Source organism: Leptosomus discolor, chromosome 1 (genome assembly GCF_034619465.1).
Source record: "Leptosomus discolor isolate bLepDis1 chromosome 1, bLepDis1.hap2, whole genome shotgun sequence".
In the NCBI taxonomy this organism is placed as follows: Eukaryota; Metazoa; Chordata; class Aves; order Leptosomiformes; family Leptosomidae; genus Leptosomus; species Leptosomus discolor.
Genome location: NC_141391.1, coordinates 4,134,843 through 4,386,077, shown reverse-complemented (window position 1 = coordinate 4,386,077; position 251,235 = coordinate 4,134,843). Strand labels below are relative to the sequence as shown.

Genomic DNA, 251,235 nt, shown 5'->3' with positions numbered 1-251,235 from the left:
TTGTTGCTTCGCTTTTTTGTTGTTGTTATTGAGAAAATCTCTCATGTGCTCGTCGGACCAAACAGTTTTGTCTGTATTTTGAAACAACCGACATATGCTCCCAAGCTTTGCATATGTATTAAGTAATTGCTTATCACTATAGGATCTGAACTCCTTGCAGTCTTTAATGGGTTTATGCTTTCAGCTTCCCTCCCAGGTAAAGAAATATCATTTCTGTTTTGAAGATGGGATTATGGGAAGATCAAGTGACTTGCCCAAGGCAACTGGAAACCGGTGGTTTATTTAAGACTTGAACTGAGGGTTTCCAGCATCCTTCTTCCCTTCCAAATTATCAGAATCCAGCAAATGGTCATTTGCATAGTGCTCACTACTCTGGAGCCCGTCACGGCTGCAGTATAAACAATATATAGAAAGAGAAAAGGCAAGGTAACGGCCTTATGGCTAATGAACCCCGTGAAAATTGCCACATGCAACGTGAAGTGGCTGCAGAGCAGCCCCGAAGACTTCTTTTACAAGTAGATGAAAGAGGTTGAAAAATAGTAATCAACTAGCGTTGTTCTGGTAATACTGCAGTCACAGTTCTCTCTGGTAGGGCTGCGTAATACTGCACCTGCAGCATCTAAAAATACATATTTATGTCATGTGGCACCTGCTGTGTTTCAGTTTGGTCCATGGCTGGGGCTTTTAGGGCTACGATCATGCAAACAACATCGCCACGAGGTCAGTACTTTGGGGTGTTTGTAACCTGCACTGAGACATCCCCTGCATATCGAGATTATTTTTTTTTTTCATATCTCCTTTGTCTGCTTGATTAGGCAGGTGTTAACTGTGCATTTGCTGGTTTGCATTTCCCAGTACAGCCTTGAGTTGGTAAGTCTGGTTCCACGAAACGGTTCAAGCACCGGCCTTCGCTTTGAAACCACTGAGAAGTTCTTACATCAGACACCCTTCCTGCATTTGGACCGTCTCTCTCTTTTAATACATTATCTTAAGTGTTACTGCTGGCCATTATGTTTTCGAATTACTTCTCTCAGCAGAAAGATGTGGAAGGAGTACAGCTGCCAAACAACCCCATCCAAACCAAGTTCCTAAATAACTCACCATGAGCAGGTGTCCTTATTGAGATCCTTAGTCACTGGTTCGGTCACAGTTGCTGTAGAGTGCCTGACCTGGAAGCCCATCTGCTGAAAACGGAGTGGGTGGATGGCAAAACCATCTCCAGTCCACTCTGCCCTCATCCCTGCAGCCGCTCTGGGCTGACTGTGTTGGTTTTGGCATCAGCAGGAGGTGGTTGATCATGCTGGGAGATGACAGGTCTGATGGGCAGGGCGGGGCTGAACAGCGACAGGTGAAAAACAAGACGTAGAGAAGAAGACAATGGAAGGTGCCAAAAAGTCCTCGGGTGATGTGGCACGAGTCAAAACTACAGGGAAGGATAGCGGGACTGTTACCAACAGGCTTGCAGAGCGGCGGCCAGGGCCTTGTGTGAGGTGACAGCTTGCAAGAACCAAGAACTGGTGCGATCCACCCTTCGTTCTTTGCCTTGATAAGAGGCTGTCGCAGGACAGAAGGAAAAGGTTGAACCTTTGTCACATAGACAGGTAGGTATGTGAAGGTATATGGTAAGAAAGATGCAGCAAGGCTGCTCTGTGAGGGGCTTGTGCGTTTCCAGCTAGGTGTCCAAGAGGATCAGCCTCCCCAGTCTTCTACGTGTATTTCTGTTTAGTTCCGAGGTACCTCGTGAGCTGGAGATCCGATGGGCAGGGTTGAGCTAAAGGGGGCATTGCCCTTGGGTCTAAAAGCTCATCCAAAAAACTACCCCCAACAATCTGGCAGAACCAGCAGGAGGAGAGCAGGGCCGTTCCCAACAGAACTAACCAGATGAACGTTGAGGCCCAGAAGGGACAAGAAGGGGTTGTCCAGTCTTGGAAACAGCCTTCAACGTGCGTTGTTTCTCCTAGTGGTGGGAGAGAGAAGGTAGAGGCTGAGGCCCCTGTGCGTGATGAATCGGTTCAGGGTTAATACCGAGATTGGTGGTGGTGTGAGCAGCGTGATTTATGGGTGCCCAGCAAGGGTGGGAGCCCCTCTTTCTCTCCAGGCTGGCATTGTTCGCCTCCTCCTATGTATATATAACACGGGCTGGTATTGCCAAGGAATGTGACGTGTTTTCCCTGGGATTTCCATGTGGAATGTCATGTATTTCCTTTGGATCTCCTCTCCCGGAATGAAACGGAAGTTAATCTGGAGGACAGAGGAGGTCGTTCCTCTTGGACACATAGCCGGGGAAACACACCGAGCATTTCTTAGGTTTGAGCTGTTTTCCTTGCTACATCTTCACTTGGGAGTCTGCACTCTGTCAATGGCTGAAGCCAGATAAAACCTCTGATGGTTCTTCAAATAAAAAACTTACTCTTTGCACACAGGAATCATCTCTTAGCCTGAACATGCAATGCGGTAGCTTACATTGGGGTGTTTTCCGTGGGGTAAGCCGTCAGCTCTCAAGCCCAGGTGACCAGCACGGTCTCTGCTAGCATCCTTTCGGTAAGTATTTCTTGACGTTTCAGTTCCTCAGCAGGCAGCACTGCCTCTTTTCTGGTTTGTCCTCCCTTTGAGCTTCAGAAGAGAGAATCGGTGTCATTGATTACTGCGTCTGTGGCTTTGCAACATTAGGACAGAGTGATAGGAGAGCACCGCCGCTGGGAATAAAAGAGCAATGCCATAAACTTTGCATAACCAAATGTCAGCCTCTCAGAAGAGTGTTTAGAGGAAAACCTTTATTTTCACTTCAAGAATATCAGATAATCCCTTCACTTGAGGTTTTTTTATTTTATGTTCAGGATCAAAGTATCCCAAAGTACTCTAATCAAAAAAAAAAAAAAAAAAACCACCTGCAGAACTAACACCATGTCTCAGTCTTCTTGTTTTTAAATCCACAGGAGAGCAAATGCGTGCTCTGAAGCTGGCAGTAGAGATTGCTGTTCCCTCCCTTACGGTTTGTGTTGTGATACTATGGCAGTGTCTAGATCTTGGACTGTTGTACCAGCTTCTGTACAAGTGTAGACGGAAAGCTGCGTCGCTGGGCCAAACCTTTGAACGTCAGCAGCCCAGCGCAGGGATTTTAGCTGAGTTACCTGCATTCGGGCCCCCAGACCTGGGGGAAAAGCAGCAAGGTGCCCAGCTCAGCAGTCCTCTCTCCGGTTTATTTGGTAGTAGTTGTGATTTATAAAGCATCGCTCGTTTGAGGGAATGCCAAGACTTTGATGGGAAATGTAACGTACAGTTTTGCTTGCTGGACTAATATTGATTGTTTTGGAAATAGCTTATAGATGTGTTTTTCTTTGGGGGGGCAGAAGGGGACTAATTTGCCAAGAAACACTTTGGTCATTGTTTCCATTAAATGTGTGTATAGAGATAAATGTGGCTTTGCTGCTGCTGAAACCAGTAACAGCCTTCATGACTGCTGTTCAGCCTCTGCCTTACGCTTAGGGAGGACTGGAAGGTGGCTCCAAAGGAGAAATAAGAAAGACTTTGTGTAAAGATTGTCAAAGTTCTCATTTCCTCAGATCTAACCAACGCTGTCAAAGCCACAAAAATGGTGGTCCCGGGGGTGAATTTATTGTTTTGTCTTACTGTTTGTGGCAGAGCGGTGACCTTTGGAAGGGTTGTAAAGTTTTATTTTATGATCCTGCTGGTAAAGAGACGTGTGTAATTTACTATACGAGTTCTTACAGACTTGGCTAACAACAAGTTTGACCCAGAGTTCAGAGAAATTACGGCTCCCGTTGTTTTATGGCTGCTGTGAAATGTGTTATTATCTGTCCTCCAGCTCTGTCTCAGTGTCTGCTGCACAAGGTGTTCAGCAAAGATGCTGTAAAGGGAGAGATTTCACATAAAGGAAAGGAGAGGGGCAAGACTGTGTGGCCATTTAGAAGACATATACTAGCTCCATCAGAAATTGTAGGGTCAATTTTGGGTGAAATACGGACGCAATGACTTCAGAATCCTTGTTGCTCTCGTTGCTGACACTGTTTTACTGCAGGAAATTGAGGCACGGAGCAATTAAGCTGCTTGCCCAAGGTTACGGAAGATGGGTGGCAGAACCATGGAACTGACCCAACTCAACCAAATCCTTGCTCAGTGCCTCCCCACGAGACTTCCCTCTGCCTTTGGGTGCGCTGCCACACCAGAAGCAGGGCAGGATGTTTGCTACTGATCCGGTTTCAAACGCATTTTTGGCATTTCTAAGATCCTAGACTGCGCTTCAGTGATTGTTATCTATCCCCCTATGTCCCGAGGCCTTTCAGAGATAGCAATCCTTCTGTTTATTTTTATTACGCTTACAATTGATTTTTTCTGAATAATTTGAGGCAGCCAACAGAGTACATTCTTAATTTTCTTTGAAAAGCTTGATCTTGCTTCTTCCTTTTCGCCCTGTAGCTGTGTATCTTACTGTCCTCAGCAGGTTAATGTACTGTTACTGGTATGTGCTGTAAAAATGGGGGTCTAAATTTTCAGGAGGTCTAAATTTTCAGAAGTCACCGATCATACGGGTTGCTGGCAAAAAAAAGTACACAAACTGCTCAGTGACCTGGGATGTGCCCTTGATAAATTGTATGAACATTTAAGTTTCTGTATTGGACTATTCTGTACTACCTGCCATGACTTCCAAACAAGGCTACGTTTCCAGCCACAGGGGAAAACAATTCTATTTCACAGATGCAGTGGTTTTGTCAGAATACATCTATGGTGTCTTTACCTCCAAAGTGATTTCTGAGCATTAGTTCAGTGCTGTCTTTGTAGCCCTTTGAAGATCCTGGGCTCTGAGTGCTCAGTACTGTGAGAAAGCTGTGTGAAGCAGGCTTGTGATCCATTTGTGACACAGGTCTCCCATTTTCTGCTTGCCCCTCAGCTTTGCTGCCGCTGTGTTGACGAAGGCATGGCCACGGGCTGCCCGTCCAAGCAGGAGACAACTAGACACCCACCCTAGACGACTTCAAGACGTACTGACCTCTCTGTGTGGGGTTGTTCGCCCAGCTGCGGTGCTCCAGGTGAGCGCAGAAGAGTCAGAGCAAGGGCCTTGCCAGAGGCTATGGAGGGAAGCAAGAGTTCGGATCAGGTTAAGACTTCCAGGCTCCCCTGCCTGAGTTGAGAACAGGTTTCTCCCACTTCTGCACGAAGTTACAGAAAGTCAGCGCTCAGCTGGTAGCCAGTTTGCAGCTCCAGGAGATTCAGCTGCGAGCACTTACCTGCTGCAGAGGTTCTGGTGTTGCTGTAGCCGATCAAGCCTCGTTCTGGCAGGTTGGAGTCAGACCGAGGCATCTCCCTGAAGCACTTGAAATGACCTCTGCAGTTGTGTTGAGTATAAATAAATGGCCACGTGAGTTCAGGCTTGCCCAACGGCGCGTGCACAGCATCGGTGCCGCTGAGAAAGGGGCTCCGCTCAGCAGCTGAAGTGCTGGGAAGGGTGTGCTTTAGGCGCCTCTCTGCCAACATGCGTGGGGGATGCTTTTCCCCATCACCCTACGCGCCTGAACTTTACCACCCGTAAAACCCAAATAACCATGCAAATCAAATCCGAGGGCCTGGTTTATACAGTGGCTTCAAACAGTCTTTCAAATTCCATTATTACTAATGGCATTAATAAATCATTAGCATTTATGGTGATTTAGGCAGTATAGCGTTCGAGTATTTAACAAATTTCGTGAGCCTATTTGTTAATGAACTTGATGGATGGCTTGCTGGGCAGGAATACACTGCTGTCTCCTTGGAGGATGTGCTGAAACATGGTGCACCGTGTTACTCCAGTCCCTGATTGAGCTCTAGTACCATCTGTAACAGTGCTGGTAGGGAAAAAAAGGAAGAAAGTTTGTGCTAAACCCTCTGAGATAGAACATTATGAAGTGTTCATTTCCCAGATCATTAGAAACTCAAAATAGCCATCTGGCCAAACCCAGAGATGCATATGGCTGCATCTACGGCTTAACAGCATTCAGCTGTGAGGGGGGCTGCTCTGGAGGTTTTGGGACTGGGAGCTCTGGAGGGCATCTTTGCTGCTGATCTGAGGGAAGTCTTTTCGCACTTTGGTCTTTTTCTGGTTGATCTGCGATTCAAAGTTGAGCTGAATTTTAGGAGGTGTCTGTCTGAAATGCCATAGACATTTCAGCCAGGAATATGATATACTCCCTGTGCTTCTAAATGGCCTAAAATGCTTTGAAACCACAAGAGCATATCACCCCCACGCGTTACTCCAGTAATTATTTTCGCTGTTAAAAAAGTGCTGTGTTTCAGGCTCCGTTTACCTGGCCTCAGCATCTGTCAGGACAATCTCAGCGTGTCTTAAGTCTCAGAATTTCGGAGGTCATTCGAAAAGACCACAGGGTCTTGAATTTTCAAAATTTGACCTAAAGTATGATGGGAACAAGCTTTTACATGCTGCTTCAGTGCCTTAATACTCGTAGGAACTGGGGGGGGGGTTGGGGCAGGGGGCTGAAAATAAGGTCTTTATGCTCTTGGCTTTGTTACATTTACCAGGCGCCCCTCTCTCACCCATAGATTACCTGCAGTAGAGCCATGTCTGCTGTAAACACAGCATTTTGTATGTTCCTGGTTCTCAGCTGGTGATGTACAGCCGCAAACAGGGCCTGAGGAACTCCGTCCTCAGCCATTCACTCCTGCTTGTGGTCTCATCCTCCCTACTGGTACAGTAAGGATAATAAGATCTATGTATCCCAAAGCTCACGTGCATCATAGGTCTGTGCTCCCGTAGTTTTAGCTCTGAGCTGTGCGTGGTCTGTGCTTGTAAACAAACGTAGAGATAGATATTCTAGATAATTTACACTTTCTAGGAGAGGCCTGAACGTAATATGACAGCAATGACTTCCTTCTTCTAATAGAATTTTGAGTTCATTATATTGACTGTACAGTGCAAGCTCATATCCTGAAGGGGTGTCGTTGGACGGAGGAGTAGGGGGAAAGCATCTGTTTTTATTCTGGCTTCTGTTTTGACCGGCAAATATAATGGCACATGACCGTTGAGCTGACAGTAATCCAGTTACAAAAGTCTTCAGAGTTACTGCACCAACCAAATTAAACTTGATTACATCCAATTATGCTGAAAAGCCAGACAACAGCTCTTAGCTTGGGGTGAAGTAGCTTCTTGCCATCGCATGCGGGGAGGCCTTGCGGGGTGTCAGGAGGATAATTGCTCGTTTGCTCTACCACAGAGCACCATCTGCTCTCGAAGTAATGCCCGAGGATGTGAGAGTGTACCGGGGTCGGGTAAACAGGCAGGGGAGCCCGGCGAAGATTTCTCCCTGCTTGTTTTATGATCGTTTGTTTTATGGTTGCTTGCCCTGTGTCCAGCTGCGGTCAAAGCTCCATTGTGCCAAACAGCGTCCGTAGAGGGAGTCCTTTCCATACGGAGCCGCTGGTCTCATCAGGGAAAAACGAGGATGAAGTGACCTTTATGCTTAAATCAGAATAGCGTCCGTATCTGGAGCACTGCCTGGTGCTCTTTCCACCGAGCAATGCTGCAATGGTTTTCTCTCTTGAGAAGGTGAGAAAAAAAAAAAAAAGGGAAAACTCCCGATTTCCTTATCTTCCATGGTAGAAACGGCCTAAGTGGAAAAAAACAAGGCTAAACGTAGCTGCCAAAAATGAATCTGGATGCAGGCAGGAGAGTTTGCATGAGGAACTCATCCGTCCTAGAAGGAAGGACCAGGCATGAAAAAGCTCTACCTGAGCCCAAAACCGAGGAATATTTCACTAGTGTTCTGTCCCAGCTCAGTTCCAGGCAGAGCTGTGTCTAACTGTCCAGTTTACTGAGGGAGGCAGGACTAGGCTTCAGCTTGGACTGTGGCTCCCGAACAGGAAAACCCATTTAGTTATCTTCAAGTGCAAGGACTGGAAGTGTCCCCTGGCTGCATCCACAGCCACGTCCCGCTCGGCACGCCAGCCCCTTCCCTGTGCTGCCCGGCGCTCTGCATCCATTCGTGGTGGGATGTGCTGGTTTTTGCCAGGATCTCCAACAGAGAGGGGACAAAGCAGGTTTAATCCGTTGGTTTCCCATCACCACCACTAGCAACTGCACCATCAAGTCCAAGGGAGCGTGGACCACTGCTGACCCACAAGACATCTCTTCCCGTCTCTCTTCTTGAGTCTCTGTTAAGGCATCAGAGCTCTGATGCCCCGTCTTTGCCAGAATGCTGTCGTGAAGGTGCTTCAAACTGTCTCATCATCTGATCAAAGCCTCCTGTGCTACTATTCCCCCCTCCCCGCTCATGGAAAGCAGCCAGTGCTGCTGGAGCTGCTGTCTATCATGCGAAGGAAAGGACCATCTTGTGGTTTGGCTTCGATTGCGGTTGTGCTGGGGGGCTTGCTGTGCTCCTTTACGGAGGGCGGAAAGCTTGAAAAGACTCGAGTTCTTGAAAGAGGTGATTTTTTTTTTTTTTTTTTTTTTTTTTAACCTTGAAAATTCTTGATGAAATAAATTTTAAAAAAAAGCCACTTCCATGTAGCTCTGCTGCAGCAACTGTTGCGTGAAGATAAAGTCCGGTCGTATTGTTGTGGAGCTGGATCTCGTGAGACCGAGCGCTCGCTCGGAATTGAAAAGCAGAGCCTGTAGCACCAAGCAGCGCAGCAGATTTTTAAAGCCTTTCCCCCTCCCCACCCCCCAGCGTGTTTCGGTTTATATTAACCTCAGTGCAGGGCATTTCCAAGGGATTAGTGCCTGGCTGGGGTAAGTAGCCCAAAGCATTCCAGCCAGCTGGTCCCTAATCCTCAGGAAATGCCCTGTGTCTCCATCCATCCCTGTGCTTACCCCAGCGACCCGGGGCCAGGAGGGGCATTGCTCTGCCTGCAGCTTTCCCGGCTGCCGGTAGATGGCGCAGCTCATTTAAATAAATTTGGAGCAGGCAGGAGGCGCGGCGGGCGTTGTGGTTTCTTTCTTAGAAATTCGGATTTTTTTTCATAGATTTCGGTTTCAGACAAGAACAAGGAAGCGCCCTGAAGGTTACGGTTAAAAACCCCGGAGGTTTCTGCAGGAGAAAGTGTGACTTTGCCGCACCCCAGCACGCTAAACACACGACACGAGGGCTTTTTCGTGGAAAAAGTGTTTTTCTTTCTGCCCTACCCGTGTGCAAGGAATATGATTTCTTACATGGCGTGTCTTAATTTCTCCCTTGCTATGCATGCGAATTCTGCTGTTCCCCCTTTGGTTGCTCCTGCTGGCAGAGACAGAGTCCTGATGGCTCCGTATCACTCCCTCGTTGCGTTTTTCCAACACAGGGATGTGGTTTTCACAGTTTTCCGCCAAGGCTGCTGGCTGTTAGCTCAGACTCCGGAGATGTACGCAGTCAGCTGGGGCCAGCCCGAGTTCAGTCTTCGCCGCCGGTTGGAGCAACAGCTTGAAGTTGGTAAAACTGTTACGAATGTGCAAGCGCTGCCAAATCAGAGCCACGTTCGTGACATACGTAGTCTTTAACTCCTAGAGGCATTGGGGGTCATATTTGTCCTCCTGGCCAAATGCTCCAAGGAGGGCCAGCATTACAAGGCACTGTAGCGTTACATTGGATCCTATGTAATCTGGCAGCCCCGTGCCAGAATTAACTCACTGTTCCCACTCTGCATACAGCCACGGTGGAATTAGAGAGGCACGTTCACGCCGAGCATCTTTGTTTCGAGCATTTTTCTGTGCAGAGCTGGCATTTCACGTTTGAGATGGCAGCGTATTTAAGTGTACAGAAAATGCAACCTGTTTCCCATCCAAAAGTCCCAGCAATCGGAGGTACATGTGTCAGGCATCACCAAAGGCATGGAAAAAAAAGAATCCACAAGGGCTACTTCATGTTTTGGACACTGTTCAGATTCATCTCGTGACATAACCAAGTCAGTAAATGTGATCCAGAATAGGGGATGAGCGGAGAGAAAGGATAGTACAGCAAGGGAGCAGGGTAATAAACCAAAGGCTATGACAGAGTATGTAGCATACACGATGGTAATTATGGAGCATTTCTTTAAACATCCATCGCCCAAATGAAGTGTTTCAACTCCACCTGGTGAAAGTTGTTAACATAAAAATGCGGACAGGGTTCTCTGCAACTGGTTTTCAAGCTGATACCACTTTGCATTGGTGTCAGTATGAGCAAATTCCTAACCTGTGAATCATTAACATACGCCATGGAATGGTTTTGCACGATATCTGTGTATTAATCACGATCGTCTGCTCTCGACTGGGTCTTTATAAATCCCTAATAGGTCACCAGCCTCCCTGGATTCGCTCTGGGCTTTGGGAAGATCTCTCAAGCGCAGGTCACCGGGACGCAGCTTTCCCTGCGAATGCACAAAGCGCCTCGAACCCAGGAGAGTTTGCGGGCACGACTGTCGCTCCCATGCAGTGTAAATTGATACAGCTCCAGTGCACTGAATAAGGCGATGCTGGCTGGTGCCGGCGCAGAACTGGCCTCTCCGTCCTCCCCTGCTCTCAGCTCCGTCAACGCGTGCCGCATTGGCAGAGATGGCCAAGCTGATCTGACCGTAGAGCTTGCCCAGCGCTTGAACGGGATCAAGCCCTTCCTTTGGGCAGCGAAAAGGTAGAAAACCCTTTTTTTGCCTTTGCATTTCACTGACAGAAAAACAAAGCTGTTGAGAAAACACGTTCCCAACAAACGACATCCTTGTTCTTTAAGGGGTTATTCCCTTCCTTTATGTATTCACAAAGATGATAAACAACATATGGCTTAACTGTGCTGTCCCCATCTCGAAAAGAGGTGTCATACCTTCCTCCCAGAGGCACTGTGAGTTGTAATTACTGCTCTGAAGTGATGCAAGATCCCCACGTGAGCGGCGTTATATAAAGATTGTTGTTGTTTGAGCATCCAGCCAGCGTGGAGTTGTTATTGCACCAGCTACGGCACAAACACATAAGGAGGGACCGTCCCTGCCCACGGAGGTTGGACAGGCAGGGAAGCTGAGGCAGGGAGGACTGAATGTGCCCGAGCAGGTTTGGGGCAGAGCTGCCACATAGAGACAGGTCTGAGAAATCCATCCCCAACAAACAACCCTGAGTTGTGTTTTTCTAATAAGTGAGCGTGTTGTGGGCTAGGAGGACTCGGCTTTTATGGGTGCCATGCCCAGGTTTTTGTTTTTAAGGATGCGGTGAAAGGCGGGTTAGAGCATAATCCTACTCACGGGGCTGTGGAGGGAAGTTTTATTGCAGCTTCAGCTGGGGAGAGGATCAGACTTTTAAATGTACCGTGTTTCTAGATCTGGAAGGTGATAGTTAATCTCAGCCAGGGTATAACACGCTGTAATAGGAAACCCAGCTTGTCTGCAAGAGGCTCGAGTGGCGGTCAAATCCCCTTTCAGTGGGCACAGCTCCATTATTTAAAAATCAATAATAAAATATGAAGCTTTTATTGATTCCCTTCAGTATTATTTTTTTATTATTATTATTCATCCAGGAGGGTTTTTGCTATTGCTGTTTCTTGCTCAACCTCTTTGTTTCCTTATGGCCCCTTCATCTCACGCACAAGCCCCCTGCGCACAGCGGGGGCGAAAGCCACCCTCTCCTTTCTGGGGTGAGAAGGCCCTTTCCCAGCAAGAGCGGGGAAGGCTCCTGGTGGTGGGGGAGAGACCTGGGATGATTAAACCTTACAATGAAGGTGGTTTGGTTTTGGTTTTTTTTTTTTGGGGGGGGGGGAGCGTGTGTACTTTTTTTACCAAGTTTACCAAGGAGCTCACCTGCTGCGGGATGTCTGAAGTTTCTATGGAGGCACCGTACGAGTGCGGGGCGGCGGCGGGGTGGGGGGGGGGGGGGGTGTCGGTTAGGAAGGAGAAGCAGCCCCTCCCGGGCGGCGGGGAGGCCGGGCAGCCCCTTTTCCCCGCGGGGTTTGTGCCTTTAAAGCGGGCTGGCGGGGCGCCGGGCCGGGCGGAGCCGCGGCGAGCGGGGAGGGAGCCGGTTTCCTGCTTCCCCGCCCGCAGCCCAGCGGCGGCGGCGGCGGCGGCGGCGGCAGCGGGGGGAGGCGCTTGTCGCCCCCCCCCCCCCCTCCCTGTCCGTCCGTCCATCCGTCCGTCCGTCCGTCCGTCTATCCGCCCACCCACCCACCGCCCTCCATGGGCCGGCGCTGCCGGCGCTGAGCGCCGGGGAGGCAGCGCCCGGCGGCGCGCCCGGCTGCCGCGATGAGCGGCGGCGAGGTGGTGTGCTCGGGCTGGCTCCGAAAGTCACCGCCGGAGAAGAAGTTGCGGAGATACGTAAGTCTCAGCCCACCCCAGCCCATCGCTACCCGGGCTCCGGGGAAGCCGGCATCACCCCGTCCACCCCCCCCACCACCACCCCAGCCCGCCCGCCCGCCCCTCGCCCCCCGCTCCCTCCCTCTCCGGTAGCCGCCGCCCGCCCCGGCTGCACCTGCCGCCGCCTCCCCCCGGCGCCCCGCAGCCTCGGCAGGGCTTGGGGTGCCCCTTGCCCGGGCAGGGAAGGGGTGGTCGTGGCTCCCCGCTGCTCGGGGAAAGCGGGGGGGGGAAGGTGGTGGTGTGTATATGGGAGCATCTCCGAGCCCCCCCCCCCCCCCCCCCGCCCCGCCAGGCTTGGCCCCGGGGCTGCGGTTGCAGCGGCGTGATGATGGGCACGGCCGGACCGGGCACCGGGGATTTGGGGCGGTTCTTGCTGCGCCCCGCGCTCACCCGGGACCTGCGGCTGTCACACCCCCTCCTTTGGAGTCGTGCGTTTGAGGGGAGGTTGGGAATACCTTTGTCCCGAAGAGTAAAGGTGATAATGCACCTTGGATCCCCCCACACACACACACACACCCGACACCCCCATAACGGTCGCTCCCCCCACCCCCCCCCCTCCCTGCTCACGGTTCCTATTAATCATTTAACGTTCGAGCCCTTTGAAGATAGCACCAGTAGCGCTTCGATAGCCTTTTGTGCCATTAGCGGTTGAGATCAAACACTTCAAAGAAGTTGTAAAAGGAGGGTCCAAATGCCAGCTCTGTCACATTTCCCCGCTCGGTGAAAGAAATAACTGTTCTCTGCGCCCTCCGCCTGACGGCCTCGCCGTACGCCACGAGCATTCGTGCTCGGAGACGCGGCCACGTCGAGCTGCCATCCTATGACTCGGCACATCGCTCCCCGGTCCCACTCCCTGACTCCCGGCCACCAACCTCTGCCAGGCTTCGGTTGGCTGGGAAGCAGCCTCTGGGAGAGGGCTGGATGCTCTCCCTTCCCGCGGTGGGGTGGCGTGGGGGAGGGCAGCACCAGCCACATCGTCCTTTGGTCCTGTTGCTTTTGCCTGCGTGCGTTTTGGGGACGGCAGGCAGAACAAGTGCAGCCGGTGTCTCCCCAGTGCCTGTTACTGATTGATGGAAGCATCGCTGCCTGCCCTTGGGAAGGAGGTGGATGTGTTTAGTCCCGTATCACAGACTGGGGCAGGGCCGGAGGGGTATCTTAGTTGTGATCTGGTGTGGTTAGCCTTGTCCAACACGGGTGCAGCCCTGTAGACATCAGCGGTGCCACGTCCCTTTGCATTAGGCTGTGTGCCCGGTTGCTCTTGGCAATCCTTTCCTCATGTGCCTGATCCCCTTCGAGGGAGGATCAGGTTGGCTGCGGGACGGAGCGGCGAGGGAATCCGGTTCTTTTGCTCCCTGTCCCCCCCAAATGTGCTGAGACAAAGGTAAAACTGGGTGTTTGCATGGGAAGCATCAAACCCCTAATGTACGTAGGCAGGCTTTGTGGGAGATGGACGGAATGACTTTGTGCATGCTGAACCGTGGAGGATGCTTTTAGCTTAATGGAGCAAAGCACCTTCCTCCTGCAGAAATCAACTAATTGCCAATCCTGAGTCACCAGTGGCCTTAACTCATCAAACATCATTAGCTCCCCAGCATCTGCCCCGTGAAAGGGCGCTCACACCGCCTTCTGAATATCCAGCTTGTGCTGTGGCATTCCAGCAAGAGCTGCATAAATCTGCTAAATGCTCTACACGAGGGTGTGACACGCCGGCGGTTAGCTCTAATTATCGATGTGCCTGAGTGCTTTTCATCCAGATACATCCCAAAGTGCTTTGCAAGCCACCTATGTTTTCAAAACATCCTCGTCGCCCCAAGAGGAAACGCGGCCGTGCTGAGATGTGCCCGGCCGTCCCACGCAGCCCTCCGCGGGGCAGGAAGCGATGCTTGGCAGATGTCACTCGAGGGGATCTCTGTGCCGGAGCGGTCCCGGCGCTGTGGTCAGTGGGACTTCCCTTCCAGTCACGCCGGTCGCGCTGGCTTCCTGCATCGGTGGCTGGATTTGAAAATGTTGACCTGCGTTTCGCTCGGTGGTGCCCCATCCCCTTGCTTTGTAAGGCCTGATTATTAATGTAATAATATTGATATCACCGCGCTGCGCCTTCAGGGTGCGGACACATCGATCAAATTGTTCTCTTCGAGAGTGGTTCAGAGCAGGTAGATGTGGCAGAGCCTGAGGCTGATGGCTTTGCCGCCCTAAAACCCGCCTTTCGTCTGCGACAAACCCACACGGCTGGACTTTGGTTTTCGTGCACAAAAGGCGAGTTTTCAGCCACGGCGATGTTACACCGGCTTTTGTGCGGACTCAAAGGGAAGGCGTTGATTCGCTGGCTTTGCTGCTTTCCTTCTGCCTTCAGTTTATATTCTGCTTTGAGACCTCAAAGGAGGAATCTCAGGCTGCAGGATGCTGCTAATCGGGTTTGAAGTTCCTGCTCTGCCTGTATTGACACAGGGAAGACGATAGATTTATTTTTTCTTTGACAAGCGCATTTCAAATGTACGTGTCTGCACATGGGTGTGTTGCTCGTGCTGTCCTTGAAACGCTGTGCTTTTATAAGCCTGGTTTTCTTTTGGTTTTACTTTTCAAGGAGATTCTTGGCAAGAGGGGAAGGTGCTAAATTTTCTTTCGAACTTCCATGCAGAGTGGCTGGGGAAGGGGACTCTTCTCCACACCTGACCCACGCAGCATTAATCTGTGTTTACAGCAGTACCTGCTCGGTTTCACTTCAGAGGGTTGCATTTATGTGAGGTTGTGGGATATTTTATGTAGGACCTCGTTGTACAATGCTCTGGGAAATATCGCGACCGGGAGTTTCTCTTCCGTTGGGGGACGTTCCAATGATCAAATGATGACTGCTTGAAGGTTGAGATGGATTGTGCCTCTTTTCTGCCTCGTACCTGGGGACAGGGGTTCATGTAGACCCTAGGCGGTTTGGCCATGATCTCGGATGACCCCAAAGATGCTACTGTAGTACTGATAAGAAAAGATAACCAAACAATTGAAGGTCAAAAGGAACAGAAAAACCAAAATACCACCTTCCACCTCTGTTCTGCTTGGGATGCCAAGCTCCACTGTCCGCTTACTTGACCATTTTTTTCAAACAATCACTTTTGTACCTTCATAGAATCATAGAATAGTTTGGAAGGGACCTTTAAAGGTCACCTAGTCCAACCCCCCTGCAGTGAGCAGGGACATCTTCAACTAGATCAGGTTGCTCAGAGCCCCGTCCAACCTAACCTTGAATGTTTCCCAGGATGGGGCTTCTACCACCTCTCTGGGCAGCCTGTGCCAGTGTTTCACCACCCTCATCATAAAAAAATAAAAATTCTTCCTTATATCTAGTCTGAATCGACCCTCTTTTACTTTAAAACCATTACTGCTTAACCTGTCACCACAGGCCCTATGAAAAAGTCTGTCCCCACCTTCTCCACTTCTGACTTTCACGCATGGAAGGGTCTCCTTGTACAAAGCGCAGAGCTGTCCTTTAATTCTCCTCCTGGCTCCTCCTTAAAAACACCCATGAAAAAAATAAAACAAACCCCAATCCCTAAACAAAACCCTTGGCTTTAGTTGTGTGACCGATGAGCCGAGACCAGCGCGTGTTGTGCCGCTCTGTCCTGACTCACTGTCTCCTGGTGCTCTCCCGCTGGACGTGCCTGTCTGTTGTCTCCCGAGTTCGACGTGGGTTTAGAGTGGTGTTTGTGTCTACCCGCTGCCCGGCACGATGGGGTTTGGGGGTGGGCTTTCTGGCAGAAAAGCAATGTAAAAAATAACTGCTGTCGTTGTAGAGCAGCTCTTGGCTTCCTATCGTTAAATCAGTGTGCTCTGCCGGTTCATTTATGGACCGTGAAGTCAGAGTATTTTCAGTCCCAAAACAAAAGCTTCTCATCTTGTATTGGTTTTACAGTCCTTTAGTGCTTCTCCCCCTGCCACCCCAGTTTAACTGAGGGGAGGTTTGGGGTTTGTGCACCAGTGGTCGTTTTTACATCCAGCAGAAGCAGTTTAATCAAGGTCATCGGCAGTCTCTCTCCTCTCCAATGGGGTGAGCAGAAGAGGGTAAAGCGGGGGCACGATGGACTGATTTACTGATTGCGGCTCTATTCTTAGGGGTAGCTCCCTGATGAAGAGCTTCTTTTGGCCCCTGGAGTAGATCCTTCACATCCCACGTGAGAATGCCTAGCAAGGATGTCCTCGTTCAATGGGGACGTAGGGTGTGGACTGAAGTAGGACCACCGGAGCAGAGAAGTCTTAGGCTGCTCAGAAGGTTGAGGTACCAGGCGAGGTGCTAATGAAGACGAAATTTTAGAGTAGGAGGAGAAGAAAGAACATCCCATTTCACTGTGCAGCAAAATACAAAGAAACGGATATTAAGCAAAGTGGTCTCCTTTTCACACACACACACACACACACACACACACACACCCTCTCTAAGGAGTTTTAGTGGGTTGCTGTCGTGTTCAGCTGTGCCATGCCTGGTTCAGGATGGTCCCCTCTACCAAAAATAGGAAAAAGTTGCAGAGACTCCAGGGAAAAGCATGAAAAAATTAGCAGAAACCTAGAAAACATGGAAAGACTGAAGGAAATGGAGTTGTTTAGTCTAGGGATGAGAGGGCTGAGAGGAGAAATAACAGTCCTCGAGTATGTCAAAGGTAGCTGCAAAGGGGAAGGGAGTAAACTTTTCTCTGTGGCCGGTGGTGGGAGGCCAAGAAGTGCTGAGCTCGAACTGCAGTAAGGGAAACAAGTGTTAGGAAAAAACTTCCTAACCTCTGATTGCCAAAGGAGTGGAGCAGTGGAACAGATGGTTTGGGATGGGCTCGGAATCTCCGTCGGTGGAAGTTTTGAAGAGCAGGTTGGCCAAACTGCCCTTCAGGAGAGCTGCTCCTGTTCTGAGGCAGTGGAATAAATTTGACAAATTCTCCAGAAATCCCTTCCAGTACTGGTTGAGGTGAATTTATGGATTTTGAGCCTGAACTCGTGGAGGGATAGCAAAGAGGCTTTAGGGCACAAATCGCGTCACCTGGATCTGCTGATGGGACTCAGGGAAGCCCTCTGACCCAGTGCAAACAAGTTCTTTGTAGAAAGTTTTGACAGCACTGAACTCCATGACTTTGCATCTTATTCCAGCTGTCAAGCTGTCTTGCTGCACCCTGCTCCGCCCGTGTAACCTCCAGCCTTGATTCAAAAAGGCCATCGGGCATCGTTGCTGTTGTCTGCCCCATGATTCAGAGGAGGGATGAACACTTGCTCCATCGGAGAAGGTTTTGCAGGTCAGGGGGTGCATTTCTCTTGCAAGGGCAGTGCTCGCCAGTGCTCCTGCAGCACCACCTCTCTTGTGCAACGCTGCACAAAGGTCACGCTCCCTAACTTGTTTCTCTGCTGCATCATTGCTGATGAGTCAAAACACACAACCTCTTCCCTGCAACCTTCCCTCAGGGTCATTTTGTTTGAGTGTGGGACTGCTTTCCTTTGCCCGCTGTCACACTTTCTGTCAACGGTCAGGTGGTGGTGTTTTGTCATCGTGATACTCTTGATCTAATAACTTGGAGCTACTTGAGGGATGGTTATGGGGGTGATGGAGTCAAGCTCTTCTTGGTTGTAGCAGGGGACTAAATAAGGGGCCACAAGCACAGACCACCTTTGGAGGTTCAGGCTGGGTCTTAATGGCAGCTCTTCGGTAAGAGGGTCATGATGTGGAGGAACAGGTTTCCTCAGAGGCTGCAGGGTCTCAGTCTTTGGAGGTTTTCAAGATTTGGCTGGAGAAAATTCCAGCTGACCTGATCTAGGCACGCCTCAAATACAAGGTTGGACTAGACACCTCCCGAGGTGCCTCCCACCCCAACGCTTCTGATACCTCTGTGGCATAGCACAACACAGAGCCAACAACCTAGGAAGCAACGTAGCTGCCGTAGCTCAGCTCCCCGTGCAGGTGGATAGTCCTTGTTTTGTTTTCTACCAACACGAGCAACCTGAGGGAAGTGCTCTGCTAGGGCAGCTCTTCAGCTGCTGAAACTCAAACGGGTTTGCTCAGGGCTAACCCGCATGTCTTCCCAGGGCATTGCATCGACCGAGGTGGACGTGCCTGTAGGGGTATGGAGTCTGCGTGTTGCGTGGGGAGAGAAACTGGTGTATTTTCCTGGTGCTTTGGCTTTACGAAGACAGCTTGAGTGAATCTTCAGCTGTCTGTCATGACTTCAGAGCTGGCTGATCGTCTTGGCAAAGTCCACGGTGGATGTAAAAGATTGATGGTGGTGAAGCACAGGTTGAACTTAAGAAGGGCAAACAATACTTAAGGAAAGTGTAACAGGAAGCTGGCTTCATTTCTGTTTGGAAGAGAGCAGAAGTGATACTGAAACCCTTTTTTTTTTATTATTTCTTTTTGCTTTTTCTTTTAGCCAGTGTCAGACGCAAGAGGTGATGTAATATTGTTTACCAGACTGAAGCACATAATTTATAGTAGTGACTCAAAGGCAGAGCAAATATTGTTTATTTGGATTACAGTAGCAGCTGAGGCGACCGGGATTGAGGTTCGATGTGCTGGATGTTTGCTGAGACCACATCTGCCCTGGAGGGTCTGGTCAGGTGGGGAACCCGGGGCATGGAGCAAGTCAGGGGTTTGGCTGCCCTTGTGTTCAGGGTCATTCCCACAGCCAGGAGCTCAACCTGGCTTTATCGCTTCTACCTGAGCCAGGGGTTTCTGAGCTGCTCGCAGGTCTGAAGCTATGGAAAGGGCTTGCAGCCAGCCCACAGAAGTACATAGTACTTCTAGCAGGAGTTTAGAGGTGAGGGTGCCAAGGTCATCTGGCGGCTCTCTGAGATGAGTGGATCCAAAAGATTTGGAAATGACTTGTTTTAATAGAAACTGCCCTTCCTTTCAGTACTCCTTTCCAGTACTTTAAAGTCTGACTTCCCTATCGTAATGCTTGGGTGGATCTTACAGCACCTAAGAGTGGTGACTAAGCATATTTATCCCTATCTCAGGAGGTGGGAGAAATGAGAAAGAAAGGCTTTGATTTACTTCAGGGTGCACGGAGAGCAGCAATAGAGCTGAGAGAGGTTTCTGAATTGCTGCCGCTGCCATTCTGCGTGGCCCGTCCTTCACCTCTCCACGGGATACACCCATCTTGCCAAGGACTTGGGCAAAAAGACATTAAGCCCAGGATCAACAATATGCAAATGCTTATTATCCCAGACCATCCTTTGGCTGGGTGATCTTAGGGAATTTTACTTGCGACACACCTCGGCGTATCGTTTGGTCGAGAGACGTCGGGTAAATACAGGCCGTTGTGATTTCCTCATCCGGAGCTGCGAGCGGGAAGCCTGGCCCTGCCACTGGGGCTGTTGAGAGCCTGGCCCATGCCACCAGCTGGGCACCTGTCTCTGGAGAGGCTCCCAAAGCTGCTGAGCATCCAGAAAGTCTCCTGGAGCATCCTGGATCTCTGCTATGGGTCGCTGAGCAGCACCTAACAGCAGCGCTCCTCGTGTTTGTGAATAAGCTAGGAGCAGACCTTCCCTCTAGAGTTTCATTTGGTGTCTCCACAGTCTAGTGATGTCTCCTGTAATTCTCTTCAAATAATAAAAATAGCTTGAGAAAGAAAAATCTTCGTTCTTGTTTGCACATCAGATGATCTCTGTGCCTCATCTCTGGTCCTTCCCCAGCATGCAGCACTGCGGGCTCAAAAGCAGCCAAGCAGGGAAAGGCTGGGTTGGGTTTTTGTTTGCCTTTTCCAGTCTCTCATCCCAGCTGGGAAGTCATCGGTGCTAGAAATGACTTGTTTACACTCTTGCACACCGCTATGTTAATATCCCACCGTGGCTGGATGCTTTTAGGCAAAAGCTTTCAGAGTTGCTGGCCTGGAAATGCTGGTGCAAAGAAGTCCGGGTCTGAGTCTCGCAGAGGGATGGGTGGGTTTGCTTCTCCTTAGGCTTTTTCAGTCTGCATCTGGAGAAACTGCATCAGCACCTGAACACCTTGCTGCCGAGTGAGACTAGCTCTGTGGTTATCACAGGTTAAAACAGCAGCAAATTGGCAGAGAACGTGGGAGGTTGTATAGATGCAGTCAGTGCGGAGCATCCCTTCTCTTCGTGTGCACGGTTAGCAACAGGCAAGGCGAATATTCAGCATGTGAAATCGTAGAGAACAGACCTGGGACCTCAGGAAGGGATTCAGGCCATGTGCAGGCCTCCAGGCAAACATGCTTGCCCCTAAGACATGCCTGCAACAACCTGGTTTTAAACTGTACGAAGAGGAATTCTTCAAGGTCGGCATGCAAACCTGCACAGAGCAGTCGTACCTGTGTCATCAATCATAGCTAGCTATACAGCCATTCAAATATGTGCTGCATTTAAGTGAAAATAAATAAATAAATAGATAAATGTCAGCCTTGGTCAAAAGAAAAAGCACTCGTGTTCGTCTTTAGCCTGCAAGCTGTGCCTTTAAAGAACGGGAGGAAAATGTGAGTGCTGGAAGCATATGTTTCTTGCTGTGTCAGATAGCCAGCAGTGCCTGTTTCTCCAATGAATCTGGAATAATTTGATGCCAGCAACCTGGGGGGGGGGGGGGAATTCATCTCTGGATTTGTCTTTTCGTATTTTGTTCCTCTTTTTTTTTTTTTTTTTTTTTTTTTTTCTCTGAACTCTTGCGCAGTTTTCCTGGAGAAGGTTAGGATCTGGGAAGCCTTGCATCAGTCTGGTGGTCTGTATTACACTAATACCTGGAAATTAACTCCTCCGTCCAAATGTGAATATTCTCACCCCAAAATGATGCCTGTTCAGGACAAGAGATTCACTCTTGGGCCAGAAATGGGACATTTTTATTTATAGTTTACATCTGGCTTTGAGGCAGGGCCAGTTGAGAACAGCTCTTAGACATTGCTGTATTAAGCGGTCAGATTGCTTTTTTCTTCCTGTTGCTTGGAAAGCTTTTCCATCTCTGCCTCCTCTGGACTCTTCTTCACATGGCCTCTGGAGTTTCAAACCCCATATATTCGGACTCTCATTTTCCTATAATCTATTGACAGAAATATCTTCTGGTTGTTTTTTTATTATTTATTATTTCTTTTGCTTCCCAATGCCTTTTGGACATGTCGAAAATATTTCCATTGTGTCTCCTGGATCTAAGATGCTGTCCTAATAGCATCTCAGTACTTGTTATGCATCTTATTCCATTTAAACATGGTACTTTCCAAAGGCATTTGCTTTGGAAGGCATTTAGACATCTCTTTGGTGGAGTTCCAGCTTCTGCATCCATATGGTAAGATGGAAATAACATTTTGAGTCAAAGATTTTTGGTCTTTTGAATTTCGGAGCTTAAGTTTTGCTGATGATCACAGCTGCTGCCTTGCCCATTCAGGTTCCTCGCTGACCTTCTGAACATCCCCGTGGGCTTTTGTGTGGCTGCCAAAGGATGCAAGTTGACTTGCTGAGCAAACTCCTCGGCCACTTAACGTAATACTCAAACAGGGCTTATATCTTGTTTCCAGAACTGATTAGTAAACCTTCCTTTCCCTTTTCTGGTGACTTTGAGGTGTCTTCTAAGTTTTCACTTCAAAGAGCTCTGTCATGTCTACATTGTAGGTCTGGTACTGTGTGCTGCTGTTGATACTTGTTTGTCTGCATTTTTTTTATCCAATAATAATGTCAGTAATCATGCTAGATGGGGTTATTAGTCATTGCTACCGATCTGTTCTGCAGCTTTCCATCCACATATTTATTTAAGCATCTTTTAAGTTCTTTTGTTGTTTATTTGTAGGGGGGATATGTAGTTTTTGACTGCTCCCTGGATGCTCTTGGCTTGAAACAGTGGCCCATGGAAAAGGGAAGGTTGGCTATGTAATTCAGCTCAGGGTTTCGGTACTCCTTGTGCCCAAGTCCCTTCCAAAGTCCCACTCCCTACCCCTATAGAGGCCATCTTGGCACCTCCAGAGCTCCTTCCTTCTCACACTGCTTTCACATGGGTGCTGTGCTCGAGAGCCATCCAGCAGAGGAAGGGGCAAACACAACAAATGCCCCTTCTGGCTTATCAACAGCAGAAAATAGCTGCTCTGCTGCCATGCCATCAACACCGCACCCAGCTCCTTTGATTCTGGGTCTCTGTGTTGTTCCTAAATAACTCCCTCCACGTAGGAAGCTCCCAGGAAAACCTCATTTGCTTTGACCCAAGAAGAATCGATGGCTTGAGGCTTGTGTCCTCCCTCCCTCTCTCCTTCCCTGCCTCCCTCACCCACTGTCCACCGCACGTAATGTCAGATCGGAGTTTCCAGCGGGGTGGTGGGGAATAAAGGGCTCATTGTTTGGGGGGTCAGGGTGCAGGGCAGGGGGAGTAGAAGAGAGGGGAGCGGAGCTGGCAGCTGAGTCCTGCTGCTACCTCCAGCCTGGCCTTGTGTTATCACTAGCAGCAGCCATGCAGATAGTGAGCGGTCTGTGATTGTGACAGGCTTAAAGACTTTTTTAAATAAAATAAATGAAAAAAAAAAAAAAAAAGGCAGGCAGAAGAGATGGGATGTAGGGGAGGACAGGGAGTGTCTGGGGTCCTTGTGACTGTGCTGAGCAGAAGGAGATGATGGTGCGGGCTGGTCCCTGTTTGAGGCTTGAAATTGGGGATTGAGATTTGCACATAGCCCTGGCTGCGCGAGTCCCTCTCTGAGCCCTCTATGTGCGTGGAGTGAGGCAGAGCAGGGAGCGGGGAGTTTTCCTGACAGCGAGCAGGACTTTATCCTGCAGCAATGTGTGTGTGGGTGGACCCCTGACACCAGAGCCTTTGGAGAAGGGTGACGAGAGTGAGTACGAGCCTGGGAAAGCTTCACATGACAGGCCTCCGAAACAGCGAAGGACGGCCACCTTCCAAAGAGAGCGAACGAGAAAGTGCCCTGATAAAAGCCCACAGGGCTGCTGTCCGTGCAGAACGGGGCCAGCACTTTAGCTTGGCTTGTGGGACTTCTTACGGGAGCACCCCAAGGTCCTTCTCCCCCGAGGTAACCCCAAGTGTTTGGCACATCACCAGAGCGCAGCAGGCTCTGGGCGCAGGTGGTGGGTGTCCCACCCTGTCGCCTGACCCTGCTCTTGGAGAGGTGAGATTTGCACTCAGGAGAGGCGATCAGGCGTTTCTGATCCCTCGGCATCGAACGTAGAAGGGGAGCCGGTCACAGATGTTAAAGCTTGCAAGATCTTTTTTTTCTCTGCATCCTTCAGCAAGTTCTGCCTCCGCTGTAGATGTGCGATGGGGGAGAAACATGCTTCCTCCTACCGAGTCTGAATTTGCACCTTTTAAAGAAGATGAAACGTGAGTAATGCGAATATCTGCAGCGGTAGAAGCTGATACCATGAAGAAAGTGCTGGAAAGGAACAAAATTGGTGTTTTGAGGTTTAAACCAGTCAAACAGTTGAGGACAGATCTTTCCTAGTGATGAGACTCCCTCCACCTGCCTTTTCAGAGAGTTTCCACCTGCAAGGCGGTGTGCTTTGGTCCGAGACTAGCTAGATCCAGCACCATACCCATGGAGTTGCTCCCAGAGCCATGTTTGGAGCTCCTGCCTTGCACTCCCTTCAAAGTTAACCCGAGGGAGGGCCTGAAAGGATCAGGCTGTTGTCTCAAACACTTTCAGAACATGTTGGCTGAGGCTTCGACTGAGAATCAATCAATACGCTCTTTTTAGCATCAAATCAGTGCAGCCAGCTGGCGTGCGGACGGGCTGATGTATGTGCTGTTACGGGGAGGTGTACTGAGGGGCGAGGTTTGAAGACGGAGTCATGTGTAGAGAAGAAGATTGTCTGCAGGTTTGGGTTTTTTTTAATGCTGAAGGCGCTTCACGTGCAGCAGAAGGCAGGGCGTCTTACAAGTTGGTGTTGTGGATCGCGCGCCACAAAATGTACTCAGTAGTGAGTGTTAGGTGTTCACAGTGGGATTAAAAATGAGTATTTGTCTTGGGGCAGTTGGAAACTGGACCTCATGCTTTGGTCGGGGTTGGAACTGAAAAAGGGACGTGAAGCAAATTCTGTCCTGTGCTACACGTAGGATGTCTATGAGGCTTTTTGTATGCGGTTTTAGTTAACTAGGGTGTTTGATGAAAGTATTCTGTTCATAATGTTTCTCTGTCCATCCTGCTTCTTGGAGGACTCCGCCGTGACCCACTCGGTGCTGTTAAATGCTGTCATTAAGGCTAGGTGGGGTGAAGCGTGGACCTGCTGCTCTGATGCGCTTGTCATTTCAGATAGGATGGAGTTGTTGAGTACCACTTGGGGGTAAGACACTTCAAGATTTGCATTTGTAATTAAGAAGAAGAGCTTTTAAAGCTTATTCTTTGCATTTCTTTGTACCTGAAGCCTCCCACTAACCAACCATTGCTCAGGTTGTGGAGGAAGGTGAGAAGCCAGAATGACGTGTTTGGCGTTTTCATGCTCCCCTCTGCTGTGTGCATTACTGCTGAATCAGCTGTAATTTAGGCAAGGTTTAACCTTCTTTTTTCAGTGTGGAAGGGCCTGGTCAAAACCTTGGATTTGTTTTCTTCAAAGCATGAGAGATCTTGACTAATTATATATATTTTTTTAAAAAATAAAGTATCAGTTTGCTAGAAAACCCGACACCAAAGCATGATCAGAAACACAGGAGGGTGCTCTCCAAGTTGTATCTCAGACATCCATTCCCAGTCGGTGTATATTCCTGGATATTATCGTGTCTGCTTCTCCCATTTTCCCATCTTTATGCTTTTGTACCCAAAGCCCAGCGTGTGGGCTGGGCTTGAGTTCATTTTCTCACCCCCAGGCTTTGGTCCTTGGACTTTCAACTCTCTCACTAATATTCATCCATCTACCCTGAATATTACAGGGTCTTGGCATCATAGCACCGAGATGGGTCGCAAACACAAATTACTTTAGCATTGCACATCCCAACAGAGCAGAGAGTTGGTGCAGGGGGTTGGACACCCAATGGGTTTCCAAAGGACGAATCATCCTCGTGCTGCCAGGGTGCACGCTGGATGCTGAAGTCTTCCCGTCACTGCTTTATAAATAGGAAATTAAAGTGCACGTGGATTACGTGAATCTTTTGGGGTCTGCAACAAGTCCATCACAGAGCTGGGAACTTGACACCAACATCCTTCAGACCTGTCTTCGTCTGGCCCGTTTCTAAGCTGCATCCCGGTGCACTCTGTCCCTGCAGTCTCATGTTGAGAAAGTCCAAGTTTTCTAAGCCAAACTCACCTCACGTGTGCCTTGCCTTGAAGTCTATCAGATGAGGTTAGGAGTCAATTCAGCCTGTTTAAAGACTCAGTTCGGCTGCCAGACAGGAAAGTCTGATGAGCGGAAAGTCAATCAGACGTGGGAAAGGAGGGGGAAAATGCGAGTGGTTGTCGCTGGCACTGCATTTGTTGTGGGTTTGGGCCGCATTGCAAAAATCAGTGGATTTGCTCTGTTTCAGGAGTAAACACGTGGCAGTGTGGACGTGTGTGCTGGTAGGTGAACTCAGTTGGGTAATAAGAGTAAATCTTGCTCTGCTTTTGAGAGGCTGGGACTAAACCACGGTATAATAGCGATGCGTATAATTTTGTATGGCGAGCCAGTAATTTACTGTGCTGTTTTGGCCATCAGTGCAGCAGCTAGAGGCTGTTAAGATAATTTAGTGGTGGTTTGTGGTTATAAATACATTTCCATCGTGACTAAGGATTCTAGTAGATATTAAATTCAGCCAAGGGGTTTTTAGTATTTTATTTCTTTTATTGCGTACTCCCTAGTGTTTCTGTTTTGACTTATTAATCTGAAGGAATAAGATGAAGGATGGCTATTAAATGTTTTTTAACGTATAAAATAGGAGTTGTAAAAGAAAAAAACCCAACACTGGATGATGCAATTAATTTAGTGTAACCCAGTTGTTCAGCAGTGGGGCTCTGGGATGTCCTGCTGTTGGCTGCTAATACTACAGGTGTGTTGGACAATGTGCAAAGCTATTGCAACACAATTCTTTGTCATATACATGTTTTCCACTTGGGATATTTTGGGTAAAAACGAAAATAGTCTCCTCCGTCCATCTTGGCCTCATGCAAGGTAAGTCGTTCAGAATAAAGAAACAATTTTTGAGATTTAAACACAACTGCATCTAAATGTCAAGATGCCCACGTATTAGCTTGGTACCTCAAAAACCCCCAGGACCTCAGCTGTGCTGTGGATTTCCAGCCATGTCCCGCATCCATACGAAGACCTCCCTACCACCACTGAGAAGCAGACAGTGTGAGAAGCGATGTGATCTGCTGTGGGAATGCCTTGGCTCTCCTACTCTGCCGTCTTAATCTGAGTAATAACAAAAAAAAGTTCGAAGGCTTAGTTTGGAATTGGATAGCTCTCCAAAAATAGTCTCTCCCTGGAGATATCTCTTACTTCCTGCTGGGCTGGAAAAGCTGTGCTGACAGCCTTTGCGCTTGAATATTTAGGCATCTCCTGGAGCCCAGAGCATGGAGGAATGCAAAATGATAGAGGAAATCAGTTGAACGTGTTAAATTTCAGAAGAGCATTTGATTTGAGCTTCGGAAAGAGTCCCCACGCACACACCCCTGCCCTCCCTCAGAAAGGCACCTGAGCCAAACCCCAGTATTTACAAACATTTTTGAGATCTTCCACGTTTTGGAGCTCAAAACTTTTTGAGCTCTTCCAGGCTAGACCCTCTTTCTATAAATAATAGTTCTTGGCTTGAATGCATCTGAGCTCCTGGAAAGTGTGGACCCCAACAGTGCTCGTTGTGTCCAGAGCTGTGTTGGCTTCGACTCTGTCTTCATACGCTCAGGAGCGGGGGAGGGCATTGCATTGAAAAAAACCCCCCAAACTTCTGTTATTTTGTTATGTTCAAAGGTCTCTGACAGTTTCAAGGAATAGCTGATACCATCTGGTGTATCTTAGGAGTTTGTCGTAGGGAGCTTTATCTCCTCGCTCGCCTTCGGGCTGGGCTGAGCCTGGAGGTGACAGTCTTGGAGGTTTCCTCTCCGCAGCTCTCTGCGGGCTGTGTGTTTTGGTACCCTCATCTCTCCATTTTATTTTAGTCTTTCTTTCTCCTTTTCTTCTAATTCTTAACATTTAGAAGGTTGTCAGCAGGAACCCACTTTTCCCAGCATCTGACTTGTATTTCGCTCGCCGAGGACCTGGGCTTACAGCACTGAGTAGAGCCACCTCTGCAAATCCATACTCAAGATGAGTAGGAATGAGCACAGAAAGGCTAAATGTGGCCATCCCCATGCTGCAGAGCATCCCAGAAATCCAGCCTGAACCTCTGCCTTGACACACAGCCATGCTGTGAGGAGCAACTCTGCAATCCAAGCAGAAGTCCACGAAACCAAGGCCAAGATAGAAAAAAGCAGTATTATTTACCTGACTTGACATGTGGTGAGCGTGGGCTTGGGAAGCTGGAAAAATCTACATTTCCAAAGTGGTTGATCAGGGATTTTAGTGTGAAACTCTTTCCTCCATCGTCCTGCCTTAAGGTTTCCACAGGGATTACTGGGACGATGCAGGCGGCTGGTATTTCACCCCGCTGTCTCCCCAGCCACACCAGCACCAGCTCTAAAATCCGTGTCGGGAACAGAAGTTCAGAAACACAGTCTCAACCTTTCCCGGCTTGTTTTTCCCATCTGTTTTTAACAGCATGTTCTTGCCACTTGGACCTTTCTGGGCTCGATCTTGTGATCCCTGATGTAGTATGACATTTCCAGTTTATTAGGAATGCTTTTGTTTATTTGCTGGGTGGGTTTTTTTTCTTTCTTTCTTTCTTTTTTTCCCTTTTCCCTAGGTTGTGTGGAGGCTTTTTGCCTCAGCTGCCAATACAAACGTCCCCTCTGTGCCGGGAGGTGCCACCCACACCCGTCCTCTCTGAAATCAGGACACTGATCTCAGCACTTGCAAGTCCTTGGAGTGGTTTGGGGGATCTTATTAAACAAAAAGGAAGGCTGATTATTTTTTTCTTTCCTTTTCTGCCATTTCATAATAAAAAGCCAGGTCCTGGAGTGCTGAAGCAAATGAGCTTGTAAAAATCAGTTGCCTTTTTTTAACTGACTTAGGGAAGACCAGTAAGAAGGGACTCACAGGGCTTGAGTTCGCTGGTGGCATTTTCAGTTCACTCAGCCTGTGCCTGCTTTTCTTAGCAGATTGAGTCTATCGCCTGTTGCATGCAAGTGTGAGTTTGCTTCTAAGCTGAAGGTGGCTGGACCAGCCTTCACATTACTCTGTCTTTCCATTTTTGCATAGAAAGCACCACGCTTCCCTCCAGTGCTGGACAAACATCATCAACAGATGAGTATCAATGCCAGGGCAATTGCAGTTCAGCTCTGCCCATAGTGTGCTGCTCTCCATAACCTACTGTCCCTCTCTAAAACCTCCTTTGGTCTTCTGCCTCGAAGAAATAAATCAAGCAATACCTTTTGGAGACCTATATTCAGTTCCTGGGTGACATAAATCCCACTATAAGACTTCAAAGATGCTTAGTTGCTTTTCTAAAATACTTTCAGTGTACCATACCAGCCCATGAAGCGCGTGGTGGTGCGAGAAACTGCAGTCTGAATAGAGAGTGGTGGTGTTTCCTGGGAGACTGCATCCAAAAAACGTTTTTTTAAATGGGCAGGAGAGTCCTGTGAGCATCTGGCTGTGGGAGGACGGGGCTTGTGGTGGTATGCAGTCCGCTGGAGCTGCCAGCCCTTGCACCAGGAGGAGCGGGTGCGCCATGTGGGGTAAGGAAGACTCAGGGGCCAGATTATGTATCTCCATCAGGCTTGTATTTATTAAACTGAACTGAATGACAACTGCATTCCTAAGCCGGGAGGGTAAATCCAGCAAGTGCTGCATGGCTGCAAGAAGCCAGAAGTGGAGATAAGGCTGATTCAGTTTGGGTCGGTCCAGCCTGCACTTCAGTAAAGTTTCAGGACCAAATCTTTGGTTGCTGTGACCTATGAAGGATCCTTTGATCAAATGAAGATGCTCCTGAACCCCTCTTCTTTTTGGTCCTGTACAAACACCACCCACAATCACGGTCATTTGCTCAATGTGTGGGAAATCTTTATTCTTTGCCATCAGGATCAGGAATTGGGTCTATAACCGTAAGCGTTTGCAACCAAAAATCATTGACATCACCAAAACTACCCAAAAAAGCTTGGAAAGTCCCAGGGAGCTCAGAACTGCTGTGTCTGCTTTTTGATTCTTTAAATGTTGGCCTTCCCAGGAAAGCAGAGATCCCTCCGGAGACCCCACAACTCTGATTGCTTCCAGCCAAGCAGCAGGGGCACATTTCTGTCCAATGAATCTGGTTTCTGCATCAGCTTTCCCAGAGACCAGCCTTCACCTCGCTCCATTTTTCCATTTTGCATAAAAATCACCACGCTTCCCTCCAGCGCTGGAGGAATACCATCAACAGATGAGCATCGATGCCGCAGCAATACTTGCTCTAAGGCAAAATAAGCTTTTTAATATCCTCCCCCGAATGAACTGGAGATCATACCTGCTCCAGGGGATTATTTGGGACATGTCTTGGGCAGCATCTGCCCAAGGATGCTCCCAAAGACCTCACGTCCTCCTGTGCAGATTAAGATTTGCTGGTACCCAGCATTAAACAAAGCCAAGGTGAACCTCATCTTCCTGTTGCATTAATTAGGGGTGTTTAACGGCAGACGCCATAAAAATAAAAGGAACCAGCTGTAATAAGGGCTGCTTGGAAGTGCAGATGCTTTGGAGCAGGGTCAGGGGAGGCAATCTGCATGCGGCAGCTGGTCCTCCACTGCGTGCCTTGCCCAGATTCAGGACTGAGGGATATATTGGATAAAACACCAGGCAGTACCAGTCCGCTTGGATGGATTCATCCGCCTTGTTGCCACACGCTGAATTAGCCTTTATGGGTTTATTTTTAACATTGTGGAAGGCCTTGTCTGCTGGAAATAAAATGGATCGATATGCGCTCGGGGTCCTCGTCTGGCTTGAAATGGCTCCGTGATGGATACGCGTTGCACAGCCCTTGACCGTCGCCCTCCGCAGGCGCTCGGGGCGGGAGCTCGGGCGGGACGAGGATGGGGCAGATGCTGCTGAGCCTGAGTGGAACTTAGCCCCAGGGATGCCAGGGTTTTGTGCCCACTCTGGGCCGGTTTTCATCTTGCAGCAGGATATCGAAAATAATAGGGTTTTCTCATCCTCGGGGCCGTTTTATGAGCCAGCCTCTAACAGTGTCCCTGTTTCCCCAGGGGAAGCGCCTGCTAATTTTTTTCTGCACTTGTTAGACTTGCCATGGGTCTCCCTGCTGGAGGATTTCTGAACAAGGTTTTCAATATTCATAGGCTTAACTACATTGTGAAAAAGGGGCCATTATTAGTTCCTCCAGTTTGATCTTAGATCATTAACTCCACGCTACTGCTTCCATTTGCCATCTTTTATTCTCCTTGTCCTTCCTAAGTACTGTTTGTTTTTTATCGCTCTGTGTATCCTTTCAGCAATAGTGCTAGGATATTTATTAGTATTAATTGGCATATGTGCAACAAACGTCATGCAAGGATCACAGAAGCTGTTGCCTTGGAGAAACCAGTGTATTTATCTCACATGGGGAATCAGAGGCACCAAAGAAACCAGATGGGCATCAGCTGCAGGCATGCCCCGACAGAGCTGACCGTGAGTTCTTCCTAAAAGGCAGTTTGGACCTTGCCATCGTTGGCACACGCTTGCTTCGAACTACTTCAGCTGTGCCCTGGAAACCAGGTGCTACTCGGGTCTTTATTCCAGCAAGCCTGCTGGCTTTCGTGCCACCTTCAGCCCTGCAACGTGGGTCGCTCCCTCCCTGTTGTCCCACCCGAAACCCCCGCAGTGGGCTGAGGCGGTGCTGCAAAGTGAAAAAGGGAAAAATAGTAATAATAGGAGAGACCTGTTCTGGAGATGATAATGATAATAATTTTCTCAAGGTGTCATTTCAGAGCTACTTATCTAGGTTTAAAAGCAAGGCAGGCAGAAGGACCAAAGCTTTATGTGGACTTGGAAGGTAAAAGTAAAGCCGAGAGGGCAAAAAGGAAGGCTGAAGTCCCGATTTTTTTCTATTTTTTTTACCCCAGTGAGCTGCCTCTCAGTCCCAGTCTTGACAGGGAACAATAGGCACTTGTTCCCAATAACTATCACCCAGCCGACAGCCTGTGCTGCAGAGGGGACTGGGAAGGGGCTCCCAGGGGTTCGAGTGCAGCCGCGAGACCCCGGGGTTCAGCTCAGCCCAGCCGCCCGCCCGCGTCCCACTGCGCCGGGGGAGTTTATTTTTCCAGTGCTCCTACTCAGAAACATTTGGCTGAAGGAAAAATTGTGGAGGAGGTTTAGCTTAAGTGAGTACAAAAACATGTGTCCTTGTAGTATATTGCTGGCTGAGTGGTGGTTTGGGTTAGGGGTTTTTTTTTTTTTAAGCATATCTGAGAGCTTGGGAATCATGTGAGGAGAGTGGGGGTGATGCCTTTCAGATGGTTGCAGGGCTGTGTAAATACAAGGAAGGGAAATCTTTTCTGGCTGATGCACGTTCTCCAAGCCTGTTTTTTTTCTCTTTTTCATACTACTTCTTTGGATGAATGAGTATGAAGATAGCAGAGTCAAAGGAAGCCTTTAAAAGCCTCATCTAAAACCCCTACCTTAAGCCACCGTTGTCCCCAGAGTGACCACTCATTCTCTTCCCATGACCCGCAGAAGTCCCTGCATGAGGAAATGTGCTGGAGTGTTGTGCTGAGTCTTCTTTTCTTGCCCCATGACCTGGTCACTGTGGGGGGAAAAAGGGACAAGATGCAAGAGCCTGGAAAGCAAAGAGCTGCCCCCCTCCCTCTATCCCAAATTTATTCTTGCACACAAGCTCCTCTCTCCTGCCCTCCACCAGGGAAACTTTGCTTCATCCAGAGACAAGATGCTGAGCAAACAAATAGCAGGTCAAAGTCTCCCACTCCTTCCCCTTCCATGTTCCCATCCGCACATTTTTGTGCACCATCCCCGCTGCCTTTTCCCATGCCCTTTGGGGGGGAGCAGGGCTGGTACGCTGGCTGTCAGCACAGCGAACGCGGCCCCGCAGACATGAGCTGCCTTTGGCAGGCGAAAGGGGGTTGTTTGGGGAACAGCTTGGAAGCCTGGGCAGATGATTTCCACCCTTTGCCTTGAGCTGGGGTCAGCCAAATTGCTCTCGAAGGGAAAACAACGATGTGGCGCCGTTTGGTGAAGACGGTTGCAGGCGCTGAGGTCCCAATCAAATCCGTGCTACACCCTTTGTGTGGTGGCAACAGGGTGAGAAATGAATCGCCTCTAACCCCACAGGGATGTGGATGAGGAGTGATGCTCATGGATTTGTCTACCCTGGGATGGTGCGTCTCAAGGAGGAGCTGTGAAGCTTGGCTGGTAGCAAGGTGAGGGATGTAAAAATATATTAGATTGAAAACCCTGAGCATGCTGAGACAGCTGCTAGAAAGGAGGAGCGTTAGGAGAAGAGGGAACCACAGGATTTTAGCACTTTTGGAGAGAAAAACAGATTATTAGGGATACATCTGGCATAGGGCAGAGGGTTGGCAGAGTGGAAGGTGGTTGCCTTTTGGCTTTATCGTTTTCCCCATAACACGAAGACCATTGGCTGATCAAACCACCTTGTGAAGTTGAATTCACACCGCCCAGGAGTCTGGAGGGCTCCAGCTTACGTCTCCAACTGACGCAATGGACCTGAGTGAAGTGAGCCTGAGGGTATTGCTCCGGAAGGTGGAGAGGTAGTGATGCAGAACCACTGCTGCATCTGCTAGTCCTTGACATCTGTGCTGCCTTGGCCAAAAAATCCCTGACCCAGATAAAGACAGAAGCGAGGGTTTCCAAGCTGGCTTATTCCATGGAGTTTCAAGCACCTGCCGTAGCCAGCTGAATTCTCCTTGGGCTCTTTCTCTAGACAGTTATTTTGTTTCCTGGCCCGGAGCTGATACAAAGACAGTAAATGAGCATTTAATAGTGAATTGACTCATCTTGACGTGATCATGCTGCAGGCATGCGAGTCAAATCACCGTCTGGCAGGCTCTGTACGTGAGGCTGCGGCGATGTCCGCTTGTGGGTGAGGAGAGCTGTAGCCTTTACAGGCACGAGCCATGCCGAAGATGGGACATCCCATGAGCTGGTTTCTAGCTGCTCCAGTTGGTTGTCTTGGGGACTTTGCAGTTTCTCTTGTGCCTGCTGTGGGATTGACCTGAGGTCATTGGGTTGCCCTGGGGTAAAAAAACGATGGTCCCACGTGAATCCACGGTCCACAGGAATTCAAGAGGGACGCAGTGGGCGTACTGGAGAGAGGACCAGCTTACTGGCCCCATCTCTTTTTCATTTGGGCTGGTAAGTTGTGATTTGGTCCAGCAGGGAATAATTTTGCTTCAGCATGTGCTTCTCCTCCCATCTGAATTCTGGACGATGGGAGAGGGTGCCTACAGGACATATCATGTTTAGTCCCAAAGTCCACTGGATCCTGAACACAGCCACAATACTCCATAGAACAGTACAGGATCAACATGTGAAAGGACCCAGCTGGGTGCCCTGACTTTCTTGAGATAGAGTCTGCACCTGTGTAAAGTGCCAACGTGGTCCCTGCAACGAAGAGTTTCCAATTTATCCCCTCCAGATGGTAGACTTCTGTGCTGGTCTGCCGGGCTCAGGGTTACATGGGCAAGGGTGCCAAATCCTTTGAAAACTAATTATTTGGTTTTGTAGTGTTATTTTCTTTTTGTTTTCACCCTCTCCCCCACTTTTGAAGGTGCTGAGAAGTACCATCTCTGAAGGTGCGTCTCAGAAGGCATCATTAGATGTCTAACTTTGTCCTTGGGGGGGTTTTAAATTGATTTCTTTGTTTATGTAAGTGATTTGGGGGTAACTCCATCAGCTTGAGTACCAAGCTGATCTGGGGTAAAAGGGACCAACTTGGACATTAGCATGAACATCTAGCAGAACATGGTCCAGTCCAATCTCAGCGGCTGCCAGGTGTCATCTTGGAGTATAAAGGATTTAGACTGACTTTTCAAATGGATCTCTGAAGATGGGGAGGAAATCCAGCAGAAGATGGACATCTAACTCCCTTATTCTCATGTAGAAATTCATACAGGAACAACAGTTCATCTCTGGCAGCTCGTCCCTCAGCTCAGCCTCACCTCAAGCCCTGTGCCTCCAGAGACTGCACGTCCCAGAGAACTGCTAGGTAAAAATGGGGGATTTCCTCTCTTACAAAGCCTGGAAGCTGGGCATGTTTTACATCAAATGCTAATGGTGTAAAATCTTGAATAGAGCTGTCAGCACGAGCTGCTGGACTATGTCAGCAGAGAAGGAGAAAGAGACTTTCACTTCTCATATCCCTACCTTGCCACTTCCGAAGTTTTCCTGCATGGCTCAGTCAAATCAGTCCATTCTCCAAGAGCACATGCAGTGGAAATCTGACAATTTGACTTCTTCCTGCAGCTTTTGTTGCTTCATCGGGTCCAAAGTGTTGACTCATCAGGCTTTCTTCATGTGATTCCCTCGAAATAGTTTCCCTCGGGCAGACGGTGTGAGGACCGGGCAGCCCCATCAGCACAACTTCTCTTTGAGAAGCTGCTGTAGCAACTGTTCCCTCCAAGGCGATTCTGGTGTCTAAAAGGTTTTTAACTTTTAGGAAAAGCATTTAGAGGAAAATCTTCTCCAGCAGTGGTTTTACCTAAAGAAAGACTGCTTTTATGAGTGACTTGAAGATACAGCTGACAGCCTTGTGTACTGCGTGTCATCTGGGTCTCTAAAGCGATTTGAAATCCTGGAGAAAAGGTCACTCGTCCTGAAACATCCTTCCTTCCTCCTGTTGGACGCAGCTCCAGCACGAACCCTGACACTGTACGCAAGATTGTGCAGCACCTTTTGTGGTATTATAAAACCTTTCTAATTTAGACTTTGCTTGCCTTTTAGGGTTGCTTTTTTTTGGAGCAAACCTAAGGGTTTCCTGCAAGAGACAAGGGAGGTTGTCTAGAGGAGCCGGGAGCAGTGATGGCTGCTGATGTTGGTCTTCGGGATGACCCCGCAGCCCATTGCTTCCAGCTTTCCCAGCGCTCTGGTCCCTCTCTGAATGCTTCCACGCCCTGGGTGCCAGCTAGCATCACTGTCTAAGAATGAGAAGTAATTTAGTTCCTAAGCAACCTCTTGCCTGGCCTCTTGCTAAAGAGTGACTTAGCATTTTCCAAAAGAAAAAAGAGACTGTGGATAGCAATGTGTCAAGACAGGTTCTTCTGCTTAACCCCCTGGATGCCGGTTTAATGAGCATCCACCGAGCGTTGGCTGGCTGGGTCACTGCCAACGGGGTCAGAGTGATGCGGGAAGCCAAGTTCAGCCCATCTGGGGGGAGCTCAGATAAGGACTAAAATCCGTAGCTGTTAGGAATGTTTCTAGGGTTGCGAGGACTGGCTTTTTCCTTATTTCTTCTCGCTGCTTTCATTTTCCTCCTGACCTTAAGACATTTTGCTGTCTGCTGTCAGTTTATTTCATCTTCCCTCCCACCCCTTCAAAAACTCAGTAAAGTCAACAAATGTCATTTTATAGGGTGTCTCTGCTGTGGTGACTTTTGGGTTTATTTCAAATCCATCAATGCCTAGCCTGAAAAATGAATTAGCAGGTCACATCCCTGTCCTAACGATCTTTGTCTGTCTGAGATATATTCCCACCACTTCCATTAGAGCTGTACCTCAGTAAATCAAGATATTTACTGTGTTTATCCTTTTCACATCCCTGTAAGGCAAAGCTTCAGGTGAATCGTGATTTTTCCCAGGTTATTATTATGGAGAAGCCAGACCCAAAGCGTCAGGCTGAATTTGTACCTTCAGGGTACCCTGCTTTCGCATGGGACACGCTGACTCCTTACCGGCTGTTTTCATTCTGTTCCTTCTCCATCGAGGGTCTCAACTCCTCCATTGAGCTGGGAGGCTGGAGGGTGGGAGGGTATTTTGTTTTGAGACGCGACTACAGGGAAAAGACAAGCAGATTGAAAGGAGGATGTAGGAAATGAGATGGGGCAGTTCATCCCCTAGAGCCCAGAATCAGTGAGGCTGGAAGGGACCTCTGGCAATCACCTAGTTCAACTCCTTTCCTAAAGCAGGGTCAGCAAATGCAGAATTGCTTAGGATTTTGAGTATCTCCAGGGGAGACTCTACAGACTCTCTGGGCAGCCTATGCCAGTGTTTGACTGACCTCACAGTTAAATAAAAAAAGTTTGTTCTTATGTTTAAATGGAATTTCCTGTATTTTTACATTGTATTTTTACTACCCCTGGCCTGTTGTCCTGTAATTGGGCACCACTGAGAAAAGTTTGGCTCGGTCATCTTTAGTTCCCCCCATCCGGTATTTATACACATTGATAAGATCCCCCTGAGCCTTCTTTTCTCCAGACTGAATAGTCTCAGCTCTCCCAGCCTCTCTTCATAAGCCAGATGCTCCAGTCCCTTCATCACTTTCGTGGCCCTTTGCTGGACTCTCTCCGGTACGTTCACATCTCTTTCATACTGGAGAACCCAGACTGGACCCAGCACCTGGGAGTGTCCCACCAGGGCTAAGCAGAGGGGAAGGATCCCCTCCCTTGACCTGCTGACAACGCTCAGCCTAACACAGCCCAAGAGGCTGGTGACTTTCTTTGCTGTGAGAACACATTGCTGGCTCACGGTCAACTTGGTCTCCACTGGGACCCCCCAGTTCTGGTGGATAAAGCTGCTTTCCAGCCCATGAGACCCAACTCACTGTCCAGTTATCTAGCCCAGTTTGTCTGTGAGGACTTTATGGGGGATAATCTGAAAGAAACCATTATTAACATCTCAGTAAGAAGCACCCGCTGCTGTCACTGAGCCAGTCATCTCCCTGTAGAGGGCTATCAAGTTGATCAAGGGTGATTTAGGGGTCTTACTACAGAGGTGCGTGGGGTCAGAGAGGATTGTGGAAGGTTGAGTGACGTAGTGATAGCTGCAACAGGTATTTCAGACATGATATTCGTGCTCTAGTAACATCTAGCAGCAGGTCAGATGTCCCTAGGCAGGCACAGGGCCGCTTTGTGGAGCTCAGCGACACACAGGTGTTTATCACGCAGGATTTGCCCCCATGGCTGCTCTTATAATGGGTGGGCTGAGGCCAGCACATAACTCCTGGTCCACTTGCATCCCCATCTGTGGCAGGAAAAGGGGTCTCCTCTCTCCATGCTGCTGTACATGAAGCCACTTCTCCCCTCTGTCCTCTGTGCAATGCAACATGCAACTTAGTTGATACGCAGCAAGGAGCAATTTATTTTCTTTTTCTTTATTTCTCCCTCCTTACATTGCTTTTGCAGAGCTGAGAGAAACAGAAATAAAAGTGACAGCTCGGTACGCTCGTGAAGGCAATGGCCAAGAGGGGCTTTGCCCAAGGGGCAGTTCTGCCGAGTAAATTAACGCTTTCTAACCCCGCTGACTGAAGCCAAAGCAGACACAAGTGTGTCCTCACATTAAGCAAGAGCATCACCAGCTCTCGAGGGTCAGCTCGAAGCCGGGAAGAGCTCTTGGCAGACTGGGGAGTAGGACCCAGGCACAAGCTAATGGTTGCTGATGACCCACTTTGCTGCAGTGTGTTGTCTAGATATACTAGGAGAGAAACACTATTAATTTTTATTCTCCTTTATTAAAAAAAAAAAATAAAACAGCCTGGCAGAGAGTCAGCATGCAAGGAATGGGCAGGCACACTGCCTCGTTTGTTGGAATGGCTGACAGATTAAATTAAGGTTTAAAAAAGAATAAAAATTAGAGAGGGAGAGAGAGAACAAGCGTTTTCTATGGCAGAGTTCATTCGCAAGTCACTCATTTCTCTTGCTCTTCAGGGAGTGATATGAGACAATTAGCTAATTGGTTTGGGGAGGTGACCTGTCAGTGACTCAAGGAGGAAATGTCTCCCGTGTAGTTTGACATAAAGAATATATTTTCAGCCCGTTGTGACAGCTGCAAGCACCCCCCATTAAAATCAAGCATGTAATGGCAGTAATAACGGCAAGCTTGGAATCCATCACAGCAAGGGAAAAGCAATGAAAAACCTGGTAACACGCACTAAATTGCAGCCGGAGTTAGTATGTTATGTTGTCAGGTTTGAAATATTTCTGAATTATCGTATCATTAGTGCTGCGTAAGCATCCGAAGCCTTACTGAGGTTGAAATCTGTCCCCAATTACCTTTTTAAGCCCTTCAGAGCCAGGTACCTGCGTGTCTTCATGATGGAGCCGATGATTATGTGTGAAGTTGGAAGGGCTTGAAATCTGGGATTTTAGCCCAAGCCTTTGAAAAGCGGGACCGGTTGCTCAATTTGCTGAGAGGGTGTGGGTTTTCCACATTTTTCTGTAAGTTCTCAGGACCTGAGAGTCAACGGGGTGGCTTCCTGCATTGGGTGGCATTTGGGGTAGGACCTGGGCTGACGTCTTTGAAATGTCCTCATCAACCTGCCACCCATAATTTTGTGTGGTTTTGCAAAAGCAGTAGGCTTCGGGGAAGCAGCGAGAAGGGAAAAGCTTACCCAAGAAGGCAACGTTGTCCTTACACCCTCAGACCCGTGCCTGCGAACCCCTCGACCGCTGATCCCACCGACGTAGCAAAAATCAAAATACTGAAGCGAGCATGTTGCAAAGAGACAGGAGTCGTGAGATAATTAGGCGAAGAAAAGCAGGAAGTCTCCTTCAGCCCAAGTGATGTAATTTTCCACAAACAGAACTTCATTCACGTGAATGTTTCAAAAAAAAAAAAAAAAAAAAAAGAAAGAAACGCAAGTAGGGCAACTGCAGCTTTTAGCTGCCGATGGTTGGAAGGAGGAACAGGTCCCAGACTGGTGCTAAGAGGTAACTGGTTTTCCTTATGGAAGTGGTTGGTCCTTTCTGAATATCAGGTGTCTGAAAATTATTGTTATTATAAGGTTTTGCAAATTTTGGCTAGCAAGGCAAGTCTCCATCCTTCCCCATAGCCTCACCGTTGGCTCGTGTTCCCATGTGCCATGCTCTGTGTTCCCGTGGGACTGGTACAATATTCGTGCAGGGGAAATGGTTTTGCCAATGTTTGGTGGGTCTGAGTTTCCCCACTGACAATGGCGAGGATCAGCGCTGGGGATGGGTACAGCAGAAGCTGGAGATACAGTGAATAAACAGATGATGCCTGAGAGGCTTCTGTCCACCTGGCACAAATGAAGCCGTCCTCCCCATCCCTGCCTGGCAAATCCCCATGGGAAAAGATGCTGCTGGATCCCCTGCATGGAGGGGCAGGGCTTGGTGGGAGATCCGGGAGCACTAGGTCAGTCCAACACATGCTTGGGCTGATGAGTTTAGGCAAACGATGTTTATGGGATAATTTAGGAAGGGCGAAGTTTTTCATCTTGGTGATGCGTCTGTGTTGGTGTCAGACGGTTTCGCCGCGGCACAAACAGGAGACGGCTGCTATTTTAATCGTTGCTACACAAGAGTTTCTCGTAAAGGTCGTAAAATTAAAATAAACCTCGATGGACTGACCCATCATTAGTGGTAAAACCAGCTATGCACCAATACAGGCATGTCCCACAGCAGGGTAACAGGACGTAAGAATGATTTACTCCAAAAAAAAATAAAATAAAGGGTCGTTTTCCAAGCCCATTTATTTTTATTTGTGTTGCAGAAAATTTCTAAAATATCCAGTTTACTTCCTTTTTCCTGAAGTATCCAAACTTGTTGAAGTGTCTGGACAGCTCGTGTTTCCTCATCCTACCTCTCTGACTCCCCGGTTTTCATCCCTAAAGAATACAAGCCAGGAAAAGTGGCAGAGCTGCACTGTGCTGGATCTCACAGGGGCTGGATTTGTGTTGAGAGAGAAATAGGGGCAAATGAAATAATTACAACCACGCAGAGCAGTTAAAAGGGTTTTGGTTTTTTTTTTGCAACATCCAAAAGAGTTTATTGCTCAGGCACCACTTTATCGCTTCATGCAAGCAGTGTTGGAGGCTGTGATTTGGTGACTGAGTGGGTGAAGCTCTGTTTTATCTAATGACCTCATGCAACATTTGGGGTTGAAGTTCCCAAATCCCTAAATCGCAGCTGCATGGCAAAAACTCCTTCCTGAGCAGTGATTCTTTGGGGTTTATTTTCTCTGTTCCAAATACCACGCTCCAGAGTGCTCCAGTAGATCTTCAGTGTGTTGTACAAGAAGAGGGATCAAAGCTCTTGTCAAAGAGCTCTTGAACCCTCTTTGTGCAGCTGAGGGAAGTTTCTGGCTGCTAAAGGTCTGATTTTCTTCAAAGTTGTGCCTGCAAACCTTGACGTTAGGTAGTTTGCCCAGAGCCTAGAAGAGAGGCTTGCCTTGAGCCCCAGGGAGCTGCACATCAGGAGTTATGCCTTAAACTAGATGAAGAGCTGAGATCTCAATTGTTTTAACAGACTGAGGTGGAAATTTTTTGAGAAGTGATTTGTGGGAGTCAGAAAATCTAAAAATTAAAAAAAAAAAAAAAATTGCAGAGAAGCTTTGCTTTTCCTTACTCAAGAGGGAAATTCAGTGGAAGCAGGGAATAAAAACTCCTTTCTGGCTGGAGCTGGGCACTGTCTCCCTGGATTCAGGGCATCCCCAGTGTGGAGATCTCCCAACAGGGATCCCTCTCAGCTTTATTAAATCACTGTGGCTAGTAGGGGACCTCCTGCCTAATTTTGGCAAGGGTAGGATGTTATTTTTTACATTTGGTTTTGGCTCTTTCCCTGGGGCTGGCTCTAGTCTGCTCTGAGGGCACTAACATTGATTCAGTTTGCTGGGAGATATTTGCTGAAATCTCCGCAGAGGAGCAGCCGCTTCGGGAGGTTTCTATACATACCTCACTCTGGGCTCACTGCAAACATCCTGCCGGGAAGAGGAAACATTTCCTCTGCCCCAGGATAACCTGCCTTCCTATAGAAAGAGAATTGATGTTTCCGGATGGAACATATGGATGTGGAAGAGGAGCCTGCACATGCTCCTGCTGTGCCCCAAGGGCCGGCTCCACCATTGGCCAAAGTCAACGGGATGGCTTCACATGTTGAGAGGGATTTGGGGTAGAACCTGCAAGAGGCTTCTTCTTGGAGACGTTCTCCGGGTGCCAGAGGGAGCTCAGGGCATTTCACTCCTCCGGTGGAGCAGCTGTGGATGCAACTGAGGTCCAAGCTGGCATGCAAGTATTGGAGCTGGATGTACAGTGAAAGCTCCTGAGTGTCATGCCCTAAAAAAAAGTACCAAAAAACAGGGGAAAATGGGAAGAAAGAAGAGAAGTGTAGAGGAAGAGTCCAGGAAATGAGGTGGATTTTTGGTTGTTTTTCTTTTTTTAATAAAATGTCAAAGAAAATATTTCCTGCTGCACAAAAGGGACAACAGAGGAGGGAAGCTCTTCCTAAAAATAACCGAGAGCTGCCTGGCCTCACTAGACAGCTCCTCCACAAGGACCCTTGGGTTTGATGGGGGATGGATCAGCTGGTTCCCGAGGGCACATCCACAGCAGCCTTCTTCTACACATTCGATGGCAATGCATTGATCCAAAGCAGAACTGAGCGTTCCTCTCCTTTCCCCCAGCTTTTCTCCCCGGTGCATTGAAAATATCCGGAGGCCTATCATCAGAGGTGATGAGGAGGGAGGGAGGCGTTTGCAAAAGGGAAGGGCTGGGAGAAATCCCGGGTCGCTCACATGTGCCAGGCAAGAGGTTAGAAATCAAGAGGGTGAGATGGGATGTCTCCCAGAGTCTGAGGGTCTTGCATGTCTGAGAGCAAAATGTGACTCCGCAGGTGTCGATGCTGTGAAGGTGAGTTAACAATAGGGCAGCGCCTTGAGTAATGCAACTGGTAGGTGAAATAGTGTGATAGTTGGGATTTTAAGGGTGTTGACACATAGCATGGGCAAGTGGGAGCATGTGGCAATGCCTGGCTGCCTGCTCATCTTACTCCTGCTGCTGTCCATCAATGGAAAGGGGAGCAAGGTGAGATCTGAGTGCAGAAGGCAAGAAGTGAGTTCCTCTCACCATCTCTCCCCACCATGCCCGGTGCTCATCCAAAAGGGCGCTTCTAATAACCACCCTCTTGATGTCCTCACAGAGCTGGCAGAAAAAAAAAAAAATGTAAAAGGCAAAATAACATGAGGCAAAGAGCTAAGGATGATTCCCAGCTTTGGCTGCTGCAGTGGGCATTTTTGGAAAAGAAAAAAATAGTATTAATAGTAAAAATGTGGCCACTAACTTTCCAAAACACTCACAACAAAGGAGAAAAACGAGAAGAAAATAACCTGTCAGTCCTTTCTGCCAGGATTGCATGGCATTAGCACCAGAGGGGTCACCACATGTTAAATAAATCACCAACAGCTTTTTAGGGGCACAGCTCCATTGCTGCGGCTCAGCCCCATCCCTGCAGACCCCGGGTTGAGTTTCTGAAATGCCACTTTTTGTTGCCATCTCTTGGTTCAGTAGAGACCCGGCCTTGGGATTGCTGTGGCTCAATGCAGCAGCCAAAGAGGCTCCTGGAGAGAGTCGATGCTTTTATGGAGGAGGAGATTATCCGCTTTTTAATGCTGTTAAAATACAGACAAAGAGCTTTGGGAGCATTGTTATCTGATCCGCTTCCCTGCAGTCAGGCGGTTGTTAAGGTCTGTGTGCTGAACGTGTCCTCCGCTGCCTGGATTAGGAGGATGCTTTTCCCAAAACCAAGCAATTTCACTGTTTTGGGGATTCCTCCACCTTTACCTGGGACATACCATACCGGCCACACTTTGGGGACAAGGTAGAGGCTGGAGGACCTTTGGCTAGCAGATCCCAGGTGATCCTTGGGAAGACATGCTGGGTGTTGGGTGTTCAGCATCCCCAAGCCAAAACCTCCCAAATCCGAGGAGGTTTTCAGATCTTCCTCTAGAAAACCGGGGGGCATCACCCCGCCTGCAGATGGGAGATTGCTGCTGTTGAGCCACAGCTTTCTTGTAGCAGCACTTATGGCCGAGGCAAGCAGCAGGGAAATTGTTGCAGCATTTGGAAGAGTGCCAGGGGGCCTGCAGCTTTTGATGGCCATGGTGGTCCTTGCAACCTCTCTTTGATGGAGATGTAAATCCAGGAGAGCTTAAAACCAGTGGAGGTTGTCTAGGTGTTCACCTGAGTGTCTGAGATGAGAATCCGGCCCTGAATCTGTATTTCTGCTGCAGTGGTGACTTGGGCCAGGCTGGAGTGGATTTGGCTGTTCAAATCGTTCCACATAAAACCTACATCTTCTCGCTGGTGCTCTCTGCTACTAGGACCCTTCCACGAGGGCATCACCGTCCCGCTCGACATCCCTCCCATCCCAGGACCCAGAGCTCCCTGAGAGCAGTCACATCCTCCTAGCTTCGCCTTAAACTTCTTTAGTTAAATGATTCCTGTCTTGAAAAATGCAAAAAAAAATCCATTTCCTTAAATTTTTCCAAATTGTGTAAAGCATTTGAATATATGAGAGACTGGGACACACAGGGAGTAGGTTGCTGGACCCTACCTGAGCTAAGCCTGGGTAGAAGAGTCTTATTCTGAAAATAGCCATTAGTTCTTGCTCATGCATGGCATCCTGGACAAGCTTTTCATCCAACCTTGATCAACAAAGTTGCAAGCAAAGGACATTTTATTCATCCTATGAGGCTGTGCATAGGAAATACAAACAAATCCTTCCTGGGGTGCGGTTCTTATATGCTCTTCTTGTACAACCTTGGACGGTTCCCGGATGCTCTGTGTGGTGCCACATGATGAAGTAATTATTGTAATCATTAGTATTTTCATATTCTTGCCCAAATAAACCTCAGGGCTCTCTGGGGGAGCTTCCCAGATGCTGTAGGAACCTTGTTTGGGGAGCACACAGGGGTGCCAAGACATGCGGGGTGGGAGAAGACAGCTTTGTACAACCAAAGTGATGCTGTGAGAGGTGAAAGGGGGTGAACGGGGCAGTTTTTGCAAGAAGTGGGTTTGAAATGGGATTTGTTGCATGTGGCAAGCACTGGGCATATGTCTTGCTTTATGGTCCCTAATGGGATTGGTGTCCCATCCTAGAACCACTCTGCATTTCTGTGAGCCTACAGATGAGAAAATCTTTTCCGCTGCTACATGAGAATCGCCCCTAAAGCCATGAACATGGGTTCCCGGAGCTGCTCCTAGCCTCTAGGCCAAGCACACAGCTATCTTATGCCCCATAGCACCCTAAAACACGTCAGGTTTTACAGCCACCATCAGTTGAGGTTGTCCCAGCCAGGGATGGGGTGAGAGGTTCAGCTCCTAAACAGCAGCGCTGGGTTGATGCGCTGATGTTCAGCTTCCCCATCACGGCTTGCAACTGCATTGGGAATCCAAGGGGGTAATTAAATCACGGGAGCAATTTACTGTAGGCCCGTTCCACGCAGCTCCTTGGTGGTTGCCGGTAAATAGAGGAATATCAATATTGCAGAGCAACCACAGGTTTGGAAATCGGCGACGCAGCAAGCGCAAGGCACTTGAATGCAGCAGAGGAGAGAAGGGAGGGATGCCAGGAGCCAAAGACGTGCTGTTTGCAGGTAGCAACACGCTGACGAGCAACGTGTCAGAGCTTCATTAGCTCCCGAGGCAAATGCACGGCGCTCAGAGGGTTTTAAAGCTCTGTGCCGTTGTGGAGGGCGGTCGCATCTTTGCGGCAGCTCTGGGGGAACAAGTGCTCCAGGCTGTACGACAGCACCCTGGTGAACCCGGTGCTACCTCTGCCTTTTAGGAGAGCATCTCTGTGGCACCTTAATTTTGGCAAATCAAGGCAGAAGCACTGCTGAGAGCTGAAAGCCATGCTCCAGGCATCCAACAGGTCCATGCACCATTGTCATATCTCCTTCAGACGTGTCCCACTCTGGCCGACAGGTAGCCTGACCACATCAGGGCAATGAGGTTCTTCCAGCGGTTCTGTCTTGAAGCAAGTGCTAAGAGCCAGGTCTGGGAGAGTGCAGGGTGGTAGGGATGCCAAAAGTCTCTTTGCTGAGCAAAAAAAATGCTGGTTGAATTCTTCCCAGAGCACTGTGTAAGGAAAAGCTGGGGGAAAGGGTTTTAATCTCACCTGAAACATCCATGTTCGCTCCTGGATGAATTTAAGAGAGGGAGCAGTGGAGCAGTGACTCCTCTCATGCCACAGGTGGATGCACTCAGACGTCTTCAGCACCACACACTCCCCCCCTCGCCCCAACCCCCAAAGCTGGGTCTTGTACCAGCTGTTTTCCCCCATAATTATCCATTTTTCTTATCCAGCACTGTGGAGACAGCTCCAACCTGGGATAATTCAAGACTCTTCTGCCCCAAGAGAACAAGATGTCAAGACCATATGAGTCATGTGGAAACTCACCCCTTTGGGGCAATTTGAAATATTCTTTCTCTCGTAATAAATCCCTGTGATTTCCAGGTGTTTCTTGCCCGATACAGCTTTGCCTTGGCCTTCTGCAGTTGTGTGAAGCAGCTGAAATGGGGATTTGTCCCAGGTGGACGCAGCTTCACGCAACTGGCTGGCATGTTGACGTCCATCAGCCCATCAGGAATGGGCACAGGAGTGTGCCACGCGTACTTCAGCAAGCGTGAGTCACTTCTACCAGAAGACAGTATAGGATGTGGCATTAGGATGTCCCTTAATCCTGAGCACGAGCAGGGGGAACAGGTCCTTGGCTGGCCAGTATGAGCCCAGCCCTGCCAAAACTGAGATTGGGCTGATTTACGTTTCACCCTTCCTGCCCCATCATCCTCTTGGCATGGCCAGCGTGATAATAAATTCAGATCTGTTAGGTGAAACAGCTGTGGCTTCGCTAAGAAGCTGAATTTAGCTGATTTCCAGGAAAAGCACTGCCTTTGTGCAGGGCTGAGTTTGCAGGCTCACTGCTTGGGGGGACAGTGGCGTTGGGTCTGCACCATTACCTCCAGGCATCCCTTGGGAAGCCCAGTCTCCCACCCTCAGATCCTCTCTAAGGTGGGACATTGAGATAACTGAAACCTGTTTAGTTCTTACAGGCAGGATTTAACCACCTTAAATTATTGTAAATGGATGGGGAAACATCCTATGATCTCCAAGCCAAGCAGGTCACCTTTAATTTCCTTTTCCTTCCATCAATAATGCTGGCGGATGGGTGTTTGATTTATTAAGCACTGAATAATAGGGCTTTCATGTGTATTGCTGTCAAAGAGATAAATAGGCCCCTTTGAAGGCAAGTTTCTGGGAGGTGGCTGTGACTTTTATATATATATAATTAAAAAAAAAAGCAATGCAGCCCTCACTCCTTGGACATCCCTGATATTTCAAGCCACGCATGGCTGTCCCCCAGCCACCCTGCGCCGCATAACGTGCTCGGAGCGACGATCCCCAACCTGGCCCGCTGGGAGGATGATTAATGCTTGCAAAGTGCTTTGAGAACATCAGATTAGTAGGACAGAGCCTCATTATTATATTAGCAATCACCAGTTCCTTGGCCTTTTTCACTCTCGACGCACTTAGTGCAGCATCTAAAAGCCAAATGCTGTTTACAAGTAAACCTCGGTGTGTTTGGATGCTTCAGGGAGAGCTTTTTGTGCTGCTCACAGGTTTATTTTTAATGATGCACCTGTGGTTCAGACTCCGCTGAGGTCTCCACAAACCGCTGCCCTGCTTTTCATGCAAACACTGTGCAGATTAAAAATAAAGACCACTGGGTACTCACTGTTATAACTATAGAAACCAAATATTTGGTTCAACTATAAAAGGCAGGAGTGTTTATGACTCTGAGGCCAAAGGCATTTCCAGCCAAAGTGGAATGTATTTTAGTTCTGCAGACTATTTATAGATAAGCAGCCACTCTAAATTTGAATCTTCCCTTCCGTAAGCAGTTTTTTGGTGCCTACTGGGATATATGCTTCTCGTCTGGGGTTTAGCAACGTCACTATGGGGAGTTAAAACATTTTGGAATCACCCTGTAAGACATAATGGCTTGTTTTAGGGGGTTTCTCTGGCAGTTCTGCGAAGCTGGAGGAGAACTTTGCTTGAAAAATGATTATTTCCCTTGACTGTAAATTAAATATTTTGATTTGGAGCTATTCTTTTAACCCTTCCAATTTGAAAGTAACTGTTACTTTGAACTGAAAACTCCAAACATAGTTATGAAATGCTAAAATTAATTCTTTCAGAGGCTAGGAGGGAGGTTTAAAGGGTGTTTTCTCCAACTAAATAATTTCACAAATTGATATGGATTAGCAAAATATTTCTTGCCATGTCTGTCCTTCTAGGGTTTCAGCTAAAAATCATCACCCATCCCTATGCTTTAGACTTGAAGCTGGTGGTGACAGAAGAGAAAAATGGGGTGTAGGTAGAGAAATGTTCTTGTTGAGCAGCCTGAAGACCTGCTGGGAGCAAGGCTGTGTGGTGCTAGATATCACTTGCCCTATGCCCTGGTGAGCTTAAAATCACACCAACATCTAGAAACCTTCTCCTTGTTGGCATCCACAGAGATGAAACCCGATGTAAGGGTTGTGTGTGGTGCTCTGAGTCCCATCATGACACAGCAGACGCTTCGGAGCAGCTATAAGATGAGGAAGATTGAGCAAATTGTACGTGGAGACACCTATGCCCCAGTTAGCAGTCATGATGGTATAGTGTCTTCACCTCATTCCTGCTCATCCTATTCTGTAAAACCCTCTCGGTGATTTCCCTCTTGTCCTTGGTGTTTACACCCTCCAAATATTTGCAGGCAGTTGAGTTGCCAAGCCCCTGCTAAGCTGCTGTTAAGCCAAGCTAAACACATTAGCTCAGAAAGTCAGTCTCTCTACCTCCGTAATAATATTTTGCTTTGCTCTTCTCTGACTTTCCCCCAGTTTATTGATATTTTCCTGGTATCGTGGCACCTGATCCTGATGATGATACAGGAGCTGCCATCTTGGCAGAAAAGCAAATGATGAATAGAAAATCCAGGTGCCTGTGGCATATGAAGCCAGAAGGGGTGCTGGGTTTCATGGGTCTAGATTCCTCCTTGCCTTGTTTGAGTAAGTGCAGGCTGGAGGTGAGCCCGTGGCCCCTTGGCTGAACCCGGGGATCGGCCAATATAGGACCACTCTCTGTGGAGGTCAGTGGGTGCCCATCTGATGGCCCTTCCCTGGGCTCATCCCTCCTGTCTTCTCCTTAGTGAAGGTGGAAACTGAGCTTTACAAGGCTCAAACCCCTCTCCAGCCCTGCAGCACCAGAGGGGTCTTCAGAGCTTCTCTACCAACTCATCTATGTGTGTGTGGTGCTTTTCCCAGTAGAAAAACTCTAATAAGCCTTACCTCTAGACATAGGTAATGTCCACTTTATAAGCCCAGCCTGGTCCTGCTGCTATTTCCCCAACCTTCATTCTTCCATGCCCCTGCTGCTATAATCTCTCGCTTGATCTTGCTGGCTGAAGCAAGGAGACATCCTTGGCTTGGTGTAGGACTGCCTTTCTTCTTCATCCCTGGATGCTAAGAGTGGTCATCATGAGTGCCTGGGCTACACATGGAGCCCACCCTTGCCGGGAAGGAGAGCCATTCTCCAGTGTTTGCTCAGGGTGGAGAACCAAGCAAGGTCCTCATTGCTCATCCTTGCTGGTGGGAGGGCGAGGAGTACACACATAGACAGGGCGGGGATCCACAACAGGCTTCTCTCCTATTTACTCAGCTGCAGAAACCACTTGGGCTTCCACAGGGCACCCACAGAGTCGACACAAACCACCTGCAGCAGCATTGGTGGGGCAGCATCAGGCTGGACTGGGAGTGCAGGGGTGTATGGTGGGTTTAGGAAGCTCACAGCAAAAGCAAAGCCCAGGATCTCCTGTGCGTCAGGAGATAATGTAATAAGGAATGGCTTCCCTTGAACTCTTGCAGAGCACAGGGTATATATATATATCTATATATCTATATCCTTGGAAACACCCAGCCAAGGAATCTGGGGTATTTTAACCCAGCACAGACTTCCCCGTCTTTCCCAAACCCAACAGCCTACACAAGTCAGGGCAGGAAAGCCATGTACCCTGTGCATCCTCCAGCACGGCAAGAGAGGTCCTGTATTTTAGTAATGTTGGGTTCTAAAGATCAACTGCCTTCAAAGGAGTTTGAAAATGAGGTCCTGTGCAGGAATACGGTGACTCTCTTATCGTGGTGGCCGTAGGTGCAAGCCCTGATTGCAGCGTGCCTGCGTGCCCGTGCCCACACCTTGGTCCCCAGCTCACTGCTGTGAGCCAGGGATAACTGCACTGAAATACAGAGGGTTATACTGGTGGGAGAGACGTTCAAGTGGGATCAGATAAGTGGGAAAATCTGAATGAAGAAATACTGGGATGGAGATGTGGCATCCCAAAGTGGAGGGGAAAACATCTGTCAACTTCACTGTGTGCCTGCCTGAGCCACTAAGGCCACCAAGCTCAGCCTGACCCACCAAAGGGTTTGGGGACAGTGGGTCCCAGGGAGAGCTCACCTGTTCTCCCCTGGCAGCCCGTGTAGGCCAGTCCTCACAGCCTCCGAGCAACTCACTTGGAGAAACTCTCCACTCCCTTTGGAAAGCATCTGCAGTAGTCCGCAACCCCAAGTCGCTTGAGGGGCACCTCCAAAGGCCACACTTGGCTCAGCAGGTTGGGTCCATCATGCAGCTTGGCCACAAAGAATGTTTCCTTCTGGCCTGCCTGGGCCAGACACTGTGTTCCTGTTCCAGGATTGATCCCAGATGTGAGTTAGCATTACAAATACATCTCAAAACTCTGATTTCCCCCAGCTGCCAAGTCCTCCACCCCCATCCCAGCCCCTCTTCTAGAGGGATGATTAACACATGCTGCAATAAAACTCACCAGTTACTGCTCTTTCCACCCCTCTTTGCTGCAGGTTCAGGTTCCCGTGTGCTGTTTTCTACCTCTCGGTTTGCAGAACTGTTGCAGGCAGAAAAATTACTCCCCACCCATCATATAACTGTACTTTCCACCCCCAAAGTATTTTTGCACATACCAGCTCAGTCATTACTTTTTTGTAACATACATCTGAGGTTGGGTCTTGATTTGGCACTTGGAAAACTGCAGTATGACAGGGTAAAACCCCTTTCTCCAAGGGTTTTTGACAGATTAATGGCAGCTGCTGCATTGAATCTCATCAGCTCCTCTCCTGATCTTGTGTTCAGCTTTCTGCTGCAGTTTATTCTGTTCAGTCCCATTCTGTGTATTTTATCACATCTAACACCCAGGATATATGAGCTTTATGAAGCTATGAATAAGTAGGGATTAATGCATCTCATGTCTGTCTGCAAGGTCTCCCACTGGGTCTTCTCCTATGGGGTAAAATTTGGCACACTGTTTAGGTGTCCTCATGAACCTTTCTTTACGCACCCCTTAGCATCAAAGTTAATTGGCAGCCCATTTTCTTGAGACAAAAAGCATCATGTGAGAACGAGCCCCACCAAAGCATTTGGGCTTTAAAACACTCTCCAGCATGAACCTGGTATGACAGTCAGGAGCAAGCAGGGCACAGGATGGAGCTCCCAACCCGTCCGAGTTCTGAAGGCAGCTTGCAGCATCCTTTTGTCCTCACTGCACTTTCCAGGCACTTTCTCAGTGATGAAGCAAATGGAGCTTTCATGTCCTCTCTAATAGCCTGAGAGTCCTATAGAGGCTGAGCGCTTTGTAGGCCACCTTTATGGGAGGAGAGCAGCTTTATCTTTATGACACTAATGGAAAAACAAGTCCTAATGGCAGTTAATCCTGCTCATTTCACTTACAGGGCTGCTTTTGGTGCCAGTGGTGTTTACGCTGTCAGTTTGGCTTCTCCAGTTTTGCCTTGCAGTGCCCTGCTCCTCCACACCCCATACGTGTTAGTTTGAATCAGGGGTTGCTGCAGAGCAAACCTAGTGATTCCCTTGCTGGGAAAACTCAGGAGCAGAGAAGAGGACAGTCAGGGTGCAGGTCTGGACACCTTTGGCTGGAGGATGTCCAGGATGCACCTTTGCTGTCTCACGAGCACCGTGATTCCCAGCATGTGTGGATGGGTTCACCCACCACCCGTTGTCATGTTTTCCTCTTGCATTTTTAGAGGAGCCAACATGAGGAGGACTCAAGGTTTCTTTCCCAAACCCACAGGTTCAGGGAGGGATGAGCGCTGGGTAGGAAGGAGAACTGGGGAGTCTTGTTTCTCTGGCTGTGTCCATGCAGTGTATGGGCTGAATGTTTCCTTTGTGTTTTGGTCTGTGGAGGCTTGTGTCTAGCCCTTTGCTCTTGTGCCAGGGAGTCCCGGCACTTCCATCCTGGAGCTGTCTCGCTGAGACAAAGGACATCAGTCTGCGCACAACTTCCCCAGCTCTCCCCTTAGCCCTTCTGATGGTTTTGTGTTGGAGTGGAGTATGTTTAAGTGGGTCAACAAAGAGGTCATTTTTCCCAGCGCAAAGTACCCTAATAAATTAACCAGTGAGAATTTTAATAATACATGAAAGGAGAGAGGTTCGCCGCTTTTGGAAAGGCTTTTCAGCTATTGACAGGGTCAGCAGCTGGGTCAGTGGCCGTGGGGATTCCAGTGGAGGGAGAGGTGATGGGCATCATCCTCCACCAATGAGCATCTCCGTGCCATCGGGCCAAAATAGAGCTACCCCCCCATTTCAGTCCACTGATGTAAGTGTTGTTAACAGCTTTTCAACACACATTAACAGGCAGACAGAGGAGCTGCTATGCTGGGGGGGGTGTGTGTGTGTGTGTGTGTGTGGAATTAGCACCCACCCTCCTGTCCACTCCTCTGAAGCTTGAAGCACGTGGGCTTCAAGCTGGGCTTCCAATTGGGTTTTCAAAAAGGTGAGGCTTGTGTGATCTGTCCAGGGGGAACAGCAGACTACCTCAGTTGTGTCTGGCTGCAGCCACTTTTAATGGAATAATTTAAATTTAAGGAGAAAATGCTAATCCACAGGGGTCACGCTGAAGGGTCCTGTTGATCCAGTAGTTTCTCGGCTGTTGTAAAGTGGTTTTCAGCACCTCAGCTGATTTATTCCCCTTGATTTTAAAGAAGTCTTTAAACAAGGCAATCTGTTTACCATGACCTCAGGTTATTTTTCTGCCCTATTCAGCCAGATTTGTGGGCTTTCTTCAGGTCAGAGTCAGAATATTTGATCTTCTCACTGTGTTGTTGGTTGGGCAGGAAATAGGAATGACCAGAAACCCTGTAGCATTCCACATGTACTATAGCAAGGGCCTCTATAGGCTCTAATTTTTGTAAGACAATAGTGACATGAATTTTCATTAAGAGTAGGTTAACTTTGAATAGGTCATCTTCTCATTCGTTTGACCTTCTCATCTATGTTGGCTAAACCATACTACTGTTTATCAAGTGACTCAACGATATCATTATGCACTTGAGTCCCAAAGCCAAATAGACTATTTGTGCTCAGGAGTATCCTCCCCAGGCTTTGCTTGCTGGCAGAAGGCAAAGGCTGGAGCAGACACGTGGTTAATAAAGTGCCTCAGCACTATTTTCACTGCTGATCCTGAAGGTCATGAGGAACTCTACCAGTGCATAGTTGTATGCTATTGCAGCATCCATCAGACCCTAGCCATCTGCCTTCGAGGTGCTACCTCCTGGAGAAGGTCTCTTTCTTCCTGTGAGGAAACCCAGGACTTCCTTGCTCTCTTCCAAATTCTGTGTGGATGGTCTCTGAAGACCACCTCTCCTGAAGCCTACTGCCCCAACCAAAACTTTCAATGACCAGTCCCCTGGAGTTTCGGAAGGGGTCCCATCACTGAAGGACCATGGAGAGATTTGAAAATCTGGTATTTGAGGAAGAGGTGAGCAGGGCAGTATGCAAAGTCCCTGCGAGGAAGCTAGTGAAGGTCCTGGAACCAGCAGTCTTCTTGCCTTTCCACCAAACCATGGGAAAAGAAGACAACAGCCTTCCAGATCTGGGGAGAAAGGGATTAGGTTAATCCTGAGTAAGGGAGTTACTCCAATCCAGAAAGTAGAAGAAATGTTCAGAAGAGACTCCCTGGGCAGCAAAAGGTTGATGCCCAGCATCAGTCCTGGGCCAAATGGTGGAGCCTCCAGTTCTGTTAATGGCAGGTCAGCTATAGGGTACTGAGGGCAGCCCATACAGCCCCGAGCACATGGCAAGGGAATTAAAACTTGACAGATCCCAGAAAGATGTCACCCTCAAATGTGGCTTTTCTTTGTGCCATTTTTCAGGGATTAATACTAGGTCTCAGCATTTCTCTAAGTGAAGCAGATCCGATGGCTCCTGCAGGGAGAAGCTGCCAGTGGCACAAAGGGTAATGAAACGGTAAATGTTGAAGACAAATTCATCAGACAGGGCAGTCTGGATCACTTGGCAAGCAGAGCCCATTTGAAAAAAAAAAAATATGTTAAAAGACAGCCCAGTGCAAAATTGTACATCAAAGAGGAAGAAATTAAGATTGTTCCTACAGAGAGGGGCAGCGAATCACCAAATGCAGGGTTTTCTGGGTTTAGTAGAAAGAAATTGCACGAGCAGCTCCTGATGTGAGTTGAGGCTTCAGCAGAAACAGCTGCAGTGACCTTTGATGTCTAAATGAAGGGGTAGGAAGCGCATTTATTTTCCATACATACAGAAATGACAAAATGTGTCAGAGTAGCTGGCTACTAATGTCAATGCCAAAGAGGAGGAAAGGGAAACTATTGCAGAAAAGTTGCTTAGCACAGAAAATGCTTAGGCTGGCAGCTGGTTAGTTTTTTGGAAGAGCTGAGAGGTTGGAGTACACAGATGATGGTGATATTTTTTTCCCCGTGAAGGTCGTAAGGATGATCCAGTCTAGTGGAGAAGGGCATCACAAGAGCCCTTTGCAAGATGCCAAAGCCACAAAGTGACAGATTGGGAACAACCCACTCCTTGCTTTTTTCATTCTGGAGATGGTGGCTACATATGAGGACAAATGAGCGATTACTGGGATCCATATGGGCATAAACGTGCATTTAATTAAGAGCCTGATATACAGAAGAAATCAGTTTATGATCATTGGATCATTCAGGTTTGAAGGGACCTCAGGAGACCTGGACTGCCCGAATCTTTGATTCACACAGGTAAGGTGGGAATCTGGAGAAAATGTCCTTCTGTAGGCACAGGGCTGTGGGACTGGAGGTGTTGTGAGGACTCAGCACAGACCACAACCAGCTGCTGTCACTGACAGGTGTTTCAGCTATTGGGGACATCTAGAGAGATGTACCTCGCTGTGGCAGGCTTGAAATCAGAAATCTGTGTATTTTAGCTGGCCACCCTCAACCCGTGCAACAAGTGAGATTCAGACCTTTGTGTTGTGCAGGTCTGGGATTGCCTGTGTGTACACCCTGGGTTATCCTCCGCTGTCCTCCAGCCCATAAGCCAAACTGCCTGAGCATATGCCTGCCAGGAGAGCAGTGGTCGGGGCTGTGAGCCTGGCGTGGCTGATGGAATGCCTCAGGGAGTGTCTGGATGTGCATGTGCCTTCTGTGAGTGTCTCCTGGAAACCGGTAAATCCCTTGGCAGGTTTCAGAGGGGCCTGACAGCAGGATGAGATAATTTGGTCTTTACGTGTTTCATCTAAAAAGGTGAGCTGGAAGAAGAGAGAAATCCTCTTTTAACTAAGGAAAGGCTTTCGCCTGGGCTTACATATTATGAAGCACTAGTAAATCCACTCATTAGGGTGCCCTTTTAAGCTGCAGGGATGAACCCCATGTCCCAAAGTCAACTAAGCCATGAGAAACCAGCCCACAGGTAAGTGAGTACCATTGGCGCCAGTCTCCAGAGATGTCTTTCTTGTAGGAGCTTTTGACTCCGTTTCTCACTTTTGCCCACATTTAATGTATGTGTCCTCACAGCCTCCTGCCTCTCTATCTTGCCAATATACCAACCACACCCATGTTTCCCAGAGCAAAGCCAGGGCAGCATGCGAAGCTGTGATGGTTGGGCTCTGCCACGAGGGTCAGTGCAGACAGTGCTGCCTGCCTTGTTCCTTCCAAGCCTGGCACATTTGAACATCCATCAAGGGTCAAAACCAAGTCCATTTAGTGTTGAATGTTGCGTAGTGGTCAGTAAGCAGGCATCTAGGAAAGACTCCCTGTTGACAAAAGTTTTCCATGCAGAATTCCATTGCTACACATGATCGCACTCAGTAACCGTTGGGGGCTTTTGTTTCCATGATCTTGTTCAGTCTTCACTTGGGGCCAGCTAAACTTGAAGCCTCCAGAACGTCCTTCAGCAAGGAGCCCCACAGGTCATTTCTGTGTTGCCAAAAGAAAAGTCACCTTTTGTGTGCCCTGAGCCTGGCTCCTGTTACCCTCCTGTGATGCTCTGTCTCTCTTGTATTAGGTCATCTCCATTACCTTCTCCCTGCCATTTGATGGTTTCCTGAGCATCTCTCCTTTCCTGACTCTTTTCCAGACTGAGGAGTCCTGTCTTACTTAATAGCTCCTTGCAGAGAAGCCATTCCAGACCTTTGATCATCCTTGTTGCCCCCTTTGTGCCAGCAGCTGTGATGCTGGCCATGCCGCTCAGCTAGCTACCATGAGATGCAAAGGTTGTCCAGCAGACCGTGAGTTCAACATGAGCAAATTCAGGCCAATTCCTCCATTTTTCCATACAGACTCAACAAGGCTGCTTCTTTTCCCCCTTCATCTAAAATATCTTCTAATGCTTCTAGTGTGCACTTACATGTTTGTTTTCCCTCTGGGATGGTTACAGGAGGAGCACTAAGCCACCGAGTTGGACACATATTGGTCTCTGAGTATGGTTGTCCCTGACCCACTCATGAGATATTTACTCACTCTTTGGACTAAAAGTGTTCCCATTTCCTTCTCTCATCCACCCCCACAGTCCCCCCAAAAAAGTGCCCAGCTGTCTTGGAAAGCCCGTACTGAAATGTACGGTCTGTGCCAAGTCCCAAGAATCCACGGCTGTCACCGTTGCCTTTGCAAAAGGCCTGGGTTTGGCTCAGGCTTCAGCAACTTTGCTCAAATTTGAATAATCTTAACCTGTTCACAAAAAACTTGGGTTTAATTGAAGATAATCTATATGGGGACACAAAGTCTACCATTCATCATGGTCAAAAGGGAATGCCTCGCCTCCACAAGAGCAGACCAGTAGCTTGAAGGTGTTGACCCTCCTCCTGCCTCCTGTATTTTGGGGGCAAAAGGTGTCTTCTGGGTCTGATTCCAACTGGAGAACATCCTGGTGGTCCAGACCCATAGGAATGCTATATATGCATTACAGTCAGAGCACATTTGGACAGGGATAAATAGCTTCATTTCCTCCGAAAGGGAATCAGTCTGGGTGTGTCAAAGCCGCTTAAATACCTGAACAAACACCCAGAGGTGAATACATTTTTTTGTGTCAAATAATTATTATTGCTGTGAGCAAACAGCTCATGCAGACACGTGCCAGTTGGCCACAGCTAGACATAAACTAGGCATAAAAAGGGGAAATTTCCTCAAAGATCACAGAGGCAGCGTGATTGTAGGCAAGGGAGTGATTGATTGGATTGGGAGCCAGAAGGTAAGGTAAGGACCTCACCACCACCACAATTTGAGTAGCCCTGGCTGGGTTAGCGCTCTTCTTTCGTTCCTTGTCTGCCTTTTCCAGTCTGGCATGTCTGAGCTAATGATGTTTCTCACAGCATCTGACACAAGGCAACCCAGATTTTGGATAATGTCTCATGTTGGGACTACCATGGTAATGTTTCCTTGACAAAAAAGGTACAGCAGGGAAAGATGAAGGTCCAAATTTTGTAAAGGCATGAGGATGCCCAGTTCCCATGGTATGCCAGAGGATCTGCTGTTATTTTCCAGAGGGTTTGTGGGAATGTGTTGGTGAAGGTAAAAAAAGAGAGATTTGAGGGAGTGCATGTCACCAAAGCAAACCTAAACTCCGCAAAACCTTGTACGACTGGACCCTGTGTTAGTTCCTGTATTTCAGGTGGAGTTTTTCTAAAATTAGAAATCATTCCTGGAAAGGCAAGCCTGTCCCAAATATCCTGCTACAAGCCTGAAAAAACAGGAGACCAGTCCTTTAGATGGTGGGAGAAACTTCCTGACATCTTACTATCATCTTCAGCCCCACGATGCCTCCAGCTCACCATCTCAAACCTAACAGGGGATGGTGATTTTTGCTGTGCACAGACAGAGCCTGTTAAGCTCAGAAGAGGTTCAGTATCACCTTGTAAGACCCTTTTTCTGGAGCCTTTAAGTGAAGGAAGTGGCATGCCAAGGGAAGGGGGGAGCGTCCTGACACACCTTTCATTCCTGCTGTCCACCTCTATGTCCATCTGTATTTCCATCTGCCTTCGCCTGAGAGATTCAGGGCAGAGCAGTTTAATTACAGGATTCACTCCTAGAGCTGTCACAGGTGCCTATCTCCAAGTGATTGAAACTAGGCCTCAAATTGCCTTTTTCAGAGTCTTTTCTTTCAAAACCATTGTTTTAAATCAGTTTTGCTTTGAAACACAAGCAGCATTCAGGGTTTGGAAAGGGTTCACTGTCTGGGAAACCTGTTTCTTACAGCAGCCCCTTCCCTGTCTCCCTCTGGGGCTCATGGATGCTCATGGATGCGAGACAAAAAAGAAAATGCAATGCCCTGTCTGGAAAATATCTCACAGCCAAGTCCAAGCCTGGTTAAAGCGAACCTTGTCCTCTCCTGAGCATCTTCCTGGACGTCGCAGAGGGCTTGCCAAAGGTGACACAGGGTGGGAGAGCAGCCACAGCCTCCAGGAGAAGGCAGAGAGGAGATGGGTAGTGATGTGGTTTTTCCCATGAAGCCCATCACTGAGCACTCATGGGGCAAAGCATCCCTATAATGAGTCTTGTGTGGGCAGAGACTGGTGTACGATTGCCAAGGAAGCCTGAGGCAGGATTCATGGCCCCTGCCAGCACGGTGTGGGGTAGTTTTGGGGCAGATCCCTATTCTTGGGGTAACAATTTTGGGTAGCCCACAGCTAGGGGCATGGGAAGGGAAACGGCTGACAATGCTGTGGGATTTATTTTGCTCTTGCAGAGGCTAGAAAGCTAGAAAAACTCAGTTATCAAAATGCTGCGCTCGGAGTCATTTGTTCGTGCCACATTCCCATGTCCAGCCCTGCTTGTGTAATGGCCGGGAAAGCGCTTATCAGAGCCTGATACCGAAGTCTCAGGAGGGAAAAAAAATCTCCAAGCAGTTTGCTTTTTCTTCCAGAAACCCGAAGTTGAAAAAAAGCAAAGTAAACTCTGCTCTCGCTGTTGGCGCGCTCACATGGCGTGGGCTGACTTACCTCGGCGGGTTGGTCGGCTCTTGCTCATCTCCGTAGGGTTGAGTGTAGTCAATGGTGGTGACTGGGTTTTGCAGACAGACTTCAGAAGCACCAGTCTCGATGTGTATCATGTAAAATACGTATAACTATAGTGTCATAATATGTATGAGATATATAATATCATATAATAAGTTGCTGGGGCATCCTGTTTGGTTACACAGCCCCCAACCATGTCAGCCTTCAAAGAGGCAACGTGGTTCAAGCCAACCCCTGCAGCGCTGCACTGACAACGGTGACAATAGGGGACGAGGACAATGCCGCTTTGTGCTCAGTTCATCACTCGTGTAACAGAGCCACATGCTTGTGCCCAGCAAGGCAATATGGCAGTGCCATCACCCCGCGGATTGCTCCAGCGTGGAGTCAGGATGCAGGCAGAGCAGATGCAGGAGCCGGGAATCAGCCTTGGGACCGGCATTGCCAAAAAACGAAGCACCTTGAGGCCAGGGATGAAAAATCCCTGGCTTCTGGATCAGTCCCAGACTAAACAGACGGATGGAGACCTGCTGCAGTCCCTTTGGGGCCCCGCGGGTATCGCCTGCAGCGTTGCTTTTGTAGGACGTGCTCCCTTTTGAGATGCTGTTTTTCTCGGGCTGGCTGATGGGGGCTTGGGGCAGAGGCAGTGGTGGTGTCATCTCACCCCTTCACCAGGTGTCCTGCAGATCCCTGGGCAGCCACCAGCTCTGGTGACCATCCCCACACAGGGACACCCACCTGCCTGCACCTCCTTTGGGTGCTGCTCCAGTACCCCCCGCGAAGGGTGTGCCACGTCAGGGCAGGGGGAGACATTTCAGCTAGGAATAACAGTGTGGAATACAAAACAAGGATGAATAGCAGGAAATACTTCCAGATAACAAAATCCATGGCACAGCGGCAGGGACGCGGTGGAGGCCCCGCACATGGACATTTGCAGCCAGCCCCGGGGCACGAGCTGGGCTCCAGCTTGATCCTTCAAACCCCGTGCTTTCCCAGCACCTTCCCACTTGCAAAGGCACCTAGCAGATTTCAGCAGAAGGAATTACCCAGAAAAAGATTGCTTTACTCTAGGAGAATTAAAAACATGCCAATGCTGCCCTTTCTTGTGCTAAATGCTGAGGATGGGTGTGCAGCAGGTGGCTGCACTGGTCCCATGTTGGGGCTCAGAGTCTGACCAGTCTCATCAGGTCTCTGTACTCCTTGCTGGGAGCTGGATCTAACTATGGAAAAGTAGTTAGATTCGGAGATAACTGAAGTGAGAAAGGACCTTTGGAGGTCTCTGGACCAACCTCCAACTCAAGGTGGGGCCAGCTTGAAATGAGGGCTAATGCTGGAGTTAAATCACATTGCTTCTGGTCTTGTCCAGGCAGGTTTTGAATATCTCCAAGGATGGACACCACCCCATCTGTTTCTTTTTGTCCTACCACTCATTGAAAAGCCATTTCCTTACGTCTGATGGGACCTTCCCATTGCCTCTCATGCTGTCCCCAGGCATCTCCCAGTAGAGTTTGGCCCCATCCTCTCTACTCCAGGTAGGAGTACTCCTGGTCTGCCCCAGGGTTTCCCCTGTGTGCTTCTTTCTCAGACAGTCACAGTTTGTCTGGTGGTGTAAGTACAACCTCACTACTTCATATTTTGTTTTTTCATCCCGTCCTTAATCAGTCACTCCATCATCCCAGCAGAAACCCAGTCAGCGCCCTCATGTCCCGGAGAGACATCTTTATTTTCCTAAGATTGACCACGCAGCACTGAGCTACTGAAATCTTTCCAACTGGAGAACTCCCGTAAAATAAATACGGAGGGAAATGTTTTCCACATTGTGTCACTGTTTTGTCACCCGCCGCGTTCGCAGTGCACGGTGGTGGGTAGCGGGTCCTCCAGCTCACACCAGCAGACCTTTAGCTCCGATTCGTCCCAGCCCTTTCCTTCCCCAGTAGCAAACATTTCTGATGGCAGGAGCTGTTTTTGAAGCTTGTGGGTTTTTAAATGATCTTACAAATAGGTTTTAGTCTGCGTTTGAGCCTCCCCTCCTTAAAACCCCATCTCAGCCAGCGGTGAGTGACGCTCGGTGTGGGAAGTCTCCCACCTCATGCACTGCCCTCAGGTGGATTTCACACGTAGCGATTCAGCGTGTGCTCTGAAGCCTAATTACACCTCTGACAGCGGGGGAAAAAAAAAAATCCCAGGAGGCAAGGTCGGTTTGACAGCCTGAGATACACACTGGGTTGGGTTTTTTTTGCATCGCCGTTACTTCCCTCGACCCCCCAGCGAGCCAAGGAAGAGCCACCTTGTACCCCAGCAAGGTGTCCTGTGCCCTGCAGGGTCTTGCCACTGCAGCGCGGCGTTATTAACACTGCCAATCAAGCCTCCCCCAAAGCCATGCTGCTAACGAGCTCGCCGTGAACTCGGCCACAGCAGATGCGTGATTAGCGAGGATCAGTCACCGTCCCTTTGAAGGGTGAGAGGAGCGGGGTTGGGACCTGTCTGTTCCCAGCATCATGTCAAAAGGTGCTGTGAGTGGGCAGCAGGCAAGAGAAGGTGCTTGGAAAGGCACAGTGGGGTCTGGGAGGGCAGGAGGGGGCTCAGGGAGCTCCTGTTTTCTCTTGGACTCGGGGACATTGGGGCTTTGTGGGGACAATCAACCAGCAGAACCATTACCTGAACAGACACGGGGGGGGGGCTTCCTCGCTGCTTGCAAATCTTCTTCCAAATTGCATTTCCTTTGAGTTAGCGTTAATGCAGGGAGGAGAGAGGCATTCTTGCATGAATAATAAAACCAGCATCCTCCTGTCCATCAGATGAGATAAAAAGCCCCCAGGGACACAGAGGAAGACAACATTATTATACAGGTCACCAATAGGTTATTCTATAATCCTCTGCATGGGGCTTCACTCCCCGATGCTGGTAGCACCAGCTGCAGTAGGGGACCACGTCCCTCATGCAGGGCTGCGGAGATGGGTTGGCCAGGGCAGGGTCAGCCCCAGCGCAGGGTAACACAGTCCAACAGCTACAGTCGGCGTCATTGTTGTGCACAGCAAAACTAGTAACACCACTGAGCAAGCCATGCCACCCAAAACGTGCTCTCGGGATACCCCCATTGTTTCTAGCTCCCCCTTTCCAGGGATGATCTTGCCAGGATGGCTAAAGTGGTGGCAGCCAGGAGTGAACAGCAAGGGGACACAGTGGCTGGGAAGAACAGTGAGACCTTTCCAGGCATTGTGGTCCTTCTCACATGCTCCCGGAACGTGAGCTCCTCTTTGCCACACCAGATGCACCAGCAGCCAGAGAGCGAATGTGCTTCATGGGGTGCAAGACCAGTCTGCACTGCTGAGAGAAAACTGGGGGTACATGGGGCTGAGACAGGCTTGGGGCTTTCCATGGACATGGTGGCATCCCCACCAGTGGCTGGTGGCTGCAGGGGCAATGGCAGGAGCCATCCTGCACTTGATGTTTCTCTGGCTCTGGGCAAATCCCGTACACAAGTGCCTGCTTGCTCTGCTGTGGGGTTTCCTGCCCGAATCGCTCAGTCCCTGGCTTCACGCCGGTGTGAGAAATTTGCCTGATGTCATGGCTAGGTCACTCATCCCGCCTGCCAGCTCAGATTAGATCCTGTGATTTGTGTCAGATCAGATTTTGGAAGGTTTATTTCACACTGGTGGTGTGCTGCACTCGCAGGGACAAAGATGGTGATGGGGGGAGAAGGAGAAGGGAAGAGAGATTTCCTGAGAAATATACATTTATTTCCCTCTTCCCTCTCCTCTCCTCTCCTCTCCTCTCCTCTCCTCTCCTCTCCTCTCCTCTCCTCTCCTCTCCTCTCCTCTCCTCTCCTCCTATCCCTATGTATGCAGTAAGGGCGTGGTGGTAAAATTATTAAGATTTAAGATTTCAGAGTTCTGGCTCAGAAGTTTATCTTAATTGAAAGAACATTCCTTTCAACTAAAAGCTAACAGTCTCTGACTGTTTCCAACTCCTCACTTCTGAGCTAAAATAATACTGGGTAGGACGCTCCTATATGCCCCACCAAGAGCCATCTCTCCTTATCTCTCCTATATTTATTGTTTGATTCCTTCTTAGGGTTGTGGCAGTTAGCAAGCTCCCTGGGGATGGATACCTGGCTTTGCTAATATTGCAATTATTATTTTCCTCACTTCTTTGCTTTTTTTCTGAAACAAAGCCTGGGTCTCTGCTATCACTTGGCAGAGAACAGAGGAGCAGAAGCAGAGACGCTGTCCGAATGTCTTCTCACTATGGTCATAGTTAATAAAGCTTCTGTCTGACCTGTCCTTAATTGCACTTGTGTTATTATGCACTTGGAGGCCCCAGATTCTCTGGCAAAGGGCAGCCTAAGCCCTCTGCACTGACGCCACTAGCTTTGTTCACAGCATTGTGCCACCAGAACAGCCACAGGGGACATGAGGGACCTCACTTATGGTGTGGTCAGAAGATCTCCCATGACGGTATCTTGGTTGCTCAAGAGCAGCCACCTCTCTGGTTGGGCTTTCCTGGTTCCTAACCCACACAAGGGTATGGGAAGGGTCTCAACCACTGCCTAAGCCTCCCAGAGCATCCCTGCTAAGTGCACTCAGCCAATGAACCCAGCAGCACCGCCTTGTCTCTGCCAACCCAACCCTCCAACCCATAAAACAATTCCAAGTAGCATCCAGCTGGAAAGGGGTCAGTTTTGTAAATTTTAATGTGCCACAGCGCTGTTGAGGTGGAAAGTAATCAAGTAGCAGTCACAGTTCTCGGCACCCAGGGAGGATTTAAGTTGCACTGGCATCATGATGGGCATTTTTTTTAACAAACAAGTCTTTAAAAGAAGTACTTGCCAAGCGTCAAAATATTTCTCAATGATATTAAGGGCCGTTAGCAGCTGTAATTTAACTGTGAAGCAACCTGATGCAGGCAAAGGACCACACAGCTGGAAATTTGTGCTGCAAAGGCGCTGTTTTATGGCTGTTAAGCTGTTGGCCTCTCTGCGTTGTAAAGCTGTTAAACAAACACAGCCCTTGGCTCGCACCACGTGTTGGTGAGGCACAGTGTTTTGGCAGGAGCAGGCTGACAGTAACAGGGGCTTCAAAGGAGCTGGGAAGAAATAGAAATAAGGAGAGAAGGAAAATTCAGGTGGAGGAGGTAGGTACCATCACAGCCCCGTGGTGGGAGAAGGTGGTCTTGGAAACAGTGTATAGGTTCACGTGGAGTTGCATCTTCCTCGGGTTTGGCATGGGCTGCCACTGCCACGCACGTATTGGTCCTATGCATCCTACCGCTGTTGCAGACCCTTAAATCACCCTCTTGCAGGAATGTGACAGTCTAGGGAAGCCTAAACATGGAAGATTTGGAAGATATTGATAGCTTTGAATGGGAAATAGGTGTCCCAAGAGGATGGCCACGTGCTGTAGGCTGCGTATCCTTTGCCATGTATTGCTGGATGTTGAAGCTCACTCCATTAGTGCCATGAGATGCTCCAAGAGCAGCCACCAGCCTGGCAAACACAAGCTGAGCCCTCTTCCTAATGGAGACATAGCAAATCCATGGGGAAGACCTAAAATACACTTGCTGAGCTCAGTGCTCAAAAATTCAAATAAATGGGGAAATCACCACAAAAATAAGAAGGCTCATGGCTATTTCTTTATTATTTCGTTCCATTCTCTTCTGATGGTCAATGCGTATTCTTCTGGCTCAGAAGCTGATCTTAGGAGGCAGGAACAGCTGGTCCTGCTGCGGGGATGTGCGGTGGGAGTTGCATCGAGCTGTGCTGCCTGCAGCTGCCTGTCCAGGACAGGCAGTCCAGAGGCTGCTGCCGTGAGCTGTTTTTCTGGGACAGAAGCTGTTTCAGAAGAACCCCGGTGACTTTATTATCAGGCGTGCACCAGGCAGAGGTGGACAGGGTGGTCAACCCAGGTTGGTGGGCTGTTGCCCTGCCCAAGGGTCCCACCCTCCAGTGATACTGCAGCTCCTGAATCTTCCCAAGAAATTTTGTCCTGGCAAGAGCAGTTCTTTTCTAAGAGTTCTTAACAGTTCTTAAGTCCAAACAGCTGATATTAGGACTTACCAAACACCACCAGACTGCGTGTGTTATACTGCTTTCTCTGCCAAATATTGACTGCGTGGGGCTTTCCGTTGCTCCCAGACAGACCAAAGAGAACTGGAGAAGTTGTGGCTCTCGCATTGGCAATAAAAAGGGAAGCTGTGGTAGCAATCGTTGGCCTTGCTTCCAGTGTTTCCTCCTATTTTTACTGCGAAAGCTCTAAATTCTGGAGTCTGCTTTCTGTACTTTGTGGGGTTTTTTGAATGCAGCTTCTCAGCCATGAAGGGATGCTGCAAGGCTTGACTCCAAACGGTTGGAAAGCAGCGAGCCAAGTAGCAAGAAATGGCATTGGATGTGTCTTCATTCAGGTTGCGCAACTTGATCTTCTTTCAGACCCCCTCACTGATGTGTGCCCAGGACTTAGTCCTGCCAAGGGGCTGCAAAGAAATGGTTCAGTGTTAACAGGAAGAAACTAATGGGACATTTTCCACCTAGAGCTAGAAAAAATGTTCATGGGTTTGTTTCCCAGTGATTTGGGTGATTCATTTTGAGGAGATGGACTAGCAAATTATTGCTGCTCCGTGGTGAAATTGGTTTTTTCCCTCCCTGATGGACACAGCTCTGCCATGTGCAGTTTTTTTTCGTCTAAAAGCAGCCGTTTTGATGAGATGTGGGTGAGTGTCTCCTGGATGAAACCAAAATCTGCCAGCCTTGCACGTCTTCTAAGCAATTTACTGCTTCACTGCATTTAGAAGATTGCACTGAAGTTGCTTTCCTGGCACTGGGAGCCAGTTTGAGAATTAGTGCAAAACTAATTTGGTTACAAATCTCAAAGACACCAACAAAAGCTATTTTTAAGCCTTTGAGACGTACAGTGCGAAATCAGACCATTCAGAGAAAACATCGTAGGGGCTTCTTACTTTTATTTCAGCCACCGAATTCTCCAAAACTATGGGATCCTGGTGCAGTTGGGTGGCTGAGATCTAGCACATGCTTGTTGCCAATATGCAAGCCTCAAAGGGTGTCGTCAGCTCCCGGGGATCATCATGGGGGTCGCAGCACATCACTCGCCTTGCTGCCTCTCTTGGGTTACTAAAAGTCTGCGGCTGTTGGTTCTTCCTTCTTAGAGACATCATGTGCTTCCTCATGACCCAACCTCTCATAATCATATGAACCCCAAAACTGGTGATTTAATAAAAACAATAATAAGGTAAATTTCATTTAAAAAAAAATAAGTCCCCAGCCGGGGCAGGACAGTAGGGATCACGTCACATCCTCTCCCTTGGCATCCTTTGGTGCAAACCGAGGTCTGTGTCAGGTAATGCAGGAGCACTGGTAACAACCCACATCACCCCACTCATCTCCATGGGCTGTGTCCAGCCCATGTTGTTCGTGCACCTCTCAAACCTTCACTGCCTTCAAAGGCAGCCTGAACAAACTCAGATGTTTTCCCTTCCGTACGCCATGGGAGCTGAGCCCTCTGCGAGGCAGCACAGCTGTGCAATGGGGAGCAGCTCACGGTGGTCCCTTACCCTGTGCATCCCTCCCACAGGGGCCAGGACGCTCATGCAGAGCCCACCCCCCGAAAAAACCTCTCCAGTCCATGGGATGGGGAGTTACACCTGCATGATTCTCTGTGTAATGTAAGTCGTAGCATTTAGCACATTATCGTTTTGGCTACGTCCCCACGTGTGGGCTCTCAACTGCATTTGGCGTGGGGAGAGCAGAGGGGACGCAGCTCCCGGTGCCAGGGCTGATGGCTGACATTTATTTTGCCAGTTTGCTTCAAACACCGTAACCCTCGAGTCCATTCCCTGGGTGGTTTGGCCAGGCGCTGCCGTCAGCAGTGCTCGGAAGAATCAATGATAACCTTTTCCTTTGCTAAGGAGTTTCCTATGTACCAGGGAGCAGAAGATGCTGAAAAACAAATGAAGCTTGGATTCTCCGTGGGTCTGCCTGGCATTATTCCTGATATTTAAGAAAACAAACCAGTTCCCTGTTGGTTTTATTAGCCTTTCTATCCTGCTGTTTAAACAGAGATGGGATTGGCATGGTTGGTGTCTGCAGACATACACCGTGATGCTCTCAGGGGTTTCTCTGAAGGGCAGGATACCCAGGGCGCTGTGTCCAAAGCACCTGAGCTCCTTCAAGCTTCTGGAAGGCATTTTGGCATTGCAATTGCCGGTAATGCTGCCCCGCAGATTATCTCGCATCAAGGAGCAGAGGGTATTTGGGTCCTGGGAGTATGGTTGGTCTGTAGGGTAGGAGGAAAGTTGCTCTAAGCCTCAAGACTAGCACTTTTTGGGGTCATCTTAAGATACAATGATGTTTTAGTATTTAATTCTCCTGGATAACAAGTGGGATTTGAGTATTGAACTGATGAACTGAGCTGAGTCTGTGCACCTCTTGCAGGGATGTCGTAAGCAGCACCCCAGAGCACCCTGGGGCAGAAAGTTGTCATGTCCATCTGTGTCATCATGTGCCTGACTGTGGTTTCTTGGTCCTCATGATCTGAGCAATGGGGTTCATGCTCTTCCTCTCTTCTTGGTTTCAGGCATGGAAGAAACGCTGGTTCATCCTGCGCAGCGGTCGCATGAGTGGCGACCCCGACGTGCTGGAGTACTACAAAAATGACCACTCCAAGAAACCTTTGCGCGTGATCAACCTCAATTTCTGCGAGCAAGTGGACGCAGGCCTGACCTTCAACAAGAAGGAGCTGCAAGACAGCTACATCTTTGACATCAAGACCAGTGACAGGACCTTCTACCTGGTGGCTGAGACCGAGGACGACATGAACAAGTGGGTTCGCAGCATCTGCCAGATCTGTGGCTTCAACCAGTCCGAGGAGAGCACAGGTACCATGAGAGCCGTGTCCATGGCCAAGAGCATCTCCTGTCCTGTCCTCTGAGTGGGCCCCAGCTCCTCTTTCACATCAGACCTGTGGGAGGGGGGTGCAGCCCACCACAAGGCTGGGAGGGATGGTGTGGGAAATGGATGGACACACGGGAAGCCTCCATGAGGCTTTTCTATCTTCGACATCTGAAGCAGAGCAGGCTTTGCCCCTGTGAGTCACCTAATTTGTTTTTTCCCCCATAACTGTAGACCTTTGAGTCTCTTATAAGAAATTGGGGGGGTTGGGGACTTCTTTTAGCTGCAGCCTTTGTCCTCATCCATCACCAAAGTCCCTTTGAGAGTCGTGGGAACCAGCAGTGAAAATCCCCTTCATTTAGAGGTTTCAGTCCCTTGGTGGAGTGGAAGAGAAGCTTTACTGGGACCATGTCCTGCCCCGCTGCGGTTGTCCTCCACTGCTGGACAGGCTCTCATGTGAAGGACAGATACGTCCTCCCCACCTGCATCCCCATCTCCTCCTGGGACCCGCTGGGAAAACACTGGGAGTGGAGAGAAAAACACCGGGTGGTATTTTGCAGCAGTGGGACCTGTTCCACGAGTCGTGCTCCACCATCCAAACTCAGTTGCACTTTGCCAAGCCTCTGCAGTGAGCACTGCTGAGCTGCCTCCACTTCCCTGGCACCACGAGGGCTCCTATAAATCCTGAGTGAGATGGGATGGGGTCTGAGCATGGGGTGCAGCGCTGTGGTCACCTGCCAGTCCCATTACACCTGGTAACATCTCTGGGCATCTTTGCTTTATCTCATCCATGGTCCAGTCTCATTCAGGGAAATCCACTCCCATGCTCTGTCTACGTGAAACTCCCCATAATAATGTCCAGCTTGTATCTGTTTTGCTCCCTCATGGAGCAGCTGCCATCCACAGGAGCTGAAACTCTGCCAAGAGCTTGTCAGGCAGGACAGCAAACAAAGCCTCACAGTAGCGTGGCTGCGATCTTCACCGACTGACGCATGAAACAGGACGTCACCTTGGCAATGGGTGAACAAGTGGTAGAAAGGATCCTTGATAACGCCACCAACACGGTCTTTCAGGGAAAGGTCAGACTAAATAAATCCCATCCCATTCCAATGTCAGCAGCGCAGTCCTCAACGTTGAGTGAAACCATTCAGGCTCCATTTTTAAGAGCTGTTTTGTTGCAGGATTTTCCATTTTGCGCGTGTTAAGCTGGGGGAACTGTTTTTCTTCCCATTTAGTAAAATGAGCTTTCAGCCCAGCGGCAGCAGGATCGATACTGGACTTCAGTGAAATATAAATCTGGGCAGCAAAAGGAAAAACAATCTCCCGCTTGCAAGCACATCTGTCCCAAAGGGCACGTAGGGCTCGTCAGGCTGCAGAGATCCAAGCGCTATTCCCTGCAGGATCACAGAGTGACATCAGCAAAAGGGGAACAAAAATTCCTATTTGTAACAAAATCATAGCTCATTAACGCTGTAGGGAAAGTACCCACTTGAAACAGTACCCAGCTGCCAAAGCGCGATTTTCTGAGTCAGCCGAGAAAAAGCCTGCAGTGGCAAATGCAGCAGATGTGTCCAGATGCTGCAGAGAAGAGGGAATATGAATTATTCAGGGCTGGTGCTTCGCTTTGGTGCTCGCCGAAGCAGTGACCCCACACTCACCTTTCCTTCACCATCCCTGCTAAATAATGGCAAATAAATCATCGATTTTCCAAAGCAGATAATGTTTGTTTGAAGGACCCACGGCCTGAGGCTGGGTGGAGAGGTTGAGTTGATGGGTGTTGGGAGTCTTGTCCATCTTGGCGTACGTAAGCACATCACCCATCCTTCATGATGGGTCAGCTGGAGGGAGAAATAAAACAGTCATAGCAATATTTGTGCTTGCTGTGCTCCCTTTTCATCACCTCCTTGAAGCCATGGGTTGATGGATGGGAGAGGATGAGGAGTTTGCATGAGATTAGGACAGTTCCTGGGTAGAAACAAAGCTTGGAACATCTGGCATTTCTTAGATCTTCACCCCCGCATCCTCAAACCTCTCTGGGCCTTGTTGTGGCCTCTTCCTCGGAGAATGATTGAGTCAGTAATTGGATGTACCAAAAAGGGGAGGAAAACGTAGCTGTCATGGGCAGGAATAGCTACATGCTAATTGTAGCAATTAATTAACTAAACCTCCCTCTCCCAGCAGACAGGCAGCGTGGTGGAACGAGATCAGAAACTGCCAGGGAAGTCGCTGTGCACATTTTTCTGGTTGTACTCGTTCCTGGGTGCGTGACTGCTTTATACTGACCCGAAAGACTTGCTGGGTCCAGCCTCAAAGCCACGCTGTTCCTGCCTGGGTTATATTCACATCCTGGCCGGGGAAATGCTCCATCACCAGCAAAGGTGTTTACTTCAGCTGCCATCACACAGGGAATTACCTCCTGTTTGAAGGGTACCCCACATCACCTGAGCCCCAGCCACCAGTCACAGGTTTGCTTTTAACCCGCCGGTGGAGGAGTAGAAACTCAGTCACTTTTGGGGCAGTTTGGGTAAAAGCCTATTTCACCAGCTCCTCATGACGGTAGAGAAAAGACGGGGTTTGGCTGAATTTTAGCACAATCCCGTGAGCAAACAGGCAACCTGAAATTGGCTGCACATGGTGATGCAAACTGGCTGCAAACCCTCTGCACCAGCACGAGACCATGCTTGGGTGCTGCCCGCACTCCCAAAAGGCAAAGAAATTGAAAGGCCAAACAAATTTATACCCTTTGATGCTTCTTTCTGTTTTCACCTCGATGGAAGAGTGTAATTTTTCTGTTGCTTGGTTTTCACATTAGTCCTTCATGTCCTGTCTAGACTGGGGGACTCTAAGGATTAAGAAATAGGCTGGAGTTTAGAGCCGTTTAACGTCGTGCTATGGTTAGCTGCTGGTTTAGCTGATCGCCAGCTGCATTACACATCTGGTTCGTCAAAAGGAAGCTCGTTTCAGCCTCAGGGACCTAAATGTCGGTGAAGTGGCGGGTACTGCCGGTTGCCCCGGCGCCACCAAGGAGCAGCTGCTCCGCAAAGCTGCTGCAGTGGCTTCATTCCCCGCCTCGACCTGAAAATAATTACAGAGCAGTGCGATTACATCTGCTAGGAGAAGGGAAATTAAATTGACTCTAAGGTGTTTACCCAGACTGTGGTGAAGCTTTTTGTTTCTGTTAACACCTATTTACTTTGAGAGCTAATTACTATTTTTGAACAAGCGGAGCCTCGCAGGATCTCAGCTCCTCCGCGGGTCCGAGGAAGCCGACGGTGCCCAAGGATAGTAGATTTGCTCCTGGCTCAGTGCTGCTTTTACACAGCAATTTGCACTGCTGCCACCTTGGCTGACTCAAAAACAATGGTGGGAGACCTGCTGGGGACCCTGAGCCACAGGCTGCGGGAGAAACGCTGGCGTGTGGGTATTTCAAACCATCTGCATTTTCCCTGCCCTAGTGGGCAGGCAGCCAGGGCTCAGCTGTGAACTGGATTTTCTCATATGCTTTGTTTGTTGGAGTTAAAAAAAATACCAAATCCCACTAAACGTATCTCATGTGCCGTTAACCCTTTGTGGAGCTGATGCTTTGACCAAAACCCTGCTGTGTCCCACTTCTGGTACAACTCAGAGCCACAGCTATGGCAGCACAAAATTTAATTTCTCATGAACCACCATGTGTGTGTGTCCTTGCAGGGGTCCTGTACACAGGTTGGTTACTTCAGAGAGGTCAATACCTTATTAACTCTGTCCTAATTTACGGTGCCACCCCCAGCACCTCTCAGTGGCTTCTCTTCCACCTCCTCTGTGGAGCAAGGGCTGTCTCAGGGGCTTGGATTCGTGGGTGCTGAGCAAACACTCAGCGGAATTTAAGAGCTTATTCATGCACCGTATTAATGCCCCTGTGCTAGAGGTTTAACCCAGCCATGGAAGCAGGGAAGGGAATATTTGAGGGTGACTCAATGTCCTCACTGTAAGCTGAAGCCTCCCATTGCTCGGAGAGGGTGAGCAGGGCGTGGGAAAAGATGGTGCTGGGCTCCTGCCCTGATGAGTTGTGTCTGGCAGCGGTGGCTTCTCCCACCCAGCCCAGGCATTTTGTTTTCTTTTTTTTTTTTTTTACATCTGGGACTTTATTTCTTTTATTTATTTCTCTGCTTTCTGCCAGGGGGCTGCGCCAGGGCAGTCCCGGGCTCCGGCTCACTCCTAGCTCCATCTCCAAGGCTCAGCGCCGGCGTTTTGCGTTGCGGCTGGGATCGATCCCCAGCGATCGCAAGGCTTTTACTGTCTCGCCAAATGCAAGTCAGGGCCGAGCATTACTGTTTAATGGAGAACTGAGCGTCTCTCCTTCCTCCTTCAGCTCAGCTGCGCTCACTCCAGCAGGGTTTGCCAGATCAGCCTCTGAACACCAGTCACTTTCCGCTCACATTGATGACAGCTCCTATGCCCCATGTGCGTGGTCTCCACTGAGGGTCTCTTTGGCTGGATACTGCCCCAGACCCTTCACCGATTGCCCCCTTCCAGCCCGTGAGAGCAAATTTATTGCTTTAGTACCCACTTGACTTGCTTTGACTGGGGTTCCCATATGGGTCCCTGGCTCATTCTTCCGCAACCTGCTGCCTGCTCACACAGTCAGTGCGATGAGCCCATATGGCTGCTCTTGCTCCTTCCTCCCTTCTCCCCCAAAAATGTGTTGGTCGTAGCATCAGGCCAACAATGCCTCCTGCCTCATCAGTGTTTGCCAAGCAAAGGCAGCTCAAGGTGGGCTGGAGAAAAACCAGCACAACGATACCCCTGAACACTTGTTGGGAGGACAGGAGCTGCCCAAAAACTTAGCAAAGAGGCTGCAAGTAGCAAGACTAAAGTAAAAACATACGTTTGCACGTCATACACTGCCCACCTCCCCTGAACGCCCCCAAATCACTGGTGTTCGCCCTCCCTGCATGCAGGAACAGGGCACCAGGGAGCCCACGCAAGATGATGGCCTTGGGGCAGCCCCTGCTTTCCCACTGCCGCTGCCTCTGCCGTGGCCAGGCGGAACCGAAGCGGAGGGGAAACACTAATGAGCGCCACAAGACCAGGTACTTCCTTGCTATTGTGGCTGGCACACGCCTCCTTCCTTCCCTGCTTGTGTCCTGGAGGAGTTACAAGCCCAGCGCCGTGCCAGGAAGCTTGCCGGGGGGGCTGAGGAATGGGGGCTGAGAAATGGGGGCAAGGCAGGGGGTGTGGGAGTGTCCTTGTGTCCCTGAAAGCACCTGAGTCGTGATGCACTTTGTTTCCGTGTCTGCAGGCAGCACTGCCACCTAAGGGCATCCGAGCAGGCAGCCCCTTGCAAAGCCTTGTGCCCTCAAGCTGGGCCAGGACTTGACTCTTCAGCTTCTGTCAATGCAGGCTGATTGCTCTTGACTTCATCTTTAAGTCCTGGTATGGGTTGTACTTGGATATCACCTCACTTGGAGGCCCGTCTGTCCCTCAACAGACAGTATGACACTCTGCAACAAGCAATGAGCCAGATTGCGGTTGAGTTAGGCTTGACGCATGGGGTGGATGGGGCAGATCTGGTTGGTTTCTCTCCATGCATCCCACCTTCCGATGTCTCGTTCACCTACCCAAAGATCTACTGTCCCCTGCCCCATTTGGGACTTGGAGGTGACCTGCATTGAGCCAGGAATGTGGAGTCCTATAGCCTTGAGCCCTTTCCTCTCACCTAACATCCCACCATACCTACAGATGTAGCCTTTTCCTCAGTGTTCCCATTAGTAATTTCTGCACTCAGCATCATGGAGCTCCTTCTTTTAAAACACCGTGTGTCTCATCTAGACTCACTGGTTGCACATCTTGAGGGCATTTGGATCAGTCCCACCCATCCTTCTCTACCATGTTCTGAGTTTTCCTAACAAGGAAAACAGCCATGTCTGCAAACTCGCTCTGGGAGGACAAATGCAGATGTCATGTCTCAGCTCCAGGCTTTACCCAGAGTCACTGGAATGGATGTTGGAGACCCAAATCACTTTGCACCAGGCTCATAGTTGAACTTCAGGTGCATGTGAATGCCTCCTTGCCTGAGTCCCAATACATCCCCTAGTCATCCTGCCTCTTTAAATTTGCTCCACACTTCCCTGGCCCTAGTTTTCCTGCTCCACAAACAGCAAGTTATTTTAAGATCTGACACTGTTCAGCTTTTATTTCAGTGTAAACAATACCGGAGTTGGAGTGGTCTTGGCACAAAGGAGCAGCTTGAGAGCAGTTCAGTGCCTGCCCCAATTTTTCCCTCTTTCTCTTTGGAGATGAGCTAGTTCAGGTGCTAATGAGTCTGCTGAAGAACAGAGAGCCACTAATGACCTGGAATTTACTTCCTAGAAGACAGAAATAGGGAGAGATCAATGCTGGTCTCTGCCAACTGGTCAGGGTCTCCTTACTCCCCTGGCATTTTGGAGAGGGAACCAATGCCGTTGAGAGTGACATGTGTGCTGGTGGTTATAATCTGTTCACTTTTGGGGAGAAGATGGAAAAAGATGTCTAAAATGAGGCAAATCATTTGCAACTCAAAGTGTCCATTTATTTCCGTGGGCTCTCCAGGGAATCTTGATGATCTTAGAGGTCTTTTCCAACCTTAATGATTCTATGATTCTATGACTGATGAGCTCAGGCAGACACATCCATTTTGTAGACTCCTAAAATTGTGCTGAGATGAATCCCACCCATCTCAGGATTGCTGTCAAGACCTTTGAGATATTTGGATCTTCAAATACTGTAATTTGTCATCATTTCATTTACACCAGATAAGGATCAACCCCTATTACTCTTCCATACTTTATTCTTCTTGCTGTAGTTAGCTTTTCGTGATGTTATGTTACCAGAAGCATTGCAGGACCAGAGTCAACACCGCACTGCTGTGATACTTATTGCCAATCCCAAAAGGAGATCTCTAGCCCACCTAGGTGCCGGGAAAAGGACTGAAGCAGAGATACATAGGGCTTTAGAAACCAGACAGCAAGATAAAAGGTCTTAAGGTATCTACATGATTAGAAAGCCAACTGTCTGGCTTCAGGGGGTCTGATGCAATTGAACATCTGAGGTTTGCAGTGCTGGGTCCACATTTTCTTCAGAGTTTGGTATTTGGGACTTTAGGAGTTTTTAGGATTTTATTATTTAGATGTTTTGTTGTGTCTGTGGACATTTTGGAGAGGTGGGGCTGGAAAAATCCAGAGAATATGTCAGCCTTGTGTTTGCAAACCCATAACTCTGCCATCCCAGAGAGACCTCTGGGAGATATGTGTTAGTTGAGCCCCCTTTAACCATACCCAGCATTGATGGGAACTGGCAGATGATACGGCTGTTTGTGGAAGCACCAGGTTTATAGGCAAAGAATGCTCTTGTCTCAGCTTACAAAAAAGACCAACAGCCAAATACTCCAGTTCTTCATGACTGTTTCCCAGCAGGCACCCAGCACAAGGGTATCTGACCAGCCTCTTCTGAAGATAAACACGGAGCTGGAGGACTGGGGCATTTGGGGAAAAAACCTGCCCTTTCCTGGCCAAAGTCCTGCTGGGTTTGCTGAGCTGAGGCTGGGATTTGACCTGGAGGGGAAGGAAGAAATATGAAATTCAGGAGGTTTGGAGTTGGGGGGGTTTTTAATAGCAAAAGGCATTGGCCAGTCTTTCCAGCACAGGTTTCCTAGCAGAGATTGGCAAGCTGCATTCATACCTCTTGGCCCTGCCTGGGGCTGTCTCCTGGGTCAGGTACCCAGGATCAGAAACCCATTTAAAATAATTCTTCGTTTTATAATTTGCTTTTATCGCTACGAGCCCTGTGTGCGTCAGGTCAGCCCCATTAGTTTAATGGGCACTGAGGAATTTTTAGGATGACTTACTGACCGTGGAAAAATGAGTGCAGCAGACGGTATCAGCATCACATCGAAAAGCAAAACCACGCAAAGCCTCTGGAAAGAAAAACAGCTGATGGGCTTTGAGCGAAGCAACCGGCGAAGCGGCACTGCCTGAGCAAAACCGAGGGAGGGAGGGAGACAGACAGACATTCTGGGTGCCGGCCAGCTGGGAGGAAACTCGCAGTCAGATTTGCCTGCATTTATATTTCCCAGAGGGGTCCTGGGACTGTTTTAGCCCCTGTGCCCCAGCCATCGTGCATTGGGGTTCATGGAGGTGTACCCCGTGTCTGCAAAGATGCTCGGGCATTGGGACGGGATGTGGATCTGCAGGTGATACCCAAGATGTCGGGGCTGGGCTGGGAAACATGATGCACACAGGACCACAAAACCTGTGTCCAAGCAAGTTGGAGGACAAGGGAGAAAATCACAGTGACCTTCATGATGGATCATTTCAGGCAGTTTTTCACAGCACAACTCCTTCCCCCCCCCCCCCCCCCCAAGCCACCGTATTTCGCTTTTTCCCTCCATATATTTCACATTGTTCCCTCCAAACTTTGATAGGGGCCATGGTTTATACGTCCTCAGCTCTGCTTTATAAAACCTGATGAAAGCCAGGACAGATTTAGACTCTCATTTCCCGGACCCCAATGCCTGCTTGTTTACTGATTTGTATTGCTTTATATTTCCAATTAAAACTAAGCCTGGGTAAAAGGAAAGCTTTCTAAAGCCTTTAAAGCCTCTGAGTGAAGGCACACGGAGCAGGAAGGAGCCGTGAAGCTGTCGATTTCTGTGAACTTTCTATGACACCACTCAGGGTTTGTTTCCAGGCTGATTTTTATTTATGAATGCAGTAGCATTTATTACTGATTTTATCTGTAAAGATAACACTTTTTCCCTGGATGGTTTCTATGCTTCAGTTATAATTACTGCCTGCTTCTCAAACATACTTCTGCATTATTTAGTGTGGTACAATGTCAGAGCTGTAATGTTGGTGATTTATGACTTGGACTGTGGGGTTACACCTGATCCGAGGATGCCCGTGTCCACATTTGTGCCCTGGCCACATCCCGGGTTGCTCTGGGAAGGCTGAGAACATCTCTCGGGATCCCTTACGGTGTAGATGTAGCCAAGAAACCAGTCTTCTGCTATGCTAGGTGCTCCACAAGCACTTAGCATAACGGCAGCCTCTGCTGGAAGGGATTCATCGAGGCACCGCATAGACGTGTTGGTGCCTCTTTTCTTCTGCCTGTAGCCAGCTGCTGCCAAAGGCAGCTCAGTGATGGTACCTGCTCCCTCCAAGGTGGGAATGGTCTTAAAAGGGACACTTGGCCACAGCTCCTGAAAAATTGATGAAAAATGAGACTGGACAGGAAAATGAGATGTCATTTATGTCTCCTGTTCCCCCCTTGCTCTCAGCCTGCTTTTTCTTTCTCTGGGAGTCAGACCTAGGAGGGGGTTACAGTTTCCACCAGGCATTCAAAGAGCAGCTTAACTGTTGGTCCATGCTTATGATCACCTTACACCACAGAAGATGAAGTAAATACTTACAATTAAGCATGAAAAAACACCCCAACTTGAGATTCCATCCTTGTTGATACTCAAAACCCAGCTGGACCCGTCCTGAGCTGCTGTAGCTGCCCCTGCTTTGAGTAGCGGGTTGGACTAGACCATCTCCAGAGGTCCTTTCCAGCCTAAGTGTTCCGTGATTCTGTGATTTTTATGAACTTACACTGCAGGGAGTTACCAGGCTTCAGAGTATGGTGAGGAGCTGAGATGCCTCAGCAACCCCATCAGGTAAAACTGAATTGTTCCCTGTTAGCATCACCAGGAAGGTCGGAGGGCAAAGCATGAGGTGAGACATTGCCTCATCTAAGTCTGTATCAGCATATTGTCTGATACCCCTTGGCTCTGGGTAAGTCTAGACTCATGTTTTCTTATCCTTTTTGCTCTGTGTAATGTCCCTCATAGTCCTCCAGCTGCTCCATGGCAGCTGGTGAAGTTCTGGCACATCTGAAGCCCTTACTGGGGATTCAGCTTCCTTTCATACTTACTGGGCCATTGTCACATGCCGAGGAATGTGTCTGACTCGTTTGCACCTTTGATTGATTGCCACCCTTTCTATCTGTTTATTAGGATGGAAAATAACATTTCACCTCAAAAATTTCATCATGTGTTCTTTCAGTTCCACATGACCAAATCCCATCCTGGCCAACACAGCTGCTCCTCGCCAATTTTTGGTATGATTGCTGTCCATCATTTTACTGCCAAATATATCAACTGCCTCTGTTCTTATATGCCATTGCTTTGGAAAGTAAGCTGGAGTGCAGTGACTCATTGCCTTTGCTGAGGTTTTTCGTAACTGACAACAAATCCTCTTTTTGAAGTGTTGGGCAGGCGTCTGGGCACTCGGGCACTTGCAAATGCTTCATCACATGTAGAAGTGCAGTCAGTGGCTGTTGCACTGCCCATGGCTCCATCCTCACCTTTATTTCACGGGAGATCACCTGCCCTGCCAAGCGCCACCTTGTTTGACATTGCTATCTGCGTAACGGTTCCCTCGAGCCTGCATATACTTTGCACAGGCTCAACCTTGATATAAAGCCTTTATGATGGTAATTATTTTTGCTGGCTTGCTGTAACGGTTCACATTGCTCTCAAATGAGTCATGATGAAGTCTTTCAAATACTCACTTGAAATCCATAAATTCTGTGATGAGTCTTGTTCCTAGTTGATGGTTGCTCTGATGATTAGTGGTAGGGTCAAAACCTGGTCTTCCAGGTGAAAATGCTGCCTTCCTCTCTTGAGATTTGTCAGAAAAAAAAAATCCTGATGGATCAGAAGACTTTGTCTTTCCTGGAGAGCACTGTGGTGTCTCTTCAGTCTTCACATTTTTTATTTTTTTAAATATCTCATTTAGATTAAATATTAGGAAGAAGTTCTTGACTGTGAGGGTGGTGAGACACTGGCACAGGTTGCCCAGAGCAGCTGTGGCTGCCCCCTCCCTGGCAGTGCTCAAGGCCAGGTTGGATGGGGCTGGGAGCAACCTGGTCTGGTGGAAGGTGTCCCTGCCCATGGCAGGGGGTTGGACTAGATGATCTTTAAGGTCTCTTCCAAACCAAACCATTCCATGATGCTATGATTCTATGATCTCAGTCCCAGTTTCTTGATTTCCATGGTTCTTTCTCATCCCCAAATTTCATTCTATGAGTCTAAGAAAAGGGGTGGATTTCTGATTTTAACTTGAAGTTCATTCACGCTTTTACAGCTTTATTACAAGTTCTAAATACCATTATATCTGTTCTTTGGCATCAACATGACTCATTCTGAGGGTCTGAGATCCTGCTGGCTTTTCTGTGATGCTCCAGAAATTCACTTCCACTGTTTCTGCTACCTTTAAGAAGAACTCAGAGTACAGACTTGAAAATGCTTTGAATTTCTTTGGCACGTTGCTGGAAGGACCACCCTGTCCTCTGCCTGCCAGTAATATTTTTATGCAGATAAGTCCATGATGTCCTAGCCCTGGACAAACAGTGCTTCTTGCAGCAAAAAAAAAAAATCCACTGACATGTCTCAGCAATGAAAACACACGCTACTGTCTGGTGTCTCCTGGTGCAGTTTGAAGGGAAGATCAACCCTGTGTTCACGGACCTGTATGACCCAGAGTGGTTTGTGTTACAGATAAAGTGGCTTAAAGAATTAATACTGTCATAAGTGCAAGAATGCCTCAGATAAGTTAAAGTATTTGCTTTAATAAGTTTTATAAATGATGAAGTGAGGCACAAATCAGTTTTCCTTGGGGTGTGTTGCCGCATGAGTGATCCTTGTGAAGTTCTCAGTTGTCTCTGAAGCATTTGTAGATGGAAGGCTGAAGCCGGCTGGCTTCTGGTCTAGACTGGGCCTGGTAATTCCTGCATTCCTGTGGTCATAGCCAAAATCCGTTATATCATGGCTTATTCCTCCCAGCATGTGCAGAGAGAAATGGATCCAAAGTACGGCAGATTTGTTACAAACCGCTTTTCATCCCATGGGTGAAGGACTCTGTGATAATGATGAGAGGGGCACCAAGTGATGGATCTCATCCAGATCTGTTTCAGCAGCCAAATACACCCAGTGTGGGCATGGGTGATCTAGGTAATTAAAACAAAATAGAATAAATCCCATTCCCGTGAGGAAGGAAGCGTTCTCAGAAGTGGCACATATGGAGCCCGCGCAAGATGATGCTGGGGAAACGCTGCCCTTCCAGCGAGTGGAGCAGATGACGAGCCCATCACAAACTCCACTTCAGAGGTGGTAAAAATTCAGTGTGTTCGTTTTCACTCTCACTGGAATCCATTTTCATCTGCTTTCAGTGTTGATTTTGATTCACACCTTTTCATTCTGAATTTGAATGAATCTGAGAAAAAAATCAAGAGTTTCACTCAGAATTGTGCTTTCACATCTAAAAAGCACATGATGATGATCTTCAGTTGAAGAAGGGCAAAAAAAAAGGATCCACTCTGATGAGAATGAATTGAAACACCTTGACCTTGTCATAGAATCATAGAACCATTTAGGTTAGAAAAGACCTTTTCTCCCCTTTTGCTTAAAATTCACTTTTATCCTCTAAAGGTTTCTTGTAATTTCTGGCTGCGAGCAATCCCTTGGCAAGCTCTTATTTTGATTAAATGGCATTTTCCAGCTGGAGGATGTCAGAACATTTTCAACTGGCTCTAAGCCAAGCGCAAAGCACAGGCAATGCACTGGGTAAGAAGATGTGGATTTTGGTCTGGGTGCTGGTATCATCTGTGGTGTGTGCAAGGATGGGCACAGCCACAAGGGCGATGATGTAATCCGTCTCTTTGGGGTTTTAAGGATGGGCTCACCGCACTTCATGAGCTGGGTTTGAGAGAGGAAGAGGAGGGTGAGGAGCTGCTGAAAAAGCCCATGGGATGGTTCACAACCCATGAGAGAGCATCAGGGGAGCAAAGGTTTGCTCCAGTCTTCAGATGCCAAAGGATATTTTCTTCCTGAGTCAGGGAATGAGGAATGCCAAAATCCAAAAATATTGCCCTCAAGGAGATTGCAATAAATCTGCCTTACCCGAGTCTCCTGAGGACCAAGCTCTACGTTATGCTCCATTGCTCCACTAAACCCAACTCTGCTGCTGCTGTCTATTAAAAATAACCACAAAGCCAGCCCATGCTTTAGTGCACAAGGTTCAAACAGCAGCATCCGTGCTGGGACCTTGCTCCACTGCTCAGTGCAGAAATATCCAGTGGGGAGAGGTTTGCTTGTCCGTGACCAGACGTGATGGGGAGATGGAGGGTGTCCAGGTGGAAACAGTTGGCCACAGAGATAAGAAATGAAAGAGCATAACGTGGACCTGAACTGATGGTGACCAAACTCCAGAGGGATATTAAACCCAGCAGGATTCAGGACTCCAGCCAACCCTGCATCTCCTTTAACCACCTTCAGCTCTTCCTTGGATGGTCCCAGAGGGGTGCAAGCCACGGTGGATAGGGGACGTGGGGATGGAGACAGGGCTGGGGCTGACCCTAACCCAAAAGTGCTTACGGGAGAGGCTTACAGCCCCGCGTTTCTGAGCGTGAATACCACGCTAACGTATTGCTGCGCTGCTTTCAACCCACGCCAGTTCTTGCCTTTGGCACAAGCCACGCTCCCCAGTCCCTGCCAAACCAGTACAGATGTTTTAACACCCACCGGAGCTCAGATAATTACAAACAGAACCGAGAGACTGGTCGAGGCTGTTTTCTTTTCATTGCCTGAACTCTCAATCATTCTCAAGCGAAACGCCTCCAACTTTCTGACATTGCTTTCAAAGACATTTTTGTGGGCCGCATTGCTAATACTCATTTTATTTGGGGAACGCCGAGAAGCCCCAACCAGGATGAGGATCTCACCATGCCCACTGACATAACAGCAACCGCGGAGTGAAACAAGTGCAGGGAAGATGAGTGGTGCAGCTGGGAAAACATTTTCATGGGAAATTAGAGCTGGTTTCTAACCAGTAGCTTTCCAGCCATGGCATGGCAAAGCTCAGCTCATTTTCAAATGGGTTTGGGGAGTGTTTTCTGTGGGACAAAACCATGAGATCAACTGGTGGGCGCTGGCCACATGATGCTGCAGGTCCTTCCCATCCCAGACCCTCATGGGAGATAGTGCCCATCTTGGTGAGCTTGTGAGCAGAGCAGATGAAATGAAGGAAGAGCAGCATCTCCTGTTTTAACAGAGGGAAGCCAGCAGCAAACACCTTCTTCCTGGTCTGTGCTCATACAACCTTAAGATATGGGAATCTGGCCCATGATCAGGAGCTATGTTCCCTCAGGCCGTTTGCAAATAGCCAGGTTTGAGCTTAACAGATGAGAACTGATTTAGCCTGAATGAAACCAGTTGTCATATGCATCTCCCCTGGGGCCACTTAGAAAGTGTCTATGGGGAGGAGGACCAAGAAAGCCTCCTCAGGCTTCACGTCTACATGATCCTCATGTCTACTCACGCCTTTTCTATGAGGTCCTCCTGGACGTGCAGGTTCATTTTGTCCTTGTGTTCATTATCACAGCTGGTAACTGTTTGAATGGAAGATGACTGGCACAAGGCCACCAACCATGGTGGGCTCAAGCTGAGTTCATGGCTCTCCCCTCAATCCCCGCTGTGAAATTCCTCATTCGCCATGCCTGGCCATGAAGATTTTCACCTGATATTATTCCAGTTCGTTTCTGGTTGCTGTGGAGACCAATTTAAATGAATCTCTAGTATTTTGAAAGAGAATATGATTCTAAGTCATTTGCGATGCAAGGTCCCATGCTAATAACATTAGCATGTTATTTGATTATGGCGATGTGCAGGGAATAAATTCCAAATCCTTTTGCCATCATTGCATCTTAAAAGAAGAGGAGGAGAAAAACCTCCAGGTTTTAGTTGATACTGAAGACCTTTACTGTGAGGAAACTCATGATTTCTGAATGCATAAATCTTTGGGGGTCACAGGCATTTTTAACCTCATGGCAAAGAGAATAGCTCCCCTGAAGGGACCTTTTCTTTCTCTCTGCTTCCACTGAGAACTGTTAATAGACTGCCTAATGGGCAGGACTCGCGTGTTTTAATGATGGATAGAGAGATAGACAATGGCTTTTTGAACTGTTTCCATTTTTGCTGGAGTGCTGTGTGGCAGAGCCCAGCTAGAGAGCGGCTGTGCAAGGTGCAGTCCTCCCATCACTTGCAGAGATTTTTCATCTTGCATTTTACCCTCAAAATAGAATCACAGAATGGTTTAGGTTGGAAAAGACCTTTAAGGCCGTCAAGTCCAACCATTAACCCAGCACTGCCAAGTCCACCACTAAACCACATCACCAAGCACCACATCTACACCTCTTTTAAATACCTCCCAGGATGGTGACTCCACCACTTCCCTGGGCAGCCTGTTCCAATGCCTGACAACCCTTTTGGTAAATAAATTTTTCCTAATGTCCAACCTAAACCTTCCCTGGCGCAACTTGAGGCCAATTCCTCTTGTCCTATCGCTTGTGACCTGGGAGAAGAGACCAACACCAGCCTCACTACAACCTCCTTTCAGGTAGTTGCAGAGAGCGATAAGGTTTCCCCTCAGTCTCCTCTTCTCCAGGCCGAACAGCCCCAGTTCCCTCAGCCGCTCCTCATCAGACCTGTTCTCCAGACCCTCCACCAGCTTCGTTGCCCTTCTCTGGACACACTCCAGCACCTCAATGTCCTTCTTGCAGTGAGGGGCCCAAAACTGCACACAGCATTCGAGGTGCGGCCTCACCAGTGCTGGGTACAGGGGCACCATCAGCTCCCTACTCCTGCTGGCCACACCATTTCTGATACAGGCCAGGAGGCTGTTGGCCTTCTTGGCCACCTGAGCACACTGCTGGCTCATGTTCAGCCGGCTGTCAACCAGCACCCCCAGGTCCTTTTGTGCCGGGCAGCTTTCCAGCCCCTCATCCCCAAGCCTGTAGCGCTGCGTGGGGTTGTTGTGACCCAAGGGCAGGACCCAGCACTTGGCCTTGTTAAGCTTCATACAGCTGACCTCAGCCCATCAGTCCAGCCTGTCCATATCCCTCTGTAAAGCCTTTCTACCCTCAAACATATCAACACTCCTGCCCAACTTGATGTCACCTGCAAACTTACTGAGGATACACTCGACCCCCTTGTCCAGGCCATTGATAAAGATATTAGACAGAACTGGCCCCAGTACTGAGCCCTGGGGAACACCGCTTGTGAGTGGCCGCCAACTGGATTGAACTCTGTTCACCACAACTCTTTGGGCCCGGCCATCCAGCCAGGTTTTTACCCATCGAAGAGTATGCGCATCCAAGCTATGAGCAGCCAGTTTCTCCACAAGAATGCTGTGGGAAACGGTATCAAAAGCTTTACTAAAGTCCAGGTAGACAACATCCGCAGCTTTTCTGTCATCCACTAAGCAGGTCACCTTGTCATAGAAGGGGATCAGGTTTGTTAAGCAGGACCTGCCTTTCACAAACCCATGCTGTCTGGGCCTGATCATCTGGTTGTCCTGTACATGCCATGTGATGGCACTCAGGATGATCTGCTCCATAACCTTCCCCAGCACTGAGGTCAGACTGACAAGCCTGTAGTTCCTGGGACCCTCCTGGCCCTTCTTGTAGGTGGGCATCACATTTGCTAACCTCCAGTCAACTGGGACCTCCTCAGTTAGCCAGGACTGCTGGTAGGTGATTGAAAGTGGCTTGGTGAGCACTTCCACCAGCTCACTCAGTATCCTTGGGAGGATCCCATCTGGCCCCATAGACTTGTGTGTGTCTAAGTGATGTAGCAGGTCACTAACCATTTTACATTTTACTATTAAAGACTGAGGCAGAGAAGGCATCAAGTACCTCAGCCTTTTCCTCATCCTTTGTCACTATGACATCTTTGTCACCTTTGTCATTTTGTCATCTTAGGAATGGTTTTGCCTTCAGGACTTCTTTAGATGATTCTGGTATGTGAACAAGGTACGCCCATACTCCTAAATGAAAAAAAAAAAAAATGGATGGAAAACCTTTGGGGAGAGGCTTGTTTTGAGAGTAAAGGCTGCAGAGATGGAAAATGGAGAGCTGAACTTCCAGCAAGAAAAAAATCCAAGCAAAACTGTTTTATTTCTTTGAGTCTGGATCCCTAAGGTCATGTGTTCCGGGGATGAACTGACCCTTGCTAGCACTGACCCCTGGGCCACTTTGCTTGCCAGTTCAGGGACATGGTATTGCAGCCATGAGGGTTAATGACTTCTTTTGTCTACTCTTTCAGCTTTTGCAGTCAATGCAGCCGATATTGCCCCATCTGAGCATGCCAGGATCACCTGAAGACGTGCAAGAAATTTGGGGCTCTACTGCTGCCCCCTGTCCCCATCTTCCCCCCTACCCTCTGCGTAGCACCCGTCTCCCTTTCCTTTTAACCCATGGACTAAAAAGCCACCTGGGGAGCAAAAAATAACATTAATCCCAGGTAGAAAAGAGAAAAACAGGGCCAAACTCCGGCAGTTTGGTCCCATGCATGGGTGAAAATGCACCCATGAAGAAGGGGGCTCTGAGAGGAAGAATTTGGGGATGTTCTTCCTTTCCCCACTGCTGCCTTGCTGAGCGATGGCGAAGCAGACCCTAAACAGTGCTACTGTTTTATTGACTCCCTGGCAAACTGGGAGTTGTAATGTTTCTCCTCCAAGGTAGGGAGAGATTGAAATAAATTACTTCTGTAAAGAGCCAGGAATAGCAGTTCTATAATACAAAGTGCAAATATTTGGGCCTTTTGTGTGCTCCCTTGAATAGAAATCATACTAAATCATGCATAAGTAAAATGGGTTCACATATCCTCCTAGCGAAAGTTTTCCTTTGCTCTCCTGGAGCATTAAAGACTTACGCTCTCGTCGCCATAAAAAGGGCTATAAAATTTAAAGCAAGCTGTTAAGAAGCCTTGGCTGTGATCAGGCTGGGATTCATCCTTTCTCCTTCTCCATCCCTGCTAACTGAGGCATGCACCCATGTTTGCTCAAGCAAGGAAAGGCACCCACGTACTGCTCAGAGTGAACGATAAGGAAGGTGAGAAGAAATTTGCTCAGGACCTAAAAGCAAGTTTTTCCTGGGCTAGGGGATGCAAAGTCGATGGTGTGCCTGCTTCTGGGCTTTCACCCTGCTTGTTGGTGGCATATTGGACCATTGCACCGGGTGAGACTGCATTGGCGTGATGTCCGAGGGAAAGCCCGGTTAGCAAATGCCAAAATCGCTGATCATCATCATCATAAATAATAATAACCAATAATAATAACCAATGTGATCCTCCAAAACAGGATCCTGGAGCTTCATTTCACGCAGTGGGAAAGCTGGCTTGATGTTGGGCTGTCTGGCAGGGGATAAAAACCTTTTCTCATATAAATGTGTCATCTCTTTCGATAGCCCTTGTCTTTCAACAGCTTTAGCCCTGTCCTTCAGAACTGGGCTCCACAGACTGCTCAAACCTCCAGCCAGATTCTCTAAGGATGCCCCTGGCATCTTCAGGAATCACATATGCAGCCACAGACAGAAAGCAACTCATTCTGCACATCCCCATTGCCTTGTTTTTGCCACCTTATCCCTACTCTGAAAAAGGCAAAAGTACCCCCCTTGAGACCACTTTGTGTTTTCTAGTTACAACCCACCAGCTTTGCCCTTTCCCTCTGTTCCAGCCCTTTATTTCTTTTTTTTTTTTTTTCCATTTAATCCCTCATCAAGTTGGTTTTGCAATGTCAGAGATGATGATTCATGAAGCAGAGGGTCGGAGACGAGGTTAGTTCTGTAGCGCAAATGAAGCCTGTCCCAGCCCACGCTGCCGCCCTGGGATTGTCCTTCATCACTGGTTGCAGGTCATTGTCCCACTCCAGGGCTCTCAGATAAGAGTGTCCCAGGTGGGATGCTCAAGGTCGCACAGAAGCCAGGGCTGTGAATGTCCACGTTCATCTGCTTTTGTCTCCAACACTGAAGCCCTTATAACAAAAATAAATAGGTGCACACCAGGCATTCCTGCCTGGCCAAATGTTAAGACCTCCAAATATTGACACAAAAGGTTGATCTCCACAATCGAGCAGCAGATTAGCTCTTTAAAGGGTAGCCGCCATGTGCAGGGTGTGCTGATATGATGCAGAGCTGGGTCACTGCCACCAAGGGGTGATTCCCAGGGCAGGGATGGGATTTTGGGCACAGCCTCATCTCACAGAAGCAAACCTGTGTTCTCCAGGGAGAAGCATGGCATTGTTTCTACTGCAGTCTCTCTCCCTTCTGCCCCTTTGTCCTTCAAAGTATTGATTGCTGTTAAAATAACTGAGATATATAATACTTTGAGGTCAGGATGATCTGACTTGGCTGGTTTCCCTCTCTTCTCGCTCACTCACTCTCCTGCACCATGATTTTTTTTCCCCCTGGTTCCCATGCTTCTCCAAGGCAAACACTCCTACGTTACCACTATTTTTTACTTGTTTCATGCAAATGCAAGCAGAGCATTGACAGTAATGGGCAGAGACAATGCTATTTGTTACCCTTCATCTTTATCTCACTGTCTCTCCCATCAACTCTTGCTTGGATAATTCCCCCCATCCTGTGTTGGACGCTTAAATAATTGGGGGATTTCACTGTTGTTGGTAGAGGAAACGTAAGCGGACCAGTTTAGGCTAAGTATCATTTAGATGGCTGAAACTGGGTGAGAGAAGCCACACCCTTAGCCCTCTGTGCCACAGATCCCTGTCCATAAGGTGGTGATGCTCCTCCTTCCCTTGGCCAGTCTGTCCTGACTGGTTTCTCAAAGCAGATGGAAATAAGCAGCAGAAACTGGAAAGGAAAAGCTCAACAGCCCAATGTCCCTTTTGTCACCACTCGTCAGCTCCTCTGCAGCGGAGGATGCAGCTGTGGCCCATCCTCACTTTTGGGGAACTCTGTTCCCCCTACTTGGCACCCAGAATTTGGACAGCACTGAATATTAGGGTGTCTGTGCCCTTGCATGCTGCTCCCCACCCCGATGGAAACTGGAGAGGGGATGTGATACAAATCAGACACCCTTTCCCACTAACCTGCTGGAGGAAACCTTTATCAAGCAACCTGCCAGAGTTGTCCTCAGACTGACAACAGCTTTTTGAAATGCCACCCAACTCAGAGGCGATAGGGAAAGCTCGTTAAATAAACCTTCCTCAAGTGCTGTGCTCATCCTCATGGCATCCCGGGTCCTCCTGGCAGCACGATGGTGCGGTGACTCATCCATCGGACATGTTGTTTGTTCTCTCCCTGCCAGGAGAAGCACGAGGAAGGCTTGTTTTGGTAGGGTTGTTTATCTTTTTTATTTTTTTTTTTTTATATTGGTGCTCGAGGAGTGAGCTGGCAGTGAAAAGCAGAGGTGCAGGCAGATTCCCAGAGGAGAAGGTTCCCCCTTTTTTTGCTAATAAAAGATGGAGCTGCTCCAAAGAAAGAGTGGGAAAGATGATAGCACATGAGCACACTCTGCCCTGCACCCTCCTAGGGATTATTTCTAGCAGATCTCTACTATTCCCTCCTGAAAAAAAATATTTCATCGGCCATAGTTTTAACTGGCATGGAGTCGGCGGCAGTCTGAGATGTTTCATGGCCTTATTTGCCAGGGCAGATCTGAGGAGCTCTTATCTGTGAGGCTCCTTGGACCAGCTAGCCCTTGCCAGTGTGGTGTAGGCATCATGGGGAATTTCGTGCTGCTCAGGGATGCCAAGCAAACATGGCACTTTTGCTGTGAACATTGACAGAAGCACAGGAATTTAGCTACACCCCAAAATCACTGCCTTCCCAGAGACATAATTTCAAGTCCGTGGGATACAGGGAGTTGTAGTCCCAGCCTTTGCTTTCAGGTGGGGAAAGCTGACATCGTGGCTCCAGTGAAAAAGGCCGTTCTGAGCAACAGTTTCCAATGGAGGCTGAGTAATTATTTCACTCAAATAAGCCCAGGAACATTGTGTGAGGCTATGCACACAGCAATAGTCAAGCACTCTAAGCAAGGGAATTCAGAGCTGTCAGCAAGGAGGGAAATACCACTTTGGGGGATTGAAAACATTCATAAAAAATTCCTGGCTCCCAGCCTAGTCCATCCTGTTGCTGGCCATACTTGCAGTTGCATATTTTTGCTTTGGGAATGGAGTTGCAAGGTTTTTCCCTCCTTTGCTGCAATACATGGCCAAAAAGGAACATCTTAACCTGGACTAGTGAGAGCCGAGTCTTTGGCCAACTGAAGCCCACCTGGCACCATGGAGTTTTGCAGGGCTGTGCTGGCTTGTCCCCACTGAACCTCCGGCTTGCTTTCTCACAGGGACCAGTGCAACAGCTGTAGCATGAACCCAGTGAGATGTATGCATACAAGTCGTGCTGCTGACATCGAATTTTAAGTTGTGGGCGTCCAACGCCACCTCTTCCATGAGACCATGAGAGTCCAATTCCCTGAACTCAGAGGAGAACTGGCCAGGAAACGTGGGGTTAAGATGACACTTCCCACATGGCCCCACTACATAACCTTAACTCTGCCCCCCTGGGAATGGCAATAGAAACTGGAACAGGATCTTATCCCTCCTTGGCTGTATTTGATACATTCCCTCAACATAAACTCAAGATCTCAACATAAAGCCAAGGGATTTGAAAGCTATGTCTCTGCTGATAAATAAAGGAGAGTCACGGGTTTATCCATGGCCCTGAGGCACATGGAGGAGCATCATTCTTTTTGGCTCGTGGCTGGATTGAGTTTAGCATCTTTGGTCATGATGCAGGTGGGGACGATGCTCGGAGGCATCTGGATGGAGGTCCCTGGAGGTGATTCACTAAGTGCCCCACACAAACGAGGGAAAGGAGCCTTGGTCCTCAGTGCTTGGGAACCAGGCGCTGCAGCCTGGCAAGTTGAAATGGCTTTGGGACCTCTGGCTCATAATTCACTCTGTATGCCATATCCTCATGAGGACCTCTTCTGTTTCAGTCTAACATGAGAGCACACAAATGTCTTGACTTTTCCCTTTAGCATGTACTAGTCAACAACCTATTTTCCTGCCTTGATTTCCTTTCTTGCCTACTTTTCTGCCCCCCAGCAGGACCCATCGTCAGCATGTGACCTGGGCGTACAACCTGCCCTTTTTTCTAGTCCAAAAAAACCCCCTACAACATAAAAAATACAGAGCAATCTTGTCAGTCCCCTCCTGCTGCCGCAGGATTTATCTTCCCAGCCCTTGCAATACCCTCCCAGCCCCACGAAGCAATCCATCTCTCACCTGCTATTACGGAGTTCATCTCACAGACCTAATGGAGTACGTGAGTCCTGAATTGGCTCCCGCTAATGCTCTCGGTGGCCAGGTCGCCGCGGGAAGCGAGCTGGGAATTAATTTTGAAAATCAATGTGGACGCCGATAGAGCAGCCTCCCCCAGGGAAGCGACATGCTTTTACCAGGCATTGCCGCCTGCTCCCCTTCATCCCCTGATTTCTTTTATGTGGTGGGAGTAACCGTGGAGTAATTCATCCTGCTTTCAATGAGCACGACTTTTGCACTGCACTCCCCAGTTTCCCCAAATCAGACTGATTTGGGGGAAAAAGATTAGGGTCTCCTGGCAGTGCAGGATTCACTGGGCTCCTCGAAGCGTTGTGATTAAAATTTGCTGTTCCCTGGGGGTAATGCTGAGGACAGTCTCCTCTTGCAGTCCCATCTCTCCCCTTAGGCTGTGTTGGTGCAAAAAAATCAGTGTCTGTTTCTAACTCTTGGCTGTATTTTGGCCTGCCATGGCTTCTCCATGCAATGGCAAGTGCAGAGCCTGCAGAGATAGTGTTGGAGGACTGCTCAGGGCAGAGGGACCCCAACCCAGTGCAGTTCACAGTTGTCCCCAGAGGTGACCTTCATGCTACGATGGGGACTCAACACTAACCTGCCATCCTCATACCATCCTTGGAAGAGTCTTGGCCAAAGCCCAATGTCAATTCCTGGCTATGGTTCAGGAGACAGCGAGACCGAGGGGCTGTTCCTGAGAGGCACTTCAAGTGCAGCCCCCCTGTTTTTGATAGCAACGTGGGTACAGGCTCTACCACACTGGGTGACCTCAAAGCACTTGATTTGGGACTAAGATTTGGGACTCACAGAGCTCTTGAGACTCCTTTTCCAATGGGGATCACTCCTGCATTGCTACAGGATAAATATTTAATAAGAATGAGGGTCAAGGCTCTGTTTCGTCCACAGACACCAAGACAGCCATTTACTACCATGAAAAGCACCGAGGGATCTTTAATGCCCATGCAAAGAAGAGAGGAATCGGAGTTTCAAGCTCTCATCCCCCACCATTAATGTCAATGTTAAATATTGATCCTTTCTGTGTTTAGCACAAACCAAACAACAGAGTCAAGCCACGCTCTTTGGCTTTTATTAATGTACTTTTTCTGCATCAGGTGAAGTTTGCAGTAACGCCAGGGAAAAAAAAAGTAGCAGCGGTGAACAAGCGGCAGACAAATCGATTTTGTATCTTGACACGATTCAGAAGTCAGTGAAAAATCACCTCATACAGAGCATCTCCTTGTCCGAGCCACAGCAGCTATTTTGTAAAGAATTCACTTCTCTGCAGTGTAAGAGAGTCAGGCCCAAAATTTCTGGTAGAATCTGTGATTTGATGGAAGGAATGGAGACAAGAGGATGGAAATCTGTAAAATCCCCCTCGTCCTCATGCCAGCACATGTTCCTTTATGGGTGTCTGAAGTCAAATTTGAAGAGCAAGTGGACATCATGTTGGCAGAAACCTGGGAGCAATCCCTAAATCAGTGGTGGCCAGAAAATAGGTGGATTTACCTAGGGAAAGCTGGCCTTTTTGTTAGGGGTTTGGGTTTTTTTCTGCATTTTGGATCAGCACCAAATAAATGTAAATCAAAGGTATTATAGAGGGTTACTTCAGGGAACCACAATGAGTGGTTTTTGCATGCCAGGAGTGCATGCATGGCAGGGACACCGTGCATGGCTGTCTGCATGGTCTTCTGCAGCCAGACATGGATCAACTTTCCCAGAATATTCTGCAGCTTGTGGGTTTTCTGGGGGTTTAAGTTGCTTTTTTTTTGTAATGGGGGTTTACAACTTGGCTGTAAAAATTCGTCCCTGGTTCCCATTCTTGGAGCACGCTTATTAGAGGGCTGGAGTAGCTGGATGATTATACCTGACCTCTGGGATATTCTCCATTGAAATGAATTTAATATTTTAAAGTGTATTTCTCCTTGAGCAAGGGGAATGGGCACTAGGAGTCATACCTTAGGTCTGCATCCCATTGTCCTAGCAGAAAACAGCAGGAACTCTTTAGAGGTCACAAAATTGATAGAGAATTGGGGAACATGGGGATATTTTTCATCTCTGCTGTCATTATGTCCATCCACATTCCCACCCCATGCCTCAATTTACCCAGCTGTAAAAGGATAGCCGTGATACCTTTACACAGAGGGATGGGGATGACTTAAATGACATCTCTAAAGCCACCTACAAAAGGACTATAAGAAAAGACAGAAGCAGATGTGATGTGAAAGCTCTTCAATTCCTTTTCCTTTTTAACCAGGATTTAACAATCCACTGAGCTTCCCATGAATTGGGCTGACGTCACCCAGACGTGCCTGCAGGCCACTAAGCATGTGATTAAATGTGATAAAACACGATAAAATTATAAAATAGAATAAAATATTTGTCTCCCTACATGGTACCTATAGTTGCATGTGCTTCAAGCAGAGGAGCCTGCTATGGAGTACATCACTCAGAGACGTAAGCAAACGCCATTGACCTCCATAAATGCTGGAGCATTTAAGAAAGGAGAACCCTGGTAACACAGGCTGTGGGGTCACTGCATCTGGCCGCTCACTGGTGTGTTTTTTCCCTCCACAGATACTCTGAGGAGCATCGCCTCCATGAACCACGCACCGCGGTCCTCCCCGGCAGAGCTCAGCAGTGCCAGCCACCACCTGCTGCGAGAGCGCAAGTCCTCAGCACCGTCCCACTCCAGCCAGCCCACCCTGTTCACCTTCGACTCGCCCGCCGGCCACCTCCAGAGCACTCTGTCCGCCAGTGCACCCCAGGACTACCTTTTCCTACACCAGTGTATGAGCAGAAAGTCAGAAAACGCAAGGTATTGTAGCCCATCTGGAAACAAACCTCAGGGACAGCTGAGGGAGGGCTGGGGGTGAGGGTGTCAACTCACCTCCATCCTTGGAGGTCTGCAAAACCCAGCTGGAGAAAGCCCTGAGCAATGGTCTCATCTCATTGTGGTTGGGAGAGGGAGGTCAGAGTCACAACCTCCCAAGCTCCTGGCTTTCCTGGCCTTCTCAGTTGTATTGAAAACTGGCTGAATGGCTGGACTCAGAAGGTGGTGACCAGTGGCACAAAGTCTAGTTGGAGGCCAGTCCCTAGCAGCATACCCCAGGGGTCAATACTGGGTCCAGTCTTGTTTAACATCTTCATTAATGATCTGGATGATGGGGCAGAGTGTACCCTCAGCCCGTTTGCTGATGACACCAAGCTAGGAGAAGTGGCTGATATACCAGAGGGTCATGCTGATACACCAGAGGGACCTCAACAGGCTGGAGAAATGGGCCAGCAGGAACCTCATGAAGTTCAACAGGGAGAAGTGCAAAGCCCTGCACCTGGGCAGGAACAACCCCAGGCACCAATACATGCTGGCGGTCTCCCATATAGGAAGCAGCTTGTCAGAAAAGGACCTGGGGGTCCTGGTGGACACTAAGTTGAACATGAGACAGCAACGGGTCCTTGCAGCCACAACAGCAAATGGTATCCCAGGGTGCGTTAGACCAAGTACTGCCAGCAGGTCGAGGCAGGTGATCCTTCCCCTCAGCACTTGTGAGGCCACATCTGGAGTGCTGTGTCCAGTTCTGGGCTCCTCTGTACAAGAGACAGGGACAGACTGGAGAGAGTCCAGCAAAGGGCCATGAAGATGCTGAGGGGGACCTGAGCATCTCTCCTAAGAGGGCATGTTGAGAGAGCTGGAATGTTCAGCCTGGAGAAGAGAAGGCTCAGGAGGATCTCATCAATGCATGTGAATACCTGCAGGGAGGATGCCAAGAGGACAGAGCCAGGCTCTTGCCAGTGGTGCCCAGTGCCAGGACCAAAGGCCACGGGCACAAACTGAAACACAGAAGGGTCCCTCTGAACGTCAGGAAACACTTTTTCACTGTGAGGGTGACCAAACACTGGCACAGGCTGCCCAGAGAGGTTGTGGAGTCTCCGTCCTTGGAGATATTCAAAAGCCATCTAGACACGGTCCTGGGCAACCAGCCCTGGGTGGCCCTGCTTGAGCAGGGGGATTAGACCAGATGACTTCTAGAGGTCCCTTCCAACCTCAACCACTTTGTGATCTTGCAGACGGGTCCCTAATTCCTGCCTTTAACCAGAAAAACCACAATCAGGGGGATGGGCAGGGTTTGCACTGCTCTGCTGTTTATCCCTTCCCGAGCTCGCTGGGCTTCGTGGCAGCCCATGGTGCACAGTATGGTATTTCTGAGGGAGCGACAGCTCTCTGCCTCCAGACCCAGCCAGTTGCCTTAAATAGCAAGGAGGTTTTTTGTCATGAAGGGTTTTGGCTTGCGGGAGCAGCAAGGAGGGAGGGAGGGAGAAGCAGTCAGAGCCCAGCTGGCGTGGGGTGAGAGCCCGGGCTGCAGCCTCCGCTGGGCTTTGCTGCTGCAGCTGCCTTTCCCTACCCAAAAAAACAACAACAGAAAAATGCTCAGAAAAATTAACTTCAGATGGAGTTAATGGAATGGTGTTTATAAAAAGGACCTCTGACACTCCAGCTGTGAGGATACCTAAAAGCCACCCTCTGAGCGTGTCTGGGACCCGGAGGAGAAGGGAGCAAGCACCAGTGCTTTGGTGGGCAGAGATAAACTGGCCGGCGACAGCTTCAGCAACTGGGCCAGAAATAATCACTCTCATCAACACATAGTCCATGGGGCCAAGCTGCATGACTGCTGGGAATCCCTCCCCTTTCAGCTCCGGAGCTCTTACTTTACTCATCCATAAAATGAGGGTAATAGTAGCTAATTGGCGGGCAATGCTGAATAATTAACCCATGAGGTGTTTCAAGTCCTTGGCTGAAAGGACCCTACCAGAACCCAAACATCTCCCGGGCAGACTGAGCTCCAAAGGTTGCAGATTCGTTCGTCATATCACAGCATCACTTGTTTTTTTCCCCAAATAAGCCCTATTTCTGAGCGCCATCTCGTGCTGGCTCCATGAAACAGAGTTCCTGTTGTCCCTGCAGAGCATCAGCCCCGCCGGAGAAGTGTAAACCAGCATCTCCCAGCTTTTCCCATAGGGCTGGCACTTCCCCAGTTATTTGCCACAACTGGAAGCTCCCCCTGTAACAATTTCTCTTTCTCCCAGTGCAGTGATTGATACAGGGCAGGACTCTTTTCCGCAGGGAGATGTTTATATGGGGCTGAGCCCTTTCTGGCTGTCAGCATGTGGTCCCCAAAAGCCTGACCTACGTGTGGTTATGCCTCTGCAAGCAAAAAGACCCAGCCCAAGACTACCTGTCACTCTCTCCTGGTGCATGTGCATTAGCTCTCCATGTCAGGGTAACCCTTTTTTGGAGCTTTGTGGTGTTTTCTTCTTCCACACCGTTTCAGATGCCTTACAGAAAGGCATCGTCGTCACCCACGTTCAGCTCTGGCATATCTCATCCTTGTACCCAGCACTTCCATAGTGGCGCTCGCCACTATGTGGGTTGGGGCAGAGGAAGAGAAAAGTCCAAGCCTCCAATCCAAGCATTCCCTGACTTGAGAAAATGTCATTTGCTGGGGTTATGGGTACAGAAGGCCAAGGCTGTGGGGCTCCTCATCTCTGCAACGTTGAGGCATTGAAAGAGAAAGCAGCAGGAGTGATAAAATGGGAGACGAAACACCTTGGAGGGAATCAGTAGAGGAGCAGCGGCTAATAAGCAGTTAGAGGACCGAGGTCTCCCCATTTCTCACCCTCCATCCTGGCTACTGTCCCTGGGCATGACCACAGCACAAATCAAGGATTCATTAGCAAGGCACAGACCTGGTGATCACACTGCCCTACTCACCCTAGGGGACTCGAGGGCTTTTATAAATCTGAATTCAACCCTGAGGTTCATTCCTCCTCCCCTACAGATCAGGGCTGTAAACCCCAAATCTCAGCTGGGGACTGTCCTCGCCTCCCCAGGGCTTGCCCTGTAAGAGGGAAAGATGGGCGGCATAGCTGGAGGCTTTTAAACAGTCCCCATCAGGAATTTTTCCAGTCCCTCTCAAACACGTTTGCAAGACAGAGGTGAGCGTTAACCTCCCTCCTGCACTGCGGACCGGCAGCCGATGAGCGATGGGGTGGCTCTTTGCAGCCGTGTCTTGGGTCACTGTCAGCTGGTGTGAAAATTGCCTGTTTGGAACCATTTATGTCTGAATTATTCCTGCCTGTAGCTCCACCATGGAGCTGGGTACCTCCCACCCCATGAGGGGGTGATTTTCCAGGTGTTTCAGGACAAAATGGATTGTGGGCACATTTGGAGGTGTCTGAGATGTTCCGGTCACCCTGCGGTTGGGCAATGTGGGTTAGAAAGCTGACAAATGGGGGAAGCAGAGCTTGGTGCACCATGGGACTGGCCCTCCCACCACCTCACCCCTCTTCTCCCCTTCCTCCACAGGAGTGCCAGCTTCTCCCAAGCCACAAGGTCGGCCTTCTTCATGCGGAGCGACACGGCGGTCCAGAAGCTCTCGCAGGGCAACGGGCACTGCGTGAACGGGGTCGGCGGACAGCTCCATGGCTTTTACAGCCTGCCGAAACCCAGCCGGCACAACTCGGAGTTCAGGGACAGTGCGTACGACCTCCCGCGCGCCTTCGGTTCCTACAGTCACCCCAAGTCAAGCCTCACCAGCTCCGAAACGGACAACGAGGAGGTCTACACCTACAAGACTCCCAACAACACCCTATGCAAGGAGTTTGGGGAGCTCTCCACAGACTCCTACGACATCCCTGCCACCCCGCTCTCCGTCTACCAGATCCCCAGGACATTTACACTGGACAAGAACCACAATGCCCTGGCTGTGGCTGCCAGCGACTCGCCTGCTGCGCCTCCCCCGCGGCCCCCAAAACCCGGGCAGACAGAGCCACGGTGGGGCAGCCCGCCCCAGCGGCCCCAGCCCAGTGAAAGCTTAGGGCTGGCCCCCATGGCAGCCACCATTCCCCGGAGAAACACGCTGCCGGCGATGGAGAACAGCAGGCTGCACCGAGGTGAATCTGGGGGTGGGGAGCAGGGGGTGGCTTTGTCCTAGCTGTCGGCCTTGGATGGGGCAGTCTCCTTGGGCTGCGGTACGTAGGTGGCCATTGGCGTCAGCTAGGAGGCCAAACACAAAGAAGGTCTCCCTGGTGAGGATCTGGCCTTGCTTTTTGTATGCAATGGGCATGGAGAGGCATCCCCAGGGCTCTGCCCACCCGAGCTGCTCAGCTCGCTCTTGATTGTTTTGTGCCTTGACCCAGAAACCCAAACCTGCTTCCCCGTGCAGCCCTTCACCAGATTTTGGTGATTTTGGCCATTTTTAGCCTCCTTTTAGGTCAGTTCATAACCAGGGTTATCAGAACACGCTTCAGCCTGGAGCTACCTTGGTTTTTCTGGCTAGACAGGGACATAATTTTACACATCTCTAAGATCTGACATGCCCAGTGCAGCAGAGTTACCCTTCCCATTGGCCATGGATGGGCCATGGATGGACTCGCCCTTTCCAAACCTTGTGCCTAGGATGAGATTGTTGCAAAATCACTTAGAAGAGATGGTTGGAGAGAAAACATACTGTAAATGATACACACAGATCCCTGAAACGCCTTTTCCCTCTCCTCCTACCAAAATACCAACATTTAGGCTGAGATCAGACCCATGCTCTTCAGTAGATAGACCAGTCTAAGAGCTTAGCACCCCGTCCTCACCCCACCCACTCCTCACCAGAGGCTGCCAGCCCTTACGTCTGCTGAGCGAGCTGTAACAGAGCTCTCCCTTAACCCAGTTTTGTCACCGTGATCTACCTTATCTGACATCTTCACCCCTGGGATTTTGCAGCACTTTGACAGAACCAGGTTAGTTCCGTGCGGCACGTGCAGTTGCATTGACACATCAGAGTGATGCTAATTGGCAGGGAGCATGACACAGAGTCTGTGACAGGCTAAAAGACACGTCTTCTCACAAGCATCTCAGTCATCAAGAACAGATACCGCCCTCCCAGTACCTGGATTTTGTTTTCAGGGGCCCTTTTTATTAGCAGTTGCACTGGGACACATTGTGCATTTGTGGTTGTGTTGCAGCTTCTTCTTGCGAGACGTACGAATACCCCCAGCATGGAGGCGGCAGCGCTGTGCAGTCAGTCGAGTCAATGAACGATGGATACAACTCCTACCTGGTGAGTTGGCCTTGATGTCGGCCACCACACTATGGGCACCGTTTGCACCTTATAGATTCAGAGACAAGTCAGTTCCAGATGGGACCTCACAGCCCAGTCCTATGCTAAGTCAAGAAAAGAAGGGGTTTATTACTGATTTCAGTTAAAATCATGGTGGCCTGCAGGGTAGAGATGGAGGGACAACCACCTAACGCAGCACCACATGCAGAGCTTTCCTTGGGTACTTCCACAGAGTGTATCTATCTGCCTGGAGCTTTGACCCAAAAACAGCACCCAGGAGTTTGGCTTCTCCAAAGCCTGGGATGCTGCTGAGCTGAATTTTGACATGTTGCCAGACCAGCCTCTTTTGTGCACTTTCTAAGATTTCCCGAGCTGGAAATGACATTAAAGCAGCCTTTCATACTGCATTTTAGTCATGTCCAGAGCACAGGGGAAAATGACTTTCCAGGTTAAGCGTGCTTCTGCAGCTCACTGTGATCGTGAGAAGAAGCTCAAGTCTGGGTGATTAAGACCTTTCCCTGAACTCAGGATGTTGCAATGTCTTGGAAACAGTGAGGGGAGACCCTTTCAGTTCAAACTGATGGCCAAGGAGGGGACGGACCATCTCTTCCCTCTGTGCTGAGATTTTAGAGCGGATCCCACTTCAGGGGTGTGTTCGGTGATAATGTGATGAAGGAGTTTGTAGTGAGAAAGGGTTGAGCAGTGTCTGATGCTCACAGCACATCCTCCCGCTTGTCCCCCAGCAAGCCAAGGCAGCAGTGGCCCGCTCCCACAGCACCGACTCCGAGGACAACTATGTCCCCATGAACCCCGGTTCCTCGCCCCTGATCCACGCCGAGAAAGCCAACGACAATGCCCAGAGTCTCTACATCCCCATGAGCCCTGGGCCGCATCACTTTGACCTGGTGGGGTTGTCCTCGGCCACCCTCCCTGTGCATAAAGGAGGAGCCATGGCGCAGTGCCACAGGCGGCTGAGTGAAATCCAGCCCCCACCAGTCAACCGCAATCTCAAACCCGACCGGAAAGGTAAGAATGGTTGTTTGTGGGCAAATCTTTCAGGAACCTTTCTATTCTTGTAACACTTTGGACTACATCTGCCATCTTGTGCACACTCAGTAGAGTCCTATGTGGGGTGTGCTTTGCTACCCCAGCACAGTCAGACTTTAAGATCTTCCTCATCCCCTTCCTCTTTCAAGAGGACTATGGTGCAAATGCAGCTTTCGTCATGCTTGAACAGCCCATCTCAAACCCTTCCTGGCCTTTACAGGGTCACAGGCAGGATCTCACCCCCTTTGCCTTCACCCCTCCCTATGCTCCCCTCCAAAATTCTGTGTTGCATTCAGATGTCCCAAATTTTTCCTACTGTTTCCTACTGGCTGGATGTAGACAGCTCTTCCCTTATGGCTTTGCCTGCATCCTCCAAATCCCTCCCCAGACCATTGCCTAACAGATCACCAAGGAGATGCTGAGGAGGAGAGGTGCCATCCTTAGGGTGACAGCACCTAACCCCATCAATGTGCTAGACAAGGGCTGGTGTGGGAGTGCAGCGGTCTTGTCTTCCACCTAGTGAACGACTCATGGTGAGAAGAGCTTTCTTGTTACCCTGCAAATGTTCTTTCCCATTCGCTATGGGGAAACACTGGCTGGAGGCAGCTCAGGGCTGGCAGAGCCTGGTCTTGTCCCCATCTAATGGGTTATCACAGCTCTCTAATGAATGGGTTTGGGCATTTTTAGCAGATCTCCATTCCCTGGGATGCACATTGCCCTTTTGGGGCCACCCATCCTCTCTGGGGCTTAGGGTCAGAAGGGGTTTCCCCCAGTCCTGGTGTAAACAAGCACAGAGATTTTGGTGGGGGTTATTTGTCATTAGCAAGGAGGGCTGGGGAGCTGATTAGCAGGACGGGAATCAAACAGCAAGTTGATGAGGACCCCCTCATGCCAGTCATTGATGCTGAATTTTAGGAATGTGCTGCCTCTGAATAAAGACTTTTCCCCTCCCCAGCAAAGCCATCGCCGCTGGACCTGAGGAACAACACTGTCATTGATGAGCTTCCCTTCAAATCACCAGTCACAAAATCCTGGTCCAGGCCAACGTGAGTAATGGCTGGGGTATGAATTCTTGCTTTGCTCCAACAGCAGATCTCTGATCTTGCTCTTGCTGGTGTCCACATGTAGCCACTCTGTCACCTCTGCCATGGATTAAACGTCTCTGGCTGAATGTAAGGGGGGTGTCGGCTGCCCTTCTGCCTCCCTTCACTGCGGAGGTTTCTTCTGGCCCACCACCTCTTTTTATTGAAGGGGCACATTTCTCCTGGGCCATCTTGAATCAAGCTAGAAGTAAGCCCAGACTTTGGATGCAGCGCCAAATTTCCCCCAAAGCTGGATGATCCCTTCAGCCCTCGTTGTGTTCTTTGCCAGTTTTAGAAACAGGAGATGCAGAGCTGGGCCGTGCCATGCAAACATCTGCACTGGGATGAAAGCCCACTTTGCCCAACACCCTACCCCCATCAGGGACCAGCAGGAGCTATGTGGGAAGAAGGGCATTTATGGAGGATTTCTTTCCTAAAATATCCTGCCACACCCAGGCGATTCAGGGCTCGGGGGCTTCTTTGGTCAAATAATGGCCAGACTTAGGACCTGGGCCAGATGCTGTCGAAAGAGAGGGGCTCCTCTCTTGGACCCCTCACAAGCTTAGTCAAGTGTTGTAAGAGCCTGAGTCATATTTCCCACATCACAGCTGGCGGCAGGAAGTTAAATTCATTCAGGTCAGGATTTCACATGAAAGCCCAGCATGTGGCCAAGCAGCTAATTAAGATCCCTTGAAGACATTTCCTATTTCTGGGATCTGACAACTCCTGGAGAGCTGTGGCTCTGACACAGGACCTGTAGTCCACCGCGACTCATGACCCAGCTGAGCCACCCTGACTCAGCCACACTGGGGGCACGGGGCATGATTTCACATCCAGCTCTCCCCCAAAAAAAAACCCACTGTAGTCTCGAAACACAGGGTGACACTCGCAGGGTCTGGCCGAGCCGTGCCTTGAAAGGAAGTCTGCAAAATGAAACCAAAGCCCTTCGGAGCAAAGTCTGCCGGCCAAAAATAACAGGATTCGCACAATTCCAGTTCTGCTGCTAATTCGTGGTCTGATGCTGTCCAATGAAAGGCAGAAGCAAAGCTTGGCTGCTATGACTCCTCTAATAAATCGGATTGTGTGGAGACTGACTGCAGGGCATGAGCGCTGCGTGCTGAAATCACTGCGCCAGGAAACAGCAAGCAGGGTTTGATTGACAGGACATCTGACCCCGGAGAAGCTAATGGATTTTTCCCTTATCAGCTCATCATATGACCCTGCCTTTACTGCAAGGCAACAAATAGCTTTTTAAGACACAAGCTTTAATGCCAGATGCTGATTGCATTATGTTATTCTGTATAATTAGATTTTGCCAATTGGAAGCAAGACAATGCCTTGGAGGTTTTGTTTTCCAGCAAAAAATTCAGATAGGGCCCTGCACAGTAAACAAATCCTAGAGCTGTGGTGAGGCTGGAGGTGAGAAGCTCCACTAGGGCTTGCCCTGCACCCTCCACAATTAAATACTTCCTGTGAGATAACAGAGTTCATGAAGCCTGATTTATGTAGCTGATAGCAAGAGTTACAGGTACGTAGTAAGCAAGGTGTTACTAAAAAGTCCTAGAAAGAAAAAAAAACCTAAGAAGACCAAACCCAGTGATTTCTGAACCGTGGAAAGGTCAGGTTAGGACAACCTCAATGTCACCCACTCTTCTTCATGCCCAGTCCCCAGACCTCAGCATGGTGATATTTGGAGGCATCAGGTGCTGCCCTCTCCCATCCTTCCTTGGCAATGGACAAGCAGCACCTGCAACCATCATTAACACGTTGACACTTGTCCTTACAGCCAGACCTTCAACGCCGGCTCTTTGCAATACTGTCGCCCTGTCTCCTCCCAGAGCATCACCAGCACTGATTCGGGAGACAGCGAGGAGAACTACGTGGCGATGGTAAGGGCCCCACAGCTAAAATACATGGTGCTGGCAGGACATATACGTTCCCCAGCTCTGCAAACACATTCCTAGCTCATGACATGGAAGTGCTCACAGCACCATGATGGATCTGGTGTACATCCTTATGTACATCCCTACATACACGAAAGAGTGGCTTTTGTTTCTAAAAGACACATCCCCTTGGGGTTTTAACTGTATATGAGAGCAGGAACATGTATCACCTACTTTGCCAGGAATGAGGAGGGAATAGAAATGTCTATGGACTGTTGCAGTCTATTTTCCTAAGTTAAGTTGATTTTTGTCAGTTTTTTTTTTTCCCCCTAATAGCTGCTGACATCATGTTTGTGTGGAGGGCAGGGGCTATCGGAGCAGCAGCAGGGAGTGGCACTGCTTACAGGGAGGGGATTTTGTCTCTCTTTGCAAAGCTATTGACTCGAAGCATATTTTTGAGGCTGTGTAACTAAGGGGGTAGAAGAAATCTGTGCTCTGCGGAGCACGGTTGCGATTAGTGAAGATCCCAGAGCTGGTCTGGCCTCGCTGAGGTGTGGTTCCTGGGAAATGCTGAAGCCCACGTCTGATGTCAGGCATGTGACTAAAATCAGCACAAAGGCAGCAGAACTGCTCCAATACACAAAATACATGAGCTTGAAGTATTTGTTAGCACAATATACAATATATCAAGTCTCCCAGCAATTCTGCACACCCTGGTCCCAGACGCAGGTGAGCAAATACCCAGGCTGGGACCTCTTTTAAAACTGCCACTGAGGCATTTCATTGCCAAATTTGTGTTAATTCTCTTTTTTTTTTTTTCCTTCTTCCCATTTTAATCCTTGTTATCTCTCCTGTCTCTTCCCTGCATTAGCAAAACCCCATTTCTGCTTCTCCTGTTCCTAGTGGCACCAACAGCCCAGCGCCTAAAAAGAGTTCGGGGAGTGTGGATTATCTGGCCCTGGACTTCCAGCCAAGCTCACCAGGGCCACACAGAAAGGTATGGGGGATTTTATAAACTTCTGATTAAAAATGATGCATTTTTAAAGGTTTTTATGCACATGGGCAACAGCACGGTCCAAAGCCCTCGGCAGGGATGGTGAGTGGTATGGTAGCCTCAGAGATGTGATTTTTCCTGCAGATCTGCTGCTATATTTATTCTAGATCAGACTCAGTCCCTGTTGCGTATCTGCAGCCTTGCTGGAAGTGTCAGCAGAAGCACGGATGTGCAGGGGTTCAGGGGTGCTGATGAAACCAGAAATTCAGCTGAAGATTGTATATTCAAAAGCTGTCAGGTGGTATCCCAAGAAGTATCAGAATTTTTTTTTTTTCCTCGTTCAGAACAACAGGTCCAGACTTGGATTTTCCACCTGAGATACTTTCAGGAGCTCATTCAGAAAACGATGGGCACCTGTCTCCTACCAGTCTGGTACCATTTAGGCAGGAAAAGTACAAACTGCTTTCAAAAAGTGAAGCTGGTGTTTAAAAGCTGGATTATGTTGAGCTGAGCAAGCCGTTGCCCAGTGAGAAAGAGCTGTGGGGAGAAGATGGGTCAGGAAAGGCACGCCTCTGCCAAGTGTCATGTGGAAATGTGGAAGGGGAAGCTCCTAAAGACCCAGATGTTGGTGACTTTTCTCCAGGTTCATACACAAGGGAAACAAACACCACCTTAAAGCAAATCATAGGAAAAAATGTCGAGGGAGGACCTCAGGGCATCTCCACATCCAAAAGGAACCATCTCTCCTGAGGTGACAGATGAGGCTTAAAAGTCTCATACGGTGGAAATTTCACAACCTCCCCAGCCAGGCCACATACCAAGATGAAGAGGACACCCAGGGGTGACAGTGTGGGCTGGGGGGTGGGCCAAAGGCAGCTGGTGCTGGGTGCCACCCTGAGCAAACTGGGAGGGGTGAGGAAAGACTGGCTCAAGCCAAGCAGCACCTGAGCGAGAGGGGACAGTGAAGGACAAGGCATTGTATAAACCTTTGTGGGAGTCACCTGTGAGTTGGCCTCAACTTTCTCAAACACTGCCTTGTTTCCTAGGCAAAGCAGACCCCTAGTTAGGTCTTTTTATTATTTGACAGTTGTCCCTTGATGGGTTTTTTTCTGCCCAGCAATATTTCTGTAGGTATTACTAATTTAAATTATATCCCAACCTGGAAAGGTGATTTTAGACCATTAAAAAACATCATCTGGCTCCATCTGAAAGCAGCTGGGCATCCTCTGAAATGCCTGTTGAGGCAGACAAAGTTCCAGGCCTCAAGAAACTACAGAAAAAAGGATCTCCTTCTTCCTCAACAGGTCTCCTGTGTGAACCTGCAAACATATCTGTTGTTTTTGGGATGAAAATAATAGTCTCATTGATATGTAGAGTCAGCACAGCTAAGAGGGATGGAGCTGGGATTTTTATGGAGTTCTTTACAAGAAAATGAGCAAGATGCAATGCTGAATTTGCGATATCAGCAGTTAGACAACACATTTGCAACCAAACATTCATGTCCCAGAGTTGGCGTTAACGTAGAGACCCAGGTGCTGTTTGTACCCTCCCATTGCACCACAGTCTCATGCAAGCAAGATGCAGAGCAGGCTGAAATCTTCCATCCAAGACCCTTCAGGAGGTTAGAGGGAGAACGATGAGCTGTAGAGCAGGGGAGGTGCTGGTGGACTTGCAGCACCCACAGGGGAGGTGCTGCTGCGGGAAGGAGTGAGAGGGAAGAGGAGGGAGCTGACGAGTGACCAGGCGGTGGCCGTGTTTCTCCTCCCCACAGCCCTCCACCTCGTCGGTCGCCTCGGACGAGAAGGTTGATTACGTGCAAGTGGACAAGGAGAAGACGCAGGCGCTGCAGAGCACCATGCAGGAGTGGACTGATGTGCGGCAGTCCTCGGAGCCCGCCAAGAGCACGAAGCAGTAGCGCCTGGGGCAGGCAGCGGAACAGGCCGATGTCCCAGTGGTTTTCCCCAGCTGGGGCCCCACCAGGCTGCCAGCTCCGCCAGTTCTAAGACTTATCTGCAGAGGGGAGGGGGTCTTTAATTTTTAATTTTTTTTTTAAGACAAAAAGAAACTTAATTTCAGGGGAAGATTTGGCGGATACTGTTTGCCAGTGATAAAGACCAACTATGTTCGGTGGCTAGGTTTGTGCTTTAGCTGCTGGATGCACTATCCAGGAACTTCGACTTAGCAATACCAGGTTTCACCCTGCACATCTTTCGCTTGCAGCTATTAAAGCCACCTTGTATGTGCTAACACTGCATCATCTCTCCCCGTCTTCTTCCACACCACACCCCCAAACCGTGCCTTGCAGGTTTGCAGCATCTCTCATAGGACATCATTCCCCAGCTCTGATTCCCCACTCCTTATGGTTGCCCTCTTCTCTGCCTCCTCCCAATCCCAAAACTGAGCAAGCTCCATTCCTTTTGAAATCGCTTTCATTGTCCCATCTCTTGTAAATAATACGTTCAAAACCTCTGAGGGTTCTCCTCTTGGAGGGACAGCCCCCATGTTTTTGATTATTAACCTTCAGGAGCTTGAAGAGCATCCAGACTGTCCTATTGAGCTGACTTAGAAGCCCCAGACTTGCCCCATCATACACACACGTATATGCCAGCACACGCTCACACACATGCATGCGTGCGAGAAACAGCCAAGTTTGTTGGGGTGTCTTCTGCTGTGGATGCTCTCCAGCGTCTCTCAAAGTCAATGGGCTGGAGAGATTGGCTTCGGATGGCAGAATTTCAGCCCTGACCCACTGCCTATCTGAAACCAATTGCCTTTGAGTCTGCCCTAAGAACCAAAATCTGCCCTTTGTGGCACCAGAAGAAGCCCACAGAGTGAGTCCTACATCTGTGGCTGTCATGAGAAGCTCTGTGGTCGAGTATGAGGGGCTCAGGGAGGCTCTGGAGACGCTGTATATCTGGACTGGTGGAAGGATGAGTGACAGGAAGGGAGTGGAAGGCTGTTGCGGGGACTGGGAGAAGGCAGATGCTGTACTGCAGAGGTTGGTCTTGGCTGAAGAGGTCTGGTGGAGTGTGTCTTGGAGGAAAGGAGCAGAGTAATTGAAATGTTGGAGGATGGTGAGGCCTGAGGCTTGGGAAGAGGCTGGTCAGGAGAGTCAGGTTAAGGTGTTTCAATGCTAACTTTAATGTAGCATTATGGTTGCTTTGTGGTGGGTTCAAAGGGATGGACTAGATGCTTTCTCCTTATCTTCAGCAATGTTTCTTCAACACAGAAATGGGGCTTGTTGACATTAACGACCCTAGGCTCTAATTATGGGTGGGAATCTGCTGTTGCCCCTTGCCAGCATCCTTGACACATCCAGGCTTTGGGATTGCTCCCCTGGCAGCTGCTGGGTGCAGAGAGCCAAGAAGGAAGAGACAGTTTATTACAGAGATAATAATTCATGATCTCATGAAAACAGGAAGGACTAATGATTGCCATGGAGCAGCCTGATTGCCAGACAGCAAGCGCTGAAGGAGACATTAGAAAGATTAGGTAATAATATTTATTAAATAGCTGGAGCTATTCTTTCTGCAGGCTGACAGGCTTTATCCCAGCGGCACAGGCTCTATGTTCCACCAACGCCACCAAGTTGTGTTGATTATTGATGCTTAAGCATTAACACATTTGTTTAAGCTTGGCCTGAGTTTGGAAAGGACCAGACATGACCCACACGGGGATAGGATACCAGTCCCTTAAGGGCTGTGTGCTGTTAAAATAAGTCTTGAACTTCCATCACCAGTTTGTATTTTCTTCTCGCATGCCATGAAAGGGAAGAGTATTAATGGAAAAGCTCTGATGACCCTTTTAGGACATTGAAGTGTTGGCCTTTTATAGGAATAATGAAGCAAATATCCTAATGCTCATGGTAAAAACAATAATTATCGAGGAGAAAATAATAATAAAAAAAAGACCCAAAGGGGAAGAGTTAGCACAGCCAGATGCTTTCTGAACGTCAGGGAGCGTATTACAGCCTACAAGGGCCTTTGTCTCTTGTTGGGGGCTTGCACACTTGCCTGGTGAGATAATGAAATGAAGACCAGAGTACAGTGCTTGGTATTTCTATAGCCCCTTTCATCACTGCATCTCAGGGGAGGCCAAACATTGGGCCTGATCCAGAGCCCACTGAAGTGTGTGTTCACCCAGCTGGGAGCAAGCTCCCCATCCCCACCAAAAAGCAAATGTGACTCAAGTGGAAAGCTGATTTTTTTCCTATTTCGTCTTCTAAACTGTTAGGCGGACACAAAGGAAGATGAGGGTGGGTTATGGTGCACGCTGGATGTATTTCCCTGCCAAAATTGTGCTGTTCTCCTCCTGTCACGCTAAAGCACAGCCACCTCTGGGGTGGATTGCAGCAGCAATTTTGGGAATAGCTCTTTATGCTGCTTTGTGTCTCTCAGTAAAACACTGCGACTATTCTCAAGATGAAACTGAGCCCAGCTCCAGGCTAAAAAAAAATCTTGAACTGGACCAAAAACCTGGAGAAATCAAGTGACAGCTCGTGCTCAGATTGAGTCTTTTTCTCCACCTGGGAGATGGGGAGATCAACAAGTCCCAAAAGTACGCTGAAAGTGGGCAGGCGAGGGGGAGGCAGCAGCAGTAGTCATTTCTGATGGTGCAGTGGCTTGAGACAACACGATGGGTTGGGGTGTATTTTGCCGAGTTGGTGCCCTCTGCTTCTGCTCTGGGACTAGGTGCATCCAATGCCCACTCCCACATCTAATCTAAAGCATTCATTCAGATTGGAAAAGCCCTGGAGAAACTAGTCCTTTGTCTCCACGTCCCACAAATATCCGTATTTGCTCATGGAGCAAGCACTGGCATGGGATAGCTCTTCGCCCAGGCTCAGACCTCCTGATTTGATGATTTGCTTTCATGAGCATCCCCAGTAACTGCCCCTTTGTGTTTGACAGACCAAGGACCGAAACAGCCCAAAAGTAGCTGTTTTGCAACTGCTGGTTGCTGGTCCCTCTGTGCTTTGCAGTGAGGCCTATGTTTTCCCAGAAACAGATATATTCCTCCATTTTTTTCCCTGCTAAGTGCCAAGCAAATGGCCCCCCCAAGCTAAGTAGCAGCCCATAGACTCTATTCATTGCTGTATAGACATGACTATATCAACCCCTCCTGAAAGCCATTAAGTAATCAATGGCTGCAGTGGAAATAGTCATTCCTGACGGTTGCCGAGCTGATTACAGCAGTCCCTGATGATTAACGTTCGTGCAGTATTTAGTCTTAAACCATGTTGAAAAGCAGCTGGTTTAATTACATGGGCTGCCAAGAACTTTGTCCTGAAGGCATTGAGTTTATCACATCCACTCTATACTTGGATGCTCAAGTATGACTGACTCTTTTGTTAGAAATAGGTATTTTAGGAAGCCGAGAGCATTGCAAATGATTCATTTTAATTGCAATTAAAATGGCTTGAGTCTTCACGTCAGAGCCTGCTCTTCAGCTCTACGGTCCCATTTAAGAAAAGAGATGTGCTTGGGGGGGGGGGGGGGGGGGGTGCTCATGGAGAAGGGTTGTCTGTGGGACAAGCATCATTACCTCAATATGAAGTACCAGGGCCGTGGTTTGGGATGCTTTAAAATGACTCAGCTGGTGGTTTTAAAGGCAGAAGTCTCCAAAAGTGTGTATCCCTTGCTGTGAGTGTGCGACTGCTGCTCATGGTTCCTCTGTCTGGTGAGATGTATGAGCTCACTTGGAGCTGATTTGCTTTGAACTGACATTTGAGTGTTCATTTCCAGCTCTAGATGGATGCCAGGCTTAGGCTTAGTCTCAAGTTGGAGAAAGAAAATACGTGAGAATGTAGATTGTGCCAGGGCAAAGCTGAGTGTCTGGCAGATAGGGCCAAATCTGGAGCCAGAACCAAAAGGTAGCTAAGGCTTGCGCTGACGGGGGGCTAACTGGGATGGATTTGGACCCAGGGCCACCAGCCACTGACAAGGGTTGTATATGGGGGAACGTGAGGTCGTGAGGAGAGAAGCCAGGGGAATTGTCCAGCAAGATTTGAGTCTTGGCCCTCACCATGTGTTCCTTCAGCTTGAGTCTCTAATCAGATATACAGAGATTTGTGGGTTGTGGAGTGGGGTTTTGCTCAGAAAAAGCCATGTACTGGTGGGAGGGGAGCTCCCACCGCTCTTGGGACTTACTTAAGGCACTTCAGTCTCGAGGGCGTCATCCTGCCTGACAACATGATGCCTCAGCACTCTGGCTTTCAGAGAGCCCTGGTCCGTGCACCCAGCTCTGAGCTGGTCAGGAGAAGCCCCACCAGAAATGTAGTAGGGACCTGGACATGCTGGGAGATACCTTGCTGCGGGGCTGCCATGCTGGTCATGGGGCAGCAGTGCTATGGCTTCACAGGGTTGTCCTCTGAGGTGCCACCTCGATCCTTGGAGCTTTTCAAGACCGGGCTGGATCAACCTCATAGCTGACCCTGCTTGGATTAGGGGGTGGGACTAGAGACATCTCTTCCCCGCAGTTTACCCTGAGACCCTGTGCTGCTGGGGATGAGCAGAGACTCCTCCATGTGAGGGAAGGGGCCAAAGGTATTGCCTAGAGCTCTATAGCATCCAAAACAAGGCCAGGGCTTCTTCTCTGGCCATGAAGCCAAGCAGCAAGGCACAGCTCAACCCCTAAGGCTATACCCACCAGCGAGGGGACCTAATCCACAATGGGCCCAGCCCTTGCACCTGGGAGAGGGCTGGTTGGCCCAGACCAACTCATCCAGGACATGGACACACAGCCTGAGCAGCTGGGGGACAGCTTGAACCTGTAAATTTGTTAGGATAGACATCGACCCAGAGCTGTCTGGAGCGCCATGGCAGCCTCCACACCCTGGCATCCCAGTCCCTTGAGCATACTGAGAAGTGTTGGCTTGCTTTGGCTAACCCATTGAGCATGGCTTCTCAGGGGGGTTAAAGCTGTGCCCAGGTCTAAAGTGGTAGTGGACTTTGGTAGGAAGAGGTTTAAATAGCTCCCAGGTCCTGTCTGATCTTCCTGGTCTAGGAGGTGAATAAGAGGATAGTTTTCTCAGGTCATGCTTGCATTGTGTGGATGTTTTCCCACCTGGTGATGTTGCTATTCTGTGTAAAAGTTGACATTCACCCGCACTGTGTGTCGCATTGGAGAGACGTTGTCTGGATGAGATGTATGCAGCGGGGCGCTGCCTGTGGAGAAGCCCTATTCGTAAGGAGAAGGGCGAAGAGCAGAGCCTAACCCCAGCCTCAGCCAGAGGACACACACGGCCATCAGTGGGACCAGTCCAGCATCAAATCACAAGGGCCCATAAACCAGTTTAGAGCCCCTGGTGAGTCCACATGCCTCTCTTCTCTGCCCAAAAAGTACCAACCTGCCCAATTGTACACAATGATCTTGCAACTGTTGATGAGGCTCTTGCAGGTAGAGACATGCACCTTTTGGTCATGATTTCTCCTTGGCCTGGAGCAGTTTATTCCTCCATCAGCTTGTCCTTAGTGTCTCATCCTTGTAGTGGCAATTTTATCTCTTTGTTCGCAACTCCTGGAGTTGTACTGTTAAACAGGTCGCTACTTTAGTGGCTGCTCTTGAGAAAAGTTGATATGTAGCAAGGTGTCACCAAACAGCTCTCTCCCTGCCAACCCACAGCCAGCTGGTCCTGGCACATGGTGTCCTGCCAGCAACATCTGAAGCAGAAGCTGGGCCACATGGCTCAATCTCTTGAGCTAAAAGAGCTTCTCAATGGACTCGCTTCCGTTTTTATGGGCTTTTATCCAGGCTCTTAATTTTTGATGCAGTCCATCATTGACATGTAACAGGTTCATTTGTAGGCCAGTGGGTTGACTATATGGGAGAGGTGTGCCCCGAGACCAGGAGACAAGAAACCATCATTTCTATTATCGTTCTTTGGGTGACACCACACTTCATCTTCAGGTGGGACGAAGGGGTTCATTTGAACTCTGTATCCTGCTTTTTCTCTGGCTTGTAAAATGAAGATTTTAAGTACTTATCTCCCCGCCTCACGGATGCATTATGAGGTGTAATTAATTGCCATCTAATAATGCAAAGAGCTGGTGTGAGTCTGCGTGCAACAACCGGGCAGCATGTGGCGCTACCCTGTTGTCATGCCCAGCATCACACACAGCACTGCACATCCCTCTCTGCAAAACTCCTTAAAAAAAAAACCTTGGCAGGATTTTCTCCTGAGCGAGTGGGGTGGAGGAAAAGTCCATTTGCACAGTTTCAGCATTCTGCTGCCACATTGACCCTGAAAATGCCACGTTTTGTTTGAGCGCCCTTTGGCCGTGGTGGCTGAAGCACGTCACAGAGAGGGGAAAGGAGCAGGATCCTGGGCTCCACGGGGAGCCCGCTGATGAATCCCGTAGGGTTAGGACCAAACCTTTAGAGTAGTTATGTCCCACTCAACCCAGCCCTTGGCAAAGCCAAGAGGTCCCCATTGACTTCGGGCATCGTTGCGTGGGAACGGACCCAGCCAAATTAGGGTAGTTTTCTCCATTTGTTTCTTAACCTGCTGCGAGGGGGGTCGGAGCCCCGGCTTTGAAGCCGTCGCGTCGGCAGCCAATTCGCAGGGATGTTTTGTGTGTTTCAAAGCCTATGACTGTTCTTAAAGAGGAGTATTTTTAATTTTTTTTTTCCATTTGTAGAAGGAAGGACAAGTAATCTGTGGCAAACTGTACAGTACGTGTCTTCTTGTGGTGTCACTGTTTGAATGGTTATTAGTTTTCAAATCACTGTGGACAGCTAATCACTTAAGTTATTAATTTATTCTTCGGGGTTTTGTTGTTTGTTTTTTTTTTTTTTAAGTAATTTGAAACAATTATTTATCCTGTAAATCGGTCTTGAGTGAAGCCTAGATAATACTTTTTTTTTTTTGCTGTTAATAAACATGGTACATGCCTGATGTGAAGGTGATCTCATTTTTAAGTACTGTATATGCAGTTGGAAAGCAACAGGAAAATAAAAAAATGATAATAAAAAGACATTTCTCACTGGTGACTCCCAGCATGGGTTCGGAATGGGGAGAGAAAGGGGGAATTAATTATGGGATCAAGTTGAATTACAGAGCATGTTTAAAGCTTTCAAAGCATCTTCCCAGCGTGTCGCCAAGTATCTCCTACAGATTCAGGTGTCTTATCTGTGCAATGAGGGCCTTTAGGATGCAGTTAGGGGTTTTCCTGATACCAGAACCCAAAATGTGTGGTTTTCAGCTGTTAAAGTAAATTTGATGCTATATATCTGCTCCGGGGATACCCTTTGGTGTGTGCAGGGTGAGGACAAATGGGTCTTCTTCGCCCATCAGCACCTTGGCACCCGTGAGCCTCAGCTCAGGGCATCAAATCATCCATAAAATCTAAGCACAAGAATAAATCCTTTTCCCCAGAGTTAAAAGTCCAAAACCCCCTTCAAAACACTTATATCTACTTTTTTTTAAAAAAAAAAAAAAAGGTGGAGGGAAAGACACCTCCTTACAGCACAGCCCCTGTAACCCCCTTTTTTTAGACAAGAATCACAGAATCACAGAATGTTTTGGGTTGGAAGGGACCTTAAAGATCATCTAGTCCAACCCCCCTGCCATGGGCAGGGACACCTTCCACCAGACCAGGTTGCTCCCAGCCCCATCCAACCTGGCCTTGAGCACTGCCAGGGAGGGGGCAGCCACAGCTGCTCTGGGCAACCTGTGCCAGTGCCTCACCACCCTCACAGTCAAGAATTTCTTCCTAGTATCTAATCTAAATGAGATGATACTTAAAAAAATGAAAAACGTGAAGACTGAAGAGACATCACAGTGCTCTCCAGGAAAGACAAAGTCTTCTGCTCTATCAGGAATTTTTTTTCTGACAAATCTCAAGAAAATAAATCAGCATTTTCACCTGGAAAATCATGTGTTGACCAGGTTTTGTCCCTACCACTAATCATCAAAGCAACCACGAACTAGCAACAAGACTCATCACAGAATTACCATTACTCCTCATCCTATCACTACACTCCCTGATCAAGAGTCCCTCCCCACCTTTCCTGTAGCCCCCCTGTATGTTTTGAAAGGATGACAGCAGGTCGAGGGAGGGGATTCTGCCCCTCTGCTCTGCTCTGGTGAGACCCCCCTGCAGTGCTGCGTCCAGCTCTGAGGTCCTCAGCACAGGAAAGACACGGACCTGTTGGAGCAGGTCCAGAGGAGGCCACAAAGATGCTCGGGGGGCTGGAGCAGCTCCCTGTGAGGACAGGCTGGGAGAGTTGGGGGTGTTCAGCCTGGAGAAGAGAAGGTTCCAGGGAGACCTTATTGCAGTATTATAATACTTAAAGGGGGCTTATAAGAAAGACAGAGACTTTTTACCAAGGTCTCTAGGGAAAGGACAAGGGGCAACAATTTTAAAATGAAAGACAGTAAATTTAGATTGGCCATAAGGAAGAATTTTTTTTACCATGACGGTGGTGAAACACTGGCACAGGCTGCCCAGAGAGGTGGTAGAAGCCCCATCCCTGGAAACATTCGAGGTCATGTTGGACGGGGCTCTGAGCAACCTGATCTGGCTGAAGATGTCCTTGCTCACTGCAGGGGGTTTGGACTAGTTAAGGTTTAAAGGTCCCTTCCAGCCCAAACCATCCCACGGTTCTATGATTCTATAATATTAGCAGTGTATTACTAATACTCATCATATGCTATAGTATAGTATTAATACTATACTGTAATACCATAAAATATGGTATACTAATAGTATTTATAGTAATAATAATCAATGGTATTAACAAAGTACATTAATGCAAACTTTAGTGTATGTTAAATATTTAGTATATTTCTCATGTCTTACATATATTTATCTGGCAATTGTATATATATGTGTATCTTACAGATGTATATAAATACATATTTATACTATATACGTATATATATATATAGTAATTATTTTGGGGAGAGGATCGTGGAGCAATGGTAGATAATGCTGTGAAAACAGAGGCTCAGAGCTGAGTCCAAAAGGGAAGTTCAGTGCTAAGAATTACAGGAAATGAACAGGGACTAAACCAGACCACCCCGTTGAAGCTACCCAGGCTGCCATCCATGCTGAGCACCGCATCCAGTTTGCCTGTGCTCCTCTTAGAAAATGTTGGGGAAAAAAACAAGACATATTCAGGGAAAAGCGCAGCTATGATACAGCCTCTCCATTTTCCACGTTGGGTTGATTATCTGCCTTGATTGTTTAGATTAGGATCTCATCGAGGCAGAGACGGTTTCCTGCAAAAGCACCTTCCAGCACATGGCCCAGACAACGCCTCCAGGTGACACTCCAGCACAAAGCAAGGAGCTGGCACAAAAGCACCATGGAAGCTTTTGGCAACCTCTTTGGACAGGAGGTTCATAAAAGTCTATTAATAATACCAGGAAACACTGTACTTTTTTCTCTAACTTCAGCTTTGGGTCCATATTTATTTCCTCTTAGCACCACTTTAAGTCTAGCAGACTTACATACCACGAACACACTTCACTGCTCACCTACAAAACCCCACTAATAGGATTGTGATCTGCATTCGGAGGGCACCCAGCTCCGGGCCGGGGGTCCCCATCCCACCTCCGCCTGCTCCCCTCTTCCAAGCCACCACTCTGCAGGGTTGTCCTGTGTCTGTGAGGCTGGATGCTCACCTCCCACCAGTCTTTCCACCTCTTTTTTTGACCCATCAGCCCAATAGCTATGAGTATTGCAGTAAGACACCAAGCCTCTATATTGAATTAATTAATTTCCTTTATTTATATATAGGAAAGGCAATAAAAGAATATGATAGTACACGCCAGAGATTTGATCCCAAGTGTCCTCTCTAGCAGACTTTCTGCATTATCCTTAGCAATGTCTGTGCTTTGCCTTTTCCTCCACGGCAACACAACATTCCCACCCTGATACCCCACGGTCAGGATTAGGCCCTGCACCCAGGACCTAAGGCACAAGTCTCTGCCACTTGAGCTAGAGAAATCTCCACTACAGAAATCTCTACTACAGGCGCGAGCAAGCAGCAGGCAGGGACAATGGCTGAGGAAGGACATGGGAGGGAGACACGGTCCTGTAGATGTGCTGCCTGGGGCTTGGATTGGCCTCCTGCCACCCAAATCAGCCCCTGTCCCTTTACTGATTTATATGATACATTGGTTTACATAGTACATATTTATATCAGGTTGATATATCTGCTCGGGCTATTCTCCTTGCAAATGAGCATTTAAAAAAAAAATAGCTAGCAGGTTTAGGGGGGGGCTCTGTCATTTGCTGAGGTATCTGGGGCTCTGCCATTTGTCAAGGTATCCCAAAGGAAAGCCCAAGTTTTAAAGCACAGATCCAGCCCAGAAAGCCATGAGATGACAGCAGCAGAAAGAGGCTAACCGAGTCCTAAAGACGCGTCCGGACAAACAGCTGTGTGTCTGGGCCTGCCAACAGCATCCAGAGGTCACCAGTAACACAACAGGGCTTTGTTGGAGCCCAAAAAACCCCAACTGGACCAAGTCAGTCTCTCTTGGCTGGAGGGGTCTGGGCCCCTCAGTCACTTTCGGGTGCTTTGCAAACCCCTTTGGTCGACCTGGCACTGCTCGCTGTGACCAAGCAGGCTTGCAAGCTCACCTCCCCACCAGATCAGTGTGGCCACATTGGCTGCTCAGCATCTTTCCGCCTTTCCAGCCTTTTTCTACCTTTAGAGGTGTGTCAAGGTGGGTTCTCCAAACCACATTAAAAAAACCCAGCCAAGCAGAGGTCCCCCCAAAACCGACTCAGCGGCAGAGGAAGGGCTGCAAACTGGGTGTGCACGGGACATCTCCATCGCTGGGGCTCCACTGGGTCCCTCTTCAGCCCCATCCCTGTCCCCTCCCCAGGCTGGTGGCATGGCTCACAGCAGGCAAGACACGGCTACGCTGAAGCAAAAGGGCACTTCTTCGAGCTGTTGGCAGCTGCTCATCTCCGCGTTAGCTTAGTTACATTAAGGCGTGAAGACCAAGTGCATAGGAAGCGGTGGGACCCTCTGGGCGCCTCCAAATAAGCCCCTGAGTCCTTTTCCATTGAATTGTTCCCCAAATCCTCCTCCAAGATGCTCGCTGTCATCAGGGTGAGGAAGAGGAGCCTCTGGCTTCGGGTTGGCCCCATGGACATTGACTATCTGGTTTAACCCATTGGCTAGAAGACAAGTCCATGAAAGGAGCCGGATCCGCCCCCGCCCGCTGCCGGGCTGCAGCCCCCAGACGAGCTGTCATCATCCTTGTCCCTGTCAAAGTCTCTCCACCACAGCGGGGATTTGGGCAAAGCAGAAATGTAGGCGGCTCTGTTCCTTGCTTCTTTTTCCTGCTCCTGGGAGAAGGAAGGGGGAGAAATAACACAAGGGTATCTGCAGCTAAATGACCCGGGTGGGGGGTTGTTCCCACCTTTCTCAAGGAACCTGGAGCCTGTTTGGTTGCCCCTGGGAGCCTCCTCCAAATTAAACCAGGGTGAGAAGGCCACGTGTTCCTCTCTAGAGCTCGGCGGGAGGGATGCAGGAAAGCATTGCATCTTTTCAGCGATCAACAAACAGCCCCTTCTGTGTCACCTCTGGAGAGGTGGGACCCCTCAAATTCCCCCAGGCGCTGCTCATGTCCTACAGGACACTGCTGTACGGAGAGCGCTGAACTCCACCAGTTGAATGAAATCTGTTCTAGCTTGTATTCCCAGCTCACCCACCTTTCCAAGGCACTTAGGGGCAAATTTCAGGCAGAGCTGCCTGGGGCGGGCAACAGCAAGCCAACCCCCAGCACACCCACGAGGTGTCTTGCACCAACCTCAACACCCAATTTCATCGGGAAACTGCAACCTGTTTACACCCAGGTGCTCAGAAGGAAAAGGGGTTTGGCTTCAGGGGGCAGGCGGGTGCCTGCACGCGTGGGTGTATCCGCAGGATGCGACCCTGCGGCTACCCGGATGGGTGGGAAGGTGGCCCCGCGGGGCGGGCAGCCGCAGGATCGCACCCTGCTGTGCTCAGCCGCGGGAGTTACCTGCAAGTAGAGGATGTTATCTTTGGAAATGGCTTCCATCAAGTCCTTATGGAGGGAGGGTTCGCCGTGCAGGCAGCTGGCCTCGGCCAGAGCCTCGTGCAGCAGGCAGCTCTGCCTGCCCGGCCGCTGCCTGTAGAAGAGGACGTAGGCAGTGTCCTTGGGGAAGAAAGAGGTAACGTTGCTGACTGATTCGAAGGAGGAGAAGGAAACCCTGGTGTCATTGAAGAGGTACCACTGGATTTCAAAGTCCAACTGCTTGTCGGGGGTCGGTTTCGGCACCCCGTCCCGTGGCTGCCCCTGGGGGATGGTCTCGGTGCACTCCCTGGAGTAGCAGTAGTAGTGGCCGCTCTCGGAGGAGATACCTGAATGCACCACCACACTGCAGAGGTCGTACACGACAGACATGAAGCCACTTCCCGGGGCAGCCCTGTCCTTCCCACGCCGGCAAACCTCCTCGTTTTCCTCCGGGGTAACAAGGACAGGTAGCTTGAGCACCACGGGGATGGAGACGTTGTCCAAGATCTTCTTCCTCTTCATAGTCCGCGGGTCAAAGGAGAACCGCAGCAGCGTGAGGATGAGGTAGTGTGGACCTTCTGTCAGCTCCGCCACCTTCTCAGCATCCTGCAAGGATGCACATTTCTCACAGTGGTATTTATTCTCTGCTGTCAGTCTCTCCGGGGATAGAAAATAGTTGATTAAATCTGGGACGGATCTAGAGTCCTTGGGAGCACATCCCTGCTCCCCAAAAGCTGAGAGAGGGTCTTTGGCTGCATCCACACCAACGGCATCACGACTTAAGGGATTTGCCGCTTCTCCTGGCTCCTGGAAACCCAATGTTTCCACTGGCACCGGTGGGGCGGCAAGGTCTCTGACCATGGGGGCCTTCCTCCGGATCCAGGGAGACCCCATAAGCTGGCTTGGGTTTTCAGGAGGCTCAATAAACTGTGGGCCGATTTCTTCCACTGGTAAAACAGACGTGCTGCCCCGCACATGCCTGTCGGGTGGTGGAAAAGCCAGGGACAGGTCTGTGAAGGCTTCTTCTCGGGAGGAGACATTCAGACACTTCAAGCAGCGGATCTTTGTCATCATTTTACCCCCAAACATCTTCTCAATCAATGTCTTGTTTAAGTAATGATGCTCCACTGCCTGAGACATCAAGCTGGATTCCTTGAGTTTCTGGTAGATCCTTTTTCCAGTTTTTTCTTCTTCATGTAATCTTTGGCAGGGGAAAAAAAAAAGGCTGCATTATGCATCGATACAACACCAAGAGGTAGTTTCTAAAATAGGGTTTCTGTTCTTCACTCCAAGGGGTCAGTCTGGGTTACCCTGCCTGTGCCCAGGGATCTGGTGCTGCGGGAGGAAGGTGGGAAGGAGTTGGGCAGGATTTGGGAACCTGAGGTTTCCATGTGCCACTGACCCCCCCGCTTCGAGAGGGATCGCTGGGACGGGAGATTTGGGATTTCTAGGTAAGAGAAAGGCAAAAACCAACATTTTACTAAGGAGGCTGAGTGGCTTGTCAGGCAAATCTCTAAAGTCAGTACAATTCCTTTCGCCTTCAGCACAAAGGCAGAAATTTTCAAGCTGAACTAAGTTCTGACCTTACCCCTCAGCCAGCCCGAACAGGGTTTTATCAAGGAGTCCCGGACCGGTCTCACCATCCTTCACCCCAAGCCTCCACACACAGCCAACTCCTCCAGGTCTCAAGCTGCTTGCCCTGTTTGCACGTGGGCCAGCATTAAACATCAGGTCAGGTCTAGGGATGCTGTTGTCACCAGGCCCCAAAATCACGGCGCTTGCCACGTACCGGTCCAGCAAGTACTTGAGATACTCCGAGCAGTCCTGCTGAGCGCCGGGGGTGAACCAGGGCGGCCAGGAGGCAGAGAGGAAGCTCTCAGGTGAGATGGCAGGTCGCTGGCGGTAACACAGAAGAAGGAGAAGTGCTTTTAACCCCGGTGATCTGGTTCTCATTTCACATGGGGGGGAAGGAGAGGGAAGAGGAGGGTCTTTCGGGCTGCTTGACCGTGAGCAGGGTGCGCTTGTGCGCCTGATACGGTCCCTTTTTTTTTTCCCCTGCAAGGGCTAATCCCAGTGCACGGGAAGATTTTCTTGGTTTGCTGAAAGCCAGGACCATAAGGATGAATTTCAGCCATTATTTTACATATACTTCTAGAAAATAAAATATCCATGTGTTTATTTCTTCCTTCAATTTTAAAACGGTTTATTGGCCTGATCCAGAGACTTCTACTTAATTCAGCCTGAATTTAATTTGATGCTGCATTTAATTCAATCAGGATCTCTCTCACCAAATCCCTTTTTTTAAAAAAAAACAAAAAAAAAAAACAAAGCAAAAAATCCACTAAACTTCCACCTGTCATTCCGATGACTGCAGGCAGGTAATCTGCATGACCAGCTAATGTAATCACTGCCGTTAGGAAGCTGCTGTCTAATTAACATGGAAAAAGACCCATCTTCAGCAAAGAAGTGACTTTAAGAACAGCTCAAAGAAAAATAACTCGAAGGTTATTAGGAAATTAGCAGGAAACTATTAACCGTAAAGTACACAACAAGCAAATGTGCTTCTGTATTTGCTCATCACAGATCACAGACACCCCAGTCTGCCATCAAAAACTAGACTGTTCTGTGACCAAATATTAAATTTAACAGGCTGTCTACTTTTTTCCCCCAGAAGTCATCTGTAATGACGTAGCACCACAATGCAACAAGGCAGCTCCATCAGTCAAGGCCTCAGAAACAGAGAAGCCCGGATGAGTGGTTTCACAGCAAGGGAAAATCCACTGGACTTTCAAAATCATGTCTTTCTAGGGACAGAAAGATATATTTTCAAGAGAGGAGCTAGATATGACCTAGCTGTATCTCCAGGATTCACTCGTATTAAATTTCATGTTCGTCAAGAAAGCATTCATAATTAATTTGTTTAAGGGTGTTATTTTTATTTTATTTTCCCTCCCATACAGAAGATTCAAACCATTTGGAATCTAAGGAGGTCTTTTATTATTATTCTTTTAACAAAACCACTTTTAAGGTAGTTTTCATCAATTGCTTGTGCTTTCCAGTGAAGCAAGGGGACAAGCGAGCTGCTCCAGTTTCTTTCCTTGCTGCATAGCAAGAAACAAAAACCTCTGCTTTAGACCACCAGACTTTTCAGCTGGCCACATATGTAAATTATTACCAGATTTCACTGTCAAAACCATTAGCTATTGCATCAGTCCAACCCAGGAAGACCACAGGCTGAAGACAAGCAGCCTGGTGTGAACACAGCTCACTTTCATGGGTAACAGAAGCTCGCCTCCTCCACCCCCAAAGTTAGCCTCTTTCATATAAACAAAATTTGTCCCGTTATAAAAACCCACCAAGATCCACAGCTCCTTATCAGCCCGTTGGAGCCGGCAGGAAGCAACTTGGAGACGAGCTTTTCCGCAGCCGACAGTCCAAACAAATAACTAGAACATGAAATAATTACCTGACTGTGCTCCAAAAACGCAAAGAGCCACTGAAGCTTTGTCATCAGGGGCTGGGAGTTGCCCTCGGTTAAATTCAACACCGAATGTCGAAAGCTGCAAAAGAAAAGCAGAAATGCAAAGTGTAAGATGGAAAATCAGTGCGGGACGCGATGAGCAACCCCTGGAGCAGTCCTGAGTGGGAGCAAAGGAGCAAAAACTCACTCCGAAGCCATGAAAAGCGACTGTATGATGCTGTTCATGTAGCAGGTGTTTCCCAAGTTAATTAACCCGATCTTGCCCGTCTCCGATTTGGACGCCAGGCGTGGGTAGAAGCAGGCCAGCTCGTTCTTCTGGGAGGTCCAAGCATTTTGCCCCAAGAGATGTTTAATCTGGTCTTCATTTGGAATAGGAAGAGTCTTGGAAAGAGAGATCTGTGTTACGAACCGTTATCTTTCCACGTGAAGAACTAGTAACGGGGAGCTGCGAGACTCCTTTGCTAGAGGTGTTCAAGCAACTCATTTCTACTACTCTCCACATGAACATGCATCCATGCAAGGAAGTATTTAGCTGCTAGTAGTAGTACTTGAGAGGCATTCAAGATTAAAAGTATAGCTAAAACCCACAGGCACAACCAGGACTTCTGCAGGCCCACCGTAAGAGAAGTATCTGCCCTCGACTTGCCTACGTAGGGCTCAAACTCAGACTTTTAAACCCCTTCTTCTATCACAATTTGACATGTGGAGGTGAGGACATCCCTACCAGTAGGGCAGTCCCTCTGCACTAGGCTGCCAACTAAGATGCTACTTCCATATGGAAACCAGAAAATGGCCAAGAGGTCTATGTCTTACTTTAACGGCTTCTAGGACTGGTTCGTAGAGATCTGGAAATCCTGAGAAGCGGAAGAACATGCAGTGGATGAGCTCAGCCAGTTGCTCCAGGGAGCTGGTGGCTGAGTTGGAGTCCTCCTTCCTCAGAGAGGCCACCAGCCTGGGGATGTGAGGGAGCAGCTGGAAAAGGAAAATTCACTGCATCAAAAATGACTCCACGTTACTCACAGAGCTTTAACACACAGGCAGAGGAACGAAATTCACCCCCAGGCAGAAAGGACAGTCAACAAGAGTTGACTTCAGTCCCACCTGGACTTCATCCTTCACCCTATGAACTTAACAGCAACTCTTCTGTTGACTTTAGTAGCGCTACGGACTTTCGAGGGTCTCATGGCTCATGACACCTGCCGGTCTGTGCTGCCGCTTTGCCGTGCTGCGATCACCATTCTTTGTGCAGGTCAGTCTCTACTAAATCACACACCCACGGTGCAAAAGGAGTGTTGCACTCTGACTGCCAAGGGCAGGGATTCAAACCTGCAAGACAGACGAATTAGCCTACAAGAAGGGTTGCCTGGTGTGCTCCATTTTATTTTACGCTGTATAAACTGAACTGGAATTGGTACGGTCGGATGGGTGGCGACCGGCACAGAAACAGCACGTTTGTTATTTTGCTTTCATCCAGAAAATTTAAAAATGAACAAGCAGACGCAAACGCAAACGATACGCTGCTCACAGGCCCCCTCTGCTGACCCCGCAGCTGCACAGAGAATTAATAACCTATTTCCAACCCTGCAGATGTGCTAGAGTGACCCTGGGCACTTACGCAACCTTTTTCATATTTATATTTTATGTTATTTTTACCCCAGAACAATCCTGGAGTGAAGGCCATTTCCTGGTGCTGTCTGAATCCCTTCATCTTCCTCTCTTCTTTCTCCCTGCCTTTTTCTTTCTCCTCAAAATGTTGGTGACTTTAACTGTTTCCTTTCCAACAGAAGAGTTTTGTTGGGGAAGCAAATTAATCCCAGTACCATTTTATACACCAGTATTTTGCCAAGCTGTGATGGGAACAATTGTCAAAACCCTTCCAAAGTGCCAAGGCAAACACAAAAAGATAAGAAGCAAGACAAGTTTGTGCCCTGTTTTTTTTTAAAAATAGGGGAGGAAATTTATGCTCACTGGGCTCCAGATAGAAACTTCAAGCCAAAAGCAGCCAACAGCTTTTGGAGTATTTCAAAATTTGGACGCCCAACTGAAGACAATCCGTTGGAATGAACCTATTTTTAGAAACCGAAGAGTTTCTCAAGAAGTTCAGGCTCATTTAAAGCGTCTCCAGCTGAGGAGTGAAAAAGCACCAGTTGACAATGTTGGCTAGCTCTGCTTTTTTCCAGCCTTATCTGTTTATTCCATGAACTTTAGGTGAAAAGCCAAATGTAAGGGCTTTAACAAAAAAGTATAACACTAATATGAGTGATTTTCCATTACTGCTGTTATCAGTTCAATCACTGCAAGCATGCCTTTGCCTTCAGCCTTGCTTTTTAATTACAGCATTCCAGGGGCAACGCCAGCAAGAAGCAGAGCCGTGCCTTAGTGTCAACAGCAAAACAAAACACAAAATATCACTGTGGAAATGAAAAAAGGGGGTTCAAATGCTGCTAAAAGTGGGTTTAGCAGCATTTAGGTCTCCTTTTAACACAGGAGAATTCATGAAGCAGAAGTGTTCTGGTCCAGCCTTCAAGTCTTATTGCACTGATGCTGTGCAATGCTTTGACAGACAACCCATCACTTCAAGAAACAGTAATGGGTGCCACATACTGGTGACAATTTGAGGTCACAGGTAGGATGGGGCCCATTGAGTCCAACGGACAGTCAGGCACCTGCTTAGGAAACAGCAAGGGCTGTTTAAGAACATATTCCCTGTCCTCCACTGCCTGAGCCCTCTGAGATGGTCTCAATGCAAAGGCTTCACCTGACATATCCCAAAGCCAGTGGCAACAACTGCACACCTCAGCTGAAAGGGTGGGAACAAATATGGAGCTGTATCTTCCAAACCTGCCCATGAAAACACATCCTAAGCCAGCCTGGGTCAGTGTAGTCCCACTTACCTTCCTGCCCCAGGCCACCCCTCCATCTCCTCCCCTTTCCTTCTCCAGGTAAATGCAATGGTGCAGGTTTGTGGCTGGCCCAGACCCAGACCAAGCTGGGCAATCCCAACCATCAGGAATTTCTGCTAGGTTAGGCTTCACCTGGGCTCCTTTTACAACACAGTTCAGCACATGGCCATACAAATGGCTCAGCACAAGGGAGAGTGATTGGGAGAAGTGGTCTAAGAGCAAGAACAGAGAAGAGGGGAACCTCCTCTTCCACCTGCAGGGCTGGCAAAGACCAGGTTAAAACGACTGCAAGAGCACTACAGCCACTGCTGACGAGCCCCTCAGCGTGGCTTGAGAGGCCATCCAATATATTTGCATTAACTGCATCCTCGGCTGGTGGGCTTTGGAGCTGAGAGAGGACCATGGAGATGCCCTTGCCCATAGAGGTCATTCCTCCAGCTGGTAGAACACTGCAGAAAAAAAAACGGGAGCGTGCACACATTGCACACATTTTGAATCCAGAAGGGCCAAGCCCCAACCAGCTTTATACTGATGTATCCCTGGAGATGAGCCATCCATCTGGTAAGCCTCAAGACAAATGGGAGGAACCATGAGAGAAGAAAGTAAAGCCTCACTTCTCTGCACCTTGCTCTCCGACACGGTGGTTGCCCTGTCTGTGGCAATCAACTCCTTTTAGGCTCAGGACTTGCCACCACATCTCAGCACCGGCTCCGTGGCGCTCAAAAATTAAACAGTTGGGCTGCGCCTGCTGGGTCAGGCTACAGGTGGACGGACAGAGATGGGTTTACACCACTCAGTGAAATCAAGCAGGTGAGGGAACTATTCCCCAATATCTCAGCACCTTAGGTTCCCTCCCACGTGCGTTGCCCCACGGCATGGTTACACTCAGGGTAATGCCCTTGTCTGAGTGCCAGACGCAATCTCACCAAGTGAAATGCCTCATGGGAGTGCTGGAAGCTCAGCAGCATGTACTGCAGGACAGACAAAGCCCCCTCTCTCACGACGGGGTACAGCAACTTGGAGAAGACCTGGTGGGGGAGAAGAAAAGCAAATGAGAAGGCAGGATGGCACCGCAACAGGAGGAGAAAGGGCCGGCAGGAAAGAGAGGCACTGGGCATCTACCACAGATGCTGGTCTGTTCCTGCTCCACGCTGGATGTTGAAGCAAGCAGCCTGCAGCCAGGTCTCCAGAGACATCTCCTGTCCAGAGCATGGCCTCAGGGCATCCTAAAAATGCCACGTGGGTCACCCTCACTCTTTCAGGCTTGTGCAACGCCTGGCACAGTGATATTCAGACCTCTGTAACACAGATGCATCTCCGTACCTCCGGACGCACAAGGCCATGCAAGCACAGAGGGATGCCAGATTTTCTCAAATGTGCATTTTATTGTGATATTTGGAACTTTATCACTAACCTTTCAGGCAAAGAGATAGAAAGCAAAGGCCTTTTTCAAAAGCCAAGTAATGATATTTATCCTGCTTTGACAATGCCCTCTACCCCTTTCAGATCATACTTTTGAGAGCTTCCAAAAATCACATGTTATTTTAAGGGCTGTGTCCCTTTCCTGTGCATTAGCAACAAAAGGAAAGATGAAGAAAAGCCAGGGATGCTTGGCCACTCTCGCACTGCTCAATGCAAGTGGGGGAATCACAGAGACAAATGCAGTTATTGATAATGTTCCAACACTGGTAATTACGGTCTTGATAACTTCTAGGGTGACTTCCACTGGAGGCTCAGCCAGGTGTTGTCCCCACTATACAAAGGGAGGAACAGCAGGACCGCAGCATGGAAAACGTTTTTAAAGTGGCAACCAATTTCAGCGCTCGGTCCCACAGTTTTCAGAGTGCCACAAGTACTCACTGCCAAAACAGGTGATGGCAACGGCAGTGGTGGCTTTATCTGTGCTAGTAAATGAACTAAGGCCAGGGCACAGGCTTTAAAACTGACCTGTGACTGTGTGGACTGTTAATATGCTCACTGGTATGTATTTTGCCTGTGCCAGCCAGCACTGATCCAGGCACAGCTGAAGGAGGGTATGTCACCTTGCCAAAGTCAGGTTTTACAAGAGCTCAGCTCCATCGTTTGTGAAGGAAAGTGGTTTGTACGCTTGAAAAATCCTTGGCTTCTTTTATTTCACAACCTTTACGATATCAGTACCTCTGCCTACCAAAACAACTGCAGGTTGTTCTGGAGAACATCATTCCTAGCCGCAAAAACAGTGTCAGCCCACCACCGTACGCAGCAATGCGGCATTCGCAAGAGGGTGCAGGGGACCCAACGGTCCCTTCAAAACCCCTTGGGACAGCACACTCTTTTCTGTACATCTCAAGTCACATCTCATCCTCATTCAGCTGAAAGGCCAGAAGACCTCTCAGCTGCAAGGAGAAGCCTGTGGTTCACATTCATGTTTAAAAGAGCCCACTGACCTTTTCGATTTTCGAAAGAGTAACTTCAATCAAGATGCTGAACTTTTTCACCGCAGCCAAACCCTTCAGCAGAGCAATGATCCACTTGTCTATGTTCTTTCCCAGGGGCCAGGACACCCAGTCAATCATCCTGAAATGAAATACAAACTCTTAAAGTAAATTCAATGCACGTATTGTGAAAGCCAAACTCCGCTCTGGTTTAAACCTCCTCCAAATTCAGGTCTAGTCAGTGGGAGATGGGCTCTTCATAAGGCATTTCACATTTGATTCAAAGCACAGCAGAGCCTGAAGTGGAATTACCCCAATGTCATCACCACGATGTGGTTCATCAGAGGACCAGACCCAAGTCCACAGAAGAAAGTGGGGATTTCTTCCATTAACTTCAGTCAACTTGAGTCCAACTTTTTAGCCCTGGTACGGTGCTCTATATACCACCTGCATGAGGCGTTGATCAAGGTCTCTGCCTTGTCGCCATTAGAAAACAAGTGATACTGGGATGATCTCTGCATTGTTACTGGTAAGGAAAAACACTGAGATTCAGATCTTTCAATTCTCTGTGTGGAAAAGATTGCTTTCCAGAAACACATTAAAAAAAAAAAATGCTGGTAACCTCAACAGAAGCCAGATATTCCTGAATGTCACAGCTAACAAATTTCATCTACAGCCACCCAACCAACATGTTGTCATATGTCTGCGAGTAATAAGTACTTTACTCATAAAAACTAACCTCAGACTAAGTGATGACACATTGCTTCTGTTTAAACTTAATGTTAAACAAAAATGGGAAGTAACTAAGCTTGGGATCTCCAAGGGTCAAACTTTGCTAACTATTTCAGTACCTTTGATTTGAAGATATCCCAGATCTTCAGTCTCCCACCCCAGTCCAGCTATCTTACCCTTTTGCTTATCAGACTGCATCTCGTGCAAAATATGTGAAGGGAACACAGGTAACTAACTACCACAAGGCAAAGAGCAGCAATAAGTGGAGTCTACAAGGAACTGGAAAAATAAAAGGCTACCCAGTAATGAAAGCTTGAAGAGCAGAATACGCTGGGATGTTGAGAAATACCAAAAGCCAAGCCAAGTTGGATAAATAAGCAAATACCAGAAAAGCTTCCGCAGGCATTTGCATCAGAGGAGAATAAGGAAAGCCATGCAATCACTGTATACAGAGGATGTGATGGTGATTAAAGATATGATATGGCCTCTAGATGTGGCTTCCCAACTAAATACATCCCCTGCCTCCATTTTCAGCAAGAGGAAGGAATCAATCAGGGTGACAAAGAGGAGGCAGATAGAAGATTTGAGAATGGAAACAAGAGCAAAGACAACTGATAATGAAAGCAAAACACCAAGAGCTCATGAACTCCAAACAGGAGGAGCTGGGGGTTTCCAACATGTAAAATTCAACTCTGATGAGTTTTAATGACTCCATTAACTTTGTCACGGTGTTTTATGTGGGAAGAATAGGAAGACAGTTCCTATAATGAAGACGGGCGATGAAGGGATGACTGGGAAGAAAGGATAGCATGCCACAGGGGGTTACCAGGGGTGCCAAAGACAAGTTTGTCGGGATATCTGAACTCCTAGTCAAAGCACAGAAATAGATCCTATCTGACTCGCTATCTGAAAGGAGGTTACAAGCAACATTCTTCAGGATCTAACAATGTTAGAACAAACATCCTGAACTTGGCCGTGAAATTTGTGATGATGCAAAGCTGGGAGGCATCATCAACACAAGAGAAGGATCAAGGTATCACGAGGAAGACCCTCAGGATTAGAAATGTAGAACTGGGAGGAAATGTATTGATTCAAAATGCATGCAAGGCACAAGAAATGGATGCTACGTGACGACAACTCGTCTGCTTGAAGACGACCAGCCAGACAGCAGGTGACTACAAGTTCCCAGTGTAAGAGTAGCCACAGAAAAGACCAGCTGTGGTGCAGAAGAAAAGGTCTTTTCTATGGCAAAACAATGACCTCTCAAGCTGTCGTCTAAGGCCATGATAAACCACACCTGGAACACGGGGCACAAACATCACCATCCATTTCCAAGACCCACGAACTGAAGTGGGAGCAAGTGTTGGAAAAGCCTGTTAATGCAGTCAGGGAAATGAAGAAATGAAAGCTGAAAATAACCTGTCTTGTTTAGCGCAGCCACAGGAAAGCAGAGACGGGAAGGGACTGCTCTGCATGCACACAGGGACGGAATAAACACCAGGGAGGGAAAAGAGCTATTTCAGCCATTTATGTTGGCATAAGATCAAATGAACTATAAGATGGCCAGAAATACATGTCGGGTGGCTATTAGAAGAGAGATTCGAACAATTAAAGCAACCCAGTGGTGAAACAGCTATGAAAGAGGAGCAGCGGGAGCAAAAGTCCTTCCTGCTTTGAGGAGTATGGTTGAACATTCATGAAAGGGGTCTATAACGTCAACATCTATGAAGCAGGGAGATGGATCCAGAGATCCAAAGGTCCCTCTTCACCCTATCTTCTTTCACACAGGCATAAAGTAACCTTGTCTGCTTTAAGCTATTTTTTACCAGCATTAGTGGCCAAGTCACAGTCCTGCCTGCTGTCTGCCTGCATTGCTACAGTAGGAACAAATTACATTTTAAGTTTACGTTGTACTTTCCACTTTGCCAGATCCACAACTGTTTTGGAAGTCAGTGCCCTAATTTTCCAAAGGAGCCATTGCTTTGGCAGGCTAAGCTTTCAAAAGCTCAGATCCTGATTTCCAGAGGTAGTAAGTGCCTCCATCCCTGTGCGACAGCAGATGTCTTCTTCACCTGGACCTGGGCTCTTTGAAACAGATACACCCCCATAAAAAAAAAAAAAAAAAGGCAATTAAAAAACCAAATCAGTGAATACTTGTGAAGTCATGGCTGCACATTAACAAAGTTTACCTGAAAAGAGACAAACTAAAAGAAGTCCTCTAAAAGAGACTGTGGTGTACACTTACACCAGCAGGTGCCAGGCTTGCTTTTTCTTTACCACTCTTTGTTCTTCAAACGCTTCATCAGAAGCTCCACCCCACGTCCACTTTATCTCCCTGCTACTAACTGCCATACACAGACTTCGAAGGAAGAGACTTCTGTATGCAACGAGTTTGTTAGGGATCCTAAGCTGAAAGAACATTTCAACTTACACATTTTTCTTTGATTTTCTAGGCGCAGAGCACACACCCATCGAAAGGCCAACGAGTTGTGTCATTTTCTGGGGCACCCATCTGCTAGAAACACGCCGCCAAAACTTCTGCATTTCTCCTAAGTGATCCTAATTGCATTTTGCAGGCTCTGCTTAATGTTTGGCTAATTCTGAGTAATCATTTACTCATCCTTCTGTGTGACAAAGAATGTTTTAAGGAATGATGCAATTGATTTTGCAACCTCTATATTTAGACACTGGTGCTCTTAGAGGATTTATCGCCTGGAGCTCGCAGCAGCAGCTTCCCAGAAGGAGAAAAAGATGGAGAAGAGGGTTAAGAACTGAACTGATAACTGAATCTTTTGTCTTGGATTGCTCTGGACTCTGGGAAAACCATGACCTTCCCCAGCAAGTCAAAAAGACGCAACCCCTTTCTGCATAAAGTTCCCACCAGGAATAATGTGTGTTTCTGTTGTGTAACCTTACTGGGGGGGATGCGAACCCCGAAGCAAGAGGAAAAGAGATGTTCCCAGCGAGATCAAGCCACAGCAGCTCCCTGCATGTGAACATCACCCATTTAAATGGAAACCTCTAAGGCAAGTATGGGTTGAAGCTACTCCTAAGCAAGTGTGGAGCAAGGCACTGGAGCACAGAGGAGCTGTAGGATTTGGTCACAAGTGTGCAAGAAAGATCTGGTGATGCCAAAGAGGGCACTGGCTCTGCAAAGACCAGGTCTAGCATGTCAGGTAGTATTTCACCCACTACTTTTCATCATGCCTTCATGAGGTCTCCATTGACTCTGCCTACACAGAGGGCTGGGATAAACATTGTGCAGCACCAAGATCCAGACCAGCAGCACCACATTCATCTGACAAAGGTCAAGGTGGGATCATTTAAACAGTTGGGCATACCTCCCTCTCCAAGATTTTTAGCTGTGACTGGTGATTTAGGATGATGTCCTTCTGAAGGGAGACAGGGATCAACATGAAATTCTGTAACGGAGATTTGTGTGAAGAAAAGGCCCTCAACAGCTTCTGGAAAAAAATCAAAATTCTTCAAGATTTCATATGTTGGGCATCCCATAACACTACTTATTTCTAAGAAAAAAGAAATAGCAAACAAATAAAATAGTAAATAATAATAATAACAACAACAGCAACAATAATAACAATAATAAATAAAATAAAAAGTCGTTATTCTAGTTCTCTAGGCCCTCAGAGCCGGAAGGAAGGATCCAAAAATTCCCTTTTTCCTCACACAGCCTCACTAGACAGCACCAGCCAAACTGGTTGGGATAACACTGCACAGAGCAACCGAGTGCAGCTTTAGGGCAGGTTTTTTCTCCAAACCGAGAATGACGTTCACTAACGCAGCTTCTCCTACCTGCCGATGGCCGTCATCATTTGCACATCGGTGATGCTGTCATCATTGGTTAGGTTTCTTATGACGCCATCCATGAGCTCCAGAGGGACAAACTGGACCACGCTGGCCAAGGCGTTGGATGGCGCTTCCTGCTCCTCTGCAAGACACAGATGAGCACCAGCAATGGAGCTGTTAGTCGCCAGGAAAACCAGGCACACGAGGTCGTTTCTTGTCTCTAAAAGCCAAATCATCTCTGCCTTTGTAAATGGAGCAGATAGTCAGCTGGGGTAAATGAACAACGTGGAGTCCACACTTAGCTGTGCAAGGAGGACAACTCCCCAAACGCCAGTGTAGCACACAACGAGGTTGTGTCATAGCAGGTGGGCTGCTGCATGAAGCCATACATGGCCTAAAGGGAGGAAGAGATCACAGGCACAAGAACGTTCTTGGGCCAACCCTGGGTCCCAAATTTCCTCTGCGTGCTCTCTTTATACTAAGTACTGCCCCTAATTGCAATGGGGTGCAACTGCAGGTTCGCCTGCCTGGAGCACCCTCCAAAGGATGAGGCTTTCATACAGAGGGCACTGAAAAGCCCATCTCCTCGTAGGCTTGGGAATAGCTGGAGCAGGAGCTCACCTGCAGGCAGAGTCCAGGCTTTCACGACACTGGTACCTCCGAAAAAAATCTTCTGAGATTCTCTGCAAAAACCTACAGGCCTCAGAAGTTGGATAAATAACTTCTGTCCTACCTTAAGATATGACCAACCTCCAGAGAGACAGTAGGACTTCCTACCTGTAGGTCAGTGAGAAATAACTCCTTAGCTTTTTCCCTGGTTTCTGGTAGGGAGCAGGCTGTGGGGTCCCATCAAGTCAGCCATAAGACTGTGACATTTCTAAAAGCTGTCAAGTCCCACTCTAACCAGCCGCAGATAAGGTGCTTTCCAGTAAGCCCAGCTGATGCTGGAGAGTGCTGAACACACAAACTTGTGCTGCAAATATTTCAACCCAGTTAACAATACCTGTGTACGGACTCTGTGCGGTTTTGGGGGATATTGTTTTCCTAGCTTAAAGCCCTGGGTAACTTTTAGGGATGTTTGTTTATTATATTTCAGGTGTGGCTGCATTTCTGGAGTGGATGAGAACCATGCAAGATGTCAAACTAATCAAATTTGACTTCAACAGAGACAACATTTACATTCCCAGCCTTTTTTTTTTTTTTTTTTTAATTACCTGTTGAAGAAATGATGGTGAACAGCTCCTTCAAAGAGGGCAGGATGGCTGAGGTCTGAGTCCTCCAGATCCTCTGCAGCAGACCGCTCACTTTGTTCACCTGCTCCAAAAACTCCATGATGTCCTCTTCCCCCTCGGAGATGCACTGGAACTGCCCGATGCACCGGATCAGCTGCTGACAAAACAAGACCTGGTGTTTGCCCGTGGGAATGCACTGAGGATGCTGGGTTAAGAGTTTGCTGATCTTCGCACATTGCTTGGGGCTGGGCCTCTCGCAGACTTTCCGAAGCACTTCGATCCTCAATAAGCTGAAGATGCTGTTTGCTGACGGGCTTTCCAAGACAAACTGCAGTCCTAATTGGATATAATCAAGAACGTAATGGCTTCTTTTCCCCAGAGGTCCATAGCCTTCCTGGAGGAGACTCAGCAGGAAGCGGACGTTGAAGAACTCCTCAAATTCCTCCGGATGGTAGTGGCCGTAGACCTCCAAAACCTCTTTCCCAATCTCTCTTTTATACTTGGTGTCCCCCGTAAGGTAAAGCTTGGTACACAGCTCCAGCATGGACCAGCATTGCTCACTGTCCATGGGCTGCTTCGATGCCTCAATGACACGCCTCACAAGCCCCTGCTTCACGTTGTTGGGGTATGAGGACATCACCACAGCTTCCAGTATCTTGTCCATCTCTGCTCCCAGCTGCTGAAAGAGAGAAACGGAGCAGCAGATTAATTCAAGCAGGGTCTGCTGAGCTTTCAAGCCCAGGTTGGGGAGGTCAAAGAAGCAGAGCTTGAGAGCTGTCTGGGACCACTATGAAGATAATTCTTGTGCCCTTTTCATGGTGGCATTCAGAAAAGTTTCCACTCTGGTGATGTCTGACTGAGAACAAAGCCCCCAAACTGAATGAGTACACAAAACCACAGAACTTCTTCAGACTAATCACACATTTGAGCGTTTTTGTCTTGTAAACAACAAACTGCAATCTTACAGTTGACCCTAGGGATGGAGGAGGTCCCTCTCCTCGATGGGTTCAGCCACTCAAGCTGGTGCCCCATTTTTCACAAAATCAAATCCCCACTGAAGACAGCCTCCCACAGACCGACAGAGGGGCTGAGCAGCGAATTAGGGGAGCCAAGGTCTTCCATTGGTGTCTGCTGGCTCAGGTGTCCTCAAGAGGCAAAGATGCTCCCAATGACTGTCTTCACATTCTGGGAAGGAGAGAAAAGCCCTGGGAAGCAGAGGCGGGATCGCAGCCTCTCTGTGCAATAGCAGGGGTGTACGTTTGACATTTACACCCTGCTGCCAGCCACTCCGGCTGAGTGCTGCAGTCTTGGCTGCTCCCCAGGGACCTGCCGCATTTGTATGCGGGACCAAAGCGAGAGGGGAGAGAAACTGCAGAGTCAGGCGAAGTTTCCCATTCGTCACGGCCCAAATTCACCAGCAATAAAGCGTTAGAGGAGAGAGTGAAAAAAAGAAAAACCCTAAGGATTTCCCTAGAAGAGCTTAGAACAACATTTATAACCAGATGTTGGATACTGCACAAGAAACCCTGTTACACAGTGATAGAATTAGACAGCCGGGATTTCTTTCCATAAGGGGAGGGAGAAGGAAGGTACATATCATGTTCGTTACCTAAATGAGGGATCAAGGCAGGGCAGATCCATCCATGCTCGTGTGTGGCTGACCAGAAGAATATTCGCCACCTTCCTGTTCCTCAGTTTCCTAATCTGTGAAATGAGGACAACACGCAGCAATTCCTAGCGGGGCTGGCTGAAACTTCCTTTGTTAGGACTTGGGAAGCATTGGAAGCTTTTCAAGTGGGTAGTGTTATACTAACGAAAAATACATGCGCAGGTGGCATGTACCCCAGGTATGGTTTTCACAGGTGACATCCAGAAGGGACCTCAAAGGATGCCATCCAAGGACCATCCCATCCCTGGAGTAAACCTGTATCTGAAGCAGAGAGTATCTCCTCTCCTGGTAGACAGCTGCTTGCTGGTAGAGAAGGAAAATGCATGCCAGAACCAAACCTCAAGCTCTGGCTCACAGTTGCTTGACTGGGAAGCCTTCCCACTCAACCAAACATTGCCTCTCCCCATCATTGCTTCCCCCCACAATCTCACGGGATGAAAAAAGCCATGATATATGCATGGCCACTTCCCCATCCAGTGATGACAGCGGCCTACGCTGCAATGGCTCTCCGGGCACCACCTTGGCCTTTCTGTTCTCTGCCTGTGACTCATACGGTTCTCTGCTCATGTGCTGGATTATTTTTGCCCATCAAGCACTACCGCTGCCTCCCCTGCAACAAGCTATGGCAGAGCTAATGCTCCTCATCGCATTGTTTCCACAGGCTAGAAGACATAAGCAGGACTCTTGAGGGACCAGCCTGCATTAAACCAGTAACAATTGAGGACAAGGTGAGAGGAGAGAATAAAAGCCCACAAGTAATAGCTTTTCACCTCAAACAGAAAGTACCACAGTGACAGCAAAGGCTAAAAGCCAGCCTGGAGAGCAGATGGGGCTTGCAGACATCAGGAGGAGTAGTTGTCCTAACTGTAGCTCAGTGGTCACTTTGGCCACTGAGAGCAGCCACTGACCAGCACAGCTCTGCAGTCAAGCTGGTACCCCCTTCACCTCCTCTCTGCAGCTTCACAGCCTGAGCCCTGACACCCCAGACATCTGGCAGATAGATAAGGCTGGATACAGGAGGATACAGGAGGATCTACAGTGCTCACTGGTTGTGTCTCACCGTTAAGTGGTTACTTCCCTGGAGCAGCCCACGCTGAGCCTGGCACAGAGGTGTGGAAACACCACACAGGCAGCTTGGTCAAAAAATGGCTACAGACCTTTTAGATCTAATTCCATAAATCCCCACAGCCCACTGGTGTATGCAGTGTTGGGTGGCCTCGCTGCCCCTCTCGGGAGCGATAGCTGCCCGCTGCTGTCCCCTGTATGACTGGGTTTTAACCTACTTTAGCATTGCCAAATTTCACCCACATTTTCAATGCAAAGAGTTTACTTCCATCTGAATTTTGAGATAAACTTGCAGCTCCCAAAAGGGCTTCATTCTTTCTCAAGCTGATCACAGAAGGGGGCATAACGACGGGTCACCCCAGCCTTGCTGCCCGGAGTGCAACTAGGTCTCGTCTGACATAGCGCAGCAAGGACAAGGCTGAAACAAACTCCCCCCACAGTCAATAGACAAACAAGTCCCAGCGGAGAGTATCTAAGGACTGTAAAGGCAAACCATCTTCCTCATCAGGAAACGTTGCAATGTCTCATATTGACATTAGGACCTCAAAAACACCCAGGGAGAACCACCTGAGTTGACCTTGCAATGGAGGGTCCAGGCTCTCCTCACCAATGAAGGACTTCACAGTACAAGGTTGGGCTTTAGGTAACACAGTCCCACCTATACCTCTCTAACTACCCTGGGGTCAGCAGGAGGGGACAAACAAGCCCATGTTTCTGATGTGTATCAGGGTACACTAAGCTCCCCCCCGAGTGTGGGCCAGACAAAGCCAGGATGGAGGATGACAGCCAGGGAGCCCCTAAGAAGGAGACATACATAATATATACTACAATCTTAGAACCGTGTTAAAACAACATTCAAGTTGCTTTGTAATATGTAATAATAAACATGACGGTCTTAAAACTACACCAAAAGAGCATTCTACACTGAAAGATCATTCGCCTGTCCAAGGTTAGGAGTTGGGATGGCTAAATCAACACCAGCACAGCTCCAGATGCTTTCAGAGAGATATCATTTAAAGGTTCTCATATTAATTTTTTTTTTTCCCCTCAGGACCTGTCTGGAGAATGAATCAGGGTCTGCAGTGAAGGAGACTGTTGTCTGCAGGATCACTGTCTCATTTGTTGTAGAAATTGGAAGTGTGTCATAAATAACCCAGGGAACTGCAGCAGAGGGAAAGACAGTTTCACTGGTGGGCAGCCGAATGCTGCCTTGGAGACCTGGTCCCTGGCTTTCCTCTGTTTAATACTGAAATAAAGAGACTAAATATTCAGATAATCAGGCTTCTGTAATGAGCACTCCTAAAGTGGGACAACTTTTCTGCACTTCATCTTTCTCTCTGGCAATAACAACTCGCAGAGAAGTTGGGAGGATCAGCTCATTCTTGCTTGTAGAGAGAACCGAGCTCCTGCAGCACACAAGGATGCTGTAGAAGGTCAAAGTGTTAATTATTAATCTGAAGAGCTGCTTTGAGGTTCCCATCTGTTATGCAGCTCACACAAAACAGAAAGTACACCATATGAGCTCTGCAGTGAAAAAGCCCCATGAAACGGCAAAACTGTTCTGCTCCCCCAGTGAACAACTGGCAGGAGCAACATGGGTAAAATCACAGAATCTGGAGGGAAGGGACCTTGGGAGGCCTCTAGCCCAACCCCTGCACAAAGCTGAAATCCAACCAAGCTGCTCAGGGCTTTGTCCATTTAGGTCTTGAAAACGTCCCATCATGGAGACCATACAACCACCCTGGGCAACCTGCCCCAGTGCCTAACTAGCTGATAGAGGGAAGTTTTTTTCCTTATTTCCAATTGGAAACTCTTGTTTCAATTTATGTCTGTTTTTTCTCATTTTTCTGCCATGCACTGCTGTGAAAAGCCTGAGTCCATCTCCTGAATCACTTCCTTGTAGGCACCGGGGGGCTGCTACCTGTCCACCTGGCAGCTCAACAAGTGTTGATGGCATTGAGCACCACACACTGCATTCACAAATACACATCAGGGTCCACAGTGCTTTCTCCCATGCCCCCTCAAAAATAAAGGGTGCTGTAAAAAAGAGCAGCCCTGGCTCTGGACTTAAATTCCATCTAAAGCCACAAATAAAATGAAGTATTTCAGCAACATTTGCAACATGTGTTGCTGACCATAAGGCGTGTCCCTGCAAGGACAGATGCCCAAGCGTGCTCTAGAAAAGAGGGAAAAGGTGTTCAAGCAAAAAGCAGCATCCACCAGCTTAGCTTCACTCTCCAAACTGAGTAAACTGCAAAAAAAAAAAAGCCTCAAACCAAAACCCAGTCTTAGGATGAAAAGTCACCTTGGGTTTGCTCGGGTCTAATCTTCATAATCTGTACTATTCCGAGGTGTCCTTACATTTCTCTTCTGCCTGTGTTTTTTCTTTAATTAGGATTCATTTCAACTGAAGTCTATCCAATTACTGCTAAATCAATTCAATCCCCTATCCCTGCCAGCAGCAGATTTTCAGTAAAGGCTCCTTAGTATTTTTTGCAGAATGCAGTATTGGTTCTCACGCTCCAGGTCTTACAAAGCTCTGAAAACATAGATCTGACACGTTCCTTACCTTTAGGAAATCTCAGTAATAAATTCAGCACATTTCCTACAATGGCATCATATAGTTTGATAAGTACCACTAAAGGAGAAAAAAATCCCACCATGCAAACATAGACTGATAAATGAAGTTATTTGCTTCTTACTTACAAAGAAGAAGAAGAAGAAATCATGATCTACTTCCCTGAATTCTCTGGAGGTCTAGAAGTACAGAAAAGAGACTCACCTCTTATTGTCCTTAACTGCTGCTGAAATGGTTTCTTTTATGTCAGCCCAGACATTACTGTTATTCTTGCTGCATCCTCCAGGCAGCTAGGCAATTAGGGCTCAATCCTGCAGCATGCTGAGCTGCTGCAGGATGGAAGGGAGCACCCACAGTGCCTTGCTAGAGCACAAAATACTGCACAAAAAATACTGTATTCTCAAAAATTTCTACAAAATTTGCCATGACATGGCATACAACTTCTTAAAAGTACCAGCCCCTGCTGTCACATGCCTCTCTAGGTCTGTTTTCCAGGAATATCAAATTAATTGTGTCCCAATGATTTTTTTGCAGGGAACAAATGTCTCAATTCACAGGCAAAGGGGATTTTTTTGGTCCAAAGTACACGCTTATTCATCCAGCCAAGGAGGGGAAGCCACAGCCTGCAACTCATCATTACCACATCCAATAGATGCAGCCAGACCAGCATGTATCTGACAGTCACAGACAGTTATTCTTAGCACTTCCCTGTGACTATTTTTCTAAAAGGCTAAAAAGCCCTCTAAATAACTAGGAAGAAATTGCAATTTCCCCACAGAGCTGGGAATCGTCAAACCAAGGCCACTGCTGGGCCCTCATCCATGCTATTGCACCTCCTACTTCTGCCTCCCCATCATCTAGTATAATTTACACTATAATAATCTGGTTACGCTCTTCATTCAGCTGAGATCTAGTTTTTCTGACTAAATAACCTTAATTAACGTAAGTGATGTGATTCCAATTCAATGATCTTCCGTGTATACGTCAAGCACTCACAGCAACTTAATGCTGTGGCTTCTGTCTCGAGTCCTCCCAATGACATAATTGCTGCTTCTCTTTTCTTTCTTAATTATTTCACATTTAGCTACTCATTTGTCCCTAAAGCTGAGCCACTCATATATTATTTGCGCCGTAATAATGCCTGGAGGCTTCAACTGAATTATAGCCCACTGGCCTACAAACTGTATCTATAGGAATATGCACAAGGGAATACCTCTCTCACTTAAGCAACACAGCAGATATCATTCATGCTGTTGTGGCAATATCAAATATTGAGGGACAACCAGACGAAATCATTTGCTCAAGGAGATGTGATGGGTTGAGGCAGAGCCAGCAGCCAAACCTCTCCAGACCTGCAAATATATTAATAATGGCAACGCTCCACCTCACTTTGCCCGCTTCAGCTGCTACCCAAGTGGCACCCCATAAAGTGCCACGGCAGAGCAGAGGATCAGCTCCATTTTTACAAGATCTGGGCAGGGAACTCAGAGCTAATAACTGCAGAAAAATCCATTTAAATACCCCTTTAGAAACAGAAGTGAGACTCTTACCCGTCTGCAGTCATAACAGGGAAAAATTGCCAGCACAGAAGCCTGGCCAAATTTTTTGCACGTAATTATAATCTGCCTTTCTAACTTCACCTTCTCTTTTCAAGGAGATCACATATTCTTCACTTCCTGTCCCAAACTGCTTTCCAGTGACAGATCACACTTGTGTTGTGTGTCTCTTACTCACTAGAGCTAATTACTTTTGGCTGGCAAGGCTCCTCGTGCTTTCCTGTCCTCTGCTGCGCTGAATCAGAACCGCCCTTTAGTACAGCACTGATGGAGATTCCCCTTCAGGCACGGGCGGTAGGAGATTTGGAGCAGCAGGTTTTCCCCACGTTCTGCAGGACCTTCCACCCTTGCTCGGCAGCTTTCTGTCCCCTCCAGAGAGTAAAGATTTATCGGAGCATCATCACCCAACTGGACCGCTGGCATTTTGCACAGCTTTGCTGTACATCAGGAGCTCCGCCTTGGGAACAGTGAGTTTCTCTCCTGTGGCCACACACTTTTCTAAGGGATCCCTAAAAAGTAACTAACTCACAGACATCTATTTGCAATCAGCTGAAATTACCATCTAGTAGCCCCTTACCTTTACTAAAATCTGTTGGTGTTTTAGATCCACAGACCACGGTGGACCCTTTTCCTTTCTCCTGCGGTACCACGTATTTCATCATTCCATTTTCCTCTAAAACATCATAAATGTGGTTGACCACACCATACACTTCTATCAGCCATCTCCAAGTGACCTACCATGGCCTTAATTCATGGACAACAGCGCTGGGCTGGCTGCCCTACCTGAACCCATCTACCTTAGCTACTCTGCTGTCTTATTTCTCCAGTGCTTCTTTTTTGATCGCTTTGGTACACACAAATCTCCCAGCCTCTTCTCTTGCTCTGTGTTTTTTTGCTGGTAGGCGCTCAGCCATCAAATAAAAAAAAAAAAAAAGCTTTGGCTGGATGTCAAAGCGATCAGCACAGTAATACCAAATAGAGCCCAAGGCCCTAATATTTCATCCTCTCTTTCTCCAGACTCCTCCTCCCAGCTCCGTTCCTCCCCTCCAGTCAACAGCTCCATACAGACATCTCTAATACCTACTGATAACCCTTTCTGAAAAAGCATCTCAAAACATCAGCAGCATATTATCAGCCATCCTGGTATGGATGCAGAAAGCAAAGCACAAGGAATTAAACTCCTCTCTCCCATTGCCTTGAAAACCAGCAGCAGAGAAATGCACATAAGGCAGGACTTGCTCTAACCACTAGACCAGCAGACAAAACACCAGCTCTATGGCTAAGCCTAGCACCAATCACAGACAAAAATAACCCATCTAGTTGCTTTTTAATTTTGTGAATATATTTTCCACCAAACACCCAAAAGCTTTGTCCTGCCTGCACTAAGTAAATTTTCCCCTGGACAGATGCTCCTCCTCACATCCCCCAGATGAACATATCTTCCTTTTCTTCCCCCAAAAGCCCTCTGCTTTCCTCTTCAGCCAGAGCTCTCAGCCAGGTCTGTGCTACCCTACTTCCATGGGGCTTTATAGTAGGAGTGCCTGGATCCTGCGCTGACCTTCAGACCAGTGTCCTTTCTATTATCATCTCTGGAGACTGTAAGTACATCTACTCCGGAAAGCTCGTTGTTTCCTTGGTGGTATTTATAGCATTAACATCACTCTTCTTTCTTCAGATTTCTGTCTGCTTTTATCTGTGTATAGAAATCAACTCCCTGGATACAACCCAAGGAAAAAAAAACCCATGTCCTGTTCACCAAAGCACACCGGATCGAGGGCCAACATTGCCAACAGTGGCTGGGATTCATCAGACACTGCCTCACTGCTCGGAGATACAGAGATCTCCAATTTTTTGGTGATGCCTTCAGGAAAAATGGGAGATGACACTCATTTGAGACCTCAGTTTCCCTCCGACTCTCAACATATTTAGCTTTGCATCGACCAATCCAGAAACCAGGAAGGTGAAGTGAGACCATGGCAAACTTTACGGACTCTATCACAAAATTGTCCAGGGTATTTTGAACCCCCTCCCCAGGTAAAAGCTCAGCCCCTTGCTCCATCCTTTCAGCCCAAGGCAGGGCATGCCGTTGAAATTCCTCTGCCGTGAGTCCCGTGACACAAACACAGCAGGGTGTCATTGAGTTCCCAAAGCATTTTGAAAACCTCACAGAAGTGACAAACACTCCAACATCTGCTTTTACGTTTTGGTAACACCTGCAAAGTCCAAGCCAGAGCAGATTTAGCCTGAAATGAGTTTGGATCTGGATTGTTCTGAATTTGACCCTCACTTTTGGGGTCTTTTGGCTCCCTGTGGGATGGGAACATCCCTGGGTGTCTGTCCCCAGGTCAGCTTCCTTGGGGCAAACCTGAACCCATCTTGGCCAGTTTCTCATACCAAGATGCTGCTTTGTAAACAGGTTTACAAAGCCTGCAGGCACCGGGGGAATGCCCACACATCCACTTGCCAATCTTGCTCCTATATCTCTCCCTCCAAGCATCCCCCTGTAGCCTGACCCCCAAACATCCAAATCCTTGAGCATCCCTCCTCCAGGGTTCCCTCCTGCATCCTGGCCACAGAGCATCCCTCTCTTTGAGCATCTCTCTGGGAATGCCGAATCCTGGGCCTCTCTCCTGAACCCCTCTCTCCAAGCACCCCTCCCTTGAGCATCCTTCCTGCATCTTGACCTTCCAAGCAGCCCTTACTCCATCTTTCCTGAATACCTCCCTCCAAGCTCGCTTCTACATCCCAATTTCCGAGCATCCCTCCCAGTACCCCTCCCAAGCACCCCTCCTGCACCCCTTCCCCTGAGCATCCTTCTCTCTAGAGCAGCCCAGTTCCTGAGAACCCTGACTGCATCCTGACCCCCAAGCACCCCTTACTCCCAGCTCCTACATGCATCCCAACCCCTGAACATCCCTCCCGCACTGCAGCCCCAAGGATCCCTCCTACATCCCGGCTGCTGAGCATTCCTCCCTCTGAGCATGCATCCCGCACTCCTTCCTCCAAACATCCCTCCACCACCCTGACTCCCAAGCGTTCCAACCCCTGAGCGTTCCTCCTGCATCTCGTTGCTCCAGCAGCCCTCCCTCTGAGCATCCCTCCTGCACCCATTTTCCCAAGTCTTCCCTTCTGCATCCTAACCCCCAAGCATCCCTCCCTCCAAGCAGCCTGACACCCGAGCACTCCTCCTGCACCCCTCATCCTGGGCATCCCCCCTGCACCCCCTTCCCTGACCACCCCTCCTGCACCCCTTTCCCTGCCCATCCCTCCCTCTGAGCAGCCCGAACCATGAGCACCCCTCCTGCACCCCTCACCCCAAGCACCCCTCCTGCACCCCTTTCTCCTGAGCACCGCTTCTGCACCACTTTCCCTGGAGCACCCCTCCTGCACCCCTTCCCCTGAGCGCCCCTCCTGCACCCCTCACCCCGAGCACCCCTCCTGCATCCCTTCCCCTGAGCACCCCTCCTGCACTCCTCACCCCAAGCAGCCTTCCTGCACCCCTTTCTCCTGAGTACCCCTCCTGCACCCCTTTCCCTTGAGCACCCCTCCTGCATCCCTCTCCCCTGAGCACCCTCCCGCACCCCTCACCCCGAGCACCCCTCCCGCACCCCTCACCCCGAGCACCCCTCCTGCATCCCTTCCCCTGAGCACCCCTCCCGCACCCCTTTCCCCTGAGCACCCCTTCTGCACCCCTTTCTCCTGAGCACCCCTCCTGCACCCCTCACCCCAAGCACCCCTCCTGCACCTCTTTCTCCTGAGCACTGCTTCTGCACCCCTTTCCCTTGAGCACCCCTCCTGCACCCCTCACCCCAAGCACCCCTCCTGCACCCCTTTCTCCTGAGCACTGCTTCTGCACCCCTTTCCCTTGAGCACCCCTCCTGCACCCCTCATCCCAAGCACCCCTCCTGCACCCCTTCCCCTGAGCATCCCTCAACGTGAGATCCCTCCTGCACCCCTTTCCCTGAGCATCCCTTCTGTACCCCTCACCCCGACTACCCCTCCTGCACCCCTTTCCCTTGAGCACCCCTCCTGCACTCCTCACCCCAAGCAGCCTTCCTGCACCCCTTTCTCCTGAGTACCCCTCCTGCACCCCTTTCCCCTGAGCACCCTCCCGCACCCCTCACCCCGAGCACCCCTCCTGCACCCCTCATCCCAAGCACCCCTCCTGCACCCCTTTCCCTTGAGCACCCCTTCTGCACCCCTCACCCCAAGCACCCCTTCTGCACCCCTTTCTCCTGAGCACCCCTGCTGCACCCCTCACCCCGAGCACCCCTCCTGCACCCCTCATCCCAAGCACCCCTCCTGCACCCCTTTCCCTTGAGCACCCCTTCTGCACCCCTCACCCCGAGCACCCCTTCTGCACCCCTTTCTCCTGAGCTCCCCTGCTGCACCCCTCACCCCGAGCACCCCTCCTGCATCCCTCTCCCCTGAGCACCCCTCCCTCACCCCTTCCGAACCACCCCTCCCCCCCCGCACCCCCTCCGAGCACCCCAACCCCTGACCGCTCCCCTCCGACCCCCCCCCGTTCTCTCCCTCCCCACCTGCCCCGCGTTACCTCCCGCCCGGGCCGGGCCGGGCCGGGTCCCGCAGAGGCTGCGGCGCGGCCGGCTGCGAGCCGCAGTCCCGCGGGCAGCGCCGGGGCAGGGCCGAGGGCGACGCCGAACTACAAATCCCAGCGCGGCCGGGCCGGGCCGGGCCTCGCCGCGCCCCCCGCTTCCTCCGCCCGCCGCCGCCTCCGCCTCCCGCGGCGCCCGGCGAGCGACGGGGCTCGGCGGCTGGAGGGGGCGCAGGTGGGTACCGCGGCGGGGGGGGGAGGAGGGATGATCCGCTTGGCGGGGGGGGGGGGGGGTGGGGGTGGGCGTGGGAAGGGCCGGGGTCACCCCATCGTAACCCCGCCGAGGTGGGGAAACTGAGGCACGGGGCGGGGGAGGGGGATGGGGAGCGGGGCCGCGCTGGTGCTCCGCGGGGAAGCGCCGCGGGAGGCGGGAAGGACGGGGGAGCCGCTGGTCTGGGCGTTATTTTTGTAGTATTTGGAGCTAATTTAATAGCGCGAATGCCTGGCTGTGTAGGGAGGAGCCGTACCTATGGTTCCCCTTAAAGGGTAGGGCTCAGCGCCGCTCCGCAAACTTCGCATCGCCCCCCCCCCCCCCCCCCCCCCCCTTTCAAGGAAACATCTCCCAAATTAAAGGATTTACAGCGGTTTAGCAAATCCAGGATTAGCGCTGTAGCAGGAGCTGTGCCCCGACGAGGGCCTAATTCTGGCACCTGCCTTGTCAGCGTTGCTGCTTTCTGCGGGCGTGCGGCTGCAGCTGTGCTGGCAATGAGCCCCCCTCTAATTGCAGGGGTGCAGGTGTCGGTGGGAGATGGGGTGGAAGCCGGATCGCCGAACCGCCCCGTGTGTGCATCAAGCAGTGCGCGGGTGGTGGGCTACCATGTGTGCGGATGAAGTGGTCCAGGAAGGAAATAAAGTGTCTGGAAGATACGCCAAGGGTGTCAAGTGATGCTCGTGTGGATGTTTGGCCTTAGAAATCAGTGAAAACCTTTGCCGGGGCTGGCATTAAATTGGCGTATTGGACTGTACAAAGGGTTACATCAGCTGCTGGGGAGGAAAAGTGATGCTCCCGCTGCCATGAGACCCCAAACAGGCTCCCTCCTGGCAGCGCCCTCCTGGCAATCTGCGTTGCCCACACGGCAGCCCCTGAGCCCACGGGTGTTGGAGGTGACACCAGGAGAGCGCCGAGCACCGCTGCACTTTGGCTTGTGTTCTCCAAACCTCGCTGCAGCCACATCTCTCTGGCTCTGCGCTCCCTCTCCCCCTCCATCTTGTTCTTCTGCCGTTCTCCTTCAGCAGCAGTTAACCTTCGTTTCATTCTCCTTCTCCCTGCTGTGCGCTGCTGCTTTCATTCCTCTTTTCTCAGGAGGACCTTTGGTTTATATTGCTCCTTCCTCTTACCGGCTCTATTCTCCTACCCCTGCGTCCCTACCCCCTTCTCTTCATTGCTTAAATTCAGTGTCTGCAGAGAGCCGGACGCGCAGCCTCTTGCATTCACCTGCATCCCTGAGCAAGCAGCCCAGGAGATGCTCCAGGGCGTTGAGGTGCAGGTCTGGGAAGGGATGAACACACAGCATCGCACCCACAACAAACCAGGGACGTTACGAAAATCCCGTTCACGCTTTCCTGTTGTTCGTGCGTCTCGTTGGCAGAGGAGCATTTTGGTGTCTAATGAAGCATAGTTAGAAAATTAAATAGAAATATAAATAATTGGTGGCTAAGCGGCTGCTCTCCGAAGGCGAATAGTCACGGTGTCTGTCGCCAGGTACCGCAGCCACCGGCAGATCGGTACCGATCCTGTCTCACGGCGAGAAGGGAACGTCGTTTCCTGCCGTGCGCCTGCTGGGAGTTGGAGTCCCCTCCCGGAGCTTGTCACTCGTGTCCCCTGCGCCAGCCTCGGGGGCGAGCGGCCTTTCCCCAAACACCAGCTGGAAATTTCCAGTGGCTCACAGCAGTCCTGGAACAAAAAGCAGCTGCTTCCCCCACCCCGGGCGCTGCAGTTCGGGGTCTATCGCTCCTGGCAGAAACGCCACGCTCTGCTTCACCGACTGAATCTCAAGCCTCCAAGTGCTGCGGTGCTGTTTATTGGAGAGGATGATATTAAACAAGTGTCCGAAATTAGGTGGGTCTGTCCTGCAGCGATAGGAAAACATGAGTTTTCCTCTCCAAGATTACTATAAATAAGCATATAGGGTGTAGAAACTGTATTGCAAATGTTTAGTCTTCTGTAGTTGAAGATGTGCTGAGCTCAGTAAATGTGCGTCAGGGCTACGCAAAGGGAGGGCGAGTCTGTCCTTGCGGTGGATTTTTGTCCCAAATCCTTCCTTAAACTCAGCTCTCGCTTGATGCCTACTGGCTGCTCCTGGCTAGGTAGGTGGTCAGCTGAGTTTTTTGTCTTCTTTTTCATCCTCTAAATACTATTTATTTTGTTTCTGCCCTCCCTTTGTTGTTCTTTTATTATTTTTTTTCGTCTGTCTTTCACAGAGTGACTTCTAGGCTTCAAACTGCCTCATCTGCGGTCCCCGTATCGCAGTGGGGCACAAACTCGCAGCTGAGGGTCTGGATTTCCTCTGTGAAATCGTCCCCTTGAGAAGGGACAAGGCATAAAACTGGTCTGCAGGTACAGCAACAGCAAGTGCCGTGGGGCTGGGTGTGCCCCCGCCCCTGGCTCACAACTTCATGAGGGGTTTTTCCTCAGGATTCGGGAGTTTTGGTGGAAACTGGAATTCTTACCGCAAACGCAGGGTTCAGTAAGAGGTGATGGAGCAAAATGACGTGTGCCTAGCGGGGGGGGGGGGGGGTGGGTGGGGATCAGGGGCAAAACCCAAAGCAGAACGAGCATTGGGCAGAGAGGAGTCTCTTTGCCTGATTACGTGGTTGCCATTAATGCGCTTTAATGAAGCAGACTGGAGCCCCATCCCGCAAACGACCATCCTCTCCCGCCGAACCGCATTTAAAGGCTCCAGCTGCCACACAGGTCCCCAGATACTTCTTTTTTTCTTACCTCCTTTTTAGCTGAAATCAATCCTGCCCCTCCCAATGCGGAATTACTTCCTATAATGCATTACCTGATCTGTCTCTCGTAACATTTATCCAGCTGATGTGGCTTCCAGCAGCTCTCTTGGGCAACACTAAAAGAGCCAGAGAGGTTTTCAGTCCGGCTGCTCTTCCTGATGCTTAGCAGGAATGGTCCCCGGCTTGCTTTAACTTTGTTGCCACTTAAGCATCCTTCGTTATGGCAGCCTAAATAATTCATCTCCTTTTTTTTTTTTTATTTACTGTGTGCGTATTTTGCAGTTCATTGTTACTCCTCAACTATTGCTTAACAAAGCTGCACAGGTTTCCCAGTTTTAAATACAAGTTTCCAAAGTTTTGGTTATGGAGGAATGTTTTACGGGTGAGCTGTTGAAGGCTACACTGTAAAATTAACCAGCAGTGCAATACCTTATTTATAAAATTAAAACCAGGGGCAAGGAGTGTGTAGAATGGCCATGTATCACCACGTCTGGTAGCAAAAGACCCTGTTGCTGTCACAGCATCCCTTAACTCCTCTTCCAGGGGATGCTGCAACTGTTAATGCCTTTAATGCCATGTGTAAAGGCTTTGGAGGCTTTAAGCGGCCTGTGGGATGGATTTTGGAAACCCAAACGGCTCCTCATGATCCACTCCTACCAAATTAACAGATGGCTCTTGCTCTGCTGCTCTGTGTGTATTTAATTTCGTTCATGAGATCGTCTGAGAGACACTAGGATCAGCCTGTTACCCCCGTCTCGGGTGTTGCCTCTGAGATCCCAAAGAATTGATTCATTTTCCTTCCCTGCCATTTGTAAAGTGAAATCTGTGTTTGCAGTCAATTACTGCTGCTTTTCCCAAGCAATATTTTCCCAAGAAGTACTTGATTAGGGTTTACTTGTCAGGGAAGTCAAGGCATTGCTACACATTTTCCCAAATAAAAAATTCTTGTTTTGTTTTCTGATCTGTTTAGTACCTTTTCTCTGTCCTGCTGGTATTTATAGCTTCGGCTGAACTAGTATTAGCTTTATTTTGTTAATGCAGAGAGAGTTTCCTTCAGATCTTCAGTGAGACTGTTAAACAGAACAAGCACACCATGTCTCTTTGGTGTTTCATAAACTTGCTCTTTCAGGGTAGATGATTTTTAACTGGAATGATCTAAGTTACCATTTTTTTATTTGAATAAGTAACCAGAAAGATCGTGTTTAAAATTGTCTTGAGAGAGAGAGAGAGATGTCTTAAGGAAAGGTCCATGTCTCTTTGAAAACCATATAAACATATTTATAACTTTAGACATTCCATTAAACTGCATTTTATGGCTAAAAAGGATAGACTACAGCTGTACCCATTTTTCAGAGTGGTTAAATACATAATAATATTTGTGCCATTTCTTTATATTTTGTGTATGTTGGCAAGTCATGACTGATGCTTTCTTTTTTTTTTTTCATTTGGATGATTACTTGTACACCTGTGGGGTTTTGCCAAGTTGGGCGAAACAGGCACTCAGTTAAATTGCATATACAGACTCTAATTAAAGCACTTTTAAATGGGATGAATACATAAGAGGGGAAATAAGCTTATCCAAAGCTGTTCTACATTCAAAATGATTAAGCAAAGGAAGTGTTATGATGTTGAAGGAACTGAGCTGATGGTTTTAAATATGGGAAGGCATCAATGAGTGAAAACAGGTAGATTTTGTCATTTTGCGTGCTCTTTCATACCTTCCCATTGCTCTCCTGGGTTCGAACCAATTGTTTGCTGAACTAAACTCATGGGGTAGAAGGTCGTTACAGGAATGTTCTCTGTGCATCTGTTGAGGATGCTCCTGTGAGTAAAACCCAAGTTAAAATTTACAAGCCCTGGTTGGTTGAAATGCTCAGACGCTCAAACAGCAGCTCCTGTTCAGGTGTTTGACTGTTCCGAAAAGTTCACCACCGCTGGTTTCTCTCGATTTACATCACCTGAAAAGGTTATTTATGACTTTGAATCAACTGTAGATTTTTTTCCCCCATGATATTAAATACATCTGTTTTAAAAAGCAAGATGTATTTAAATATGAGTCACTCTAAAAGCACAAAACAAATCTTGTGCTCTTCAGCCGAATTCACATCTTCAACTCTCAAATTATATCTCTGGCTGATCTAATTTGACAGAATTTTAAGTGCTACTTGGGGAGCTGCTACTTGAAAGGCTTTACTGTCATTCTCTGCTTCCAAGAGCTGTAACCCAATTTGTACTTGTCCTTGGTGACTGCAGGTTATAGCCACCCATGTCCAAGAGCAGATGCTGTCTTGGTACCTCCTCTTCGCAGAAATGCCACCAAGCAGAAGTGACTTCCATGCTGCATTCTTGGAGAACCTTTATATTGCATTAGCAAAGTGCCCAGGCCTGATAACCAGGGCAGGGACTGCAAATGCTGGTTGGATGAGGAGAGAAAACTGACAACCCATGTAATTTTATTTTTTTTACAAGTTTATGAAAAACTTTTTTTCAGAAACAAGTTTGTAAGAAAAAAAGCAGCAAAGGTTGACTTTCTTTTCCCTTTCTTTACCTCCTGGCAAGCACATTGGTTGGTCAATGCATTAAGTCCACGTTGATGATGAATCCAGTAGACATATGCGTGCCCACTTGTGCTGCAGTTTTGGGTCTGCCGAGGTTGCCAGACTATCAGGTTCATCTTGTGAAGATATAAACCTGCAAGTAATGGGATGAATTAGGCAAAAGCAGATGATTAACTTGTCATATGTTGATTCCACTTGATGAACAGCAGCGGTGGAATAGTTATCCCGCAGCCTTATCCACGGCCAGATGTTTGAAATTTAATGCAGGGGGCACTGGGGAGGTCCAAAATAAAAGCAAGCTGCTGTCCTGGGAGACTGAAATCCAGCCTGTATGGGTCGGTAGACTGCAAAATAGCCATAAGCAGCATAGGCTGGTCAGGGCACGTGTCTGAGCAGCGTCCAGAGGGGGGAGAGGAGCAGAGCCCACATGGGGAGGGGGTAGCGCCGTGTCTGCCAAGGTCTGTTCTACTGTCACATACACACTGAGGGATCTGGCTGAGGCTGGCGGAGAGCATGAGAAAACTACTCCCGTGGTGTAGATAAGCAGGCTTGGGCTCAAAAATCTGAAAACATGACTAATGAAGAAGCAATGAACATGGCCTTTGGGGTCACTGTCAGTCCTGCTTCTACAGGCTGTTATTTGCAGGGAGATGTAGGCGACACTTCTGTTTGATAAATCTTGGAAAAAAAGTAAAATCTATTTTACACTGTTTTTGTTTGTAGCAATGCTTTTACAGACATATTGCAAGCCCTTAGGGGAGAAAATGCATGGCAGCTGCTCGTACTACAGAATTAGACCAGTTGGAACCTCGTTATGATAAACAGCTCTTGACTCTAAATTGGGTAGAAGTCTTCCAGAGTGGGAAGGACGCTGAGACTACAGTGCTAAGGGGAGGTTAGCACTGGAACAAACAGTTTTTTCTGGGGTGTATTTGGCTGAGGTTAGTCAGAAGGATGTTCTTTGGTCATGGGTGTAGATGGGGTGTTGCGTTGGTCTACGTATGCTTCTTTTGCATGGGTTTTTTTTTGCCAGTTTTGTTGGATACATGAGACTAAGGGATACACAGGCAAAACAATGGATTTAGAGATCTGCTTCTTTCCATTAATTATTGTGCAGTGAGATATACGCTGTGTGCTAAGGGCTAAAGCAGGCCAAAGAACAGAGTGGAATGTTAGTCATAAACTAGAAGTGAAATACAGATTCTTCTTTGACGTCTTCATTGGCTGTCCTGGGTTGAGCAAGTTTTTCATAGCAAAATGTGCTTGCTATCTAAAGGCATATTTGTTTTAGGGTGCCATTAACACTATTACTAGGTTTTTAGCAGCCATAAAAAGATTTATATTCCAGCACAAACTGACGTTCTTTCTGTTTGTATTTTGCTGCAACTCTGGGGCTGATAATAGTGTCACAGTGTCTGTGATTATTCCATGACTAGTTAGGAAAATGCCTGCATTTAACTTTAAGGGAGCTGTTTGGCAGCGTTCTGTTGAACGACTGTAGCTACTACAGCAAGAGCTACCTCCTGCCTCTGCAAAGACTGATGGGTTTCCTGCTGATTAGGTCAACAATGAAACTGGGAATGCACTGTTGATTGATTTGGATTCAGCAAGCAAGGAAAAACAGATTTGCAGATCCTCGGCTAGCAGGAATGAGGGCCCGCCTTTTCGAGGCAGCTGATCTGCGATGGAAGGGGCTGCGTAGCTCCTTCCTCTTCCCTTGCACCAGCCCTGCCATTCATCTGGTTCCAAAATGTAGCAGGAACATATCCTGAAAAGAAAATTATTTTTTTTTTCTCTTTATGCTGCCTCACTGCGGGGTCAGCTGAGTGCCAGAGCCGGCATAAGGGAGGAGGAAGGTATGGTGGAGGGCGAAGGGAGGTATGTCCCTTCCAGAGGCAGTGGTGCTTAACCACACCATAAAGTCACATCCTCCGTTTGTCTCAGCTGATTGCAAAGAAGCTGTGTGGAAACTACATCCACTGGGATATGCCCCCAATTAATTAGGAAATGTTTTCTAAGGTAAAGCACGTTGGAAGGAGAAAGTCTGCTGGTTTTTTACTGAATGGAACTGCAGACTGTCGCATGCTTACGGCAGCACTGCTCGCTGGCTCCCTGTTAGGCCGACTGCACTCAGATGTGTGTTAGGGGATTCTGCTGCAACGGCTTCGTTGCTTTAATTTTATCTTCGGATGCCATGGAAGATGTTGGGATATGTCCAGTTCTTGTCCTATCCTTTTTTTTCCCCTCTAAAGTCTGTGTTCACAAGGGAGGTGGGATCAGGTGAGCCCATGACACAACTCTTGCTTTGAAGTCAGCACTTGTTCCGCTGTAGGCATCCGTGGGAGGGATTTCACTTTTAGCGTGATTGTAAAGTTTTGGAAGACTCATGATTTCTGGCACTAAACCAAGTCCTGTTCAAGCCAGTTGGGAGAAAAAACATCCTTAGGCTTGTTCTCAAGATACAACCTCCAAAAGTAATTCCCCACTTCTAATTTCTATGCTGAATTCTTGCCATGTAGTTACCCTTATGTATTTAGGACTCTCTATCTCTGTAGTTTAACCTTTCAAACAGGTAAACGCAACTAAATGTGTGGTGTTGGATTTTTATTTTTTTTCTTTAGAATTAGTCCCAGCATCGTGACTTTTCCATCATGTCAGAACCCATCACGCTTAATGTTGGAGGAAAACTCTATACCACCTCTCTGTCCACCTTGACTAGCTTTCCAGACTCCATGCTGGGGGCCATGTTTAGTGGGAAGATCCCAACCAAAAAGGACAGGCAAGGCAACTGCTTTATTGACAGAGATGGCAAAATCTTCCGCTACATCCTGAATTTCTTACGAACTTCTCACTTGGACCTCCCCGAAGACTTTCAGGAAATGGGCTTACTTCGACGGGAGGTAGACTTTTATCAAATTCAGCCACTGATTGAGGCCTTGCAGGAGAAGGAGGTGGAGCTTTCTAAAGCGGAGAAGAATGCCATGCTCAACATCACCCTCGATCAGAAGACCCAGACTGTTCACTTCACCGTCCGAGAAGCACCCCAGATCTACAGCCTATCTTCCTCCAACATGGAAGTGTTCAGTGCTCATATCTTCTCCACGTCATGTCTGTTCCTGAAGCTTCTCGGTTCCAAACTTTACTATTGCTTCAATGGAAACCTCTCTTCAATATCCAGCTACCTGCAGGACCCCAACCATTTGACCTTAGATTGGGTTGCAAGTGTGGAAGGCCTTCCTGAAGAGGAGTACACCAGGCAGAACTTAAAGAGACTCTGGGTGGTGCCAGATAATAAGCAAATCAATAGTTTCCAGGTGTTTGTGGAAGAAGTGCTAAAAATAGCCATGAGTGATGGTTTCTGCATAGATTCTTCTCATCCACATACTTCAGATTTCATGAATAATAAGATTATTCGCCTAATTCGGTACAAGTAGGAATGGCTGTTTATGATGGTGCCAGCATGGAAATAACACAGGTTAAGTGTTTCCCTTTAAAACACACTTACAGCCTAATTCAGAATCATGCTTATCTGGATTAAGAGTCACTAACAAGGAGATGATTTTCCTTTAATGTATTTACCAATACGACCTTTCAGAGTATGTCTGTATTCTAGACGGAAGGAATATTGTCTAGTGCCTGAATTAAGGATTGGTTCTGTCTCCGCCTCCACCTCTGACCAGCTGTACAACTGTGGGGCAAACCACCTAACTTCAGTCCTTCCTACATTTTCTTTCCAGTTGGAAAATGGGAGTGATCCTTGACCTATATTGCAAGGGGATGTGAGGGTTCAGCAATCAAGTCTTGGAAGGTACCTGGAGAACCGATGCAGTGAAAGATGTCGTGGAGCTGCAGTGCAGCAGACAGCCCCGGGGGCACATTTTCGATGTCTTGCCACGTCACCTGTGCAGAGCACCCAAGAAGCAGGTTGGATCTGCAGAGAATAAGTCTCCCCGTATGCACACACTCGATATAACTGTAAGGGATGGTGCAGACTGCAAGTGAATAAGGGATCATGTCTCTTTGGGTGCAACAAAGGATTTCTGTCACCACCTGAAGCTGGCTTGGGTGTTTTTTTCTGAACCCTGTGAGGAAGCCCCTGCTCTGTTCTGCTTTCAGGGAAGCCATATTTGAATGATCTAACTGGCACAGGAGCAACCAAGGAAGCCATAGCAGAGAGAATGGTCTTCTTACAAACTGAGAAGATTGTGGATGGCGGGGGAACTTTGCTTTGGATGTTCTTAAACCTTTACTTTTACATTCCAAAGGACAACTAGTCCTTTTCTTTCTCTTACAATTTGTCTGGAAGATGCTGCTGAAACTTTCTGACATGGTGACAGATGTGGGGGCCTATCTTCTAACTGTTTGAGCCTCTTCTGCCTGGTCACGGCCTTCTTCTGGGCATGTCTCCCTTCAGCAATGCCTGGAGTGCATGGGATGCTCTCTGGGTAGGATGGATTCCATCTGAAAAGACAACATTCCCATCAGGTTACGCCTAATATTTTTCATCACAAAACCAGAAGGGTTTGTACCTATCCTGGTACATCGAGCCAGTTGGGTTTTTTTACATCATTGTGAAATGCTCAGGTCACTAATCTGGCATTTTACCAACTTGCATGGCTCCAGTGTCAGATTGTCAAAGGTAGGGCAGTGGGAAGCCAGAGGTGACGACAATGGTCAAGCTCTTTCCTACACACCCGGTCTGTGCTATAAAGAAGACCATAATCCACTAGCTGCCTGTTCGCTCTAAACATCGTTTGTGCCACATTCAACATGGTTCATTCTCAGCTAATGATGATTAAAAGCATGTTAGCTGTCTTTCCCTAACCAGATTGCTACGTGTGCATGAGAGACCCTCTGGAACACTTCCCGTGACCTCTAATGAGATTGAAGGGAACATGCAGTGACCGAGCTTCGCGTTTAGAATTTTAGTCCTTCCAAAAGTTCTTAGCACAAGGCCGCAAAGCTCGGCATTTCTCATGGTTTCCCAAAGTAACTAGTCTATCGTTACATGAAGCCGACTCATTAACAAGCATAAAGAAGCATTTTGTAACTGTTGTAAAGAACAGTGAGATAAATATATTTCTCCTGTCCCAAGCTGTAACCGCATGAACAACACAAATCAGCACGCTCTGCAGCTATTGGCAGCCCGTATAAACCACTGCCCCTGTCCGACTTGGTGCTAAACCTGCATGATATACGTGGGACCATGTGGTTAGGAAGCAGTGACCGGGCTTTAAGCCCTCAGAACCATTAAACCTGGCAAGTTTTGTGGATTTTGAGGATTGTAAACAGGATTTTGTGTCCAAATTCCAGCTTGAGTCACCATGTTCTTCTAGTTTTAGTTGCATTGGGAAGAACTCTGTAATCTGTTCCAGGGGCTGCTGCATGCCATTGACAAAGCAAAGCAACTCCTGTGTGAATCTTGTTTCTGATGTGAGTTTGCCAGTCTGCTGGACGTTCACAGTGATGATCTATGCAGGTAATATGGTTATGATCTGTAAAATGCCATACATGAACCCCCTTTCATCAAATCTATGCCTTGAAACAGAGAACACCTTTGCAGAATTTATGGTAACAGCTTTTGTGGACAGTTGATGGTATTTCTTTTTAACCTGCGCCCTTGAGAGTAGATTTTAAATGATCTGTAACAGGAGTTCTTGTATGTCAGGACTAAAACAATACTTATCTGTAATAATTTGTTTCCTGTCAGCTTGAGTTTATCCAACTGTAAGAGCAGTGGGCTTAAATCTCATTTGGAAGGGGGGGGAAAAGCCTGATCTATACCCTTTAGAGCTCTGGATCGGTACTGCTCCATTCTGTTTCAGCAAAATAAAAATATTCCCTGGGGGAGTTGAATCGTTACTGCGTTTTGTGGTGAATAGCAAGCAAAAGGAGTCCGTAAAAGCAGTATGCATAGCTTAATCTAGAGCATTTACTCCTCCCCTTTGCTCCCACAGCCTTTTCTTTTGCTCCCACATCCTTTTATTTTCTTCGGACAGTAGCAGCACCCACACGAAAAGCAGTTACAGTTCCTTAAAAGTCTAAAGAAGAAATGAAGAGTGCCCCAGCCTGGCTTAGACAGTAATTGAGGTAATTCTGCCGACATGGAAATAGGGGGTTCAGTCCCCACGGGCTGAGGAGAGAACTGAAGCCAGGGCTTCTGGAGTGCTTTGACCCATCAGTCTATTATGCAAAAGACGGACAACTTGAATACACATTTATCTGTGCTCATGTAACTACATCAGGCAAAGGTACAGCTGGCCATCTATTAATATGCAGAGAGATGCAAATTATCTCTTCTAAATGCAGAGAGATGCAGAATTTCTAACAAGTGTAAAGACATGAGTGAAGACAGGCTTTGGGAGGAATAGAAAAACTTGAGATACCTCTAAATTGCTAAGCAGAATAAACACCTTGAAGCATGAGGTACTATTTATAATGCCACAGTCGTTCTGCATGCTGATCAAGTACGTGAAACAAGCTGTCAGTGAATCACTTGGGATTGCAGTCCAACATATGCTACAGAAACACAGTTGCTATTTCAAGCTACACACGAAGCTTAATTTATAGCTGCTCCTTAATTCTGCAGTCTGTGAGGTACGGTATAATGACTGTAGGAATATTCTCCCTCCAAAACGTTTGTTCCCTTTTTATCTAAGTAGCTGGCTTTTCGTTACCTTCTTTTTCTGAGCCCTAGAGGTGTAATTTGCCTTTGTTTACCAGTCGACAGAACTGATGATTCTTCTTGTCAAGAGTTTTCCTGACTTAAAGAAAAGTGAACATGCACAAAGCCATATTAAGTACAGCCCAACCGCATTCCTAGCCATGAAAAGCATTTGGCATTTATTAGCAGTAATGTCTAAAAATTATTTCACTGTTGAGTGGAATATTCACCCTCAGAACAAATTTTTTTCCTGTAAGGGCCCCAGATCAAGGAAAGGATTTAGTGAGGTTTTTTTTTTCTCTTGAAGTTTGAAGGGTGCTTTCTTCCACACCTCGGTGCATAACTCCTGTTCTGATTCTGCCATATGCCCGTCTCCCTCAACACCTTCGTGTACAAAACGCGGCGACGTCCTGCACTTTTTGTTTTAAACGGCCTACGTGCCGAGAGAGCCACTGAGTGCAGCGATCAGTCGTGTTAGAGCAGAAAAATACCCGTTAGGACAGATGATAAACACGTTATTTGCTGTAGTCTAATGGCATGCTCAGATACGGGCATGTGCAGAGCACAGTGGGATTTTTTTATAGGAGAAAACTATTATTATGAAGCATCTTAGTGGAGTCCAGAAAGAATCACTCATGGATTCCTCTGTGTGTTTTTAGGCTTGATAGCACTTAAATATCTGACAATGCCCAGTTGTAACGAAGGCATTGAAACCATACGTAAATATTAAGACATCTTTGGTTCGTGCAGCTGTTACAGGTCGGTCGGAGTTGCTGGGAGGAGCGTTTGTCACTGCAGGCGATGGTAGGGAAATAAAATAGGCATAAAACGTTAGACCTGAAAGAACTCACATGTTGACAAGAAATCCAGATTCTGGGAGACTAAAGAATCTTGCCGTGTTCAGGAAAAAAACCCAGCAAGGTAACAATGGAGACAAAACATTTTGCTATAGGAGGCTGCGATTAGAATGACTCACTGGTCCTTTCCCGATTTAATCTCCTATTATGCAACTTAACTATTGGTCATGCCAAGAGTTATGCTAGTAATTTGTCAGGAGCAGACAGCTTTGCTTCAGTTTGCATGTGCTTTAAATCACCAAACATATGCACTGCTGTAGTTACCATATTTTAACTGGGTTGCTGAGTATAAATTGCTGCTGGAGTTCACTGGCAGTAAATACCTTTAAAAATAAATTTATTCCCACGCTAGGAGAGGCTGGTGGGGGCCATATGTAGGGTTGACAGGAGTGATAAATACTGCCTTCAGCCACAGACCGTGGAAAATAAATCTAGGGTCTTCTGACACTTCACAGATAAATGTAGAAGTTACGAAGAAGGCTCCTTTGGGGAGTTTCATTTTCACCCCTTCCCTTTGAATTCAGTGTCACTGCTCAGAATTTCAATGTGGTTTGAAATATTTAACTGTCGTACTGTAATGACTCCCGTATCCACACGCTGATGGACATAAGCATGCAGGGTACAAGCAGTGCCAGTAAGTGGCCCTCCCAGCCAAAGTCTCGGAGGTGAATTAGTACAGGCAGGCAGGCAGATATGCTGGGTCGAGCAGAGATATGCAGATCATGCTCTCAGATTCACTTGGGAATAACACAAGGGATGGTTTCCCTATGAATTCAGAAAAAAAAAAAAAAAAGAACTATAGGGGAGGACTGTATGGAATAATTCCTTTTTCCTTCCTCCTCTTGCCATTCCCCACCCTCTTATTTTCTTGCTCCTACTCCTAACTGCAGGATTTTCCCCTTGGTCAGAATTTGGTCCCCGATGCACTAAAAGCCATGCTTTTGATTCAATACTATTTGGAGTGTCAAAAGGTGGATTTTATTTCTTACCACTCTCACAGAGAGCCTGTAGGGCTATCACATTTAAAAGTCTGCTTGCGTTTCTCTGCTGCTGTAACTCTTTTGTGAACTAACATGTATTTTAGAAAATAGTAAATAAAATGTGAATGAAGCAGGAGATGCTCTGCCTGACATACATTTCTTGAGGAAAAAGCATGCAGCGATGCTTGATGAATCTCTAACTTTTCCTCTCTCTAAGGATTTTACACAGTGTGTCACTGCAGTGCTTAACTGGATGTCTCCACGGCTGAGAATTGTAGGAAATTCCCCAAAAATTAACTGCAGTTGTAGGAAACTCGGATGAACAAGCCTTCCTAAATAATCAAAACCATTTAAAATGCATTAGCTTATTTATATTTCAAACATTTATGAACAGAGGATCCATTTCTCCAGTGAAAATCCTTCTAAATCCTAATGCTTTACCGCTACTGAACTTGTCTCTAGTCCTCAGGTTTGAACCAACCAAAATATATTGCTGCTGTACAGGAAAAAATAAGTTTAACATATTACCTATATGATTTCATGCAGCCCCTACAAGGTAATATTCCTGGAAAGATGGAGGTTTGCTGTAAGGCAGCAAAAAGGCATCAGCCTTGCATGCATCCACCCTCCAGGGCGGTGATTTCACCCAGGTATTAAAAGATGGAGCTTGTTCCTCTGCAAGAGCACTTTATACCTGGAAGCCAGATCAGATCCCAGTGACACTGGTTGGAGATGGCCCCTCCCTGCAGCAGAGCTAAGGTGGTGTATTTTAAAGTGGTTTATGCCTCATGCCCGGCAGCTGTCGGCATGAGAGCTGCCATAAATTCCCTCAGGCTCTTCACCCAACATGAGCTCACCCACAAACACTGTGTTTCCGGGCATGTGGTGGGAAACTGTTTCCCTGTCCCAAATAAGCAGAGTTAAGCCGATGCTGGTGGTGACAGCAACGTGGTGGGCTCCCCGGCACCCTGCCTGACCTCACAGAGGGGATGCAAAGGAGCATCCAGAGAGAGATCCTAAAAGATTCCCCAGATCCAGGGTGAGCCAGAACCCTCCATCTCTTTAACTGTATCCCAGGGACAGGAGAGTCTTCTGGAAGAACCAACGGCTGCTGTTGAGCCCTGCAGGCAGAGCATTTCTCAGCTTAGTACAGAGAAGGCGCATGAAGGGATGGGGTTGGGGCTGCACTCAGGTGATGCCCAACCCTGTGTGAGACCAGTAATGACAAACAATGGCACCACAGCCTGTCCCCTCCTCACCAAGATGTGGGCCACCAGGAGCAGCCCAAGTCCAGGCTGCTGCAAGCACAGTCCCACAGCGGCCCCACACCACCCAACCCAATCCCATACCACCCGAGCCACCGAACTCCATACATGGACCCCCAGCCACCCAACCCCACAACACCCGGGATCACCGACCACCCAACCCCACATCACCCAGGCCCCATACCCCCAGGTCCCACACCCCCCAGGTCCCACACCCCCCAGGCTCAACACCCCCCAACCCCACACCCCCCAACCCCACACCCCCCAGGCCCCACACCCCCCAGGCTCAACACCCCCCAACCCCACACTCCCCAACCCCACACCCCCCAGGCCCAACGTCACCCAGGCCCAACACCCCCCAACCCCACATCACCCAACCCCACACCCCCCAGGCCCCACACCCCCCAGGCCCCACACCCCCCCAGGCCCCACACCCCCCCAACCTCATACCCCCCAACCCAACCCCACACCCCCCAACCCCACACCCCCCAGGCCCAACATCTCCCAACCCCACATCACCCAACCCCACACCCCCCAACCCCACACCCCCCAACCCAACCCCACACCCCCCAGGCCCACACCCCCCCCAGGCCAAACATCCCCCAGGCCCTACATCACCCAACCCCACACCCCCCCGGTCCCACACCCCCCAGGTCCCACACCCCCCAGGCTCAACACCCCCCAACCCCCCAACCCCATACGTGGTCCCACCCGACCCCTGACCCTCCCAAATCCAAGCCCTCTCCACCCGCATACAGCCCTCCCCCAGTCAACCCAGCGCTCCCCCAATCAACTCAGCCCCCCCCCCCCCCCCGCGCATGCGCAGCGCTGCGCCCGAAGCAGCGGCCGAACAAGGGCTGGCAGCGCAGCGCAGCGCATGCGCACCCGCCGCCGCGGGCGGGGCCGTGCGCTTTAAACCGTGCCGGCGGGCCGCCGCCGCCGTTAGGGCGCATGCGCGGCGGCTCTGTCAGCGCGCGGGGCGTGCCATGGCGGCGGGCGGCCGGAGCTGGTTCCGCGTCCTGGCGCTCGGCGTGTCCCTCCTCAAGTGCCTCCTCGTCCCCGCGTAGTAAGGAGCGTCCCCGGGCGGGGCGGGCGGCGCGGCTTGCAGCCCTCCGGGGGCTCCCGCCGCCCCTCGGGGCGGGCCGCGGGTGGGGATGGGCGGCGGGGGCCGGCGCGGGGCCGCGGTTCCTGCGGGGCCCTGATCTCCTGAGGGGCCCAGTTCCCTTCGGGCGCTGGTGGGGAGCTGGCGGTGCTGCCTCCTCGTCCTCTGGGCGGTGCGGAATAGCTTCGCTTTTGTGTTTGGAGGCGCTTACAGACCGTGCTGCCTGGCTGTTGTTCGGGGGAGAGGGAGGGTGGGGTTTGAAACGTTAACGCTTCTTAAATTTTAAAAGGCACTGTAGCTTTTTTCCCCCAAACAAAGAAAAAAAATCGAATTGCTATTAAAAAATCAGTCAAAACCTGAAATTTTGACATTAAGTGGCAGAAAAGGCCGAGCTATAAAGAATCCTTGTCCTATAGGCGCCTGTGTATGTCCTTAGCGCAAAGTTCATGCAGGATCTTTGTTCCTGTTCGAGTTACCTGATCAATGTCTTGGAAGTTGCCCTAGAGCTGATCAGCGTGGGCTTCCTCTTTGTCTGCCTCTGGTGGTGTCCTCCGAAATGTTTGTCCTTTACGTACGCTACTCTTAATATAAACCTTCTGCAGTTATTCCACAGATTTTGAAGTGCACAGGAACTGGCTTGCCATCACTCACAACTTGCCCCTCTCTCAGTGGTACTATGAAGTAAGTACGTGTTTGGTGTTTTTTTTTGGCTGTGTATGTGAATTATAGGCATAAATTGGGTATGTCAGCCTGTGTGAACGCTAGAGGAGAAAGGCGTGGGTGCTGGTGGTTGGCAGCTGTATAGCAGTGGTTCAAAACCATCCCCGTCACCATTTGTTGGCCCTGTGGGGTGTCTAGTTAAAAAATGAGAGTTGTTGGGGGAAGCTGCTAGTGCTGACGAAGGCAAAGTGAAAAAGACAATTAAGGCACATGGATATTGGAAAGGCTCTGTGACACAGGAGCAAGCTGCGTGGTAGTCTTAAACTGCTGCTCTCTGCTCTTGTCACTGATGGTACCCAGTTATCACAGTAGAGAATGAATCATATAAATGGGTATAGACGTTGTGGAATCAGTCACTCTTAAAGTTTTGAGCTTCTGCTGGTGCACTGTGCAAGAGTGCATCGATTTTCATCTAGATGAATCACTTTTAAGTTCATGATAGAGTCAGCCCACGCAGTTGGGTTTTAATCCATCTCAACAGTATCTCCTGGAGTTCTGGGATAAATATCCCAGTCTCTAGTACTGCTCCCTGGGAGCGTCTGGGAACTGTGGATCCGGGGGTAAATGACTGGTGCAGCTCAGAACTTCCTGACGGGCTGATCCGAGACTGTAGAACCAATTCCTGCGATGCCAGTGATAAACGCCCGATGCCAAAGCGTGGGATGTCTTTCAGCAGGATAATATAAGCTTTTGGGAACACGCACGCTGACAAATCTACCCCTCTGTTCCTCCTTCCTCCTCTCCTGTTTCCACAGCCAAGGAGTTGCTCAGGGTGTTATAACAGTCCTTATGGGAAAAGACCAAATAGTACCATTTGATTTTGATAAGGTCTTACTAGAATTAAGACTTATTGACTAATGAGTAGAAATAATTTTGAGGCTGTAATGAGGCTGATTGTGCTGGTGATCCCTCTGACATAGACCAATACTCACTGTGAGCCATTTCATTGAGGTTGTTTTAATATTGGCCCCATTACTGTAAGCTGATTATAAAGAATAGACAATTAGATACTGGTTAGGTGCTGATGCACCCAAATGTTGTTTAATCTTTTTCTACTAATGAAGAGATGTCCCATCCCTCTACCAGGACTACAGAACAGCTCGAGTCACGCTCAGCCCCGTGCGGCCGTCTGCTTTATTGTGAAGTGGTTTCTGTTAAACAGAGGCTACTGAGATAAAATACTTCAGCTGATTTGCTGTGCTGAGCTGTCCCTGAAGGACTGTAAACAGCATGGATCGTGTTAAACCATTTAATCTTATTTTGTCTTTAGGCAACTTCGGAATGGACCCTGGATTACCCACCGTTTTTCGCTTGGTTTGAATATGCACTTTCGCACGTTGCCAAGTACTTTGACCCCAAGATGTTGGTTATTGACAACCTGAATTACACCAGTCACGCAACAATCTTCTTCCAAAGATTTTCTGTCATCTTTACAGATATCCTTTTCATATATGCCGTTCGTGAGTAAGTCTTAATGTTCGAATTTTGGGGACTGGGGGTAATCTTTAATATATGGAATTTGTGTAGAGTAACAACAAAAACTGATTTGTGCCAGCAAGCTTGTAAATGCAAGGAAATAGCAAAGTTGCTTCAACCTGTTCAAGGAGAAATTTGGAACCCGCTGCTAAGCACAAGAGAACTTTTTGTTGTTCTTGGAGATGCTGTCGCTGTGCCTGTAGTCAGGTTTGTGTGCATTTGGGCACTGGCTGCTGTTCCACACTTGTGCACACCTAGCTGTGTTTCCCTGTTGCTTTGCTTATACTCTCTTCATCTAGAGTAGAAGCACAAAGGAAACTTGTGACAAAGTGCCGGTATCATCAAGTATGCTACGTCACTCCACTGGTTTTGGTGGTCTTGATGATAAACTTGATTATTCCAAGTCTACCAACATTAAGCTTGTGTGTTTTCAGTGGGCCCTGACTTTGTGAAGAAGTGTTAATCTTGCATCTGAAGAGGAGAGGGGGAGAGATGTTTTGAGCATGATGCTGCCGAGCTTAACCTGTAACGGTCCTACCTCGTTTTACTCTGCTCAAAATCTGGGTGGAAAGTTCTCCGCTGCACTGGAGCACTCCCTGAGCTTGTTCATGCACTTTCTTTGTGAAGCGGGCTAGCTTTGCCTTGTGGCTTTTTTCCTTTTATTGTTTTATTTATATTTAATTTCCTTTTATTGTCATAACCAACAGGTTATGACAACTATACGGTTATTATTGAATGTAAGACTTGAACCTGGGACTGAGTTACTTAACATGAGCTTTAGCATGTGGAACATACTACAGCTATTGAAAAGTAAAATCCTTTTTTTGCTGAACTTTATTCATGACATTGTCTTCCCTTGATGAATTGAGCAAGAATTTTGTCATTGCCTTCCATCCTCATAAAACAGTTAACTTCAGGTTCAGTGCACTTCTCAGCTCTTAAGTTTTTGTTGACTGTTTCAGTTCAGACTTCTTTCTCTTCTGCTCTTGTTCAGGTGCTGCAGATGGGTAAATGGAAAACGAGCTGCAAAGGATATCCTGGAAAAACCAACGTTTATTCTTGCTGTTCTGCTCTTGTGGAATTTTGGGTTGTTAATTGTGGATCGTATCCTTTCAACCGTTGTGGCTCGTTCGTGTTTTGCTTTTAACAGCCTGTTACAGCATGTGGTACAAACCCATGAATATTGTTATTATTGCTGTCCCAGCAAGTAATGCTACTGTTTGTGTTTCTGAGGTTAGTTGAATAACTTCATGTTTTCATTAGAATTATTATTAGGCAAAATGGAAATTGTTTGGGTTTTGGTCTGATTTGCCAGAATCAGGAGGACCAGTCTGGCAGCAACATGCCTGTTCCTGTCGTCTGCTCCCCCTCTGCCTGCATACAGAAAGAGTAGCAAAGAGCCTCTTTTTTCGGGGTGTGGTTCAGAGTTTGTCCTATGGCAAGGGAAATCTTACAAGTGCTTTATGTCCAGGCTGTATTCAACTGGTTAATGCTACATGAGAATTAGCAAGGGTTTTTTTGAAGTCCAACGATTGCAAGTCCATCTTGACACAATGTGCGTTGATGTCGCTGAGGAGGGGGCAGAGAGGGAAAACAGTAATTCTTTTACAGGAAGGACCAGTTTTGTCTGTTCCAGTCCTTGTCTGAGTTGCCTGCTTAAAGGTGTAGGTGATAAGTGAGGACTACTGACTCCATTAACCGATGTGAACCAGAAACCAGTATTTAAAAATTCAAAAAGTGGAGAATTAACGTTTTAGTTGTTTTGCTTTGTGTCATATATGTTGCATGATACATGTGTGGTCAGGTTGTTATGGTTTGTTTCATCGAGATAATGTACTAGTAGTAGTAGACTTCGTGTCTGTGCTGACAGGTATGGTTAAGTAACGACTTCATGTCTGTGTAGAGTGAATTTAAGGTTACTTTCTTCATTTAAGTTCCATTTTAATCTGACTTTATTGTTTATAAGTTCGAGTCTTCCCCAGAAAACAGGCAGCAGTAAAGAAACCTTGCTTTATTCCTTTCTTGACTCCAGTCCAGATATCCACTTTCAGTACAACGGCTTCCTGTTCGGGCTGATGCTTCTCTCTGTTGTCCGACTCTGTCAGGTAAACTGGAATGGCTCTTCCCTGGTGTTGCCCTGTGTATTTTAGGTGCATTAATTACCCACAACGCGAGCAGCCCAACGAAGTGATTTGAGAGTGGCTGGAAGTTGAAGCGTGCCGAGCTGGATGTCTAATTATTTGTTTACTTTGGGGAAAAGAGGAGAGCTTGAAACTCGCTATAATTACTTGCTGATGCTGCAGCATTTGCGGTTCCCTGTGAGAAAGCTAAATTGTCTTATACCTCAGCAGCGTGCCATGGCTTCCTGCCATCTTCTTCCAAGGCACCAGTCCTTAGAAAACATTACCTCTGAAGCTGTGGGGAGGTGAGGCCTTTCCCAGTTTTCCAAGTATCACGTGATGATGTAGTTTCCTCCTCACACCTGTTGAGCCTAACGCTACCGAGTTTGTAATTTGAAGTAAATACTCCTTTGTTTTTATGCCCATGATAAATGTTTTCACACCTTAGGAGTACAACAGAGGACCATTAAAAGTTAGTACAAAGGGAGAACGAGAAGAAAAGCTTGGGTTTTGTTTTGTTTTTCCTTTAGAAAAGATATTTGGAGGGCGCTCTTCTTTATGCTGTTCTTCTGCATTTCAAGCACATCTACATGTATGTGGCCCCAGCATATGGCATTTACTTGCTGCGATCCTATTGTTTTACTGCAAATAACGCAGGTAGGATGGGTTTTTCCACGCTCGCTTTTGGGGGATTGTGTTAATTAGTGGGGCCTGGGGAGTACACAAGACATGCAGATACCATTGGAATGAAATGGCTGTGGGTCAAACAAAAATTCTGCTTGGGGAGCAGAGTTAGTAAGAACTTTAAAGATATTTGAAATTTATTTATGTAAAATTTGTGTTTCTAAGGAGCTCTTTATTGAGAGAAACCAACATGAACAAACTGCAGGTGGCAGTTTGAAGCTGTAAGAATTATTCTGGTTATGAAATGATTAGATAGTATCAGAAGCTATCTCAAAGTCCTCCTTTGAGTTTCTCTCCACTTCTTAGCACTGAAAAACATGTTTGATGTTCCTCACAGAAGGCGTTTCTCTTGAAAGAGGAAATACTGAAAGTTTGTGTAATGGAGGAGCTGCAATGTGGAAAAAGTAAAGGCAACCTGATTGTTGAAGGAGGCAACTGAATGTATTGACATAAAATGCTGTGTGCAGCTTTTAGATAGTGCTGGCAAGTCGTCATTAGTGTGGAATGCTTTGTCTTCCTGTCCATTTGCCACAGATTTCATAAAATCACGGAATGGTTTGGGTTGGAAGGGACCTTTAGAGTTCAGCTAGTCCAACCCCCCTGCAGCGAGCAGGAACATCTTCAGCTACATCAGGTTGCTCAGAGCCCCGTCCAACCTGACCTTGAATGTTTCCAGGGATGGGGCATCTATCACCTCTCTGGGCAGCCTGTGCCAGTGTTTCACCACCCTGGTTGTAAAAAAAGTTGTTCTTTAATATCTAGTCTAAATCTGTGCCCTTAGTTTAAAACCATTACTCCTTGTCCTGTTGCCACGGGCCTTATTACAAAGTCTGCCCCCATCTTTCTTACAAGCCCGCTTTAAATATTGAAAGATTGTGATAAGGTCTCCCCGGAGCCTTCTCTTCTCCAGGCTGAACACCCCCAACTCTCTCAGCCTGGCCCTCACAGGGAGCTGCTCCAGCCCCCCGAGCATCTTTGTGGCCTCCTCTGGACCTGCTCCAACAGGTCCGTGTCTTTCCTGTGCTGAGGACCCCAGAGCTGGACGCAGCACTGCAGGGGGGATCTCACCAGAGCAGAGCAGAGGGGCAGAATCCCCTCCCTCAACGTGCTGCTCCTCATACAGCCCAGGATAGAGTTGGCCTTCTGGGCTGTGCGCGCCCATTGCTGGCTCATGTCCAATGTTTCACCCACCAGCACCCCCAAGTCCTCCTCCTTAGGGCTGCTCTCCATCCCTTCACCCCCAACCTCTGTTGATACCAGGGGTTGCCCTGACCCAGGTGCAGGACTTTCCACTTGGCCTTGCTGACCTTCATGAGGTTCACACGGTCCCACTTCTCGAGCTTGTCCAGGTCCCTCTGGATGGCATCCTGTCCCTCAGGCCTGTCAACCGCACCGCTCAGCCTGGTGCCATCTGTGAACTTGCTGAGGGTGAGCTTGATTCCCCTGTCCGTGCCATTGGTGAAGATACGAAATAGTATCGGTCCCAGTACAGACCCCTGAGGTATGCTGCTTGTCACTGATCTCCATCTGGACATCGAGCCATTGACCGCTACCCTCTGGATGCGACCATCCACCTGGTTCCTCACCCGCTGAACAGCCCACTCATCCCATCTATATCTCTCCAATATAGAGAGAAGGATGGTGTGGGGGACCACGTCAAAGGCCTTGCAGCAGTCCAGACAGATGACAGCCATAGCTCTTCCCTTGTCCAGTTCACTATAGAAGGCTACTAGGTTAGTCAGGACTTGCCCTTCATGAAGCCATGCTGGCTGTCTCAAATCACCTCCCTTCCCCCCATGTGCCTTAGCATAGCTTCTGGGAGGATCTGTTCCGTGATCTTCCCAGGCACAGAGGTGAGGCTGACAGGTCGGTGGTTCCCAGGGTCCTCCTTTCTACCCTTTTTAAAATAGTCATAATCTGTTTGCTTCTTGTAGATGGATCCCTGAAGTGGAGAAGTTTCAGCTTTCTTCATGTAACTCTTCTGGGATTGATCGTCTGTCTTGTTTCTGCCCTTTCATTGGGCCCATTCATCGTATTGGTAATAACCCCTTTTTCACCTGTTATTCCCCTGAACTGTGAGAAAATTGTGTTATAAAAATATAAACCATGTTTCGTCTAAAGAGACCATTTCTTCCTTTTTTTTTTGTTTTCTGTAGGGACAGCTGCCTCAAGTCATTTCACGGCTTTTTCCCTTCAAACGAGGCCTCTGCCATGCTTACTGGGCTCCCAACTTCTGGGCTCTGTACAATGTCGTGGATAAAGCCCTAACAATTTTTGGTACGGTGTGCTCATCTTGCTATATGGTGCTTAAATGCAGGTAGAGCTCTCGGGAGTTTAGTTTTCCTTCCCCATTTGAAATGCAGGTAATAAATTACACTTTCAGATTGTCTTAAATCACCTGATTATTTACATAATCCAGTGCGTGATAAATTTCCAGCAGTAGGCCAGAAATCAGTCATTCCTCTCTGCTGTCCTTTAAAAAAGAAAAAGCTTGGCCATGTGCTTAGTTCAGCTATTTCATTTCTTCATTAACATTTATCAGTTTGCGCTTTGTTTCTGTTTTGTTTCTAGGTTTAAAGTGTAATTTTCTTGATCCCACAAAAATTCCTAAAGCCTCGATGACAGGAGGGCTGGTTCAAGAATTTCAGCATACTGTCCTCCCTTCAGTGACTCCACTGGCAACGTTAATCTGTACTTTCATAGCTATATTGGTAAGAACAAATAATACTTTTTGGAAACTTGGTGTGTTTTGTCCCTAGTAGGTGTAATTTGATTAGTGTGCACTTCACACAAATTTTAATTCCGGGTCAACAAGTAAGTTTTCTTTAAAAACAAAAATAAAAATAACAAAACCAGTTATTAGGATAAATATGGAATTAATATCTATCTTGATCCACAATATTGCTTTCTTCAAGTATGGCTAAAATTATGGCTTGTGTCGGCTGTAGAACTGATTTTTAAGAGATTAAAAGCAATCTTGCATCAAAACCACTCTCTGCACGCTGAGCCAGTGGGAACTTTTTGTGACAGAAGTTAGTTGAGGTGGGATGTGAGTGGAGACACTGAGGGAGGTGTTGGGGCAGCACGAGCTGCGGGCAAGCGTAGTGCTCTTCAGGTGACAAGCAAAGAACTGAAGGTTTGGTGAGTAATTACCTGGCTGCAGAGTCTTTTTTTCACTCTAATGAGCATCTAGCCTTTAATTGGAGATCTTAGTTACTACATAAACGTCTTGAAACATCGTTAAAATGAGTTTAGAAAGACAGTTCTTGCAGCACAAATAGCAGGGAGCGGGCGGTGGTCTTTCAGTCTACTTTTTCCCTCCCGTTAGCCTGATGAAGTCCTTCAGGCTCTACTGGTACATCCAGGCAGATACGGTTCCTCCAGGGCTTGTGCCACAACCTGGGTGCGGTGGTGGTGGTTGACGTTGGAAAAAAAAAAAAATCTCATTGGACAATGGCTTGTGTTCAGGATTGCCAAACTTTTCACTGAAGTCCTGTTTTTGCCTGTTGTTTCTAGCCCTCTGTTTTCTGTCTTTGGTTTAAACCTCAAGGGCCCAGAGGCTTCCTACAGTGCCTTGTTCTTTGTGCGCTGAGCTCCTTCATGTTTGGCTGGCACGTGCATGAAAAAGCAATACTCCTTGCTATTCTGCCTTTAAGGTGAGTAGATTTTGTACCTGGTAGCTGGCCAAACCGAGCCTGCTGCCGCTTGTTGAGGAATCCTCAAAGAGGATCGCGTTGTTTTCGGTGTATTTCGGGAAATGCACGTGTTTACAGAATGCCTTAAGCTGTGAAGTTTTAGCGTGCTTCAAGTAAATTCATTTGGGGGACAATAAAACGTGATTACCTCAGCCATAGGATGTGCTGATGCAGATATAGCGTATGTAGGAAACTGGCGTGGTGTTTTAACAAGCAGCGTCTTTCACGACAGCCAACGCTGGTTTCCACTTTACAATAGTTTGCATTGATGGAAGCTCTGAGTAGAGCTTTACTGGGAGCAGCTGGGAGCAGCTGCTTTCTGTATCAGCGCTGTAGGGCACAGCAGAGCTTTGTACGAACTCACAGATGAGCAGAACAGCAGCAGCGTGTTGGTGTGGGGATAAGCCATTGCTTTTTGGAGCCCGACACGCAGGCCAACAACTGCACACGCTCTTTCGTGTGTCTCTGAACGCCGAGTGCTGTTAAGATGCAAAATATAACAGAAAAATCTCTGTGTTTGGATTCAGACACCTGATTGCCGTTAGAGTAACGTGAGGGGGGGAAAAATGCTTGCAAAAGAAAGGATCTCAGGCTTGAGGCTGCATGTGGACACACCGCTCCTGAAAGAATTCATTTAGCTTCCCCTTGAAGCCTCCTGTTCTTAGTGATGGCTTGAGGGTGTTGACGAAAGGTCGCCATCACGACAAACTTACCTGCACAGTGGCAGATCAGCAGACACTTCTTCATTGCAGCGCTGGGAAGCGCGGGGGATAGCTCCACCTGACGTGCTTCAAAGTTACATAAAAAGTTCAGCATTTTATATCCTTTTTCTGCAAAGTCATGGTCTTTAATATATTTTAACATAAGCCTGCATGCTATGCCCGCTATTAATTGACATTTACAATGACTGGTCCACCTATTAACTAACTTCATTAATATTCCTATACTAATATAATCATTGGTTATCTTACTGATCAAGATCTCTGATGCACAAATTAGGATGGGGAGGAGGTGAGGGTCTTCACCTTAACATTCCTTAGTTTCTCTGGTTTCATCCCATAAGATAAGACGACACACCAAGAATGGGCACTTTCACTCCCTGTACCTGCCTCCCTGTTCTGTTCTGGACAATTTCACCAATGAGCAGCAGCTTTAGCTTTGACCTTCTTCGCAAGGCAGCTGCTGTTTCTGAGCATCAGTGAGGTTTTGTATATCTCTTACTACAATGTAAACTAATATCATCAATACATAGTGTTAGTTATTCCTTGAAGCAATTAAGTCGTTCATTAAAAGCCATTAGTTAGCAATGAAAAGTAATTATCTCTTCAAATTCCAAACTTAATTATAACAGGGGCAGGCGTGGTAAAACCTTTCACTCGGGTGACACATGGACGAAAGCAGGCTGCTTTCTTAGGGTCTTTTTCTCCTCCCAGTGTGGTTTGTGCAGAACATTCAGTCCCAGAGACCTATTCTGGGTCGCAGGTCTTGTGGCTTTGCCTTTTGAAGAGAAGAACTTATTGGCTTGCCTGGCTTTTGAAGCATTTGATGCCACTGTCCTGCTCAGCTTTGGCAAGCAGCATAGCTGATGAAGTCCTTGTTCTCTCTGAACAGCTCAGAGATCTTCTCTGGCAGGGACAAATGTGAAAAATCATTGTAGTCTTTTCACTGCCGGGCAGCTGACGCCTTGCTGAGTGCTGGGGTTCGTATTTAAAACGCCAGGTAGATTGTTCAGGAGCCAGCTGAGGAGAGGGACCTTCTGCCCTACGCTTGACAAGGCCAGCACGCAGTTTCTGCCAAAATAAAAGGTTTAAATCAGATGCTCAGAGCAGCTGGTTCAGAGGTTTAGTGATGCTTAAACTTCTGAAGCGGGAATTGTGGGAGGGAGGGGATTCACACTGGAAAAACACAAGGAAGGAGAAGAAGTTGGGATGGCAGTGGTGGCAACCAGCTGGCAAAGGAAAAAGACCATTTGTGGAAAACTTCAGGCTGGTGTTTGTGTTCAGCGGGTCTGTGGTTTTCTGGGGGAGGGTTTCTTGGCTGATTTTTCTCCTGCGGATTTATCTCTGAGGCCACGTGGTTTGGAAGTAGGAGACTTCATCGCAGCTCCAGTGTCTGGAGGGACTATGAAACTATTTGATGTGTTCTTCGGTCTCTTGTGAATTCTGTGGTGTTTTGCTGACGTTAAGTTTCTTCACTAAAAGACAAAAGCGTAACAAATTCTCGTCGTTTTTAGCTTGTTGTCTGTTCAGAGAGCGAAGGACGCTGGCATCTACCTGATTCTGACAACCACAGGGCATTTCTCACTTTTTCCATTGTTGTTCACGCCAGCAGGTAAAGTGTTTTCCTTCTTTCTGTGCTTTCATCTTACTGCTTTGGGGTTTTTTTCCAGAGATGACATGCAGGTAATGATTTATTTTATGTAATAAGTTGAAAGCTGCAGGAAGCTGTTTGTCAGCCTGTTCCCATAAATACAAACTCTCCAACTAGTGACAAGAAATGTGGGTTTATAAAGCGGTGGAAGAGGCATCGGCTTGAAGTTGAAAGAGATAGGAAATCGTCATAGTCAGTATTTGTTACCCCTCATTCTGCCACAGTTCTAGAAACGCCCCCCTGTTTGACATAACCATGTGAAGCAAAAGTGATAAAGACAATTTGAAAAGGCAAACCTGTTTTCTAGCCGACTCTTCCAGCCGACTGCTACTTCATGCTGTCAGTAATGTGCTTGAGCTAAAACCATGCAGCAGCATCAGATAAATCAGTACGTCTGGGGCAGATTGATGTGTCTTTGTGACCCAAGGCTGTGCCTTCCTTCCTCCCCTTTCAACTAGCCAAGGGTCTGTTTGCTTCCCTTCAACCCTCGGCCATCAGAGCTACGACAACGCTGTAGCTTTATCGGTTGTCGTCCTTCTGGGAGAGTTCAAATCCAGACACTCCCCCTCTTGTGCTCTGATAATGCCGCCTATTTGCAATAACAAAGCCTTGAGGGATTAGAAACATCCTCTGCCTTCTCTGTTCATTTTATTTAGCGTCCAGTCTCGAACTAGATAGCATGGACTTGGCTGTCACCTTTGTTTTAAGCTTCCCAGTGAGTTCTGGTTTCTTTTGAGTAGGAAAATCTTATTTGCAGTGCTGTCATAAATTGTACTTATTTGTGAGTTCAGCATGTTTATAGATAACTGAAGTTGAGGGTATTGCAAATGCCTGGCACTTGCTTTAGTAAATATTGATGCTCATTTTTAGGTGTCCTAAGCAGTAAACCCTTTAATTCTGTTTGGAGAAACTAATTAAGTTGGACAATACAAGTTTGACTAGTAGGATTTAAAGACACTGCGATTTATACGGCAAAATGTTCTTATAATTAATTTTAAAAGCACGTTATGTTCCTTGTATTTCAGAACTTCCCATTAAGATACTGCTTATGCTGCTGTTTACTGTTTATAGCTTCTCCTCGTTGAAATCTCTATTCAGGTAATTAAAGAAACTCGTTCCTAGCACCAAGAACAGAACCATTTCTTCTGTCACGGGGACCAGTGTGGTCATAAGGGGCAACCAGCACAGAAAACTTATGCTGAAGTATCAAATTGAAGTGTTACTGGTCAAAAGGTGCTGCTGCTTCTATTCTTAGGAGGCAAGGCTTAAGTTACTGTGGGGTTTTGTGGTACTTCATATTTTCATGTCTGGAAGGGGCAGGTTATAAATAACACAGACTTACAAGCTGTAATTTCTCAACAAATCTGCAAAGGCTTGGTTGTCAGGACATAGATAAATCATCCTGTGTGGTTTTACCAGCTGCTGATCTCTTACCCACTTGACCAAAGATTGTGCTTGGCCTTATAACCCCTCTAGTCTCCACTTTCCTATTTCCCAAACTTTTCATGACCAAACCAAGCTGTGATGAAGGAGGTTGGATATGCTGTAAGCCTGTATTCAGTACGTCAGTCACCTGCTTGTTGTAGGTGATCCTCTTTCAACCAGACTGCTTTTCCCCCCTTAGTACTCCAGAATCCAATCGTTCGGTCCCAAGAGCTTTAACTAAAAACCTCTGTAGGAGCTTAGTTTCTGTCTAGAGATGGAGCTTTTGCAAGCTTCTTGTTCCTCACTTTCCAAAACAAGCAAATCCCTTCCAGAAGAACATCAATTCCCCTGTAAACTACCTGCAGGCAAAACCCCAGTGCCAAGGACTGTCCTTTGCAAGAGAGATTGGCTCAGCACGTCCTACGGAGAGCTTGGGGAAGGGGGCAGAGGTTAAGACAAATCTGACACCCCCGTCTTTGGATGTAGGATAATTGCAGTGGGACGGGCGTGTGTATATTCAGTTGTTCACTGAAATGGTGTGAGGTGAAGCGGAGCAGCTGCGGAGGTTTCTGCTTAGATACCAGGGCATCTCGGGACTTGGTGCAGAAGCCACGTGGTGAGGAAATCAGCTGTACCCTGTCTTATCACACCGGGGTTTTTTTCCTCCTGAAATTCTTTAGATCGTGGTTTAAAGCCTTATTGTGAACTAATGGGGGATATTCTGGTCACCAGTGATAGCTGAAGAACAGAAGAGTTATTTTTAGGTAACATCATGTGTTTTAACACTTTTTTTTTATTTATTATTCCTCTGACAGGAGAGAGAGGCCTCTCCTCAACTGGCTCGAAACCATCTACCTCGCCCAACTAGTGCCTTTGGAAATCTTCTGTGAATTTATATTTCCTCTGACGCCCTGGAAACGGCACTTTCCTTTTGTCCCTCTGTTGCTGACCTCGGTGTACTGTGCTCTGGGTGTCGTGTACGCTTGGCTGAAACTCTACGTCTCGGTCCTGACGGAGCGGATTTCTGTTCGGCAAAAGGCCGAGTAAAGCCGCGGGGTTGGGACCAGTCCCAGGTTATCCCTGCGAGAGGATGAGGTGTTGTCACAAGGACATACAGCTCTTGGTAGGACACAGCATCATGTACCATTGCCACACAGGGAGTTTTTCTTCCAAGGCTTCTCTGCTGCCCAGCGAGGACACCTCTGAGCAGAAGCGCCCGTCACAATAACACGGGGTGCAGGGAGATGCCACTTGCCGTGGATAAACTGTGAAGCTTGACGAGGTCCGGACTTCTGTCCCCAGGAAAACCTGCCCGGCTTTCCCGTTACTGTTTGTATTTGAATAAAAATTGCTGTGGCAAATTACAAGGGATCATTTCTGTGTAGAAGAGAGCGTTGTAACTGCTTTCTGTGGAATATGTAAATTAAAAAGTTGATATTTTTGGTTTGAGCATTTCTTGTGACTTTTTAGTCTTGTGTCTAAGCCCTGTTTTCTGAGGGATGCCCACACAAGTGTCCAGCTGGAAACTTGTCCTGAGGTGCTTTGCCAAACTCCTGAACGCCCAAATCTCAAGCTTTAAATTAGTTGCTTAATGCATCCATGTCCTTTTGATCTTGTTTCATAAATTCTTTTCAAAAAGGTTTTAATATTCTAGTAATACTTATTTTTGTAGACCAGATGACTTTATTAAAGCAGCTTCTGAAATAAGGAATTTCTTAAACACCATTAAATGTGTCAGATAATGTGGCTGGATAATCATATTTATTTGCTATTCATGTGAAACTCTGCAACTGTGACAAGAGACCCAGTATCCCCAGTTCCTCTAGTAAATTGAGGAGGAAGTATACTGTGTTCTGCCTCTGCAGAATCACGTACCCTTAATTATGATGCTTTCCTACAGCTTCACTGTACTTTTTTAAACCCTACACCACTGTCCCTAAAAGATTTTGCTCTAGAAATTGGGGTCTGGTTTGCATACCAGTGCTGACAGGTGAAACTGGGAAGGGAGAAGGGGTGGATTTCTGGGGTTTTTTCCCAGTACTTCTTGAACTTTCTTCCATGTTAGTTGAAGAACGTGACATAGCCCATGGGATGGTTGTGCTCTTTGCATTCTTTGAATATTTTGGATGTTAAAATAGAGTGTGGCTCTTGTTAGGACGGCGGGTGGGCAGCGGAGTAGTTGCTGTGGCCATTTGTGTAACCAAATAACTTAGACACTTAAACTTTTCACAGCCAATGAGCTCATTTTTGGACTTTCACTCTGGTTTTCCTTACTTTCTCACAGTTTCTGATTTTTCTACTTCATTAACTACTTTGCCCTGTTCTTTTTAGCTGCTGGCAGTGCCTTGGCGCTGCTTCCAGCTGTATTCTACGTTCGGTCTGTGCCTCAAAGCCGTGGGAAGCGTAGGGCATCCACCGTGCTCACCCTTCTACTGGTGCCTTAAGAGTAATATCCCAAAAAAGACCTTGCTCCGTGCTCTGCTCCAGCAGTGCCTCCGTAAGTCAATGCAAAATCCTCTGAGGACTCCAGCTTTGGCATCGCCCACTAGGGAGTGGGGACAGCCCAAAGGAAAAAAGCTAAAAGATCATTTTTTAGGAAAGAGGCTGGGAATCCAGTGTTTTCCAATGGTTACGTCGGGCCTGGTACTGGTGCCGTGGTGATTGTAGAGCCATTAAAAAAGAAAAACTAACCCCACGGTAGCTCTCGGCCTTTGTTGGCAGGAAGGGCTCTAAAAACGAATCGGTTTTGATGTTGGGCGTTTAATTAACTCCCTGATTTAATTAATTAAACCCCTGGTTTAACTACAGCCTGGCCTGCCCGGGCAGTGGGGGCCGAGCCGCGTCCCCCAGAGGCCTCAGGGCCGCGGGAACCCCCCACCCGATCCCCGCGAAGCCGCCGACTCTCGGAGGGGGGGGGGGGGGGATGTTAGCCAAGGGGCTGGGGGGGGGGGTGGGGGGGGTGGGGGCGGTTTTTCGGTGAAATAGCTAAAAGCGGATGAAAGGCGGCGGAACGCGTGTGCGCGGCGGCGGGAGCGGCGGAGGGAGCGCGGTGCCGCACCGCCCCGCCCGGTCACCTTCGGCGGGGCGGCCGCCATGGTGTTCCTGCCGGACGAGTCGCGGTCGCTGCCGCCGCCTCCCCTCGTCAACAAGGGGTCGGTGTGGCTGGGTATGATCGGCTGGGTGGCGGCACTGCTGGACAACGGCTTCAACCGCCGCCCCGTCATCCGAGCCGGTGCGGCGGGGCTGGGTGGGGCGGGAATGGAGGGGTTGGGGAGGGGAGCCCTGAGGTGAGGGGAGCCCTGAGGTGAGGGGAGCCCTGAGGTGAGGGGAACCCTGAGGTGAGGGGCTGGGGGGGGGACGGGTGTGGGGGATTTGGGGTCACTGTGCGATATAGCGGTGGGGGGAAGGGGAGGCAGCCCTGAAGTGAGGGGCTGGGGGGGGGGGGGGGGGGGAGGAGGGAAGGGGCTATGTGGGATTTGGGGTCACTCTGAGGGGTATAGGGGAGGAGGAAAGGGAGGGAGCCCTGAGGTGAGGGGCTGGGGAAGGGGGTGTGTGGGATTTGGGGTCAGTCTGTGTGAGATAGGGGCTGAGGAAGGGGGTTGGGGAAGGGAATGTGTGGGATTTGGGGTCACTGTGTGTGATATGGGCTGGGGAAGGGGATGTGTGGAATTTGGGGTCACTCTGTGTGAGATAGGGGCTGAGGAAGGGGGTGTGTGGGATTTGGGGTCACTCTGTGTGAGATAGGGGCTGAGGAAGGGGGTGTGTGGGATTTGGGGTCATTATGATATAGGGGCTGAGGAAGGGGGTGTGTGGGATTTGGGGTCACTCTGTATGATACAGGGGTTGAGGAAGGGTGTGTGTGGGATTTGGGGTCAGTCTGTGTGAGATAGGGGCTGAGGAAGGGGGTTGGGGAAGGGGATGTGTGGGATTTGGGGTCACTGTGTGTGATAGGGGCTGAGGAAGGGGGTTGGGGAAGGGGATGTGTGGGATTTGGGGTCACTGTGTGTGATAGGGGCTGAGGAAGGGGGTTGGGGAAGGGGATGTGTGGGATTTGGGGTCACTGTGTGTGATATGGGCTGGGGAAGGGGATGTGTGGAATTTGGGGTCACTCTGTGTGAGATAGGGGCTGAGGAAGGGGATGTGTGGGATTTGGGGTCACTCTGTGTGAGATAGGGGCTGAGGAAGGGGGTGTGTGGGATTTGGGGTCATTATGATATAGGGGCTGAGGAAGGGGGTGTGTGGGATTTGGGGTCACTCTGTATGATACAGGGGTTGAGGAAGGGTGTGTGTGGGATTTGGGGTCAGTCTGTGTGAGATAGGGGCTGAGGAAGGGGGTTGGGGAAGGGGATGTGTGGGATTTGGGGTCACTGTGTGTGATACAGGGGCTGAGGAAGGGGGTGTGTGGGACTTGGGGTCACTCTGTGATATAGGGGTGGGGAGAAGGGGAGACAGCCCTGAGGCGAGGGGCTGGGGAAGGGGGTATGTGGGTTTTGGGATGAATAAGAGATATAGGGGCAGGGGGAAGATGAGGGGCTTGAAGGGGTGGGGGGAAGGAGTGCTCTGTGGGATTTGGAGTGACTCTGTGGGTGGTAGGGGCAGGAGTGAATGGGAGGGAGTGTTGAGGTGAGGGGTCTGCTGGCGGGGGGGTATTGGAGGTAATCGGAGGGGGCTGGGGAAAGGGGCATTGTATGGGGCTGGAGGGGATTTGAGGAGTGGGAAGTGGCCATGGGAGGTCTGCAAGTGAGGGTGCTGTAGGGCCATGAGGGGGCCGACCATGGGGGCGAAGCAGGGAGAGAGGAGCTGGAGCACGTGGAGCTAAAGAGAGTGGTGGCTGGAGAAAGCAGGGGGCCACCTGGGACCGGGAGATGGGCTGAGATGGGGACATCCCTCCTCCTCCTCCTGCTGCAGGCGTTCACCGCCAGATCCTGTTCGCCACCGTGGGGTGGTTCGTTGGCTATTACCTTACCAAGCGTGCGGAGTACATCCACGCCAAGGTGGACAGAGAGCTGTTCGAGTACGTCAGGCAGCACCCGGAAGACTTCAAGGCAGCAGGTGCTGCACGGTGGTATTTTTAAAAAAAAGACCTTGGCCTGCCGTAACGTACCAGTTAACAAGTGCTGATGTTTGTAAAGGTGTTGCTGGGCCACTGGCAGAATCTGTTCTTTTCTAGCAAGGCACGCTGGCTGCTAGCTCCCCTGCTTATTCACGTTCTGAATTGCAACAGTATGAAGGATTTTATGATAGGAAAATAGATCTTTTTATGGAGCTGATCCGCTGCCTTGACGACCAACTCTTCCTCCTGACAGCATGTTTTCATATAAAAATGGTAGAGCCAAAAAAATAGAGTATAGGCCAAGCTTGTGCCACTGAAGAGAAACAAATTAGAAATGAGAGGTCCTGTTCTTGTAAAATCACCATTTTACTGTTTCTTCTTGTAAAATGGCGGCACGCGTTGACTCAAAAATGGTGTGATGAATGTTCAGAAAATAAGCAGAGCGGGTGAAAACAGCACAAATAGGCAGGAAAACTGCAGTGCTGTCGGCTCAGAGCCTTGGTGAAGAAGAGAGTCTTCCTAAACGTAGTCACTAAGCCCAGCAGTGCAATTTTGGTGAAAATTGTTGGTTTTCTAATAAAATACAGTCAGGTGACTCTGGCTGTTGGATTGTAATCCACGTGGCGCCATTTCAGAAGGAATCTGTAGAAATAAAGAGCTGTTAGGATCGAGATCTCTTTGCGGGGATCTGCAGGTCGGGCCTATGGAAAAGAAGTTACGTCTTTAGTTCGTGCAGCGAGCTAATAGCTCGCTGTTGGTAGCAAAACCCACGTTTTTGGTGGCTTTGTTAACCTTAAGGCTTCGTATTAAAAATCTTCAGAGTCGATGTCAAACGCTGATCAGGTTTTCACAACTCCACCCCTTGCCTTTTGTAGAAAAGAAAAGGATAGGAGAGCTTTTGGAGGATTTCCACCCAGTCCGCTGAGGATTTCTCCAGCGGCGACGCGTCGCAGGATGCATCTGCTGGACTAGTTCCGTACCGAGAACTTCGGCGGGCTGGCTGCAGCTATTCAACCGTCCATTGCTTGGAAAATGAACCATGACTCGCTTTCATGTAATAAAAGCTACGATTAAATACTTAGTGTTTAGTTATTTGTTCTTCTGTTGCCTTATGGTCTATCAATCAGGAGGCGGCTGGTGCTTGTAATAGGGTAATAACTTGGATTCCTCCCTTTTTCAGTTATTTTAATTGTGAAAATGGAAGGTTGTTCATGCAGTACATAGCTTATAAAAAAACCCCAGAAATTAGTTATGTAAATTCTTCTTTTTTTAGTTTCTTCTAACCCTTGAACATGCTCTGGACCAGCCGCTGTTAGGCACTGTGGCCAAAGTCTTGCTGTGAAATGACTTCTGTCCCGCTGGCGAAAACAGATGCTCTCCCTAATTAATTCCCTCTCTCATTGTGCATCCTCATGTTCCTTTTTCTTTGCTGGGGATCAGGATCCAACCTTCCTCCTCTCTCACCTGCTTGTTGGCTCCCAAATCCGGATACTCAACCCAAACGTGTTCCAGACACGCCAAGGATCTGCAGCTCTTCTCAGTTTCACTGCAGGGCGCCCAGCACGTCCGGAGCTCGAAGCTCTCCCAGTTGAGGCTGCTGCCACTGTGAGTGTTGCTCTGTTTGCAGGCGCTGCTGTGGCCCTGCGCCCATCCCTCGTGCGCCCTCCTCTCTGCTAGAGGGACAGGGACCCACGTCCCCCGGTGTCACGGTTTGAGGCCAATAAATCTGTCGTGGGTTGAGGCTGGGCCGGCCACTCACGAATGACAGACGCTCTCTATTAACCCTTCTTCCCTCCCAAAAAGGGAAAAGGAGAGAGAACAAGGGAGAGAGAGACTTTACGGTTTGGAAAAGAAAACTAAAACAGCTTTAATGAAACAATAACAATAAAAGATAATAATAAGAATAAGGAAATAATGAAATCTATACAATATGTACAAATAGATACAAACCCGATACCGAACCCAGCTCCCCCCACAGTGATGATGATACGTCACCACTGACACTGCAGAGCTGGCACTGGGGCAGTCCCAGGCTGGACTGGGCAGCAGACAGGGACGGGATGCAGGAGCTGGACTCAGGCACTGGATTCAGGGACACACGGGTCGGGATGGACGACAGAAGGACAGACAGAGTCCTCCTCAGGTGTCGGCCATCGAAGGAGAGAGAGAGACCCTGGTGACGCCTCAGCTTTGCACTGAATATGACGTCCATGGGGTGGAACACTCTGTGGGTCAGGTTTGGGTCACCTGTCCGGTTCGCTCCTCCCTGCAGGGGCGACCCTTTTCACTCCCAGCACCCCAATACAGCGTACAAGATTTAGCAGTGACCTTGGTCGCTACAAGAACAAGTATAAGCAAGGGCCTCTCTGCGTCCCATTCCTTGGTACGAACTATAAACCTCAGGCGTTATCGCTGCCAGAAGCAGTCACTGTCTGGAAAAACAGGCTGCTGTTTCAGAAAATGCCGTTAGTTAGAAGAGACTTAACTGAAAAGTTAAAGCACTAAAACAGAATTAGTTCTGGTTTAGCCCAAACCAGGACACCCGGCACGCGCCTCGTGTCTGTGCGGTTGTCGCCCTCGCAGTGAGGATGGGACGTTCACTGAATCCAGTTTCGCGCGGTTGCAAAGATGGGTCGTTTATTGAGGCGACAGACGTAACAGTAACAGAATTGCTGGTGGGACATGCACTCGCCGCAGTGGTGCTGACATCCTAGAATAACGCCGGCCCAGTTTTCCCGGGTGTTCTCACCAAGGAGGCATCCCTACTTTGGGTGGAAGAAGAGCACAGCCTGTCAACCATCTCTTCTAGGTCTTCAGTCCCTTTCTCCCCATTTTCCCCCCTTATTCTCCTCTTTTTATTCTCTTAATTCCTTGTTTCCCCTCCCATGAGTTAGGCAGAGCACGATTTAGGCGGAGAGTTGGGTGACATAGTCACGTACGTATAGCATGATCTCCAGTTCTCATGAACATTAGCAGGGCTGTTAGCTGTAATACTAATTTTCTAAATAATTAAGCAAAGGTTTCACTCCAGGGCATCGCAGCCTTCGGAGCGTTGTGCTGAAGCTGTTTTTCTGCTTGGTCCCTCCCTCTTTAGCCGAAACAGCCGCCACAAGGCTCCCTTTTCCCTTCTCCCCTCGCAAGGTTTGTAGGAGGCAGAAGCAGATACCAGCGTTCTTATCCTTTGGCTGGTTTTCTCCAGATGAGCAAGTTGTTCAGCTCTGGTTCTTGTTCTATCCAGGGCGTGATAAACATGTTGCTTTACTTTGCTCAAGTCAAACCTGACAAGCCTGTGGCGTTTCTCCACAGCGTTCAGTGGATCCATGTGTTTTTCTGCCCAGAAAACGGGGACCGGCTTTTGCTGCCAATGCCGTCGACGTAAGGAGGAAATTCTTTACACTGAGGGCGGTAAAAAAGTTTCCCAGAGAAATTGTGGATCTCTTGAAGTGTTTAAGGTCGGTTGGACGGGGCTTTGATTGCCCTGAGCTAGTAGAAGATGGCCCTGCCCAAAGGTGGTTAGGGTTAAGGAGGAAGATGACCATCAGCTGGATTAAATAGTGACCAGGGAATCACAGCTCTGCTCAAGCGGTTGCTCCGGACCCTGTCTGGTTGGGTTTTAGTTATCCCCTGCCTGGCGTGGGCAGGCTGCAGGCAGCGCCACGGGAAACCTCCACGGACCCTTGGAACACCAACAGGGAGCAGCAAACCACCCGAGGACATCCCAAGGAGGCCTCTGCAGAGGGGACCTACAGGGGTGGCGCTGGCAGGGCTGGGTGGAGATCAGGGTCGACACAGCCCTGGGACCTCTGGGCAGTGCTGAGTGTCCTGGAGAGCTCTGCTGTGGCCACAGCTACGGTGCACCAGGGACCATGGGGAGCTGGGGCTGGCAGAGGACGAGCCAAGCCACCTGAGACCCCAAGAGACATTTGGGCTTCAGGGTCAGAAGTCTCCACCCTGCAGGGAAGCCTGCCTTCGTTTGAGTGTTTTTGAGGAGGGAGGAAGAACAAGTGATGGGTTTGTCAAGAGACAGCGAGTCCCCATACACCCTGCCCCAGACACTCCTACTTCAGGACTGGTCTGGAGGTCTCACACAACCCAACCCCTGCTAAAATAAGGTGGTGGTAATGAACAGGAGATACTTCCTTGAAGGGGGGTTGCCACAAACTGGTTATGTTAAGGAGGAAGATGACCATCAGCTGGATTGAACTGTGACCAGGGAATTATAAAAGGGACTTTTAAAATCAAGAAGATGTCAGCCTGAAAGGAAGCTCGAAAACTCCCAGCGTGAGGGAGGGACATTGGAGGGGCAATGGCAGGAGTCAAAGCCCGCTGGACACTGCCAAAAGCAGCCCCGCCAGCATCCCAACCTGCCCCCAGGCCTGGCAGAGCATCCTGCCAGTGGGAAGCTGTGAGCAGCCTGCAGCCAGCTCCTGGGCTGATGGCACAGGGGCACCAGGCAGGGAGAGAGCCCGAGTCAGCATTGGAGAGGCTGGAAGCCACCTCTGGAGATGGTCTAGTCCATCGCCTGCTCGATCACCTCTCTGGGCAGCCTGGGCCGGTGTTTGACCACCCTCAGCTTTAGGAAAAAACTAAATCTGTGTTTTCCTTATGTTCAGAGGGGGGTTCCTGCATTTCAGTGTGTGCCCATCAGCTCTTGTGCTGTCACTGGGCACCACTGGGAAGAGCCTGGCTCCACCTTCTCCACACCCCCCATCAGGTCTTTCTACACATGGGGAGGATCCCCGTGAACCTCCTCTTCTCCAGGCTGAACAGTTCCAGCCCAAACACCCTCTCCTCATGTGGAAGATGCTCCAGCTCCTTCATCACCGTCATGGACCTTGACTGGACTTTCTCCAGTACATCCAGGTCTCTCTCCCACTGGGGAGCCCAGACTGGACCCAGCACCTGGATGTGTCCCACCGGGGCTGAGCAGAGGGGAAGGATCCCCTCCCTCCACCTCCTCCCGGGAGGCTGGTGGCCATCTTTGCCCTGAGCACACCTTGATGGCTCATGGCCAGCTTGGCCAACCAGGGAGCCAGAGCTGGGGTGGGCGGGTGTGAATCTGTGGGGTGCTTTCCCCCGGCACCTGCACGAGCGGGCAACAGGCAGCAGCAGGGGGTACGGCTGCGGCCAGAGCGCCCCGAATCCAAAGGCAGGGGTGTGGGGCAGGGAACCTGCCCTCTGGGAGGGCCAGGGGTGCTGGCAGCCCAGCCAGCCTTGGGGGTGGTGGCGTTGTGTGGTTGGGACTTCTTGGGACTGGGTAGAGGAGGGTGTTCGAAGTGTCAAAAATGGGTCGAAACTGTGCTTTCCCTCTTGTCTTCCTGACCTGAGCCTGTGTGCCCAGGTCACCGCTTGCTGCCTGACTCGGTGCCGTTAAACAGAGCTCAATAAACTGCTGCAATCCTGACTGGCTTCAATGGTGCGAAGGGAAAAGGTTCTTTCCCCGCGGGGGCGGCACCAGTGCCGGTGCGGCGGGAGCCTTTCCAGGGCAGCGCGGAGCCAGCACCCCCTGCCACGCCTGAGAGGGCCTGAGCTCCTCGCCTGCCCTCGTCCTGCCAGGGCCCGGCGCTGGGTTTCTCGAGGACAAAGACCTTTTCTGTGACCATCATGCTTCTCTTATCACCCATGCCCGAAAGCGGTGACCAGCAGCAGGGCAACGTCGGGGCTTGACGCGTTCCCCGGGGGCAGCGTGACGCAACGCCCTGCAATCGGAGCAGGCAGAAGTTGTCTGTGGAACAGCGGGGTCGGGGCCAGCTGGCTGAGAGGGACCTGGGGGATTGCAAGTGGCCCAGAAGTCATCAGCGTGTCCTTCCAGCTGCCCCACGTCACAGACCTTTTCTGGTAACATCTTGCATCTCTTATCAGTCACGTCCAGCAACAGTGGTGAGCGCTTCCCCGAATGTCCCACTGCGATACTTCCCTGAGGCACCACCAGCCTCTCCAGCTGCCCAGAGTGCAGCCTGAGCTAAAAACCATTGATGGAGGTGACCGCAGGCCTTCCTCGCTGTGACCACCATCCTCTGCAGGTGATGTAAGTCCCGTCCCTGAGCTCCAGGCAGGTAGGCCACCAGAGGGACATCACCTCCTTCATGGTCCTCACCTCACCAGGAAACAGTGTCACAAAATCACACAGAATCACAGAATCAGAGAATCACAGAATGTCAGGGGTTGGAAGGGACCTTGAAAGATCGTCTAGTCCAACCCCCCTGCCAGAGCAGGACCACCTAGAGTAGGTCACACTGGAGCACATCCAGGAGGGTTTTGAATGTCTCCAGAGAATCACAATCTCCCTGGGCAGCCTGTTCTAGTTGGAGACCCCATGTCCATCTTCCAGCTCCACTTCTCCCCTAGCCTGTGCCATCATGCCCCAACTTGAGGTGGCATTGCCATGGCCACCGTCCGGCTTAGGTCTCTCCCAGCATCCTCCTCATGCTCTGTTTTCTCTGGATAAGGCAGAAGGCTGCAATGCTGACAGGGATGAGGAGCAACATGGGGGGCAGACCTGCTCTAAAGTCCTCAGACTGGCTTTGGGTACTTGTGTTTGCCCATGTTTTGGGGGACTTGGACCTTGGCAGCTGCTTTTGTAGAAAAGCCAGACTGTTGGGCAGTGGTGCGGTGTGATCCTTAGGTCACTGCAGTCACAGGCCTCCCCCCAACCCACCGTCCTTGTGGGGAGCATGACCTCAGATGTGGTTCTGGAAGGGGGAAAACCTCACCACACACATGTCCCCAAGTGTCCCCATGTCATCCCTGGCACCTCCTGCCGTCAAATTCCCCCCCATGTCTCTGCTTCCCCCCACCCCCCGCCGCCAAATCCCCCAGGACTGTCTTTGTCCTTGCTCAGACCTGTCTACCAGAGTTTCAGGTCTGGGAGATCTCCAGATCCGGCCCCGAGCTGCTGTCCCCTCCCAGAGGGGTCCCAGCCATCCTTCCTGGAGCTGCAGAGTTGCCAGAGCCCCTCTCCCGAGCCCCCACCCTGCCACTGGCCACTCGGCCACAGGCAGCTGGGGTCCATGACCACCCTGTGGGAAGGATGAGTTGAAGCCAACGTGGTCTTCACAGCTGGGACACAACTCCTGAAGAGGCAAGAGGAGGTGGGAACCTCCAACGTAACCCCAGCCTGGACATGGGCCTGGGAAACTGGGGGTGGTGGCTTTCCAGAAGGGCTGAGACCTGCAGTTCCGCTGCCCCTCAGGGGTGGGCCCCAGGCTCAGCCCCACTTAGGGCAGCTCTGGGGCAGAAACTCTGATGGGCAGAAGAAAGGCACAGGGAGCTCTGGGGCACAGGGCAGCACCAGCAGTGCAGGGACACCTCCAGGGAGACACTTGAAGCGGACCCTGAACCTGGTAACTCTGTCCTACGTGGGCTGATGCCTCCCTCTCTCCCTTCTGGGTGCACAGCAGCAGGTCTCAGGAAAAAATTCTTCATGATGGGTGTGGTGAGACAGTGGCACAGGCTGCCCAGAGCAGCTGTGGCTGCCCCCTCCCTGGCAGTGCTCAAGGCCAGGTTGGATGGGGCTTGGAGCAACCTGGTTTAGTGGTAGGTGTCCCTGCCCATGGCAGGGGGGTTGGAACGACATGGTCTCTAAAGGTCCTTTCCACCACAAACCATGCTGTGGTTCTGTGATTCTTTGTCCCTTCAAACTCCCCATCATGGCAGGAGAAACCCCTCTGAGCAGAGCCAGCGTTCCCCTGCCCCACGCTGGGGCACTCCCCAAGGGCTCCAGGGAGGGGAAAGCACCACACAGGCCATGGCTTCACAGGGCTTGTTTTATTAGCAAAGACTGGGGAAAATGCCCCTCGGAGTCCAGGTACCAGCTGGAAAAGGGCTCAGCAGTCGCAGGGGACTGTCGGAGATCAGGGCCACCACACAGCGCCGCTGCCTTCATGCCGCTCTTTGAAAATAAAGAGGAGGGCACAGGGTGAGCGGCTCTTCCGATGCACCTCCCAGCCCAACCAGATGCTTCTTCCTATGAGGATAAGGCGCCATCTGGTTCTCTGGTGGTCGCAACCGTCGCCGGCGTGCGGTGCCAGCCCCGGGAGATCAGCTGCCACGGTGCGGGGAGGGCGAGCGGGGCTGGGGAAGAGTCCGTGATGGTCAGCGATGGGGACGTCCGCTCCTTCGTGCCACCAACACCCATCCTGCAACGGCAGCTGTCCTTAACCCCAAAGGCCATCCCAGGGAGACACCTGGTCCTCCCGACCTGGGTTCATAGACCCTGAACCCCCGGGATCTCTGCATGGAGGGATGGGATGTGTCCCCTCCTTTGGCACAGAGATGGAAATCTGCCGGCATTTGAGGGGACAGTCCCCACTTCAAGGCACTTCCCAGCAGCTCCCCAGCCCTCCAGCAAGGGGAACCTCCCTGGGGACATCGCCACTCCTTGCCCCAGTGCCCCTGGGCTCTGCGTCCCCCCAGCTCTTACCTGGCGGCCGCGGCAGGGTCACCAGCTGGGCTGCCCCTCGCTGGGGCTGATCTGCTCCAGGATCTGGCTGTACCTGCGCGTGAGGGCGTTGGTGTCCCTGGTGAGGTGGGTCAGGACCTGCTGCAAGCCGGCCAGGTGGTGCGACAGGCGCTCCTCCAGCTGGGCATCCGTGGTGGTGGTGTCGTCCGAGGACGCGTCGGTGTCGGCAGCAGCAGCACTGGTCGGGCTCTGGTCAGTGACGGCGGCCAGGCCTTTCTCCACCACGGGCTTGATGGCCTTGAGGAGCTGGTAGCGCTCGTAGAGGTCCGTGTGGCCACCCGCGGCCGCGGCCGCCCCCTCCTGCTGCGGGAAGACCCCTCGCAGCAGGCTGGGGAACATCACCTCCTGCTCCATCTTCTGGGTGGCTGAGAAGTACTGCTCCATGGCCCCGCTCCCACGGCTCCGGCAGCTGCTCTGGGCTCTTCTCGCGGTGCCGCCTGTTCCCCGTCCCCACCGAGGCCTTTTTATGTGGTGCCGCGGCCCGTCCCTCCTCTGCTGTCCTCTGCTGTCCTCTCCCGCCAGCCCCAGGCCGGGCTGGACGGCCGTGGGGCCAGGCTTGGCTCCGGCCCAGCTGGGGCTCGGCCGCGGCCCTGGCTCTGGGCGATCTGTCCCGGCCCAGCCTCCCTGTGGCCTTCGCCCGAGCTGGCCGGGGGTCCCGCTGCGTCCCCTCGCCGGAGCAGGGTGGTGAGGAGGGGAGGTGCCCGGGGCCTCTCCTGACCCTTCCATCCCAGCCCTCCGACATCACCACTTCTGGGGCACCGGGAGAGTGGGGCCACCCCTTGCCCCCCGCTGCAGGCAGCAGTGCTGCCGCGGGGCCGTCACCTGTCCCCGCTCCTTGCTGCCACGCGCTCGGAGCGTGAACCCTCCGGGGACATTGAGCAACCCCCTGCTGCAGGCGTCTGGACAATCCCCCTGCGGATGCGCTGCCACGTGGGGTCCCGCAGGGACAGGGACCTGATGCCATGATGTGAAACTCCCATGGCAGTGGCACGGAGCCTTTGCTGCCCGCGGGGGGCTGTGGACTGGGCCACCCCCCTCCTCCCCCCCCGTCCTGGGGCAGAGGCCACGGCTGGGGCAACGGCCGGCACTGCCTGTCCCCTTGTGGCCCTGCGGCGTGTGGCAATCAGGGAAAATTGTTCTATTTGGGGAAAGGCCTTCGGGTCCCTCGTCCCTTTTATAACCCACAGCAGTGGCAGCTGTCTCACCATCCCCACGCGTCCCAGCCACGTGCCCATGCTGCTGCCCACCCTCTCCCCCCCAGGCCCCTCTTTTCCCTTCCCGGGTGCCCCCGGCATCTCTGGTGTGTGGTGCTGCTGGCCCCACGCATCTGCCAGCCCAGAGCTTGGCCATGTTGTGTGTGTGGGCCACTGAGGAGCTGCTGGGGGGTGCAGGGGCACAGCAGAACTCCGGGGGGAGAGGGACACAGGGGACACTGTGCCCCCCTGCTCCCTTGTTTCAGCTCTGGCATCATCCTCCCGAGCTGACGCAGCACTTGGGGCAGCCGTTCAGGGGGTTGTGGGGGCTCTGCAGCCACAGGTTCCTCCCCAGGTCCCCTTCGGCCATGAATCATCCCGAAATTCTCCCTGTGCCTCTGGGGACCTGTCCCAGGTTACAGTGTAAAATGTGCCAAAAGGGGGGAAAAAAAAAAAAGTATTCTATTACCATCTTCAGGAGCTGTTGAGACCAGGTGGGGCGGTGCTCCCTGCCTCCCCCCTCTGGACTATCTCCTGTTCATGGGCACAACAATGCCTTATCGCCTGACCCATCGAGAACTCGCTCCTGGGCTATCTCCTGTTCATGGCCCATCAAGGAACTGCCTCACGACTCCCCATCCCATGGTGAGATGCTCCGCCCGGGGGGAAGGAGCCAAGCAGTCCATGCTAAATAAAAATTGAGATCTCCAACACCCTAGCAGCCTTCTTCCCCTGGATTCCCAGAGGAGCTTTTCCCCCCACTGGAGTTCCAGAGGACAAGAGCTACCTACCTACCACTGGACCTTCGGAGGAAGACCAGACTCTTTTACCTCATCGCTGCTTCCACAGAACTACACCCATCGCTTCAGGAGGACTGCAGCCAGCATCTTATCGGACTGCTACTGCCACCCTAACAGGGTGTCAGGTTGTAGTTCTGACTCTGTCAGTGTAAACCAGTGGGTTGTTTTTTTTTCCCTGCCTTTTGTTATATATATATATATATATTAGTAAGGAACTGTCATTCCTATTCCCCCTATCTTTGCCTGAAGGCCCGTTGATTTCAAAATTATAATAATTTGGAGGGAAGGGGGTTGCACTTTCCATTTCAAGGGAGGCTCCTGCCTTCCTCCACAGACACCTGTCTTTCAAACCAAGACAGGACCCCATCAGCCAAAACCAGGCCCCCTGCATCCTGCTGGGAAAGGTTGTAGGGAAGCTGGCACTGCCAGCAGCGATGGCAGGAACAGGGGAGAGGGGACAGGGCTGGAGCCCAGCACAGCCACAGCAGGGCTGCAGCAGGGCTGGGCTGAGCTGAAACGCAGCACCCAGCCACGGGTGGGGGGCCCAGGGAGGCTGCTCGGGGCCATCAGGAACCCCGGGAGGTGCAAACAGATCCTCAGGTCTCTGCAGCCACAGACCCACCGTTTGGGAAGCCTCCCCCTGACCCACCATCCTCCTGGGGAGCCCATCCCCAGACATGGCTTGAAGGGGCGAAAATGCCACCACACGTGTTCCCCCAAGTGTCCTGGTATCGTCCCTAGCACCTCCTGCTGTTGAATTCCCCCATGGCACCACTGAGAGTCAGGAGGACCGAGGTGCCACAGCCTTGGGCACTGAGCATAGCCCTGCCCTGGGCTGTTCCTGGCCCAGCTACCCCGGGGAGAGGTGGAGATGCTGGGTCAGAGCTGTCCCTGTGGGCTGAGGACATGTCTGCGGAGGGACTTCATGTCCTGGGGAGTCGTGGCACCATAGCCCTTCGCAGGGGCTTGCTGGAGTGACTCCTGCCCTCATGTCCCCACAGGGAAGGACATCTCCCAGGAGTTTGATGGCTGTCACTAGTGGCTGCAGACCAACGTGTCCTCCCTGAACCCCATGGTGAAGCTCCAGCCTCAGGGTGAATGCAGCCCACTGTTTCCAAACTGGGGGGGACTATAGGACACCCATGCACCTCCATGGTGGCCCAAACACCCCTAGAGCATGAGGCTGGAAGTACCTGCGCAGCTCGGTGTAGTGCTGGGCCACACAGCAGAACACCCAGGAACACTGGGGACACCTGACAAGGGACAAGAGGGGAGGAGGGGACAGGTCAGGGGATGGAGGGAGAGCTGCCACTGCTGTGGGTTGCAAAATGGACGAGGGACCTGAAGGCCTTTCCACAAATAGAACAATTTTCCCTGATTGCCACACGCCGCAGGGCCACAAGGGGACAGGCAGTGCCGGCCGTTGCCCCAGCCGTGGCCTCTGCCCCAGGACGGGGGGGAGGAGGGGGGTGGCCCAGTCCACAGCCCCCCGCGGGCAGCAAAGGCTCCGTGCCACTGCCATGGGAGTTTCACATCATGGCATCAGGTCCCTGTCCCTGCAGGACCCCACGTGGCAGCGCATCCGCGGGGGGATTGTCCAGACGCCTGCAGCAGGGGGTTGCTCAATGTCCCCGGAGGGTTCACGCTCCGAGCGCGTGGCAGCAAGGAGCGGGGACAGGTGACGGCCCCGCGGCAGCACTGCTGCCTGCAGCGGGGGGCAAGGGGTGGCCCCACTCTCCCGGTGCCCCAGAAGTGGTGATGTCGGAGGGCTGGGATGGAAGGGTCAGGAGAGGCCCCGGGCACCTCCCCTCCTCACCACCCTGCTCCGGCAAGGGGACACAGCGGGACCCCCGGCCAGCTCGGGCGAAGGCCACGGGGAGGCTGGGCCGGGACAGATCACCCAGAGCCAGGGCCGCGGCCGAGCCCCAGCTGGGCCGGAGCCAAGCCTGGCCCCACGGCCGTCCAGCCCGGCCCGGGGCTGGCGGGAGAGGACAGCAGAGGACAGCAGAGGAGGGACGGGCCGCGGCACCACATAAAAAGGCCTCGGTGGGGACGGGGAGCAGGCGGCACCGCGAGAAGAGCCCAGAGCAGCTGCCGGAGCCGTGGGAGCGGGGCCATGGAGCAGTACTTCTCAGCCACCCAGAAGATGGAGCAGGAGGTGATGTTCCCCAGCCTGCTGCGAGGGGTCTTCCCGCAGCAGGAGGGGGTGGGCGCGGCCGCGGGCGGCCACACGGACCTCTACGAGCGCTACCAGCTCCTCAAGGCCATCAAGCCCGTGGTGGAGAAAGGCCTGGCCGCCGTCACTGACCAGAGCCCGACCAGTGCTGCTGCTGCCGACACCGACGCGTCCTCGGACGACACCACCACCACGGATGCCCAGCTGGAGGAGCGCCTGTCGCACCACCTGGCCGGCTTGCAGCAGGTCCTGACCCACCTCACCAGGGACACCAACGCCCTCACGCGCAGGTACAGCCAGATCCTGGAGCAGATCAGCCCCAGCGAGGGGCAGCCCAGCTGGTGACCCTGCCGCGGCCGCCAGGTAAGAGCTGGGGGGATGCAGAGCCCAGGGGCACTGGGGCAAGGGGTGGCGATGTCCCCAGGGAGGTTCCCCTTGCTGGAGGGCTGGGGAGCTGCTGGGAAGTGCCTTGAAGTGGGGACTGTCCCCTCAAATGCCGGCAGAATTCCATCTCTGTGCCAAAGGAGGGGACACATCCCATCCCTCCATGCAGAGATCCCGGGGGTTCAGGGTCTATGAACCCAGGGCGGGAGGACCAGGTGTCTCCCTGGGATGGCCTTTGGGGTTAAGGACAGCTGCCGTTGCAGGATGGGTGTTGGTGGCATGAAGGAGCGGACGTCCCCATCGCTGACCATCACGGACTCTTCCCCAGCCCCGCTCGCCCTCCCCGCACCGCGGCAGGTGATCTCCTGGGGCTGGCACCGCACGCCGGCAACGGTTGCAACCACCAGAGAACCAGATGGCGCCTTATCCTCATAGGAAAAAGCATCTGGTTGGGCTGGGAGGTGCATCGGAAGAGCCGCTCACCCTGTGCCCTCCTCTTTATTTTCAAAGAGCGGCATGAAGGCAGCGGCACTGTGTGGTGGCCCTGATCTCCGACAGTCCCCTGCGACTGCCGAGCCCTTTTCCAGCTGGTACCTGGACTCCGAGGGGCATTTTCCCCAGTCTTTGCTAATAAAACAAGCCCTGTGAAGCCATGGCCTGTGTGGTGCTTTCCCCTCGCTGGAGCCCTTGGGAAGTGCCCCAGCGTGGGGCAGGGGAACGCTGGCTCTGCTCGGAGGGGTTTCTCCTGCCATGATGGGGAGTTTGAAGGGACAAAGAATCACAGAACCACAGCATGGTTTGTGGTGGAAAGGACCTTTAGAGACCATGTCGTTCCAACCCCCCTGCCATGGGCAGGGACACCTCCCACCAGACCAGGTTGCTCCCAGCCCCATCCAACCTGGCCTTGAGCACTGCCAGGGAGGGGGCAGCCACAGCTGCTCTGGGCAGCCTGTGCCACTGTCTCACCACACCCATCATGAAGAATTTTTTCCTGAGACCTGCTGCTGTGCACCCAGAAGGGAGAGAGGGAGGCATCAGCCCACGTAGGACAGAGTTACCAGGTTCAGGGTCCGCTTCAGATGTCTCCCTGGAGGTGTCCCTGCACTGCTGGTGCTGCCCTGTGCCCCAGAGCTCCCTGTGCCTTTCTTCTGCCCATCAGAGTTTCTGCCCCAGAGCTGCCCAAAGTGGGGCTGAGCCTGGGGCCCATCCCTGAGGGGCAGCGGAACTGCAGGTCTCAGCCCTTCTGGAAAGCCACCGCCCCCAGGTCCCCAGGCCCATGTCCAGGCTGGGGTTACGTTGGAGGTTCCCACCTCCTCTTGCCTCTTCAGGAGTTGTGTCCCAGCTGTGAAGACCACGTTGGCTTCAACTCATCCTTCCCACAGTGGGGTCATGGACCCCAGCTGCCTGTGGCCGAGTGGCCAGTGGCAGGGTGGGGGCTCGGGAGAGGGGCTCTGGCAACTCTGCAGCTCCAGGAAGGATGGCTGGGACCCCTCTGGGAGGGGACAGTAGCTCAGGGCCGGATCTGGAACCCTCCCAGACCTGAAACTCTGGTAGACAGGTCTGAGCAAGGACAAAGACAGTCCTGGGGGATTTAGCGGCGGGGGGTGGGGGGAAGCAGAGACATGGGGGGGAATTTGACGGCAGGAGGTGCCAGGGATGACATGGGGACACTTGGGGACATGTGTGTGGTGAGGTTTTCCTCCTTCCAGAACCACATCTGAGGTCATGCTCCCCACAAGGACGGTGGGTTGGGGGGAGGCCTGTGACTGCAGTGACCTAAGGATCACACCGCACCACTGCCCAACAGTCTGGCTTTTCTACAAAAGCAGCTGCCAAGGACCAAGTTCCCCAAAACATGGGCAAACACAAGTACCCAAAGCCAGTCTGAGGACTTTAGAGCAGGTCTGCCCCCCATGTTGCTCCTCATCCCTGTCAGCGTTGCAGCCTTCTGCCTTATCCAGAGAAAACAGAGCATGAGGGGGATGCTGGGAGACACCTAAGCCGGACGGTGGCCATGGCAATGCCACCTCAAGTTGGGGCATGATGGCACAGGCTAGGGGAGAAGTGGAGCTGGAAGATGGACATGGGGTCTCCAACTGGAACAGGCTGCCCAGGGAGATTGTGATTCTCTGGAGACATTCAAAACCCTCCTGGATGTGCTCCAGTGTGACCTACTCTAGGTGGTCCTGCTCTGGCAGGGGGGTTGGACTAGACGATCTTTCAAGGTCCCTTCCAACCCCTGCCATTCTGTGATTCTCTGATTCTGTGATTCTGTGTGATTTTGTGACACTGTTTCCTGGTGAGGTGAGGACCATGAAGGAGGTGATGTCCCTCTGGTGGCCTACCTGCCTGGAGCTCAGGCACGGGACTTACATCACCTGCAGAGGATGGTGGTCACAGCGAGGAAGGCCTGCGGTCACCTCCATCAATGGTTTTTAGCTCAGGCTGCACTCTGGGCAGCTGGAGAGGCTGGTGGTGCCTCAGGGAAGTATCGCAGTGGGACATTCAGGGAAGCACTCACCACCGCTGCTGGACGTGACTGATAAGAGATGCAAGATGTTACCAGAAAAGGTCTGTGACGTGGGGCGGCTGGAAGGACACGCTGATGACTTCTGGGCCACTTTCAATCCCCCAGGTCCCTCTCAGCCAGCCGGCCCCGACCCCGCTGTTCCACAGACAACTTCTGCCTGCTCCGATTGCAGGGCGTTGCGTCACGCTGCCCCCGGGGAACGCGTCAAGCCCCGACGGTGCCCTGCTGCTGGTCACCGCTTTCGGGCATGGGTGATAAGAGAAGCACGATGGCCACAGAAAAGGTCTTTGTCCTCGAGAAACCCAGCGCCAGGCCCTGGCAGGACGAGGGCAGGCGAGGAGCTCAGGCCCTCTCAGGCGTGGCAGGGGGTGCTGGCTCCGCGCTGCCCTGGAAAGGCTCCCGCCGCACCGGCACTGGTGCCGCCACCGCGGGGAAAGAACCTTTTCCCTTCGCACCATTGAAGCCAGTCAGGATTGTAGCAGTTTATTGAGCTCTGTTTAACGGCCCCGAGTCAGGCAGCAAGCGGTGACCTGGGCACACAGGCTCAGGTCAGGAAGACAAGAGGGAAAGCACAGTTTCGAGCCATTTTTGACACTTCGAACACCCTTCTCTACCTAGTCCCAAGAAGTCCCAACCACACAACGCCACCACCCCCAAGGATGGCTGGGCTGCCAGCACCCCTGGCCCTCCCAGAGGGCAGGTTCCCTGCCCCACACCCCTGCCTTTGGATTCGGGGCGCTCTGGCCGCAGCCGTACCCCCTGCTGCTGCCTGTTGCCCGCTCGTGCAGGTGCCGGGGGAAAGCACCCCACAGATTCACACCCACCCACCCCAGCTCTGGCTCCCTGGTTGGCCAAGCTGGCCATGAGCCATCAAGGTGTGCTCAGGGCAAAGATGGCCACCAGCCTCCCGGGAGGAGGTGGAGGGAGGGGATCCTTCCCCTCTGCTCAGCCCCGGTGGGACACATCCAGGTGCTGGGTCCAGTCTGGGCTCCCCAGTGGGAGAGAGACCTGGACGTACTGGAGAAAGTCCAGTCAAGGTCCATGAAGGTGATGAAGGAGCTGGAGCATCTTCCACATGAGGAGAGGGTGTTTGGGCTGGAACTGTTCTGCCTGGAGAAGAGGAGGCTCACGGGGATCCTCTCCATGTGTAGAAAGACATGATGGGGGGTGTGGAGAAGGAGGAGCCAGCCTCTTCCCAGTGGTGCCCAGTGACAGCACAAGAGCTGATGGGCACAGACTGAAATGCAGGAACCCCCCTCTGAACAAAAGAAAACACAGATTTATTTTTTTCTTAAAGTTGAGAGTGGTCAAACACTGGCCCAGGCTGCTCACAGAGATGATTAAGCAGGGGATGGACTAGACCATCTGCAGAGGTGACTTCCAGCCTCTCCAACGCTGACTCGGGCTCTCTCCCTGCCTGGTGCCCCTGTGCCATCAGCCCAGGAGCTGGCTGCAGGCTGTTCACAGCTTCCCACTGGGAGGATGCTCTGCCAGGCCTGGGGGCAGGTTGGGATGCTGGCGGGGCTGCTTTTGGCAGTGTCCAGCGGGCTTTGACTCCTGCCATTGCCCCTCCAATGTCCCTCCCTCACGCTGGGAGCTTTCGAGCTTCCTTTCAGGCTGACATCTTCTTGATTTTAAAAGTCCCTTTTATAATTCCCTGGTCACAGTTCAATCCAGCTGATGGTCATCTTCCTCCTTAACATAACCAGTTTGTGGCAACCCCCCTTCAAGGAAGTATCTTCTGTTCATTACCACCACCTTCTTTCAGCAGGGTGTGTTATCAAGGCCATTAGCCAAGGGTGAGCTGTGTGAGACCCCCAGACCAGCCCTGAAGAAGCAGGGAGGCCAGGCAGGCCTTATGGGGGACTCTTCCTCTCCAGAAAAGCCCATCACTTGTTCTTCTTCCCCTACTCTGTGAAACTGCCCAAATCAAAGCAGCTTTCCCATGGTGCTGCCTGCAGCTTGCCTGCACCTGGGGGCAGGTGCTAAACCGCTCTCCCGGGACTCCAGGAGTGCTGGGGATGGTGGTGGGTGGGATGGGACCGGTCAGGAGAGGCCCCGGGCACCTCCCCTCCTCACCACCCTGCTCCGGCGAGGGGACGCAGCGGGACCCCCGGCCAGCTCGGGCGAAGGCCACGGGGAGGCTGGGCCAGGACAGATCGCCCAGAGCCAGGGCCGCGGCCGAGCCCCAGCTGGGCCGGAGCCAAGCCTGGCCCCACGGCCGTCCAGCCCGGCCCGGGGCTGGTGGGAGAGGACAGCAGAGGACAGCAGAGGAGGGACGGGCCGCGGCACCACATAAAAAGACCTCGGTGGGGACGGGGATCAGGCGGCACCGCGAGAAGAGCCCAGAGCAGCTGCCGGAGCCGTGGGAGCGGGGCCATGGAGCAGTACTTCTCAGCCACCCAGAAGATGGAGCAGGAGGTGATGTTCCCCAGCCTGCTGCGAGGGGTCTTCCCGCAGCAGGAGGGGGCGGCCGCGGCCGCGGGCAGCCACACGGACCTCTACGAGCGCTACCAGCTCCTCAAGGCCATCAAGCCCGTGGTGGAGAAAGGCCTGGCCACCGTCACTGACCAAAGCACCAATGCCGATACCACCTTACGTGAGGGTGCAGAAAGCAATCTGGAAGAGCGCCTCTCCCATCACATCAACGGCTTGCAGCAAGTTCTGACAGACCTCACTAAAAACACCAAAGCCCTCACCCGGAGGTACAGCGAGATCCTGGAGCAGATCAACCTTAGTGATGATCAGTCCAGTTCTTGAGCCTGCACCCCCCAGCCTCTGAGGTAAGAGCGTGGGGAGACGCAGTGCCAAGGAGGAGCTGGCTGAGGGGTAACATTCTTTTCATCTTGCCCCATCAGCTGGGCAGCCTTCCACTGTTTGCATCACACTCCCAAATCCCAGGAGTTATGAGTCTGCACTTCATTGCCTAACAGATACACCCTCCCGGATCTCTCTTTCTCAATTGTCCACTGCTGCAATCTGTGTCACTGAACAAAGGTCACTTTGTGGGCTCATTATTGTGCATAAGACTCCCCAGCTTGCAGCACAGGCACTGTCTGGCTGCTGTTGGGCAGACACGAAAGGGTTGGGACTAGATGATCTCTAAAGGTCCCTTCCAACGCAAACCATTCTATGAAAATATCCCAGGGAGAAAAGGGTCATGTGGTGGGAGGACCCTGAGCTCTGGACTCCAGGAACTGCCAGACATTGGTGCTCTGGCTGCTTCTCTTTTCTCCATGATGGAAATTGCAACAGAGTCATTTTTAGGAAGACATTTGGCACTTCCAGGTCGTCCAAATGTCTAAGTTTGACACACCACCTGCAAACATCTCAGATACTTCAATTCTCCCCTAACCTGGGGAAAGGAAACCCATTTTCCATGCTAGTGGGACTTTCATCCCTGAGAACCCTTGGGGAGACATCCCTGTGCCCCACCAAGAGAAGGGGCTCATGGCCAAGCTCCTTGTAGTGAAACAGAGACTGTAGAAAGCTGACAGCAACAACAGGGAGCATTAACAAGGACTTTGTAATATTAACCCTTGTTTTTTGGGGAAACAGGGCCAGGAACGAGGAAGCTCCAGCCAAACAGTGTTGGTTATCCCCACAGGGTGACCTGTTGTCCGCATCCCAGTGGCACTTTTTCTCCTGCGCCAAGTTTCATCGAGGAACGTCCTTCATGAGCAGCGCAGAGCTTGCCTGTCTGCCCTCTGGGCACAGCCTGTACCATCTGACTTGCCCTGCAGCAAATCCTGCCAGCAACCTTGCTGCTTTGTTTCATCCGTGTTCCAGGGGGATTCCTGCGGGGCTGAAATGAGTGTTTCCTGTTACTGCTTTGTAGAAGGCATCTGTAACTTTGAAGCGATGCTTTTTTCTGCCGTGTGCATAAACGCCCCCCAACTGATCTCTTTGATAATGTAAATGAAATGCAAAGCCTTGTGCAAATGTGTCCTGTGTTTACTATCAGCTGTCGCTTCTGTATAGCTACTATCCCCAGCAGGTGAGGATGAGGGGATCTCGGCCACCACCGAGGCCATGCTCCAGGGCAGGGTGGTGAGCCAGGTTTCTCCAGCAGGGAGTGGGAATTGGGTTTGTGTTGGGATGGATGCTCCCCCAGCTGTCTGGCTCTAAGACCTTGCAAAAGGTTGGTGTAAACCCGCCATCATCCCGTGATGGGTGCTGGGATCTGAAGCTGCTCCCCAGCATCCTTCTTTCCCTTCTACAACATCCCCTCCTCTCCTGGATCCCCCGGTTCTCAGCTCCCCAATCTAAACAGCACCTGCACATCCCTTCCCTTGGACCACACTCACCCAGCCCTTCAGACCCAGCACCTTCTCCACCACACACAGCCCTGGGAACAACCTGACAGCCCCAGTAGCAATGGGGGGCAATTCTGCCTCCTCCCTGCTTGGCTGTGGCACCCTCCAGAGCCAGGGGCAGAGGAGGAGGTGGGGATGTTCAGCTGGGGTGAGTCGGAAGGCAGGGCTCCTCTCGCTTTCGATTCCTGCGAGTTGTGGGGAGAACAGGGGCAAAACCCTTGCTGGGTGGGTGGGCAGGGGCTGCAAGTCCTTTGCAGGGGAGGTTGGAGTCCTCAGCATAGGCTGGGTCCCACCTCCAGGTGACTCCTTCCCTACCGGACACACCACCTGGGGAAGTCCTGCTGAGGTGGGCACTGGAGGAAGATGTCCTCTTGCCTCTTCAGGACATTTTAAAACAAATTAAATTGTTGAAATAGCACTGCTTTGGCTGAGCAAACACCGATCCTCCATCAGCTTTGCAGTTTTGCTTAAAGAAACTCGAGATCTCTGAGCATCTGTGGTGAAAGGAGGATTGCAACCACGCCCTGGGCTGCAGGCTCCTGTTGTGTTGCATGTGTTGCTGCACGTGCTCTCTGAATCTGCCGTATCGCAGGAGTGAAGTAACATCCTTCAGACTGAAATCAGAGACTCATCAGCTCTAAAAGTCTCAGTCTAAAATAAGAACATGTTCTGCAGATGGTTCCCCTGTTTCTTCCCATTACCTGGCGGTACCTCCACACCTTGGTCATGGGTTCATGTTCATGTTAATCTCCACAGTGGGGCCCTGATCACTCAGCACTACTTTGAAGATCCACAGCACCATAAAGAAACAGCGAAGCAGGAACTTTACCCCTTGCTTTTATTTTAGGGAAACTCTAATAGCACAGAAAATAAAAGAGAAAGCTCAGTTCACAATTTAACAACAAAATGCACTGTGGCTTCAAAGCATCCCCCCACCACACCCCCTGCCCTGACATCCTGAGCAACGGTAAATGCTATCTCAAAATCAGTCACGCTTAGATCTCTGCACGGGGTCAAAAACACCCCAGAAGCATTGACTGATGGTGCTGGGCAAAAGAAAAGATTTCTTGTGCCCAGTTTTCCCATTTGTTCTTACCTCCCCTGAAACTTTGGGGACCCACCAGGGCTGAAAAGGTAAGACAATGTGTAGGGCAACGGGACTGGGAAGGTGTCTCAGTGAGGAGGGTAACTTGAGTCTGGTGGTCCCACTATTGCTCTTCAGGCTTCTCCTGCTGTGGCCATGGGGAAAGACCCAAGGTCTGGAAGACCCAGGTCCGTCTGTAGCCCCCCTATCAACCAGGCAGAAGTCTGGGAGAAACTCCCACATATTGCCCAACCACAGCTCTGAGGGTGCTAATGTAGGGGGTAGAGAGGCATTATCAGTTTAAAGGTATGGTTGTTAATTAAAGCTTTTTAACTGGCCATGTTTAGGTGTCTCTGATGCGTGCAGCAAAACACTGCAGCATCTCCAGCTCTCCTGGTCTTAATTTTTTCCCTGCATGCATCAGTGTGATTAGATACCCAGTCATTTGTTTAAGAAAAAGGGAATTATCTTAAAATGTGCTGTGCAACCATTTTAAAGCTCAAACCCAGAATGCAAATAAAAAAAAGGACTCCCACATACACATGGGTAGGGGACAAAAATATTTGTAAGATACATATGCACACCTTATAAAGAGATACACCCCATACGCACTATTACATATATACATGCATGCATCGTAATCTTTGTTTCAGACAAAACTTCTTATGAGGAGGGAGCAGACTCAGATTTTGGAGGAGAAGAACTTATGATATAGAATTCAGGACCTCTGAAATGGATATTTTTTGCCCAGCACTCCTTGTATGACCCTGGTCAACCTTTTGCCAGTCTGGTCCTCAGCTTCCTCTTCTCCCTGCTTGAGTCAATGCTCATTCATAGCTTTAACTTTGGGGGAAGACACAATGTGCAGAGTAAGGGCAATTTCTCATTTGCTGCATCCTGTTTTCCCAGGGTTTCTTAGAGAGAGACACTCCCTGAAAGCCCTAGCACTGCACGAGGGCAAATTAAGGTGTTCATAAACTGTTGCGAATATTGTGTCCAAGCTCCCATCAGGGAAACAAGGCAGGAGTGGATAGAAACCAGAGCCTATCATTGCACTGAAGCTCTCCAAAGGGAACAAGGCATTTCTGAAATGATGTGAATGTTGGTAAATGCCCCTATTCCACCCTGTCTGAGCTGCTGTAATGTAGAAAATGTGAGCAAAATGTGAGTAGCGTGTGAAATAGGGACTGTAGATGCATCTAATTGCATCCACAGCCCAAGTGGAGGGAGGAGGTACTAGCAAAAGTACCCCCAAAGCCACACATCCTTTGGCAGGAGCATGTCACCAGGGGACAGGGACAACTGCCACTGATACCTGGCAGGAGCCCCAGGAGTGTAGATCCTTTCCCTAGATCCCCAGCAGCTTATTTCCACAGTAGATGCCCAAGGTTTTCTTCTTGATCAAATCCTTGGTCTCACAGGATCCCAGAGGTCTTTCCCTCGTTATCTCTGTGTGTCTCCCTCTTAGCCTTGGCTTTCCATGACAAGCACAGCCTTTCCTCTCCCACTACCAGCCTGGGATAAGCAGGCTGTAGCCTCAGCAGCAAGACCAGGGATAAACCCATTGGTTGGGCTGCCAACCTTCGTAGACTACATTGAAATGATCCTCTTTTCTGCAGATTGTCCTTTTTCTGGCTAGATAGACAGCACCAGCCTGAACTTGGACTGTAGACAACCCAACGTCCTTCAACAGTGAGTGACCAGTTGACTGGATCCATACCAACACTGTCAGTAGGACTGCTGTGTGACAGGGACCTGGGAATAATGACACCCACACACTCAGCTCTGCCTCACACCCTCCATGTGGCACGTCAAGAGTTGGGAGAGAGATCAGGAAGAGAAAGAACAGAGAGAAACATGGGCAAGAAGAGAGCACCCTTGTATCCAATTTGGCTTCTTGCTCCAGGAAAGCCTACAAGCTAAGCTGAACATGATATAAACGTGGGGAAGAAGTCAATGGGCATGGGGATAAGGAGAATAATTTGGTTTCTTGGGAATGTGGGCACTGCTGGGCCTGTTGGGTTGTTTTAACCAATGGCAGTATGAGTGGTTAAGTCTGTATCCTGAGGATGCCTCCCCCCATTCATTCACCGGGGACAGCACAGGCACCTGCTTGCCCAGGAGGCATTTTGCTCCTTTGGCTCCTGATGGTATCCTGGGGCCTGTCCAAAGCCAGGATCTCGATAGAAGCCACCAGCCATGCATCCCCCAGGTCCGTGAAGGTGAGTGGAGCTAATAAAACAGCTGGAAGGCAGCAGGTAGAAATGCCGATGGTGTTTGCTCAGCGCATGGCTGTTTGATTTAGGAGTGGCTCCTGGACTGCAGAGCTACTAGCCCAGGTGCACCGGTACAATTCCTGAGCAGAGCTAAAGCAAACTGCTGATGGTTTCACTTTTCAACCGTTTCACGCTTCACCTCACTATGCTAGAAGTTTGCCCAAGTGCGGGTCTCCCCCTCGCTGGGCGCTGCTGTCTCCACTAGGAACAAATCCCCGGGATCTGGCCGTGCAGGGTGCAGGTGGAGCGATGTCAGCGAGACCCGACGTGAGGACAGCCAGCTCTTGGATCCCAAGTGCTTGTGACCAGTGACAAAGAGCTGCTTTACAAATTGCACAGGCAGGCCACCAGAGCAACCTGGCAATCTGCAGGAGTCAGCGAATGTGCTTCAAAAGGCAAAAAAAAATCTGGTTTTTCTGTGACCTTTGCAAGAGTCCTGGCTTGCCTTGGTGCATTCCCCGGCAAACTCCAGGACAGAGATCAGGATGCCCTTGTCAAGTCCCATCTGCAGCAAATACTACCTGCGTGGGAGTTCAGAAGAGCTGTGCCAGGTTTGTTGCCCCTCCTCTTTGCTAACCCACCCACCACTGATTAAAATAACTTGGCTCATCCCCCCAGCTTTCCACAGGAATCTCCTCCACCGAGATGCCCTGCAGCAGATGGGTCCTGGGAATCAGCTTCTTTGGGTGCCCTTTCCATCGATTTATCATCCCTCCCAGCAGTGATAATGCTGAGTGGCTGTGATGCACCATGAAGGGTGGAGACCAGCTATGGGCTGTCACCTCCATGTTCCAGGCAAATGGTCCAGAACGAAAGGGCTTTATCTCCTTGAGAAACTTAGATGCTGGAAAAGAGGGAACAAGAGGAGAAAGGCAAACAGGAGCTGCTTCCTCATATCCAAACTTCTCATTTCCCTTCCCGTTTTAAGCACATAATTCTTTTTTTTTTCCCCTTGGATTTAGTGTGTTTACTTGTATTAGGGCGTAAAACCCAAATCTGAAAGTTGTTGATCTGCTTCTCTTAAGCAGAAGCTGCCAATTCAATGTGTTAAGGAAATCTGTTAAAAGTACTTTTATGGATAATACTATTTTCCAAACGGATGTATGTACCAGCACAGAGATGCTCCAGTTCATTGTTATGTACATATTTATACAAATTTCAAAAATCACATATTTATTCCCCACAAAGCCATTGTCCAGTAATTCATTCTTTGGCAGACACAAAGTTTTCGGTATTAGTGTGATTATTCTTGTGATTCATACTGTGGTTGCTCGTACAAGGTCCAGGCACAGGCTAATCCTTTCATGCAAGGACAGTGAAAGGATGGTCCCTGCCTGAAAGGGTTTACAGTCGTGGAAATACCCCTCTTCCATTAAAAAGAAAAAACTGTGGGCAGAGGGAAACCTACTTTTGAAGTGTCTATAAAAGAAATGTCGGGGCCAGCAGCCACCCCAAGCAGAATAGGCAGGAGGCTTGAAGCATCGCTGCGTAAGGAGCCAGGAGAGGAATGAAGAACATCTAACTGGTTCTTCTTCCTTGTCCTCCTCATGGCTCCGTGGTCCATTTGGGAAACTGGCTTCACCGATAGGTCTCAGCAGCCTCCCCTTTGAGGACAGGACCTTGCTGATCCTGCTTGATCTCCTCTCCAAACAACCTCAGAGCTCCCTTTCTCTGCTCGACAGCAAGCAGATGGATCCCCAACAGACCATCAGTGCATCAGATGCAGCTTTAAAAGGCCCAAAGGATGAGGGTTTTCAGGGATACAGGCCAGCTGGTAACAAACATAAAGCCCAGCAAAGATCCTGGGTGAAAATTCCAGCTCAATACAAATCAAATCCCATTCCCTAAAGGGAGAAACCCAGATAACCTCCCTGAAACAGCACAGCAGCGGCCCAGACTTCTCCAGGGTGTGTGGAGCAGCAGCTACAATGGAGGCGCTGGTTGTGGGAATCCCAGGTCCCTGGTCACCCGAGGCTGTGGATACTTTAATGGTCTTGGCTTTTTACATCCTTCTCAAGGGAAGAATGAAATTCAAACCAGCCTCAGCCAGCTGTTACCAGCAGCATGGTCTGCTGACAGCCTTGCCGGAGCTGCCTCCTCTGGTCCTATCCAAAACCCTGACCCCGCTTTTGCCTTTCATGGGCTGCTCCCCCACCTACTGGTTTCCTCAGCGTAGCTTTGAGCGTGGGGTAAAAGGAGGACCCATAAATTGCAAGAGCAACTGTTTCCACTTAGTGCAGGCACAGAGGGCTTTGATGCAGAGTCAGATGCCTGTCCTGCAACGCTGTAACACCAAACAGGTCAGATGTGTGGTCCCAGTATTCCAGGATGCCACCTCTGGTGTTATCACCTAAAAAAAAGGCACCAGCTCGCCATGGGCAGGCAGTGATATGCCAACGGCTTGGGCCGTGAGAAATTCTTCCTAAGGCCTCTTTTGAGATCAGATTAATTTGGCAGTTTAAGTCAAATCCTTGTTGAAAAGGGAAAAAAAATCCAGCTGGGAGTAATTTGTATAGCAGGACTGAAAAACGCCATCTTAAAGCAAGTCAAGTCATGAAGTTGGTTGGATTAAGAAGTCCCAGAAGACAGACAAATGAAAACAATCAGACTTTTCACATACATGATGACTTCCAGCCAAAATGCTTCACAGTCTTTCAGGCTGATTCTTGGTCCCATAATGTGCCAGCAAAAGTGGCCAAGATGCAAAAAAAGGAGTAGAAGAGTGGAGGAGCCAGACCAGCATGTTCATCAGACTGAAGGACTAGCTGTGGTTGGTCTAGTAGTAGAAAAGTGTTGTGGATGTCAGCTAACAACTATGCCTTTTGCTGAACTGGTAGGGATCTGCGTGGTGGCATTGAAGGTTTGGCCTCAAACACCACCAGCCGCCCTTGATTCTGGTTTGGGGAAACCTTCCAGATGAGCTTTTGAACAAAGCAACCTCTTCTACCGCTCTTCACCCTTCCCTAGTGAAAAGCTTGCAGGAGCAGAGGGTGACAGTCCACCCATCTACCCAGTGCTGCAGCTGCAGAAGGAAAGGTTATCACCTCCAGCATCGAAGACGTGACATATAGAACAAGTCTGAACCCCACCTCTGTCAGTTATATCCAGGATATTTTCTGAAGCACCTACGTAAGCCAGCCCAAAGAATGGGGTTTGCAGGACTCAAAGGCACAGGAGATACAGCTCTTCCAGCTCTCCCTGTTTCCCAATAAGCACTGATTTTTTTTAATTTATGACAAGTTGTGGGGGTTCTCAGCTGGACTGAGGCCCCTGAACAGGACGGCTTTTGACCTTGGGAGGATTCCAGTCTACCCGTGAGAGAACAGACAGGAGTAAGAAGAGTTGCAGCTGCAAGATAAGCAAAGCACTGAGAAAGTGTCGACTACAAGACAAAGCATGCATGTCTTTTGGGCAGAAGGGATGAGTTATAATGAACTGTGCAAATAGCAAATGATGAGATTGTATAACAATTCTGAACCAATTAGAAAGAGACACCTCTGAAAAAGGCTAAGGGGAAAGAGAGTATAAATGTACAGGCAACAAAGGCTTCTGTGCCACCAGGCTTTCAAAAAGATTTGTTGTCTTGCTGCTTTGTCCGTCTCAACCACGACAACAAGTCGCAAAACCTGGGCTCTCAAGCCAACCTCACTAGTGCATCCAGCACTATTAATTCTTCGGGTCTGGCAAAGGGAAAATTCCAGCCCTTCTATTCAAAGCAGCAGAGATAACTCAGACGCAGGTTATTACTGAGGATCCCTCAGGATGCTTCAGAGCAGCAGAAGCAAAATGTAAGTTGGGTTGGAGGAGAGGTTGTCTGGGTTTGAAAGACAGGTGTCTGCGGAGGAAGGCAGGAGCCTCCCTTGAAATGGAAAGTGCAACCCCCTTCCCTCCAAATTATTATAATTTTGAAATTAACGGGCCTTCAGGCAAAGATATGGGGAATAGGATTAGTTCTTTACTAATATATATATATATATATAACACAAGGCAGGGAAAAAACAAACAACCCACTGGTTTACACTGACAGAGTCAGAACTACAACCTGACACCCTGTTAGGGTGGCAGTAGCAGCCCGATAAGATGCTGGCTGCAGTCCTCCTGAAGCGATGGGTGTAGTTCTGTGGAAGCAGCGATCAGGTAAAAGGGTCTGGTCTTCCTCCGAAGGTCCAGTGGTAGGTAGGTAGCTCTTGTCCTCTGGAACTCCAGTGGGGGGAAAAGCTCCTCTGGGAATCCAGTGGAAGAAGGCTGCTAGGGTGTTGGAGATCTCCGTTTTTATTTGGCATGGACTGCTTGGCTCCTTCCCCCCGGGCGGAGCATCTCACCATGGGATGGGGAGTCGTGAGGCAGTTCCTTGATGGGCCATGAACAGGAGATAGCCCAGGAGGGAGTTCTCGATGGGTCAGGCGATAAGGCATTGTTGTGCCCATGAACAGGAGATAGTCCAGAGGGGGGAGGCAGGGAGCACCGCTCTACCTGGTCTCAACAGCTCCTGAAGATGGTAATAGAATACTTTTTTTTTTCCTTTTGGCACATTTTACACTGTAACCTAGGACAGAGGTTCACCCAAATGCACGAAGCATGCAAAAGCACCTGGGTCCAGCTTTGATGGAGCCTGTGGTGAGGACTGGCTTTATTCTCAAGGTGAGCGAAACAGTGCAAACTATAACGCTTTTTGCTCCATGCCTCAAGCTTCTGGTCAGATCGCTGCTGTCTTCTGGGAGGATATAGATCTAGCGAAATCCCTGGGGGATGCAAAACCAGCAAAGCTGGTGTCCACGACCACAATGCAGATTTTGTGCAACCTTATATACCATGCTGTTGTTTTTCATCATTAAAATCTCCGCCAGGAAGATTTTTTAGGAAGCGCTGTATTTGTCTGAGATTTTCCTTTTGGTTTCTGGTATCAGGAGGCAGCTTGAACTAAAAGAGAGTGAGGCAAGGTTGGTAGAGGAGATAACACCTTTTATTAGACCAACAGAAACTGGAAAAAAATGGAAAAAAAAACCAAGCAAGCTGAAACAGAAGCTGACAGACCTGAGAAAGCCTCATGTGCCCTAAAGCATGGATGTTTTTATCCATCTATATCAGCTGACCTAATAAAAGACAGTGTTTCTCGTTACAAACATTGACTTGCATCTCTGGGCCATCGTGTCCACGGCAATTTTGCCACCGCAATGGAACAAAGACACAGAAGTGATGAGTGGCCTGAAGACAAATTTGAAAGCAACAGTGCACTCAGAAACACCTAGAATAAAAGCAAGAAGACTCCGCAGGCCTGTGGTATGGATCTGGAGAGGTTATTTAGGCTCACTCTGATTTGATCCTCTGCATTTAAAAAATGAACACAGACATCTTGGTGAACGTTTCAATGCTGTGAGAAATGGTCCTGCTACCAAAACCTGTGGTGGTCTCCTCTTTCAATATTTGGTGGATAGAGGATATTAGAAAACAATGTCGTGCAAAGACATTAATCAAATATTTATAAGCAGTTGAAAAGAATAGTTCAGGCTCAAGCAGAGATTCAGGTTTGGTTTTATTTACCTTGCACAAATTACTCAGTGCCCAGAGGCTGTACTGGCAAGGAAGAAAACGCCACCACCTTGGATAGGTTGTAGACACCCTGATCTGACATCGATGGTTATGACAAACAGGATGAATGAGACGGTTTGGGATAAACTGTGCTTTAAACCAGCAGTGCCTGGAGGCCAAAACCTGTGAAAATGTTGACTGATTTCGATACAACGGGTTCGCAAGGCAGAGGAAGTCACACAGGCACACGTTGCAGAGCTCCTCGGAGGTTTTCTGGGCACTGGGCCTCCTTGGGAAAGGATTATTTGGCTCTTAGTCACCGCACAGAGAGTATTACAGGAGGTGTGCGCTGGCAGCCAGGCTGAGCCCAGCACCTTGCTGTTTGCCAGAAAACTAATGAGCAAATACTTCCGCTTTCAGGCTGTTCCCTCCCCTCTCCCTACACCTCCAACCTGTACCGGGGCCGTGCCTGGAGCGAACTGGAGCTTCGGGGCAGCAGCTGGGCTGGGAGCTTGGAGAAAAACCTGACCTAACGAAGAAAAACCAAGTGAAAGAGGACAGGAGCAAAGCAGGGAGCCATCCTGCGGGGTGGGTGGGGGCAGGACTCGAGCAGGTTTTCCCACCCCGCTGAGCTGTCAGCTCCTGGGGGAGATGAGCATTTCGTCGGAGCACAAGCCCCTCGGGAAGCAGGTCACCGGCAGCCTGCACGCGGTGAGTAAGGTACGGGCTCCGGGGCACTGTTCCTGCCTGTGGGATCAACGCAGCCCCTTTGGGCTACATTAGAGGGGTTTTCTACCCCCATCTGCTATTTTGAAGACAGCGGGGCTTGCCAGATATGTGACCAAGAAGCGGATTCTAGGTAAAAAGCTGTGTCTGACTCCGACCTGTTTGCACCAGTTTGCTTACAGAAGGGCCTTGTCCCTTGCAGGCATACAAGATCCGGCAACAGCACATAACCAGAGTGGTTCTTTTCCTCCTTGGTCGAGAGGTGGAAATAATTTAATATGAACTTTAACTGGTCAGATCCCTAAATAAAAGCCTGCTGTGAGTTTTGGGGGGGTTCCACAGTTCTTAAGAGTCTCTAATGAGGCAAAAGCTGCCCTGTGTTGTAGACGTGCAGAATGATCAGGTGGGAGCAGTAGTTTTTCTATCTCTAAGGAAAATCTCAGACAAGCAGCATATTACTCGGCAGAAATCAGCGACGAGATCTGATGACGTTTTCCTTTTCCTCTCCTCCGCCCTCAGTCTATTGCCAACCAGTTTGTCTTCTCTGTCGTAGTTGTCCTGCCTCTCCCCTACACCTCTCTGTCTTTAAAAAATCCAGCCTTCTTGTGTTGAACTTCTCAGTTGCAGGTTGAAAAATCCTTCCCCAAGGAGGTAACTGTTTTGCAGATTAATAAACGGAGGCACAGATAGGTGGCACGGTTTTCTAAGTGTCTCCTTGCTGGCTAACTACAGAGCCAGGAATCAGCTGGTGCCAGTACTCCCAGTCTGCTGGGAACCAGATCAGTCCTAGGCCAAAACTATTAATCAAGATCTGAGAAGATAAGGTTAGTTGGGCTACTGTACTAATGAAGAACACGTTATCCATTTGTATTAGTGATAAACAGCATGAAACATCTGACCTGCCATCTGAAAAAGGAGCAAAGGCTCAAAAGCATGAGACTCTCCTACCAAACAATCCCTGCGAGGGAGAACTGTTGTTATCACTTGCACTAATGGCAAATTTCCTACCTGAGAGGCTTTATTAAAGGAAGAGCTTTGGGCCATGTTCTTCAGTGGGTGGAAATCACCAGATAGTCTCAGACTCAGAATCATTTTTTACATCTCCTTGGCCCTAGCGCAAAGATTGCCCTTGAGATAAAGCCGCCCACGCTAGGGCAATGCAATATTCCGGCTGGGTCTTTGGCCTGAATCTTCTGTTGTTTCCCTAGCTTGCCTGGGCTGTGAGCAAATTTCTGCTAAATCTGACAGCTTGCTGCTGTTTAAAGGGAAGGTCTCCCCTGGCTCCGGGTTGCCTGTTCCTAGCACCTTCCTTTTGCCAGCTCTGGTGCTCGTTAAATCCTCTGCAAGCCTCAGCTCAGTCAGATGAAGGAGAAGCAGAGCTGGCACGAGGTGAGCAACAGAAGCACGTAGGTAGGTACAAGGGTGGAAAGGGGAGAGGGCAGCAGGAGCTCCCCCTCCTCTTGGTGTGAGCTGGGAGATCGGCTCCCGTCATCCCGTGGGCCTGTACCTGTGGGATCCAGCTAAGCACTTAAGCACACACTTCACTTGGGGCATGTGACTAGCGGCACTGAAGCAGATCCTTGAGTGATCGGATCCAAGAAAGAGCAGGTGAGCTCCCGGAAAAAAAGGGTTGTTTATTGACTCACGCCTTCCCAATGGCAGGTGTGGTCTTGGCCAGGCGAGTGACTGGCATTACAGCAGTGACAGCGGGAGGGAAAATAACTGCCTCCTTTCTTCCCTCTCCTGGTTCTCTACTGAGTACTATAAAAAGTGACTCAGTGCAAAGGGAGGCTGTTAAAATTCTTCAGCACTGAACCGTCAGGTAGGTCAGACTGGACACCAGGTCCCAGCTTTCTGCACATTGAGGCCTCCCCCAACGCATTTCAGAGAGCAGTGGTGTTAATGCCCGGTGAAATTAAATAAATCCAAAGAAAAATCCCAACTTTACATTCTTCCTTCTGAAATCCATGTCAGCCGCATGAATTACTTCCTTCCCTTCCTAGCTAAAGCTATGGTACATTTCTAAAGTGCATTGCTAAACGGCTTCTGTCTTCCACCTCTGACGTGCTGGATTTTTGTGTCTTACTTCAGTATTTATAACAAAACTCCCAGATGAGTGGAAGCCAATTCCGCCCATTTCTGAAGTTGCAGTGAGCTTTAGTTCCTCCTTTGAAGAGAAAACACCAGCTCAGGTGAGAGGAATGGAGCTGCACAGCTTTGAGCTCTATCCTTGTCCCTCTGCACGTGGGGAGGCTGATTGCTCATAGATTGCTCTCACTGGAAGGACAGGGGCCAACAGGGACAGTGCTTGCGTGGGACTTAGGTGATTGATGTGGAATCCTGCAGTCACTGACAGCTTCCCTGGGCAGGGTACTTCTTGTCCCTCTTCCCCACTGGCAAAATGACACTTTCCTTCTTCCCAAAGCTGTGGTGAGGACTCAGCCATTTAGAAATGTCCACGTCTCTGCTGCTCTAGTTATGAGAGCTGCGTAAACATCCTGCATCTGCTTTTAGCCATAAGTGGGGTGGATGTTCCCATCTGATCCCCAAAAGATGGGAGCTCATCCTGCTTTTCACGCCGTCATTCCAATTTCCGGCTGCAATGGCCCGTTTTTTTTTGCCTTGACACCTCCATGTTGACAGCCTCAGACAGCTAACGCACGTGGCTTTTTGTCCCCTTGTGATACTCGCAGTTGTCACCAATCGTGGAGTTAAACGTCGGTGGGGAGATGTACACGACAACGCTGAGCACCTTAAAGAAACACCCGGGCTCCAAGCTGGCAGAGATGTTCACCGGCCAGCCCAAACTCAGGACGGACTCCGAAGGGAGGTTCTTCATCGACAGGCCAGGCACCTACTTCAAATACATCTTGGAGTACCTGCGCAGTAACCAAGTGCCCACCCAGTGCATCCAGGACGTCTACAAGGAGGCGTTGTTCTACGACATCGAACCTCTAATCAAGCAGCTCGAGGACTCCCCGCAGATCTTCGGGGAGCTCGTGGCGAGGAAGCAGTTCCTGGCCCGTGTGCCCAGCTACAGCGAGAACATCGAACTGATGATCCGCATCGCGAGGGCGGAAGCAGTCGCATCCCGCCGGTCCAGCGTCATCGTGTGCGTGGTCAGAACGGAGGAGGACGCGGCCAGATGTCAGGACGCCTTGAACAGCTTGGACATGGATAAAAAATCTGTGGTGAAGTTTGGCCCCTGGAAGGCAGCGCCAAGTATTTCTGACCTGCTGGACTGCATTCAAATGGATGTCGAAGCCAAAGGGTATAAAATATCCTTTCAGCCCCACGTTGCTGAAAAAGGTTTTCGCTTCAAATCGCATGACTTCTTCTACAAGTTCCTGTTCACCTGGTGGTAGCAATGTCCCGCCATCGATGAGGAAGGGAAGAAAGCAATTATTGAAATAAATCCACTTAGGCCATGGAGACTAAGCCATGGACTGCTGGAGAGGCAGGAAGAAACGCATGGGCCAACGAAAGGATCTCCTTCGGTCATTTGCCAAACTAAAGAGCACTTAAGAGCCACTGTTTACTTGGGCTTGAGGGGATAACTGTACAATTTAAAAGGTACCAGGAAAAGGAGGAATTTTACTCTTTCAGTGTTGCTGACTATCAGATAAATTCAGTGGGTCGAGCCAACCTCACTCTAAGAGAAACAAAAAATCCCAAATAAGTCTCGTGGCCACGTGGAGTTGGACTCTCAGTGAAACAGGAACAAGTCACACAGGCGCAATTCCCGATGGAAACACTGCATTAGCACATGCTCAAATCATATTTAGATCCCTAAGAAGAAGGCAAAAGCTCCTCTCGCTGGTTTCCATACCAGAATTTAGGTTAAAAAGAAGGATTTCAGTGTCCCCCGCTCTCCTCTTGTTCTTCCAGCAGACAGCCTACTCTCTAGCCAACGTATTTATTACTGGGTTTTATTATTTATTCTGAAGGAAAGACAGAGAATCTCAGCTATGGTCCGGGATCAACAAAAGGTAAAAACACCATCGCTGATGTGAGGACTTCAGGATCTAAGGACACACACTCCTCTCTCAGGCCACACTACTTTAATCTTTTTCTTATGACATTCATTGTCATCACAATACTATTTCTAAATATGTAAGATTCTGGAAGAACAGGGGAAGCCCACCGTGATTTGGCGGGAAGGAAGCGCTACTGAAGTGACAGTCTGGGACCTCAGTGCAAATTCTCCGTTACAGACCACAAGCTGGGTCCTACATTGTGTTTTAAAAATCTTAGGATACAAAAGTTTATTTTTATACTGGAGATGGATGTTAGCTTGGTTTTAATCACTCCGAAAATCATAATGGCTAATTTGATTATCATCGTATTTCCTTCATTTCTCAGAACATGGATTTCTTCCAGTTAAGGACAGTAATCTCTGGGATGTTAAATAAATAACTTTTAAAAGCTCTTTGAATGATGCAGAAGTGCTTTATTTACTGTCTTCCCTCCCAAATGCCCAAATTCTAAAGACCTGAAGTTTTATCTTTATGCTAATGGATTTGAATCATTCCTAGTTTAAGCTTGGTTTCAGATGTGCTCATCCTAGCACAGATTTCCCCCCAGTAAAAGTCAGGAGTCACGCCACTGACCTCATAGCAGTTCTGCTGAAGGTGTGAGGGGACTCTGAGACCTCTTGCGTTTATAACCTTGGTAAGAACTGGTACAATTAGTGTTCGAGAAGGCAAAAAGGTTTAAAAAATAGGGTCTATGATCATGTAAAATCATAGAATCACAGAATCATTTAGGTTGGAAAAGACCTTTAAGATCACCGAGTCCAACCATTAACACAGCACCGCCAAGTCCACCACTAAACCATGTCCCTAAGCACCACATTCACACGTCTTTTAAATACCACCAGCGATGATGATGCCACCACTGCCCTGGGCAGCCTGTTCCAGTGCTTGACAGCCCTTTCAGTAAAGAAATTTTTCCTAATGTCCAATCTAAACCTCCCCTGGCACAACTTGAGGCCATTTCCTCTCATCCTATCACTTGTCACTTGGGAGAAGAGACTGCCCCCCCCCCCCCCCCCCACTACAACCTCAATAAGGTCTCCCCTCAGCCTCCTCATCTCCAGACTAAACACCCCCAGTTCCCTCAGCTGCTCCTCACCAGACCTGTTCTCCAGACCCTTCACCAGCTTCGTTGCCCTTCTCTGGACACGCTCCAGCACCGCAATGTCCTTCTTGTAGTGAGGGGCCCAAAACTGAACAGAGTATTTGAGTTTATGATCATATATCTATGATCATAACCAAGCAGTTGGTGGTGCTTAGCCTAGAAGAAGAGAGACTGAGGAGGCCTTCAAATAGACAGAAGGTTGCTTTAAGGATGAGATCAGTTACTCTTTGCATATACTAAGGGTGGGCGAAGGGATAACTGGCCTAAGTCACAAAAAAAGGAGATCGAATTTCGATACTATGAAAAAAAAATCTGATTATAGGGTAGTTAAAACCTCAAACCATCCAACATCCTAAGACTACAGGACTGCTGTCATGAGAACCTTTAATTGTTTGATCAGGGATGGTCTCACAGAACAGCCCAGGCTGGAAGAGACCTTGAAGAATCATCTGGGCCAACCTCTAGTGGGAAGGAGAGCCTGGATGACATTATCAAGCACCCTGTCCTGTCACATCTTGAAAACTCCCAGTGATGTGGATTCCACCATGTCCCTGGGGAGGTTGTTCCAGTGAATGACGGTTCTCACTGTAAAGAATTTATTTCTTATATTGAGAAGAAAACTCTCCCAGCACAGCTTGTACCTGCTGCCCCTTGTCTTCTCCACACGGCTCCTTGCAAAGAAAGAGACGCCGTCCTCTTTGTGGACACCGTTTAAGTACAGGGAACACTGTGCTGAGATGCCCCAGGGAGAAAAGACGCAACTCCTTCAATTTTTTTTCTTGTAGGGCAGGTTCTCCAGACCTCTGAGCACCTTCCTGGCCCTCCTTTGGACCCTTCAGCCCCTTCCCAAATCACCTTTTCCCTATGATGCAACCAAGCCGTGGCCTCCCCTGGCCACCTCTAGCCACACAGTAACTGCTGCCTGTACCTCCTGCCATCTAACTAGACATAATGTCACAGTCCACTCGGTGGCCTCGTGATGGTTCGTTTGCTGTGATCTCAAAGTGCAAAATTAAGGTGACAACGCCAAAGGGGTTTGCTTCAATCAAACAGGAAAACTTTACTGTTTGCCCATAAAGCGGAGTGCGACAGGGAAAGAGGGTGAAAGGAAAGGGGAAAGTAAAGTTAAAAAAGGAAAGAGATCGATAGCTGCCACCACGGGTCCAAGGCGTCCCTGTGGTCCCAGGTCCAGGCAGCGTCCCTCCGGTCTTAACGATTGTCGTGATCCTCGGTGGGGGAAGCTTCTAAAGTCTGGGTGCTGAGGAGCCCCTTTTTATGCCCAGTAGCACCCCTTGCTCCTCCGCTGTATCTCCGCCTCTTCTCGACTCCGTCGTGCTGATGGATCCTTCTTGATAACAGTTCTCAGGCGTGTCCCTGGCACCGGAGATCAGCACAGCACTCTTTAGCCAAAACAGAGCCCTCTTGCCTCCGCAAGGCTCCCTCCTTCGGCCGTTATCTCCCCCCACAAGGTTTCTAGAAGGGAGGAGCAGACAGCAGCATCTCCATCCTTTTGCTATTTCCTTGCTCTGTCCAGGGCATCATGACTTTACAAGCCTGGCCTTCCATTCCCAGGATCAGCAACTGCGTCTCAGGCAGGCCCTGCAGACTCATGTCAAGGTGTTAGCATGACTTTTGGGGTACTTTACTGCCCATATCCCTGATGACAAGGTTGAGGCAATGCTGTTTTCAGACCAGCTCTTACACATAGGTCTCTCAGGGGGCTCCTCAGTGCCAGGCCCTCCTTTCCCCCTCCTCAAAGCAGGCATGTTTGAAGGCCCTGCTAAGTTTCCGTATGATAGGATTATGAGAGTGTCTTTACAAAAATATAGTAACATTTACCCAGGCTGGTACAAGATACCACAGGCCTAAACAGTGATAGATAAGGAGGAGAATGTTTTTGCAAGTACATGGCACTGTTTATCCAGAGGAGCCATGTGCTTAGTACCAAGACTAAGACAAGGAGGCCTTGATAGATATACGACACTATTCAGCAGGACTTGTAAAACAGGAGGTGCCATATGTCTCAGCAATTAGACAGGAACCAAGGACAAGACTACAAAGCTCTGTTAGATAAGAAGATACATCATTAATTTTATTTTTTTTTTCCTCAAAATTTTTGAGGGAAGTTTGAACTTTTCAACTTTAGGAAACAGTATGCAGGCTTAATAGACTTATTAACTTATCCGCCCAGGAGATGCACAATGACATGATAATGAAACATATGATGCATGATGCAAAGAGGGGTACAGGTTAAGGGGTAAAAATGTAGTAGATGTAGTAGGCGGATCGGGAAGTCTGTGCCTTCCTAGGACCTCAGCCAATGGGGAACGGGAGAGGGTCCTATGCGGCTGGGAAATTAGGATAAATAGGGGGCTGCAACCCCAGCAACTTTGAGAAACCCCACATGGATATGCCCAGTGGACTCTCCCTTTATTTGAATAAAGTGTATTTTACAGGACCCCTCTGTCTCCTTTGTGAACACTGACCACTGGTGCCAGGATTTTCCGCACACCAGGATCAGCAACTGTGTCTCAGGCAGGCCCTGCAGACTCATGTCAAGGTGTTAGCCTGACTTTTGGGGTACCTTATAGTCCATATCCCTGATGACACGGTTGAGACAATGCTGTTTTCGGACTGACTCTTACACATGGGTCTCTCAGGGGGCTCCTTAGTGCCGGGCCCCCCCTTTCCCCCTCTGGAAGCAGACATATTTGAAGGCCCTGCTAAGTTCCCACGTGTGTCTAACGCAAACTTGCTCGGAACAAGCCACGTTCTTCATCTTTTGGTCTTTCTATGGTCTAACATTAAAGATTAACGAAACTGCTGGGTGTTTTGGGGGAAAAGTGAGCGGGGCTGACAGGGCTAACACTTGGTGATCGGCCGCGGGGCGGGCCAGGCCGCAGCCGCCATGTCAGGCCGCGTTCCCATGGCAACGAGAGGCCGCGGCTGCCCCCCCCCCCCCCCCCCCCCCCCCTCCCCGGGCCCGGCCTCCTGACCATAGAGCGCGGCCTCCAGCTGGGAAGAGAGGACGCACCGCTTGGCACCTCCCCGCCGGCGGCTCTGTGGTTTCTCTTCCGGGTTACGCGTACGGCGGCCGCGGTGGGTCAGGCGGCGGCGGCGGCGGCATGGCGGCGCACCTCAAGAAGCGGGTGTACGAGGAGTTCACCAAGGTGGTCCAGGTAACGCACCGCCACCGGGCTGGGCGGGGAGGAGGGGGGGACAGCCCCGAGGCCTGCCGGAGCTGTGGGAAAAACGCTGGGGCCTGGCCCGGGGGTGCTGCCCGCTGCCTTGCGGGGGGGGGCCTCGGGGCCGGGCCGGCCTGTGAGGGGCTGCGGAGGAGCGGGAGGGGTTGGCCCTGGGTTTGGGGAGGCCGGAGCTGCCTGGAGGGAAGGAGGCTGCCTCGGGGTGCGGGCAGGGGGAAGAGTGCTCCCCTCGAGGTGGGGAGGGAGCGACCTGGGGAGGGCCGCGACTGCTGGGGGGGGGGGGGGGGAGGAGGACGCGGCTTCCCCCGGCCCGGGCAGTGAGTTACTCCCGTGGGGGGAAGCTGCTGCAGGCCGGGGGGTGTGGGAGAAGCTGCTTGCCCAGGGGTGGTTGTTTGGGGTTAGAAGGAGCAAGATTTGTGCAGGGGTGGGGAGAAGAGAGGCAGTGTTTCCCGGGGATTGAGGGCTACCTCGGCAGGACGTAGGTGCCCCAGGAGGTTTGGGATCTTTTCCTTCCTAAGCGAGCTGATAGAGAGGCCAGTGGGTGCCACGGGGCACAGGAGCTTCCTCGGGCTTAGTGCCGAGACGCTGTTCGCTCTGAGGAGAAGTGGGTCAGGATGTGCCCTGCGTTTCTGAACCGTTTCTCTGCCTGCAGCAGCAGCACGAGGACTTGTCCGCTAAGAAACTGCGGCTGACCAAACCCAGCAAGTCAGCGGCGCTCCACGTTGACCTGTGCAAAGCCACCTCGCCCGCAGATGCTTTGCAGTACCTGCTCCAGTTCGCCAGGAAGCCCGTGGAAGTGGAGAGCGTGGAAGGGGTTGTCAGGATCCTGCTGGAGCATTATTACAAGGTGGTGAAGCTGGGAGCCAGCTGCCCTTCCAGAATCCTCCTTCTGGTCTTGTTTTCTTGGGGTTGGATGTGGAATAGAGAGTCACAGGCTCCTGTGTTGCTGATTCAGTTGCCAGTGGCTGGGGCTTTGGATGCCTTGTGTGAGGAGAGTGAGTGACTGAAGTCCTTTACCCAGGTGGTTTCTGGTCATGTCACTTGGTCCCTTTGCTGATGGCTTCAGGAGCCTGTGACAGGGATGTCACTGTGTTATCTCTGCGGGTGCCCTGCATGATTAGCCTTAAATTAACTTAACAAGGGACAAAAGACATAGCAAGAAGTTTTCTAGGGAACTCAGCTGTCCAAAGCTGGCTCAACTTTATCTAAATACTTCCTGACTGATGTTTCCTTACCTTGCTCTTAATTTTCTTCTGGCTATTGCTTATGCTGTGAACAAAGCACTTTTAAAATGAAGCTTCTGAAAAACTTTCCAACGAAAAAAAAAATCTTAACAGCAGAATAACAAGTAAATACCAGAAGTAATACGTGCTTTGTAGTATCCAGATAATGATCCTTCACCCGATAAAGCAAAACTTACTGCATCTGACAAAGCTGCACCATAGGCTGAATCATTGCTCATAAATGTCCTTGTGCTGTTCTGTATTTCTTTTTACAATTGACTCTATTTTGCTTTGAACTTGCGCTAAAACTCTTAAGCTGCATTTTATCTATGTTGAGGCTGTTTTGCTTTTTTTTGATGGGAACTTATTTTCATCATGGGACTGGTCCCCTCTCAAAAGAGTGTACGACTTAAAGAACCTGACCTCTTTGTTCTTATGTGAAGAAAACTGTTGCTCCTGATCAAACAAGGCAGGTTATTTGTGTTTGAAGTTTGTGTTGTAGCCTACGTTAGAAGAGAGTCGTTGCTTGTGTCCTCAGAGGCCTGAGGTGATCCTGAAAGATGCTTCCCGTTTCCTGAGGGTGGTGGGGCTGAGGGGTTAGAGACACCTTCCCTTACTGATGTCTTGGTCATGGAGACAGCAATCAGACCTGCAAACTGAAATAATAACTTTCTCTAATTTTCTGCACATGAACCATGAGAAGGAGGGAGAAAATGCCTTCTGGGGTGGGAGGCTGCTTGTGGCTGGGTAGTGATAACGTTGCAGCCTTTAGTTGTAAGGCTCTATAAGTGCCTTTATAAATATCCTTTTCAAAATCCCTGATTTCATCTGTAGTCATGGAGAGGGTTGTCCTTTTTTTTTAAAAGAATGTGAGTAAACACCGAGTGTGTCATACTGTGGAAATCCGTGTATCCTACCACTGCTTTAAGTAATCCAGTGACAGTAACTGTTGTTCAAGGAGGTAATTTTGACCCTGAAAAGAGAAAATGCTTCTTGGCTCAGTTGAGAGGGAGGTGACTCCCGCAGGTGTCATACTGGTCACTTGGAGGGGGGGGGGGGTGTGACACTGAAGTCTCTCCTAAACCCTGCTGAAAGACTTCAAAGTTGTAACTAATATTTCTGCACCTGTTGAGAGAGTTAATATTTCTAACTGTAATACATCTGCACCTCTGTGTTCAGCCTTGCACAACTGCCTGGTGAGAAGTACGAAATCCAGACTTCTTCTTGTCTTCCTACCCTGTACTGGATATCCCTGGCAGTATGATGAAGGAGAGAGTTTCCAGTCCCAGACCAGTCTGTAGAAGACTCACAATGACTCTTTGAAATGCATGAACTTTTAAAATGAATACTAAATGGTGAAGCTTGTTTATGTGTTTATCACCCTTGACAGCTTTCACTGTTGCTTAAATGAGTGAATGTGTGCAGCTAATGTATGCTTCTATTTATTTATTTTTTACCTTGCTGTGTTGGCTTGCTTGCTTTTTTTTTGCTGTCAGATTGGCAGGGCTCCTCCCCACCGTTAAGACAAACAGTTGTTTTCTGTAGCCTACAGACCCTGCTGCTTAGATGGTCAAGAGACCACCAGTCTCAGTTCATCTCCTAAAATCCTCCCATTTGTTCATTAAAAGCTTGCAGAGGTAGTAACGTTATCAACACTGGATTTTCTGGCATCTCGAAAACCTGACTGATTTAAACTTTAAATTTTCAAACATTAGGAAGGTAATTTTGAGGAGTTAGTGAGTCAAGGAATAATTTTGAAATGTCCTGGAAGCTGCCACATCAACGTTCTGGTGTGGGTTAATTTTCTGTGGAGTGTGCTGTGGGCGTATGGAGGAGGAAGTAGCTTGACAGTAAAATTCAGACCCTTGTGCTGAATTATGTGCAGGTCCTGCCTGTGTGTAGTGTTTTACGCCTTTCAAACTGAAAAACGAATCAGGGTGTCTACTGTTTCGTTCCAGGAGAACGATGCCTCTGTAAGATTGAAGATTGCTTCCTTGCTGGGCTTGTTATCGAAGACTGCAGGGTTTTCCCCAGACTGCATTATGGATGATGCCATCAACACGCTTCAAAATGAGAGTAAGTCTGGCTTTTCAGGTGGTGCTTGAGCTCAGGGCAGTATCACGCCGTCTTTTGAGCGTTTAGGACAGAGGCAAGGCCCTTACACCTGAAGTGTGTAATTGGGAATTGTTGCTCACAGGATTTATTTTCTGCTTCTGTGAACGGTGACCAGACAACACCAAGTTCTGGGGCAGAGAAGAGTGTTCCTCAGACCTGCCTGCTGCATGCCTTTGTTTTAAGGGAGTGCAAAGTTTGCATTTGCATCTCAGTGTGAGAGCTGTTGCTTCTGAAGTGCTCTGTTTCGGAGGACAGTGTTGCTTGAAGTGGAATCTTGTTTGAAGAGGAGGGTTTTTTTTCTTACCGTGCTGCAGGCCAGCTCATCAGAGCTAATGCAAGAAGGCATTACTTTTTATTAACATTGGGGTTGTAGTAGACAGTAAAATACAGACTGTCCTATTTGTGGCTTCATTAAAGTCCATTTTTGTTTTCAATGTGATAGTCACAGTTTGTATGTGCTTTACTTGATGCAGTTTAATTTTATTTTAATGTCACTGATAGAATCAAATAATGGTTTGGGTTGGAAAGGACCTTTAAAGCTCATCTGGTTCCAACCCTCCTGCCACGGGCAGGGACATTTCCCACTGGATCAGGTTGCACCAAGCCCCATCCAGCCTGGCCTTGAGCACTGCCAGGGAGGGGGCAGCCACAGCTGCTCTGGGCAACCTGTGCCAGTGTCTCACCACCCTCAGGGTGAAGAATTTCTTCCTTATACCTAGTCTAAATCTACCCTCTTCTAGTTTAAAACCATTACTCCTTGTCCTGTCACCACAGGCCTTGGTAAAAAAAAAAAAAAAAAACCAAAACCAAACCCAAACTCTTTCCATCTTTCTTATAAGCCCCCTTTCAGCACTGGAAGGCCACCAGAAGGTCTCCCCAGAGCCTTCTCTTCTCCAGGCTGAACACCCCCAACTCTCTCAGCCTGGCCTCACAGGGGAGCTGCTCCAGCCCCCTGAGCATCTTCGTGGCCTCCTCTGGACCCGCTCCAACAGGTCCATGTCTTTCCTGTGCTGGGGACCCCAGAGCTGGACGCAGCACTGCAGGGGGGGTCTCACCAGAGCGGAGCAGAGGGGCAGAATCCCCTCCCTCCACCTGCTGCCCACGCTGCTGTTCATACAGCCCAGGATAGAGTTGGCCTTCTGGGCTATGCGCGCCCATTGCTGGGCCATGTCCAATGTTTCACCCACCAGCACCCCCAAGTCCTCCTCCTTAGGGCTGCTCTCCATCCCTTCACCCCCAACCTCTGTTGATACCAGGGGTTGCCCTGACCCAGGTGCAGGACCTTGCACTTGGCCTTGCTGACCTTCATGAGGTTCACACGGTCCCACTTCTCGAGCTTGTCCAGCTCCCTCTGGATGGCATCCTGTCCCCCAGGCATGTCAACCACACTGCTGAATCTGAGAAAAATCACTAACAACTCCGTGTTATCCAGCAGGGATTCTTTACTGCGGCGCCGGGCAGCACGGGGGACGGCTCCTTTCATCCCTGCACGCCCAAGCGTTAGGATGCTTGCCTGATATTTACAGCTTTCATGGTTATTCATTACATTTCTGAGAAAAGGTTGGGTTATTCTAATTATTTTATTAATATAAGTTCCTCCCATAGTCCCGCCTCAGTCCACCCAAGTTACGCCCCCGTCGGGGTCCTTAGTGGTCGTCGGGGATGAAGATCCAAGTCTTCCTCGGGGTTGAACTTGTCTTGTGGCCATGCCCTGTACCATCCGTTGTTTTTTCCAAACTGCAGAACCAGCTCTTGCTCGCTGCCCTCCCTATCTCCTGCTCAGTCCTTTGTGTTCCTTGAGCCCCACAGTCGGACTGGAGGATTCCACTGGGTGTCCTTGGCTTGGTGGATTCTGCTTCAGTCTTACCTTTAAAGTGTCAGTTAGTCAGTGATGGAGATATGCGTAAGGGTTAGTACAACTCAGCCTTCCTCCCTACCTCTAAAGGCTGGTCAGCAGTTCTTTTCTAAAAGCTGGTTTTCTAAAAGCTGGTTTTCTAAAAGCTGGTTAGCCATTCTTTATTACACTGCTCAGCTTGGTGTCATCTCTGAACTTGCTGAGGACGCACTCGATCCCCCTGTCCATGCCATTGGTGAAGATATTAAATAGTATCGATCCCAGTACGGACCCCCGAGGAACACCGCTTGCTACTGGTTTCCACTTGGACCCTGAGCTGTTGACTAACTCGTTGGACAGAGCCATCCAGCTCATCCCTTATCCATCGGTCAGACCCATGTCTGCTCAGTTTGGAGGGAAGAATGGTGTGGTGGTCCGGGTGAACAGTCGGCTAACCTCGGGTGAGCAGCGAAGGCTCCCTCCGTGCCAGGCTGTATCGACAGGAGCGTAGCCAGCAGGGCAAGGGGACAGATTATCCCCCTTTCCTCAGCACTAGTTAGACCCCATCTGGGGTACTGCACCCAGTTTTGGGCTCCCCAGCGCCAGGTAAGTGCTGGTAAGGTTGAGCGAGTTCAGCAGAGGGCCACTGAGGCGGTCAGGGGCTGGAGTACGTGGTGTGCAAGGAGAAGCCGAGGGAGGTGGGCTTGTTCCGGCCTTGAAAGGAGAAGGTTTCGGGAGGCCCTTCCAACCTGGATGGGTCTGTGATTGTGGAGCTGGTGAGGAGCTGTAGGGAGGTACATAGCCTTTCCCTGGTTTGTTTTGCAGAGTCCCACCAAGTCCTTGCTCAGCTGCTGGACACCCTGTTGGTGATTGGCACAAAACTCACCGAGAATCCGTCTGTCAGGATGAGACTGGTAGAGGTGGCCTGCAAGGTAAGGCGGCTTCCATGGGGTGGGAAGCTTCTATCACTGCCATGGGAAAAAATAGGCAGTCAGTGTTTATGTTATTTTTTTTCTTGACAAACTGCTACAAAATTAAAGGTTTTTTAGCTACTAGGAATCTTAGTATGGTTAGTAGTTTTGAAGGAGTGGAAGAACAAGAAGGATCCAGTTATGTCTGTTCTTTTCCGCTCTGTAGCATCTGACAGATTCTTCCCATGGTGTAAGAAATAAGTGTCTTCAGTTAATCGGCTGTCTTGGACCAGTGGAAAAAGGTGTTGCAAAAGAGGTTGAAAGCCAGGCTGCCAAAGATGTCCAGAAGATAATAGGAGATCACTTCAATGACCAGGACCCTCGTGTTAGGACCGCAGCTATAAAAGCCATGGTAAGTGTTGCTGGTACGGTGGAATGAACAGTTTGGGGTTATAGAAGGAAGCTGACGGGGCTGCAAGCTGATCCGAAGAGGTTTGCGTTAGAGATTGTTTAATTAACTTAGTAAAAGTCCATCTAGCATATCAGAGTTACCTGGAAAAATAAGCTAGGTCTTGAAATATGAGAGTAGTGTGAGATCTCAAAGGGCATTTTAGTGATTCATAGTAACTTCTGTTTCAGCTATAGCTGAAGAAGCTTTTCAATTTGTTGACTTTTTTGAGTGTATGTAGGCTCTTTTATGAGAAATCTGTGTTGCTTAATTTAGCATTGGTTACCAGAATGACAATACCCCGCTAGTACACCAATATACAACAGAAAGCTGCATATGACAGGAAACCTCCATGATAAATCCAGAAAGAGTTTTGTTTGTTTGTTTTTAAACAACATTATGTTTTGCCTGTGAGCATATGGGTGTGCAGCAGTTTCTCTATTCACCACCACAGTCTTTATAACAGTATCCTGTCTAACATGATGGTCAACAAAGGTATTTGAATTAAGGGTGGTTGAATTAATAATCTTAAACTCCAAAGAAAGAAGCAGGATGTGTTTGAGGAGATCAGACTGCGCTGGAATCTGTCTGGCATCTCCCTCTGCTGGAGGTCGCACTCCTCCTTCGTTTTCATTCCATTCTGACTTTTGTTGGTACAGTTTTTCTTACAGTCATTTGAGTGACTTTTACGATAGCATTCAGCCAAATCCAGAGCAAGATTCCTGACCTTGAATTTATAATTACAGCACAGAGGCAGCTGGCGCTCTGTTGTTTGAAGCGTGGAAACACCCCTAATGCATTCAGGGTCACTAACTGCTTTTAGGGTTCTTGATCATGGTTTTCCTTGCTACTGTGTTTGTGGGGGTGTTTTAATTTTGTCACTGGCATGCTTTTCTTTTGAAGAAGTGGATAGAGAGAAACAACTGTTTCTTGTTGACAGCCTTCAGCCAGGTATTATCACTTTGTGTATAAGATTCCTGACACTCCTTTGTTCCGGATAGAAACAGTGTTTAGTAGGACAGTTTTTTGCTATTCCTCTGGTTTGGTAATTGAAAAGGCTCCCAGGGCATGAAAATTCATTGGCAGTGCTACTTTTGGGTCCATATTTCAGGAATGGTAGTAAACTAATTCCTTTGAAGATTCCTATATCTGTTTTAATTGTGGCTGAACATGGCTAACACTAGGCAATTGTGTGAAGGTTGGGAGAGTGGCCAGACGGTGTGTTTATGTAAATTGTATTTTCCTAATCAATCAAAGTATGAATGGCTGTGAAGTTTAAAAAAAATGACACTGAAGTCAAGATTATTATTTAAAATACTTATGGCCAAGATGGTGAAATATTTTAATTATAGCAGCAATCAAGAAATGCAAGCAACTATGTTTACTCAAAGGAAAAAAAAAAAAACAGTGGTGAAAATTTAGTCTGTGTCACTTACACCTGCAGTTACACTTCCTTGTGGTTTTGTTTTTTTTCCTATAGCTGCAGCTTCATGAAAGAGGATTAAAATTACAGCAGGCTATTTACAGTCAGGTAAAACCTTGTATTAATTTGTATTTATTTTGTGCTTGTTTGCCTATCTTGTGATTCTGTGACAATGTGCTTTGAGAGGAGGAGGAGGGCACTGAACAGAGGCGGAGCATTTTGCACTTAGGTCGCCTGTATTCCTCGTTGTCCTGGGGCAGTGGAGATAAAAACCAATTTTGCACCCGTTGTGCTCAAACGCCCTGGAGCGTGTGTGGGTTATTGGGGGAGATAATCATGGGAAGGGCAAGGTATGACGTGGTTGTGTCAGCTGGCCGTCTTGGAAGTCTTAAACACTTGAGAGTACACGTGAAGCCTGTCTTTATGTGGGTAATGTTGCTCAACTGAGGCCTGTATGAAGTTAGGGCTGTTGCAGATTCACATCTCTGCTTCCTGCACAGCACAGGCAATGCCGGAGCTTTACGGCCTGTGCCTGCCTGACTTCGTCAGGACTAGCCTGCCTGACCAAACCTGGGAGTACGAGAGGGTGGAAGACTGAACTCACCCTGATTTTTTTTTTTTTTTTTTAATCTGTCCAAACTGATTTATGTTAAATCTGCTGTGGGAAGTGAATGCCAGCTCAGGGGGAGATGTTTGAGGTAGATTGGACTGTGAATCCTTTTTCAGGCCTGCAAGCTCTTGGCGGATGATTACGAGCAAGTGCGCAGTGCTGCAGTTCAGCTGATTTGGGTCCTCAGTCAACTTTACCCTGAAAGGTATGTGCTGTATGCAAAGTGACTGAAGTATTGGTATGGTAATCCTCTTAATCCCGAGAGTTTTGTGCCGGTAAGCCTCAGGAGTAGCTTTTAGAAAACTGATGTGTAAGATAAGATCCCTGATAGCTGATAAGAATGCGCTGATCCAGGTGAAGGTTTAGTTCCTGATCCATAGGAAGGCAGCATCGTTGTTTACTTGATGCCATCCAGCAGGACGTAAGATCAGCTTTGATTTATGTTTCTCTGTGTTAGCATCGTCCCGATTCCTTCTTCTAATGAAGAAATCCGCTTGGTTGATGATGCATTTGGAAAAATTTGTCATATGGTGAGCGATGGTTCCTGGGTTGTTCGAGTGCAGGCTGCTAAGTTATTGGTAAGTTGGGTTCTTTCTTCTCTAGCTGACAACAGTTCATCTGTCACTTTTTGGGGGTAGGTTTAGCCTGGCTATAAGGGAGAAATGTTTTATGCTGAGGGTGGTGAAACACTGGCACAGGCTGCCCAGAGAAGTGGTAGAAGCCCCGTCTCTGGAAACTTTCAAGGTCAGGTTGGACGGGGCTCTGAGCCACCTGATGTAGCTAAAGGTGTCCCTGCTCACTGCAGGGGGTTGGACTAGATGAGCTTTAAAGGTCCCTTCCAGCCCAAACTATTCTGTGATTCATGTATGTTTGAAAAGAAATGGGAGGATGTTTAAAAACTGTATGGGTAGATTTCAACCAAAATTCTGAGAAGAAAGAAATGGGTGAGGTTGAGGAAACCCACAAGTTTCTCAGCTGAACTCTGCAGTGATTGTTTCCTTGGGAGTAGAGGGTTGAGTATCCAAGAAAAAAACAAGTACTTGTCCTACGTTGGAGAAGCAGGGGGAAGGAATTGTGACATGTGAACCAGCTGAACTCAAGAAAGACCATAGGTATTAACCTCAGTGGGAAAATAAGATGTTCTGACCGCCTTAAGTAAACTTTAGGCTCTGACGTACGGTGGTGTCAAGCGTTGTGTAAAGTATTGGAATGAGTGGATAAGACTGGATGCCGAGTTGGGATAAGTCAGGAAATGATACGGTGTGGTTTAGAATAATCCTGTTTCTTCCTTTTGATTTTTTTCCTTTGATTTCCCCCCCCCCCAGGGTTCTATGCAACAAGTCAGCTCCCATTTCTTAGAGCAGACCCTTGACAAGAAGCTCATGTCAGATCTGAGGGTATGTAAATGTTTGGGATTTTACTGTGGGTACTGTACTAAAACGGCACAGCAGGTATGTTAATGTTCAGTGTATTTGTTTGCCACGTCCTTGCCTCAGGGCTGCTGGGAGTTAATTGATGATGACAGGTTTTCTTTTAGATTGAAGTCGGTGAAGCAGTTGCTAGTTTTAGATTTTATTAGCCAAGCCTGTAATAAACAGCTCTGGGCTAGGCAGGTTTTGCAGGCGAGAGGGAAGCCTTTGTGGTGTTCTGACAGTCTTTTGGCCAAAAGCTTTATTTCTTGCGTACAGCAAGACGGTATCCTAGTTTTAGGAGCAAGCTTATGGCAACATCCTGCAAGAGCTAACCAGTACCCCTAGACATGTCAAGAGACGTGGGCAGCTAGAGGCTGGCGTTCCTGAGCCCTGTGAGCAAAACTCATTTGCTAAAATCGCTTCCTTAAGCAACTCGCTCGAGGTATGATGTCCGGTTTTCGTGTCTACAAAAGAATGATGGAGCTGGAGCGGCTGGGTTTTGTGGGCTGCTTTGTAAAGGTGGTTAAAGAAAGTGCTGCACAGCTTTCTTTGCGGTGTAGGGGGGAAGGGGATGGCCTAGCAAGCGTGCTGAATGAATATCGCATTTTACACACTGCTGAACTCTGTATGGTGTTGGTAGTCGTTGAAGTATTTAGCTGCAGTTTAACAAGTTGAACTGCAAAGCGGTAACATCTGGTTTTGCAGATCAGTTATTGGATGCTTAACTAGGTGGGCCTTTGCTCTGACCCATTTTGGCTGGTTTTATAATGGATGTCGTAAGAATATGTTGATTAAAATGTGTTAGTTACCGTCCTTTCCAGCATCAGTAGTACAGAGAGTTACTGGCAATTAAAAACACTCCTAGAAGAGAAGGTGCAATTTGCTTTTCTTAATATTTGCACGTGCCTGTCAATGTTTAAGCCTCTACCTATGTCTATTTTCAAATCCAATAAAGCCATTTAATGGTTTTTTTTTTTTGGTCATCTTTAAAGTTTGCCGTGGTTGTAACTGAAAGTCTTGTTTGGACAGCGGAAGCGCACCGCCCACGAACGAGCCAAAGAACTCTACAGCTCTGGGGAGTTTTCAAGTGGCAGAAAGTGGGGAGATGATGCTCCCAAAGAAGAAATTGATACAGGCGCTGTGAACTTGATTGAATCAGGAGCCTGTGGGGCTTTTGTTCATGGCCTGGAAGATGAGATGTATGGTAAGTGTTAACTTGCTGTGGAATGGCTAAAGGAGGAGTTGTGTGCTGGCTAATAAGCTTCGGTTTGGGGGGCGTTTTTTTGGTCAAAATAGATCACTTGGCTGTTGTGTTTGGGTATTTATTAACGAACTGTGGACTTTTATTCCGTTGTGATCTCTGATGTGGCAGTTGTTGCAAAGATGCTGCAGCATTGCGCGGAATTTTGGATAGAAATGTGCCATTGAGTAGCCAGAAAAAACCCAAACCCTTCCTATAAATGGTAAAGTTTTAGTAAAACATCTGGTAAGACGTGGTTGCTTATGTTACACAGAAACCCACTGGGATTATTTTTTTTAATTATTGGCTGAAGTTTAACGGTTGCCTGTGGCTCTAAATTGACAATGGTTTTGCCATTGGAAATGGGTGTCTTCCCTGCAGGAAAGAAAACTGAAATTTATAGAACTTGTTTAAAACACGGTGCTACAAGGAACCTGTGTCCATGGAGTCCAGTAATTGTTCATTTTGTAATCATAGCAGCTTCCATCCCAACAAATGTTGGAACGCATGGAGACAAACCCACATATTTTTCAAAATACTTCAGAATCCACCAGCTCCAACGAGCAGAAGTTTTCTTTTTCTAATTTCCAGCCCAATTTTATCCATAGCCAGTTTATACCCATTTGTTCTTTGCCAGTGATAGGTTTCAGATTAAATAGTTGTTGCTTTTTCTCAGGGACGGGCTTCTGTACTGAATTAATAGACAGCTTTCATTTTGCAAAGGCTGCTTTTAGTCTCTGCTCCTGTGAAAGCTTTCCTCTTGGCCAGCTAGAATGTGTTTTTCTTGAAAACTGGTGACTAGATCTGTATGTTTTGAGGTGCTGAAATTTCAGGTGAGGTCTTGCTTACATCTTTAGCAATGTTACTGATAATTCTTTTTCTTTATTGGAGATACTTATGTTCTGAGATCACGCTTACCTGTTGCACAGTGCTATTGTTTTGGTCTCTTGAGGTGTTGCTGTGGTGGATTTGGAGGCCGTAGTCTCTTTCAAGCAGATGATATCTGATCTGCTCTTTTAAAGAGGATGAATTGTGAGTGTCAAACTGGAACACAGACGTTCTTGAGCTCCTAGGTTTGGCTGTAGCGTTGACCATGCTGACGGCCTCAGGAAAGTCTGTGTGCTACCCTTTCCAGCACAACTTTCCCGTGGGTAAAGTGAAGATTTATATTTCTTAAGGCTTTTGAGAACAGCTGGTATTTGCATAGAACTGTGAAAATACCAAGCTCTGAACATTATTCCTGAATTTGCTTTTAATGTTACTGGAGGGACGAGGTTAAATTAGATGGTACAGAACCACCATAACAAAAATATCACGGCGAATTGTGTTGTAAAAGTTGGTTTCTTGTTCCATGACTCCTGCAAAGGAAAGCCTGTTTCCCTAACAGCTGAACTCTCCCTGAAGCTTGAAAATGCAACTTTTTTTTTTTTTTTTTCCTCCTAACTGACAGTGAAAAATTTTTCACTGTCTCACCTCGTTGACCTGTGAAACACATCTTCCAGTTTCTCGTGCTGTAGGTCTTGTGGCAGTGTGGTGCTCTTTGGGGAGTGCTGGTAAAATGGACAGATGAGCAACATACACAGATCTTTGAATAATGTAGAACCCTCGCTCCACTGCAGCACTTCTAAATCCTGCTGAGCTCCCTTCTTCCTTGCTTGCAGCCCTGCTTCGTTTCTTGAATTCCATGTTGGAACTTAAATCTGAATTAGTGTGTCAGCTTATGAAAGTAATATGGGCAAAATGTTTTTCTTCTCCGATACCTTGGTCTTAATGTCTGTGGAGACTCGTGACAAAAGCTTCGCTACTGAACAAGCAGGGGTCTTGCTGTGTTTGCAGTTTTCTGCTTAATCAGAATCATCAGGAATCAAATATGTTCTTTAAGAACAATAGGCCTAAAAGCTACACACAAGTTAAAGTAAATGTTTTCAAGATGAGCTAATTTGAATGAAAAATAAAAGTATGTTTAAAACAATCGTGTTCACAAGACGTCAGATTCATTCTTATTTTTATGATCCCGGCACATAAATGTTATGGAAGCCAGCGAGGATGGCTGCAGGGAAAAGCATCTCCTCTCCACTTAAGCTCGTTATATTTGCGTAGTCTTCAAATTCCTGAAGTGTTTTACAGCATAAATACACTCTGGACACTTTTTGATGCTTTTTCGCTTAAATTCTGAGCCATTTTAATAATTACATGGCACCTTTTTCCTTTCTTTTGGGGAACCTGAAGTCGCGAAGCTGAGACATTTCATTCTATTTACTGCCGAAATGGTTATACTCAAGGGCTTTTCAGCAATTTGTGAAGTGCTACATAGCAAGTTGAAAATGCAGTGAATGCTCCAAGCAATTAAAATGTCAGGAAGAATAAAACAAGCAGAGTTTAATTATCTAAATTAGCTTGCTTAAGGTAGCAGGGTTAATGCTACGCTTGTAAAACCCACGATGAAATCCATAACATTTATTGCTGGGTAGCCCTATTTTTCCCCTGCCAGTCCCTCTTGCAGATGCTTACAACAGCTGTATTAGAGGTGAGGCTTTTGCTTTGAAGACTTGCCTGTGGAAAGGTCCCCGGTGGCACCGGTCCTTGCTACGTCTCATCATCCTCAGGGTTTCCTTAGCATCTCCTGGCCTTAGCCCAGTCCTTGGATAACACGAGGCCTGGCTGTTGGGTGGTGTGTCCTTTTAAACAGCATTTACGATCCCCTCCCTCTCTTTTAATAGAGGTTCGGATCGCTGCAGTTGAAGCCCTCTGTATGTTGGCTCAGTCCTCGCCTTCCTTTGCGGAGAAATGCCTGGATTTTTTGGTTGACATGTTTAATGACGAAATTGAGGAGGTGAGGTTGCAGTCAATACACACGATGAGGAAAATTTCCAACAATATCACGCTGCGGGAAGACCAGCTGGATACCGTGTTGGCCGTCCTGGAGGTAAGAAATTCGTTAGGAGGGAAAAAACGGCGTTCTTGCTTTCTTTGGGGTCCTTAATTATGTAATGCTAATCAGCTCCTTCCTCTGAGATCAAACTGTCCACCTTTTTTGTTGTTGTTTTTTTTTGCTCCTCTTTCAACACCCCCAAAGGCTTCTAAGGTCTAGTAGCTTGTGATCTCCAGGACAACAGAATATTTTTGAAATAGATGAATTTCAGATAAAAACTCTTCCATTAATCGCTGTGCTGTCGCCTCGTGCGTGTTTCCTTCTGTCTTGTTTTGTGGTCCAGCGCTCTGCACGGCTTCATGTTGAATACAACCTCATTTTCTTTCTGTTTCCTTTGTTCAGCTGCTTTGGCTACACCTTTGCTCACCCCGCAGAGCCAGGGCATGGGCCCGAGATCTCTCTTCTGTCTGTAACAAACGCTGTGGAATATGATTTGAATTTGCAAATGCAGCAATGGGTTTTAGGTGCCTCACATTTTTATGTAGTTGTTTTACATTTGTTCAAGCTTGGGACCTGTGCATCAAGGTATAAAACCATCCTAGTTAGACTGGGGTTGTCTTAATGCTTCTGTGCTGACTTACCATGTGTGATAAACCGTAACACACGTATGATTTATAGTATTGTAACTATTATCAGGTATTAGGAGAGGTAAAGTGTGAGAATGGTTAACGTTTCACTGGGTTTGTCTGACTCTGAAAGGTGCTTGCTTGCTTTCTAAAAGCAAGCAAAGATGGCAAAATCCATCTTCCAGTACCAAAATTAAGGATATGGAGAAGTAGCCTTAACTTTGGTGCCTGAATTTGTTCCGAGAGTGTAAATATGGAGCAGTTGGGTGCCCAGGTAACTTCTGTTTTCACCCCACTGCTTTGACTTTATCTGAGTAACTCTACCAACTAGTCCTTGCTTTTCTGACCGGGCTCTGGGTTCTGCTTTCCCTGTTGTCCTTGATCTCAGTTTCTGTTGAGTTGTGCTCCTCTCTGTCCCTTCGCAGCCACCTGCCTCGCTTGTCCCTGCACTGCCTTTCCAGTGGTTTGTGCAACTCACCCAGAGTATTTTGTGTCCATGGTCATTCCATTCCAGTCCTTAGAGCACATCTTCTCTTTTGGTCATGGTCTGCCTTCCACCACCAAGATAAGGAACGGCTGAGGAGCCCTGTTGTGCTTTCCTCCTCTCACCATCCGTGTGTGGTGGCCGTCTGGACTGCTCTTCTTTTGTGTAAGGCAGTGATGAATGAGCTGTTGACACTTAACAAATTATGATTAAAAAAAAAAATAAATCCACCACTGAAACCCATCCGGTTCTTGTATCCCATTAAATTTTCACATTCCATCCAGCAGTGCCACACAAATGCTGATAGCGAGGAAGTGTAAAACGTTGATATGGAATGGCAAGGTGGCTTTTGGCAGAAGGAACGTAATTAATTAAGCTGGAGTTCAGCCACAGCACTTCTAAAAATACTGCTTGGGGATTGCGTAAGCTCCTCTGTACAAGATCACCCTGGCCTAAAAATAAAATGGGTGCAATGTGACTTTAGAAGTGGTACAGCAGGGATCCCATATGATCACCCCAAAGTTCCTGACCAAACTTGTAGGTGTGGGTTTTGGGGGTGTTTATTTTTTATTGACCACCTGTAAGCTCGTAATTAGGTCAAGTTCCTGTGTCCTGTAGATGGTCACTGTTAATCTAGTCTGTCCAGCCATTGACACGTCCTCAGTGCTTCTGCACACGCTCTGGAGGCTGCTGGCTGGGTTAAAGACTTGTGGAATTGAACTTCAGCTGCTGAAGGGTGAAAGGCTTCTCTGAAGACAGCAAAACAGTCTTTGGTGATGGTTTTGCTGAGTTACCCAGCACCTGCCTTTTCTGTTATTGCCTATGCCCAAGGGTACAACATCACCCAAACCAAACAGTGATTTTTCCTCCACTTGAGAAGGTCAGCGGTGAAGCAGTTCCCATTCGTTCCAGTAACGAAGCAGGTGGGTGGATGAGACCAGCAGGAGGCTTTGCAGCCGTTGGGTCTGTCCCTTCGTCTGTGCTTAGCTATGATAACTAGACACGTGCACTGTTCTTCTGATGCCTCTGGTACTAATTCAGCCAAGGAACAGGAGCTGCCACCTTTAAAGTACGTGTGTGCGCAGGCACATCTTCTCTCTCAGCACTCAAAGGCGTCAGGGTTGGGTTTTGGTTGGTTTGTTGTTTGGTTGGTTGGTTTTTGGTTTTTTTTTTTTTTTAGGATTCTTCAAGGGACATTCGGGAAGCGCTTCATGAACTGTTGTGTTGCACCAACGTCTCGACAAAAGAAGGCATCCATCTGGCACTGGTGGAGCTGCTGAAAAACCTCACTAAGTATCCCACAGACAGAGAATCCATATGGAAGTGAGTGTGTTTGGTGTCCTTCTATGTCTACTTGTCTTCCTGTTCTTTTTTGGTTAACTGAGGCATTGGCAAATATTGAGCTAGCTAAGGTGGTGTAGCAGGTGTACAGTCCTGTTGTTCTGTATATACTTGGAATAGTGGCTACACTGAGCATTGTACGTGCTCGTGACTGGTGTAGAAAACTCGGTTGTTCTTGCTTGTTGACGCTTGTACTGGGAATCTGGAACCGATGGACCACTCCCAGCAGCAGCCCTCTGTTACCAGCAGTCGAAGCATTTCCAGAAAAGGTGAACTCGACCTTCGGTTTAAAACCTCATCTCTTCTATGCAACTGATGTTTTGGGCTTGCTTGACATTGCCTTTAATGGTAATATTTATTAGCCGTTGGTTATGTCGGTCATGACAAGTGGGTTGACTGCGTGGCTTTGGTTGGAGGGGCTTTTTCTGTCTGAGCAAAAAGAATGAACGTTTGTGTGGGGTTTTTGGGTTGTTTAATGGAAGCACCAAAGGAGGTGATGCTCCAGCACGCACACATGGCTTGAGATGAAATTCTTGGGTATTACTGAAAACACTTTTAGTCTGCTTTGTCTTCCAGTATGGTCTTATGTTGGTTTTGGAGCTTGGGGTTTTTGGGTTGTTGTTTGGTTGGGTTTTTACCTCCTCCCTCCTTTATTTCTGAAGAAATAGATACACTAATTTGTCAGTGTTTAGTGTGAAAGCTTTTCTTGGGTTGTATAGCTCCACGTATTAGGTATTTCTTGGACAGTTTAAATAAACAATTTTTATTACTGCTTGCTTTTTCCAGCTGTCCTCTCAGTTTTCTTGGATCCTATAAAATATTAAAGCAAACACTCAGCTGTGAAGAGACAGTAGGCTTGGACAGTAGGATTTGGGTGCTGACCCATGCCTCAAAATGCCGCCACAACATAAAGCAATAAAGCTTTAAAATGTCGTATTTTGCAACATACGTGTTTACTGAGACATGTTTCCATCTTTTCAGATGCTTGAAGTTCTTGGGCAGCAGGCATCCCACTCTGGTGCTTCCGTTAGTCCCAGAGCTGCTGAGCACACATCCGTTCTTTGACACTCCAGAACCAGACATGGATGACCCAGCCTGTATCTTTTTCATGACGCCAGCTGGTCGTTCTGGCTGTGATAGATTTTATCCCTGTTTTCCTGATGCTCGCATGTGTTAAACCATTTCGAACTATAGCAGACAATCCTGTAGCTATTTCTGAATCCCTTTGCCACTTGGTTTTATTACTCAGCAAGTGATGGAATAACTGTTATCTGGAACCATCTTCATAAACAGCAATGGGCTATAATTGGCTTTTTTTTACGCTGTGATGTATAATCTGTTTGTCAAGCGTATTTGTCAAGGTTTAGGCTTTGCAGGTGGGTCCTTTGGTGTGAAAACATTTGTCTAGTTTGCACTGATTTTTGAGGACTTTTAAATACAAAGAGTGGTTTTCTTTGTAGGTAAAACTGCTGTCCTCACTGGGGTGCAGTGCATAGAACAGCACCGTCTCTTAGTACAGCAGTGGCTGAATCCCCATAACGCTATAAATTTGTAATCTTTTTGAAATAATTCAAAATCAGAAATCCTTATATTAATGCCAGCTCTTCTAGTGCTTTAGAATACAAACTGTTATTGTTATAACATTATACTTAACAACAGGAGGTGCCTTGGGAATGCGAAATACCATTTTTCCTTTGTCATCCTCCTTGCTTCCCTTCTGTGCGGTTGCAGAACGTAATGTTGTTTCTGGTGCATGCTGAGAGAGGTTGGACTGGAACAACTCTCTTCCTCTGTGAAGCTACTCCTTGTTTGTCTCACCAGCCACAGGCCATCAGCTAGAACTTCTGTACAGATTAAATAAATACTGTGTGAGAACTGAAAAGGGCTAGAACGAGGTGGAGAGAGAGATTAATCCCGAATCAGGTAGCTGGGTAATAATTTGAGTAAATTTGTCCTATGAGATGAGAATTGCAGGAACATTGCAAGGCGGGGGGAAAGCTGTTGTTTAGCTCAATGCACCTTCCTGCCCTGAACCAAAGAATGTTAGTTGGGAGAATGTTCTGGAGGTAACTTGCCACCAAATTTTAGGGAGATAAATTCTGGGAAAGGCAGGCCTGGGAGCCAGAAACTACAAGGTAGACCTGAATGGTATGTTTCCGGTGTAAACTGTTAATTAAAAACATGGTTTTGTTTGATTTAAAGCACTTGGGAAATTGGAATCAGATTAATTGAATAGCTTCAGCTAAAAATTTGGAAAGAGTTTAGGGCAAAGAGGAGAAATTGGTTTGTTAAGTGGAAGCTTGGCTCCCCGTGGATGCAGGATGTTTTTGAGGAGGTGAGAGACATGGGTTCAGTCCCTTCTGTGGCTGAACCTACTTCTTCCCTGTGCAGGCGAGAGCCTGGGTGATCGTAAGCTTCATATTGGGATCCTTTCATGCTCTTCTGGTCCAGATAGGTCACCCTAAGGTGAGTGTAGGGGTGTGCCCCAGCCTTTGGGCTAGCTAATTAAAGCCTTTGGCTACCTGCTGTATTTCTTTGGCTCTCAGACTGTCAAAATGGTTTTTCTGTGCCAGAATTATCTTCCTGTGTTTGATTCTTCAGTATGTTTTAAGCCTGTGTAAGGGGGATGGTTTCCAGGGCATCACAAGAAACGCAGCAATTTTCAGAGAGCTGGGGGTAAATGTGTACTTTTAGGTGGTGTTTGGGTACCAAACTGGTAAGCACAGTGTAAGCTTTGAGGAGGAGTGAAACGCCACCCAATGAGCATGTTCTGCATGTATCATCCCTGGCTCGTAGCCTTTGTGTCGCCTCTTGAGCCATCCCATGTTGGCAGTAACATCCTTCCTCCAATATGGCCCATCCTGAAATGTTTGTGCTTTATACTTGGTTTTCATCTGCTCAGACAGCTGCCCCTCTGGGTTTTGCTCAGCGTTTTCCCGCTGTAAAGAGCTTCCTACACCATCTCCAGCAAAGAAAGGGCTGTTGAGTTCTTGTTGTTTTAACTTGCCATCCCCAAGGAGCTCTTCTTGCTGTTGTTTATTTTTCCTTAACAATCCATTTCAATAGACATTGCTGTTCTGGTTCTGATTTTTAACGCTGCTAAAAGTTGCCCAACAATGCCCGCCCTGTTCTCTGATCACACCTTCAGACATTACGCCTATCTTCGGGACAGTCTCTCTCATCTGGTCCCTCCGCTAAGAGTAAGTTGAACCGCTTTGGTTCGCGCTTCACCGCTCTGTTCTGAACACTGCTGGTCTCTTCCCTGTCTGCCAGAGCGAAACACTTTGATTCCAAAAAGCTTTTTCTCCCAAGCACCAGGCAAATGACTATTGGAATGTACATTAAGTAGGGAGAGACAAATATCACAGAATGTCAGGGGTTGGAAGGGACCTCGAAAGACCATCCAGTCCAACCCCCCTGCCAGAGCAGGACCACCTAGAGTAGGTCACACAGGAACGCGTCCAGGCGGGTTTTGAATGTCTCCAGAGAAGGAAACTCCACAACCTCTCTGGGCAGCCTGTTCCAGTGCTCTGCCACCCTCACAGGGAAAAAGTTTTCCCTTATGTTAATGTGGAACCTCCTGTGCTCCAGCTTGCACCCGTTGCCCCTTGTCCTGTCACTGGCCATCACCGAGAAGAGCCCGGCTCCATCCTCCTGACACTCACCCTTTACGTGTTTATAACCATTGATGAGGTCACCCCTCAGTCTCCTCTTCTCCAGCTCCCTCAGCCTTTCCTCACAAGGGAGATGTTCCACCCCCTTCATCATCTCTGTGGCTCTGCTAAATTGTTACAATATGGATTTTGTAATATTTTGGGGAGAATAACAACATTCTTGCTCTCAAGTGAGAATAGCACATGGTTTGCTGGTTGGGGAAGAATACTGGGAGGGCAGGACTCCTGGGAGCTTTCTGTAGCTCTGAGTGTGTGGGGAAGGGGAGCTTAGCCTTTGTAGATCTTCCAGCATTTGACTTGTGTCCTACCTAAATGGTTTACTCGTGGGTGAGATGTGTTTCCTGCTGCTTTGAAGCATGTTTTTCCTGCATGGAGGTACAGGTGGGGCTGCAGTAGGTCGTAAGTCTTATTACAGCTCATAAAATGAATTGGGGTTTGTGTGGTCTTGGACTTCCCTTGCCTTCACAGCCTCATAGAAGATGAGGGAAGATGTTTTCCTCAAAGAGATGTTGAAGTTTAACCTGAAGATCTCTAGCTGCAAGTGGATTATAAAATGGAGAGTATAAACTAACAAGGTTAAAAGATGTAGACTCGAAATCCTTGATATGAATTTTGAATTTGAGAAATAAATCGGAGCTCTCAGTTGGTAGTTTTTAAATAATGTAGCATCATTTTGCAATGTTGTTACTTGTGTTCGACTTTTCTCTTGTTTTTTTTTGTTTTGTTGTGTTTCTTCTTGCCCAGTTGCCAGGTAGAAAGCTGGTGTCCTCCCCTGTCTCTCCCAGTATAACACCACACGAAGATCCTTCCCAGCAGTTCTTGCATCAGAGCCTGGAGAGGGTTTACAACCTTCAGCACCTCGACCCGCAGGGCATACAGGAGCTGCTGGAATTCACCATCCGGTAAGGCTGCAAGCTGACCCGTTCCTGGGAAGATGGGTTGGGATTCCCAGTTTCTCTGAAGCGGATGCTTTGCTTCTGAGTGTGGGCGTCGGACTCTGCTGTCGGGCGCTTCGTCTGAGCCGCCTCCTAGAGAGGCTGCGGTGAAGGAGCAGGCACAGCCTGTTTGAAATCAAACTGATGGTCTCAGCTCTGGTTCTGCCCCGGTGAATAATCAGTGTTTGTTTTGGAGGGACATCTCTTCAGAGCATGGTAAGAGTCAGGTGAGGGTGCTCTTCTTGGACTGTTCGCTTGTGGGAAAAAAATACACTTTCAGTTTTTATGGATAACAGCCTTTTGTGTTGTTCTTAGCTCTTTGTCCCTGTAAGAGTCCCTCATTTTGATCATATTGTTTTTAATGTATGTGTGCAGAGTGTTTTGGTCTCGTTTTTGTGAAAAGAGAGCTTGTCCCCTTTGCTCTTCGAATTCCCAAGTGCTGTGGTCTCTCGTTCAGCCGGAGGGGACCCGCTTCTGGCGCTTTGTTGCGTTTTTGTCACCGGTCACACACTTATAAAAGACTTCACCATTCTTCATCAGTTTGAAAATCAGAGAGAGATTTTCCTGGAACAGACAGTGTTGTTGTGTGTTGCTGTCTGCTGTTGTATAGATCAGGGTGTACAGGATGATGTCCGAATGTGGGTTTGATGCTGCATCTTCCATTTCACCTCTGGACTGATTTACAGAAAGAAAACCCTTGAAAAGTGTCTCAATGCGATTCCTTTCCTTAGAAAAAGGAAAAGAGCCGTATTTTGAGAGTGGGAAGAACATTCTAAAATGCTTCCTTTGGAGTATGGCATACCAAAAGCTTTATTCTCTTCCTTCCCCCAAAACAGCTGCCTTTTCTGTATGTGTAGCTGCAAATCTTTCACCCTCGCCTGCAGAGTTCCTCGCTGAAAACCCAACTGTGAAAACGGTGTGGTTTGTCTTCAGCTGTTTTGAAACTATGTGCACAGCCTAAAACGAAGCCTCAAAGCATGTGATGCACTAAATGCTTGAGACAGGTAACCTCTTGGCAGAGCATCCAGAGTCCTACAGGCACAACGAAGGTCTGGAAACCTTGCAGGCTGGGAGTGGTTTTGATTGGGAGCGTAGGGATCGTGTCGGAGGTGGCTGCGTGCGTAACTCCAAAGCATGACTGTCCTTTACTGCTTTGGAGTTGATGGTAATTATTGGCCGGGCGCTTTTCCTGCTGGGATCACCACCCAGGAACCGTACTAAACCAGCGGCTGTTTTTCCCCCCCTGAAGAGAAGGGAGGATTTCAGACAAAACCAAAGTCAGTGTTAAAGGTTATTTGGCAGAGGGCGCGAGTTTCCTGCACCGACAGTTTGGCTGCTGAGAGGAGAGGGATAGATGAAGCTCACAGCAGCGGGTTCTGCGGGGGGACGTAACTCCCTCCTCCTTGACCGTTATTGTCACCGAGGGAAGCAGAGCCGACCTCGTGGAGCGGGTGTCTAGTTGGGACTTACATTCCCAACCACGCTCTTCCCCCAGGCTCTGCAGCTGAAACTCTTAAGACAGGCTTCTTAGCAAATCGGTCTTTGTGGTTCAGTTTCTCCATCTATACACCAGGAATTTTGTTTTGTCTTTGCAGGGATGTTGAAATCCGCTTAAGATTTGTAAGGCGACAGAATTAGGGGAGTTGGGAACTGTAGAGGACTGGGGAATGGAATATCTGCCTTTCTGTTAGCTGAGAGGTGACGCCCTGTTCCCTGCTAGTGTGTTGTGATGCGTTAAGTATGACAGGGGAATTAAGCACCCAGGAGTCTCCTCTGCTCCCTGGATGAATGAAGATGAAAACAGAGTCACAACCTACAGCTCAGGCTGCCTCCGCTGTTGTTGCGCTGGAGGAAGGCGCAGCCCTTCTGCTTAGGAGGGATTTTCTTTGGCTGCAAATTATACAGATAGTCTCATGGGGTTTTTTTTTGAATGTGTCAGCGCTCAGCAGCCTTCTGGTTTGGCAGAGCTGAAGTTTCAGAATTGCATCGTAAATGCAAAGATAAATGAACAAAAGGAAAGGGTCGGCTGAAGAAAAACTACTCTTTAATAATACAGTAGGAAACGTGGAAGTAGGGTGACAATTTTAGTACGCTTTGGATCAAAGAAAAATGCAGAGAAGAACAGGCGTGTTGAATCCATGTTATTTTCAGTTCAGTAACAAAAAATGAGTTTTGTTTTCTTAATATACACTTTTGATTTCAAAACATGTCTAGGAGTAGAGAATTAAAGCCTTTTTAGGTTCCGTTAACTGTCATATTTTTTCCTGTCGAGTTGAAAGCTGCTTCTGTTGCCGTATGAATCACAAGAAGTGCTCGCACCAGACAACACACAGCAGCTAGTTGGGCAAACACCAGTACATCAGGGTTCAGCTCGGTTTAAAAAGGCAGCTCTATTTCAGATATGCTTGGTTGCTTGAGGCTGACGTGTTCCAAACAACCTTTCTTGGCCAACGTGAATAGTCAGGTTTCCCAGCAGGGTACCACAAGGGGGTCGTTATTAGCTGCTGCAGAAGTCTGGAGTGCTTCAAGTTGAATCTGGAACTGCTGCGCTCTGTGGTTCCCGCAGGGCTGCGGAGTCATGCGGGTTGACAGACTTGGTGTTTCCACCACTGTCAGCCTCCAGGAAGAGAGGAGATGCCAGGTCCCGAGGTGCCAACTCTTTTGTAGTGCATCTTCTGCTGCCGCTTCTGCTCCTTACTCCAAGGATGAGAAAAGGCAAGAGGCAGGAATAGTTGGGCTTCGTTATTGCTGTCGCTGCGCTCTGAGGGCGTTTAGATTAACCTGCTTGCTGCCTCAACCTTGTTTTTTTTCTTTTTTTTTTCTCCCCACATGCTTCAGTGATCTTCAGAGGCTCGGAGAGCTGCAGTCGGAGCTGGCAGGGATGGCCGATTTCACTGCAACTTACCTCCAGTGTCAGCTGCTCCTCATCAAGGTTTGGCTTCATCTGTGGTTTTTGGGCTTTCCTTCAAAAAGGCCCCCAGTCCATCACGGGGGTGATTTCACGTTTTGGTGTTCGTGCTGAAAACTGAGGTGTGATGAAAGCGCACGTTCCGCGGATTTCTGATACTCCTGCTTCCCTTCTGTGGCAAGTGATTTACGCAGTCTCTTTGCCAGGGAGCACGGCAGTGCAGATCTCTGCAGTTGTACCTAGGGCTTAGGTTGGTTCTCGTGCATTTTGCCAGGGCAGGGTTTATTTTCAGACAGAAATCACAGTGGAGGCAATTACTCTGTAGCCTTTTGTGTTAGGAGAGTAACTTTTCTCTGCTAGTGGCCACTGGAATCCTCTTTGCTAAATCGCTGCTATAAGTGGAATTTTCGTAGCCAGTGTTTTGTAGGCAGCTTTTTTGGCGCCAGTGCCGATTCTTTAGACTTGACTGAGCAAAATATCAGTCGTGCTTTCTTCTGCAGTGCTGAAATGATCTGTCAGTTTGGTGTTAGCAGATGAGGTGGTTCCTTTGACACCGTGGCAGCAACCCTTTTCCAAGTGAGCTTCTTGCTGTAAACAGGGACGAATTTTTTTGCTTCCCTTCTCCAGCTATAAGCTGACAGTAGTATTTAAGTTAGTCTCCTGGCATTCTTGGGGTGTTGGAATGTAACTTACGCACTTGTAAAGCAAGAACTAAAGCAAGCGACCCACGGGTTTCCAGAAAGGGTCTCAGTAAAAGCTTTGTTATGTAAAGCCACGAGGAGATTTTGGTTTCTTTGCTAAATGCAGAGCTGCCAGTTAGCATCTCTCACGGCAGCCCTCCAGTCCTGGGGATACATCTGTCACCCGAAGAAGGTGTTTAGAGGAGCGGTTCGGTACCATCCTGGCTAAATCCCAAACCTTTGCCAAAGCGCAATGCGCTGCCCAGGCAGAGGACCAGCATTTGGAGGTGGCTTTGTTGCCCTTCTCCAGGGCTGGACTGGAGTGAGCCAGATGGTTGGCGTGCCTGGCGAAGAGGAGGGCTCTGTTTGGAAGAGGCGGGTAAAGGCCGTGTCAGCCACCCTCGGCTCGAGCTGTAGAACAGCCAGTGCATCGGTGATGCAGAGGAGCCAGCGATGGGGCCGAAATGAGAAGTGACTCGGAATATCGTGCCCTTAGAAACTCTTATATGGCAGAGAGAAGCCAAATGGCAGAGCAGCCCTTTTCAGTAGATTTCTTTCCAATTGCTTCTTTCCCCAACAGCTGTTGGGGGGGGGGGGGAAAGTATCTTTATTTCCCAGCCTCTTGAGGCTCAAAAGGTTTCAGACCTTTAAAGCTTCTACATACCCTGTGATTTTAGGGGTGGTTAGCTGGGATTCTGGGGCCAGCCTAGGAGAAGGATGTGGTCTGTCTGTTCTTGAACGCTGGCCACAGCAAGCTTTGTGTGTAGCTATATCTACGGACAGGCAGCTTCAGAAAGGAGGTAGGGATACAACTAATCCAGTCAAGCTTTCCCAATTTTTTCTAAACATAAACGAAGAAGCAAATAGGGTGTGGTTGGGTGTTGGGCTTTTTTTTTTGTGTGTGAATATCAGTAGCTGGTTTACACTCGGTATTTATAGTAACTCCAGGATCTGAGGTGGAGCAGAGACTGTCAACAGGAAAAGTTGACTGTGTAGGTGTGTTTCTGGGGACAGTTGTTGTTGTTTCCACTTTTTGCCTGCAATCTGAGATTGCCCTGGTCTTGTTCTCAGGGAGGTGATAAAGCAGCAGGCGATTGTTTTTTCTACCAAGTGACTTTGTTCTGCCTAAAGTTCTCCTTTAAAAAGCACTGAAGAGCTTGGCTCAGCCAGTCTCTTAATTCATAGCTTTGTTAATATAATTCTCAACTTCTGTTTTATATTTTACAGTTGTGTAGGTACCTCTGTGTATTTATAAATAGTACATGTTTTGTAGGCCTTGGTTCCCCACATTGTATTTAAAAGCATGAAAGAAAACTCTGGCCTGCTTTTTCACCCAGCCTGGTGGTGTACAGCTGAGACACAGGGCATCCTCCCTGCTCCCAGGCCCATCTAGTGCAGCGTTATAGTAATCAGACTGGACTGGGTATTTACTGTCATTTCATGGTTTTCTTCTGTAGGCCTTGCAGGAGAAGCTGTGGAACGTGGCAGCTCCTCTGTACCTGAAACAGAACGCGTTAGCATCTGCTGCAGCAAAACAGGTGAGGTGGAAGCCGCTGGGTCTGCGTGGAGGCGAGTCCTCGGTTACGAGCCCTTCCTTGGCCGTGCAACAATAACACACTGCTGACCTTCCACTGCCGTAGTCTGTCCGAGGAAATCTTAGTTTCCCAAAGTGGAGTGATTTCTTTCATCTTCAAAAGATGAGTGGCAAGGGGGGGAGGTTTGTGACAACTGTAAAAAGGCAAACATCGCACCCAAGAGCAAGAAAGAAGGGTTAGAAAACTGTGGGCTGCTTGGCCTCACCTCATTCCTGGGGAAGGTTGTGGTCCAAATCCTCTTAAATTTCTTCACTGAAAGGGTTGTCAGGCATTGGAACAGGCTGCCCAGGGAGGTGGTGGCGTCACCATCCCTGGAGGTGTTCAACAGACGTGTGGATGTGGTGCTTGGGGACACGGTTTAGTGGTGGCCTTGGCGGTGCTGGGTTAATGGTTGGACTCGATGATCTTAAACCTAAACGATTCTGTGATTCTGAAAGCTGTTTCTAAACGAGTAAAGGTTGACAAGGTGATTGGGAAGAGCCAAAGTGCCTTTCCCAAGGGCTAATTATGCCTGACCAACGTCATTGCTCTCTGCGATGAGGGGACTGGGGCTCACTGTGAGCAAGGGGAGGGCAGTGGATGCTCTCTCTCTTGACTTGAGCAAAGCCCTTGGTGCAGTCTCCTGTCACTTCCTTTTCACCAAACTGGCAGGTTTCTGGATGAATAAGTGGGTGATAAGGCTCCTCCCAGTTGAGGAGCCAGTGGATACGCTGGAGGGCCTGGCTGCTGTTCAGGCTGGGGAACTGGGATGACAGGAACCTCGTGACGTTGTGTGTGGGGATCGTGGTGGACAACCCATTGAACACGAGGCAGTAAAGAAGGTCAGCCGCATCCTGGGCTGTCTTAGCAAGAGCAGAGCAGCAGGCCTGGGGAAGTGATGGTTCCTCTCTGTTCAGCTCCGGGGAGATCACATCTGGAGGGCTGTGTTGTGTTTTGGGCTCCCCAGTAGAAGAAAAATGCTGACAAATTGGTGCAGGTTCAGCACGGGGCCACTGAGGTTGGTCGGGGGCTGGAGCACATTCCCTGCAAGGAGAGGCTGAGGGAACTGGGCTTGTCCAACCTGGAGAAGAGGAAGGCTTCAGGGTGGATTTACTGCTGTCTACCACTGCCTTATTGTAGGATATAGGTGAGACGGAGCCAGACTGCTCTGGGCAATGGACCCAAGCTGGAATGTGAGAAATTCTGATTAGGTATAAGAGGGGGAAAATTTACCGTAAGGATGGTTAAATACTGTGGCAGGTTGCCCAGAGAGGTGGGGGCAATCTCCATCCTTGGAAGCGTTCACAATTTGATGTGGCCCCGAGTAACTGCCTCTAATTAGAGCTGCTCTGAGCAGGGCACCCGGCTAGATGACCTCTGGAGGTCCCATCTAACCTGAGGTATTCTGATTCTGGGATGTCTAAATGATCTGATCCTGCTAAAGCTGAAGCTGAGCCCTCAGAAAAGGAGAAGGAGAAAGCAAGGTATTAAATAATCCAGAAACAAATCTGGGGCAAAGGCAAGTTCATAGATCTGCTGGGAAACGGCGCTGACGTTTTGAGTCTTCCGTTAATTAAGATGTAATAAGAGGCAGGTACTGCTGTGCGTCAAAACCTTCGGTGCCGTTGACAGCCGTCCCCAGGGATGAGTAGAAACAAAAGCCTATCAGCTTTTTAAGTCTTCTCTAATTGAACTGCCTGTCTTGGGTGCCCTTCTCAGTAGCATGTGAACCCCCTGGGAAGTTTTATCTGTTGTGATTGTGAATGTAGATCACTTCCCGTCAGTGCAAGGCGAGGGAATATTTCCTATTCAATAGCTTGTGAGTTCTTGACTTCCATACAGTCATAGTGAACTCAGCTGTATTGATTTGAGCACTTCTCTTGTCTGCTTAAGCCCTGACAGATAAAATACGACGAGTAAAACTGTGCAATGTGGTGTCTAAGCTTGTAGCCATGTATCTAAATTAACCCAGAATGCTGCTTATCTTGTGATAGTTCCCATCGTCAGCTGCGGTACGTGAAGCGTTGTCGAATGTAAAGTTGTTTCCGAGAGAACTTTGCCAAATCTAGCTCCCAAAAAACGTAAACCCGAGCAGGACCTCTGAGGCTGCCCTCTTGTGCCGCTCACGCTTTGTATTCCAGAGTAGCCAGGGGGAGTCGGTGAGCGCTCTACCCCTAGGAATTTAACATGCAATGTCAAAAGATAGAGTGCCGAGGGAGGGAGTGCTGGATTTGAGGCCCAGTTTCATGAATTTCTTCTTTAGTGTAGCCAAGATAACCTTTCAGTATTAGGTGCCGCTTTATGCCGTGAAGAATCTCACCAAAAGAATGAGGCTCGTGGATTAATGCGCTCATCAGTACGAGGGGAAAATGCCAGAATCTTGTGGCCGTGCTTGTGCGAGAGTTTAACTGAGTCTGATGGCTTGTTACCCCTGTCCGACAGATCTTGGAAGAAACTTATAAAATGGAGTTCATGTACAGCGGCGTGGAAAGTAGACAAGTGGTCATTATTCACCACATGAGGCTGCAGGCGAAGGCGCTGCAGCTGATAGTGACTGCACGTACCACTAGAGGGTAAGGCTGACCTGGGAGAAGGATCATCCTCGGGTTACCTGTAAGCTTAGTCTCCTTCAGCTTTGATTTTCAAAAAAAAAAAACCCAGCAAGGATAAATTAGCCACACGGAACGTCCCAGCGTGCCAACGGCCATTTGCTAAAAGGGGGTGGTCGTAGGATTAGAACTTCGTTTGGTGGAGTTAGAGCAAAGTGGTTCGTACCCTCGTGTGTCTGCTTTTGCTTCGGGTTTGTTGCCATCAGTTTAGTGGGTTGCCGTAGAGGTTCATAATATATTTGCCTTTTAACCTCTTGGTTTATAGGTGGAAAGTCAGTATTTTCTCACAGTGGTTTTGGGAATTTGATTCCTGCCTTATGCAAATAGTTTTTTGTGGGAGGGGGATATGGATATGGGGAGGGAGGTGGCAGGTTTTATTTTTTTCTCTTGTGGGGAACATCTTTCTGGCCTCCAAATTGTAAGATCTTGTCATTTTTAGGAGCTTGAGCTGGATTCCAAAACACCTAAATGCTTATAGCCATAGAGCCAGTTTTCTTTATTTAAAACTAAACCAAGGAATGTTATCTTCATTACAGAGTGGAACCCCTTTTTGGGATGTGTGAAAAATTCCTCCAGGAAGTAGATTCCTTTCAGAGGTGAGAAACTCCGTTGCTTCTTCACTTTATGTTAGAAGGTTCCCCCACCGTTGTCATCAGGGAATATTCCATTTGTTCTTTATCTCTTTGCACCTCCCTTTCCTTGTTGCTGTCCTGCAGCGGGGACTGCTGTCATGAGGTGATGATAAAGCAAGAAGTAAATGTCTGTCTATGTGTGGGATCAAGGGAAGAGCTTTCCTGGGAGTATGAAGAAAAAAAGAAAAAAGGGAATTTTCCTTTTCTTTATTACACATTTCTAAATTGTAAATGAGAGAGTGAGCAGTCGACATGCTCAGGGTGGGAAATCATCTCCCCCAGGTGTTGACATTTGCTCTGTAAACCACCGCTTCTGAAGCACCCACCCAGCTCTCCTCTCATTGGAGAGGTGCTTCTTTCACCTTCTCCTAATCTAGATGTCTAAAACAGGTCGGTTCGGGGTGCCCAGGTTTTTTCCACCGACTCTGAAGGGAGTTGGATAGCTAGCCCAGGTTTCCAGAGTTGGCTGAGCAGAATTCCCTCTCTAGTTCTGATTAAATTCCCATTTATCAGTGGTCCATGTGCTTGGCAGTTGTGGCTGTTAAGTGATGAGACAGGGAGCCAAATCTACCCGTTCCCTGGTGCTCAGCTTGTTTGGTAGGTGATGACTAAACTGTTCATTTGCTTTGTATCTTCTTCACACCGAGTCTCAGGATCAGCAAAACTCATCACTTTTTCTCAGGAATGCGACTCCTGATGAATTCCACAAAGGGAGTCTGGGTGATGGCAGAGCTTGTCAGTTGGCTGTAAGGTCACCTATAACTGCTTAGATATGTGAGATCCCCGGTCTAGGTTGCACAGCCTCAGCGTGCCAGATTTTAGGTGCATCCCACCACAGAGTAGCTGAGATTTGCTGTCTCTGTAGCAGCAGTCATAGGAGCACAAGGATGCGTATTCCTGCGTAGCCCTCTTGGCACGTACAGAGGAGAACATGATTTTTCTCCACCCTTGCCAAGCTGGTGGTAGAGGCTTCCGTTTCTGGATTATGAGCCCCCATAGAGCACCACCAGGATCCTGAAAACCATCGCACTTCTAGGGCTTTAGGACCTGAAGCTGTTTTGGGCATGTCTGGGTGTTCCTGTCCAGGCTTTATAGACTCAACTGTGGGTGAAGATGCAGTGCGACACCGAACTTGACAAGGAGGGAGGAGAGCCTGTTGTTTCAGAGGCTGTTCACCTACAGAAAGAGTGCATTTTTTTTTTTAAAACCAAATTGCACAAATATTTACTAGACTTACAAAACCGTGTTGCTAAACACCGCAGGAATGTTGCTGATAATGACAGATAAGCCAGCAGTGACTCAGTGAAGCATCTTCTGCATGCAGGGATGGGGGTAGCGGCCCAATTTTACTTCTGTATAAAGAACAAGTGAGGGTGGTGAGGCACTGGCACAGGCTGCCCAGAGCAGCTGTGGCTGCCCCCTCCCTGGCAGTGCTCAAGGCCAGGTTGGATGGGGCTTGGAGCAACCTGGTCTGGTGGAAGGTGTCCCTGCCCATGGCAGGGGGTTGGACTGGATGGTCTTTAAGGTCCCTTCCAACCCAGACTCTTCTAGGATTCTATGAAATGCTCTTCTTGTGAGAGGCTGTTGTCCCAAGCGGAACGGATTCTATTCTCTGTTCTTGACCTCTAGAATGAGCTCTTTTATGTTTTTTGGGGGCTTTTTTCCCTACTGGTTGTCGTTCACCATTACAATTTCACTCCGCAGATGTAATAATACATTATTAAATAATACCAGGAATGGCTCCTTCATCCAGCTGAGTTTCTTTGTGGAGACACTGAGGCTGGATGCAGAGTGCTGGAATTGCCCGTAGCCTCATTGAACTGGCGCTCTTATATCGCATTACAGCTGCCCGTGCAGTCCGAGCGGACAAATCCCTGCAGTATCCGCTCTGCTTCCCAGTAACGTGTGGTTGATGGGCACCCCAGCAGTTCTAGCTCCTTTTTTGTGAATCTACACTGCTTTGCCCGTTAGGCTCTGTATTGCTGAAGGGCCTGAGAAGTGAGATCTGCATAGCCCTTGATGTTGTCCATCTGAGCACAACTACGGCCCAGCACAGCTCGCCAAAATAATCGTTATCTTATGTACGAGACGTGCACCAGAAGAAGAATCTGCACGTCTAATTCTGTCGTTGCAACTAAATAGAAGGATTAAGTAGCTTGGCTGAAAATAACAACACTGCTGAAAACGCTGAAGAAAGTATTTGCTTTTCAATTTACTCTTACCACAGATGTTTCATCTCTGAGCTCCCCCATATGCAAGGCAGTTTTGTAGATAAATTGCTGGACTTAATGCCCAGACTTGTGACCTCCAAGCCTTCGGAAGTGGTCAAGATTCTTCAGACAACACTGCGACAAAGCACCTTCCTCCACCTTCCTCTTCCAGAGCAGGTCAGTTTAACACAGAGAATTAAAATGCAGTATCCTTTTATCCTATTTGACTAGTTCCTAATCTACCATGAAGCTTTTAGGATTCAGGTTTTTGGTCAGTCCCAAGTGATATTTCTTCAAAAGCTTTCTTCTTCTTACCTAGCATCTTCAGGACTACTGCTAAAAATAGAGAAGACTTAAAATTCCAGGCAGCATCTAGAAAAATCCAAAGTTCATGCACAATATCTCCATTAAGAACAGTAATTGATTGTCTCTCTCTCTTTCTTCCTTCTCCCCCCGCCTTATTTCTGCCAACCGCTTTGTCCTGATAGCTCCACAGAGCTACTGCCAATATCATTGAGCCTACTGGTGAGTCTGATAATCCTCTGAGGTTCACGTCGGGGTTGGTGGTGGCACTGGATGTTGATGCAACTCTGGAACACGTGCAGGATCCCCAGGGAACTGTGAAAGTCCAGGTGAGCAGGCGCTTGAAATAAATGCAAACAAGGTTGTGTCTTACAGGGGGGTTGTTTAAGGATGTTAATGAGTCTAAATTGCAAATAATTGTGTGCTTCATTGGCAATGGTGTTGGATTTCTGTCTTTTAGCCACACATTCAGAAACTGGCTTGTATATACAGCGCTGGGTTGACTTGCATCCAGTTCCTGAGAGTTCGCTTGGAGCTCTCTGATGCCGTGCTGTGCCCCACACAGCGCTTTCACATGCACTGGGCGTGTTAGGGACATGAGCCCAAATCAATGCTGGTGAACTCCCAGCTTGTGTAGTGGGAGGAGGAGGAGCAGAAGCAGCTGCTCTGAACGGTACAGAAGCATGCAGGCTCTCGGCCCTCTGTATTTACAGCTTAACTCTCTTCCTGCTGCTGCTGCATCGCTGGTTTCAGATGCAGCTGAGGAGGGGGGTGTGGTACCATGCCAAGTAAAAGAGGCAAGTTCGCTGCGTAACAAAGAGATGAAACCTCTGCTTACAATGCAAAGGCGCTGATGTCAGGGGACGGTTCCCCCCCTCTGCTGTGGGTCTGAATGGCCAGTGTGGGGCTGTTAAATCTAGGGCAGCTGACTCCGAGATAAAACACGCCTTCCTGCCTCCCAGCTCAAACAGAAACCACCAAAATAACGCACACTGTGCAAATCCCCAGGCCGGTTGTCATTCCGTTGTTTCCTTTCCTTTTTTTTTTTTTTCCCCTCCCCCGATAGGTGTTGTATCCAGATGGACAAGCCCAAATAATCCATCCTAAACCAGCAGACTTTCGAAATCCTGGTCCTGGCAGGCACAGGCTGATAACGCAGGTGTACCTCTCGCACACCGCCTGGACAGGTAACGTTGGTGACACGAGCTCACGCGATGGTGTTGCTGCACTCTTCTAAGATAAGAGCACGTCTTGCTTGATCCCGGTCTCCTGCACGCAAGACGTACGTGCCCACAGTCCTGGGGGGGGTTGAGGATCCTGCAGTCTGCAGCTGTTGCTGGTGCTTCCCTTGGCATCGCTCAGATTTCTGGCCTCGCAGCCTTCCAGCAGTTCCGTCTCCCGGGTTGTTGGGGCGCTCCCGCTCCGCCGGTGACGAGAGGGGCTGGTGTCATGGGAGAGGAGGTGCTGGGGGCACTGGGAGCCCTTCCGTGGGGGGGGTCTGTCTTCAAGGGGAGGTCACCCGTTGCTGTGCGGAGCAAGGTCAGTTGGAGGAGGCGGGCCTGCCTCCTCCTGTAAAGGCAGGGAGTCGTGGTGGGTGCGCTCCCCGGAATTCATCGGGTTGGGTCTGACAGGTATTTGAGCAGGGCCTTTGGAGCTGTGTGTGCTCAACAGCACAGTTTTGCTGCTGATTAAACTTTCACCCTTTTAATGCCCTAAAAAAAAAAACCCACCCTTTACCTCTGATGGATTACGGGACTCCAGGATTCACGTTCAGTCTCAGCTGGCCTTCACGCTTCCCTGGGAAAGTGCCGCAGCAATTGGCTTGTGGACTTCAGACAAAACCAGCAGAGAATATTTGTTCACAGCTGCCTTTGTCCTGGTTTATTTTAATCCCTTCACATTTATTCAGTTGTGGCTTTTTTTCTGAACAGTTATTGATAGGATTTGGTGATTGTTTTTTTTTTTTTTTTTAAACCAACAGAGTTTTGTTTAGTGCCATGTTTTTTCACATACTCCTCCTTATATAGCATTTCCATGGGGTATTTGTTCATCCTTCTACCTTTGTTTTGTTTTGGAGAAGGAAAAAAAAAAAAAAAAAGGTATTGTTTCTATGACTGGAAGTACCTGGATTTAAAGGTTCATCGTGTATCAGAGGGACCTGAATCCAGCCTTTATTTCTGCTTCTGCAGCGTTCACTGGAAAGGCATTTGAAATATGGCCCTGAGGGATGCTGTTCGGTGTCTCCCCTAGCAGTTACTTTAACTGTTAACTTCGACACTGGCACTTGGGCATCTAAAACGTGGGGAGGACACTTAAGCTGGGAAGGGTTCAGGAAAAGCAGGGTCAGAATTCAAAATGGAGACATTGCCTTACTTCAAGACAATTAAACTTACTGAAAGCCAGTAAAAGGTGTGTGCTTAGGAAGGAGAATGCCCAAATACAAAGGACTCGGAAAAGGTGAATCTCACGGGGGCGTTAGCGGAACCGCGGGGTAACGGTGGGAAAAGGTTATTTCTTGCATTCTCTGGTGCGGTTGATGGCTCGGCTGCAGGACCACTGCCGTTCTGGGCATCCCACCTTAAAATTATGTGGGTTTCAGTAGGTTTTGTTTGGGTTTCAGTAACTGGTCCTGTTGTGGGTTAACCCTGGTATACAGTTAAGCCCCCACCCACCACCCACCTGGTGCTCACTCACTCCCTGCCCTGGTGGGATGGGGAAGAGAATCAGAAGGGCAGAAGCGAGAAAACTGGTAGGTCTTGCACTGCTCAGCAATAGCTAAAACGTCCCTGTGTTATCAACACCGTTTTGGTCACAAATCCAAAATGTTGCACCGTACAAGCTACTCTGAGGGAAAACTAACTTTATGCTAGCCAAACCCAGTACAAGTCCATACAGAAAACCTAGAGGAATTGTGTTTTTCAGTCTAGAAAGGAAGATTTTGATGGGGATCTAGTCCAGCATGCTGCTCAGAGTCCTATGTAGACCAAAAGCCTGTTTTCGTTATGACCACTGGGAGAAGAACAAAGTGAAATCACCTGATGGGCAGTATTGGGAATAGCTGTGTAGCTGCTGAGATGGTAAAAGAGGGGGGAAAGGCTGTCGTGCAGTTTCAAAACCTCCAGCAGAAGAGAATCTTCAAGTAATCGCCTGTGCTGTGAGTCTTACCAGACAGCATCTGGATTTATTTGATCCTGCCATAAAAATAGAGGTAGCAAGACCTGCTAGTTCGATGGTCTTTTATGATTTTATTATGACTTGGTTGGAGTTACTTTTAACAGTTATTTTTGAAGGTTGCTATTTTTGAGTTAGGCATGGGATTCTCTTTTTAAGCTCTGACCAAGTGTGTGTGTGTGTGTGAGAATCTAAAACGGTGCTTAGTTCTGCTGTGCGATGGACAGTCATGTTTGGGTTGTTCTGGTTGTTGTTTTTCTCTGCAGAGCCATGTCAGATTGAAGTGCGGTTGCTGCTGGCCTACAATTCCAACAGGAGCAAGGCGTCTGCTAAACTTCCTAAAGCTGCCTGGAGCGAGAGCTTGGAGGCTCTCCCGCAATCTGAAAACGGCATCGAGGGGACCATACCCTTCAGCAAACCCGTCAAAGTTTATATAATGCCCAAACCGGCCAGACGGTGAAGCCTGGCGCGAAAAGAAATGTATTTATGGGGTTGCTGGGTCACGTGAAAACGAGACAGTGTCCCGAGGTAGTGAACCAAACCAAAAGGGGTTTATATTTGCATTAAAAAAGTCAGCCGTAGAACTAAAGCTGCTGAAGAACGATTGGTCTCCTCTGATAAGAAGCAGATAGGCCAATACAGGAGTTACTCAGCTAGTTAAGCGGAGTTTCAAGAAAATGCGGGCGTTTCTATATGAAATCAACCAAACGAAGGCAGTTCTCAGTCAGCATTTCGGTAGTCATTTCATTGGGCCCCATCTTCTGGTTTCATGTATCAAAAGGTTCTCTTCGAGGCCTCTAGGTTTTCTGCTGTGTATTTAGTAAGGTATTTACTATGTAAATGCTTAGGCACGTAAATCCGTGTTATTTTTACAGTGCTCTGAAGCGAAGCTAAGGAGTTCAGGGGTTTGGGGGGGGGGGGGTTGTTGGGATTTGGGTGGGGTTTTTGTTTTGTATGTCTAAAACTTGCATTTGTGCATTGATACCTAAATTCTTAGTGGAAAAAAAAACCCATGTGTATATATTCTAAAGTTCCAAAGCGAATGTTCTTGTGTAGGAACTGCCAATTGCCGTAGGCTAAATCCTGAGTGATTCTGCATCCTGTACAGCTGGACGGAAGCTGGTACGGTTTTGGGGAGGGCACAGGTTGTTCCTATTGTGGTGGGGGGGGAGGAGGAACCTGTCGGTGCAAGCAGCAGAACTTGAGTTAGCAGGACATGGGAGTTCAGTTGAGTCAGAGCAACAAAACAGTGCGTTACTGCTTTTGTTTCCATAAAATGGAGTCAAACGTACCGCTCTCGGAGTTGTAATCCCGCCCTCCTGTGGCACATTTCTGTGTCTTTGGGAACAACGCAGTTCAATACCAGGGCTCAGAAAATGACTAACCCCACCGAATCCGTTTCTGCGTGGTGATCTTGGCCTGAACCAGTCTCGCTGTGACGAGAAAACCTGTTTCGGTTTTCAATTCAGCAGCAGCCTTGGCAACCAAAGTCTTTCGGATCAGCTGAAGTAGCCAAACGCGCCCTCA

The 251,235-nt window shown here is 49.0% G+C and overlaps 10 protein-coding genes across 12 annotated transcripts; 8 read left to right on the top strand and 2 right to left on the bottom strand.

Annotated features, from left to right (window-relative positions):
* The first annotated feature begins 12,177 nt into the window (after nucleotides 1–12,177).
* On the top strand, nucleotides 12,178–104,599 carry GAB2 (GRB2 associated binding protein 2). The gene is made up of 10 exons (XM_086481618.1): nucleotides 12,178–12,249; nucleotides 67,070–67,370; nucleotides 92,148–92,388; nucleotides 95,935–96,521; nucleotides 97,584–97,678; nucleotides 98,422–98,704; nucleotides 99,681–99,771; nucleotides 101,594–101,696; nucleotides 102,562–102,687; nucleotides 104,456–104,599. Exons 1-10 carry the CDS (start codon nucleotides 12,178–12,180, stop codon nucleotides 104,597–104,599), a joined length of 2,043 nt encoding a protein of 680 aa, XP_086337744.1.
* Nucleotides 104,600–115,820: 11,221 nt separating this feature from the next.
* Nucleotides 115,821–131,916, bottom strand: USP35 (ubiquitin specific peptidase 35). Its single transcript, XM_009949661.2, has 10 exons — nucleotides 131,235–131,916; nucleotides 130,027–130,162; nucleotides 125,494–125,623; nucleotides 123,994–124,095; nucleotides 120,978–121,136; nucleotides 120,352–120,545; nucleotides 120,150–120,243; nucleotides 118,473–118,579; nucleotides 116,669–117,884; nucleotides 115,821–115,991 (listed from the first exon to the last, which is right to left on the bottom strand). Exons 1-10 carry the CDS (start codon nucleotides 131,914–131,916, stop codon nucleotides 115,821–115,823), a joined length of 2,991 nt encoding a protein of 996 aa, XP_009947963.2.
* An 18,980-nt stretch (nucleotides 131,917–150,896) lies between these two features.
* KCTD21 (potassium channel tetramerization domain containing 21) lies at nucleotides 150,897–151,679 on the top strand. The gene has a single exon (XM_009946238.1). It carries the CDS (start codon nucleotides 150,897–150,899, stop codon nucleotides 151,677–151,679), a length of 783 nt encoding a protein of 260 aa, XP_009944540.1.
* Nucleotides 151,680–158,997: 7,318 nt separating this feature from the next.
* On the top strand, nucleotides 158,998–172,970 carry ALG8 (ALG8 alpha-1,3-glucosyltransferase). Its single transcript, XM_086481660.1, has 13 exons — nucleotides 158,998–159,077; nucleotides 159,716–159,794; nucleotides 161,104–161,297; nucleotides 162,304–162,413; nucleotides 163,347–163,414; nucleotides 163,960–164,086; nucleotides 166,048–166,151; nucleotides 166,270–166,390; nucleotides 166,685–166,824; nucleotides 167,630–167,769; nucleotides 170,042–170,139; nucleotides 171,204–171,276; nucleotides 172,419–172,970. The coding sequence occupies exons 1-13, from the start codon at nucleotides 158,998–159,000 to the stop codon at nucleotides 172,648–172,650; spliced, it is 1,566 nt and encodes a 521-aa protein (XP_086337786.1). The 3' UTR covers nucleotides 172,651–172,970.
* Nucleotides 172,971–174,688: 1,718 nt separating this feature from the next.
* NDUFC2 (NADH:ubiquinone oxidoreductase subunit C2) lies at nucleotides 174,689–177,737 on the top strand. Its single transcript, XM_086481659.1, has 3 exons — nucleotides 174,689–174,835; nucleotides 176,512–176,655; nucleotides 177,532–177,737. Exons 1-3 carry the CDS (start codon nucleotides 174,697–174,699, stop codon nucleotides 177,579–177,581), a joined length of 333 nt encoding a protein of 110 aa, XP_086337785.1. The 5' UTR covers nucleotides 174,689–174,696; the 3' UTR covers nucleotides 177,582–177,737.
* Nucleotides 177,738–185,096: 7,359 nt separating this feature from the next.
* LOC147416169 (thyroid hormone-inducible hepatic protein-like) lies at nucleotides 185,097–185,501 on the bottom strand. Its single transcript, XM_086481658.1, has one exon. The coding sequence runs from the start codon at nucleotides 185,499–185,501 to the stop codon at nucleotides 185,097–185,099; it is 405 nt and encodes a 134-aa protein (XP_086337784.1).
* Nucleotides 185,502–189,226: 3,725 nt separating this feature from the next.
* On the top strand, nucleotides 189,227–189,631 carry LOC104353578 (thyroid hormone-inducible hepatic protein-like). The gene has a single exon (XM_009960193.2). It carries the CDS (start codon nucleotides 189,227–189,229, stop codon nucleotides 189,629–189,631), a length of 405 nt encoding a protein of 134 aa, XP_009958495.2.
* Nucleotides 189,632–194,579: 4,948 nt separating this feature from the next.
* On the top strand, nucleotides 194,580–194,960 carry LOC147416168 (mid1-interacting protein 1-B-like). The gene has a single exon (XM_086481657.1). It carries the CDS (start codon nucleotides 194,580–194,582, stop codon nucleotides 194,958–194,960), a length of 381 nt encoding a protein of 126 aa, XP_086337783.1.
* Nucleotides 194,961–206,056: 11,096 nt separating this feature from the next.
* Nucleotides 206,057–209,496, top strand: KCTD14 (potassium channel tetramerization domain containing 14). Of its 2 annotated transcripts, none has more exons than XM_009954999.2 (2): nucleotides 206,057–206,116; nucleotides 208,825–209,496. In XM_009954999.2, exons 1-2 carry the CDS (start codon nucleotides 206,057–206,059, stop codon nucleotides 209,494–209,496), a joined length of 732 nt encoding a protein of 243 aa, XP_009953301.1. The 2 variants fall into 2 exon arrangements, with proteins under 2 accessions (XP_009953301.1, XP_086337782.1); XM_086481656.1 differs by having other exon boundaries at nucleotides 206,057–206,125.
* A 4,899-nt stretch (nucleotides 209,497–214,395) lies between these two features.
* On the top strand, nucleotides 214,396–250,605 carry INTS4 (integrator complex subunit 4). Of its 2 annotated transcripts, none has more exons than XM_086481654.1 (23): nucleotides 214,396–214,449; nucleotides 215,129–215,320; nucleotides 217,655–217,772; nucleotides 220,471–220,577; nucleotides 220,783–220,968; nucleotides 222,485–222,535; nucleotides 223,154–223,242; nucleotides 223,495–223,615; nucleotides 224,363–224,434; nucleotides 225,479–225,653; nucleotides 228,410–228,615; nucleotides 230,852–230,994; nucleotides 231,994–232,109; nucleotides 234,079–234,212; nucleotides 235,431–235,588; nucleotides 238,460–238,553; nucleotides 240,667–240,747; nucleotides 243,226–243,356; nucleotides 243,929–243,988; nucleotides 246,252–246,411; nucleotides 246,723–246,866; nucleotides 247,604–247,724; nucleotides 249,975–250,605. In XM_086481654.1, exons 1-23 carry the CDS (start codon nucleotides 214,396–214,398, stop codon nucleotides 250,166–250,168), a joined length of 2,907 nt encoding a protein of 968 aa, XP_086337780.1. In that variant the 3' UTR covers nucleotides 250,169–250,605. The 2 variants fall into 2 exon arrangements, with proteins under 2 accessions (XP_086337780.1, XP_086337779.1); XM_086481653.1 differs by having other exon boundaries at nucleotides 215,126–215,320.
* Nucleotides 250,606–251,235: the final 630 nt, after the last annotated feature.

What these genes read in the sequence shown, in the direction of transcription:
- KCTD21 (XM_009946238.1), top strand. Translation starts at nt 150,897, where the DNA reads ATGTCAGAACCCATCACGCTTAATGTTGGAGGAAAACTCTATACCACC.
- NDUFC2 (XM_086481659.1), top strand. Translation starts at nt 174,697, where the DNA reads ATGGTGTTCCTGCCGGACGAGTCGCGGTCGCTGCCGCCGCCTCCCCTC. An exon ending in CCGCCCCGTCATCCGAGCCG is followed by an intron (nt 174,836 to 176,511) that starts GTGCGGCGGGGC and finishes CTCCTGCTGCAG; the next exon opens with GCGTTCACCGCCAGATCCTG. An exon ending in GGAAGACTTCAAGGCAGCAG is followed by an intron (nt 176,656 to 177,531) that starts GTGCTGCACGGT and finishes TGCCTTTTGTAG; the next exon opens with AAAAGAAAAGGATAGGAGAG.
- LOC147416169 (XM_086481658.1), bottom strand. Translation starts at nt 185,501, where the DNA reads ATGGAGCAGTACTTCTCAGCCACCCAGAAGATGGAGCAGGAGGTGATG.
- INTS4 (XM_086481653.1), top strand. Translation starts at nt 214,396, where the DNA reads ATGGCGGCGCACCTCAAGAAGCGGGTGTACGAGGAGTTCACCAAGGTG. An exon ending in CAACACGCTTCAAAATGAGA is followed by an intron (nt 217,773 to 220,470) that starts GTAAGTCTGGCT and finishes TTTGTTTTGCAG; the next exon opens with AGTCCCACCAAGTCCTTGCT. An exon ending in CCGTGTTGGCCGTCCTGGAG is followed by an intron (nt 228,616 to 230,851) that starts GTAAGAAATTCG and finishes TTTTTTTTTTAG; the next exon opens with GATTCTTCAAGGGACATTCG.
- LOC147416168 (XM_086481657.1), top strand. Translation starts at nt 194,580, where the DNA reads ATGGAGCAGTACTTCTCAGCCACCCAGAAGATGGAGCAGGAGGTGATG.
- ALG8 (XM_086481660.1), top strand. Translation starts at nt 158,998, where the DNA reads ATGGCGGCGGGCGGCCGGAGCTGGTTCCGCGTCCTGGCGCTCGGCGTG. An exon ending in ATTGTTGTTCACGCCAGCAG is followed by an intron (nt 170,140 to 171,203) that starts GTAAAGTGTTTT and finishes CTTGTATTTCAG; the next exon opens with AACTTCCCATTAAGATACTG. An exon ending in TCGTTGAAATCTCTATTCAG is followed by an intron (nt 171,277 to 172,418) that starts GTAATTAAAGAA and finishes TTCCTCTGACAG; the next exon opens with GAGAGAGAGGCCTCTCCTCA.
- KCTD14 (XM_086481656.1), top strand. Translation starts at nt 206,057, where the DNA reads ATGAGCATTTCGTCGGAGCACAAGCCCCTCGGGAAGCAGGTCACCGGC. An exon ending in GCCTGCACGCGGTGAGTAAG is followed by an intron (nt 206,126 to 208,824) that starts GTACGGGCTCCG and finishes TGATACTCGCAG; the next exon opens with TTGTCACCAATCGTGGAGTT.
- USP35 (XM_009949661.2), bottom strand. Translation starts at nt 131,916, where the DNA reads ATGGACAAGATACTGGAAGCTGTGGTGATGTCCTCATACCCCAACAAC. An exon ending in CTCTTTCGAAAATCGAAAAG is followed by an intron (nt 124,096 to 125,493) that starts GTCAGTGGGCTC and finishes CTCCCCCACCAG; the next exon opens with GTCTTCTCCAAGTTGCTGTA. An exon ending in CAGTCCTAGAAGCCGTTAAA is followed by an intron (nt 120,546 to 120,977) that starts GTAAGACATAGA and finishes TCTCTTTCCAAG; the next exon opens with ACTCTTCCTATTCCAAATGA.
- GAB2 (XM_086481618.1), top strand. Translation starts at nt 12,178, where the DNA reads ATGAGCGGCGGCGAGGTGGTGTGCTCGGGCTGGCTCCGAAAGTCACCG. An exon ending in CCAGTCCGAGGAGAGCACAG is followed by an intron (nt 67,371 to 92,147) that starts GTACCATGAGAG and finishes TTCCCTCCACAG; the next exon opens with ATACTCTGAGGAGCATCGCC. An exon ending in AAATCCTGGTCCAGGCCAAC is followed by an intron (nt 99,772 to 101,593) that starts GTGAGTAATGGC and finishes TTGTCCTTACAG; the next exon opens with CCAGACCTTCAACGCCGGCT.
- LOC104353578 (XM_009960193.2), top strand. Translation starts at nt 189,227, where the DNA reads ATGGAGCAGTACTTCTCAGCCACCCAGAAGATGGAGCAGGAGGTGATG.